This window comes from Brachionichthys hirsutus, chromosome 14 (genome assembly GCF_040956055.1).
Source record: "Brachionichthys hirsutus isolate HB-005 chromosome 14, CSIRO-AGI_Bhir_v1, whole genome shotgun sequence".
NCBI classification, from domain to species: domain Eukaryota; kingdom Metazoa; phylum Chordata; class Actinopteri; order Lophiiformes; family Brachionichthyidae; genus Brachionichthys; species Brachionichthys hirsutus.
This window is the reverse complement of record NC_090910.1, coordinates 7960231-8244085: the sequence shown is the minus strand read 5'-3', so window position 1 is coordinate 8244085 and position 283855 is coordinate 7960231. Positions and strand designations below refer to the sequence as shown.

At 43.9% G+C, this 283855-nt stretch overlaps 16 protein-coding genes, 1 long non-coding RNA gene and 1 other non-coding gene across 18 annotated transcripts; 7 read left to right on the top strand and 11 right to left on the bottom strand.

Moving 5' to 3' along the window:
* Window positions 1-31121: 31121 nt before the first annotated feature.
* armc1 (armadillo repeat containing 1) lies at window positions 31122-35388 on the bottom strand. The gene is made up of 6 exons (XM_068747803.1): window positions 35227-35388; window positions 34480-34571; window positions 32616-32808; window positions 32266-32382; window positions 31790-31864; window positions 31122-31313 (listed from the first exon to the last, which is right to left on the bottom strand). Exons 1-6 carry the CDS (start codon window positions 35386-35388, stop codon window positions 31122-31124), a joined length of 831 nt encoding a protein of 276 aa, XP_068603904.1.
* Window positions 35389-37708: 2320 nt separating this feature from the next.
* mtfr1 (mitochondrial fission regulator 1) lies at window positions 37709-40698 on the top strand. Its single transcript, XM_068748238.1, has 7 exons — window positions 37709-37744; window positions 37973-38071; window positions 38717-38850; window positions 38958-39193; window positions 39776-40025; window positions 40291-40471; window positions 40606-40698. The coding sequence occupies exons 1-7, from the start codon at window positions 37709-37711 to the stop codon at window positions 40696-40698; spliced, it is 1029 nt and encodes a 342-aa protein (XP_068604339.1).
* A 1315-nt stretch (window positions 40699-42013) lies between these two features.
* pde7a (phosphodiesterase 7A) lies at window positions 42014-58814 on the bottom strand. The gene is made up of 13 exons (XM_068747802.1): window positions 58583-58814; window positions 49600-49660; window positions 48477-48509; window positions 46884-46973; window positions 46118-46287; window positions 45948-46011; window positions 45000-45196; window positions 44718-44849; window positions 44522-44613; window positions 44284-44428; window positions 44091-44187; window positions 43894-43974; window positions 42014-43824 (listed from the first exon to the last, which is right to left on the bottom strand). Exons 1-13 carry the CDS (start codon window positions 58718-58720, stop codon window positions 43553-43555), a joined length of 1572 nt encoding a protein of 523 aa, XP_068603903.1. The 5' UTR covers window positions 58721-58814; the 3' UTR covers window positions 42014-43552.
* A 5256-nt stretch (window positions 58815-64070) lies between these two features.
* On the bottom strand, window positions 64071-64158 carry trnay-gua (transfer RNA tyrosine (anticodon GUA)). Its single transcript is given in 2 exon segments — window positions 64071-64106; window positions 64122-64158. It is a non-coding gene; the product is annotated as a tRNA-Tyr (tRNA).
* Window positions 64159-65303: 1145 nt separating this feature from the next.
* Window positions 65304-68821, top strand: trim55b (tripartite motif containing 55b). The gene is made up of 8 exons (XM_068748237.1): window positions 65304-65432; window positions 65923-66092; window positions 66851-67031; window positions 67207-67302; window positions 67797-68030; window positions 68139-68161; window positions 68435-68559; window positions 68664-68821. Exons 1-8 carry the CDS (start codon window positions 65304-65306, stop codon window positions 68819-68821), a joined length of 1116 nt encoding a protein of 371 aa, XP_068604338.1.
* Window positions 68822-70327: 1506 nt separating this feature from the next.
* Window positions 70328-70837, bottom strand: crhb (corticotropin releasing hormone b). Its single transcript, XM_068747892.1, has one exon. It carries the CDS (start codon window positions 70835-70837, stop codon window positions 70328-70330), a length of 510 nt encoding a protein of 169 aa, XP_068603993.1.
* A 12398-nt stretch (window positions 70838-83235) lies between these two features.
* rrs1 (ribosome biogenesis regulator 1 homolog) lies at window positions 83236-84660 on the top strand. Its single transcript, XM_068748047.1, has one exon. It carries the CDS (start codon window positions 83236-83238, stop codon window positions 84301-84303), a length of 1068 nt encoding a protein of 355 aa, XP_068604148.1. The 3' UTR covers window positions 84304-84660.
* An 8094-nt stretch (window positions 84661-92754) lies between these two features.
* Window positions 92755-99333, bottom strand: mybl1 (v-myb avian myeloblastosis viral oncogene homolog-like 1). Its single transcript, XM_068748172.1, has 15 exons — window positions 99311-99333; window positions 97423-97522; window positions 97169-97240; window positions 96941-97033; window positions 96366-96586; window positions 96089-96290; window positions 95944-96018; window positions 94815-95030; window positions 94321-94692; window positions 94084-94226; window positions 93895-94009; window positions 93691-93816; window positions 93480-93584; window positions 92957-93139; window positions 92755-92871 (listed from the first exon to the last, which is right to left on the bottom strand). Exons 1-15 carry the CDS (start codon window positions 99331-99333, stop codon window positions 92755-92757), a joined length of 2163 nt encoding a protein of 720 aa, XP_068604273.1.
* A 1376-nt stretch (window positions 99334-100709) lies between these two features.
* sgk3 (serum/glucocorticoid regulated kinase family member 3) lies at window positions 100710-110547 on the top strand. The gene is made up of 17 exons (XM_068748174.1): window positions 100710-100859; window positions 104310-104505; window positions 104659-104742; window positions 104913-104985; window positions 105123-105198; window positions 105838-105913; window positions 106065-106114; window positions 106199-106256; window positions 106544-106627; window positions 106714-106845; window positions 107294-107406; window positions 107953-107989; window positions 108365-108451; window positions 108791-108886; window positions 108994-109149; window positions 109348-109437; window positions 109743-110547. Exons 2-17 carry the CDS (start codon window positions 104428-104430, stop codon window positions 109911-109913), a joined length of 1461 nt encoding a protein of 486 aa, XP_068604275.1. The 5' UTR covers window positions 100710-100859; window positions 104310-104427; the 3' UTR covers window positions 109914-110547.
* Window positions 110548-110942: 395 nt separating this feature from the next.
* On the top strand, window positions 110943-115530 carry mcmdc2 (minichromosome maintenance domain containing 2). Its single transcript, XM_068748110.1, has 14 exons — window positions 110943-111039; window positions 111182-111312; window positions 111386-111445; window positions 111621-111816; window positions 111919-112041; window positions 112112-112213; window positions 113104-113232; window positions 113363-113600; window positions 113674-113879; window positions 113963-114120; window positions 114324-114500; window positions 114588-114727; window positions 115060-115169; window positions 115364-115530. The coding sequence occupies exons 1-14, from the start codon at window positions 110943-110945 to the stop codon at window positions 115528-115530; spliced, it is 2034 nt and encodes a 677-aa protein (XP_068604211.1).
* Window positions 115531-115761: 231 nt separating this feature from the next.
* On the bottom strand, window positions 115762-117462 carry LOC137904041 (uncharacterized). The gene is made up of 4 exons (XR_011105801.1): window positions 117370-117462; window positions 116378-116431; window positions 116083-116137; window positions 115762-115846 (listed from the first exon to the last, which is right to left on the bottom strand). It is a non-coding gene; the product is annotated as an uncharacterized lncRNA (long non-coding RNA).
* Window positions 117463-118859: 1397 nt separating this feature from the next.
* Window positions 118860-119879, bottom strand: LOC137904071 (transcription factor 24). The gene is made up of 3 exons (XM_068748236.1): window positions 119840-119879; window positions 119192-119622; window positions 118860-118991 (listed from the first exon to the last, which is right to left on the bottom strand). The coding sequence occupies exons 1-3, from the start codon at window positions 119877-119879 to the stop codon at window positions 118860-118862; spliced, it is 603 nt and encodes a 200-aa protein (XP_068604337.1).
* A 1943-nt stretch (window positions 119880-121822) lies between these two features.
* On the bottom strand, window positions 121823-125665 carry ppp1r42 (protein phosphatase 1, regulatory subunit 42). The gene is made up of 7 exons (XM_068748235.1): window positions 125540-125665; window positions 125294-125460; window positions 125041-125179; window positions 124316-124432; window positions 122621-122738; window positions 122328-122459; window positions 121823-121944 (listed from the first exon to the last, which is right to left on the bottom strand). Exons 1-7 carry the CDS (start codon window positions 125663-125665, stop codon window positions 121823-121825), a joined length of 921 nt encoding a protein of 306 aa, XP_068604336.1.
* A 2611-nt stretch (window positions 125666-128276) lies between these two features.
* cops5 (COP9 signalosome subunit 5) lies at window positions 128277-132052 on the bottom strand. The gene is made up of 8 exons (XM_068747945.1): window positions 131839-132052; window positions 131415-131649; window positions 130963-131091; window positions 130482-130547; window positions 130252-130337; window positions 130000-130111; window positions 129160-129308; window positions 128277-128560 (listed from the first exon to the last, which is right to left on the bottom strand). Exons 1-8 carry the CDS (start codon window positions 131973-131975, stop codon window positions 128470-128472), a joined length of 1005 nt encoding a protein of 334 aa, XP_068604046.1. The 5' UTR covers window positions 131976-132052; the 3' UTR covers window positions 128277-128469.
* A 1657-nt stretch (window positions 132053-133709) lies between these two features.
* On the bottom strand, window positions 133710-166552 carry arfgef1 (ADP-ribosylation factor guanine nucleotide-exchange factor 1 (brefeldin A-inhibited)). Its single transcript, XM_068748124.1, has 40 exons — window positions 166429-166552; window positions 155794-155824; window positions 153677-153833; window positions 153285-153431; window positions 152400-152579; window positions 151928-151981; window positions 149689-150034; window positions 149398-149523; window positions 148611-148897; window positions 148384-148517; window positions 146884-147118; window positions 146348-146447; window positions 145951-146090; window positions 145718-145826; window positions 144018-144219; window positions 143815-143926; window positions 142624-142829; window positions 142453-142537; window positions 142176-142341; window positions 141811-141962; window positions 141601-141729; window positions 141351-141509; window positions 141064-141208; window positions 140874-140961; window positions 140462-140502; window positions 140168-140337; window positions 139807-139958; window positions 138750-138922; window positions 138429-138589; window positions 138049-138179; window positions 137757-137886; window positions 137515-137650; window positions 137138-137276; window positions 136933-137002; window positions 136573-136732; window positions 136353-136492; window positions 136030-136201; window positions 135783-135921; window positions 135210-135327; window positions 133710-134961 (listed from the first exon to the last, which is right to left on the bottom strand). Exons 1-40 carry the CDS (start codon window positions 166550-166552, stop codon window positions 134755-134757), a joined length of 5853 nt encoding a protein of 1950 aa, XP_068604225.1. The 3' UTR covers window positions 133710-134754.
* Window positions 166553-168493: 1941 nt separating this feature from the next.
* cpa6 (carboxypeptidase A6) lies at window positions 168494-178667 on the bottom strand. The gene is made up of 11 exons (XM_068748125.1): window positions 178558-178667; window positions 176040-176115; window positions 172935-173059; window positions 171827-171941; window positions 171330-171431; window positions 171125-171229; window positions 170553-170663; window positions 170224-170314; window positions 169070-169272; window positions 168827-168911; window positions 168494-168708 (listed from the first exon to the last, which is right to left on the bottom strand). Exons 1-11 carry the CDS (start codon window positions 178665-178667, stop codon window positions 168494-168496), a joined length of 1338 nt encoding a protein of 445 aa, XP_068604226.1.
* A 7853-nt stretch (window positions 178668-186520) lies between these two features.
* Window positions 186521-247693, top strand: prex2 (phosphatidylinositol-3,4,5-trisphosphate-dependent Rac exchange factor 2). Its single transcript, XM_068747804.1, has 41 exons — window positions 186521-186658; window positions 197683-197754; window positions 198584-198706; window positions 200007-200111; window positions 201595-201696; window positions 202456-202617; window positions 205421-205554; window positions 206051-206154; window positions 207638-207787; window positions 207916-208057; window positions 210844-210944; window positions 211790-211893; window positions 211972-212021; window positions 214921-214996; window positions 215689-215761; window positions 216676-216818; window positions 217064-217156; window positions 217362-217510; window positions 217607-217692; window positions 219525-219661; window positions 220876-220993; window positions 221602-221786; window positions 222970-223131; window positions 224614-224836; window positions 224926-225133; window positions 227535-227714; window positions 227807-227901; window positions 228284-228366; window positions 229070-229160; window positions 230702-230830; window positions 231677-231718; window positions 232046-232143; window positions 232248-232394; window positions 233933-234035; window positions 234119-234262; window positions 234376-234490; window positions 240834-240900; window positions 241208-241398; window positions 244267-244369; window positions 246057-246124; window positions 247250-247693. Exons 1-41 carry the CDS (start codon window positions 186521-186523, stop codon window positions 247293-247295), a joined length of 4842 nt encoding a protein of 1613 aa, XP_068603905.1. The 3' UTR covers window positions 247296-247693.
* A 1473-nt stretch (window positions 247694-249166) lies between these two features.
* Window positions 249167-281327, top strand: c14h8orf34 (chromosome 14 C8orf34 homolog). Its single transcript, XM_068748019.1, has 15 exons — window positions 249167-249235; window positions 251745-251889; window positions 251967-252098; window positions 253233-253352; window positions 253497-253525; window positions 253953-254116; window positions 255426-255592; window positions 265449-265584; window positions 268572-268657; window positions 268764-268837; window positions 273850-273976; window positions 275503-275993; window positions 277082-277178; window positions 280079-280117; window positions 280928-281327. The coding sequence occupies exons 1-15, from the start codon at window positions 249167-249169 to the stop codon at window positions 280933-280935; spliced, it is 1884 nt and encodes a 627-aa protein (XP_068604120.1). The 3' UTR covers window positions 280936-281327.
* The last annotated feature ends 2528 nt before the right edge of the window (window positions 281328-283855 follow it).

Here is a 283855-nt window from a genome sequence, read left to right as displayed (position 1 = left end):
TTGGAATTAAATGAGCTTTCATGCCTAGATTTGAGCTAATGAAAACTAAACGAGGACACCTAAGAGGCCTGGCCGACTTACCAAAGCCAGAAGCGTCCCGGTGCCAAAAGTGGACGAATGAAGATTATGCTGAGATTATAATAAGGATGCCAAAAGCCATTATCCAGTCTACTTTGACAAATGTTGTGCCTTTCTGTGAGCAGATGGGGCCGAGAGTTTGGGTGGGGAAAGTATCCTTCACCCAGCTGGCTTAAAAAGAACGGGATAAATGGCAAGTAGGGACCCTGTCAAGAATCCCCAATAATATTACATCTAATTATTACCTGCCTGCAATGTCATTTTAGCAAAAATAGACCTGCTATGCACATATATCACAAAAAACTAACACCATAACATGACTCCGCTATTCTTATTTGATCATACATTTCTACGAGCTTAGATCGATTTGCAGCTGTTGTTGTTTTTGTGTACATTTTCAAAGAACGTTTTCGTACATTTTCATCAAGATCTGTCCTCCCCTGGTTTCCCCCCTCTTTCCTCCAACTCAACTCCCTTTCAAACTTCGACTTTCAGCTCAAACCAATCCGCAATTCATGAGTCGAGTAAACTGGATGTCGGCGGGTTTAACACCCAGGAGCTTTAAAGCTCTTAAAACTAGACATTAGGTCAAGCAGTAATATTCAAATGGTATTCCTGTACACATATTATGAGAAGGTCAGAGATTGTATCCACTGCTCTGCAGCTTTTCACAGGCTGAAGGCTACTTGCTTTGACAGAAGTTATGAATACAGATCGGAGCTCATAACTGACAGGCCTCACTGATGGATGCACCGGGCCTCTGGGACTCGGCAGACGATTTGACAGAGAGATATAGAAACCTGCTACTGCTGAACAGGTGGATGGGTGAGCAGCCGCTGTGGAGCGAGAGAGAGAGGGAGAGAGATGTATGCAAGAGAAAACTGTCTGAGCCCTCCAGATTGTTTTCAAAAAGGGCCTAAAAATAAAAGGCTCATACACCAAGTCTGAGTTGTACATACAAAAAACAACAACTCAAGTTTTATAAATACTATAAATAGTCAAGATTTATAGCAAAAAGATCTATTTTTCTTTTTAAGGTATTTAAGTGGATTTTAATGTCTAGGAAAATCATCAAAAGAAAGGATATTAAAAAAAAAAGAAACCTGTTCTTCCATAGGACATATCAGAACTTTGTTGTGACATTGTTCCTGCTCATCATGTGATAGTTGCACGTTGTATTTGTAGTTTTTCCAATACGGTTAGTTTTCAATGGTGGACCGAGCTGTGCCGAGAGTGACGTGCTGACTCCTGAGCTTCAGCGCGAGTCAGTCTCAACCTTCCACAGCGCATGCAGGCCTCATATCAGCCTGACTTTGATGGACACATGCCCCCCCCCCCCCCCCCCCCCCCCCACCCACCCCGAGCCTGTCAGGACAGACCTTCGAGGAAATTCACACACACAAAAAAAAAGATGGCAACAGACTCGTGAAACCTGCAGGCTCCCAAAAATCCAAAAACCTGCATGGAAGTAAAAATCTCAAGAACTTAGAAACACAGTAACCCCCCCCCCCCGCAGTGCTGAAACTCTTCATACAGTTTATGCAGCATGGCGCCACACTTGACTGAATCAAGGTCTCCTCCTTTGCCCACAGACAAAGGGAGGACCTGCAGTACGTTTGCGTCTGTCGGCTCATCCCATTATATCCACTCTGCTGCTCCCAGTCATCAGCTATGACGAGCCTTCACCTGAGCTGACAGGTGACTGTCCTGAGGCAGCACAGTACACAACAGGGGAGCCTCAACCTGCCAACTATCTGTCAGTCCCCCCCCCCAAAACCAGCTCTCGTCATGTCATCTCCTCCACGCCAGTCACGGTGACAAATCAAGTTTGTGTCAGGAAACAGTGTTAAGAGATTACAATCTAATACAAATGTGCCTTGAGCCAATTGAAAGAACCTGGCAATTATTATGAGAGCAAGATGACAATGTCGATGTTGGCAGGACACATGCAAATAATTACAAATAGGAGATTATTGTCTTCAAGCTTTAACTTCTGGTGTAATTGCTTGTACAATATGAAGGAGAGGTGAAGACTCAAGAGGGCATATTTCTGAAAAGATGACAGAGAATAGAATCAGGCCGAAAAGGATTTCATTAATAAATCATGTAATAAAGTGTGTAAGGTTGTAAGTGAATCCCCTTAGTGAATATGGAGGCAACTGCGTGAGTGTAGAAACTAAATTATCACGGGTTGTAATGATCAAGCTGGTGGACCCCAGAATGCAGAAACAGAGGCAGGAATAAAAGTTTAACAAAAACACTTTACTCATAAATTATGTACCAAATAAAAGTTAATACGGAATAACAGATATCAGAAAACGCAAACTCACTACACTAGTGAGGTGAGGTCCAGTCCAAGCTCACTCACCCACTCGTGCCTAAGCCTGTCAGGAACTCAGTCGAGCCTGCAGGTACCTGGTCCACACACATGCAGAACCACTACACCATTCTTGCAGCTGATAGGTTCATGCTTTGGCATGTCGGCTGCTCTCCGCTTAGAGTGGACACTGACACAGAAGTCAGAGAGGTATTTTTATCCTCTACTGTAAATGTAAATGCAGCTTTAAGACACATGCGTTGTTGTCCTTCCTTTCTTATTAGCCACAGCTTTATTCGTGAAATGGTAAAGGTTGCCCCGAGCTCGCCCTGTAATCCTACAGGCTTCCGTGTTAGGAGGGGAGCCGCCTGTGCCATATGGCTAACGATCACTATAATACATCAGTTTCAGGCAAGCCGTCATAATTTACCCTGGAAACTGTGAATGTTTCCATCCAGTGAGTTGTCGTGACATTCCAAGACCTCATTTGAAAAGTGGCAACGAGGCAAACCGTTTTAACAAACTGCTGGGATTTTACTTGGGACTAATCACAAAGCGCTGATTGATTGAGGCTCTGTTATCAGTGGACACCCCACCCATATGTAAATGAGTAACCTTTAAGAGGGCTGCTAGTGGCAGCAGTGGCAGATGGGCAGTAACAGTAATGGGGTGGAGGTTGGCTTGAATAAATATCCCATGGTCTGGAACTGACCTAGTCTCATCAGCATCCGACGAGGCTCCGTCCGTGGAACAACAAAGGAAAGACACAGAGTAAAGCGAGTCATCAATTAATAGATTAGTCAATCAATTAAAAATATAGTTTGTGATTAATCTTCCGACTCCTAAATTCGTTGATTAATTTATTCATTCACTCATATTCTTGACCGCTTTGTCCGTTACCGGGTCGCAAGTCGTGCTGGAGCCCATCTGAGCAGGCAATAGGAGAGAGGTGGGGGTACACCCTGGACAAGCCGCCAGTTCCTCACAGGGCCACACACAGACAGACAATCATTCACACACACACACTCACACCTACGGGCGATTTACTGTGAATTATTCACCTAATTTGCATGTTTTTGGTGGTGGGAGGAAGCCGGAGAACCCGGAGAGAACCCACGCAGACACGGGGAGAACACGCAAACTCCGCACAGAAAGACGGCAAGTCGGATATGTCAGTATCTGACAGTGATAACTGAATCTTGGATTTTTTTTATTTTTATTTACTTCTGACAGTACACAGAAAAACCAGATAAAGCAATTAATTAGCAAATTATATTGGTAATGATTAAGCCTGTTAATAACACAAGAGGCTGTTATTTACCTCAGACCAATCAAATGTACTTTTGAAATGAAAAGATCTCAACTTTGCTCTATAACATTAGAATTCGAAACACGGCCTGCTGATAATCACAACCCGAAGCTACGCGTCATTGACTGTCACAGCCAATTCCCTCTTGTTTTACATATGGAAATTGTTTGTGATTATGCATATAAGTTTCCAAAGCCATAGACAAAGAATTGTGGAAGTCTTTCAACATGCTATTTTATGCATTTCCAGGCACTTAATAGTGAAAGGATGAGGTTCTTAAGTCTCTCTGCTATTTCATTGAAATACTTCAGAGAGAAGAAAAGAGGAAAAGAGACTGAATGAGAAGCTTAACTGTACGAAACCGCTTCTCAAAGTAGCGCCATTCAGAGCAAAACGCAAAAAGGGACTGTCTGTGAAGCAGAGGTGGAAATGTCCGTTTCCCCTGCAGCCTTAAATGAACAGGACAGCCCGTAGCTTCTTGCTACCACAAAAGTGAGTGATTAGTATTATCATTTAAATTGTAATTTGGCAGTTAATTAAAGTGACCTTGGTTCTGTTGCTGCATCTGTAAACGGGCACCCAGAGTGTCGTTCTGGCTCTAGGTCATCGCCGTCGCTGGGGCCCGTTACAAGATGAAGTCACCCCGGTGACAAAAGCAAATTAAGCAGCTGTCAGCGCCTATACCTGCAGCTCAGAGCTTAAGATGATCAATTCATGACCAGTCGGGGAGCACGGCCTCTCTTTCTTTCTCCTCCTTTCATCATTTTCTAAATTTATGATTTGTTTCAATACATTTTCTCAGAGTGTCATTGAAAGCGAGATGTTAAGAGCACACTGCACGAAATCATTGGCAGCACGCGTTAATGTTTGATGAAAAGTCTGCGGCAACGTCTTTAGAACCCAGTGGAGGGTGTTTAACAATTAGTTGTGACGACTGTGGAAAATTGTTTGCTGCATTCTCCGAGCTGGATTAAAGCATGCAAAATGAATAATTTAACAGAAATGCTCATGTTTGAGATTCCCAATGTATGACATTCTCTAACAATCTTAATCCTGGAGGAAAATACAGATATGGGTGGCGGGGGCTAAACTCAGGTGACATGCATATGAACCAGAGGGGACTTTAGCCACTAAACAAACACCAAGATACTCTGATACATGTTTCATATTGCGATGCCCCATATAGAGTAAAAATACACACATACTGGATATGAATTCTACACATAGAAACCCCTTTAGCATTGTTTGATTTGCTCTAATCATGCATACGACATTATTGACCTTAAAATGGCTTCAGCATGTGAATACTTCATGCTTATTCAATCCTGACCGTGTAAGCTGTGAGCTCACGTCATCAATTTAAAATGTAATATATTCATAGATGAGATGTCTGTCTTCTTTCAACTGTATTGCAACAAGATTAAACTATTTTCCATTTTTTGGAAGGGAAATGTTTCCTTTTAAAACTTGAAACGCAGAGTACACAAGTACAAGCTATACTAACGTCTTAACAAAGAACAGCCAGACTGAGCAGAGCTTATATAGCGAGGCGGCTGATGCCGGGATGAGCAGCAGGTGCCCACGACGGCACAGCTGAACCGGGTCAGCTGATTGCCGGCCGGCTCTGGGAAGACAGGAATATTTCATGCATGGGGCTGTGACACCTAACCGTATCATTTCCAACTAAAGCTCTTACCCTAAACTAACTTCACTATGAACTCCTAACATTATATAAAAAAAATTGTAAGTAATGCAGCACATATTTACTTGCAGCTTTCCAGCATATGTTTGATGTTGAAACAGGTGGCAGAAGGTGTGAAGGGATGAGAAGCGTGTCAGGCTCCAGTGGTGGTCGGTGGAGGGCCATCGCAGCAAGCGCTAATGTTAGGAGTCGCCTCATGCCCACTGACGGGAGGTACATTGTAAATTGTCAGAGATCTGCATTGCAATTCTGGCGTATTTTGAATGGGCACCAAACGAAAATCCTGCCTCCATGTCTGCCTCCGAACAGATTCACCGCTAACTGTTTTTGATTAAAATGTCAGTAAAGCTGTTGACTCTTCTCACCTCTCTTGGGGCCCCCAAGCTGCCTGTCTATTCAGCCCCACCCGCCCCTCAAACGAGTGGGGTCCAGCTTGTGACATGGACCGCCATTCATCCACTCTGAGAGTCACGTCATGTGATAAGCCCCGTCCCCAGAGAGCATTTAGCCTGATGGGAAAAGCCGATGGGGACAAAAGACGCCTGAATCTCTTTCTGGCTCGCGCAGGGGCAGGTGACTCCAGAGGTAAACACATTTTTCTGGCGATGAAGAGGGACGTGCATGTGGAAGCAGAAAAGAACAACATCATGGCAGCAAGTGAAGGTGTCCTTCATCATCAGTATGGAATATCCTGCTCCCCGACCGCGAGAGGAAACAAATCCCCAGGAGGGCAATTTGTCCCCATCACAAGGAGGGGGGGGGGGGGGGTGGTAACGTCATGAGAGGTGGACGTGTGTGGCTGCCTACAGTTTGAGAGACATGAACCGGTCTGTGCATTATAACACTTGCCCAAAGCAGGCACACAAGGCTGCTGTCTCCCATTGGCTTTGTTTGTTTGAGGTTGCGATACAGAGAGGAGAAAGCAGGAAACTTGGAGCAGCAGCTGTGCCCACAGATGCTCGTAAAAAACATCCTTATTCACACGTTTCCCTCCACTTGTTTGTTTTCTGGTAATTTAGCCCTTCAGCACAAGAAGCAAAAAAACAACACAGCTTTGTTTTCATACTAACAAGCCAATTAACAATCATTAGGAATTCTACTCTGTGTCGCCTACAGGTGGATGTTGGTTGTTTGAACCAAGTGGGCTACCGTAGTATCTAATTTGTGTGTGCATCTGCATGTTTGTTTAATAAAGCAAGGCTCAGACAAAGGTCAAAATCCTGGGGTAGGACTGTTTTAATCTGATCCATATCCCTCTCTGTTTAAGAGTGTTTAATAGATGTGCACATCCTGAGTAGGGGCAAGTGTGGGGCAAGGGCAGGAGGTGCAGCGGCGAGGTGGAAATTGGAGCAGACAGGACGTAGTGAGACAAAAAGAGCTGTAAACGGTGCTCCTGGCTCCCCAAGGACGGTCTGTCACACTGATCATCGATGCGGCGGCTAGGAGAGCGAGACCGGAGGAAGGGGAGGTAGTTGGAGACAGTCCACAAAAAAAAGGGGGGGACATAATGTGACTACAATTAAAAGACCCCGTGCAGACATGAATCTAAAGTTAAACACCGACTGATCAGGTCATTAGAGGCGGCGATAAACTAAAGATTGAGGGGAAAGCACCATCATAAATTATTGCAACACCTGACCTTCAAAAATAAGCAAAGTGGATGGAGCTGCAGACAATCCTGTGGTCCGCTTCAGATCATCTATGCACACATTTAATTTCTGAATGCCACTTGTTTTTAGATTGACAGTTATAGACTATGCAGGATGTCAAAGTCTCGACGACTGCAGCCCATCCCAGTGACTGTTTGTCCTCTCTAACTACCACACACTCCAGTTTCCGCCATGTTCATGTCTCCGGCGATCTGTGGCCTCATTTCGCATGCAGCTTCATCTGGCACAGTTGCAGCGTGGCCCTCGCTGTGGAGCGGTCCCCGGGGCCAGGCCCTCTGTTGAAGGTCCCGAGGGGCCAACCCCCTACCCAGCATACCTGCTTCAGTTCATGGGAGTAGCTATATGCCATATGTGAAGCTGCAGGAAAGCAGATGCTGTTTTTCCATTTGTGAAATCAAGTTTTTGGACAACACTCAGCATTTTGATGGCCAGGGTCGGGTCACTGGGTGCAGGGGGGGGGGGGGGGGGGGGGGGGGGTCAAGTTGTACAGTGTTGGATGCTGATCTGCTCTTCGCTGTGAGGATATGCTGATTTGCAGAGCATAGCATAGACTGTGTGTTAGTACAGCTGTCCAAGCACCAAGAGCACAGAGACACACACGAAGCCCTGATGTGGGTCTGCCTGTAGCCGAGCAGTTCCTTTGTCAATCATCTGCTGATGCTGATCGACAATACGGGGGGGGGGGGGTTTGAATAAAATGACAGACTCTCCCTGGCCTCTCCACCACTGCCACCACCTCTTCCTGCCCCTGCTCGTCTCACCCACGGAAGCCTGACGCCTGTCAGTCAAAGACTCATCTGCAGCAGCATACACATCTCCACATGGCACTGCAGCACTGCACTTTATGACTCATGCACACACACACACACACACACACACACACAGCAGGCATAGTGGGGTTGCTGCGTGGTGACACTCCTGATGTAAAACCAAATTGCTTTTCATCTCTGGCCTGTGTCACATTTTCAACAACAAGAAGACAAATCCAACAATAATTACATTAAACCAACATCATTTAAATATATCCAATATCTTAACAACCTAAGAGCAACGGCCCATAAAGAACCCTGATGTACCGTGTTTCAAATAATAATATTATAATTAAAGTAATGCTGATATGAAGTTTAAAAGGTTAGATTTCACACATTTAGGTGTCAAGGTGCTGAACAACTGCAGCCACCGACTCCCTCCTGGCGACCAATTTCATTAACAAACTTGATGTACGCAGCACACACAGCCACAGTTCAAATGGAGGACATAAATTTCAGCCCGCGGGGCACTGCAGTCACTTTACAACTAATCAACTCTCCTTACAACATCCTGGAGAAATCCTCTGCTCTTCAGATGGGTGGGGCCCATAAACGCTTTATTTTTAATCAGCATAAATTATCAGCATCTATCAGGTGAGGCTCAAATTAAAGTTCTCGTCTGACAACACGATGGAAACGGTGCGACTCGTGAATCAGGGTGATTTAATCAAATCATGCGAGACCCCAAAGCTAAATCTTTCCAGTCAGGATCAACCCAACATCCTTTTTCTCTTTTTTTTTTTTTTTTTCTTTTTTAGGATGTATAAAAATGAAATATTTGAACCTGATGGTCAACCAGTTCAAATTCAACAAAGAAATGTCAGTTATCATTTGTTTAAACCATCGAAGCCACAAACTTACAGAGAGCAAGCAAGAAACAAGGTTCTGGCGCTTCTTTTTACCGGAGGAAATGCTTTAATAAATTAATAAACCATGTGTTCTAGAAAAACATTCTGTAACAATTTAGATTCATTGTTACAATTAAATATTTGAGTAAAAATGTAAGCGCAACATGTTTTTATATACTTGCAGCTAGAAAATGAATATATAATATGAATGATGTAATAAATGATGACTCAATATCATGAGCAGAATATAAACTAATTGTAATTAACATCTTTACAGAAACACAATCCAGTGAAAATCTACTAATCTGCCAGTGGAAAAGTTATTTTCCTGATCTCAGTGTAATGTTTGTGAAAAGGTACACCAACATGAATGTTAGCAATCTAAAATATTCGCGTTTTGTTCCAGTGCAAAACCACGGAGGTGATGCAGTGCAAGAATCATCACCAATGTGAAAATCATTTGTCAATATCATTTGTCAATATAAATTCGCTAACCAGGATAGTTTATCAGTAAATGGATATTTATAAGCATCAAAGCATCTCTTGTTTTACAGCTCATATATGTCTTGAATAATTGAAACCAATTCAATGTGAGTGAAAACTTGAATATTATTATGTTAACCTTAAAGGAATGACCAGAGCCTTAATGTCCTTGCAGGACATTTAGCCAGCCTTCGGCCACAGATTTAAGACTAGAGTCAAAGAGGCAGCGCACTGTGGACATGAAACCTAAAAGCCTCTTTACACGTTCCACTTCAACTTGTGATACCAATCAATGTAATTGATCTAATTATTAGCTAAAGTGCACATATTTAACATTTGTAAAATGTTTAAAAGAGGATGATTAAGAGCACTTCAGCACACCTCTATAAAACACGGGAAGTAAAAGAGAGACTATACAATGGAACTTGTCCAATTCATTAAACAAGCGTGGCAATTAACTAAGTGAGTTTTTAAGGGCTCCAGCAGCAAAGAGGACAATCGATTTTCACTAAAAGTACTTAAGGCTTCTCATTTCATTAGAACTAAAGAGTTAAGGCGTGAAGAGTCTGAATCCACATATACAATATATAATAAAAGTGCCTGCAGCTGAATTATTAATGAAGGAACTCGTGAACAGAGGAATGATAAATATGATCAGATAATTAACTCCGGGAAAGACTTTGATTGAAAAGTGTCTTCTTTTGCAAAAGGACAATATTGTGACAACATCCGCGCTGGCTTGATTTTAAACCTTGCAGCAGGGAGTTTAACTACAAGAAACGCACCAAATCAGGAGAGCCTTGGAAGCAACGCTCCATGCCTAGATGAGTTTTATTGAACAGATGGCGTTTCAATTTTTTGAACTTTTGCACTAATGCAAAAAAAAAAAAAAGAAAGAAAACGCTTGGAGAGTCAGGCTGTTTTTTCTCACATCACTGACAGAAGCTGCGCATCAGATGAAGGGGATGTGTGAAATAGCATTCCCAAGCCTTTCTAGCTCCACGCTCAGGACGCAGACGGTCAGACACAGACACGGTGCGGAGGATGGACCGTGCTGCTCCGTCAGATGTTACAACGAAAAAAGATTATCAAAGATGTCTGCGTGAACTCTCCTTGTCGATGTACAGCATTCAAATTGGGACGAGCTGCATTGCACGCTGTGCGACGATGGAGGTTCTGTCTGGTTGTGTGTGTGTGTGTGTGTGTGTGTGTGTGTGTGTGTGTGCATAAAAGTGTAATTAAATAAACAAAGAGAAACAAAATCACGGGGGTCCTGTCATATCAAAAATAGACCACCAGTTTATTACTTAATGTCTCGCTGCCACCATCCTATTGCCCCACATTAGCGGCATCATGTTCTCAATTCCCCCCCCCCCTAGTAGAATTGCTAGTTCTGGCAGCCAGCTCACCCACCCACCCCCCCGGCACGAGTCGAGAGGACAACTGGAGGAAGATCACAGTTCAGGCTCAGTCAGATGTAAAATATGGAAATCAGGCGGTGGACGGACGGAGCGCTGTGTGCCCCCCCCCATCTCAGCAAGCTGCCACAGTTTGACTGACAAACGGACTTTTTGAGGGGCCCGTGCCCATTCCAGTCAGAGTTTATTGAAGGTGATTTTGATCTCCTCTATGAGGCCACAGCAGCGGTGCCGCCATCTGTCACCTTGATTGCATGGCGGCCTCTCTAGAGGGGGGGCGCCATGGCTCCTGATCGTTTACAGATTGCGCTGCTTTCGCCTCCATAAGGGCCACATGCACAGGGCCAGATGGTGAGCATGCACGCTTATTATGAGTCTTTATCTCTGTGCAGGAAGGAGTGGAACCATTAGGCCTCCCTCAGGATCTCCACTCCTCTCTGCAGCCATGCTGTTCCTCCACAAATACAGTCCTCTTCCTCAGCTGTCACTGGCCTACGACGATACACTCACACACACACACACACGCACACACAAAAAAAACACAAGATCTTCTCAAGGCATGCGATGGTTGTGTTTCTCTGCATACACATAGACACACTTAACACCTGTCTGCTCCCGGATAATAAGAAAATATGGCAGGCGGCACAACGTTGGGTAGGGTAGGTGTTTGTCGTCGTCCTTGGCAACGCTCCGTCATGTTGTAAAGCGTAACGTGCCACATCAAAGGTTAGTGACATACTCTGTTCCAACCACACCTTGGTGTGTGTGTGTGTGTGTGTGTGTGTGCACAAATGTCCATTCATGCATGATTGTGACGCAAACAGCTTCAGCCCGGTACGAGACGTTGGCAGGAGGCTGTTGTCCGTGTCTCTGACATTATGCACCGCATGACCAGGAGGGCGAAGAGGATGTTCAGGCTGGAAAGCCGACATGTGTAACGTCACCACGTATTTGTCATGCTCCTTTAGAACCGCGGTTCATTCACATTAATGCCGCTCAGTACTGTTTGTGTAAACTGTGTGATTGTTTTTTTTGTTTTTTTTAAAGAGAGGCAAAATGGAATTCCTAATTATTCAGGCGTTTTACAGCGTAATGCCTTAATGAGCGTTTACCGAGCTCTTCATGAGAGGTAATATCCCACTTGATCAGAGATTAGCAAAGAGCATTTCAGCGCACGCCTTAATGCAAAAGGCTTAACTGCTTGGAGCATGGCTCCATTTCTCTCAATTACATCTAATCTAATGTTTGGATTCCCGCAGCAAAAGATGCACAACTCAAGCGCATAGCTCACCTAATGAGTGAAGAAACACGCCCTTGCATAAATAGTGCCTCTGAATTTTCACTGTAGCAAATCCATTGAATAAAAATTAACATAATTTCATTTTGCGAGTAAAACCCGTTAAGTTTCTGCCTGTTAGTCGAAAGAGTGAGTTGATATATCAGTCCAGCATGCGCTCTGTTTTCCTTTGCTGTCCCCGATTGTCTGTCCTGAGGCGATTGCGGCAATGTGCTGCACTTTTAAGACAACAGCCGGTTGGTTATCTGCAAGGGTAAGCCCCCCTTCATCAGTCTCCAGCACGGTGCACAAACTGACATACCCTTACGCCAGCCTGTGGTCACATCGCAGCTCAGGGCGAAGCCGAAATGCTCTGCAGTTGCAGTCTGTGGCGTCCCTTTGGTCAAACGCAAACAAGACAACATAAATAGACACTGTCAATATATTTGTTGTCCATAACATTTTTTTAAAAAGCAACAATCTCAGTCTTGCCTAACCTATTTGACCGAGCTGTTATGTCACTCTCCTTTTATGAGAACCTACAACATCATGGCACGCTGGAGTTTGAAACTGCAAGTTGCTCACAGAGACAAAATATCAGAGCAGCAAAATGACCCTGCGACGCCGTAATGTCACCGCAGTAAAGTAATCATTAGTGGAAGAAGGTCAACGCAGCCTTCGGGGGGGTTTGTAGAGCGCTGAGCAGCATCTGAACTGAACCCAAGTACAGATCGGTGGGGTATCATCAAAATGCAGCAGCGAGCGCACAGCCCCCGCAGGCCCGTCACTGTCTGAAGGTGTCACCCAGATAACAGCAGTTGCATTAACCTCAATGGGCTCAAACCCAAACACAGCCCTGCAGAGTGTCGGAAGAGTCCAGCCAAGCCCTTTCCTGTCCCTGCCTGGTGGAGAAGCAATGCTGGGACTGACGGGCCTCTGAAATCAATCAGGAATTCATCAAGTCCTGCTCTCCTTAAAGGGATAGCGCACTTATCCAGTGATAAGTCTCGTTTCACATCAAGTATATGAGAGATACTGGTGCAGCGCTGAAGTGGGACCGTGTTGCTCAAGAGAACTTCAGTAGCGTTTAAACAATGGTTACTGCAAAGGTCACCTTCCAGTAATGGGGCAGCAGTTCTAACTCCCCCCCCCAAGGCCCAGCTGAGATGAAGTTTCAGACATTGAACATCCAGTAATGGCCAATTCTGACCAAATGATATCTAATCAATGTGAAAAGCGTAAATTCACATTGTTCACATCAGCGACCTGTTTCTGGAGGGGATCTGGTGGCCACGCCTCCATCTAATTGAAGAGGCTATGCTAAAGCCCATCAGAGACATACCATAGGAGCACACCAGAGCTGAGCTACTTAGAAGATGCTTCCTCCTGTTTGCCTTTGAATTAGCTCTGAGTTCACGTGCACACACACACACACCAGTCTCTGCACGGGCATACAATCACTGTCAGCCTTTTTCACCCTTCTGCATCAATCTGTTCCCAAGCTGTTCCCACATTTTGGTGAATTTCCCAGGCTTATTCCTTGGCACAAGTGGATGCTGGGGCTGATTACTTTACAAGGAACCCATCAAGCCTGCCCAGTGTCTGCAAAGCATACACACTCAAATCCCAGCCGCCTTCTTCCTGCTTCATTGAGCTTCCCGAAGAAATCTAAAGAGTGTAAGTGCAAGGCTACGCGACGCAACAATAAGAGCAGTTTTGTGATTATCTCAATATTGTACACGCGTGTACGGAATAACCGTCTCCTCCCAGATGCACCAAGACACCGGGGCATCCACAGAGAAAGAACTATAGCAGCAACAAACCCAAAGCTCATTAAAGATTGTAAATTCAAAATCTATTCTGGCACTCAATCCAGTGCAGATTTTCCACCTCTTTCTGTCTCATAAATTACAGTTCTGGTGCTCTGTGCAAATATTACCAAGCTGTAAGACAGCTGTGCCCCATTAAAATGTGTTATGGTTGCTGATTTCCTACAGCACATGGTCATCTTGCCAAATCTACAGCTAGTAATTAGCGAAGATGAAATGTTTAATTGCACCTTAATTTTGATAAAATTTATCTGTCATCCCTCCCATAATCAGGCATTATGCTCACAAATCAACGTCAGCAGATTCAGGCAGGAAGATTCACTAACCCTGGCAGGCATGATTGGGTGTCACTGCCCTGCTCTCTCTCTCTCTCTCCCCCTCTCTCTCTCTCTCTCTCTCTGCTCAGAGACCAGGAGGAAACAGGATGGTGTGCTGGTCCTGATGAGAGGATGGAGAGGGTAAATCACAGCTTGATATATTACTATCACAGATATTAAAGAGCCGTATTCTATCACTCTTCAGACTGCAAAGCTGATTTTTCAGCAATCGGGTTCAAGCAAAATGGGGGCTTTAGGTACAGTTTGTCTCCCTGTGAACAGAAAGTGAGATAGAAGTGTGTGGGCGATCCTGTCAGAATCACAGGGCAACAGGAGAAAAGGGCTTTCTGCAGCAAACAGAACAGACGAGAGAGGGGCAAAGCCGGAGAGACACAAGGGATCCCACATTAACTGACAGATCAAGGTGCTAAACCATCAAGTACTTCCAAAGCTCGGTCAAAGGAGCCTGAGGGGGGGGGGGGCTCCAGGGAAATCCAAGGATGAGGCAGTGAAGACAACCTCTTATTGGCCCTGACAGCAAGAGAGCGACTGAGGCTGAGAGCGATGGGTAATGATAATGCTTACTCATCAATAATTGCATTATTGGGTAAAGTTTGATATTTATTATTCTTAATTCCGATGTGTTTCCTATTCTGCTTGAATTTGTCAGTACATGCTGGTGCAAGATCCGATTTCCAATAACGGCACATTTCAAACACTAATTTGTCATCAGACGCATCGACGTCTGTAAATGAGTTCTCCCTAAATAACATATTTTCAAATGAAAGCAACCTTGACGTAAAAAAAAAAGAAAGAAAAAAAGATAGCGTGTTGGTGAAATAGCATGCAGTAAGGACAGCAGCCGTTTTGCATATTTATGACTAATGTCGTCCCTTGGAGAGGCCGCACCGTCCCCCCCCCCAGGGGCATTATGGGTGATAATTGTCATCTCACTGCAGCCAGTTATTCCGCAACAAGCGCCGCTTGAAACGCCTCATTACAAAGGGCCACGACAGGAAATGAGATGTGGGGCAGGGCTCCAGGAGCAGCGCCTTCCTAATCACAATGGCCAACTGTCACCCCTCTTGCATCCCCTCGTCTGCCACGGCTCTGAGCACTGTGGAAGGATTTCACTCCAAACTTTTTGAGTGGATCTATAGTGGTAGGACATCCTGCATAACATGTGGCACCCATGATAATTACGGCAGAATTAACACAGGCGGGTTTATGGCCCTTCTGCCGCCAGGCGATGGCTGCCAGATAGACACAGGCCTTGTGTTTGATCAGCATACTTGGGTCCAGACGCCCACCCGTCTCTAACACTTCTCACCACAGCAACTGTTCTCGAGGAGAGGACCACTTTCAGTAGAGCTGCCTGTCAGCGGCGCTCTCAGCCTCACAGCGGAGACTGAATAAATGTTTGGAATCTGGCAAATTGAAACAAGGAGAAGCCAAATGAATATTGTTAATTCCGGACTTAGAGCCATCCCTTAAAACTCAATATTTAACCTTATTGGCAGCAAGGAGGCAATCCCGCCGAGTGTTCTGCCCCAGTGCCCAAGCTCATCAGGAAATATGTGGTCTCTAAAAAAAACAAATCTTCACTTTTTACTGATTAAATTAAGCTAATTCTGATTTAGATATTTCAAATAATTGAGTCAACAACGTGTGAGGTAATGTGGAGTCCTTTGTGCCGTGCAAAAACAGGGGGGGGGGGCTTCTCCTACAGATTAGATAGCATTGTCGCTTTGATGCGTGCATGGCGAATGAACCTGATCACCAGAACCATCAAATGGAAGCTCCATCTATGAAGCACCATGAGGCAAACGACATCGCTAGAGACAAAGCAGCTACCCTCTCGTCCTTGATTTCTTCTTCTTTTTGTTCTTAGATTAAAGACATTTTTCCCATTTGCATTCTAAAATGTAATGATCAAAAATAATTACCCTCCTCCTCCTGCTTCTCTCTCTCTCTCAACAAATGAATCCGATTACAGCGCTTGGTGAGCGCTGGCTTCTTCTGGCCTTGTTGCGCTGACAGCATTTGAAGTTTCCTGCAGCAACTTCATTAGGCGTATTTTGTCCAGAACTAGTGGAGCGTGCTGAAAATGGCTAATGACAGATGTTTCTCCACACTGTCACACTCCTTGTATCATTTGATTTGGAAAGCGACATACGGCGTTCTGCTCCATCAGTATGTCGCAGCCTGTCTGCAAACAGCTGGTCATAACTCAGTTCAGTGAAAACCATTACTTTCCAATGAAGTGCTGGACACGTTCCAAATTGGGTTTTGGCATGCCCTCGGCTGCACCCACGATGCAGTGCAGCTTAGGGTTGCAGGTACACACGTGGAGGAGGAGGAGGAGGAGGTTTGCTATGGGCTCTACAGCAGCAGAACATCAAAGGATGAGTATGAGATGCACAATATGAACAGGAGAATGGAGCTTCTATATGTCGATGCTGTGAGGGTCCTTGTTCTTCTCCTTTTCGAGAACGTCATATGCATGACTGTTAGCAGGAAAGGAGGTGGATGATAAAGATTTGAGGGCTGTTGGGTCAATAATCATTTATTTTAGATAAATCCTCCCCTGAATTGATTTATCTGGTGCTTAATCAGCAAATTCAATGAGAATATCATCACACAAAGTATTAAAACGGTAAAAAAAAAACACGGGGGGGAGCTTCTCAGCTAACGGCGCTCACCGCTACGTGAAGATTTCATATTTAATGCATCTATTCTCCAACCTCTGCTTATATCCGGGCGGTGTTGTTGTTTTGTTTTTTTTATCTCTTCACTTATTGTGTAACTGTTTGGTAGTAAAAACCGACAAAACAGAACAGAATCGGATTAATGAAGACAAATGTGTGAACTCGGTTGTGCGACCGTGGCCTTTCTAGTCCCCTCGGATGTTTTTTTTTTTTTTTGCTGCACAGGCCCGTTCTCTCAATCATTGTAATGAGGCTGATCCCAGTCAGGGCTGTGACAGCTCGGAGACGACGCTCCCCTCCTGCTGCACGGCGAGACAAGACGACAAACGCAGAGCCGCTATTACCATTGAAACGTGCAAAGCTGGCTCCTGTGGAGGGAAGTCGTGAAGAGGAGTTGTAGCTGTTAGACGTTTGATAGTGAATGCTTAACACAACTAATTACCTTTTGATGAATGAGATATTTTTTTACCTTTTTTATTGTGCACATCTTCTCTGACCCAAAGCTGGCGAATCGTGCTAATTGAATCTGATGAGGTTCGCTGACATAATTTTATGTTTAACCAGATTACAGTGAAAGGCAGAGGATGTCGCCCTCGGAGTCATCAGCTCAATCAACACTAATGAGTCTTTGAATTGAACACTTTTCACACACACACACACACACACACACAGAGAGAGAGAGAGCCGGACTGCGCCGACGGGTTCGCTGCTCCGGCTGTGGAAATGATGTCAAGCGCAAATTAAGAGACTTTTAAAGTTTTCATGTGAACAGGTTAATTATTCATCTTCCCTTGTATCTGTTGACCTTCTCGTGGTCGCTGCTGTTGCCTCTTGTGCCTTGACTGATCCGATTTCCATGTATAGCATCTCTCCTGTCACGCCGGCACGTCGCTCTGAAGCACTCCTCTCATTCCACCACGAGGATTGTCTGCAAAACAAAAGGCCACATTTGTCTCTGTAATTGGCCTCAGCGTTTAAGTGGATAATGCGGTTATTACTGCATTCTTTGTTTCATTTCTTCCCCTCCACCGGTCCTTTCTTTCCCTCTCTGGTTTTTTTTTTCTGAAGCTGTTGAGCTGGTAAGTTTAATGCAGAGGCACGTGTGCACTCTGGAAAGGTAATCTAGAAGCCAGTTGAGCCATGACAAACAGGGACAGCTGGCCTAATTGAATCATTTGAGCTAAGACAGCTCAACTTGGTTATCCCCTCTGCAGCCCACACCGATATTAGTGCGGGAATCATTAGCCATGAAATCGTGTCTCTCTCTCTGAGTGCATCCTTTATGACATGACGGTCCAGCCCAGCCTGTCTCTTTCACTCTCACACCAAAAAGGAGTCGTTCAATCATAAATAGACGCCGTTGGAGAGACGACGAGCGCTGATTGGGACATCGTTTTTGTTTGGACACTTGCTCTCGCGAATCTATTTCATCATATGCGTGTAGCGAGATTTGCAGTTACACGGAGAAATTACTGCTAAATCAAAAAAACGAGCCCAGCAGCTTCATTTCATCGTGCTCCGTCGGACTTTCTAATCCCATCCTCAAAATGCTGTTTATTAATATTTTGTGCGTGTATTTGTCTTTATGTGATTATCTCCCCCAGGCTCTCTACAGCATATGGTGGGTTTTTAAAGCTCTTCCTCCTTTTCTAAAGCCCAAACATTCTCATTCCCCTCCTGTCACACTTCATAGCCTGTAATAAGACAATTACACTCATTCCGGAGGACCATTTGTGAATAATGTAATCGGGTGGTCATGATGGGCTCCGCTGAAGAATCAGGAGGCCCAGTTGGTGGAGGAGTAAAGAGGTGCTACATAGTCTGAGACACCTCCTTCCTCGTGGCCTGTTCTCCGTGGCGCTTCCCTGCGGGACGCCCTATCATGCCAGGCGGTTGTACAATTGTTGAATGAGCTGAGAGGGATCAACTGATATTCATTGAGTATGCGAGGCTCAGGAATATTTTGCGACTGCTATTTAGGGCAGTTATTTTTTGATGTCCATCCATCCATCCATATCCTTTTTCCGCTTTGAGGGCCACGGGAGTCGCTGAAGCCTGTCCCAGCTTGCTATGGGCGAGAGGCCGGTTACACCTAGGACGTGTCGCCAGCACCAGATAAGCGGTGGAATGAATGGATGAAATTTTGCATCTGTTTGGCCATGAATGCGTTGGATGCAGATTTTTGTATTATTTCTTTATCAATATTTGAAGATATAAAATGTCATAGATTTTAGAGCATCATGGGGGGGGGGGGGATACATACATGGACAACTCATAACATTCCACCCATGTGCACAAATGGAACCAGATCCAGATCATTGTCTGGATGTGAGAGATTAAAGCATATATTTGGAGGTGGGAGGGGGCAATGCGTCTCGGGTTTTAATGACGATGGCATTTGTGGAGTTTTGCGCTCTCTGACTGCCCTTCTAGTTTGTTTTATGGTTCAAATATGCCAAGGAGCGAGAAAAACACTCCGTTTACAGCCACCGTGGGCTCATTACTCTCTCCTCTGGCTTTAGTGTAGTGATGTAGAGCATGAAGCACAGTGGCGAGGAGTTCAGTGGATGATCCTTGTGCTCCGTGTAATAATGGGACATCCATCCAAGAGTGAGGATGCCTCACTTAATGGAGCTCGGACTGGGGATACTGTGCAATGTTCAGGCCCATTTCCCTCTGACTCACATTCCACTGGGGGTGGCATGACCTCAATGAGACGCCTGCTTTCCCCAGGTGGCAGTGAGTGATTCCCCCCCCCCCCCGCCCACAGTGTCAGGGCAGGGGAGAGAGGACACCCTTCTTTGCCCAATGGGCTGAGCTGGAAAAGCAAGACGTCCACCCCCCCCCCCCCCCGGGGCTTTTTAAGCCAAGCGCTGTGGTTATCCCTGGATGTTTACGCGTCATTAAGGTTTCCCTGTCTCGTCTCTGAACGAACGGAAGTAGCGCTGCAGCGGAACTCTTCAGCTCTTTTGCCACATAAAATGATGGCAAGAAAACAAGAAATGATAGTGCTGCTGAAACCTTTGTTTGAATGTTATTGATTCACTTCGCTGATGTGCATATTAAATGATCACCCAAACAGTAATCAGCTTTTGTGTGCTAAGACATCATCAGCAAACCTTTAAAAAAGAACTTCTGAAAGAAAGAGCAGGAACAGGAAAGTCTGCCGGGTGGCAGACGCGTTGGAAAGCGCTGGTAATGAAGCATCGGCAGAAAGCGATAATTATTTTAATTAATGATAATGGTTTTAATGATTCAACATTTTGGCTAATTGATTATGATTGATTGCACATTACTAAACAAGGAAAGTGAATCAGGGAGGTAATCAGGGAGATGACAGCGCAGGTCAACACTACAGCGTGACGGAACATACACTACACATGCTAATCAGACCCAGAGAGACGGAGAGAGAGAGAGAGAGAGAGAGAGATGGGCAGATGGAGGGTTTGAGTCAAAGCAAGAGAACGGGCTCTCTGGAAAAGAAACCAAGACAGAGGAAACAAAGAGATGGACGAGAGGGAAACGATTCTGTCTGCTATTTAAGATGGACACGAATAAAATAACACAGAAGAATGAAGTCATTTTCTGGGAGATTGTATTTGTCGTTTTGGAGATTAAAAACCAACGAGACTTTGTGCTGTCCTGCTTCTAACTCGTCCTCCTCTTCCTCCTGTTTCTCTCCATTGTGCAAGACGCTCATCAGAGAGACGTGTTTTACGTTCTCGCCGCCGTCATTAGTCGCTACTGTCCAGGCCTCTGGCTATACCCCCACCTTAATGCCCGCGACATGCTAATCTGTCCCCGTGGTTTCACTTTGAGAGGGATGGTGAGCAGAATGGCGAGCCCATCATCATCCCTCCCTCCCTCCCTCCATCTCTCCCAGGCCACCTCACCTCTGGAGGGGTGTTCCTCAGGGCGGATGGACTGGGTTCAAGTTTAATTAATGAAATGTATGATAATGTGATTTCTTTAATAGCATGACATAGTCTAATGGTGTTGTTTGATGATGATTAATACGGCACTTTGGTGGGAGAGGCTGAATGAGGAAACATTTCAGCGTGGACTTCTGAACGCTGCTTCTGTGCAACTCTTGATTTTTAGGTGTATAATGTGGAATTCAATAAAGCAATGAGTAATGTAGCTTAGCATAAAGGGTAGAAATACAGGGAAGCAGACATTCGAAATGTTTTTTAAAAGCTTAGCGGCGGCAGAATTTATTTCAAAGCATTGTTATTATTTTTAAATATAAGACAAAGCCAGAAAGGGCAGGGTTGATTTTTGAAGGTTTACAACCAAAAGCAACGTCCTGATCATTTCTTCAGGCTTCACACATTTCCTTGCCCGAACTTTCTACACTAACTAGTCGCTGCTTTTTCTGGCCAACTGGAAGATATCAGTGAGCAGCTTGTTTGTTACCATTCCACAAACTCAGTCTTGTTAGTCCAAAAATATAAATAAACAGCTGAGTTAAATGTCGCCACCATATAAACACAAACAAAATAGATAAATAAAAAATACTATGAGAACAATGACAGAGTCCAGTTATAATTCTCGGGGGGGGGGGGGGGGGGGGTTGCAGCTAGAATACACTGGTCGAAAATATAAACAGTGACGCGTTAGCTTAATATAAATTTTAAAAACACCATGGTGTAATTTCACTGCGAGCCAAATGCTTGAATTCCTTGAGTCTCCGCTGTAAATATTTATTCCCTTTATGAAATTACAATAAATGACTCCGCCCCTTAAACCTGCTCCTATTTTCATAATTGCTTTGCGAACCACAGCACTGACCTCATATAAAAAATGCAGATGAATGCCTTTGGCTGATCAATGCTGGTGCTATATATCTTATATTTGTAATGATCCCATGGGTCAAAGGTTGCTTTTGCCTCTTTCAGATATAGGATGGTGAAGTGGCAGTCGAGCACGAATCATATTATCCTTGAAGAGATTAATGTGGCTGACTGAAAGAAGAGGGTAATGGTCTGAACAAAGCCCACTTATCCCCCCATTATTATGAGAGTAACTACTTTCATTTTTATGAGGTGTTTTCTTCATTTTCCAAATATTCATCCTGATTGTGGCAAATTGTCGGGAGAATATTTCATGAAATTGTGTGAGGAAGATTGGAAGGTTGAAAACATTATATTTTACCTTTTAGCCTGTGAAATAGCATCCAGATGCGTCTATGTCAGCCTTCCATCGCATCCACCTGTCTGAAGGTTGCTTGGAGGACAGACGATGAGCCATCACCTGGAGAAACAGGAGATTTGAGGCAAGTGATTTTTCACAACCGTTTGTCACTCTGATATTTGGTAAATGTGATAATTAATACTGTAATTTAACGAAACCCACTCCGCAAGGTCTGTAATTAAAACTGATGTACCTACTTAGCGCACCAAGCATCACAGGTGTGCCCAAATTAATCTGCAAATAGAGCTAAATTGCCTGCGCTTAGCATTTTTTGTCAATGTCGCTCTGTTTGGGGGGAAATATCTGTAATTAATTCTAATATAACAAAGGCATAGATTTGAGGTTAAACGCAGCCTTGACAACAGACGCGATGACAGCAAGAGACCTCGTCTCGCCGTCCCCGATGGGCTATGCTTTCTCCCGACACCTTGGCTGAGACTTCCTCTGACAACTGACTGCTGATATAAAGACACAGGAAGATATTCAGAGACGGACTCGTCTTCTCTTGCCTGCTTATATCACAGTAAATCAAAACGTACTGGAGGGAACGTTGACTTCCAGCCTACAGACTGGAAAATGCAATGATTAGTTCTGGATTGGAGCCAAATAAATGAATGCATTTTTGACTTGGACTTGGAATGAAATAAAGTCGCAGCTCTGAGGTCTTTCTCTTCCCTATATACCTTTCTCTGCTACTTTAGATTTAAAGATAATAGATTATAATACATTTAAAATATCTAATGAGCTCTCTGTCAAAATGTTCAGCGTACAGGTTTGTACATTTTGTCAGGGATCATATTCAAGAGACAATTTAAAGAATCTAAGCGCATTTAATTGATATCAGAAAAGATAGTTAAAATCGTATATTACACATATTCAATGCCCTGAAGAGATGTCAGAAGACAATATAAGTTTTAGCCACCAGGTGCCAAAGATGTCCAATCACCAACAACTGCAAAGATCATGAAATAGCGTACAGCTAATGTCAAAAAAAAGAGGTGCGCTGAAATGAAAGCTTTAAAAAGGATCTCCCTATGAATCCACAATATTCTTCATTGTTCTCTCCTGATTTTTTGGGTTGTGCTTGTCACTATTGTTGTCCAAAAATTAACAGATTCGACTGAATGACAGTCAAATCAATGAAATAATCACATATTTATGAATATTTAATGTAGTCGTGGCAAATAAGGCAAGTAATTAGGAGTTGCCACAAATTAGCAAATTGTTATTTTATGTTAATGAGACGATCTTCAGCTTTTTCCTATGAATAATTTATGATTCGACAGAAAAGTTTAGCAGGGAAGGAACGGCAAAGTCTGAATGCGGCGTTGATCATGCGCTCACATGTGTGTCAACACGCACAGCTTTGCTTTGCTTCGATTTGTCACTTGGTATTTATAAGGCTGACGGGCTTTATCGGTGGATGCACAACACAGTTGGGTGTGGAGTCACTGTGAACAGAAACCCCTGCACTCTTCCACAGAGCAGGCCAGCTTCAGTTCTAAAAGAATGAACAAATCTTGTCAAATATTAACAAAATGTAATTTTAGTACAGAGTAGTCGGAGGGAGTATGAGATTGAGCACACAGTGAAGACCCCAGTTTATGGGAGACCTGGGATGGGTCCCACTAAAGAAATTAATATGAAGGAGGAGGGACAGGAGGAGGAGGAGGGGGGGGGTAGGGAGGGCAGTGAGTCAGAAAACAAGCGCAAAACAAATCTGTGATCTGGAACTCTGAGAGCAGCCACTCAGGAGGGATTAATGAGAAGTAGGAGGCTGTGAAATGATGTGGCCTTTGAGTGGGGAGAATGGCCCTACTAGAGCATGGCTCTGAAATGAGGTGAGACAAACTTCACCTGATCCACAATTAATGGCATCGTGCGGATGGGTGACACGGGGCCACAGCAGGGGAGGGGGGCAAAGAGACAGAGAGCGCCGGGGGGGGGGGGGGGAAAGCTTGTTAGAAAGATTTATGCTTGATAAGTGCAGAGAGTAGCCGGCGATGGAGACAATTGACAGTCGGGAAATACACACCGGTAAATAAAGAGTGAAAGAGTGAACGGCAGAGGAGGAAAATGGGCTCGCGTTGATTGCACAGGGGGGTGAGGAGCAATAACAGGAGCGCCAATGATGAAGTGGTGTTTGGGACGAAGAACACTTGTTTGCAAGGACAATCTTTGTGTGCTTTTGTTGTCTGCCGGCCGCCTTTATCTTTGTGTAATTCTCCGTCTGATGAAATGTGTTTAAAGAGATGAATTGGGATCGGAGGAGCCGTCCTGTCATGATTATGAGGGATTCATCTGCAGCCATCTGCCACTGTTATGAAGTGTGTGTGTGGGGGGGGGGGGGGGGGCTAGCAGAGAGACAGAGAGAGAGGGATGGAGACAGGAAGGGAGGAAGGGGGGGGTATGGACCTTCTGTTCAACAGCCCTGCCACAAACCCAGCATTACACAGGCCTCTGGCCTGCAGTTAAACACGAAGCCCTGCTTTGCCTTAGAACGTGAAGGTGCAGCTTCGGGTCCAATTAAAGTGGGTCATGCATCTTATGCACTTTATTGTTTACACGTGTCAAAAGCCCATTAAAAACCAACAAGAGAAGCAAGAGAGAGAGAGACAGTCGCCTGGACGCAGAGCGGCGGCAGCCGTTTAACTTTACACCGTGTGCCATAAGATCAAGCTGCAGCCATTTTTGAAACGACTTCTTCAGGTGCCACTGGTGTAATGCAGCAACTTGGAAACGGCGCCGACAGACGACATCGCGTTCACACGCCAGTTGGAGGAGAGGGCACAGCAGATGGGGCCCATTGCTCATCACAACGTCCACTTGTTCTGAAGGGGAACGCGGGGGCCCCTCAGACGGCATGTCTTCAGTTGTGTAATAGTCTTTTAGTGTCTCAAACAAAAGTCACACCTTCATGTATTTTTCTCAGGTTGTTTAATTGGTCACATCTTTGATGTTGTTGTTGTTGTTGTTGTTGTTGTTTTGGACTGAAAGATTTGCTCACACAGCTCAACTTCACTGTGGATAAAAATTAAATATAAGTGAATTGTGTACCGTAAACCATCATGATCTCTCACAGGGAACCAGAATGTAGGCAAAAACATTCAAATCTATCAGGATTGGCGATATTGAAGAGCATCGATGCGGATTATCTCGCTCTCTAATCCGTCAGCTGTCGCCCCGGCAGTTGGCACAGAGTCATAAAATCACAGTCTGAGTTTGCGTTGAATTTCACACGGACAGCTGTCTGACTTTTTTATCATCCTTTTGTTCCATGTGCGACAAATCCTCCAGCTCCTCGGCGTGTTAGCAAAGCACCTTTTTTCCATTTTGATACGACGGAGCCATCACTTCTTATTACAGGTCAACGTTACGGTGCTTAATTATACGCCGGCTGCTCGAGGCTCCTAATAACCTGTCATTGAGGGGAATTTGAATGTCAGGCCATATTGTTGGGCCCTAATGGCAGCAGGCAGATCCACTGATGAGCCGTTTTAGGACAATTACAGATATTCAAATCACAGGTCTGTGTGCACACCACACACAATCTCACAGGAACTGACGTGCAGACACACACTTGTTGTATCTTGACCCTGAGAGCCCACCTCTCCTGACACATAAAAAATATGCCCCCCCCCCCCCCCCCCCCCCCCCCACCGCTAAAGCAGTTTAACTGTAGCCTGATCGCTTTTATTATCCGCCTAATCCAGATATCAACGATTTCATCAAGACAGGAAGATATGCATATCATGAATTATTTTGACACTGGGACCTTTTAATTTTCGTTGGCAATATTTCATCCCACCAATCAGTGCCTGGAGTGGTTGTCGGATGTGGCGGTGTCAGAGGACGAGGCTCGCCCCCCCTCCCCCTGCCCCCGGCTGAACCAAATCATCTTGGGGGGGGCAATAATGAGCTATGGCCACAATTATGAGCTGCCTGTGTGTGCATACATCTCATCAAGGCCACCGTGCATGCTGCTGCAGGACGGGAGGCAAGCCAACACATTGCTAGCCACGGCACACGTTTCACTTGTGATAAACACGAAAGTAATTGTGTAATTCAAATCATCTTGTAATTCGTTTTTCATTTAGGTGATAAGACATTGTAGCTAGAGAGAGACATAAGTATCCAAATATTTATTCATTTTGCTCCACTATTTTAAATATTTGTGACATTTTGCAGCATCTGTCTGTTTCAAATTACCATCTTAAAGTGAGAAAGTATGAATTTGACTTCACTTTAGGTGTGTGCTTTAAAACCTGCTATTACTGTAACATTTTAACCAAATCTGCAACAAGAAAACATCTTTTAAATGTGTCTTGTTACTGCATTATTCATAATAATCAAATAATATGAGATGAAATTCTGGTAAACCCACAGTCGTCATTCTGCTCCACAATAAATGTGTGATTATCCTCCTGTGATCATGTCGCTGTTACTTCTGTCGATTCTACTCACGTTAGAATCAATGCAGGACTTTTGTTTTGGATTGTTTTACATGGCGCATTGAACATGGCAAAATAATACATTTTAAAAATGATATATTTTAAACAGGTATAAAATTAATTGAAATGCAATTTAATATACAATAGTGCTCATTTTCATCAGTAGAAATAAATAAATTCATTATTAGCCTAAAATATATTTTATAATATGAACCATTCTGAATTAGGAGTACTAGTACATGAGTGATATAAATACAATTTAATAAAATTGTTAAGGCACAAATTTTGTTGTGATAATGAATGCGTACCGCCAAAGGAAATAGAATGTTAGAAATAGAATTTCAAATGGTTTTATGAATACATTTCATAAAATATATAGTATATATATATATATATATATTCTATCAGCTTGACCATACATGGAAAGAGCTATGGTAAGGGTGAAAATAATATATGATGCATGACTCAGAAAGATGTAGTGCATGAATGAATGCATTAAGTATAATGAACTCTTATTGCTCATCACTAGCAAATGTGCAAGTCACTTATAATTTGACTGGTTCACACGAAGGCCAATCACGTCATTAGTTAAGGAATGTTGATTTACCATTGCCTCATGCATTAAATAAACTGTAGATCAGGATTCCGGTTATGTTTAAGTTAATGTTATATAATGTATGAGAGGCACCTGTATTTGTGTTTGTTATATTCACGGCGACGAATGCTTAAACACTCGCTCCACATTCTGAGGAGGACAGAGAAGCTGAAACGACGCAAGGATCTGAAATCTGGACCCAAATTCTTTTAGTAGGACTCCAGAGGTTAGCCTCTCCTGTCATGCACCCCTGATCTTTGTTGCCTTACACACTCATTGATGATATCATAAGGGCATAATATATTCTAGTCCACCTCGTCTGTCTGTGATATGTGGACTGTGTAACTTAATATTTGTGTCTTTGCCCAGCTCCCCATGGAGCGGGTATTATATGAGCAAATTGGATGCTCAAACAGTCCGTCCGTGACCTTCCCTCATCTTGGATGTTGACCCCCATATAAAGAGAGACATTACATCTCGTTACACAACAACACGGCACCCGCGCTCCGCTCCAGATAAAGAAAAATGTCTCAATTAAATGTTCACAGGGGCCCCCACTGCCAAAGAGTTATTACTGCCCTGGAAGCGCTGATCGTTCACTCACACATACTCAAAAGTTATTTGACATGAATTGCCGGAGTCACATCATTTCCTGCCACACTCTGAACAGGATTTACGACTGAGCTGCTAAACCTTCAATAAAATTCCTCAAGGGCCCGTGGGGCCAGGAGACGACCCCCCCGTGTGCAGATTAACCATGCAAATACACACAGGTGGGAGGATGATACAGACAAAACATGTATAGGGCTGATATGGCCATGGGGGATGGGGATTGTGCGAAAGATAGGCTGAGTGTGTTTTATGTGATGGGCGGATAAAACGGCAAAAAGACGCTCATCCAAAAACCTCAAGTAGGAGTGAAAGTGAAATGATCTGAGGCTTTGATTTTAAGACGAGGGAGCCGTTATTCCCTCTGGAGGACATGCTTTAAGCAAAAAAAACAAACGCTTATTGGAGGAGTAATATCATTAAATACGACCCCGTGAGGAAAATCATTCAACACCGAGTTTAAAACCGTTTGTCACATTGGTGCAGACTAAATTAGTTACTCACGTCAACCTCGCCGCTGCATTAGTCTGGTGGTATTCCAGTCTGAGGTGAGCATGTGGGGTCGCAGAGCGTTCATGGTGAGGATGATTTGTTCTCAAGCTCGAACTGACCAGGTGGAAGATCTTAGGTCCTCTAATTACAAACAATTGTTTATATCAGAGGTTTTTTCCTTCTCGGATTACTGTCTCTCTCTAGTGGTGATATGTGAGAAGTTGAGTGAACTTAGATTTTGGTGGCATTTTAAAGTGTGATCGCAGCAGATGCAGTCTGTGTGTGTGGGGGGGGGACATTAATTCAATGGAACTGAAATAAGAAATCAGACTATCCCCACATGCTCAATTTTAAATTGACGATTCCTTTAGGTTTGTAGTCACGGTGGTTTATGCAGCATTGGATGCAAACCCGTCACATTCGCAAAGGCCTATTAAAACATGCTAAATCAACTCAAATCATTTGTGGTTCACTCTGCAGACGTTGGATTTTTTTTATTTTCGGCATTTTCATTCAGCGTGCTATCCAGCTACCTTCCATGGAGATGATCCACCGATGCAGCGAACCCCCCCCCCCCCCCCCTCGCTCAGGCTTGGCACAACATATCATTGTAGGCTGTGCAGCAGCATGAGCAGCGGTGGCGGCTCCAGGGCCTCCAGCTGGAGCCGGCTGCTGCCTCTGCTTGCCTACCAGCACCGGGGCTGGGGGAGGTGGTGGGCCGACCACTGGATTGCCATAGGCCTAGGGCAACTCAGTTTTTCACCAGCAAAGAAAAACTACATTTCTTGCTATACTGTCTGCAAAGAATTGTTGCTGCCTTCAGCAATCCGATTTGACAAAGCAACGTCTGGAGCGCCGGCGAGATCAGTGCGAACAGATAAGGCATCTCCACGGTAAATAAAAAGCAACAGACAAATTCTGGTATTAAGTTTATCTTCATTTGCAGTAACAGTTTTGAGATTTCAATTACATTATATTACATTTGAGGACAGACACATGGCCTGTGCACATCAAGGTACAAATCTGAGTTGGTGGTTTTACGGCCACCGTACAGACGTGGTTAATCTACCGGCAGAGGGGGAAAGACTTTTCAACACAAGGACATTTCTAAGAAACATGTTCAAGTATTTCTTTGCAAAGAGCTGAAACACCAACTATTAAAAATGAAATTGCACAATGAAATTAAAAATATTTAACCTGTGCAAAATGGACAAATATAGAATATTAATACTGATCAGGACTGTAAATTTTAACTAATATATTTGAATCAAACTGCTGTTTTGAAAGATGATGATGGTCCACATAAAAAAAAAATCAAACGCAAAGAATATTATTGCTTTTCGGTAGGAGAGCTGCCATCTTTTGGGATTATTCAGCTCATTCTGCACCTTTCCTCTGTTTGACCTCGACCAACACGAGAACAACGCAGGCCGCCAGGTCAGCTATTCCTAGTGACACTCACACAAGTCAGAAGAGATAATGGTGAGGACCTGCTGCGAGTCATGGGGCTGTAAGGGCTGCAGAAAAGGAGGAAACTCACTTAGAGCATCAGCTGCTCTTATTTTTCATTTTGTGCGACGTCAAAAAGAAGAGAATAAAAAGATTATAGAAAAAGACAAGAAAAAACCTTCACATGTACGCTCAGAGATTTCAGGGAATCAGGCACACTTTACAAACTGTACAGGACAACACCCTTGTTCCAAACCACTATTGTTCTTATGGCAGTAATGGTCACTCCTCTGTGTGTGTGTGTGTGTGTGTGTCCATCATCATGATCTTTCCTTTAAGGACACTGCAGGCTAAACTGAAAATGGAACTGAACAGGTGGGAGATGCATTACTGTAAAAATATTAAGTGGGAGTCCGGGTCTCACATGGGTGAGTGTTTGACAGGCAGACAGTTGTGTGTGTGTGTGTGTGTGTGTGTGTGTGTGTGTGTTTCCACCGTGCTGACGGGCTTTTACTAAATCTGCTAAAGAACATTATGATCATATGAGATAGAGCGCTGAAAGTAGAGGTAGCCTAAAGTGTGCAAATAACTCAAGGAGCTGTCCGTCCATGCGCTGCCACTGCACAACTCGTCTGATCTCTTCTGCTTCAAAGCCTCATCAGAGGAGTGACTAAAAAAACTATACATAGTAAAGAGGGGTGAACATTCCTCACTCCAGAAGCTACTAGTACACAACAGTCAAATACCTGTGAGCAAGTGGTTTAAATGGGCTGCAGCTTCATGCTGGTGTCTAAGTTTAGAATTTACAGGCTGCCACTGTAAAGGGATGCCTCAGAAGTACAAACGTTACATCTGACATTGTTGGGGCTGCCGAATAATTTCAATGGTTAATGACAAATTATAATAAAGTAAAGAGGTGAACAAGGCACACAGCAATGATCCAGGCATCAGGTACAAAGGATTAATAGCATGCAAATAAAACCAAAAGCAAAATAATCTGTCCTGCAAAGGACAGGGTGAAGTGGAGAAAGTTGATTCAGCTTGTCCCTTGAGGGGACACCACAGTGAAAGTACAGTAGTAGTAAAGGGCAAAAAAAGGAAAATATACAAGTTAAAAAAAGATGGTTGACAATGATTAAGAATAGATGCCAGGAAGTAAAAAGAAAAAAAAGAAAAAACAATCATGCGCAAGAAAAAGGAATTTCCAATTCAAAAATCAGTCAAAGAACAATTAAATGCAGCTGCTGTCAATGCTGCAGGGCACGTATTTGATGCTATTTGGTTCGGTCTGATGTTAAGTCTTCTGTCTATGCCTGTGTAGTTTGTATACAGTTGTGTACACACAACCAGTAGATGGGTTTGAAGCTCAATATATACACAGGTTTAAGTTATTGCGGACTCCGCGACGCAGTCCAGCCCTCGTTACATACACATGTAGGTGCTTCGCGGAGGGAAGGTCTACACTGGTGTCGTCCCGTTAGTCTGGGACACGGCTGAGAGCTGCTAAAGCTGTAGCTGGATGGTACTTTAGAGAAAACAGGGAGCAGCTAGGGAAACACATGTAGTGGTCACCAATAAAATGAGCGTGTCAGGAAGTTGGCGGCCGTGCTTAGCCACCCGACGCCATCCGTGATGGAGCCGACACGAGTGACGGCCTTGGCCTGGTCCTGGGATGGACTCTCCTCCTCGGGCAGGTAGTCCGGGATGTCCGTGTTCTCCTCGACCGACACCGCCGGATCCTCCTGGAATGGGACCATCAGCTGCAAAGACAAAACAAAGGTAATTGAAAATAGACAGAATATTATTTTATTATTATTATTATTATTATTATTAAGAGGTTTAAGACAGGAAGTAAAGCAGAGCCAATGAAATCATCGGCTAAATGTAGCCACCACGAGTGAGTCAGGTCTGACCCCTGCTGGCAACATCAGATATGACCATTAGTCTTCTGAGCAAAACCCTCTGAGAGTCTTCGCAGATTCGTGAAAAGTAAACACTACAATATACAATTTAGTTAATTTTACAAGTTTCAGTTATAAATGCGAGGAAATAAAATGCTGCAAGCGTTGCAGCTACGACGAGTCAAGTGGCAAAACTCAACTGGCCTCCGGGTGAGGCAGAGATGTGACTAGTTAATCACATCAGTGTGAATAAATCTCAGCTGGAGGCAGAATGAAAAGAAACAGCAATGTGAGACGGAGATCTTCCCGGTCGCTCGTGTCTTTGCTTCCTTTACCTCTCCTCCATCATTCGTCCTCAACACCTGCTGAGCCGTCATTACTTTGGTGGAGTTGATTGCTGTGCCCAAAGCCTGAGAGCAGAAAAACAGAGTTTTACTTGTGATTCCTTATATTTTATATATTTTGATCAAATGTGAGTAGAATTCTAATTGTAAATTTTACATGTTAATTGTAAACATACAACATACGTCAGTGGCAATCCTGCTGTCAGGTGAAGAAGTAATGTCCAGCAAAGCAAACCGATTGGAATAATAATAATATAATGATAATTTGGTGGCATAGTTTTTATCTATTTTATGGAAACCCAGCTAATTCTGATTAAACTTGACATATCCATCAGTTTTATATATGAATGAAAACAATACCTAAATTGTTGTTGTAAAATACATGATCAAATAAATAATTTTGAGCAAACATCATCCTTTTATCAAGGAGTGCATTCATTCTTGGAAACAGTGTTTTGTTTTCTTACCTCGGCTTTAAGCTCGGAGCGGATCCTGACAACACATCTCTTGACGGCCATCTGGAAAGTGAAACTGATGACCCCCCGAATCTTCAGCAGAGCCTCCTCGCAAAGGCTCCGTCGAGTCTGACGTCAGACAGGAAACAGTTGAGAGGTTCGGGTGGAAACAAACAACAACAAAAATAGAATCAGCTGAGAAATAACTGGATTCTGCTGTTTACATTTAAAATCTGAACCCCCCCCCCCCCCCCCCACCGAAGGTGAAATGTCTCTGATAGTGACAGAAACAAGCAGAATGAAACACGCAATGAGATTTTTGTGCATCTTAGCACGTTGCATGCAGTGCAGCGAATACTTACCGGGTCGTCGAGTCCATCTATGTGCAGCACGACCGTTTTAGCCCTCTTGTTGTTGGAGCCCAGGAAGAAGTGGGCTTTACGCTTGCAGGAGGCCGCCGCTGCCTCGGCCTGCTCCGCCTCCTCTTTATCAGCCAATTGCAAAATCTCATAGATTTCAGAGGACAGCAACTTGGTTTCCCCAGGCGATGTACTCCTTTGGTAACAGAGTAAAAAAACAAGGGGAGAAAAATTACTTTTGTAGTTTAATATGTTTCATAAATGTCATTCATGTACAAATAGGTGATCACAAGCGGAGTGGAAATGATCTCTTGTGTTAAAGTGCATGAGAAAAAGAAAGGTTTAATAATGAGGCTGCAAATGTAAATCTTTGGTCTTTTTATACCAATATTTTTTGACACAATTTATAATTTTTTTTGTACCAATACACGACGCTCTGTGATATTTCGGTGAACAGCGGCCGTCGTTGAAGGAGAAACATGAGCCCAGTTAAAGGTTCTAATCTTGTGAGGTATCCTGAAATGCCCACTTCAGGCTATACTGCCTTCCACGTGACAAAGTCATCACTCCTTCAATAGTAACCACATACGACGTTAGCTGTCTGGCACGGCCGCCCTCTGGGAGTCTGGTGCGCTCTGACACTTAAAAAAAAAAATAATAAGAAGAAATCCTGCTCTGCCTCTGTGGAAAACCATCAAGCCCTTCAGGCAAGACAAACACTTTAAACCCCAACCATAAATTGATTAATAGCTTCAACACTTGTCTTTAATAAGAGTCAACATTGTCTTGAGCTTCAGATCTGAATGTGTTAAGAGGGTGAAAATGGTATTCGCACCTGTTTGGTGCAACCACGCTGGACGCTTTCCCCTCAGCTATGTATTCCCACTCCGTCCGGCTATGAGCGACCTACACCCAAGGTCACATCGACCGTGAGCAGGGAAAGCTGCAGCCGCAGGGCTCCTTTTGATACCACCATTGACAAGCTGAAGTGACTGGCTCACCGAGAGCTTTGCTGCAGGAAGACAATGAGGCAGCAGCGACACACGCAGTAGGTCTATTTCTATCAGGTGATGAATAGCAGTCAATAAAACTAGCACAGACTCTCGGCTAGGTCCAGCATCATGCTGTGTTAGAGGTTTGGAGGACTAGTGGCTGAGACCATAAATTATTGAGGAACTTGTTTACTTTGGTAATAAATTAAGCCTGATCTTTTTCTCAGCGTCCATATCATAAGATATAGTTTTTTTGAAAGCCGCCTGCTGGTCATGATAGAGAATGCAAGTTTACGGGACTTTGTGGACTAAGTTTATTTACAGAAACCAGTATTCAGATTCCCTGTATAGAACATGACAACCTAATGCCTCAAGCCAGGCCCATCGCTGGGACAGAAATATAATCATCAAATAAAAGTGCTTAAAACACACCATGTGTGCCAACTGAGCTACCTCTGCAAAACACCCTGCTAGCTCCACATTCAACTGGAAAAATAAGCTCACATCAGTGAAAACACGCGACTAATTACATCAAATAATTGCAGAGAGGTGGCAAGATGCATTAAAATTTAGCTTGTGACATGCAGCAACAGCAGTTTAACCGTCCAGGTCCCAAATCTGGTTCATTCTGGCATAGAAAATGGAAGGACACAACCTGCCGTGCAAATTTGCAGACCAGCAAACATTGCCCGTGGAAAACAAAAGAAGTTCTAGGTTACGGTTTTACATTGGAAAAAAAAAAACACACAGTGAGCATTTGAGTGTGTCTGTCTGTCTGTGTGTGTGTGTGTGTGTGTGTGTGTGTGTGTGTGTGTGTGAGAGAGAGAGAGAGGGGCAGACAGAACAAGAGAGGTATGGTGTTGACAGGGACTTACTTCTGCATGACATTCTGCAAGCTCAGCATCATGCCGAGCTCGCCCTTCATCTTCTCTCTGTTGGCTCGACATTCTGCCAGGTAGCGCACGGCCTGCAAGGACGAGGACGGCCGTTATCTTGCGTTAAAAGCCGACAGACGCTTTGTAATATCGGGCAGCGAGAGAGAGAGAGCTTTCAAAATGGGTGAGCATGTGCGACGGTAAAAATATGACGTAACCAATATAAATAAACAGGCACCGCCCCCCATGCTTACACTTCAGGGGTTACCATGAAGGAGAAACTGTTACTGCACATAAGAAACGCAGTGGAAGCTGAAGAGGTTGTCATTTCAAGACTTTGTGTTGAGTTTACACCACAAAATAGACAGCAGATATCACCATTGTGTTACATTTTTAAACATTTAGTCTGGGACATAATGGTGGGAGAAATGGCCTTTAGAAGCTCACTGATACCTGCTGTGACAATTCTGGGGCCCGGGAGGTGCAAGGAATTAGAAAGCAGAAAGAAACTAATTCCACAGAGCGGGAAAATCAACTGATCATTAAATAAAACATATAGTTTATCTCAAAAATAGCTGCTTATACTTAACTACTAGAATATTTGGATGATTAATTTCTCTCTTACTTCGGTGGTACAGAAGAATTTAAATGCGAATTTGTGAAAGTAAATGCTTTCCTTGACACGACAGCTACCATCTGTGGTGTCTTAGATGTTAACACGAGAAAAGGTCAATAGATGCTGCTTACCAATAGCGCAGAGTAGACAACCTGAGGGTTTGGGTGGTCAAAGAAAAGGATGAGACCTGGAAGACAGCCTTGATCTTCTACTATGACTCTACGATTCAGGGGATCTGCAGCGAGATCTCGGAGCTGATTCACCACAGTCAGCGCGTCCATCTCTGCACTCATGGTGCCTCTCGCGTTGACGCCACACACATCAAACCCGCCTCTTCACTCTGTAGAGTAAAAATGAAATCATTAAAACGTCTAGCGAGTAGCTTTTCACAGTTAAAACAACTAAAACAAATATCCAAGGTGACATTGAAACTTTTTTATTGACCCCTAGTAAAAGTAAAGTAGACATTCACTTTGTATTAGTATAATAATTTAAATAAATCACTAGCAGGAGGAACAGATCTGCGTCTGTAGAATTCTGAACCCAAACAATGTTGGTTTCGTTTTCAAAATTCATGAAAAGCAATTATGATCTGAAAACTAAATAGTCATCCAAGCTTTGATAGAAATGCATATCATTTTCATCAAAATATAATTGTACTAATTTATTTACTAACTTAGTACAAAATAACTTGGAACTTGACATACCAAGTGTGTGGTTTGGAATTGTTAAATTATGCCAACTATCCCAATACTGTAGTCCACATTTTACTCAATTAAATAGAATTTCAGGACATTTATACAAGGAATACCCTAAAATGTAGTTCTGATTAGAGGCTCCGGCAAAGTTATCGAAACGCACTGTTATAAGGTAAATAAATAGCTCATCATATGCTTTAGTAGCTTGAAATAAAAACCACACCATTTAATTTCATAATTTTGTCTTAAAATATTTTTTTTCCACTTAAACCAACATTCATATTCTTTTGCTTTGCCTAAGACGCGTACGACCCCCAACCTCACCTCAAATTACGCCCTGTGGTCCACGAACGATTCCACAGCTAAACCGGGATAGCTAATGCTACTGAGCAACTCTGCTGTACCTTTACCACAGATTTGAGTAAAATAATGAGACAACTTCAGCACGCCTTAGTCACGACAAATGCGAAAATTTGACCTGAACAAGAGACTGTAAAACTTCAAAGTCAGCGTTTTAATAAAAAAAGAAATTGTAACCAAATAGTTTCAATAATGCTAACGGTAGGCCTGAACCTCTTTCTTTACTATGCTTCTCAAGCTAGCAGCAGCTGTGTAGTGTTTGGGTTTTGTGGCACATCATTGGGTACACCTGTTTTGTGACCCTGGACATCCCAATTTCAACCAAGAACCCTTACTGTTTCTCTTAAACTCAGCCCTTCTGGGATATACAGGGAGCTAAAACGAACATTCACGGGGTTTCTGGTACGTGATTGGACTACCTCCAAATGATTTACTTGTTTTAGAGCCAATAAAAATATAGCTTTGTCTTTCAAGCTATATCTGGTTGGTTTCTTCGTCTGTCAATCAAGCGCGTTAATAACCAACTGTGTTATTTCCTTTTCACAACCTACAAAAGCAATCCTTACAATCCGATTGGTCCAAATTGTATTCCATGAGTATTCCATCGTTGTTCGCTGCCTGCTGTTGATGTCCGACGATTTTAGAAGGTGGTAAAAAGTGTCAAATGTTTTCAGCTATTGTCAGTTTCGGCAATTTCCGCAAGCCTTCGAAGATATTTGCGAACACGTTTGTGCGTCTCTACGAAATACACTCTTAAACAAGTCGGCGATGAAAGTTAGACGCGGTTAGCAAGACGGCTATGCTAGTTAGCATCATGTTTGCACACTGGTCGTGAAAGTCAGAAGTTAATTAAATTCACCTTGAGGTAATCGTTAACCTTTCGCTAGCTATCTGTCAGAAAACTTTGAATTTGGTTGTTTGGATTTGGAAATGTTGAGGGAGACGGATATATATGTAATTTAGGAATTCGAATTCATTTGTCAATCCCTGTGTTTAATTTTAGCAAGACTAATCTTATAGTAATGCAAAATTTAACCTCCTGTTAATGTCTCTGGGTTTGATACATTGCTTTATTTATATTTTTTAAAGATTTGCCTTGCTTCGACCCTTCTATCTTAGCATTTTTCTAATCAAGTGTGATTTACATTTATTTCCAAATTCTGAAAGTAAAGCAATTTTATAAACTAACCTTTTTTAAAGCCGTCTTGTAAACTTTGATTCACTCGCGTCTATGAGGTGTCTTGCGTGTCCAGTTAACCGAGGACATGTGTGGAGAAGCTTCAGTTATTTATTTGTAGTAATATTGGAACGGATGCTTCTCATTGCCTGTCAGATAATTAGTTAATATCCACTGTAGATTAAGACGTTGTGTGTAATATGTCAATATGTTCTAGATAATCTGGCACAGGTATAAACGGTCTATGCTAAAAACGAGTAAGAAACAAGCTTTCACGTTGATTCAACATGAATTATCCCGTCCGTTTCTTCCAGATGACCCCCTGGTGATGGTGCGCTTGGTGTGTCCGTCTGGCCTTGCAAAGATAAATCTGCAGTGATGAGTAACGAAAATGCACAGATTGAAATGGACCTGGTACGTGAATGTCTGACCGAGAATAAAAAGTGTGCTAAATGTACGATTTCTTTCAAAGATAGATTGATAGATACTTGATTGATCCTGGAGGAAATTTGAGGAGTAACGTACCAACTAGTGATATCTTGACTGTCCTTACTTAAAAAAAAAACGGCGTGAAATCGATATCATTTGTCTTTCTTTTTTCATCGGTGTTGTAAATATTTGCTTTCATCTGCTGTTTCGCAGCCTTTTGGATCCGACAAGCCTTATGGGTCCTCCAGAAGTATTGTGAGGAGAATAGCGACGAGTCTTCCTCTTAAACCCTGCCAGAGGGTTCACTTTCAGGTGAGGGAAGACTACAATAGCATACTTGTTATTAGTGTTGTGTATATATATATATATATATATATACTATTTCTGTTTTTTATTAGGTTTTTTCCTGGCGATCCTGTTTTCCCTCTATCTTTCTCTCCGACCTGCTCACACAGAAATCACACCCCGTCTTCAACTTGTGTTTACCTTTTATGTACCATAAACAAGAGGATGAGGTCATTACAGTGGAGACGCCTTCTTAGCGTCAGGGCACTGACTACACTCGGTTTTTAAGCGTCAACAAATCACCCTTTTTAGATGCTCTGATTCTGTGGCATGTCATTTCGGTGAACTCTTCTCTGTCTCTTAAGCACTGTGCTTTGTCTCTGTTTTTTCTCACCTGTGGTTTCCAGCTCCCTTCACTAACTTTGAGGAGTGTCTACTTTAGGTCAGTTTTTTCGACATCCTTCAACAGCCTTGTGGTGATTTACTGAGCTTAACCTTTCATTAGAGCATGTATCACTTTCTCCCTCTGACCTGCTCTTGTTTTCGTGTTTCATTTCATTACTTCCCTTTGTTAGAAGTTTGTATGTAGTGTTGCGATGTTCCCGGGGGTGTGCTTTGTTTTTTTTCTAGGACATTTTCTAGATGTTGAACACGGCTTTTCCTTCCCTCTAGCTTTATCCATATTCTGAGGATGCTGGTGTTTTGATACGCACCAGAAGGCAAAATGCTTTTGTGGCCTCTCTGGCTGACGTTGGCTGGATCGACAGGGATGAGGAGGATGACATTGACTCCTCTGGCAGACCCAGGTCAGAGTAATCCAGTGATCGCTCGGATTTCTTCTACTTTCCAGTGTTAGGATTTAATTGCACACTTGACAAGTGCCTAAAAAAGTGATTCTGCCTCATTTGAACAGGCCAGGGATTCCACCAGGACTCCTGTTCCGATCACGCCAGCCTCACCTTCAGACAAAACCGCTGACCCGCCAGAGATCACTCCCGAGCTTGCGTGAGGGAACGCGCGACCCCCAGGGGCCCACAGTCGCCAACGATGAGGCCATTCAGAAAATCGGTGCCTTGGAGATGGAGCTCGCCGAACTCCGAGCTCAGATTGCTCAGATCGTCCTGGCTCAGGAAAGGAGCGCGCAGCCAGGTATTTATCGCCGAGCCTTCAGTTGGGATGCAGGTCTCTCCATTCTCATCCTCACGTCTGGGTAGTGGAAGTCGCCTGATCACTCACTCTAGTTGTGTGAATGATCTTTGTTGGCCATGTTTTCTTGACGAGGATTAATGTCAGGAATCAGTGGGAGGATGTTTGTGGAGAGAGGTGAAGACGTGCTTCCTTTTTTAACAGTGGCGTTTTTACAAACTGGGAATAAGTCCTTGAGGGCCAATCTGCCTTGATTCTTCAGATATCAGACGTAGTCTCACATTACTGATTGTACTTTTTGTTCTTTTTAAGAGGATTTTATATAGATTGATCGAGTACAAAAGGAAAGAAATGGTGGACAGCGTATGTAGTACGATATGAGCAACCAGCAGATGTAAAAAGCATCTACAAATCGCTACGATGATGTGCACAAATGACTAAATGTTGTGGAGGTTGAACTGGTAGTTCAACCTCGGAGAAAAGTACAAAAGTGACTGAGAACCTGTAAATTGACTTTCATCTATTGCCCACTAGGTGGGAGCAGAATTTCATGTTGCATTTTATTTCCTCCTTTGTCCACCTCAGCTGCTACCACAAAGCCACCCCCTCTACCCTCTGGCTCCCTGCATCCCCCTCCTCCTCCTCCTCCTCCTCCTCCACCCCCACCCCCACCCCCAAGTCTCCATCGGACATTTTCTGCCCTCGACTTGATAAAGGAGCGCAGAGGGAAGAAGGTGGGCTCCCAGACGGTTCTGGGTTCAAAGGCAGTAGAAATCCCCAGCATGCTTGATGTCCTGAAAGACTTGGGCAAAGTCAAGTTACGATCGGTCAAAAGGTACGCCTCCACTCGCATAGATGAGTCGATCAATGTATTCGGGTATGTTGGAAGCAACTGAACTTGCAGACTGAAGTGCGTTTGACGGATGAATCCCAGATAACTCAAGCTAACGCCTCTGTGTCGTGTCTTGTGTCGTATGTCCGATCAGAATGCATCTTCAGTCCAACAATTTGTCTGTTCGTCAGATAGAAATGGCCGGATGCATTTTTCCCGCAACACGTAATAATAAAATTATAGTGTGTTTTCTAACTCTGATTCGTAGTCGTCTGCTGGAAGGCGGTGCCAAAGTGAAGTCTGTCGAGCCAGGGGACGCTGGAGCGCTCATCGCCGAGGCCTTGAGACGCAAGTTTGCCCACCGCTATCGACATGACAGTGAGCAAGAAGACAAAGAGGATTTTAGCATTCCTGTTCAGGACGTCAAACCTCACACCGAAGCCCCGCTGGTGAGAGACGTGACTGGATTCCCACAAAGTCGACCTTTTAATGGTCCCTCAAAGGATCAACTGCAAAAACTAGTTAAGAGTATCTCTTAACTCTAAGTGGTTTACTTAATTCTGTGTTCTGTGTATTTCCACAGTTTGGACAGCACATGTTGAAACAAACTGGAAGGAGGCGGTTGCTCTCAGCAGCTGATCCTGAAGTCCAGGTCCAGATGTGCCATGGACACTGAAGGCTTGTTTGAAAAGCCTGTCTGCATCAAGTATGGGTGATCTGATCCGATGATCATCTGGTTTTGCACATTTCTAACTTGTATTAGCTTTTTATTTTTGTCTAACTGAATGTTTCTTAGTTTATTTTAACAGTCGTACTCTATGCTCGTCTCAGTCCTGAGCAGAAGTGTCAGAAGCACATGCTTAAGCAGCACTACAGAATGTTCTGGGTGTCGTTACGTAATTTAAGTTTCTGCTGAACCTGCTGCTCAGAGCCAAGTCGGTTCATTTTAATTTTTAAGGTTTCTGTGAGAGATCGAGTCTTAATACCACAGAGGAGCACTTTAGTACTCACAGAATATTTTTACTGTATTTATATATATGTATGACAACGTACAGGATAATATGTGACTGGGAACCCTCTATTTATTTAATGGTTATAGATGATTATGGTTTTTAGCAGGAAAATGTTTGATTTACCAGTTGTTCTTTTGGTTGGCGAGTCTTTGGTTTGTTGTCGTTGTTACATTTGCCAATCTTGTCAGTGATTGTTTCCTGCTGGTTCAAATATCAGGACGCTAGCTTTAATTGCCATTATTTATCATTTTATTGCAATTAAGAAGAACCAAAGACATTTCAGTGATGCTTGAAGAGACTGTCTCCCTCTTCAAAATGCTTCTTTTAATGTTCCAGTTCCTTTGTTTCCCAGTTGAGATGACCTTTAAGTGGTGATAAGCAGATTATGCAACTGTTCGGCGAAACCCAAGGTTATCGGCCGTGCCTGTGGATTGTTTTGTTGCTATATCAGTACCTTTTTATCACAAAACAAATGCAAAGAACTCAAGACTCACTTCGGCGTTAAAGATATGCTGCATTGTCCTCTCGGTATCAACATATTGTTCTCATGAGTTTTCAGTTCCCCAAGGGCAGGAATTAGGCTTCCTGCCAGTCTTCATTCGTGCCTCAGTCGGCTGCTTGGCCTCATGCAAGGTTTTAGTCCGGCTACTGATTGACTTCGGTTCGTTATGTACTGCAATGTAGTTCCTGCTTCGAGACAACTGCGAGTATTACTTTATAAAAGGGAAGGTGAGCAGGCGTCTTGGTACTTGATTGAACTTTCTACTGTAGACTTTCTAGGAAAGTCTCTGAAAATTGTTTGATTTGTCTGATCTCTAAATAAACTTTAATAATCTGCCCAAGCTGCTCTGGTGTATTTAACTTTGTGTACTTTTCTAGTTATTTAGGAACGTGGAAGTTGCCCTGTGGAGATTAGAATAACGTGACCGCACTGACACGAGACTACCGGCTTCAACTGAGAAAATCGAAAAGGAGAACTTGTCAACATGTTTTTTTTTATTATTCAAATCGTAACTGCAACAGGCATGTATCAAAAAGGTCAATACAGCAAAGCCTTTACAAAAATCTGGCTCAACACTTAAGCCTTCCCAAAAAATGGCTGTCGCGACAAATTGTAAACAGTTTTATCAACAGTCTTACAGCAAAACACAAATCAGCTAAAGTAAGAAAAGCACCTTATCTTTCAAAATGTTCAAACAATGTTGCCGCTATACAGAATCAAGGTAGGCAAACCAAACGGGAATGGAATGTTGAAAGTCACTCAACGACTCCGTTTCCAAACAAAGACAAAAGGAAAGCCGGACTTGTCCCTCCACAACAAAAGAGGCAAAAGGATTGGACAGTGCATTTAAAGACAAGCACACCATGCACTTGCTGGAAACAGGAGCTGGTTTGGTCACTTAGCATAGTTTGTGCATAGTTATAAGGCATCAATCGTACAGTCCTTTAGCTTGCATGTGGCTGAGAGACATTCTGGAGAGAGGGAGAGTCTCCTTCAGTCGATCCTTGCGAGAAGTTTAAAAAAAAAAAACAGTCCCCTCTCACTTCCGATAAGAAACTTGCAAAACCCTGAGCAAGTCATGTGGAGTGGAGATCCAGGTGAGTTGCATGTGCAGTGAGTGGCCTCCAGACTGGGAGGGATGCTACCCAAATCTAACCAGCGCTGGAAGAGCAGGGAATATCTGAAAGTGGCTGAGTCTACCTTCGCAGGGTCTCCCAGAGCCACACATCCAACACCATCGCCGCTCGGGAGTGCAAGAACACGTTATAGCACGGGTGGAGTTACTTATGGCATCCGGTGTATTTGAATAAGGTTCTGCACATGGCTTCACAACCAGCGGGATCGTCACGTCTGAGCTCTGAAGGCAAACCGTGGGGCCCCGACGTGATTCGCTTCAGTTCAAGGGTGAAGAAACGACAAACGAGGAGATGCGTAAACAGTCTTCGGAGAGGCAGCAAAAGGACCGGGCTTGTCACCTTTTTTATTTTTTACATAAGGAAGAATGTTCAATACAAATGCAACGTGGCTTTACCACGAAGTCTTTGAAGGGTCTCCATGTCTGAATACTCCAGTTTCGGTCGCCGTAGATCAGATCATTCTTCAAATGTTTTATTTTCCAAATGGCACTTCAAAATACCAGAAAAAAAAAAATGTCTTCAGTTCACATACTGACTTCAGCTCAAGGTTCACCAATGAAAAAAAAAGTGGCGCGTTCAGTCAGTGATGCCAGAACTACAGTAGACAATAAATAAGAAGAAGAAAGTACAGCAGTAGCCAAATGAGGTATCTATGTATTGCTCTATGGAAAAAAAATAAAAATTAAATAAATTAAATAAAAATCAGTGGTTTATCGAGGCGAAAGCAACAAAAAAAACAACAACAATGTGTTAGGATCAGGTGGGGCAGCAGCCGGCGGGGGGCTGCAGGTCGTCACGTGCCCCACCCGGCCGCCAGTGTGTGGCAAGGCCCTGAGGCCGGGCGCCAGGAGGTCAAGGTGAGAGGGCACACGAGGAGTGTCAGGATTCTCTGCTTCCCTGAGGTATTTCTTTGGAGCTGGTTCCCCCTGCAGTCGCGGAGTCGTCATCGTCTCGTCGCACGGCAGCTTCTCCGGCATCAGCGTCGGCCTCGCCGGGCTCCGCCTCCGCGGAAACGGAGGTTTGTTCCCGCTCTAAGGCGCCCCAGCTGGCCTTGTTCAGCCCCATGTGGCCCAGCATAGTCTGGGACAGACGCGTGTCGGAGAATCGGGCCCACTCGGCAAACAATGGCTCCGCCACGTACGTCATGAAGCCTGGGGCAGAAGACGTCGGCAGGTTAGACGGAAGGTTTAATCAAACGTTAACGCGGCGCAGCTACTTACCGATCTGAATGTTGCTCATAGTGTTGGCCTCTCGGTCACAAAGTGGACTGACTTCAAGCTTGTGCTTTTTCTCACCGTCTCCTGAAAGAATTGGTTTAAAAAAATAAGAATTCACAAATAAAAAAAAGAAACCGCCGGAGAATCACAAAATTTAAAAAATATGTATACATTTCACAGCAGAAAATCAAAAAGCCGACCTTGCTGGAAGAACTCCTGGGTCACTTTCTCACTCCACCGTTTGCTCAGCTCCCAGGGTCTGCACGGGTTACAGATGTCTGCGCACTTCAACGCCATCTGTACGGGGGGGGGGGGGGGGGGCAAAAATAAGAACTCGCAGCTCCCTCCGGAGGTGCAGAAGGTCGTTTGTGAGGGACAGAGGAGGTCGCTAACCTGCAGGATGAAGTGACGGTGGCTGCCGTTGCTCAAACACAGGCTTTCCTGCTGCAGGTACATGCGAAATCTGGACAGGTACTGATTCTGCCTGCTGATGTCCGTCGCCAGAATCAAGGAGCCCAACTCCCTCTCCATGTTCAAGCTACAAGGTTGGATGAAAGACAGCGATCAAGCCTGGTGAACCGAGCAGGGACGTCTCGTGAAACAGTCCCCATCAGACTTTTCAGTGTCCAACCTGTCCTCAGCAGGCAAATGGGAGAACAGTCCAGTCTCTCTGAGAAGTCCCACCGCGGACTTCCAGTGGTGGTTTTCCAGAACCGAGGTGTGCTGCAAATTGAAAAAGGAAAAAGAATAAATTTGACACTGTTGTATAGAACAGACTATTAATAACCGTGTCGTGGCAGGCGACCGGATAGCCCGAGCGGTCTTACCCCGTAGAGTGTCGCGAGATAGTGGTCGGCTTTGATGAGGAAAGCCTGGTTGACCCCTGGATGGTCCAGGTCATGTGTGGCGGCTGCCAGGAGTCCCAGCAGGATGTCCCGGGAGGTTAAAGACTTGGCAAGCTGCACTCAAAACAAGACCGTGACGCTAATCCTTACGACACGAATATATCTCATTACGTCTTTCTGGACATTCGATACCGACAATTTTGTTGAACAAAGAACCGACTTAAAGGCAGTTTTCCCCAAGAAATGTCTATACACGGCCCCCACCTTGGGTTCCTGCATGTAACAGTACATGGCCTGCGTGACATCTGCAGCGTGAACGGCATTGTGGTAGGGGTTGTCGCTGTGGTAGTCCTCCTGGATCACGACTAGGAACCTCCAGAGTTTCACCATGTCCAGCTGGAAGAGCTCCACCAGGCCATACTGGTTTAGCAGGTGGAGGGTCAGGGTGATCAGGCTATTTCCTGAACAGGAACACAAGCAAGAGCGAACCGTCAGTCTTCTTCTGCTTGTTCGCAGTCGTCGCTCGCCATCATGTGTCCATCATTTATAGAACACGTTCACACCTGTTAGTCACAAATCATCTCTGATCAATCGCTACACATGTATGACTAAGAGGTCCTCTGTATGGGTGAGAGACATTTATTGGTTGATTTATTATGGGTTAGTGTGTACCTCTGGGAGCCGACTAAACTGCACGCTTGAGCGCGTTTGGCCAAACAGCTGGGTATTTTTTTGTTCTTGAGAACTCTGAGTTTTCCTCGCTCCGTAATTCTAGAAACTATTCTATTTCAGCCGGACATTTTTTTTTTTTTTTTTTAAGACTTCAAGCCCTTTGTTGCAGATCATCATCAGTTTCTGAGAAAAGGGAAGTCACACTTGTTTCATGCTGCGCCAGGACTTCCCATAGGAGCGTCACAACACAAACAACGCAGCACATTTTATCAACAATGCAGTCGAACACTGGAGCATCAATATGCTTCCTGTACAAAAAAGACTCAATACAGCTGCAGAATTGATTGGGGGAAATGATCGTGTGAAACAAGTAAATTATAGAAATATTTAGATGTGTTTTTCCACCCTTCACAAAATAAAAACTCATCTTCATTCAGCAAATCTTCCGAGGCATCCAATAGATTCTCACGGCGCTTGCATCACTTCCATCGTCGTGACTTGACAAACAACTTCTAATCCGCTTAATCGCATTCCACTTACCGTTTGTCAACCGATCAAAGAGGAAAATGTCAAAGTTCCAGTTCCCGACTTTTTCCAGCATGCACTGCGAGAGATGGAAAGAAGAAGTAGATAAATGGAGAACCACACACACACACAGCCAACCCCTGTGCTGTTATGGGGTGGTTACATAAAAAAGGTGGGCGTCGTACTCTGGCCTGTCCGGTGTAGTCTTCATCCAGGATGTGGAGGGGGATCTGCTGGGGGATCCCCCGCAGCAGACGGGATGAATGCAAGTACCTCTGGAAGCTGAGCAGCCTGTGAACCCTCCTCGCAGGAGCCGAGCTCGCCGGCGCGGACGCGGACGCACACCCCGGCCGTGCTGCGTACACGAACACACGCACAGTAACGCAAGTTTTAACATTTTAAAACATGCGACAGCTGCTCTTGATTCATATTTACTCCACGACTTCATTGGGGTTCAGAGAACCGTTTGAGTTGCACAATCTCAGTGGGGACCCGACACCGACACAGAGACATGCAAACAGTCGCTGCTGACACAGCCGCCCCCACTCGTAAGCCTTTTCCGTCTGGGATCACGCGGCAGACATGCTTTGTCAGTGGTCTCTCTCCCGTACACACACACACACACACACACAAAAGCAATGCGTCTGAATAAACTGCGGCTGCAATCCGGAAACACGTCAGCGTGAGGTAGGATTACTCTTGGGTCAAAATGTCAACACACACACACACACTGCTTCTAAAAAAGACTTCAGTGAGTGTGAGCGTGGCTATTTTATCACACACCTATTCACCTGTTCACCATTACCTACGGACATTACGACGGGCCTTATCATCATGAGAACTTATGTATGAAAGCAGTCACACAAACGTCCGTCAGTCCGGCCGTTGATAATCTATCGTCTTATCGGAGGCCGTGCCGGTCGAGGTAATTAGCCGTGGATTCATACTCACTGTGAAGCGTTCGGAAGTCAATGCACAGGTACGGGTGGGAGCTTCGTCGTTCCGGTTCAAATCCAACCTGACTTCTCACTCTCACATCTCCTAGAAGAAATTAGCACTTATTTCCTCAAGATTCATGCTGCTTGAAAAGAAAGATGTCCGAGCGTGCGTAGCCGAGTAGTATTTACAAATGTCTGCAATTATATATATATATATCGGAATGTATCTCTAAGCGCTTAAAGGATAGACTTCACCACAGGACGGTGACGGGAACGCTCCAACAAGAGCATAGTTGAAATTCTGTGCTCTTTTTAAATAAGCCTCTAGTTTTATTAGTCACAGGAAACCTGTTCTATGAGTCGCCGCTGAAAGCTGCAGCAGATTCTGGTTTCATGCACTCATTCTAATGATATAAGGCTCTAAACTCTGAACTTTGTATTCCGGCTTGCTAATTTTAATGAGGTTAATTTGCTTCCGTGTTTGCCACCACTGCTCTCCAGCTCACGCTGAATGCTTCAAAGAGAAAAAATGTACAGCAAGAAGAAATGGTTTGCCAATTGAAAAAGTCTGAGTCAGGTTAAACACAACGGTGAATATTTTGTAATATTCCATAACAACAAAAAAATAAAAATAAATCGCTTGACTTAAAGCACAAGAAAAGTTTTAGCTGATGGAGCCGAGCATAAAGCAGGAAATCTAATGAACACGGCATTCAGAGTTTCTCACTGATTTCCTCTCGACAGTGCCAATACTAAACCCAATATATATATATGCACACAAAAAAAGACATGCAGTATCTTCATTTTACAGCAACAAATAGTTCAACTATTTATAGTCTAGTGTCGATCTAGGTCAGAAAAGTTTTAAAAATAAATATTTGCTCATTAAACCTAGTCAATGCAAAAGATTGAAAGTTGAGAATTTAGCTGAAAGCATGCTAAATTTGTATTTTTACTAAGATCATGTGGTCCCAGTATTTGCCTGGAGCGTTTCAGCTTCTCGAAACAATTTAGGGAATATTCCACGAGTCCACGTGATGCAGCGTGATTATGAAACTGTGGTGAAAGCCTGTCCACATCTAAAGCAACAAAAATATGAGACTTTTGTAAATACTATTCGACTCCGTGCCGACGTATACTGTCCTGTCACACACAGACACACGTCCCACGTCCCAGACGAGAAAAACAGCTGAGCATGCACTGCCATGTGAGGACGGTTTCCTCTGCTGGTAGTAATCGGAGCCGAGGGTCACCGCCGGTCCGTCTCGGACCGCTGTCGGGAGTCAGGCGGAGAAACGGGAACAGCCCCCCCCCCCCCCCCCCTCCCCGAATGGGACTAAACAGACGGTGGGTGTCCCGTCTGGAGGCGCAGGGCGAGCACAGCGAGGAGACAGGATCGCGCTACGACACCGAGGCAGTAAGATGCTAGTCTGTCGTTCCAGGCAACACCGTTTATGTGGCAGTGAAGTCGTCAAGGTGTTAAACAGTGCAGTGGGATGTTTCCAGCGTGGCACCTCTGACTGTGTCCTGTGTGTGTGTGTGTGCATAAGAATCAAAGCAGTCACCCCGGTGTGGCCCCCCCCCCCTCAACCAGTGCGTTACTTACTTGCAAGCTGATGTCTGAATAAAAGACATGTTCCTATCAAAATACCAAAAAACTAAGAATTACAATTCAAGGCAAGCCGACGCTCGACATCGCTTCAGAAAGCCGTTTGGAGAGTTGCTGGTGTGACGCCAGCGAAGCCGTGTCAGCGGCGTTCCATGTGCAAACATGAACGACGATCAAAAGGAGTCAAATGCATGCACTCCCACGCCGTGTGTGTGTGTGTGTGTTTTGGAAGTCGACGGGTCCATGTTTGCCCCGCGGGGTATTAGTGCTGGCGCTCTGGGGTGGATGTAGGTCATGTCATTATAACTGATTATAACTGTAGCTCAGTCCTGCCATTTGAAAGCACGTCAGCATTAACGTGGCAGACAGACACCAGCCGGCATTAGCCCGCCTCTCCTCGCATCCCATCCAGTAGGAAACCAGCAGACTCTTTATGACGTGCGTGACGCCGCCATCATACTTGGCCGAGGAACGGGATTAAAAACGCGAACGCCAACACCCCGCAGCCGTTGGCGAGGTTTAATGTCGCACACGAACCGCGCCGGATACGAGTGAGCAACGCCACTTTCTCTTTTCGCTCTTCATGCATTGTTCAAACTCTACTGGGGGGGGGGGGGGGGGCACAGCTGAGACTGCATTGAACTGATGTCAGGCGTCCCATCCAGGTTCTGCTTTCACCCATTAATGGTGAAGCTTATTGATTACCAAGCCAGGGCTGATCCGGCCGCTTCCTGGCATGAAGCCGCTCCGTCTTCTCCATTTCCTGAACTGATGATCCCGTTTAGGGTCACGGTGGTCGGCACTGGGACGCACTCTGTCGATGCATCCTTAGGGCTTAGGCCATTTAGGGACGTTAACCTGATAAAGCTCCACTCAACATTGCAGAAGGACACGGCCTAAACCTATTCCGCCGTAGAGTCTACCAGAAGGATGGCGCTCGAGTCAGTTTCCATCTCCTCGTAATCTCCATGTTCCTTTCGGATCAGTCCATTTCCCTTCTCCCTAGCTTTTTTAAAAAGCTGCTGCGTGTTAAGATCAGCGTGGGAGATAAAGCCGCTGCGCCGTTGTGCGTTTGTGCACCGAGAGTGTTTGTGCGCACTAAACGTGGGGAGACACTTACCTAGCATACGGATGTACAGCGCCGTCTGGTCGGAGCTGTCGTAGGAGATAGCGCCGCGTCTCTGCGCAGAGAAGAGACAGTCAACAGAGACTCACACCAACAGGATGCATCAAGTCAGTCATTACAACCATGTCCTACAACTGCTGCGATGCGGGTGGCGCCGCAGGCCCCCCGTTTATTCCAAGCGCCTCCAAAACAAGAAGACGCAGGCTAATGTTCAACACACAAACACGCGCAGAGCTAAATTTGTGAAAGGGTGTTGTAACGGCGCTACTGTTGGCTTTAATCTGCTGCGTTCATGTGCGAGTGTGAGCAAACTGGTAAACCGATAAAGAATGTTCCAGGTCCATATCGTCAGCCTGATAAGACACTTACACCAATTTTCAATAAACAGAAACTATTATTGGTTCATGTTCACACAAATATGCCCCCCACCCCCCACTCATGTGGTATTTTGCCTGCCTTTCGAAAAGTCTTCCTCACAACACAGTTAAAAGAGCAGAAAGTTTATTCATGTCCCTTTATTTTGAAGCACGTTTCTTTTTTTTTTTAATGCCTCATCTTCATCTGGATCTGTCTTGCTTCTACCAAAAACGATATCATTTCCATCTCTTCTGCATGAACAAATGCTGAAGGGGGGAAAAAAACTCTCACAATGTTGAAAATAACATTCCTGAATCTGCCTCTATTCAAAAATGTTTTGGTTCGCCTCTGGAAACGTCCCAAACCTCCCAAAATGTTTCTACAAACTCTGACCAATGAGAAACAACCTCTAAATTCACAGTTGCATTTTAATTGACTTTAGAGGGACAGATAAAAAAAAAAAAAAAAAAAAAAGGACAGAAGTGGTCCGTGGGACCCTGAGAAGTAAACACTGCTCAGTACAACAAATTAATAATTAATTCCAAATCAAACACGAGTGTTTGGAGACTGCAAACATCTGCCGGAGCCGAGTATTCCCTCTAAAAAGGTCCCGTCTCCACGCAAGTAACATCCCCATTTATGCAGCAACTGCATTTAGATTCTTTCACCGTGAAAACATGCAGCGAGAACTCGGATCCGTCCCGAACCTTTGGCATCACCAGCTGCTTCCTTTTAAAGCCGCTCTGCTCAACATTTAATAAACTGTTCCCATCCCCGAGGCCATCTCTGCTAAAGCAATCTGTCATTAGTGTCTGTTGCTGAATGGCTGCCCTCTGGGTGATTACAATATTTAATAAAGTGCAAAAACAAAGAATCCAGATCCTTTTATCATCACTCGTTCAGTTCAGGGATTCACCACCTTCCGTTCTCGTCTCCTGCACGTCTCCCATGTTGTGTCTCCGCTATTGACGTGATTTTGGTTGTATCTGTGAGTGTTCCTTATAAGTGATGGGTCCAGAGAAAGTGAGTGGCGTTAAAAATGTTTTTCCCCATTGTTATTAGCATTTATTTGAGCATTTTTTAGACGCCGGAACGAATTAAATTATTTTCAGTTATTTTATATGGGGAAAAATTGATTTGACATACGAGTGATTTGAGTTACTAGCTCGGTCCAGGGAGGAATTATACTCGTATGTCATGTCAGATGCTGGTCTCATCCTCTGGGTGGGGAAAGCAGGTGAGAAGCTGCCGCAGCCCAGAAACACAAGAGGAATCTACGACATCTGCAACACACCCAGATGCACGGGGACTTCTGTAGACCTCGCCGAAGGAACAAGCCGCACAAATAACGAAGCTCATCACTAGTTTCTCTCGCCTTGCGCCTGTGTCTCCATGCAGCAGTAACCCGACCCCTCGGCAGGAGGCAGCTGCTGCACGGCCGGCGACTGCGGAAACCGCATATCAGCTCTGTCGAAAGACACCTGCCGCAGGCAACGCCGAGGCGTTGGCTCACCTCCCCATGCACCCTATTCACCCATCGCCGCCGCCCCCTCCTTTCAAGGGCTACCCTGGTTTAGGGTCGCCCCCCCCCCCTTCCACAGGCAGTCTGCACGAGTGGGCTGCTGACCCACTGACAGACAACGGCCATATTCTGGGATCACTTAGTGACAACCGTCAACTGGTTGCGCCACTTCATATACGTGGGATTATTGTCAATCTCCTTCACACACACACACACACACACACACACAAAAAACCTGACACCAAAAGTCCTCTAAGCTCATGACAGCCGCCAATCTAAAGCTAATATTTTACCAACTAGCAAACAGCTCAGCTCAGGGCGTGTAATTTGCGTAGCCGTATTTTAGTGTCAACAGTCCTCCGTGTTTACACACGCCGCCGGTGGTTAGCGTGAATATTATAGATTGTGCGCATCTAGCAGCATTGGCTGTGTGTGTGTGTGTGCGCGTGAAAGGAGCCACTATCGGCTGCATCGTGTGGGAACGTTGTAATCCTAACTCTGGAGCTCGGAATGGTCCCCCCCCCCCCCCCCCACGCTGCCAGTACTTATCCAAACAAACCTCCTGGCCAGATTTGGTAACGCACGCACAAACGGGACCCGGTTGGCACTTCAGAAGACCTCCCCCCCCCCCGGCACGCGATCCAGTGTGAGCTGGTAAGGAGGAGACGGCAGTGCAAACACTGTCAAAGTCGCATTCCCACTGCGAGCGGGGGGGAAGTTCTACCCGAGAAAACTCTACAACTGAGATGACAAAATAAAAGTATGAATAAAATACCAAAATGAAAACGCTCTGTTGGTCTGATAGTTACTAAACGTGTTTGACTGAACGTTCTGCTCCGTTCTCTGGGCGGTGCTTAACGTCAGGTAAGTAAGTGAACTGCGTTTAATTAACGGGCGGTCACACGATGAATCCCAACACGCCAAGCGGAAACATGGGTGGAACCCGGGCCACATCACGCAATGTAATCAACTGGCCGTTTCCCTACATGTACACGTCTATTTAAGACTCAATTGCATCTCGATGTAAGGCTCCAGCACAAGCCGCGACCCGGTTAACGGGCAAAGCAGCTCTGAAGACGATGCTTTGAACCGCAGCCAGTAGGTGCTGAAGGCACTACCTGACTGTGCCGCGTTTGCAGCGTGCTGCTAGGACAACAGTCGGCTCATCGTGCGCCCTGTGATTCCGCATGAGCTCGTTTGCATCTGCTCCTTATCGCAGCTCTTATTCCAGTCGCCGGAGGTCACAACGCCGAGGACGAGGAGGTCATGTGATGTCAAAACATCAGTCAGAGAGTTTTAACCCCACGGCTTTAAGGTTCATCATTCTTAACCCCGCAGTTCAAAAGCTGCCATCAAAGTCACAAAAGGTTCAGACCTTTGTGGAATCTGGAGGAATTCTGCAAGTAAAGATGTGTAACCGCTTTTGTCCTCGTTAACAGTTACCTTATTGTCATTGTGATGTTTGCTGAAGGCAAGCACACACGAGTGTGTGTGTGTGTGTGTGTGTGTGGGAGAGAGCGTTTCAAGTTGTCAAACTCAAAACAGGCCACTGGCTTTGTCAGTCTCTTCTCTTGTCGTCGTGATTTAGCCGATATTCTCGCCTGACCGTACTTCCTTTCTTTCAAACGCACGCATTAAAATCTGTGTTTAATTCATTCGGCTTTAAAACCGAGACAGTAAGCCAGATGGGGCCAAGAAAATGAGGAAGCCCACATAATTCCTATGAACCGACAGAAACAAGGCGGTTGTGCACACGCAAATGCAAATTCCTGAGACAAAAGCAGCTGGACTCAGCATGTTTTCCTAAACTGAAAGCTTCCTTTTGAGTTATGACCTCTTGCAGCGCTCTGCTGTGTGGGATGGCACATTCCGGTAACTGAGTGCGAGGCCATAAACACATACAGGTTTGGATTGAGCAACTATGTGTGCGTCCGTTCATTGGCCGCGGCACACACAAAAGCCCTACACGGAGTCTACCTGTTTCCAGAGTGTTTTATGGGCACGCCGTTCGCTTTGACACACTCCAGCTACGGGAGAGCGAGGAGGCCGGTTTGACTTGGCCCGGTTCCTCAGCTGGCAAATGGCCAGGCGCTGTCGTCACCGCGGTGGTACAAAAGCAGCTTCTCAAGCAGCAAAGTATCAGCAACAAGCATTTAATGATCTTGATTTTTAGATGATCTGGCTCACGTGATTTTAAAAAGTATTCTCGGAGAGATTTTGAGATAAGTAGTAGGACAAAGGTGACTCTTCATACTAGCCCACACAGCATTTACTAATAGACAGGATAAGAGGTTATAAACCCTTGTATAATCCAAGGTAAAACACATTCAAACACAAGCCAACAGTTCGTCAAACAAGAAACTAAGTGGCCCATCCAGCAGCAGCATGTCACTGGTGTTGTCAAGTGGGCACCTTCTTTCATTGATGTTTCGTTAAGTTCGTGCTGCCTAGGCAGCGTGAAACTCTTCTCGATCTTTTCTACCTCGGAAATAGGAACCTTGTATACAGACAATGGCCACATCACACGAGGTAATAATACAAACTGTATACACCACAACTTAAGCTACCCTGGCCTATACTTAAAATTCCTTGAATGGTTTCCTGCCTCAACCCTCCAAACTGTCATCATACCATCTTCCTAGACTCTTCACTGGTGTATCCAACACTGTGGACGCCACCTCATTATTTATAACAAATATCTTGTCTACTACATCCCCTCAACTTAGCAGTTGACGTCACGGTTGACATGCCGTCCATCCAGGCCCTAGTAGGGGTGAGACGTGAAAGCTGATAGGCATTATGGCAGGGTGTACAATCTCTCTAACTCAATGTGTTGCCATGCAGTGGTGTATTCTGATGCAGTAAAACAGAGTAAAACATCTGGAAAGTATGCTTTAGTTAGGCTTTTAATACTATCCGGGACTCTGAAGTAATCAAAGACCTCCCATAGAAGACTATGTGGTACTGACCCAAAAGCATTATCTAGATTGAAAGAATACAACCTGCCCTCCTTTCCGATGAAATGTCTCTCCTTTCATGCTTAGTTAGCTGTACTTAGTGCCAGATCATGCTGGTGTGCTCTATGCACCCGGAGAAGCCAGGGATTCCGGCTTTTTGCATTGAAGTATCAATTAGTGGATGACTTTCAAGGTAACTGGCCAACCACCGTACCACAACACTAAAGAAGACCTTCCCTTCATTAAGCTCCTCTTTTGCCTGCCTTGTGTCACACTTTGGGAATAGCCTGATTTTTCCAAATATTTTCACTCATTTCCATGGGAATCTAAGGTAGGTGCTGATGTCCTACAAACTCTGGGTTGTTTCCTAAACCAACAGACTTGACACATCTTAAGAAGCAGCCGTCAATGCGGGGTCCCTGTGCTCCCTCGACCAAGCACCTATTTATCCCTTGATTAATTCTAAGACCCTTTAACATTGTAATTTTCTACCAGCCACATACACAAACCTGCAGCGTCTTCTTGGCTAAATCTGAACTATCGACTTCCACCGACATGTTTTGCCTACTCAGTCAAATTAGTTCCAGGGCCAATAAACTTATCCATCACAAGGAGAGTCATCTTCCGCCTCTACGCTCGCTGACTCTAGGGGTATATTCTTTTCTTTTTTTACATATTCAGGTTCGAAGCTAAATGGGGTGAAACCCATACCTTAATAATAAAGCTTGGGCTACTGCCACAATGCGTTGCCAACCCATTGTGGGATCTATTTCCTCCAGTCAGCTGTCTTTTCAGGCTTTCCCGTACTACCCACAGCAGCATCACCATTTACTAATACATAGGATAGGAGGTTACAATCCCTTGTGCCATAATCCAAGCTAAAACACAGGGATTTCATTCATTTTTAACATTATCCCAAGGCTCTAATTTCTTCTCCAGGATAGCCTCCCCCCATTCTGGAAGTCTTAACATTTTGAAGACAAATAGCACAAAACCTTATTTAGTGTTTAAACTAGTAACGCCCTCCCTCCCTAATCGTATGCGACAATAGGTCTTCAGTAAACATGACTAATATTCATCTGGAGCCGTTGACATTGTGACAGTGAGTGGAACCACATTCTCATAGCACAAAAAAACAACAGAATAGTCATGTGGTAAAACGGGCCCCTTACAGAAAGAAAAGAGGGACACTGTATAAAATAAAAGCAGCGTGTGAGGATTGCTTTTTTTATTTACTAAATACTACACAGCTATGCTTGGCAACAAATAGTCACTAACTTATTTCACAGAGAACGCCAAACTTTGCAGGGAGAGAGCTAAAGTTTGTTTGAAATGTTGTGAAACCCTCAGAGTCTGAACGGCTTCTTCAACATTCTTACCACATCCTGAAACTACGTCAATCCTTACGCCCCTGCGCAGAAGAAATAAAGACCAAAAAAAAAAAACTTATCGGTTCAGATAAAAACCAACAAAGTGACTCCTTCAGAAAGAAAACACGGTTGTGTATTCCCTTATGCCATGCACAGAGACGTTTATAATGAGGCTAAAACCAGCGGGGGGGCTATCTTACGCACAAGGCCTTGTCTCTGAATGGTCTAGCTGAGAAGGAGCCGCTCGAGGGTCAACAGCCAACATAATATTGATGATATCACTAGCTCAGATATGACGGCCTGAGCTGACAGCAGATCAGCGTTTCCTGTCTACGCTGTTTTCCTCCCATTATCACCAAACGCCACGTGATGGCCCCGGCTACATCAATAACGTGCATCTGTTTATTGATTCTTGGACCTCTGCGATATTTTATTTATTTATTTTCATCTTTGTGAAAAAGCTGTCGATTACACAGCCTAATCAGTACCATATGACTGTGTGTGTGTGTGTGTGTGTGTGTGTGTGTCAATGTGTTGTCAGCCAGCCCACATGGCATAGAAAATCAATCTTAGTCCAACATGCACAACATCTTTCAGACATGTGTCCAACTAATCTTTATGTGCAAATAAATGTGAGCAAATGTTTTGCTACGTCCAACTCCTTTGCTTTTACTGCTGGCCCTTTCATTCTCCAAATCCACTCCAATCTACCTCAGCCCTCTTTGCCCTTCACTCCAGGGAGGCTGAGGAAGGCAGGACGTATTGTGAAACTAAGATCGTGTCAAAGTCTACATTTTGAGACCGTGTCTTAATAAACATGCTGTCCACATCTGATAGAACTCCAAGTACAGAACTTGTTTTTTCCTAACCAGATTCTCAACCCAAGGATGCACACAAAATGTGAACACGATTACACATTGGTTGATGTGTTGTGTTACCTTCGTCCCATACTTTTTGCTGTTATATTAAAATAGGCATCAAAAGCATTGCGCTTATGCTACTGGTGAATTGAAATTTAAAATGGACATCTTGACCATCATGCTATCAAACTCAAAGCAAATTCAAATAATCCTCCCCAGTCGCTTTTAGGAACAAGCCAACATGCATTGTGGCTAAAAACAATAAGGGTATTTGTAAAATACAAACAACCCAATTATTTAACACCTCGTCAACTACATATCAAGGCCCATTGCAAGCGCTCCACAACGACAGAGTGACACACTTGATGAGGCAGACGTGCCTTCAGTGATACTCTTTCGTCCCCCGTTTTCAAGAGGAAATGTCTTCATCGTCGAGGGAAAGGGGGAGGGGGGGGTAGAGGAGAAAGAGAAAGAAAGGAGAAGGCGGGTTGCGAGTGAGCGGAACAAGATAGCCAGTGAAAGAACAGAGCCCCAGACTCCGGCCATCTGCGAGCCTGGCTGCGAGCCAAACCACTGCCCCACAGAGCCCAGGCACATGCCTGACCGAGTCCTCCTGCAACGGTAGTACAGAACTGCTTCCACGAACAACAAGGCCTGTGGAACCCACACACAAAACCACAGCGGCCACCAAGGACAAACGCACCGTTACGGCCAGAAACAGGGCCAGAAACACAATATGAAGTCGTGGAAATTGCTCCGCGACAAAGGCTTGTGTGATTGCATGCATGTTCCCCGCGCTCTGCCAGCATGCGGCGAGAAAACAAACATATTATGCATGTTGAATTACTAGGTCAGCGTACTGTGACTGCAAACCTTCAATTCTTTTTAAGGATTATTATTGTTTGACCAGAAGTTGTTTCAAAGCTGTAAAGCGGACCGCTTGCTTCAACCCTGGCTGCTGAGCTCCGGCGCACTTGAGATCAACTGATGATCCCAAGCGTGAGACAATATTTACTCTCCTCTGCTTTTTAGTGGCACGATGAGAACTCTCACGTCACGCAGATGAGTTTTCTCTTGAGGATGGCAGATTTTCATCTTATTGGCTGCCTCAAAAGTAAGGTCTAACAACCCCCCCCCCCCCCCCCCCCCTCAAGGTGCAGGACTGTAAAACCCAATGAAGGCGTAATGGGGGCGGGGGTGTCTATGGCGGTACTAACAAAGCCCAAACATGGCGTGGTGAGGGTAGAAGAAGAAAATGAACCAAAATAATGTCTTGAAATTGAAGATAACGAACGTGAACGCCATATACAACAAAGGCTGTGAAACAGGGGAGGGTTTTTTTGTGGGGGGGGGGGGGGGGGTCATGCTAAATCATTGTCAAAGCGCCACTCGACGCACACGATTGACGTCACACTCGACCCCTGCGCTGCTCTGCCATGCAACCCACCCCCCCCCCCCCCCTCCCCCTTTACTTCTAATGCCGGCACGCTATTTAAAAAGACACACCGTGCCCACCGTCGTCTAGCTCGGTGTGAACAAACACACGGCGTCCTAGAAGGGTAACAAGTAGCGCCATGTTCCCTTTGGTGCGTAGAACAAGTTGGAACACTGAAGCATCACACTGTGAGGGCTGAAGGGCCCCTTCATCTGGGGAGGGGGGGGGGGGGGGGGGGGGTCACATGCACAAACCAACATGGATTAAAGAGATGGCTGCTTGGTGTGTGTTTTAGGCATCTGAGAGATCAGGTGTGTGTTCAGTGTGTCTGTTAAGGCCTAGATATCCAACAACCACCTGCAAGATACCTGTGGATTATACATTTGTTTAAAAAGGTGTTAGTTTTAAGGCCTCAGGAAGCAGACTCATGACAAAATTATTTAAAAAAATAATAATTAGATTTTCAATTTATTTACCTGTGAGAGCTGTCTTGGATCAGGAGCCCCGAAGAGGGAAGAACTGGAGCTGAAACTAATGGCTCCCCTGCGGCTGAGGACATGCTTAGGAACCGGCCTGTCAAGAGGCAAAACCGGCAGCTGATAACATACTTCCATTGAACAGTCAGGGCTGGATCCGGATTAAAAGTGTAAAAAATGTAGAATGGAAAGAAATGCAACAAATGTTAGAAAAATAGATGACTTGGGGGGGGGGGGGGGGAATCTACCAAAGCCGGGATATCTTCAAATGTTTGGTGATCGATTCGCTATGAAAGCTGCAAAAGTGTTTCAGTTTATGACGAGCAACTCAGAACTTCATTGATGCCGCGTCTCGTCTAGCGTTCTTCATTCTGTGAAATCATTCCTGTTGCCTTTCCTTCTCATTCCACGCAGATCCGGGCCCACGGACGGCGAGACCTTCTTGCCATTTTTATGGGTTAAATTTTCTTTTCCTTTTTTTTTTTTTGAGAACGCGTCCTCATTTTTTTTTTTTCTTTTTTCAAACCGGAAAAAAATAAACGTCCGCTCGTTTGCGTTTCGTGGCGACCGCAGATCCCGCATGTATCACAATATCCACGAAATGAAAACAAAAGGCTTCCCAAAAAAAAAAAAAAAAAAAAAAAAAATGTCATCAACACATCGTTTTGTACGCAGTACCGGCGGATGAGATCCGGGGCAGCTCCATGATGTGGGGGACCTTCTCCGCCGTGGCCCGGGGCAGCTTTTTCTTTGACTTCACACGGCTGGTGAAAAACGACCAGCGTGGAGGGCTTTTCCGTCTTTCTTCAGAAGCTGCATGATGAAGGAGCAGCCGCTAACCGCAAAGCACGAAGTGCCTGGCTACGGAGAGAGAGGGAACCCCCCACCCCGACGTTCATCTCACTGGCTGCGATACCGGAGAGAGAGAGCGGGCGAGCGGGGTGTCGCCGGCACGTAGCGGAAAATAAGCTATCAAAAAACGGCAACGTAAGAAGCTAAACTGTGTCTATTTCCCTAAAGCTAGCAGCCTATCGTCCCTAACATTAGCCTACTGGACGCTTTTAAAGCACGCACCACCTGCCAGAGATGGTGCTGTTGGAGCGAGCAGAAAGAACCCGCCCATATTACATTTCGACCAATGGTGCGAAGGCTATGAATATAACGTCGTCTCTGATTGGTCTAAAACGTCTAAACAGTTTAAGACGAGCTAGACCATTGGCTTGATCCGTCAGGGCGATCCCAAGACCTGTGTGAGCAGTCGTTTTGCAGACGGCGTGTACTTTTCTCAAGGGTATTCCTCCACAACGGGGCTTGCCCTGCAGCGGTCCACATCACTGCCTGTGTGATTACCTTCCCTCTCATGACTCATGCTACTCGGGAGCTGAGGCTCACCGGGAGTTTGAAATAGAACAGGCTGCAGCCAAGGAAATACAGCAAAAAAAAAAACAAAAAAAATTGTTGCAGGACTATTGAGGCAGTTTGCTTCATATGACCAACTTTGTGGTGACTCAAAATTCATTCATGTTGCACGGAAAAGTAGTATTGAGGTTCTCGTCTTATTCTGCGCGTGTATTATTTCGTTTCGTAAGGTTTCGTAATCGACTTTGTGCTGGAGATGACTTTTTATTTTATTTTTTTTAATACCCTGAAATTCATTAGGGACCATTTAATAACCGGGTCATCAACCTTGCGGTCTTTTTTCCGTTGAAAGTCCTTCGTACATAAATCATCGACATTTAACAATAAAATAAAAATAAATTACTCCAACAGATGAAAAATAGCAATAAATTAAAAATTAAAAAGACACATAATATGTACAATGTACATTTCACTTGAGGTTTCTGTGCAGTGCCTGTGTACGAGGGTACAACGGCAATACCATAGCAACAGTCAGGCCCTGTGCCAGTGGAGGCTTTAATGCCCTCCCTCTCTATCTCCATGGGTCTGAATGAAGCCCCCCACACACATACACACACACACACACACACACACACATACAAAGAGGTCTTGCATCTTTTCCAGGCAATGCAACAACAAATTGATGGAAAGATCAGTAGAATGCCCAGATAATGTTCTTATTACTTAAAATCATCATTTAATGGACAGTTGAATTACTAGTTTTTAGAATGAACTTTTAAAGAAGTACGCAAAAGTGGAAAAAATTCAGGTTTGCGCAAATGTAAATCTTTAGATTTTAGATATGAATCCAAAAAGATATTGAGAGGAACCCCCTAATTTTAAAGCTTGTAATTTCTGCAATCGTATCAACCATTTGCTCCTTTGTCTTTTTTTGAAAAGACGTCTTTGTTTACAGCCCTCCCTGCTTCATTGACACTCGTCAGACCTTTGCTCTGAATGTCAGCTTTGTGGTTACACTGCCAGCTTTCCGGTTTGAGCCGCCTGACTTTTGATTGCAGGTCTGACACAAATCTCTGACGTGGGTGGGTTTAATTGCAGGGTGCATCCATTATCTAATGAGTTTTTGACTTCCTGCACCGAGCCCCAGACGTTCATAAGCACAGTATGCCAGTGTTGGGCATTCAGTCGACACAAAATGTCTGCTATAATCCTGAACTGTCTGAAGAGCTGAAGGGTTCTAGTGGGTCCTCAACAGAACCAAGATGAAAGCATATACAGCAGCATTGTTTTCATTTTTGAAAAGCTCTTTTTTTTAGTAAACTATAAGCACAATTCATGCTCCCTTCCAAGTTCTCGAGTGTGAATTGTGGGATATTGAGCTGAGAAATATGAATGGAAATTACACATTCTGTCTTTTACTGTATGCAGAAGCAAAAGGTCATCCTATGTTTAGATTTGATCCATCTAAGATACACGGATATTGATCGTCAGTGTGATTTGATGTTAAATAATGCCGGCGAAGGACAGCTTGAGTATCAGGCTACCGGAGTACCGGAAAGCTGTTGGGTCGCCTTCCAGCCAATAGGAACCGGATATTATCTGGGTGTCAATCAACTATTTCCCAACCAGCGAATGGACTTGATTAAGCTGTTGTGGATATTTTTCCGGGTTTTTGTTTTAGGTTAATCTGTCACCTATTTGGATGGCTAAACTCTTCGCTCCCGGCATCTGAAACTTAAAGTGAATGACTGAAGCTCAATCAATGGAATTTTTTCAGGCTACCCTGAATGTCTCAAATGGGTGATTTATAAAATAATTTCATTCTGGTTATTTTCTCTTGGGTTGGTTTTGAATGGGTATGTAAGATTAAAGATTATATGGCTTTTCTTTGACACAGGTGGGAACAGGGTTTTGTTTAAGGCCTTTCTTGAATGTACTTACATGATCAAGACAACAGCAATGCAATGGATTTCATCAAGGTCATTCTTCTTTTCCATAAATGCTATCAATTATTATAATGATTCCTTTTAAACATCCACACCAGGACAATGCTCGATCTGAAACTAGTGGAATAAACGTGTCTGACCTTTCTGGGTGACAACAGGAAAGTGGTATTTATAACCTATCATTATTTTATTGACGTCGGACATGAGGCACATTTTAGTGGGACTCCAAACTGGTTCAGTTGGTGGCGCCATTGTTCTTTAATTTTACCTACAACATAAGTGGGAGCCTTTCAACCCATGAGACAGACGTTGTTGTGCTGAGAAGGACAAATGTGTTTTTGTCTGACATGTGAGGTGGAGGCTGTCCTGGATTCTTGTAACACGTGAAGAACATGAGCATTAATTATGCCAACAAAGATGAGAGGATGTCGGCCTCTGTTATTTCCCTGGAGACGCCAGTAATCACTGCCATAGTACTGCACCTGTGTCTGCAGCCGTCCATTGGCTTAGAGTTTAGACTTAAGCTAATGTAGAACACATTTAAATAATATATCGGCATCATTTTAAATAAGAAAAATCATCTCCTCCTTTTTTAAATACTGCTTTACATTACATCTCGTATCAGTGTTGACTCTGGTATGGAGTTCTGCCTGAGATGCTAAAGCAGAATGCTATTGTAAGAGACAGAGAAGAGTTTGAGTTAAAAAAAAAGGATGTTACTTATGTTAAATGTATTTGCTGAAAACTGGGCAGATAAAGTCAACCACATGCACATTCATTTTACAAATCCATCACTGCCCTGCTACTCTGAGAAAGCATATAACTACGCCAATGTCACATATTGCCCACTGGATCCTCTAAGTGTGCACCAGGGGAATGATGTGTGAGGTGTTTCTGTTAATTAATTTCTTCGTTAAAAAGCAGATGAGCATTTCTGCTGATTCCCCCCCCCCCCCCCCTCTGTGGAGTTTCAGCTCCTGAGGCCCCCCATTCTCTGGGGGCAGAGTGTAATCTGGCCCTAATTGATTTCCCTGCAACACTGCGAGCATCACAGATGTCATTATCAAGTCTTCTTTGCCCACACAGCAGTTTTACACCTATTGTGCTCTTTGACATGTAGATTCCATATATGCGTGTGTAAACAAGAACAGAAACACACTCCAGATCAGGCTTGACTTGAACTGATTCAAGTATTTCAAAATGACATTTCACACGTCATCCTACATTTACTTACGGGCTGCTGTTATAATTGAGCGTATAGCGGGAAGCAATATACATTTTTGTGCTGTCCTATTTTTGTATGGCCGACACATGCGTAGGTTTTTCTGTGTATACAGTCCCATCTTGTGGAGAGAATATTCATTACAGGATCAAAATATGTTGTCGCCTCACAGCAAGAAGGTTCTGGGTTTAAATCCAGGCCTTTGTGTGAAGAGTTTGGAATATCCAACTACCATAAACCTATAATAATGGTAACTCCTTTTAACCGTGAATGGCTGTTTGTTGGTCTACAGAAGGAAATGATATGGATATATCATGTACTAATTTCCCAAGTATATTTTGGATCTGCTTATTATTATTATCCTCATCAAAGAGGAGATGGTAACAGGCACCATTAGTTACTGTGGACTTTCCATTAAATCTTTTTCCTGAACGCTGATCTAATAAAACTATGCCTCCATTTATAGACGAGCTTAATCCCTTTGTGTAGTTGTGTGCTACATTGTGGGAACCTTAATTTTTCAATCCTTTCTCAGGTTAAGTTTACATTTACAATGTTTATGGGTAAACCGTATGCGTGTGTTGGTATCACCCTTCCTGGGTTTCACATAGATATAGATACATATACTCATAGTAATATTTGGATGCCACAGAATCTAGAGTATCCTGAGCCAGATTTACTTTGATTTAAATTAATCACATTATAACTAAATATATTGATCTATTGAAGTTTCTGATTTGTAACATTTTGAGCTGCTTGAATGTGAGAGCAGTTCGTCTGTACAAATAAAATGAAAAAAACTGGTGAACGAAGCAATTGAGCTGTTCGTTTAACTATAGTTTAGAACAATTGTATTTATATGGTAACATACATTACGCTGTGTTTATGTGGGAGGAAAAAAAGGGATTAAAAGGGATTAAATGTTTATGTGGGAGAAATCAAAAAGGGATGAAAATGTCTCTCCTTCGAGCCGGAGTCGAACCAGCGACCTAAGGATGCCCGCTTTATCCCGCTACAGTCCTCCGCTCTACCAACTGAGCTATCGAAGGGAGATGGTGGACGACGCAGATTTCTTCCTTTTGTCTTTTCGCTATGCTGTTATCGGGGCACTGGCTCAAATGGTAGAAGCTGTGTTTATTCGTCTTTTACATTTGTGTTCGATACTGCCTGTTATGACAGGATCTCGATCATTGAAAATAATAATCAGTCCTGGTTTCCTGCAAGAAAAAGGCCCCTCCTTCGAAGTAGAGTCAGAGCTAACAAGCTGCGTTTAAAAACATTCAGGCAACGTTTGATGTTCTTAAATTACTTTTGAGCGGTGACATCTAAGAAAAGAACAAAGATTTTAAATGGGAAACCTTTTTAATCCAAATTTTAATTTCACCTGTTTTTCCCGCAGCGAGTGTTTACTGAAAGTGAACGACAGGGGGCGCTGTGTGGCTGTTGGTCGTTTGTCTGTGTGGCTGTTTTCAGGCAGGTGTCTGTAGATAGAATAAATTATTGGAATGATGTCAATAATTTGTTATTGAAGTACTAAATTGTATACATTTAACAGCCTCTGATATATATCCTGTCATTTTCTGTTTCTTTTCAATCAGGTTTCGGATATCAGTTCCGTGGCTAGGATCATATATACTAACCCCACTGGAAAAAAATGCATCCATCCTGTTAGTCTGGAATTTAATAGAACAGACATCAACAGATTACCGAGCAATCGATATACTGTTGTGAGACTCTGCGTCACCTGATCTGTGTTCGTCTACTCATCTAGCTGACCCTGAACACATAAGCAACCACAATAACATCAAATACTTTTTGACCATATAACGTTAACAGTAATAAAGACATTTGAAATAAATCTTTTAAACACTTTTACCCCGAGAATCAGAAATTCTGACAGGGAATTATTACTTTTGTTTCGGGGTCACATAATCACCGGTCACAATGGCAGTGTAGAGGGAGACAGCTGTTCTGCTTCCCTTTCAAATATGGGCAGGGTAAAAATGGCACACCTTTGGCATGGCATGCTAAAAACAGAACTGACGCAAGATTAGAGCCCAGCACTCTTCAGCATGACTCTGGCCCCACTGAGGATTGCTGTCATAAACGGAGTCCGTGTACTTCAGCGGTCCTAGTTATTTACTTCATTTTTTTTTTGTGGTGTTCGCGTGTGATTAGAAACGTTTGGGCAGCCATGAATAATGGGGGCAACTTGGAGAAACAGTTGATTTGCCCCATTTGCCTGGAGATGTTTACCAAGCCTGTGGTTATCTTACCCTGCCAGCACAACCTCTGCAGAAAATGTGCCAATGATATATTTCAGGTAAGCGAATGAAGAACATGTCCTTTGTTTTTTGGATATCGGGTGGAAAAGTATTGTAAAGTATTGGAACGCTGGCCTTTTTGACGTAAGCATCTTACAGAGAGTAAAATCAGCAGCTGTGACAGCATCAGAAAATACCCCCAGTCTGTGTATAAGGATTAATTTAGTACATTCATGCTGCTGCTTTTGTCATTTCAGACTGATAAGGCATTTTGGTTGTGGGTCTATTTCTGTTTATTTGGGTTTTTTTGTGAACTGATAATTGGTTCGATTAAAGGACTGTTTTGACAAATCGGTCTAAAAACACAAGAACATACCTCTACTACGTACATATATAGACAAAAATATATAATTATTTCTTTATAAGATATAAGAATCTGTCTTGTTTGGGGGAGTCGCCAATGTTGTTTACGTCGCAAGGCATTCTGGGTGGATGAGTATTTTTTTTACAAGTGAGAGGAGTTTATCCATTAAGACTTCATGTCTGCAGGCCTCAAATCCATACCTTCCGACTAGAGGTGGCTCGCTGTCGTCTGGCGGCCGGTTTCGATGCCCGTCTTGCAGACACGAGGTGGTGTTGGACCGGCATGGTGTTTATGGCCTGCAGAGAAACCTGCTGGTTGAGAACATCATTGATATGTTCAAACAGGAGTCCAGCAGGTGAGACAACCATCATTTGTGAGTCCAAGAATAGAAATGGTGACAAAGAATAAGTATAAACTGATGGTGTCGGAGCGGGACGCAGCTGTTGGGGCCAGTGGCTGTAAAAAAAATAATAATAATAATATCTTGTGGAATATGGATTTAATTCACTCACCAAAAATCACAGTCATAAAGGGGTCCGATATGCACTATCATGAAAAATGTATTCTGGATCAGATCCAGAATGAGGTCAGGAAAAATATAACATTTAAAAAAAGAAAAAAAAAAACGTCATTAATAATACACATCAACTCCAATTCACTTTTACTTTTCATGGTTGGTGTATAAAGATATACCTAGAACAATTTTAGAACCTTTCGATGGTGATCTGGATCACCATGTGGACGGTGTAAATCCAATTAGGAGTGGAACGAGCTGCTTGGCGGAGGTCTGTGTTCTCTGATTGCTTTTCTAGTTTTAAATAAAACTAACTTGCAATCTTAACAAATTCTTGCACAAAGTGACCTTAAACTGAAACTCTGAGTTACCCGTAAAGGACTGAAAGGAATACGAATCGAATCCAGAGCTAAGCTATACCTACAGCTGTGAGACCATATGCTGCACACTGTTATGGTAATGTATTGATTACGCTGCATTACATTGTGCATGTAAATGTGTTTCTGTGACATTATCAGTCTGACATTACGAGTCACGTCGACATTCAGTGGGATGTAAAGGTGCTCAGGAGGGATACCTCTGTTTTCATTAATTTTCAGCTGCGGCAAACCAGCGGCAGACAGAAAGGAAGAGACGCCCATGTGCGGCGTTCACGAGGATGAAAGGATCAACATTTACTGCGTCGCCCACGGCGTGCCCACGTGCTCTATGTGTAAGATATTTGGGGTGCATAAAGACTGCGAGGTGGCCCCCATCACCAGCATCTACCAGACAAAGAAGGTGAGGGTCATTATCACCGATGACAGTCTGAAAATTCAGAGGAAGAATTTTAATCATTTTTACACTGAAAATTAAAATCTCTGTACAGATTTCATTTTGTAGCCATGTCTTTTTTAGGGTCATATCTTCTTCTTCTTTTTTTTTTTTTTTTACTCACTATGTTTTTGCGGCCCAGATGGAGCTGAGTGATGGGATTGCAATGATGGTTGGTAACAACGACAGGATGCAAGGCATCATCAGTCAGCTGGAGGAGGCCTGTCGCTCCATAGAGGTCAGCGTCCTTCTGCTGCGGCGCTCGGCCGTTCGGTCACGCTTTCAAGCACTCCCTCTGCTCGAGAGTGACGCACCTGCACTCACCTGCACCGGCGTTCAATCAGATTTAACGTGTCCTTGTCTGCTTGCCGTGTCGCTGCTTCTTATCTGTGAAATTTAGAGAGATGGAGGGACAAAATTGACTTTTTAAGAAGCCTCGGCCTCGCTCAATCTCTGGTTTCAACATTTTCGCCTACATGCTTTTGACAATTAAAAAAAAGAGTACTGTAACTGCTAGCGGGAGGTCACACAGCTTTCCTGGTAAGGAGGAACCTGGAGAGACTCCAGTATGTGTCGCCTTCAGTCGTGCCAGTCAGAATGGCCCCTCGCTCCACATGATGGCACTACTGGACGATTAGAGGACACAGAAATCTTCTTTGTTTCCCATCTTTGGATGAGTATCCACTTGTCCCCTAGAGTTGACACCTCGATGAATGTCTCACACGTCCACAGGAGAACGGCCGGAGGCAGAAGACGCTGTGCTGCGAGACGTTCGATCAGCTTTACTCCATCCTGGAGGAGAAGAAGAGCGAAATGAGCCAGAAGGTGACGGCCGAACAGGAAGAAAAGGTGAACTACATCCGGAGTCTGACCAGGAGGTACGGAGACCACCTGGAGGAGAGCTGTAAGATCGTGGAGATGGGGATTCAGACTCTGGAGGAGTCAGAAATGGCTTTATTTCTACTGGTATAGTGCCAATATTAAACTCTGCAAACAATAACTATAATTACAGACATTTTATGTTTAACTTCCTCCCCCCCCCCCCCCCCGCCCCCCATCTCTTGTCTTCTTTAGAACTCAAAGCCTCTCCTCAAGACGTAAGTGCGTGTTTTAATGCTTTCGTAATTCCACAGTGAGTTTGGGATAAAAATAAATAAAAAGTTGAGTGTAAACATGTACTACCAGCAGCCTCGTGCAAAGCGAGATCACACCAGCAGTCAAAAATAATCCTGCAAACTGCAGCAAATCGCTCCCTTCATCGGTGGCAGCCTGAAATAACTTGTGGATCGGAGCGTCTCGTTAATCACCGACTGACGAGGCTTGAAAGGTGTCGCTTTGGCTATTTGTGTTTTTTCTTCCCTTGTGCCCAGGATTACGGAGGCATGCAGCACAACGCACTTGGACAAAATTGAGCACGGCTTTGAAAACATGGATCACTACAAGGTTGAGTTCACGATAGAGGGCCGGGCCCTGCGCGGCGTCGACTTCGTCCAAGGTGACCCAGAGAGGCCCGCATGGTGATGTCAGCGGTTCTCAGCTCACGACTCCAGTCTCCTTGTGAAGTTGATGTTAGTTTTCCCTTCCCGACTCTTTCTGCAGCCGACGAAGGTGAGGACGAAGAGGGTCAAGATGGCGAAACAATCGTGGAGGAAGAACAGGGGGCCCAGACCGTTTCCGAAGGCAGCTCTGTTCCAGCCCTCTCCATCCGGCAGATGAACTCCTCCCCGAGCGAAGCCCAGAGCGCCGCTGGCCTATAGAGAACAGCAGTGGGGGGAGGTTTTGCTCCGAGGTGCTGATTTCAGGTCAGTTGTTGTACTTTTTCTGCCAGATCAGGCGAACAGCAAGACAGAATGAGATCGCTGCCAAAGTCTGTGCGACAGATCTAAGGGACGAGACAGAAGTTTCTGCTCCTCCCTGCCGACTGACTGATCTTAACGTTAGTCTTTTGATTTAATTACACATTCGAGTTATTTATGTATATATATATTTGAATGACAGACTTATGACTGTCTGGCTATTTGCAGAATGACATTTTGTAACTCTGACTAAACCGTTTCATTTCGAGAGGATGCTGGTGGGGGGGGCTTCAGATTTGTCTCCATATCCTATAGTTTTTTTTTAATGACCAATATAACTTTATCAGAAGGGTGACAGAGTACAAAGCTGTACTGTGACATTTCAGTATTTCCTACCTGCCATACTTGTATTATGTTCTTTGCAATCTTTCAGGTGGTTTTTTTTTGGGACAAAGTATTTTCATGTTTTAGGGGGTAATTTTACTTTACGTGTCAGGAAGACTGAACTGAAAGAGAAACGCCTGAAGGATGCCATTTGTTAAATCTGTGTTGATATCATATTAATAAATATGACTTCTCAGTTTCAACTCGCCGTCACGTGTCGCTGTACTTTGTATTGTGGTCTGTTTCACCAATTAAATAGGTTTTGTGTAACGCCCTAATTGTTTAAGTACCTGTTCGCTTGCATAAAAGGAAAAGCTCCTTCTTTTCTTCACATTCATTTCTGTCAAAGAGAATCCATCTGCAAATATAACTTCATCATCCCATCCCATCCCATCCCACACATGCATCATCGGTGCCATGTTCCTAGTTCCACAAGCACTTCCACTGTCCTCTGCCTGATTGTGCCATTTTCAGACAGACGTTGCACAACCTGCCATATTATATGATATTAAAATTTTGGAAAAAATGTAAACTCAAGAATACATTCATAGTCTGTTTTAAACAATGCTACATTGCAACTGTGCCACCGTGATGGTGAGGAAACCCGCCAACTTTTTTTTATTGCCCAAAACTGCTACTGGATGTCAACAAAGAAGTGTGTGTTACTTTTTATTTATTTTTATTAAAATATAAGACGTTGTCTTGCACAACGGAAAATACTGGTTGCACATGAGTTTATTAGCAAACAAGAATGTCATAAATACAATGATTCATAATTTAAGACAAAATGCCAAAGCATTATTTTATTTCTTAACCATGAAGAGAATTTCATTTCAGTTACGAAGTGTAATTCCACAGACTTGACATCGACATTAAAATGGAAAGGTACAGTCGGATCTTCTAACCCGAAGCTCGTTTGAGGTTAAAGCTAATAAATAATAGTAATAAAGCAGCACTTTATCTTGTACAGAGCATGTTTTGTGCTGATGGCAAAAAAAAATTTTACAAAGAAAGAAGAGAAAATAAAAAAAATAAAAATAAAAGAAAGTGAAAGGAACTCTTTGGCGGAGTGGAACGAAATCTTCATTTCCCGAAAAGCTCCATCATTCTTCTGTTATTTTGCGCCTGCTGGGCCAGCTGCTCCGCCCTGGACATCTCCATCATCTCCCTCAGCAGGTGGAAGGTCAGATCCAGGGATATCGGCGGGTCCTCGGACCTCCTCCCGCGCTCCATCGACTCTTCCCCGCGGTCTCCGAAGCCGCTAATGCTCGCCCTGATGTTCCCAACTTTTCCTTGTAAAAGACGCCGCGTCAGCTGCAGTTGCAGAGCTCTGTTGTAGACGGCAGGGGACCCACCGGGATACATGGACGATGATGGGAAAGAGTTAGTGTCCCTGTTGCCCAGTCGGATGAAATACTCCTCTCCAAGCCGCTCCAGGATGGGACCAGACAGAGACTGTTGCTGCTCGGAGTTTTGGATTTGGGGAGCCGGGACGCGCAGCGCATCGCCAGGGCTCTCAATAGCCCGACATTCGTAGCGGGGTATAAAGGCAACTATCAGAATCACGGTGGTGCCAAGTAAATTGAGCTTCATGTCAGGATATCAGCAGGAATCTGAGAAGAAAAAAAGAATTATTTCCATCCTTTCCACCCCATTCTAGAATAAAGTGTGGCGCGCGTAACGAGGAATTTACGCACGCAAAACCGTCACCGAATGAATGAATGTTTTCTGCACAAAGACAACGTATTTGTGCAGAAAACGGACGAACTGTGTAATATTGTCACATGTACTCATCCATTTAAAAAAATTACAAAAAGTCAAGTTTAAAAATGCAACACATTTGAAACGCTTGTGACTTCAAGGCGCAGGATCTGTTTGATCACGTTTATTTGGAGTTAAGTGAAAATGAGAGGATGTGGCGAGAAGACATGCAGGCAGTTTCAAACAATGTGTTGGATAAATATTGCTTTTCATCTGTACCTTCAATCTTTAGAGGACGTCCGGTGCAGCCGCGTCGGTTGCCGGGTGCTGTATAGTTGGCGAGATGCCGCGCCCTCCTTCACCTCTCTGGAGAAACAGGTATATTGTTATACTTAAAGAGAAGATGCTGAATGGACTTATATAGCCAACCTCGCTACAAGCGTGGCGCTCTGAGGTCAGATTGAGTCTGCGCGTAATAGCATGGGTGTAATGTGCACGGACGCCTCTGACAAAGCGCTTCGGTTTGGATGAGATGAGTCATATGCGAGTGTGCGCGCGCGTGCACCTTGCGTCTACCCCTCTGTTTTCCAAATAGACCTGTGTAGGTTCCGCACCTGCTGGCATTGTCATTTGAATGCGTTACGCGCACAGTAATTATAAGGAGCTTGCTGCGTTTGCAGGAGGAAAATAATCAAAAGTTGAAACCTTGACTGTTGAGTCAAGATAACTTTGAACTTGCTTCTTAGTTGCAGCTGCTTTTCACGTGTTTTCTTCTTAAATTCTTAATTTTTTACATTAATTCAACTTTAATTCTAATAAATCTTCATTAAAAAAATTGCCATATAATAATAAGGAGTAATTAAGAGAATATTGGAAATGCATTTCATAATATAGGTTTATTTTTTTATGTGTATTCTGGATTACTATAGCTTGCATCTTGCAGCACACTAATGATTCCAAAGCCGTTTTCCTCTCCACCAGGGAATGTGCATCTGCAAACAGCACAAGTTGTGAGGAGTGGCATTGTCTCCCAGTGATTCATTGCTGTTGCACATGTATTCGTCACCACCTCTGCTGCACCGGGAGCTTGGGCCACCCCGATCCCGGGCGACCCATCACCAAGAAAGGCTTTCGAGACAGAGCCTAATCCAATATCAAGAGAAGCCATTTGAATTTTAAACAGTTTAATGATAAAATGTGAAACTCTCATCGATTTCTTTCTCTCTTCCACACTTTCACGAATGCAAGTCAGTGGATTAACTTATGTGTATTTATATATGGTAAAATAAGTGACGTGCAAAAGCCTGGCACTTTTACTCTAAGTATTAACTCCACATATCTGTTAAATCATCATCCACAGAGCTGTAAAAATCTTCCAATTTATCCTTAACCGCAAATCCATTTCACCCTAGCGCTCGCCTTATAGGAAAAACCTTCCAGACACGCAGAGGTCAAAATGTTTTAGCCCAAACTGAGCACCGAAGTAAAATCCACCAATTTAAGAGGCTGCAGAAAATCTAGCCATGAGTGCAAAATTGATGTTTCTCCAGAATATCAGCCATTTTTTTCAAAAAGAATGCATTTCTGATTTGTACATATATTTGGTGGTTTATTATCGGAGTGTAGTTTACAGCTGGTGTGAAACTGCCTCCCGTATACCATCTCCATTTTGTTGCTCCTCATGCTGCTCCGGGGGGGAAAGTGTCAGGTCCCATCATGAGAAACACATGTTGGCTGACACAAATAGAAAACACCACCAGATGAGAGTGACTGCTTGTGGTCAACTTGCATGTCACCTTAATTTCTAATCACTGTCTCTCCACAGATCACGGGGCGCGGCACCCTTATGTGGAGCCACGCAGGAAAAGACTCGGGCTTAAAACCTCATCCTTTTTGTTTCCTCATTTGGAGCAAGTCTCTCAGATGATTCCATGAAGTTGATTAAGATTAGACCAAATTTTGAATGATTCTTTCCACTGAAACTGGAACGATGCCACTTATTGTGGCACCAAGCTCTTGTGTCTGACCTCTTTCTGCAGTTAGATGCTATGAAATAAAAGTGAGCACATGACAACCTGAACGTAATAGAGATGAGCTGAATCCCGAAAGCAGAAGCTGAGAGATGAGAGAACCGCTGTCTGGCAACAGAGTCTTTCAATTGATCATTTGACTTTCTAATTGTGATCTCTACAAGGGGGGACAAGTGCTTGCGAAACTTTCTCTTCCTAAGTGACTGGAAAGCTTTCCCCGATGGAATGAGTGTTTTTTTTTTTCTTAATTCTTATTAAGGTCATCCTGGCTGTTAACAGGTGCTCTGCATGGCACTGATTGCTGGGACTGATTGCAGAGCCAAGGGCTTCTCCCTGAGTCACCAGCTGACCTCAGAAGAGTAACTCAGGTGTCCTTCTGTTTTATAGACCAGTATAACTTGTTATTCGAACACCTTCCTCATAGGAGCGAGAGCTTGGCTTGTCATCTTGAGGAAATGGAAGTGGAAATTTTTACAGAAGTGACATTTCTCTTTTTTTTTTTTATTACAATGCCACTCGAAAAAAAATCATGCAACTTGCTCACTTGATGTAAACGTCATAAATGTGCGAAGATTATGCTAAACGGTCCATTAATTATGCATAGTGAAACCTGGTTCTTTCATTCTTCCTCCCTGGATGCTCCTTTCTTCAGTGCAACTCGGCTGCTTTTAAAGACAAGCTATTTTGAATTTGTCTTGTGTCCTAAATAATACAATAATTCAAAATTCTCCTCAAATCATCACCTTTTTGGAAAATTAAATGTGAGACGGCTGCCAATCGTCGCCTGTCCTATGGTTTGCATGCAATGTCTTTCCAGGGTATATTTTGTCTCATTTTCTATTTTTGAACAAATATATTTAAAAAAAATATTTTAAAAAAAGCTTATCCTTATACTAGACCCTGCAACCTTACGTCTAACCTAATATATCTGGATATTGCACCAAATAAATGTCATTAAAGGAGTCTTTCTGGTGTTTTTATATATTTTTCTTATTAGCAGAATCCTGTGGAAACATCAAAACAAAATGCTTGACCCCCTTTTTACTGTCCTCTGTGAAGCTCAGCCACCAGACTCTTTGTTCTTATAACATTATAAACCTTTTCCAATCGGTAGCAAGTATATCATTTTATTGGCGAGAGGCTCAAAACAGGTCTGCAGCGTAACCTGTTGCACACATTTTGTTTGTGTTCAATAAAGTAAGATTGGAACATTGAAGGTTTATGCTGTCAGTTAATTAAAAGATCTGTTTTGGCTGAAATCGGTATCGGCAGGTCAGGACTTACTTACAGGACACACTTTAAAAATCGCTGATCAGCGATTGGCCAGAAAATTGCAATCGGTGCACCCCTAAAAATGAGACAAAAAAACAGTCTGCCCATTGAATTTCAACCAGAGGGTCACTGGTTCAAGTCCCGGCCCAGACAAAAACAACAATACAGAGTGTGGAATGGTGGCTGGAGAGGAGGCAGTCTACCTCCGGGGCACTGCCGAGGTACCCTTGAGCAAGGGCCCCTTGTCCTTATTTTGCTTAGGGCCCCAAAATAACCTGGACCGGCCCCGAATGCCCACATTTACATATAGCTGGTCCACATGAGGATTTAAGTGGATTTTAATGAAATCCACAGACAGTTAAAAGAAAATTGCTGCAATTCTACAAGACATTAAATATCTGCTTTTGTGCCCGGAAGCAGGACGCTTGACACGTCTGTCTGTCGACGTAATGGACCATCATTACAGGTTATCATTGCACATCGCCGTTATTATATATGAGAGCATGAATTTTCTTGCAAGAGTGAGAGTAGAAGTCAAATTTCATTATTTTATTTGCAAATTCTTTAGCTGCAGCATAAATGTAAATCTTCAGTTCTATTTGAGGATGTCCCGCTTCCATGCATGCTTTTGTCTTATTAGATGTGCTTCATTTGTCCATCATGAATACATTAGTGTCTGTCCGCTTCACAAGGTGCCAACAAAAACCTTCCTTCTCAAGAGAAATCTAGGCCAAAGCATTCTTCAAAAATTGTAACCCAGTTTCTTTTTGTTTTTTTGTAAACACATGGAGCATAATTGGCCATAATCTGGACATAACAGCGTCATCCTGGCGTATAGTCTCATGGCTGCTGAGGCTTAAACCTGGAACAGTGGCTCTGTCAAAAAATAATGTCTCTCTCAATATAACTCCAGGCTGACTGACTGAGAGACAGCTAATATATATATATGCCAACATGTCAATCGGAGAAGAGACACATTTCAAATGTCTTTCTGGATTTCAGACTGGTTTCTGGGAGTCAACCTTAAACAGCTTCCTTTTCCTTTGAACACAGATGCCTTCATTATATGAGCATTTAGAGGCACAAAGGCTGAAATGGTCGAATGCATTGCTTCATGTCACTTTGTGTGTGGCACAGCGGCGCGCTCACACACGCTTACGAATGGCGTATCAGGAACAAGTTCATCAGACCAAGAGGAGTTGCCAATATGCAGCTTGAAATGGTTATGTTTGTTATTATATAAGAGTCCCCCCCCCCTTATGTAATATTATAATGGGGGGGGGGGGGGTCAGAATCCTTCCTGGTTGTATGCTTTGCAAATTTGATAAATATGAAGTGAAGAGTGAAAGAGAATTTGGCAAATTTTCTATTATAAGCAAGAATAGCGTTTAAATCTTTTTCTAGAAATCAATTTGAGATGCTTCTTTCTCATCCTTAGTTATAATTGCTTTATTGTCTTGACTTAAAGTTGGCTCTTTATGCACAACCATGTTGGGTACAGAGGACTTCCGGACCCTTCTTGCAGCCCTGTGCACAAAACCTCTCAGATGGCCGCACTGGACATCTGCACATCGCTCACATAAGGGATGTCCTTCGCCACGTTAGACAGGAGGGACGTCAGTGAAGATGCAGTGAAATCGGCTGTGTTTATTTAAAATAAAATAAAAAGTGCATTAAAAATGGTCTAGTGAGGATGACAATCGGCCCGGCCCAAGCGGGAGAAATATCCCCAGAGCCGTTGAGCAGGAATGGGATCATCTGACTGCACCAGCATATTCCTGATTTTGGTTTCATCACATTGTAAGATAATTTTGAGAGGCTTTGCCCTACAAAAACATGCTGTCCATAATCAACTTCGTTATCTGTGCTTGTTTCAGCCCCCCGAGAAAGCAGCGTGACTCATTCTTTCTTTTTCTGTTCATCAGTGGGGATCAAACATAGGCCCTGATCACAAAGTGAAACCATCATCACAAAATGAGACAGTGCCTCAAGGAAGGAGAAGTGTAAGGAAGAAGCGGAACACGTGACGCTAAGTGAAGAGAAAAAACTGTTGATTGGAAAATGTGTTTTTAATAAACCAGCCTGCGTTGTGCCAGAGAATCGTCGCTGGCCTCAACTGTCCCTGCGATTAATTCTATTGAGTGGTTTGTAATTTAAAAGCTTCTGGAGCTCGTAATCAATCAGTCGAACAAGTCAAATAAAACTAATGTAATGAATCAATCAGCAAAGACACACGTTAATCTGCTCTTCTGGAACGCCAGGAGCTTCACATCTATTACTGCCCCCCCCCCTTCTTTATGCAAAGATGATGGGACGAATATTTGAAAATCTGTTTATCTTACGTAAATCCTTTTCATGTAAAAACATAGCAGGTTTGAATCAAAAGGGCTCTACGGGCTTCCCTTCTGAAGTCATTGTTACAGTCTGTGCGAGCAGATGTATTATAAGAATCTAACATTTAGAGACCCCCCCCCCCTTCTTTTAAAATGTTCTTCGGCTTCTCTCTACAGAAACGTTTAAGTGTTTTAATGCTCGCACCAATCTAGTTTTCATGCAAATACATTTTGCGTTTATTTGTAATACACCTTTGATAAAACATCGACTCTGATAAGTTATACACGAGTTTGCAGGAAAGAAAATAATTGAACATTTATGCTAAGCTTTAAGATCAAACATTTAGTGACTCCAGCATCGATGGCCGAACTATCTATGACTTGAGTTAATAAAGTGCAAAAATCCAACTTATTCCTTGTCCTACTATTATATAATAGCTGAACTCTGTAACTTATTTAATTTACCTGGGTTCCCTAGCTCCCTAGCTTTCCGAATAGCTGCATTAACTCTTCACTGGGAAGTAAAAAACTTTTCTTTCAGACTACCTAGGCTTTGATTTACTGGCTGCGCAGGGCTGAAATGTTGTTCTTATATACTCCCTATTGCAGCTGTTACTCTGAGTCCAGAGTATATGTTCCGATGCTACGATCACTGGCCTGGATTATTTGTGTCGAGACCTCATCACCCCCGTTGTGTCTTTCCTTTGTTCAGACGCTGCAGCTCGCTGCTTATCGACCTCCTCCAGGGCCCATTGGTGCTACGACATCTCCCTTTTCCTTACCTTCTCCTTGCATCGGGTATTTGCACCTTTTGATTTCTCTGTTAGAACGAAATACCCACTATCTGTGCATTTGGCCGTTTCTGACACTGGTTTCTGTGTTCGTCTAAGCTGCTTATCACATTCTGCTTTGGCTCCTGTATCCATTTGTTGTTAGATTGGCATGCCATCTTCTTCATCTTCGCATGCAGCTGCCACGCAGTGAATATTTTTTACCTCAACAATTTACAAATCTCTGGTCATGACAGCTCAATCAAGAAGCGCAAGTTATCCTGCCGTCCTGTTGCCTTGCATTTAAACTACAGCAAATAAAAAAATCACTAAGTGTGATTGCTTTAGGAGCTGAGGGGTATTGTAAACAGAAAATAATTATTTCTTCTCACGTTTGAGTGCTGCCATGCCTAATTATTCCCTTTTACTTTCTACTAATCTCAACAAGCTCTCCAACAACTTGCTTTCTAATTAGCTCTTGTTGCTTTTCCCTTTCAATCCCAGCTGATGTGTCCAGTTCACTGGGCTGTGCATGCAAGTCACACACACACACACACACAACAGGCGAGTATCAACTCAGGTGGGCTTCCCCGAGCTCCTTGACCCCTCTCCACATTACCAAGCATCAGCCAAATTACCTAAACATGAATTGGACGAGGGATTTCCAGTCTCACGCTCCACATCGAGCTGGAAGCCGTCGCTCTCCGGTGAGTTTTACATACGTTGGGACTGGTATTTGTCGATATTGTGTTCGTGACAATGCATACATGAACGACAATGCTGTATATTCACTGAAAATGGAGTTGAAATGGTTAAAATTAGAAAAGCACTCCGAAGAGATCCTGGAGTATGGGTCAACTTGACATTTTCTGTTCATTAGAGTCAATGGAGGGTCAAAAGGTCTCAAATAAACATGAGAATCAGCGGCGCGCTGGTGAAGTTTGTTGTCACTTTGAGGTGTGTGTTTGAATATGAGCACGCGTGTGATATTCTCCCCAGAATTATTTATTTCTTCTATTTCAATCACGCAGCTCTCCTTTAGGAGTCCCGCATTTCAGAACGTAAGCGTCCATGGACTAATACGAAGAACCTAGCTGAGCGGCAGAACCACGCTTGGCTTGAAAACCCGATTTAAGACTTCTTCAGATGCTGACACAGTCCGGATCTGTGTTTTTTGAGCAGCAAAAAAAAAAAAAAAAAATCCTCCTGAAGAATGAAAGAGGTAGAAATCTGCTTTCCATGCAGAGCTCCCAAAACGTCATATGAGGTTTCATTGATGTTCGGATCCTTTCATGTCTCAGCGGTGCAGGATTTAGGCTCCTTATGCCGGGGTCTCCATCTTTGTAAGCAGGTATTACATGAAAATGGCTTCTAAAAGGCAGAACTGCCACACATTCAAGCTTTGTATGCCAAAGGTAAAAAAAAAAAAACGACAGAACTTTCCTGATAATAAGTGACACAGGTCGTGCTTCAATTTAGTGGCTATTTTTTGAGCCTGTGTTTGAGGCACTTAACATTTGAAGGAAACCTTTTCCAGAGCTCTGAGGTGCTTCCTCAACTTGTCCTGATTACAGATTACAACAAATAATGTTTTTCCTTTAATATCAAAATCTCTTTTAGGAACATTTTTTTTTTAAGGTGCCTGAGTATTCACAACCTTGTGAAATTCTACAAAATTGTTTCATTGAGTCTAATTCTGGGGCATTTTGTGTGTGTGTGTGTGGGGGGAGGGGGGGGGGGGGTCCCCCCCACACACCGAGCACCGGGATGATCAAAGTGATCATCCCGGTGCTCGGGGGGGTCCCTGCAAAGATGTATGTCATCGATATTATTTATAGCTCGGGAGCGTCTCCTGGGATCCTGATGCTGTTTGGCACCTGTGGTGCTACAAGTGAGGACAGTTGGGTAGCATGTAGCATGCAATTAGTGGCTGCTGCATCAAGGCATTACATAAAATGTAGCATTGATCGTAGGATTGATTGGACAACTTTTTTTTGTGAGCAAATGAAGAACTGGGCAAACCGAGTCACTTTGAGCATCACATGGAGGAGGACTATCATCACGAATCCGGTCATACAGGCATGATTATTATGCCGGCAACATAATGACACTCCGTTAGTGATAAGTGACTTCTGCCCTTTTGCTAATGAGCAGCGTTCTGAATCATTCAATCACAGTGATGGATAGTCCCAGTGAATGGCGCCGTATTCCCAGACGATTACCTTAGAATTTCAGTATCATACAAAAGAGCATGTGCATCATCATCATCATCATCATCATCATCATCAGCTGCACACAAAGGGTAAAAAATCAGATAGATGAAAACATGAATGGGAGGCATTCATAATGAAAGCCAGATTTGTAAAATGACGGCAAACCTAAAAAAAAAAAAAAAAGTTCATCTCTAATCTCGGCCTGTATGCTGATGATTGTGATTATCCTTTTTCATCCCGACGCGTTCCCTCGTCGACACGTTCTAATTATAGAGCTGTTGCACGCATTAAATATCCGAGTCCCTACACAAATCCTTGAAAGATCAGCAACGCATCGCTCAAGGGAGCGATGCTCTGCCTGAGGGTCTGGATGAGGACGACACATGAGGCTGCACAGGTTTGGTTAAAGATGGTGTTTCTGTTGCTCTCTGAGTCTGTGTGTGTGTGTGAAATGAGATGAAAAATACACACACACACACCACAGGCTCGAAATGAAGATGTCAGGATATTTAAAGAGGCCCAACAAGGCATGAGGGCCTGTGGGGAGAATTAATGTGATTATGAGGTGAAAGACTGGAGACACTTTTAACATGATTGCATCATTGTGGTTCATTCAGCCAGTTGAGAAATATAAAAGAATGTCAGATAGCTGCTGTCAATAGATTAGCATAGAAAAAAAGGCTAGCAATGTGAAGAATGGCTGACGTGACCGTCCATAGGTTTAAAAAATCCTGAAGACATTAGATTTTATTTTTTAAATTGATGATGATGATGAATATATTTATTAGGTAGAATGTTAGAGTACAGGTACAGTCAAACAGTAGAATGTATTACAGTACAAATACAGTCAAACATCCTGTCTAAGAGGAGCATTTCAAAAAAGCCCTTGCGGTCTTGTTTCTGTTGAAAGTCCTTAGTACATAAATCATCGACAATTAACAATAAAAATAAACCAATACCAATAAAAATACAAATAAATTACTCCACAGATGCAAAATAACAATAAATTAAAAAGACACATTATATGTACAAAGAGGTGCATGTTTTGAGGGCAGGAGTCAAACAGTTCCACCCTTGGGGGGCAGTATTATAAAAATATGATTTACCCATGTTTGTCTTATAGGAGGGTGTAATCAGGTTGTTGTTTGAGCTCCTTCTAGTATTGTGGTTGTGGGTGTTTAGTCAGGTATGCAGGGATTGAGGGGACTGGCAGAAAATGGCTTCTAAATGGGGAATGGGCTGCAAACAGGGAAGCCCGGATGTGTAAACACAAAGAGGAGAATTCAGGCAGCCAGGGAGTGACCTTAGCGCGCAAAATGTGAACAATTAGCAGCACAGAAGAGGTGAGAATGCCGGAAGGCCAGATATAGAAGGAAGCCAAAATAATCCCATCAGCAGCATCCTGGCAAAAATCTAATTTGATGAGCGTCTGACAGTTTGCATGTGTATTTGGAGGCTTGTTGCCTGATGGCGTTGTATAAAAAACTCTGAATCTGCGAGTGGGAAAATAAAGAGAACAATGCGGCCTTGAACCCACGACCATTAGGTTGCAAGCCTAGTGCTTAACAAGTGAGCCACATGGGCTGCTCAGAGCCCGCTTCCCAAACGGTACGCCCTGCGCTCTGTTTAAACGAGGGCCGGCATCAAGTAACTTCTCTAGAGGAATAAAAACGACCCACTTTTATTTTTAGACCAATCTGAGGAACCCTTTTGTCTATATTTTAACATTTCTTTGTACATCTGTGTTTTCGTAGGACATCTTTTTGTGTCAGCCACAACTTGACCAGTACTTTTGCGACTGTTGAGACGGAGAACACAATTTTAGAGACAAATAATGATGATAATATTGTATTATCGTATTTTATGCTAATTAACATAATTAATAACGATAACAGATTCTCCTCTCTGTGCAAACTTAGGGGATAAAGATAGAAACACACTTTTAGTGTTTTATATATTTTTTTATAACTAGAAAGCATCTTGGGATAATGTATTGCTAGAGATAATTCCAGAGCACAATAAATTAAACATGTTTTTCAAACCATCAATTTAACACATAGACTCTCGTGCAGCCCAGCAATAACGATGATGATGATTTTTTTTTTCTAGCTATAGCTGGACCCTAATTTAAAACAGAATAATTTCTGTTTGGGTTTACATTCAAAATAGAAAAAAATAAATCTCATTATTGAGATTTATTCAGGTGTTGTCATTAAATATAATTTTTTATATTTGTTTATTATAATTTGATGCTGATACTTTCATCATACAGATGACGATGTCTGTCGTAGAGTTTTTCTGCACTTCCTCCATTGGTGTACATTGTCCTCTGTATTTGACGTGACTGTGGGACTCAGTCAGCTCCACAGCATCACATTAAAACTGCCATTTTTCAGGAACTTGAAAAAGAAAAAAAAGGATAAAGAGGATTGAGCTCCTTTGGCTGAAAGGAACAAATAAAAGAAACGTAAACCTGCAAGGGGGGTTTCCACATGAAAGCTGCTATGTGTTCAAAATCTTATCCTTTAATCACATTTAAGAGCTGTGGAGCTGCAGACACAGCTCATAGAGAACTTCATCCAGCCTGTGATGTGTATTCTACCATAAAACACCATGGAAAAGTGAATCCTGTTGGGTGGAATCCACCCTGGATCAAAACCTTTAGCCCTTGGGGAGACATTGGACGACACGGACAGCTAGACCGGCGGCTAAAAGAGTAGCCTGTGGGTGGTTCTCCATGATATACATTCACGTCACTGAGGGCCTCATAGCATTCTGTAAACCAGGACGGGGACTTTGGGCCACTCATTACGCATTTTCTCCTCACATCTCTAAACACAGCATCACTTGTGACCTTATCTATGCGCCTGTCAGAGCATTAGCATTCACATAGGAAGCGTGGTGGTGAATGTAATTACTGAAGCCCAAAATAATAACAACATCGTCTTTGCGGAACCTGCAGTCAGTCAATTGTAATAGCCCCCCCCCCCCCCCCCCCCCCGCCCCCGCCCCCGCCTTAACCACCCCAACGCCACCTTATCGCCAGGAATAAAAATAGTGTTATTAGAGCCCTGGGTCCATCACATACAGAATAAATTACAGCTGAGGAAGGATATTAATACTTATTTTAATTCAATTTCTCATGACGACACTTGCAGTCGCCCCTATTAAAAAGTTTATCTCAACTTTACAACTTTAAAATGGCATGTAAACATTATTAAAGTCACTGTAGAAACCATCAGGTGGAAAATGCTTGAAGTGGATCAAGCCTATAAACCATGGCCACTCCACTTCTGAAACTTGAATCATATCCATAGTAAATCACTGGTATCTGCAGAACTCCTATTGACTTGTGCAGTTATTGGAGTTATTTTTATTTTTCACAGCTACACCGAGATAAATATGACATTTATTTTGTTATCTTTACTACTGTTGTTGTTTTATAGTTCTTTATTATTACTATTAACCACAAATGAAAGACAGAGGCTAAATTCTAAAAACGTTTAAATGAATAAATTACAAATCAAAAGAAAATATAAAATGTAACAACATCGCCATCTTGTGTCTAAAAGGTGAATCTGCGCCAAATTAATTTAACCCGGAAGTAGTATATTGCTGTTTTTTCTTGTTTTTTCTCTCGCACGTGGGAAGTTGATGACGACACTGACCAACATGGCCGCGTGCAATGTGGAAGAGCTGCTAGCTAACGCGGAGCGAGAAGAAGCGGAGAAACTGAAAAGCATCTCCGTCCAGAAGGAGCTGGAACTGGAGTTCGACATCGGAAACCTGCTAGCTTGCGACAAGAACCGCATCGAGTCCCGCGACTTCCGGGGTCAGAAGAAAGACGCCTTCCTGCGGTCGTTAGCGCGCGACAACACGCAGCTGCTCATCAACGAGATCTGGAAACAGAAGTCGGAGCGAGTCGACGAGGCGATAGTCATCAAGCTGCCGGACTCGGTGACGCCGCTGCCCCGAGAAAAGCCGCCGCCGAAGCCCCGACCGCCGACAAAATGGGAAGAGTTCGCCAAGCTGAAGGGGATCCAGAACAAGAAGAAGACCAACCTGGTCTGGGACGAAAGCGCGAAGGAGTGGCGGCGGCGCTGGGGCTTCAAGAGGGCCAACGACCCCACCAAGGACTGGCTGATCGAGGTTCCGGAGAACGCCGACCCGAATGAGGACCAGTTCGCCAAGCGCGTCACGGCCAAGAAGGAGCGCGTCGCCAAAAACGAGTTCAACCGGCTGAAGAACATCGCCAGAGCGCAGAAGGTCAAAGTGCCCGGGGTGGGGCTGACCCCGACGGCCCGGCAGTCCAAGGGCGACCTGGGCAGAGCCGCGACGGTGGCCAGAACCGCCACGGCGTCCATGGGGCGGTTCCAGGACCGCCTGCCCAAAGAGAAGCCGCCGAAGAACGCGGGCAAGAAGAGGAAGTTCGGGCCCCTCATCGGGGACTTCCCCACCGAGAGGCAGAAGCAGCTGGAGCTGCTGAAGGTCATGGGCGGCAAGAAGCCCAAGCTGGACATCACCAAGGCGGTCAACAAGCAGATGAGAGCGGAGGACAGGGAGGAGGCGGCGGCCAGACACAGGAAGGGGGCCGGGGGCAAAGGGCGCAAGGGCAAGGGCAAAGGGAAGGGGGGCAAAGGAAGAGGAGGTAAACCTGGAGGGGGGAAACCCGGAGGGGGTAAACCTGGAGGGGGGAAACCCGGGGGAGGGAAGAGGGGGGGCAAACCTGGGAGGCACTGAGGACATCAAACGGCCTGTTTCAGATTCTCTGGGATTACTGATCAGGATTATATTATTATTATAAATGATAATAATGTTTCGCTGCTGCTTCCGGTTAAATGTAAAATCTGTCAAATGTCTTCAGCACAGATTTTTCCTTTGATTACATGAAAGGAAAACGTGCAGCCGAACGGTAAAACGGCAAAACGCTGAGCGTGTATTCGTTCACGTCGATATTGATTCCGTATCGGTTTGTGCCGTGCTTGTGGAGGAACCAGTTTCACGCTGTGTGGTTTGTACAGATTCAGTTAATCAGAATCCTCCTTATTGGTGAGTTTGAAATGTCTTTCCCATAATTAAATAAAAAGTCTACTTCTTCTCCAACTTCTGTGCTTTTAGTATCATTCATGTAATTGCGGCCACAAGGGGGCGCCACGCTGAATTAAGAGCAGAGAGGTGCACCTTTGGTACATCAAAGCCTCTCTAAGATGCTATTTCTACCCACTTCCTCTGTCCACCATTGATGAGCATGTTGCTCAACTCTAAATGATATTGTGTTTCCCATAGGAAGGCAAATGGCGGCTCTATAGTCTCAGAGGATGCCAACCAATCAGGTCAGAGATAATCTGCTTTATCTATTTAGTGTCTTACGACTCGGGCCGCCGCATCTCTCCTCTTGAGAATAATCCACAGCCTGAATCTGAACTGAACGTTTAGTTCCTGTTCTTGGTTTTAGGGAGCTGTAATGAATTTAGTTTGATTGTTTTTTGCTTTTATTTGCTTGTGGTGGAGATAAAGTCTAGGTTTAGTAGCAAATCTTAAATGTAAAGACATAAATTAAAACTTAGTTTAATTGAAATGAGAATATATATTTGTGTGTGTGTGGGGGGGGGGGGGGCAGGAGGGGAGTGGTTAAGGTAATTACTGCATTATTCCATTATTATTCCATGAAACGCATAAAATGAGAAAGTAGTCATTTCGTGTTTCAGTGATGCGCCTGTTGACGGTAGAGACCAGCCAGTAGCTGCGCGGGACGGGTTGTCATGGCGACGCCTTTCACCCATCTGTTGGAACAGTCCGCCGCCCCGTCCCACGCTCATTCATCTTTGTCTCTGCTCACCCACGGACCGCTGAATCAATCAGGCGTCCCTGAACCCTGATCGGCGTGACGTCATGAGCCCGTCTCTCTCGCACACGTAAAACATCTAATCCCGAAAATAAAGAAGAACTTAACTACTAGTTTTATGATCGCACCCTTTTCAGACATAACTAACATTTTATTTGTCCCTCGTCTGGTGCTGTGTGTGTGTGCGTGCGTGCGTGCGTGCGCGCGTGTGTCCCGCTCCAGTCAGTGCTGCGGTGGATCAGTCAGCGTGCAGAGAGACTGCAGGAGCTTCAGATGTCCACGATGCAGCACGTCTACGTGCACAGCGATGAACACTTCCAGGTCTTCACCACCGTCCTCGCACCACAAGGTGAGCGCACGCGAGAGCAAGAGTGCGTGTTGATCGGATGATTAATACAAAAATAAAATAGGCAGATCCTTCGTGTGTGTCTCTCTGTGTACTATTTATATGCTAAAGGTCCTGGACAAATATCTAATCAATCACTTTTTTTTTTTTTTTGCATAAATGATAAAACTATTGTTTTTGCTGAGTCATTCTCTCATTGGTCGACAGGGAGGCATCGATACAGAGCAGAAGCTGAAAAGGCAAGTTAAACTCCTAGTAATTGAATCCTTTCACAAGCTGCAGATTGTCCTTTTAAGACCAGGGAGCTCTTGATCTGCAGGAATATGAACCAAAACAAGCTTTACTTATCAAGATTAACTGATAAATGTGGCAGCGGTGCTTTTTTATGGTTCCATTCTGTGTTTAATCTGCGTCCCCCGACAAACGTGCGCTAGATTCAGGAGGAACAGATCACGAAGCGTACGTCCAGATTTAGGGTTCTTATTCCACTGCGTGGCCGTTAATCTCTTGAGACAGCGGCCAGAGCTCCTGGCAGCACGACCGAAGGGCTTAGGCCCGAAATGACCCGAGTGCGTGTTGCAGAGCGAAGCAAAAGGAGATGTTGTAGCTCTCCTCGCTGTCCTTTAGATGGTAGCGGTGCGCAGCGACAGGCCTCACTGGCCAGACGAGCTGGAGCTGTCCAAACATGAGGAGAGCTGGCTGGGGCCAGCGGGATGCTTCCCGGCCCCCTGTGCGATGGAGCTGAGCCAGGTCGGTCGGCTGCCTGGATGAGATCAGACTGTGTTTCTGACTGACTGGAGGATGTTTCTTTTCCACTCTTCACACAGCAGTGCCTGTTGAAAAAAAAAAAAAAACACAAATTGCTTCAGCCAATTTATAATTGTGAAAAATTGATCCAGATTGTATTAGAAACTGGAGTTTCTTTCTAAATCACAAAGGGTAATGAAAGACTTTCTTGAGGTGCATTATGGGAAATGCAGTATCTGGTCATGTCTTCGTGTTTTTATTTCACATCTTAGTGGAAGTTTGCTAAATGATTTTAATAGCATAAAGGGCTGAAATGTAATGTCATATTTTTTTGCCTTTCTACGGGACATTTTTACTCGGCGCTCTTTGGGTTCCTTTTCTCAGGAGAATTTGCCCTCAAAAGCCGTACGAAGGAGTTCGTCTCTGAGGAGCTCGGCCTGTGACAATCCAGGTGTGCCCAGTAGGCCTGGAAAGTAAGTGTGCAAACCAACGCAGCAGCGACCCCCCCCCCCCTCAACAAGTGAATGCATACACAACCTACGAACACCCGGCAGCTGTTCCATCACTGAACCCCGACATCCCCCAATCCCATCCGACTGTCCTCCAACCAGCACCCCTGAACAGGTGGTCGTCCCTCATTAGTTGACAAAGCATACTGATTACTAACCCCCCCCCCCCCCGCCCCCCCCTACACACACACGCACAAGTCAATTTCCATCTGCATCTCATTAAGGCCAAAGCAGAGACTGTTGCTCTTCATTTCAGCGCATGAGGACATGTTTGAGGAATATCTATGATAACCGGAAAATATGAAATTATGTATTAATACAACTGATTCAGTGTCTCAGCAACACAGTAAGAAATCCTAGCGTGGCGAGAGGCCTTTTATTTAGCGCAGCCTGCTGCTGAACTCGGGGACGAGGAGAACCACACAGTCAACATAGAGGCCTCTGTGCGGCTCCGTGCCCGTCTTGTCTCCTGCTGGTGGTATTTGGGTCGCGAGGAATAAACAGGGCCTTTGTGTTTGTTGTTTCCTCTTTGTCCCCCCAGTGGACACATTCTGCAGGCACTCGGGAAGGGGAGCAGAGGAGGAGGAGAAGTGGGGCTGGATTGGGCTGAAGGAGTCAATGAAGGCCCCTTCCTGGCGTGGAGGCCCCAGATCCCTGCTCCTCAGCCCACGGCCCCCCAGCCTCAGACACACAGATCCCCAGGCCTGCTCCACAGGATTTTGTCAAAGTGCCGGAAAAAGACTGAATGCCAGGGAGCCACCAACGAGGCGTTTGAGGGCGACTAAGAGGCCTTCGTCAGGGTCCCGTGTGGAAGAGCTGACTTCACTTTGTTGGATCTGTGTTCTGAGAAGAATCACTGGATGAACTTCTGAAGTGTAAAAAGGAGGGTGTCGAGCATCCTGATGGGAGGACGTACACACACGTCAGGGAATCAGCGCTTCCTCGTTTTCCTTCATTTCAAATCACGAGATGTCGGATGACGAGTGTGTAAAGATGAATCGGTGATGTCACAGAGGGTATTTTAGCCCGCTGCTTCTGGTGCCTGATGTGACATCACTGAGGTGTGTATGTGTGTGTGTGTGTGTGGCTACGTGTGAAACCACATGGAAGTTTGATTGTGCACAGATTTGAGCAGCTTCTGTTTTCTACTCTATTTTTGTAGCATGGCAATTACAAAATATAGCTTTAAAATGCAGCTTCTTCTTCTGTACAATTTTAGGTGTAAAATAAAAATGCAGTTAGAATGTTTTTTTTTTCTGGACTTTATTTTATCTGTGCATGTTAATCTGTATGAATGTACGTGTTTACATATTTAGCTGCTTAATATGCAATTATTGTAAGGATTGTAATCCCAGTAAACCCTTACAGGCCGGGAGACGGGAGACATGCCTCAGTATATTTCCTTATATCTCAGCTCCTGATCATTTTCCTGTTAACAAACTGGGCCTCCTTCTTATTTAGCAGTACTGGACCCGGGGGGGGCACCTCTCTCAAGTGAAAGGAAAGCCTGCCAAAGTACTAGGAATTGTACCAGTTGCCCTGGCAACACTAAACCAGCTCCTATTAGATGTCTCACATGGTCTTCTTCTGTGGTGCCTCCCCAGCATGTCCCCATAGCAGGATCTCTGTGGGGTGGGCTGTAGATTACCTCCTTCCAGAGGACACAAAAACAACAACGAATCTAGAGGTAACTTTGGCCTCCTCCTCCTCCAACATTTTATATTCAGTGCTGTATCATCCTTTGTGATAAAGGCTGTAGGAGGGAGTCACTCCGGGGCCAGTGTTTGGGTGTAAATGTTACAAGGCCCCAAGGTTATAAATGGTTATTGGTATATCTTTATACACCAACCATGAAAAGTAAAAGTGAATCGGTGTATTTTTTTAATTGATTTTTGAATTTATAAATGAAGTTTTCAATGTTAAAATGTAATATTTTTTTCTTGACCTCATTCTAGATCCAATCCAGATTAAATCCATAAACGTCGGTCAATAATCAACTGAGATATTGAGGAACCAAATTTTGAAGCTCCATTGACTGCAATATTGATAAAATATTTAAAGCGATCCAGAATCCAGGATCTCTTCTGGATCATCTGTTCCTGGTAACGTTCCCAACATTTCAAATAGGAGTCTGCCTTACCTCACACTGCACTGACACGCATAAGTAGAAATACACGGCGTGTACATACATATATTTATTTATTTTAGCACACATGGGGCTGTAGATTCTCCCGCCTAAAACTGCCCTGTTTGCTGTGTAGTGCTGGGTGTCTCTGGCAGGGGAGGAGGGGGTAGGAGGGGTAACAGGGTGCCTGCCAGATGACTGCTTGGTCGGCTCAATAATGGGCTGCCATCTGCTGTCTAGCATACACAAAGCCAAACTGTACGTGTGAGGTGGTGCGCTTGATTTTGGGCGTGTGCTCAGAGGAAGCGGGCGGGGTGGGTTCGGTCTGTGTACGAGATAATGACAAAAATGAAACACACACCTGACTTGGTCCACAAATCCAAACCAAAATAATAATTAATAAATAAAGAGAAGCATCATAGTTTTACATTATATAAAATGAAACATTAATAAAGGACAGAGTTGCATCTTTTTTGTCTGGTCTGTGTACAACAGGTATGCAATCACGTGTCAATAAGTCAATACACTTTAAATGCATGCATCTAGCTAAAGGTTTGGGGGCTGCTGCCAGAAAGCAATTAAGAGACGCGAGGATCCTCACATCTTTAACGCTCAGTGAGGGTCAAACAAGAACAAAAGAGCTCCTCGCACAGAACCAGAGCGGAGGGAGGACGGATTGATCGAGTGGGCATGGCGTGCATGTGGCGCCTGTGTGTTGATGAGTTTGTTTATATGCATGTGTACCACCCCTCCTTTAGCAGAAGGCAGGTCATCACTTCTTTTTTTTTTTGCCTCCCCTCATTTGGGGGCTGCAAAAAACCAACAGGCCCCCCAGGACAAAGGAGTCCAGGGGGGGGCATTAAGTCACGGGTGAGTGGGCCCCTTTAGGGCCAGCAGCTGACCCTGTGGAGAGGCCTCTTGTTCTGATTGAGGGGGGGGGGGGGATGTCGTGTCCCTGGACCCCAGGCCAAGTTGACAGCATCCCAGAATATATAAATTCACACATGATGATGGGGGGGGGGGGGTCAGCTAAAACCACTCCATCAGTTGCACGTCTGTCACCTCCACCTGGGTAAAAGTGTCCAAATAAGATTAAAGATGGAGGATTTGGATTTTCTCTCTCTCCACAGGAAAATCAATTTCTGGCAAGAACTCAGGGTGGGGGCGGGGGTGTTGCCATGCCTGCTGTGAAAAACTAAAGGACTGTCAGAAATCTTTATTATGTGAATAAACACCATGCAACCTAAACTAATTTGAGCAGAGGACATTTGGCAAGAGACGAAGCTCCGCAGTATAATGTGGACACGTGTGAGACGGCGCAGATGTTATGCAGCAAATGCCTTTATTTGTTTTCTCCAAACGAATGACATGGTTACATGGACAGTTGGCAGGACTTCGATGGTACGTTGATTATAGTTTCAGATGCAATAAAATATGGTGCTTTAGCTGTAATTTGCGTCATCGGTTGAAACAAAAGTCCGGATTCTTGTGTACCGCTTGTGCGTGACCAAAGCGGTGCGACACCCGTCCCGTACGTGCACGTAAGTCACTCGAAACCTGTGATGTCACATGTCCAAATGTTAACACACAAACTCATTAAACCTGAACTAAACAAGTCAAACCCACAAACGGGATGTAAAACACGATTATATACAAACTCACAAACACCGGATTCAGGTCTCGGGTGGACGCGAGTCTCCTTAGAGTTCTGATCGTTCCACTTGATCTCTTTGACAAGATTCCCTTCTTATTGTCGCTCCAATGGTTAATGCAGGATAATCCAGATTACGACTATTATTCGAACCACTATTGCCATTAATACAAAGACCATTTATAGCTGTAGTGTTTTTTCCACGATTATAGGATGGATAAAATGGTGCAAATCAAATCTGACGGACCGATTTAAGGGTAACATCTGGACTATCTCTATTAGCTGCTACACTTGGAGTCAGTTCTACTTAAGGCTTTACCTTACTGTATTAATGTTGAAATCAAGAGGTGAGATTTTAAAATCAACACTGATAAAAATGTGGAGATGACACACACACACACACACACACACTCACACACAACCCGAAAAAAATCAAAATAAGCGCTACATTTTCAAATTGAACAAACAATGAAAATAAAACAATGAGTAAAAAGTGCAATTTGTCTATGATTAGAGGTCGGAGACGGAATTCTGCTACCTAACAGTGAAGAGCTTCAAAGGGGTGACGATGGTCAGGAAAATAAATTACATCAAATTAGTGGGCAGTGTGTGTTCTTGGAATTGAACAGTAGCCCAATCCTGATTTTGAGAGAGAAACGATAATACAATTCTTCAATAAAATCGATTAAACTTTTATAAGAAATAAATAAATTAGTAGAAATTAAATAAATAAAACCTACAGCCTTCATATAATGAGTAAATCCAAATGTTTTTTTTTGGAGAACTGGTCACAGGAACGACGAGCATTCCTTCTCCACGTTGGACGCTCCTTTTCCACCAAAGATTCTGGGAAGCTTGCTGATAGGTCAATTGCTTTGATTGGTTTGATCCATACAGGAAGCATGGAGCCAACCGTTAATGATAAGAACATGGAAAAGACTGCGGGACATACATTTTCCATCGTGTAGAATTTGCAATGTCTAATGACGTCATCTGGGTTTTATTGGTTTTCAAAACTAATTTATTTTCTGTACAAAATCCTCAAAATTATTTCGACGGAATCCGCTTCCGAGTTGGTGGAAAAGGAGTCGGAGAGTAAAAAAATGTTAGACTGTTTTGTCAGCAAAGTTAAACTTCGTAAAAACTCAATGATGTCCGATTTATATTAATATCTAAGCTTTAGAGCTGTCAGATAATAAATAAAAAACAAAACAAACAGATAAACATTAAGGTACCCTTTCCATTTCTGAGGTTCTCATACGTGTAACATCGCAATGAAATACATTCAACCAACGTCTGGACAGACACTATGGCGGTGAGGGGGGTGTTGTTAAAAGCACTATCCCAGTTTGCCCTTCGTGCCGCTGCCCCTTCCTCAGCAGCAAAGTCATACTCAGTAGTGTAATACTGACATCCTCATCCTCAGAAACATCACATCAGCACGGATCAATATTCAGCAGGGCAGCATTGCCGTCACAATCAAAACACGGAAAACGCAGTTTGTCCCCTCTCGTTTCCAAATCCTGACGGAATATTCCGTACGAGTCTTGTTGAAAAGATTTGCTTTCAATAAAAACCTGTACCGAGTTTTTTTTTTGATCAACGATGATACACAGTGAGCAGTAGCATTCATTATTAAATGTCTTTCTTTGTTTAAAGAATATATTAAAAAATATACAACCCAAAGCAGCCGCTGCTATTCATTAACGCTACGCTACGCTATGTGCAGAATGTTTAAACATCGACTAGTGCAGAAACAAATACGAGCCCTTTCATATCTGTACAAAAAGCCTTCGCGTTGCCAGGTTGTGTGTTTTCTGTATATAAAGTATTCCGGAGTCAAAGGAAAAATCTAGTTTAGGGCAGTGACACAGGAAGGAAACGCAAAGCCGGAGTGATCGCTGCATTTGTGCTTCAAGAGAAAAATAAAATAGCTCGTCTCCACTGGATTGTCTCGTCCGGACGGCTCTAGAGCACGAGGGCCCTCGAAGTCGAGGAGTAAGGGTTCAGATACTGACGGGCCTGCTCCGTCATGATCCGCTGATCCTCCGTCTTCCCATAAACCACCGCTTCCCACTCGCTCACCTGCAAACAGTGATACCAGTGAGCAAAGCTGCTCAGGCCTTTACAGAACACCCCCCGTCCCCAGCTCAGACTCAGATTGTCTTACCTGCACAGAGGTGTGCTGCTGAGAGGCTTCGCGGGAGGCGAGGAGCTTCTTGTTCCGAGGGCTAGCGACTCGCTGAGGACGGAGGACGGAGGACAGCTCCTCGTCGGCAGGAGTCGAAGAGCGGCTTCGCTCCTCTTGGTTCAGGGTTAGTGAAGAGTCCGTCAGGAGGCTTTCATCTGGCATCTTCAATAAGTAGAACAGACGCGTTAACTTAACAATACAGGAAACGGTAAGGTGAGTAAAGTAAAGTCAAATCTACATGAAATACTGAATAGTCCCCCAGTTATTCAACAGTATTTATATTTCTCTGTCCCACAGTTTGTTTGTTCTCTGCGGCGATTGCTCAGAATTTTGTCCTCCTTCGAACATTTTAGGATGACTGAACAATCAAAGAGACGAATACGCCTGGCTCTCATTACAGTCCAACTACTCTACAAGGTTTCGTTGTGGACCGAGTCTGGACCGGGACCACGTCCTCTCTAAAGGGTCTCTGAACCGGATCAGGACCAGCATCGTGACTCACTTGTGCATTGTTGAGCAGCTCTTGGAATAACTGGCTGTTCAGGCAGTCTCTCCCCCAGGGCTCCAGCACAAGAGCTTTACGCACCTTCCTGGCTGGACCGTCAATCTGGAATTAAATGATACCAAGACACACAAAAAAATTTTACCAGTGAATGTTTCGGTTCCACCTCGGGTCCAGCCACGCAGGTCTAAATGTGGGAGCAGTTAGTTACGGATGAAAAACCGTGTTTCCGTACTGTGTAGTCCGGCTGAACGTCCGGCCCATTAAAGATGTCCGCTCCGGTCTCCTGCTTCAGGACCTCTCGAATGTCTTCCTCCAGAAAGGCCAACGGCTGCGGCTGGAAAAAGCGCAAAACGCACGATATGACGCCAGCCGTGCGATGTGGAAAAGAGGAAAAGGCTAACGTAGCGCTCACCTCCATCTTTAGCGGCCCATGCATTTTCTCCTGGGCGGCTAAAGCGTTTTTGAAGGGCGTCGGCGTCCTCGGCGTCGTCAACGTGACGGTTTTACGGACTTTTGGGGTTCGCAAACTAAAAAAAAGTTGACAGAAAATGACCACCAATATTCTTCCTATCAATCGAGATCTTTTGATATATTTATGTACCCATCATTCTCTTTCTGGCGCTTGGGCGTGGTTTCCTTTCGAAGTGGCGTGTTGAGGAGAAGACATCTCTGTCCACACACAGGTGTTGAGGTGAGGGCGGGGTTATCCAGATCCAGATGTTCTGCCCCTGATATGCTGCAGAACTGAAGAGAGCAAACAGATTAGCCACACAACCAAATTCAACTCGAGCAGAGGTGGAGATAAAATAAAATTAAATAAAATAAAAGCACACTTTACCCGTGACGGCGTGAAGGGCAGTGACTTTGTGGGCGTTTTCTTCTGAGAATTTGAGATGTTTTCCAAGAAGGAGGGGCACGTTCTCTCACACAGAGGGGATGGTTCTCCCCTCTCTCTTCTCCTCCTCCTCCCGATGGACGGCTGGGGGGGTTGGGCGGAGTCGATGGGAGTCAGGGAGGTGTCCCCGCCGAGTCCAAATAGTTCAGCGCTCCCATCGTGACCAGAGATGGCGGTTGGGGAGTGGACCGCGTAGCGCGTCGACTCCATCGTCCTCTCTCGCAGGTGGCCGGCGTAGCCTCCCTGGTCGGGCCTCGGCGGCGTCGCCACCCCCGACAGCTCGTAACCGGCCACGTCGCTCCACGAAGGCGGGTCCTGCAGAGCGAAACACATCTACAGAAGATCTCTAATGCATTCAGGAGCTTGTTTTTTTTTTTTTTTGGAAACGAAACATCCCCTCTGAGATACGCGTTTGTCTGTCCACTCCCGTTACTCACCGAGTCGATGAGCTCCATGGTCTCTGCGAACGCCGGTATGGCGTGCAGCGCGGAGAGCACAGAGCTGGCCTCGGCAGCCAGGAACCTGCTGGGGGAGACGTGAAGCTGCGGTGGAAGCCAGGACCGTCGATCCTCTCGCTTCCCCGGGTTGTTGCTTCTCGGGGTCGAGGCGTCGTCTGCAATGTCGCCGGTCCATTCCGAGTACAGCTCGGCGCGCTGACGGGACAGGAAGACGCACATCGCCGTTAGTTCTCTGGATCCGCCAGCTGATCCGGGTCCGTGTCGGACCAATGGTCAAACATTAAAGGCGATACGTCACATGGATGGATGGATGTAAAAACAGTGATGGGGAGAGGCAGAACAGGAAGGGAAGAGAGAGAGAGAGAGAGAGCGGCGGTTCAAACTGCTGGCTTGAGCGTGGGCGTGGCAATGAGCACTGCAGGAAGGGGACGGCGGATTCATGGTCGGAATGATGTCACGGGAGGGCGGCGGTCAGGCCTGCTACAGCCAATCAGGCTACAGGCACACCGACACGGGCGCCACTCTCGTTTTCACATGAATACACTGCAAAAAACCATTTAGCCTGAAGTCTTAAAATCTTCTTTCATCAAAAAAAAAAAAAGAAGAAATGTGCAATGAGGAGATGGAATTTAGGGATTTCAAGTGAAAATTCACATTATCCGGCCCGTTATCTCAATTTGATTTGATTTTAAGACTCGGTGTTGATTAAATATAATATTTAATCACGCAAATGACTCGATACCTTTTACAGTGTATGCATGCTTGCAGACACAACGCAGGCTACGCCGACTAAGAACGCAGACACACACTCGGAGTGTGTTCTTACACGTGAACCTCTGCACTGCTCTTGCCGTTGGACTTCGCTCTCTGCTGACATAAGCAGCAGCTCAAGCTCCTTAATTCTTTGCTCCCTGTCGGGATCATCCGGGCACGACGGCTGAAATAAACAGACGTTGGGGGGGGGGAAGAGGTGAAGAGGACAGGAGGAAAAGGAAGAGGTTAAGAAAAACAGACCCCAAAAGACACAAAAAAAAAAAAACATTTTATGGGAGCATTTGAGATTCACTCCTCTAGATCTGTCGTTGAAGCGAGAATAACGAAGGCTCACCGATATAAAGGCCGAATTATCGGGCAGAGTGTCCATCAGCTGTCCGCCGTGAGGGTCATAAGGGTACCCCCCCATCTGGAACGCAGAGGATCACGCTTGAATAGACACTCAAAGGGTCGTGGCGAGTCCGGACGGATAGTGAAACCTGGTTGGACGCCGAGCCGGCCAGAGGACTGCGGTCGCGGTGCCGGCGCTCTGCCGGAGCCGGAGGACACGGCCTGTGGTGGCGCCGCTTCACTCCGCCGTGAGAAGAGGGGAAACCCTTGCAGCCGCCTTGCAGGTACCCTTCGTGCTCCACCTTCCTCCTCATGGTGGAGTTCCAGTGGTTCTTGATGGAGTTGTCCGTCCTGTCGGGCGTCGGTTTTTAGCACTTTAGCGCTGAAAATGGACGCGCGCGAAATGTAGGCGTAAGATGGCGTTACCGTCCGGGGAGGAGCTTGGAGATCTCCGCCCAGCGGTTGCCCAGCCGCTTGTGGGCCTCGTAGATGATTCTGTCCTCCTCCTGGGTCCATGAAGACTTCTTCACCTCGGGGTTGAGGTGGTTGTGCCACCGTTCGCGGCACTGCTTTCCAATCCTCCCCTGAAGGTGCTTGGCGATCACCGACCAACGCTTGGGGCCGTATTTGCGTACCAGATCGATAACCTGCACCAAAAATCCCGTCATTTTATCCGGCGGGGTTTATTTCTTTATCTAAAGCGTTCTGATCTCATCGCAGCTACAGATCCTGGTTGCGTTTTCCCCCCATCTTTTGATTTTCTGTGCGTGGAGTCGTACAAACGGTTAAATCGTTTCGCGCCATTCATAGCTGGCAGCAGAGATGTCGGAGGAACGAGACGCCATCGCGGGATTGTTGCTCCATTTAAGGAGCGTAAAAAGATGCATAAGATAGTTTTGTTTGTTTTGCGTTCTTTAACTAAGCTTAGCGGGTCCCTGCCCCCCCCCCCCCTATCATTTACACGTTTTATCATCCCTGTAACTACTCCCATCTCCTCTTACCTTTTGATCCTCCTCTTTTGTCCAGGGTCCTTTCACCAGCTCTGGGTTGAGCACCTTCTGCCAGCGGTGCTGACACTGACCGTCTGTCCGCCCCTGTGGAAGCCACAGGAGGTTCAGCACCTGACATCTCACACTGCCCCCCCCCACCCCACCCCCCCCACCCCCTCTGACCTACCGGTACCTTAACTGAGCGATGTTAGCTTACTAAATGCTGCATGACATACTTACAGGAAAAAAGTCAGCTATTGGTTTCCAGCTGTCGGTTCCGTGTTGCTCCACAAGCGTTTTCAGTTTTTCATCCTGAGAAGGAGAGAATGAGAGATTGACGTTACTCGTCCCCCCCACCCCCCTCCCCTGAGGGATAGTCTCTTACAGCATGAGACACAAGGACAGTTCACTTTAGCATGTTGCTATCTGCAAGAAGAGACAATGCATAAATCATGCAGCACAGTACAGCCCAGACTACCTGGGATCCATCTCACCTCGTCTCGGGACCATTTTATTTTGCACAAAGTCTTTTTATCCTTGCTCCGCTCTTTACTCTCTGGGTCAGTGGAGTGCAGTTCGTCTTCCTCATCATTGCTTAAAATGCAAAAATAAAATATGAAGAGTGTGGGGGGGGGGGGGGGGCAAGCACAGGCAAAATACAGCCGGACATGTTCTTCTTAAAATCAATCCTGTAAGCATTTGGAATTTGGCTCCGCATGGAAGTTACTAATCCAGGCACCGGCATCGTTCTATCGTTCTATCATCAACATGTAATACTGTGTAAATGCAAACACACAAAGGCGTCGACTGTTAAAGGAGTTCCATCGCTCAGGCTCTCAAAGTAAAGGCACCATAGTTAATGAAGACCCGGCTTTAAGCAGATTCTTTCCAGCGAATTATATTTGTGATCCAAGTCATCAGAAAAAAATGTTCCGGTTGCAGTTGAGCTCTACTTTATTCAGTTCACGGCCAAAACAAGCAAGAGAGGAACGACATAGACATAGAACCAAAACGAGACTGCAGCTCTGGCTGGGCTGAACCAAGAGGAAGATGTGAGTAATGTGTGACGAATGAATAACTAATGGTTTAGCCGGCTGGCGGCAAACGATGTGACAACGACACAAGAACGCCAAATAATGAAGACATTTATGAAAACTGCCGGCTTTTGTCAAATACCATCATTTACAAAACAGGACAGGCAGAAAGCTCTCGTATTCCTATACCGCATGCGAGAACGCTAACATTCCTCTCTGCTGACACAAGGAGTTGGCAGGTAGCGTAGCTCCCGTAAAACTCGCTGCTAGGTAACACTTTCTGTGTGGTTGAGGGGGAAGGCTTTAACAAATGGAGGAGAGACTAAGTTTTAGCCTTTCCTAAGAGCCGCCGCTAAGCAGAACCGAGAGGGGAGGGTCTCGGGTCAGACGGCATGAAAGGCCTTCTTCAGCGTGGAAACTCGAACACGGTCACTTGGCGTGGTCCGATTCCCTCGCCAGAGCAAATGAAAGTGGGGAAATGAGGATGGGGGGGGGGATCCCACATCAACGGGCTCTTTCACCTCCAGAGGTGTGTGAGTGTGTGTGTGTGTGTAAACTGTAAAGGAATGTCAAAACCCTAACGGTCCATTTCAAAATAAAAAATAAAAACATGTAGCCTTATGCAATCTGTGTTTTGTGTCATCGTTTTTTTAACCACCCAGGAATAATCTGATGATGAAATGTTTCAAAATAATCCGAAAGCATCGGTACCAACAAAACGAGCTCAGTCCGGTGGGTCAGACATTCAGTTTGCTGCGTTTATAATAATTCATCAACGCGAACAGGATGTTGTAACACGCAGGGTCGGTTCCCGCCCGTAAACGTGAAAAGTTCTGATGCGCCTCGCTGCTGTTGGACGATGACAATAAAAACAAAGCTACCTGGGTCACTGTAAAACACATTTGTTTTCCTATAGGAGGTTTTGGTCGCCTGTGTTTTAGGGAACTTTCCTAAATTTGGACCACAAGGATGCCAAAACAATCATACATGTTGTGAAAACACAGAAAATATTAGTTTTTCGTGTATCATTTTATTTATCTTTCATATCTATTAATCAGATCAGAACCGTAATCCGATCAGTGGAAGGGTCTGTGATTGATCTGGTTGACCTTTAAGTGACATTAAGCCATTATACAGTCTATAATTACACAGCACTTGGAATACATAAAAGAAAAAAAACACACATTTCGGGATAGAAAAGTTCTACTCGCTAGAATATAACTCAGCAGGTGCAGCGTGACGTCACAAAACATCGACACCAAACAACCCCCCCCCCACGTTGCTTTACCGGTGAAGCATAGAAACAACGACGACATAACGAAGCCTGCTGGTGTTACCGCTGACCCACCTGTGCGGCCTCACGTCGTCCATAACATCTCACGTCCTCCCCGTTAAAGTCTCGTTCGTCTTTCCAATGAAGGATTTCAATGTGTCCTCTTCCTGTTTGTTTCTTTTCCGTAAGGAAATATCGCGATATAAACAGAGGAGACCATCACGGTACTTTCATTACTCGCCCGCCCGGCTGTTTCTGACTTTCTGTCCGTTTCTGCGTCTGACGATATGATTTTTTTTTTTGTCCATCCCGCCGATTCTCGGGCCCACCCCTCTGCTCAGGCGGCCTCGCATCTGATTGGTCAGTTACTACTGGGGCTGTGTCTGTACTCGAATCTGATAGGGTAAAAAAAGATAAATAAGGAGAGGGTCGTCTGCGATTGGTTTAAAGTGAGAGGGGGTTTCGTTTCATTGGTTTAATATTTGAAGAGGCGGTCACTTCGTCCTCCTGGATGTCATTTTTCCCCCAGAGCCATCACTTCAAATTGTATTTTGCTGACACCTTGTGGACAAATCTTTGGTCCATGTTAATTGATATCACGCATGGTGGGTAAAATCACGCGTTTTGCTGTTATAACTGTTCTATAGGTTACAATAATCCAGTTATTTTCCACATATCTAGTGACCTCAACAGCTCCAACTAGTAGGATATTAAGAGGGATCATTTCTTTATTTATATAAAGAAATGCAAGGAGTTTTGACAACAATGCGAAACAGATTTACCCATTACAAAAAGTTCAAGAGATAGTTGTTACTTTTCATTCATTAAAATTATTTCGTATATGCTAATTTTAAATATCGTTCTCGTGTTTTTCACAAGTACTTAATTTACTGCAAATTTAGATTGTGTATTAAAGGTAATGTAGCCTAATTGTGCTGATATTTTCAGAATTGCCTGTTATAGCTGTCATTTATTTGGACACAAGACGATTTTTATTTCTGCCTGTAGGTGTCACTGTTTATCTGTTTCTCTCGACTGTTCCGTTCCTGAGAGTTAAAATACCTTTTTAAAAAAAACAACTACAACAAGACCGGAAAATAGTCACTGGACTTTTCAAGCTAAAAGCATATGTGCTGTGCTGTAAAGTAAAAAAAAAATCATTTCATTGGTGCAATGATACCACCCTGAATTACTGCCGCCATAAAAAAAAAAAAAGTGATCCTCCCCGTCGGGGACTCGAACCCAGGTCTGTATAAAGAAATATTTTCTTAAAACATTTATAAAACACTACAGTTTCATCTTCTACAGTAGTTCCAGTTTCTTTTCTTCAGATCATACGACGCTTGCGGAATGTGCTTTTATTTTTTAAATACGGAACCGGAAGTGGAGTGCATTTTCTTTTTAGAAGTGTGTACATTTTCGCATTTTTGTCCCGTGACAAATTTCATTGGTACTTTAATCGACCAGGAAAGAATTATCTCCTGCCTCGATGACTTGACATATAAAACATTAAATAGACTTTTATTGGTGGACTTTTCGGAGCAATATTGAATATGAGATAGGAAACTACATTCTCACTCTGGACCTACGAAGGTAGACGAACACCGTGTCAGAATACAGGAAGGTACGTGACGTTCAGAATTGATGTTATTATTGGCTAGCCGAAAGGTAGCATAAACAAAAACATAGAATACACGAAGCTTGAATCTGTGTTTGTTTGTAATAATAGAATGGTAGTACCATTTTTTTTATGACTTTTTGAGCGCTAAAGCAGTTCAACCGAGTCCCAACTGTGATAAACGTTCCTTCAACGTGAAGTCCAAACGAGGAAGCTCCATTATATTCTTAGCTTTGACTTTATTGCTTGTGTTTTTTGTGACACGTGGTTTCTCGGCACCGCTCATTTTGAATTTTGAAGTTTTGTTTCTTCTTTTGTGTGAGTGTGTGTTTGTTCAATTACTAGATTTAGCTCATCCAAATTTACCTGCGAAACGTCACATTCTACTATGGTGAAGGTATGGCACACTCTAGCCTAATTTTGGTGGTTCGCGTTCGTGAAGAGACGAAACTAAACTAGAACAGGTAGCCTTTTTGAAAATCATGCTTCGGGAAGTTATACAATACATAATTAGTACTTTTGGTCATCAAAGGTTTGTTGTATCGTTGTACGAGCCAATCGGGGCTGAGTAGGGCGGGTCTTGGCGTCACCGTAGTAGGATTCATATTTTTTTTGTATTTGTCCCCCCCAGCTGACAACAAATTTTCATATTCTAGTAATACAAATGCTGAGATTTCACACTTGTACACTTATTTGTACACGCAGCCTCGGGCAAAACCCGCTGTCAGGTTTACAAATATCTTCCGGGCTTAATGTAAAGCGAGATTATGTGTTATTTTCAGGAGATGTTGTCCTATTCCTATGTTAATGTTCTTTAAAAGCAGAAACTTTTATCAGAACTCGTAGGCTGACAAAGGTAATCCCCGTATCTGTACACATTTGTGTCGAGGTAAGTTTATTTGTGAGGTAAAATTGGATTACACGCCAAAAAAGTGAATTACATATACGTACGTATAAACAATTCATGTCGGCTTATAAAAAGGTACAAAACATTTTAAAGGATAAATTCTGTCAACTGGAAACGTTCGAACAGAAAATAAGTGAAAAAAGAAAGGCAACAGTAAACATTACATTTTGATGGCTGCAGTAAATAAAAAGGTTTTCAGACTTGGCTCTGTCGCAGAGTCACAGAATCCAGGCCTGTTCCAAATGACCTGAGTAGCAAAGTGTATTTTGACTTCATTCAGTTCTTTAGAAATCAATAGCAGTTCTTGTTTGGCAGACAGGAAGCCGGTTTAGAGCTTGATTAGGACTTGAGTGGTGGTCTTCTGAGTCAGCTGTCTGATTGATTGATTGATTGACACCTGCAAACACAACAGTCTGATAACGGACACGTGGATGCCTTTTTTTTTTTCAAATCCCATTTAGACATTCGTCTTTAATCCTCGATGAGTTCCGATGATGCTAGCATGCCGACTTTGTAATTGTCTGGTGAGGGTTAGGTTTAAATCCTCCATTTCAGGATTCAAACTATAGTTTCGAGCTGTGCCATAAAATTCCACCGTGTATGGAATCCATTTAATTTCGACCTCCGAGGTTTCAGATAGCCAGGAAGTTCGTAAAGGCTTCCCCAGCGAGAACGTCTCGGCCTCTGTGGTCTTGACTTCTTTTTTTTTCTTTTTTTTTTTTGGTCGGTGTGAAAGCTGATTCAGACATGTTTCTGAAAGGAAGTGAGCACAACGCTTTGGAGACACAGAAGACGCGTGTGTGTGTGTGTGTGTGTGTGTGTGTGTGTGTGTGAGTGAGCTGTCTGGACAGTCGGGATAAGTCAGAAAGTTTGTTGACACACTTCACACTTAAGACGCTGTTTGTCAATCTGTTGCATTGTGGGATATTTCTGAACTAGACTGCTTTGCTGGTTCAGTTTGAGCCCACGTGAAACAACTTCAAGTGGATCGTAACGGATTCTACTGAGGATATATTCATGTAGAAAGGGCGTGGTCATGCTAAAGGTCATCTGAAATAGACCGCTCCTTCCTTAAATAACAGTTTAGTCATGCATCGGTCTGTGTCTCTAAGTTGACTTGATAATACATATTGAGTTTTCACATCTGATTTACCATTGCAGGGCGTCTTTCTACGTTGTTGCTTCACTGAAATGGCTTGACAGGCCTGACACAAAGCTGCACAGAATAATATGGGCGACATCCTGGAAGGATATCCACAGGCAAGGATGTCTGTTTGAGCGGAGCAGGAAGAATGCTATTTTTGATCCCCCTCTATTATTCCCTCATATTTGTTGCTGTCGGCTCCAGTTAATTCATGTTGTGAGGGTATGCTAAGCTAGGGATTGCGCTAACATGAAGCCTTTCTCATCGCTCCAATTGGCATTTTATTTTCTTTCAACAAAGTCACCTGCACCATTCCACAAAAAGGAATAGCAGCAGAGGACAGAATATAAATGTATTATAAGTCATACTAGATTGTGAGAAAATACTCAAAGGCTGTACTGCAAATATTTGTTTGGTATTTGTATTTTGAGTGCTTCAGAATAAAAGACCTTTGCGATGGAGGAAACGCTGTAAGTGAAGACGCAGGTGACGGCGAGGGCATGAAGGTCCCTCTGATCGCCCACATGCATTTTAAAGAGGGCCGTTCTTTTTGTGCATCCCCCCCCCCCCCCCCAACGTGAGCAGAATGAGAGTTCCCTTCAGGGATGCGTTCAAGATCAAAATGCAGGCAGACCAAGTTGCACGGCGGCAGGGTCTTCTGTGTGTTGGGACCAAACGGTTGGGCTAACAATGGTTACGAGCAGGAAGACGGAACCGACCGAGTGATGTCGGGTGATGTCATGAACGTAGAACAATGGGCGAGTCGGGCCAGTGGACAAAGGGCTTTGTTGTAAGATAGAAAGATAGATAGTTGTTGCATACCCCCCCCCCCCCCCCCTTCTCTGCCTTTTAAGGAACTGAGGTGTTGACCTTTTTATTATTACAATTTTCAGAGTCTGTTACACCCCAGCATTGAGCTTCAGGTCCGTCCCTCTTGTGAAGTGTCGGTTGAAGAAAATGTTTTAATCTCTAACACTATTGCGTGACGCCGTCTTAAAATAGCCCTTGTGCTTATTTAACAATAGAGTTTGACTGACTGAAACGATGAAGAATGTCGCAGAACCAGCATGTGTGGGAGCGTCGGCGTGTTCCACGGCGCGTAAGAGGCGGCGCGTGACATGTCGGAGCAGATACAAGTGAGACGAATGCGCGTCGGAAGAGGCTGCGCCGACGTGTAGTCTTCACACGAGGGCGATGACGAAGACGTGTAACAATCAGCAGGCACCTTGGGATACGGATGAGGCGTTCACGCTCGAGAGACAAGTTGCAGCTCGGTGAACCTCCTAGGATTATAACTCGGAACAGGGTCGCTGGGGTCAGATCTGAAGCCCAGGGAATGTTTCGTGCACCGGTTTCACTTCTTCAATGACGGCGAGGTTCGTTCTCTTTTTTTTTGTCTGTGCAGCGGTGGGTGACCCAGAATGGGGGTGAGCAAGTCGCACGCTTGAGGCCTTATTCCGAGGAGGACGCTTTTTTTTTTTTTCTTTTTTTTTATGACCTTGCACCTTTGAACGGCCCTAAAGATGGAGGCGCAGCCCACCCTCCCAAATGTCAGCATACCCTGCCACGATGAGCAGATGACCAGAAACAAGCGTTTCACGGTGCGTGCAAAAATAAAATCCTGTTCATTGTTTGTTTTTCAGTCGAGGTGAATTTGTCAAAGATCAATATTTGATTGTTAGGTATCGAGCATCTACGAATGCTCGTCGCTCTAACGTCCGACACTCCTTGTGCCGCGCTTTCCTTTTTTTCAGGTTTACAAAGTGATGGTCACCGTGAGACAGCACGAATGGTTTGTCTTCAGGCGTTATGCAGAGTTCGATAAACTCTACAACACGGTGAGCGGAGGAACGTTTCATTTTGTGACACACACTTGTGATTCTTTTTGCCCTTGATCTAATGACTTCTGCTGCATTGTAATAATATTGAGAATATATTCCTGTGTACCACAAACGTTTCCTTGCCCTCAAGATGATATTCTTTGCTGCTCTCATACCTATCAATGCAGCTAAGGAAGCAGTTTCCTTCTATGAATTTGAAAATCCCTGCCAAGAGGATATTTGGGGACAATTTTGAACCAGGTCAGTGTTTTCTGATGTTTGTTATCAAAGACAAGAATACCTGAAAGAATAAAGAATAATTTACTCGCTTCATGCCGTTCGCCACCAGGCGTAATAGTGAATTGTATTTTTTATTTTTAAATGCACCCTCCCACTAGAGTTCATCAAGCAAAGAAGAGCCGGGTTGCATGAATTCATCAAGCGCATCGTCTCACATCCTCAACTATGCAACCAGTAAGTGCCTCCAGTTCCACTTTATCACTTTACATTATTGACTATTGAGATAAGTCGTTTCTCTTGGCCTCATCCAAAAGTCTAATCAGATCAGGTTTGTTTCTTCAAGCTTATTGACGCTTCGCTCGCTGTTGTCTCAGCATTTTATTACCGCCGCCGAGACGGCTGGCATTTGTTTGTTAGCAAGAGAATGCAAAATGTTCTTGAGGGTTCTTGATGAAATTTACAGGAAATGTTGGGAATGTTACCAGGAACAGATTATATAATTTTAGTGAGAAGAGATCCTGGATTCTGGATCACTTTGACATTTTCTCTAACATTTCAGTCAATGGAGCTTCATAATTTGTTCCCCAATATCTCGGTTGGTTATTGACCGATGTTTATGGAATTTGACACATTCATGTGGGGGGGGGTGTCTCTATCTCACCACTGAATTTCATCTGGATTGGATCTAGAATGAGGTCAGGAAAAATGGCTGGTGTATAAAGACACCAAGAACAATGTATAACATTTTGGTGATGATCCAGATCCGCCATGTGGACGGTGTAAACCTAATTAGGAGGGGGATGAGCTGCTCGGCGGAGGTCTGCGCTCTCTGCGTGCTTTTCTAGTTTTACTTAACTCTTTAAATCTTCACAGTCCAGATGTGAGAGCATTTCTACAGATGGATAAAATGCAAAAACATTTGGATGCATCAGAGGTTGAAGATGACAAAGTAAGTCATTGATGTGTGTGTGTGTGTGTGTGTGGTCTTTAGTAGCAACTGTTACATTCGATTCAAACGTCTTTGATTGGCAGTGAATTAGTGTCGACTGTGTTAGTTTTAGTCTGCAGTCATCTAGAATGTTTCTGTTTCCGTTTAACAGAACAGCTCTACCTCCAGAGACATTAACCTGGGACCCTCTGGAAATCCACAGTATGTTTGCTGCTGAGGGACATTCAGAAAATCCATCACTTAGTAACCAGCAGAGCAATTAATGAGCCGTGAATTTTATTTCAGAGCCAAGCCCACGGATTTCGAGTTTTTAAAAGTCATCGGAAAGGGGAGTTTTGGAAAGGTAGGGAAATGTCACAAGGGTCAAGTTTCAGCTCGTTCTAGACGTCGTGCATCTAAAGTTATGGATCTCAACCTAAAAATGTTCTTATGTCGAAACTTCTTTTATCGCATGTCGTGAGTTCTTTCAGAAACACCTTGAAATGTTTCTTTATCGGGTTGGAGAACGGTTTTACTTTTACTTGCCTATATTGGCCTTTCCATGCAGGAAGTGAGAGTCAGATTTGGAATTATTTTTGTTTTGCGTTGTTAACACGTCGTTCAACATTTTCTCTCGTCCTTCTGATGCAGGTTTTCCTTGTGAAACGAAAGAATGATGCAAAGTATTACGCAGTCAAGGTCTTACAGAAAAACATCATCCTCAACAGAAGAGAGGTACGTCTGCTGTCGAATCTCACCCCGATTCGAGGCACGAACATTCAAATACATTTATTCTACTAAAAATCTCTGCTTCCTATCAGCAAAGACACATCATGGCAGAGCGCAACGTGCTGCTGAAGAATGTGAAACATCCCTTCCTGGTTGGGCTCCATTATTCCTTCCAGACCAGAGACAAGCTATACTTTGTTCTGGATTTTGTCAATGGAGGAGAGGTGCGTGGTTTCACCTTCGCTACTGCCGTTTTCACACAGAAATGAGTGACAAGGTCCCTTAGATACCCTAATACAATTCTTCGTAGAGGCCCTGGAGGAAGTTAACACCACTTCATGTGTGAAAGTCTCATTAGATATCACATCACTGAGTGTGACTTCCTCTGAATGCCCTATACGTGTGATCTGCCTTTTTTAAAGCTGCCGTGTGGGAATGACTAACAGTGTGTATCCATATTAATCTCCCTCTTAGCCTTCTGAATCAGTGGAGGACAAAGTCCAGCTTCCACTCGAACGTATTTGTGTTGTCATTTTTAGATGTAACCAGATAGAGTAGTGTCGGTATGTTGTGGAACCTTTGCCACGTTGGGGTTTGATGTTTGTTCTCGTAGTGTGACCCAATGCCTGTTGGGTCATTCTAATAACTGAAATGGAATATTTTTCATTTCAGCTTTTCTTCCATCTTCAACGAGAGCGAACCTTTCCAGAGCCCCGAGCAAAATTCTACATCGCTGAAATTGCGAGTGCGCTGGGATATCTGCACTCTCTCAACATTGTTTACAGGTGTGCTGTTGTTGTTGTTTTCCTTTTGAGTGACTCTTTCGTTTTGCCATGTAAGAGTGAAATGTGTTCTGTCAGGTTTAAAAAAAATGTGCAAATACTTTTTTATTTATACTCATATTTACAAAACCGAACTTTGATGTCATTACTATTACAGTGTACAATTTATATTACTGAAGATAAATTTAATTACCCTTGTATGCGTGACATGAAGTACTGTATGTCAACCCAAAAATATGGATACGGGGTCATACCACTTTTTTAGGGACATGGAAAGAAAAATATATTTGCCTCCGCCAAGGAGGATGGATGGATCTTGATGAAAAAAAGCTATTTCTGAAGATGGGTCTTGGTCTAACTTTAGATTCCATTAATTCAATTTTGATAGCAATCCAGATGCAAACCTGTCTGGATACAAAAAAAACCCTGTTTTTTTTCTTTTTTGCTGTGAGGCAACGGCGCTAACCATTGCGCCGTCGTGCTTCTAGTTAACTCTGTTATTCATTTAATCAGTTGTGTGTTATATTTATTTATATTTTTCTTGTCCAGAGACTTGAAGCCAGAAAACATCCTTCTTGATCATGAAGTGAGTATTTCAGTATTTTAACCAAAGCACCCGACTGACTTTAATAAACAGCCACTGTGGCTGTGATTGACAGATTACACCTTAGTGCCGCAGCAGCAGATTTTTCCCAAGTGACATATTATGTTGACCGTATATTACTCAAGGATATCTGATGCTTTATCACACAAGACCGGAACACATACAGCACAAACATCTTTATTTTCCGGTCCCATTTGTGACGCTGATGCACAACGCTGTCATTTCCAGTTCCAGATGGACAGAATGCGTGTGATTGGATTAGATCCTACTAATTTGTTTTCCTGCTCAGCCATATGGAGCTGCTTGTGTGGCACGTTTCATTTTAAAAATAATGTTCCCGTGTCATCTCTTTAAAAGGGGCACATCGTTCTGACCGACTTCGGTTTGTGCAAGGAAGGCATTTCCCAGACGGACACCACCACCACGTTTTGCGGAACACCTGAGGTATGACGGCGCCGGTTCGGATATTTACACGTCTGATTACCGACACGTTTGCACCAAAGCATTCCAAATAACTTTCTTTTATTGTCGCAAAGTAATAAACATGAGCGGATTTATTTAATAATGTAATGTATAAAACTGTAATGTTTTCCATATGCATTCCTATACTTCTGGATTTCTGTGTGTAAGTCACATTTTCCAAGAGGAAAATATACTGTTATGAGCAGTACTACAAGTAGTTGTGGTAGTTGATATACATTTGGTCAGTGTATTTAAAGCCAGAAGGGAAATATCTAGCGGCATGTTAATATCTTATGATGTTTCTTTGCTTCTTCCTACCAGTACTTGGCTCCAGAAGTCCTGAGGAAGCAGCCGTACGATAACACCGTAGACTGGTGGTGTCTTGGGTCGGTGCTGTATGAAATGCTCTTTGGTTTGGTGGGTGTCTCCACTGGTCATGTTTTACTACGGTCACGGCTTGCATGTGAACAGCCACCTTTTATATGATCGCTGTTCCGTGTCTCTACTTGTCTTTTATAACCTAGCCGCCATTCTACAGCAGGGACACGCACGAAATGTATCACAACATCCTGCACAAGAAGCTGGCGATGCGTCCCGGTACGTCCAGCACAGCCTGGTCTCTCCTCCAGGGCTTGCTGGAGAAAGAAAGAACGCAAAGGCTGGGCTCCACGGATGACTTTGTGAGTGTTTGTTCCACCGGTATCGTGTGTGCTGCAGGATTTATTTTGCTTGTGCTCCCTCTGGTGGCTGATTTGCAGACATTGCATCTGTGTGCTACGAATACGTTACAGATGCACAGTCTTTGAAGACTGACTTAATGTTTTGACGCTAACTTTCAGCAAAGACGAAGTCACGTGTTGTATTTGTTCTGTTTTCAGAATGAGATCAGAGCACATATCTTTTTCTCCTCCATCAACTGGGATGATCTTGTACAGAAGACGATTCCTACCCCATTTATACCCAAAGTGGTAAAGAGTTTCTCTTTCCTAGTTATCAGTAGAATAAAAACACTGCGGATTTAGTGTAGCATTATATAATAATTAACATGTCAGATGCAAATTGTAAATTGAATCAGTGTGTTTAGGGTTAGGGTTACAAACAGACAATCTTGGTATTTACTTTAATATTTAATTTATTACTTTTCAGGTTTATGAGGGTTTTGGGATAATAATTAACATTTGCTCATTTTACCTATTTTAAATATACACGTATGCTTTACATTAATGCTCATGTGATCGCTGTTAATTCCACTCTTTTCCCAATGTTCTTACAGAGCTCTTACTCTGACGTCACAAACTTCGATCCTGAGTTCACAGACGAGTCGGTTCCCAACTCCATCTGCTGGTCTCAAGAACATCCCATAGTCAACGCTGGCGTCATGGAGGCAGACGATGTCTTTATGGGTTTCTCTTATGCCCCACCCTCCAGTGACTCTTTCCTTTGAAACATTCCCTGTGAGGTCATTGATTACCCGTAATGGCTTCTTTTAAGGGAAGAATTTATCTGAATTTAACTGGTTCTATGAAGCCAAAGCAAGCAGCTGAAAAGAGTAACTTCGAACAAATTTCTGTTTGAACAATTCGTGCCAGTCTTAATATTTTATGTGTGCCTGTGTGTTAGTGTTGGTGTGGATGCGTGTGTCTATATATATATTTTAACGTCTGTCTATCCTTTTTCATGGTAAAACTAGCATTACGAAGCCTTAAATTTAGTCCCCTGTCTGAAAATATTAAATTATTCACAGGTTTGCAACAACAACAAAAAACATGACTTGACTTTCAGTTTAAAGCAACTTCAAAGTAATGATTGTACAAATAAAATTGTTAAATAGGGATAACTTGAGTGGCCACTGAATCTTTAAGCATTTCGATCTGTATTTCTCATTTATAATGGATATTGTTTTCTAAGTCTGTGTGTCCCATGCAGTTTGTCTTGCAAATGCTGAGTAAAATGCTTTTGATTGTTTTCTTTTATATTTTCTGTCCTTTGACTTAACCAAGTGGCAGAAATGACAAATTCTTTGTTACGTAGGCCTGTTCACACACGCACAGAAATAAAAAAAGAAAGCTACCCAGAGAGTTCCTGTTTATTTGTATGTTTATAAATGTATAGATTGTCATTATTATGATCAGAATATCAGATTTGAATTGATCACATCCGGATCCTTCATGCTACACTTCAAGTGCTGCATTCAAGACGCTCCTAAACTCGGAATCACAATAATGTGATTTTTCAGCGTCTGAAAATTGACCGCATTGTCCCGGAGAAAACCGGATACGATGACGATTGATCATATCAATAACGTTCCAGTAGACTAAAGAGCCGATAACAATTATTACCGATTTCTTTCCGAATTGATTAATGTTGTCGAGTTTGAATTCCCCGATTCCCGATATGGCGTAAATGCGACATAAATCGACGCCTCGCGCCACTCAAACATGCTAATTAAGTCCTTTCTTGCTCATAAGTGAAAATGGCTGACATTTTATCGTTGAAGGAGTCGGTTGTGGTCTATTTAGACAGAAGTGGCGGCCTTCTGAAACTGACGGGGGACTGCAAACCGTTCAATGGTAAAAAAAAAACAACGCAAAACTCAACGCTAGCGGCGGTTCTGTCCTTTTATTAGACCCCAATCCGCTAAAGCGTGACGTTGACTGACGTCTAAGCTAATAGCAACGCGGCTAACGGGAAACTTCCGCCCCTCCTGTCCAGACCGCCAGCAGGCCGAGGCAGTCTACAGGTTCTGCGTCGGCGTGAACCCGTCTGACGTCATAGAGGTGGACCCCGAGCTGGGTGACTGTGTTCTCCGTGAACCCCTGAAAGCAACAGCGTTGTTTCAGTCTGTAGGTGAAAACTGTGACGCAGCTAAAGTCCGGAATAAAACGAGCTCATCTTACTCACATTCGCTTTATTCAGGTTTGCTTCCTGGCCATCAGGACACTTTCACTTATTGACAAATTACATACAGAGAGTCAGGTATGTTATAACTAAATAAAACGACATTTCATTTCCTTGTTTTTTAAACAAACGTTTAGGTTCAGAATCATATTCTACCACGCATTCTATTTTTGTTCTAGACGTATGAATGGAAATGTGGCTTTATTCTGAACCCCGCCCTTTCCCATTGTGCCTCCTGATCTTTGCTTTTGAGGTGATTGTGATCCTGAAGCTGACGCACCTGCCTCCTTTCCCCGAGTACACGATGGACCTTTCTAGCTTCCCCCGTGGGTACGGTGCCATGAGGCCCGTCTCCATGGAGGGCCTGGTCATCGCCATGACGAGGGTCACGAAGTACACCCAAGGAGCCAGGTTCCTCTGCGTTAATGAAGACTGTCCCTGCTCTGCGGGTACTATATAGAGAAGAAACGTTTTCTGCTTCGGTACGCACAAAATGATGTATTTTACAGACTCACATTTGCTTTTTTTTTTTTTCTGGGTGACACCTTTAGGGTTTCGCCACATCCGCGTTCACGCACCTGGAGCCACAGAGTCCGCTACTGTGGGAGAGAGCTTCAGCTGCACCATGTGCTGCTTCCCACTGAAGGAGGACGTGAAGTTCAGAGCGTTGGGAGGTGAGAGTCGATATCGGCAACAAAAGGAAATCGGTAAACGGCTGTAATCTGTGTGTTTGCGTCACTGGAGACAAACAGCTCGTGGAGCTGATCCACATCAAAGCACTGGATGGTCTCAGCGGCCACCAGCGAGGCTCCATCAGGCACCAGTCGATCACCGTGTTTCTGAGAGGTGAGTCCCGCAATAGACCAGGTCCGAAAGTTTTAGTTCCATTCGCGTTCCACCCAGCGAAGGAAGCGAGAGGTCGGTGGAATTAGCCTGTTAAAATGCCGTAAATTAAGATTAAAATCCAAGAATCAAAGCTAGAAGCAGGAGGGATTTACGTGGCAGGTAATGAAAAGTCTCGCCTGAAGGGTCCTTGATCTGACCGCGCCGGATTCAGGGACCGTGTTGCGAAAGACTTTCCCGTTATTGTTTGCGTAGCAAATAAACAAATAGGAACGTTACGTTTAAAAGCTATTAGCTTTTGCAGCTTTAAAGATTGTTTGCAGTCAGAGGAGGCGCCATGCTGCAAATGAATATAATCGAAATTAAACATGGAAATACTTTGTTTGTAAAAATCACACATCAGTTATATTGAATGTGGTTAAATGCCCTTTATTTACACCCAGTCAGATGCATTGAGGCTCGCCATTCATTTTCTGTGCCTTTCTAAATGAGGCTGACTTTGTAACACAAACTTAGTGGGGGAGAGTTCAAATAAATAGAATTCTGCTCAGCCAGCCGCACACGGAGTCTGGAGGTGGGATATTAAGTGTTTCTGTCCCCTCTAATAACATCGTCCACCCAGTGCCCCTTAAGCACTTAGCAAAATCTCAGCACCAGGATTACCATATTGTGTTGACCCAGTCCGGCGGAGGAATTCGATACGCTGGGTTCTTGTTACTAAACATATATGTTAATGAGAGCAAGGAACATTCATTAGCTGGCCGTGCAATTCACGCACACAGAGAAGTCTTTGTTCCGGAGCGTTCACCCTGCGTGTTGCTGCAGTAATCAACGGGCGGCCCTTTGAGTGTTATTGCTTTGTGCCCCCCCCCCCCCCCCCCCCCTTCACCCAGACGAGCTGTGTAACTCAATGAGAATCGGGCGACTCTACAGGGTGTTGGGGATTCCTGTGCATGTGCATCAGTGGCCCGGCACGACAAGGAGTGTTGAGGCGAATAGCGTCCGACCGTGGGAGCCAGAGTGTGAGTTGTTAAATGTTCTAATCCTGCTCTGAATGTGCAGATTCAGCTCATTTATTATCATTCAATGTCACTTTTTATTCAACATTGTGCAGTTATTTATTTTTGTTCAACCTTTTTCCACCGTCTCCAGATGCCCATAAAGTCAGTCCACGCTTTGAGGAGCTGCTGAAGGCCACCGCGGGCTCCCCCTGGAGGTTCTCGGCCGTTGTGGCTCAGTGCTTTGCTCTGGACGTGGCTCCTCCGGGCTTCTACAGCACCTTAAAGTTGGGCTTGCTGCTGAGCTTGGTCCAGACCGGCGCAGACGCAAAAGGCACGTTTCACAACTTGGATCTCCTCGTCGTCACCGGTGACACTCTGATACCGGACAGGTCTGTATGAACCGGCGCTGCACATGGACAAGAGCCTGAAACGTAACCCTCCTCATTACCAAACCTTTGCTAGGCTAATGTCACACAGCCTAAACTTGGCGAGCCGTAGGGTCAGGCATCAGGCTCCGGGGGAGATGTTTGCGTCCCTGTCCAGGGATGAACACGGGGCAGGCACCGCTAACATCCATGCTGGCTCCGCCCTGCTAGCCACCGGTGGCGTATGCATGCTAGGAGATCTGAGCTGTTACAAGAAGGAAAGGTTGGACGCTATCCAGTCAGGTAGAACACCAAAATGGTTAAATAAATAAAAGATTATAAGTAGTGTGGCTAATTTAAATGCTGATCTTCTGTTTTTTTGACAGCCCTGGAGAGCTGCACAGCGTCAGTGTTCATCCCAGGGAAGAAGTACGGCGAGGATTCCGACCAGCAGCTTTCCTTTCCTCTCCAGTGCAGCTTCTGGGCCCTTGCAGACGCATCTCGACGGACGGGGAGGGCAGAGTGCGCTGTACTTGGCACGGCAGTGGGTTCACTCACACACTGTTGCTTTACCTGCATGTAGCTTAGCTAAAATATGCTCTGGAACTACAGGAGAAGCATTTTTATACAACTTACCGGTATATTAGCTGAATTACAGCGCATAGAAAGCACAGACAAACTCAGAAAATGACTTTTGGCCACAAGCGATATCACCAGTCATCAAAGTGATCTCTTCTTTGTGAGCAGGAAATGGGTCTCGTTCCGGTTCAGCTAGGAGACGCCTTCGGCCTGGTCGTGCAGTGTAAAGACGTAGGAGAGCACGGCCGACGTGCCCAGACGGTCCACACCCTGCAGCAGGCAGTACGACCTGGGAAACCCCTCTACCCATCCTGCTGGGAGTTTTCCGCTCAAGATTACCAGGAGGTTGATAAACAAGATCAGTCTCCAAATGCTGCCTTATTGTTAGCGTTTAAACGCCGGCAGTGAACCTCGATTCTCTGTGATCCCCAGCTGGTAGCCCACGCACGGAGTCTGCAAGTGGAAATTAGCCCCAGTGCAGAGAAATTAATCCACGGTTACTACATGGCGAGCCGCAGGGTCCGGACACAGAGTCAGGGGGTCGAGATGTCTGTGGCTTCCATCAAACTACTGTGAGAATGATCCAGCACCACTGTAATACCAGCATCCTCCACTGGATGGAGAACTGCCATCCACACTGCCGCCCTTTTTCATTTTATTACGACAAACGTTTACAGGTCGCGTCCCCTAACTGAGGCAATCAATAACCCCGCACATATCCAGCTGCCCAAGAGCCACATCTTAAATATCAGTTTTATCGTATAAGCTCTGTGTGTTCTGTGGGAGTTTGTTACTATGAACCGTTTGCCCACTTCATTGATTTCCGTACTGTTCATTGATCTATTCCAAGTAAACATACAGTATACACTTGTATATATATATATATACACTTGATCTGTTGAAGGATCTCCTTGGCCGAGGCCCATTGCAAGCTATGCCTCAGAACACAAGTGCTGGAAGAAGACGCTGTGATTGCCGTGATCCTCTGTGAGAACTCAGTCACTCTGAGACACGGTATTTATCACCTCATTCTTACTCAACACGATTACAGTACCTGAGAAATCATGCCCTCCTGCGTGTCTAAATGCACAGCTCTATATTCATTTATACATGAAACGCTTGTCTTTCACACGACCACCGATGTTCCAGTCGTGAATACAGGATATGTGATCAAATATGCACCAAGGGCCTTCCTCATCCTCCCACAGGGGCCTCCGCACTCGTTATTCCACCAGACGCTCTGTTTCTTTGCGACGTGGGAGAGCTGGATGGTTTTCACAGGAGAGACGCGACCCTGGATGAGCTCCACCAGGACATCCTACGGTTCATCTACGCCTACGCACCAGGAGCAGCGTCATACATCACCGAGGAATAAGACCATAAAGGTCACAAAATACAGGTAGGCCAGACAAAAAGTCACTAATATATATATATGTATACACACACACACACAGTACAACCATTGAGCCGTCGGTATTGCTTTGTTCCTTCAGAGTTGTAAATCCATACATTCAAAGCAGGCCAACAAATCAACCTTGAAATTTACATTTAAAATACACAAGGAGAAAAAAAACAGGAAACTCTTTGTTGCAAACAGATTTTTATTAAGTTTCAAAGAAATCAAGTTGCATAAAATGACATTTCTGGTTCTATACTTACTTTGAAAAGAATAATCCCCCAACGGTCAGGCTCTGCAGTGGTGACAAATAAAATTGATTAAGTATATCAGCAAGGGGGAAAACAGTGATTTGTAGCACAACTTTGTCTTTTAGTTCAGTTAGTCACATTCTCAGCAGCCCATGTTGGTCTGATGGGTAAACGGCGAAAAGGTAAACTCATCATGACATCATTAATCAGGACATAAAGCAAAAGGCCAGTCCTGATCAATCAAGGGAGGAATTAAGTGTTTAGCGTGAGACTCACTTACCAGACACAATACGGCAAACTCCAAATATCCGTCAGCTGCGGCTCCGACTGCTGCTCTGTAAGGGAATAGGGTTCAGTATGTGGCACTCCACAAGCCGGATGCCGTTGCTATGGTACCCCCTCCCAAGATAAAGGCATATCTGATGTAATTATGCTGGCGGTTCAGTTCGTCACAGTCTCACCATCTTATCGTCTGATGGGTAAACGGCAAAATGTGATGTCATCACAACGCCAGCAGGAATGGCCTCCAGCCTTAAATAAATAAAGAGCCACAACGGCCCGTATTTAGGACTCACCTTCTGCTTGATGTGTGGGAAGGACCGTTTTTGGCATTCTGTTGTGTCTGACACCTGAAAGAAAGAAACGTACGTAACTTACAGTACTGATCCAAATCCGATCGATGCCTGTAACTTTGAATTGAAACATTTTCCCACGAGACCCATAAAGTCCGTCAGAGACTTCACCGATCACAAATAATTACTCTCTGGAGCAATCCATTGATCTTCAGCCTGCATGAATAAGATGTACTGAAGACGTAGCCAATAAAGTGAGGACGGATGACTGATCACCTGACGGTCAAAGGGTGCCGTGTAACGCAGCTCGGGAGCACAGCGTTTGAGGACGGGTCCAACAGTAGGTCACGACCTCCGCCGTGACCTTCCCTCCTCAAGGGAGCAACGGTGGCTTTCCCCAGTGACGTTGTGGGAGAGGGCGATTCCCTGAGCAGCAGCTCTTCTGCTGACCCTCGGGCAACTCGGGGGCCGGAGGAACGTGACTAGCGACTAACCGAGGGCGGTTTAATTCCCTCTGAGCTGTCCAGGATGATTTATAGCATCTCCTCTATTCGGAATGTGATCCGTGAATGACGGATTACACGTAATCCATATCAGCGCAGTAATCTCAGGCGTTACTTTCATGGTTAACGTTTCACCTGTCGACGGGCTGCAGGAACCATCTTGCATACGAAAAGTTAGGAATGGACTAACAGGCCTCGCGCACGTCCAAAACCACGTGCGTGTGCCGACGGCCTTCGTTCCTACCCGGACACGCATTTACGGGCTAAACTTGAGCTATCGCGTTATATCGCACGTTATCCGTTAACGGTAGATCGTTTGTTTGGTTTGCGTTTTTATTATAACTCAATACAAGCGCAGCAGTCGCTCTCTCGTCCCACGTGGCAGCCAGCAGGGACGCTAGCGATGAATGCTAACCTCGGATTCGCTCGGAAACGCGTTTAGACTGCGGGAGGACACAAATAGTCTCCAATGGAGGCTCTACATTTACCTACCGTCAAAAAGGAGATCATATATTTAGTATTCTTCGCAGTTTTTAAAGATGTAGCGGAGGAGCAGCGCTGGACCCTCCCGACGGCGGCGTCTCCGATCGCAGAGGAGGGACTTCCGGGCTCAGAGCGGCGCAGTTCCGGTCCGAGCGTGACTTCCGCTGTCAGCCTTAATGCGTTCTGTTTCGGTTCCGCCCATTTTCCGGCGAGATAATCGATAATTAACGTGGGTTTCATTATAGAAGCTACTTGTTGTGGTGATTCTCACATTAACTTTATTCTTCTAAAATCACACGTAAAAGTGTTTTATCTTTATAAAAGGCTTTTTTCATTTGGTCCAACCACTGCAGCACTCTTAATGTTCCTTGATACCTTTGTAAGAAGCTGTGATATTTCCATATTTAACAATATAAATGTTTAACATTTTAATTTCAAACATAATTTCCTTCGGGTTGAATAAAATATCTATCTATCTATCTATCTATCTATCTATCTCTTCATCGTCATAATCTCGTTCATGACGTTATGTAAATAAAATATTAATATTTTGTTTAAATCTAAGACATATGCAACATCATACAGTTTCTGTTTCCTCTCCAGCAATAAATTGCTAATATATCTAAAAGTCTAATTTTCTTAATACCCCAAAGTATTATTTTTACCTCTGCACCATGTAAACAGACATGTTTCTGTTGATATACCTGTTTATATTTATTCAGTAACGTAAAGTGATTTTTACTTTAAAAAAATAACTAGCCTACTTTTTAAGCATTATGTGCAATATATTTTTTATTTTATATATTTTTATTTTATTATAAATATGTAGCTTTTAAATATGTTGTATATAATGCTTATTTTCTATCTTAATTATTTTATCTTCTGACTTGCTTTCTTAACCATGTTGGCGATATAAACACACTTTAAATATGTATTTATTACCGGTATTTACCATTATTTAGTCCATTGGAAAGAAATCAGGGGAAGTGTTTTGGCTGTATTGTGTGCGTGTATATATTTCTCAAAGATCCGATACTACTCTTGCTACAGATAGTAATAATAATAATAATGAAATATCTCTTTTCGTCTTTCACTGAAGTAATTTATTCACAAACACATTCACAACCATGCGTGTAAAAACCGGAAGGAACACGAGATGAAGAGGAGCCTCCATTGTGGAGCCTGACAGACCACTTCACATGACAGATGTTTAGTTATTCACACATAAATGTCTCAACTGAAAGTGCACGTGAAGCGTGACGGGCTCGTTACCGCGTGGGGCGTGCGTGGAGCTGCACGGTGCAGGGCAAACAGGATGAGCCAAAATAACAACAAAGAAGCACGAGGAATGCTTTTAGAACATTTTTACAATATCATTCACGCGAATATATTAATTTACAAAGTCTTCCTGGTCGTGTGGGGATTAAAATAAAGGTATACTTGCAGTGATTAGGCAGACGCCACACGGAATCATGCAACTATTAAACCGTTTAAATGGGTCAAGCCCGGGACGTGGACGCGGACGCGGACGCGGACGACGAGGGGCCTTGATTCTCCGACTCCGAAGCATTCGAGGTGTTGAGGAACTGTCCGGTCGCTCCGACGTACAGCCTGGAGCGCATCGGCCATTTCTGCAGACACATTTAATGAGTTAGTATAAACGTAATTTAAAAATAAAAGGCATGTTTTTAAACTGCGTTACAATTAAATTATGTACAAAATGATCTGAGATTGTTACATCCACGCAGGAAAGATGTTTCGTTTCAGTGGAAATTATTTCTAAACGAAAACAAATAAATAGTTCGTTATTATTGTTGTTGTTGGGACTGACCTTCACCGGGTGCAGGTAGCCGTCCCCTTTCAGCGACTGTAACGCCTCGGCTTGCTTCGCGCTCTCTCCCTCCTCCATGCCTTCTTCTTGCAGAGTTCGGGTCAGATGCGCGATATAAGTGGTGGCGAGTATCAGCACGTCGAGTTTGGACAGTTTGGTGTCCGGCGGCACGGAGGGCAAAGTCTTCTGCAGCTCCAGGAACGCGGTCCTCAAGGTCTGAACGCGGCTCCTCTCCCGCGCTGCGTTCGCCGCTGCCGGCCGTCCCCGCCCGCCGAGCCCGCCGAGCCCGGCGCCCTGCAGCAGCCCGGCCCGCTGGAGCTCCCGGTGACGGTCCGGACTGGGACTCGAGCTCGGGCTGGACGCGGGGCTGTCATCCACCGCCGCCCCGGAGCAAGCAGCGCCGTCCATCCGGAGAGTCTGTCTTCCAACCACTTACAGGCCTGATGAGACACATCGGTCACTTTTAGCGCTGAACTGGGGCCAAATAGCGCACGTTTGTTATTCAATGCGTAATATGTAAAATAAACTGCTTTTGCATGTATTTATTTGTTATTTATTAAACTATAACTTGAAACAGTCGCGTCTGTGGTCAATTATTAAATGTGTCTTCTGTCATGCTGCAGATGTTTCACCAGCTGCTCCACAAACAAACAACAGACATGGAGACCTCCAGACACCTCAGCGACATGTCAGACCTGCAGGGGACAGACCTACAGGGGACAGACCTGCAGGAGACAGACCTGCAGGGGACAGACCTGCAGGAGACAGACCTGCAGGAGACAGACCTGCAGGAGACAAACCAGCAGGAGACAGACCTGCAGGAGACAGACCTGCAGGAGACAGACCTGCAGGAGACAGACCTGCAGCAGACAGACCTGCAGGAGACAAACCAGCAGGAGACAGACCTGCAGGAGACAAACCAGCAGGAGACAGACCTGGAGGGGACAGACCTGCAGGAGACAGACCTGCAGGGGACAGACCTGCAGGGGACGTTCGTGGGGACTTTACCTTTGGTTTCTTTCATTCAAGGCGCCGTTTTGAAACACGACATGAAGCTAATCCGAAGATGGCTCCGATGGGACTGAGAATCTGCAGCAGAATGAATCCCACTTCCACGTCCACTTTGTCCCCGTGAAGCGGCGCGACGCACCATCCAACGCTTCACCTGCGTGCGTAAAATCCTCCGTGCGCCTTACGTATCGGACGGAGCCACACTAAGCTGCGGGACAAGCGTCCCACGGAATCCACGCAGACGTAATTAATCACTCTCAGTCCACGCACTCCCTCTCCCAACTCAGGTCTGTCTGGGGGGGGGGGGGGGGGGACGACTTCTACTCTGAGCCACGTCCCTCCTCTGATTGGCTGCTGTATTTTCTTTATCATAAAGAGGAAAGTTAGTCGGAATTATATACCTAAAAAAAAAAAATGCGCTCGAAATAAAGGCTCATCTTTCAAAATGCTATTCTGCGACAGACCGTGAAGGTAACGCTGACCGGCGTAAGGCGATACGCAGAAACATTTGAGCTGAGCGGAACCGCTAATAAATAAAGTCCCGCTCTTGTAATCAACAGGCAGCCCGTGGAGGAAGTTCTAGTGAGAGTCTTAAATTAATCATCCGGAATTCCGGGGCTCCAAACGAAGAAGTCGGTCAATTAATGAAAGGAATTATTCATAATATGTATATCCTCGGAATGTTCTGAATAAACATTGTTTTTGTAAGGATGGAGTAACAGGATTGCTCGGGGCAATAATAACCGGGTTAAGTAATCCTGCTTCCCTAATTACCCTCGTCTTTCATGGGCCACACACCCACGTGGCTCCTAAAAACCTATTTAAAATGTTTTTTTTTGACAGTGTTTGCAATAAAAAAAAAAAACAGTTGTGGGAACAGGAGGATTCATTGTTTGCTTCGGTCATTCATTCATTCATTTATTTATTTGATAGGGACAGTGCACAAAAATGCTAATTTACATCCGCATTCCCTCGGTAATTCCTCTCAACGACAGAGGAGATTGTGACACTTTAAACCTCACAGTTCATTTGTTTGAAAATCCGTGGAAAATAGAAAAACAAATGAGACTTGATATCAGCAATGGATTGGTTGGATAGATTATTTATATCTCCAGACCCCAAAAATGTAATTACAATTAAACCATCTGTGAAAGTGAGGCAAAGGAAACATGTCACAAAGCATTCATGTTGTTTCACTGCCAGCAGATGAACTGAAGTCGTGTGTGCGTTTTTAACTTTCGACTATGATGAGACACAAATGAACATCAGGGCAAATGAAACTTTCATTCTAGAACACTCTCTGATCTAAAGAAAAGCAGTTCAATATTTAGAATGTTTTTCCTCCAAGGGTATAACTTAGTAATATTTAACAGAGATCAATAGAAACAACACAAAATATATAGAAAACGTTTTGTCAATAAGGAAGAAATGAATGAAATTTAAATAAGCAGACTGACACAAACTAACAACTTTATATTTAAAGCATTTCTTTTTTTATTTGGAGGATGCGTTATTAGCAGTTGTCATCGCTTGTATTTTGACTTCATCATGTAATACACACATTTCTCATGAAGCCATGCTGTAACACTGAGAATGTAAAACCGTGTTTAACCTCCTGCATTAACTGAGATCCATGTGACTGACGGTGCCGGACCGGAGAACCTGCAGCGGGTTCCACCTCTGCACGCTGGTGGGGCCGCGGATCTGACCAGAACATGAATCCTGACACGGATTCAAGTCGTCTGGAAACACATGATTATACACAAACAGATATAAAAACCCATCCGTCAAAATGTGATAACAAAAATATACTGTAATTGTGTATAAAACTGCAATAAATATTTTAAGTATAATATCTTAGTCAGGTGCAGATGCTGCTGTAATAATAATATGGATATCCACATTTCCGATACGCTTAAAACAAATCTATATATATATATATATATCTAAATGAAATGTAAAGACAGTACAAGATGTCTCATCCCATCGGTGATGATGATGAAGAATATATTTATTAGATAGAATGTTAGAGTACAAGTACAGTCACACAGTAGCATGTATTACAGTACAAATAAAGTCAGGTTACAGGAATAACGGCAGGAATGATGAAAACAAAAAGACTGACCTGTTAAAGGAGGGATCGACGGTCTGCTCGCCATTTGGTTGATCTTTCTCTGCTTCTTGGCTTCTTTGGATGCTTTCCAGTTAACAAGGAACTGTCTGGTTAACTCTTTTATTTCTCTTCTATCGAGAACCACTATTAAGAAAAACAGAAATACAGCAATTAAACAAACAAACAAAAAAAAAAAACTTTAAACCGAGTTATGAATAATAACAATAGGTTACTTGAACTTGATTCTGAACTTGAAGGCACAGAAATTAGGTTCATTTTAAACAAGATAATGACGATGATGTCACCGAGGCTTCTGCACGCGGTGATCAGTCGGTCTCTGTACTTTGTTTTTTTACACACGGGATTCCCACTCAGATCCATCTGAAGCAGCCGAGGCCAGTGTCGGAACACGTCCTCTAACTCCTGCGGAGGCGTAAAAGAGAAAGCGCAGCTGTGTGATATTGTGTTTTCATTCAAACCACTGATGGCTAAAATGTTAATACTTTAAACATTAACGATGATATTCATTTTTTTTTATACGATTACTGATAAAAGACAAATATCAGGAAAACATAAAGGGCATGAGTGAACAGCTATACGTGAGGCTCAAGGGCTGATGCTAAATGCATAAACAACACATCAGTCTCGTTTAATAAACAGTGTCGTGTAACCACAAGTTCCCTCCAGGGGCGGTGCGAGGCCGGCTCCTCCGGCGACTTGCCCGAAGTTGTATGTTTATCTAAAGGCACATTAATCCGAGCCTGGAAATATGAATACTCTCCGGACACGCTCTGATTGGTCGTTGCCTTCCTGTCTTGGCCAAAGCGCTTCCACTTTTCCAGCTCGTGCTGCAATCAGTTTCAGAGGGGACCCCTGAGCCGCTGCACGCTCCCAGGCTTTGATAAATGATCGTGTCAGGGCCGTCAGTCAGAAGGCCCTCGCTGAAGAGCAGCCCAGCGCCAAATTGCCCCCCACGAGGGGGGGGGGGGGGGGGGGGAGGAGGACAGCAGAGCGTGGACTAATGATGGGGCCGGTTATGAACCTGCATTTTGACCAGGTCTTCGATTCCCCTGTCCCCCCCCCCTGCCCTGCACACACTCTAACAGACTCCAAAGATGCTCCCCCATTTGTCACCCAAGCTGACTTGCCTGTCATAATCTCTTTTGAAAATCCATAATGTTTCCTCGGGATTCGAAGCGCGTATGGCGCAGAGGTAGGGATTGATCCTTTGGAGAGCTTGTCTTTGTGGGATCAATAGTGGCAGGCGGGTTGTATAAATTATAGGAGATATCTGCTAAAGGTGACACGTGAACAGCAATTACCCGCCTCAGGAGGAAGCGGCTTTTGGTAAGAAAAAGTAGTGAATTCATTTCTAAAGTGCTTTTAGTAAAAAAAAAAAAAAAAAAAACGCCTTTAAACAAAGTCTCGTAAAGTTATCGTATCGGCTGTAAATAAATAATTGTCTCAAAAACAAGCCGGTGGTTTTCTTAGGGAAGTCAGAGAGCTTAGATCACATCTCTGCCTCATAGACGAATCTCCCATAAAGTTCAGAAACTGCTGGTTTAGGGTATCAGATAGAGGATTCTGAGTCAGGAAGGAAAAGAAAATCAGCCTTCCGAGGAGAAAGACAGAAACTTGTGCTTGTTTAAAGCTGTCAGCGAGAGTCCTCTTGGGGGAACAGCTCACTGATTTGTTGAATAATTCTGACCCTGTGTGAGTCGCCCAGGCTGGGAACCGATGGCGGGATTTGCAGGATTTGGTTCTTTCGAATCCCCGCTCTCCATATCATTTCACACTTCACTGCAAAAAAACTACAGAACAATGTAAATGCTGACCCGATGGGCCGATAGCTTGTGTGTTGACTTTAATGCAGCATGTCACGCACACCTTGCTGCGACGTGGAGCTATTTACTTTGATTGCAGAGACCAAAGAATGCAGCCGGCTCGAGTTCATTTTTTCTTTTTTTTAGTTAAGTTTGGGGAAAAAATGCTAAACTTACTTCCAAATTGTGTAATTTATTGTCAACGGCAGAAAACTGCTCGAGTTCCTTCAGCGGCGTCAGATCCGCGATGCCGTCAATGTTGTTGTTGTTGATATTCAGGACAGAGAGAGAATCCTGTGAAAAGATTTTCATGAAGACAAAAGAGTTCGTTCTACAGTTAATAGAGTGAAGAATGCAACATTATAAATTACAAATAGTCCCAAGCCTACAGAGAAAAGATTATGTGTTGATTAATCAGAAAAAATGTACACCTTATGGTGACGTATTTATCAAGGGAACGTTTAAAGATTTCAACCTCCTTATATGGGGCAGCCACTGGGATCGCCTCCACAACAGAGTCTAAATTGCTAAATATTCATCGTGGTTTTAAGTTCTCTAACGCCACATTTATCAAAAATAAATTGGAACTCTTTAAATTTGCACTTTTGATGTGTTTATCCACGTCTCAGGCAGTAAACGAAGTAAACAGACAACCGGAGAGAGGAACAAAGCTCTCTTTGACAGCATCAAAGCTAGCTTAATACCGCTTTTACATGAACCACTTCCCAACAAGACACCTGAGACGCTTTGCCCCGGATGTGGTATCCGACCCGGTCGATGCGCCGCACAGAGAGGGACAAATATGGGCTTGTTATTGTTATAGCACAAATAGTCCAGGGAGTGTGCATCATCCTTCTTGTTGCTACTATTTCTGTAGTGAACAACGCAGAAATAGGTCATACCCCCAGCGAGAGGAGAGTCCTGGGGTCAAGGAGCAACTTTTCCCCCGGTGCCAGCTTCTGGTTCTCCAGATGAAGCTCCTTGAGCTCACGGAGTTTCTCTAAGCCCTCCACCACCGCGATCCGGTTCCCACCCAGATACCTACGGAGCAGGAGCAGGAAAACCACACGCACACACACACACACACACATTTATTAAAAATTATTATCCCAACAACAACAACAACAACAAAAATCATCATCAGTGTTTACTCACAGTTTGGAGAGCTTGTGCAGAGTGGAGAGATTATTTGTGTGCGTGATTTCATTGTTCTGCATGCACAGATGGGTTAGCTTGGAGGCAAAGCCCAGGTTGTAAATGCGTGTGATGTGATTATCATACAGGTAGAGCACAGTGAGGCTCCTACACGCCGAGAGATCGCCCTGAACAATGGAGTTTTCACATGAGGCACTGACGGCGAGAGAAAGGGACGGGGTTAAAACGGTAGTAACGACTACTCACAATGTCGTCGATATTCCTGCTGGAGAAGTGGAGGTGGGTGAGCGTCCTGAGGTAATCTGGGACGGAGAGGCGCCGTTTACTCTTGTGTCTGGATTTGGCGATCAGATCTAGGGTCAGTCGCACCATGTCTCCTCACAGACAGCGCTTTAGAGGTGATCCTTTTCAGACAAGCTTCCAGCAGAGGCTCGACCCTGGTCTGTTTGGGAGAAAAGAACAGAGCTGCTGAAGAAATGTTCCTCTGAATGACTATTTAATAACTTAAATTACTGTAGATTCACCTCGTACAGAACTGCATTTTGCCCGAAACCTTACTGTCGATTCACTGTTAGGGATAATTGATGTAGAAACTTGGCTACGGGGCCAAAGGTTGGGCAACCACTCAATTCAGGTTGTAATTAGAGCAATCAATTCCCCAAAGCGAGTGGAACCAGTTACTTCCTTTCATTGACCCCCCCACGGGGCGTCTCCGTTAGTCCGAGGTTCAAACATTTGCACTTTGATTTGACTTTGTAAACAGATCCTGCAAATTCTGTGCAGCTCGGTTATGAATGAATGAATGAATGAATGAATGAATGCATGAATGAATGAATGGATCTTTAATCCCCTTAAGGAGTTTGGAGACAGTAGTTTATCACCTTCACAGAGAGGTGCAACACTCACAGAAGTCCGGGTGCCATATTTTACGGACACGAAATATTACTAACGTTACAATGGAAGGCTTTAAAAAACCCATTAGGGTTACACAATGTTAAATAAATATGAACGATAGAGATGCTACATCCGAAGCTAACGTAACGTATCGTATTCAGGTTAGCAATAAATTCTGTCTCATTAAAATGAATTTGGGTATGTTTGAAATAATATCCAAAATGTCCTACCTCTTGAGGTCTTCAAAAAAACTTTATTAAAATTCCGACAGAACTAGCTAAACTCGCAAAGCTAACCTCGACTCCGGTTGTTTTCCTCTCTCGACGACACCGTCGCTATGGAAACTACGGAAACAGAAAGTATCTGGTGTCAGAATTCGACGCAGCATTGCGGAAGTCAAAATGCACGCGCCAGTTGCGTAAATGTTTACGGAAATACCAATGGTCACGAAATTAAATAGCCCAATTTAGTATTTTATCTAAACTTCAATTACAATTAAATAATTTAAAATATATATTTTATTTTGTTGTTAGCTCTTTTTGCAACTTAAAAAAGACATCTTTCCAAGACAACATACCAAACCAGGACCGCCCCCCCCCCCCCCTTCTTCCTTCTGCAAGTGACCCCTGTAATATTAATCTATTGCATGTCAAGACTTGCGTTTCCTGAGTGACTTTCCTCCACTTATCAGAGAGGAGGCGTCCAGCGCCCCCATCCCTCTGTGCTGAGATGCTCACGCACTGGCTGCAGCGTGCACGTGGGAGTAAACACAATCATGCGTAACACGCGCAAATAGAAATAAGATATTTAAGGCTGACATTCTGTTCCTACCTGCAGCTATTATTCACAAGTTTTATCAACATGCTCATCAGTGAATGTCAAACCACTCCTGCAGCGAAGGAGAAGAGATTCCTTTGCAATTTGTAAGATTTGTATTATTTATTTTACATTAATGAGGCACATACACATATAAATGTCGTAAAAGGTGAAATGGATTCTATTCTTGGCTGCCCACAATTTGACTTGATTTTCATAACTTTTCCTATTCCATCTTTAGTCATGCATATGAATGTCCAGCTGGTGACGATCAAAATATTTTTTATGTTAAACAAGTTCAACACGTTTCACTGATCCCTAATTTGCAATAAAAGACCAAACATTAAGTGAAACCATTTTAGAAAAGCATACTCTAAATACTTTCTCAGCACAATGGCAATCATCCATGAAATGCATTTAAATATCTGGCAAAGCATGAGCCATTTGGTTGATGGTGTGCGCAGCAAATGTGTTCCACAGCTTGAAATTGATGAATTGCATTAACTATAACCTGACAAGTTTCATCTTCCTAAACTGGTGTCTTAAATATACTCCAATTTAAGACCATTCTAAAAATAATGGTAAAAGAAAATCATTATAAGAAGCGGTGCCAAAGCTCATACACATGAGAACTAACAGACACCTTAACTGTCCCACTGGTACCGTCTCCTCTGCAAAACATGACAACAAAAATATACATTTATCCATTACAATACCATAAAGAGGCCTTAAGTCAAAGCCAGGCCAAAGATTCTGCCTGTAAAAATATTGAGTGTCTGCTTGGATAGAGAGCAGACGCGTTGGGTGAATGGACGCCAGTGTGCACGGCTTCTGTTTCTGTGCTGCATCACTGCCACGACGCAGCGCGACGGGCCAGCCTCTCTGCCACCACGAGCCAAACCGCGCTGGGAGCGACCCCGCAGAGACACCCCACACTGTTAAGCCGATTCCCCCTTTGAGCCTATGCAGAAGCTTGAGTTTGTTGTTCCATTATGTAATGCTGTGACGGTCTTCAGTCCAAAGACTGACCCATGTTCTGTGTTCATGTGTTGCCCTGCAGAAGGAAACAGGTCTGACAAGCAAACTGGTTTTTTTTTTTTTTGCAGCCAGTGCATAAAACGGACACGAGGCCACGGTGCCTCACATTATAGCATAGCAGTGTGAATATATAAAGACTAAGAGCTTTGATATTGTTTTGGAAATTTATGGCACTACAATATATTATGTAAGAAATATTGAAATAAATTTGGTCAAACATTTATGACACACAGCACATTTTTCAGGTTTTATTTTTAATTCTATAATCTTTAGCTACTTCACATACAAAAAAAAAAGAAAAAAGAATTTGCATTAAAAAAAAAAATAGCACTCCCCAGAGAAACCACAGGTAATACGAAAAGAAATCAGGAAGCGCGAGACATGCAGAAAATATCCCGATGAAATCCAAATTGGATCACAGTTTCGGTTTAATTAGCAGACGTGTTGATTTGATTGAAGAGCTTGTCTTTAATGACTTGAGACATCAGGCCATGAATCGCCTCGATGGTCGTCTTGCAGCTGAAACAAACGGTGAGAAACAGAGAGCAGTTCAGGGACACCGTGACCGTATCAACATCAAAATATAAACATTTATGGATAGTGAACTAAGAACTGAAATTCTAATTATTTTATTTTACACTGATGGCAATTTTAATTTCTGACTTTTTTTTTTAAATCAAGACAAATAATATAAATTCAGTTAACAGGATAATCAGTGATAACAAAATAAGGTTACAACTCGATTTAACATGAACGATTTATGATTCACATCAACACCAAAAAAATGATTCTAAATAATAAAGAACTGTGGTTATAAATTGTTCTTCATACCAGTGACTAATTCCTTACATTTAATTTGTGGAATTGTGATTGAAAGCAACAGATTTTACACCTCATTAAGTTGTTTAAATAAAATAAGAATGAGAATATCAGACAAATTGGAAAATACTATATGAAACAGAAATATTTAAGTAAATAAACACAATACCATCAACCACTTTCTCAGGAGATATTATATACAATATAACCATAAGAAAACAAGGCAAAAAAACCCAACAGTGCCCAAAATAAAATGAAGGTCAAATTTAAGTCTGTTATTTTCTTAGAAAACAAATGACCTATCTCGTGTTGCTTTGGCCAGCTTGTCCTCGGACTTCCTGTCATGCGTGTCCAATCCGAGCATGAAGCTGCCTCGGCCGAGCTGAGCCTCGGACTGCTCCAGCTTCTCCGACAGATCAAACACCTGGCCCGTGGTGTAGTCCGAGTTCTGACCATTCAACACACACACACACACACACACACACACACGCATTCACGCACAATTTGCCGTCAAAAGCCAGATAACAGATTTTCCATAAAGAAGACACATTTTTGCTGCGTAGCAACGATTCAGTCTAAGTGGCTGTCGGCTTACTTTGTGTCGACGTGAATGAAAAGAAGTCGGTGAGACGTTTGCTTAAGGTGAGGCCATGCGTTTAGTGGGAAAGGTAATTAAAAGACAATGACGCGGGGGGGGCCGAATAGGGCCGACAGTGTAACGACTGACAAAGCCTGTCACACAGGGAACAGAAAGTTCTTGACATCTAGTCAATGCGTCTTCATCCAGAATGCCAGAGAGCCAAATGTTTGGACAAGCCTGTCGCCTATTTGGACTGTTCAGTCAGGCTCAGGAGAGACGGTCTGCATCCACAATGGGAGGGGGAGGGGGGGGGGGGGGGTCCACGGTGAACCACGGTAGTATCTGCGTCGCTGCAGTTGAGCTCAACTCGTATACATACCCCCCCCTTTACATTAAGCGTATTACCAAAATGAATAAACAGTGACTGTTGGCAACTAAGCAGCAATAAATCACAACATCACAGGCAGGTGATCGCGTGTCCCCGTGAGTTATAGAGCAATAATTAACCATAAATCAAAATGTCACACAAATACAACAGAGTTTTGCGTCGACTACGTACCGTGAGGAGACTTGAGGAACTTAAGGTATTGACCCAATATTTATTCCATAGGAGCTCCAGGAGTTTTCTATCGAGGGAGGACTTGAAATAAGTTACTTCCAACGCATAATACCTAAAAAGAAATACAAATAAAATCAACACCACGAGCCGTGCACAGCGCGCAATTACATTAAAAAACCTCCTTTACGCAATACACACGTAAGTAACTATTTTCACTGTGTTGACAACGGCGTGATGTTTGTCACTACTTACTGTTTACAGTGAACACCGAAGTCTTCGATCTTGTTCAGGGGGATCGTCTGATATTCTGACGGTCCTTCATCAGGAGGTTTGTAACCCTGAAAATTCAAGATGGAAACGCTGAGAAATAAGTAAAATAGCTTCACAATTCTGGACCATAACGAGACAATGAGAAATTACACACAAACACACACACACACACCCCAAAATGTTTAATGATATATGTATATTCTTTGCTCTACCTTTGGGTAGGTCCTGAAAGCACCGAGGTTGACCTTCCCTGCAGAAATAGTCCGAGTGGGGTCGATCTGCAGGAAGTTAGATACAGTAGAACAGGAAAACAAAGTCAGGGTCAAAGAGGCCACTGGGGGGGGGGGGGGGGGGGCTGGAGTCTTTTACTCTGGCTGTCAGTGAGATGAAAACACACACTTCATTATGTGACGCCCAAAGCACTCTAGCAGCAAATGAAGCGTAAAAAACATATATGGTTGCAATAGCAAAAATATTAATCAGTACAACACAGAAGCCTGCAGCTCATATGTCAACAATGTGTCAACAACCCCCCCCCCCCCGCCTCCCCGGCATACGTTTCACTTACATTAACTCATATTAACATAGTTTGGATGAATGGAGCGTACTTTCTTGACGGCGTGCAGTCAGCGATCACCGTAAATGAAGCGTTTAACCGAACTAAAGAAGCATCAGTATTTCCCTCTGTCCTACCACAACAGCCACGAAAGGCTCCTGGAACTGCTGGTTGAGCATCTGAGTGCTGACATCGATGCCCGAGAGCCAGCACCCATAGCCGGGGTGGCTGTGGTACCAGCCGATGGCGTTCTCCAGTCGACCCACCTGAAGGATCAGAGACACGTTCGGATACGTTTAAGACGTTAAATACAACATTAAAAGAGTGTATTAGCAACTATTATTATTTTTTTTTTTTAGTATCAAACAACTTTGAATTTGGCAAAACATAATTAAAGTGTGATACTGTTTTGAATTTTATACAAGGGGTGGAGCAACATAATAATTGTTTTAGTTTAAAGCCACCTTTCTTGACACTCAAGGAAATTTAAATGATGGTGAATTAAAAATAGAGCAGCAGTGCGGATGAGGTAAACAGGCTCTCTCTCTCTCCCGGAACTACTTTCACCTCGTGGATCATCGCTCCTGACCTGCTTCGCGTTCTCTATGTAGGCAGCCATGTACTCGTAGGCCGCAGCCTGAGCGTTGACTCGAGTTTCTGTTCCCTCCACGGGCAAAGCGAAGCTGTCCATAATGATCATGGTTTCTCCATCCACCTTCCCCAGCATGAGGCCCATCACCTCCAGGTTCCCCCCAGACCGGGCGTGCATCACCATCTTCAACAGGGCCAGGGCTGAGATCTTGCAGTACTTAAAGTAATGATGACTGTGGGGTCCAATCAGATTAAAAGATCAAAAGACAATGAGTTAGACATTTACAGTTTATTGATAAACAACCCGAAGCTAGCTTGTAGGCAAGAGCTAGCGTGTCAATTTTAAAGCATATTAATTTACGACAACAAATATATAGTTTGACGATCACCTATCGATTAGCTAGTGACAGATCCGCACTTACTCCTTCGTCCATGGTTTCGCTGCGAGGATTTCTTGCTGTTGCTTTTTGTCGTATTTGTAGATTTCATCTATGCTCTGGACTTCTTGCATACTGTTGGTTAGCTCCCATGTTTTCTGAGCGGTGCTGCTCCCCGCCATAGTGAATCAGCCAAAACAATGTAAACGAGCGTTTATAAACCCCTATTTTTTTCTAAAGAACACCGTCAAATGCGTAAATTTATCTGAAAACGCGGATAACCACGATAGAGACAATTATCCTGCTCGTCAGGTCGCCATGACAGTGAATGATACCAATATAACAGTCGCAGGGGGCCTTTACCTCTGCGTTCAGAAAATACGTAAAAAGATGTTCGGATTCCTGATAGTATTTTACTACTGTAAAACACAAACCAGAGATAACAAAAACAAATTCACCTGAAGCGACTAATGACGCATTTAAAATTCGTTTTACACTGCAACCACCCCTCTGACCTATTGAATGGTTCCGTCTTACTTGTATCATCCCCTATCAGCCAGGGATGCACTGACCTCTAGCGGTGCAGTCTGCATTTACAGCTAATATTCCTGCATCAAACTTAGTTTAGTAGAACCTAGAACTAAGTTCTACTGCTGTGAGTGTGACCTATATAATTACTTTATATGCATGATTTTATATCACTGGGCTTTTAGAATCCACAGCAGTATGAAATAGTTCCCCTTACTTTCAGAATTCAGGCTCCATCTTTCAAATTACTTGAAAATATGACATCCACCTCTGCATATGCAAAAGTTTTATAATCAGCAACTAATGAGGATGGAGGAATCATTTTCAACCGTGTGTGGAAAATGATATTAGATAAAAGGCATTGAAAAATGCACCAAAAAGAAATGTTAACCATATGATGATATAGATTAGATTAGGCATGGGCAAACCAACGGGCCATATGCGGCCCGTTGGTCTCTTTAATCCGGCCCGCGAAACTTGTCCAAATTATATTATTAAATAAAATTGTATTATAATTAAACCTCAGTCATTTGACCTTTTCCCTGTAATGCTACCTGTAAAAGGCCAAATCCTTTAATGCAATAGCTTTCATGTGTCATTTATATTAGCTCACACAAATACTCCATCCATCTGTTCTTGGTCCGGCCCCTCTGTCAAATTTTAGAACCTATTGTGGCCCGCGAGTCAAAAAGTTTGCCCAGCCCTGGATTAGATCCACATGCTCATTTAAGGGCCCGCAAATGTATTCACTCAGTCACCTTCGTAGTAGAAGTGATTTTTAGTATTTTAAAAGTTTGAACAGGTCTTACAGAGTTATTGACATACACACAGCTGCACATCTAAATGCACCAGATCAGACCTGCACACACACAAAGTGTAACTGATGACATATTCCAATATCTCCCACAACCACGGTACTTTTCCCTGCCACACCCGCCTAATGGTTGATGCTTTCTCCTCACTGAGGACAGAGGATTTAAGCAGCTCTGTCTTTGTTCTCCTCCTCTCCTCTTGATGTCACTGTGCCACTAAAGTTTGAAATACCACCTACGTTGGACATTTGATCGCCCTCCAGCCAGCTTCCTTGCATTCAGCTGCAAAGTTTAAATACAAGTATGGAAGACTGGAGGTGACAGCTTTTTTAGGTTCTGTGCTTTTTGTACTTCAGAGCCATCTCACATGAGGCAAGGCCACTTGCCTTGCCTCACCTTCACCGCAGGATGGTGACTGGAACACACAAACTGCCAGCAGTTTGTGTGTTCCAGTCACTTACCAACAATGAGGTCGTCCCCGTCAGCCGTTGTCTGAACTATTTTTATTGATACGGTAAAATAAATAAGAGTTTTTACTTCAAAGTCAGTAATGCAGAATTTCAAATCAACCAAGTTCAAAAACTTTATTGACCTAGAACCTGATTAGAATGCCAGATGATGTATCGTACAGAAAGTTGTACATAATCTTTTTGCAACATAGAAAACTTTACATTTCTGTATCATACATGTTTGCCTTCTACGTCCATGAGCAGAAATGCCTGCCATTCATACATGAAGCAGAGCCAACAGTTTTCATTTTCTCTATACATATAACTTTGCCCAAAACCAAAGGAAAACAAAAACAAACATTAAATATATTATCAACTTGAATTTGTACACAAGAGTGAAAACTAAATGTGAAAATTAAAACAGACTAGTGATTCTAAAGCAGCTTTTCCAAAGCATCAGGTTCGCTCTCATTTTCCACATTCAAAAGCCCAGTTATCATCTGACTCCAATAAAAACCTAAGAACATATAAAATGGAATAAGAATAATTTAACCCTTCACTTTCCATGGGCTTATTCAATTGCAAGTCATACAGAATCTGCAGGAGATAGTGCAGTTAAATAAATTATCACAAAAGTAAAATCTCCAGTGCAAAAAAAGAAGAACCCCCCCTCCAAAAAAAAAGCTACAGATCAGGTGCAGCAAAAAAAACAAACAAAAACAAATGATACCTAGTGTTATAAGATTATATTACACATCGGCAGATCTGTACAACTATTTTCATCCAAGAGGCTATCAATGCTAACGTTAGCCACCTGTGGTGCAGACGGAAAGAAAAAAATGTATTCATTTTTTGACAAATGCCACGTTTCATATTTACTAAATGTGTTTTTGCATCTTGTGGAAACCATTACCTTTAAATATTCAGTAAGAAGCACACATTTTTTTTTGGAAATATACTCTTTCTGAAAGAATCAGAGTCATCGGTAACTGTCAGTAGTTTTTAATCCAGTGGACGCATCGCTACACCTTTAACAAGACATTACAGTTTTCTTTGTGTTATCAAGTACTCCATCTGTGTGTATAGGCGTGTGGGTGTGGTGAGGGGGTTAAGGGTGGGTGTAGCAAACAGCTGCTGCTTAATAAGAGGACAAAATGAACCAGTTGGAAACCTCACTGGGCCTCCTCCCCCACCTCTCTCAAAGCTTCCTGCTCGACGCGTGCCGGCTGTGATTCCGATTGCTCCGGCGGTTGTGCGATTTGAAATACAAGACCGATACGCTGGAAGAACCTTCTCAGAACAGCCCGGAGCTCAGGGATGAGGTCAAACTGCATGATTTCACACAGGAGAGGGTAGTACCTGGATGCATGAGCCCTGAACTGGAGGAGGAGGGCAGAAGAGAGAGAGTGTGAGGCAAACTTAGTACACAAAGTAAAGAAGCATGTGAGGATTTCCACATTGGAATGGTAGTCTAGCACAAAATGGTTGGAAGTTATAAAAAAAAGCTGGCAATTTGAAGCAAAGCCTCTCTTGTGTTAATAATTAAAACACGGGAAATAACCACCTCAGGAATCAGACTTGGCAAAGTAAATTATCACCGCATTGCCACAAGTGGTCGTCTTCTTACCCTTTCGTCGCTGATCTTTTGCACCTTCGTGAGGAAGAGGAGCAGCAGGTTGGTCCAGGCCTCTCTGTGGCTTTCTGAAGTCAGACCCAAGAAGTACGCAACGGCCTCACTGCACGCACTGAACAAGACACAGAGACGTTTTTCTCTCACTTAGCACAGGAACAACCGAGGTCGTTATGAAAACATTAGGGACACAGACACGACCTTTGACCCCCCCCCTCCAACGCCATCTGTTAACCATTCATCCCATCTCGCTTCCCTCTCTTTACACTCACAACTCCCAGGCACTCTAATCTCTATGACCTAAATGCTACCAGAATCTGTCCCAATCAAACTATGCAAGAGTACAAACAACTATCTGTGTGTTTGCAATGACAAAAAGATATCATATATATACTCCATCTTTTTTTTTCAGGACTGATGGTAAATAGGTCCTTAATGAGTAGCATCATTGTCAACAGCAAGAATTTATCCGCATGATTTTTGAAGTTAATAACAATCAGTTTCTTCCAAAGCAAGTAAGAAAATAACAATAACCCTGACTGTTGAAATACTGAGAATAACAGGCCTGACCTGAGGAGTCGTCTCTGAACCTCCTCCCATGCATCCTGGCGACGCTCATCTGTGTACATGCGGAACAAGATGCGTAGGCCACACGACAGGCTGCTGGTCTCCTGCTTCAACAGGTTGGGTTTGGACTTTCCTTTGAAACCTTAAACACAGGCAAACAGACGGAGTCAAGTCAGAGCCACAGACCGTCCGGATGAATTCTCAACAGCACAACCCGAGGTAAAATAGAAGCCCAACTTTCTCGGCCCACCTGCTTTCCACAATAAGGTCCTCTGCTCGTTGTTGGAGTTGAAGGCCTTGGCAAAGCGGTGCGATTCCAGCAGGCAGTCCAGCAGCTTGAAGAGCTGCTCTGAGGTCAGGTAGTGATACATTCCCTGGTTCTGGATCTCCACCGGGATGTCCGCTGCGTGAACGGCATCCCGCTTCAAAATGACAAAGGCGCGACGCCGTTATTGATTTCAGTCGCAGCAGAGAAATAGAGTAAAACACATCACGGAAAGGAGGAATGTAAACTTTCACGGAAGTGTCTTTCCTCTGCAGTTCCAGTCTGACGGGATTAAATAGCGTTTGTACCTGCGCAGCGGCAAAGTTCTCGGCGTCCTCCTTCTTACTGGTGGCAGGAAAAAACACGATGTTATCTATAGTCTGAATCAGCTCGAGTTGCACGACACACTTTATCAGCAAAGCTGAGAACAAGCGCTGCTCCTGGACTTCTGTGGGACACAGAGGCAAACGTCTGTCAGCAAACACAAAAACATTCGCCGACGGTTTCAGAGTCAAGAGGCAGGCCTACTGGTTGGGGTCCTGCTTCGGGAGCCGTCCTCATACATGCCGGACGCTGCGCTGTACTGACTGTGGCGACGGTTCTCCATGGCAAACCTGTCAGCACTGCTGATTGAGCGCTGGTCATCAGAGCGGGATTGAGTATCCTCTGACTTCTGGGAGATGGAGTCCTGAGAGCAAAGTGAGCAGAGTTAATAAAGCCTAATGAAATCATACAAATACAGATCAGTCATGTCTAGGAAGTACTAAACATGAAAGAAGCAAGACAAATACGGAATTTCCTAGAAAAATCTCAGCTATGCAAATTAGCAAAATGATTTTGCACACTTGCTTTCATGAGTAAAACAGAGCGATCCAGTTTTTCCCTCACCTGTTTGTCCAACAGGCTCGGAGTTGAAAGGTGTTCTCCTTCTGCTCCCGCTGGTCTCCATGTCAACAGCCTGGAAAACAGTTTGCTCCAGAATCATTCATTCTTGGACAGAAACCAGTGACGACATCCAGATATTTCTAGTTAAATATATACATTACTTTAATAAATATCAGGTTTTTTTTTATTGTCCATTGCAGAAACATACACATGAGGGAGGGTGGTCTTGAAGATGTCCAGCATGCAGTTGCAGGTCTTGTCCCACGTCTCCGGGGAGAATTTCTCTCCGTTTAGGATGACCACGTTCTCCAAACAGTTGGTGCCTGAACGGGCGAGCTGCTCGTTATCTACAAAGAGGAAGGGGGGAGAAGAAAAGGAGGGGGCAGTCAAAGGAAGGGTAACTTAAAGAAGGTAAGCAGTATCGATATATTTAAAGGGACAGTTCTGCCTTTTTAATCAGTTTTCCACAAACATTCCAAAGAATTATTGATTAATGGATTAACTGTGGAGCTTGGTCTCAAGTGCTGGTCTATTATTGATGCAGCAAATAAAATTTAAGAGCTTATCTGTAAGTTCTGTGCTCACCTTGCTGCACACACCAGTAGAGCTGAGCCAGAATATCGTCCAGCAGGACGTCACTGAGGGACTCAAAGTACTGGGTGAAGACATCACAGATGGCATAAAGTGCATGGTTGCAGGTGGTGGTCATCCACTCTGCTTTCTGAGGGGGCGACACAACCTTTGTGAGGAAAAAACTTGCACGCAATCCTGCAGCTTGGAGAGTTTATGAAAGTCATCAATAGGAATGACGAAGGTTCTCCGCGTACCTCAGTCTGCTGCTCAGGCAGCTTCATGTTGTCAAAGATCCTGAAAACTATTCTGAAAAGGTCTTGCCACCAGTGTTTCTCAAAGGTGTGTCCATAGGTCTTCATCACTTCAAACATGACCGTCAGCCCCCTGGAAAACGCCAACACAGACACATAAAGGTCGTACCGTCTACGATGTTTTTCTGTAAAGATGCGTCTCAATTTAAATCTAAAACAGGTGTTAAAATATCCAGTTTTACACCGCTGCCCACTCTAAGCCATGAAAGAGCAGGGCAGAGGTGAAGCTGCCTACCTGGTCCTGACATCCAGCTTACACCTGTTGATGATGCAGGAGAGCTCAAAGAGAATGGGGAACCACCCCCGCACCCACACGCGGTCCTCCGGGGCTACATTCATGTCATCGCTGGTGTAATCTTTGAAGGCCTGCCGGACATACGGGAGCCATGTTACTCCTCTTGATACACACTTTCCCCACACATGGTGCATGGGTGTGACATACACTCTCCACACTCACTCCTTCTTAGGCATCAAATATAATTCTTGATTCCGTCATAGCAATAGCTTTATTTTTTTTCCGGACAAACCAGAAAGAATAATATTTACGATCTGTGTAATATAATGAACAATTTCATCTTTACAATTTGAAATAATTATTCCGCATCAAGTGCCGACCTGAGGCCTCTCTGAGACGTATTTGGCGCAGTGTCGGATGAGGCGGATGGCTTCCATGCTGGTGTCTGGGAAGGAGGCGTTACAGGCGAACTCCGATAGACACTTAACAGCATCCTGGAAGGAGTCGATGGTGGCCGCAAAGTGCTTCTCAAATACATTCGCTGGGAGCAGATAGAGGTAGAACAGAGCGATGGATGGTCACGATAGGGGGACTCTGGAGTTGGAATCTAATGTGCCTGAGGTAAATGTAACTGGCAACCACATTAAAGTTAAATTATGACATCCTTCTTAGGTGTGTGTGTGTGTGCGCGCTAGACTTACTGACGATATGGCCGCTGGTCTGGAAGGCCAGCTCTACAATGCTCTCGTCCTGGTCAGAAGCAGCCAAGTGGAAGACGGAGAAGATGTTCTTCCAGCCTGAGCGGATGTTAGCCGCTTGGGAGTTAACCATTTGGGCTATGCAACGCACCACCATGTCTCTGATGGTGGGAGACCTGGATGGGACGTGGGAAATAAGGAGGAGAATTCATTTAAATACGGATTGCAGTGAAACTCATAGGCTGAGGGTTGAAAAAGTCAAAGGCGGAACTCGAAATGAAGAATTAGAAGGTATGTGTGGAGAGTAGAAAGCAGAAAGCTTTCCTCTCCCTTAAAAAAAAAAGAAGAATTGCATCCATTTATTGACATAAATTATTGGTAAAAGCTCTTAAAAACACTAAAGCCACTTATCAGGCAGAACCATTATTGCAACACTGTCTAGTCTTTGTATAACATGTTTATACAGCAACTGCTGCACAGAGAAGAGCATCCCTAATTGCTCTGTAGTTACAAACGAGAGACTCCCTCCACGAACCATTACACACACACACACACACACACACACACACACACACGACTGAGTCTAATGGACACATTGCGCTGCAGGGTTTATACGGGCGCCTGCCATCTCCCCTGTCAATCTGTGGGTGGATCTGTATTTGCACTGCTACACCTCTTTCAAATGAATAAAAAGAAGGCTGCGGTAAAACAGCTTGCCTTACGACACTCTGAACAGAGGGAGTAACAAAAACATTAAAATAATCATATTCATTTATAACTGGTGGCTGTTCTAATTCCATGCAGAAATAAAAAAAGGCTTTGCATGAATTCACTGAGGGGTTAAAGCAAACGTAATGAAATGGTTCACTGAAATGTTCATGCTGACAATGTTGCTTAAGTCACTGCTGTGTGAGCTGGAGACGGAAAGACAAGGATAACAAGAGAGAGGCTCTGGAGCTGGAAGGGAGGAGGTTAAAACGAGTCCGTCCGTTCGCACCACCTGCCACTAGCAGATCTATGTTGGAAGACTCACAGGTAAATGGGCGACTCGTTTCTTTACCTGTTCTTTTTCATGATGTGCTCGAAAGGTCTGAGGAAGTCCTTCTGGAATCTGAAGTTGGCGAGCTCCCCCTTCTCCAGAAACTTCATGGACAGTTGCCTGAGAGAATCCACAGCGAAAATCGCCACATCCTCATTTGAATTACAGCCAACCTGAGACAAAGCATACAACAGCGACATCACACTGTTAACATTTCAGGTTTCGGGAACTGAAGTCAACAAAAGATTTCCAAAATGAACAACAGGTTCACCATGAACCCACAAAGAAGTATATCTTAAAACATGCTTTCCAGCATAATAGAAGACAAACTTTAATGACTAGATTTTTCCACGTGCCTCTTTTTCATGACTACCTCACCCACCTTGTTGAAGTGATCTCCAATCACCTCCCAGATCCTCGACCACTGCAGCCTGATGCGGCCCATGTTGTAGTAGGAGATCTCCACTATTTTCTGCAGGCTGAACATACGTGGGTGCGTGGGCGAGGCCAGCTCATCCATGGACACAGCGCACAGCCAGCGCACAAAATCCACTGACGAATAGAACGAAGATGTTGGCAATGAGAAAAGAAAGGCCACTTTGTACGGACAAAGCAAATAGCCGCAATGCAGCCGTCCTTGGAGGAATCGCAACAACAAAGAATTGCGTGGGCTCACCTATTGCGTTACCGTCCAATCGGGTCGATCCGGTGAATATCCTGAAGCAGGAAAATGTGTCACAATTATCATTCAAAAGCCCAGATTTGCATTGCCCGACAAAAATATAAATCAACTTCCTGCAGGACCAGTTAACGCGTTCCAGAACAGGCTTTTACTTTAAATCAAATGTTTTTTTTTTACTCTGATGAGAAATGGTTCCGATTTGAAACCTTTACAAATATAGCAGTGATGAGGAACCTTCAGTCATTCTTTATGGCCAGTGAGACTTCTGAGAATGTGGAAGAGTGTGACGCACCAAGATGGAATTATAGAAACAGTAATATAAGAAAAACAAATGGATAAAAGGAGAAACTAAAGCAACTGAATGTCAGATTAAAGGTTGGTTTTTTTTTTTAGCCGACTACGGTACCTGTCCACGGCCACCACCACGCTCTGAGAGCTGGTTTCTCCGATGGACTCCTGAATGCTGGCGATCTGCTTTCGGTCTGTCCCTCCAACTGCAGAGCGAAGCACAGAAGAAAACAAACCAGAGAACGGATTGAGTTTTAGACCTATAAGAACATCACAAGGCTGAGACACTGGACTGGACTGCTACTGACCGAGACCCAGGTACTCGTCGTTGCTCTGTTCCTTCGTGCTCGTAACAAAGCCCTCTTTGCTCCGCACAGTTCCTGAGATGTAGCGTGCTTTTACCCCGGTACCGATCAGCTGAGCCAGCTCCAGCTGACTGATGCACTTCATGATCTGAGATGAGAGAGAGCCAAATTTAGACACACAAACATGGACAGAAAGCAGCAGATACGGGGCATGGGAAAAGGTGAGGAAGGATTATAGAAGGAAATCCATTTTATAGGAAAGCGTTTTAGTGAGATTCGGGAGAACCCACCTCGTGCCAGGAGTTGCCCAAGTAGTTGCCGTCGGTGTGGGCCACAGTGATGAGGGTCTTAATGGTGTCAATGTTCTTCTGCTTCATTTCAGCAATGCCAGAGCTGGCTGTTAGCAGGGTGAACCTCGCAAGAGCCTGAACATATGCATCCCTCTCCAGCTGACGACAAGAAGAGACAAAACGAGTGTCAGAATCCAGCACAGGAGGACAAAGTTACACAACTAACTAACCCCCCGATCAGGTGAAGCACCTGTATGGAGAAGATACACGCTATCCTGATGGCACAGCGGATCCCCTCCAGACACAGTGAGGCCACCTCGGTGTCGTCGCAATCCTGCAGACCCACACTGAAAGCAGCCAGGAAGGGTGTCCATGCCAGCTGAGGGACAGCAGAGGGGTAAAAGGTTACAATTTGTGTCACATGCTTCACAGTGCATGCGTGCCTGTTCACTTGTGTTACCTTGAACATTGGTCTGACGTGCTCCAGGTGTGTGGCGCTGGTGAAGGGCGCCTGGACGTGGCTGACGGCCTCCATCAGAGCTTTGGCCGTCTTGGCCATTTGCTCCATCTCTACGTTGTACAGCAGACGTCTTTGCTTCTCACTGGCCACACCTGAGTGGGAACCACGCGAAACACAAGCACGGCTAAACAGGTCGGCAAGGTGACAAAAACGGGACAACGGCCTTCTTCGCACCAATCGTTTCCATGACAGTCATTGATCAGTTTTAATCTGTTTCAATCAGATGAGATTCATTTACAATCCTCACAACATTTCAGATGAATGGCTCTGAATAATGGAATATTTTATCTCCGTCTTTGACTCACTCTGCTTGCTGGATTTCAAGGTGAGCTCTTTAGTTTCCTTCATGGCGATCTTCTTCCCCGCTATCTCGTCGTAGATGGCCGAGAGGTATTCCTCCGGCAGGTCTTTGCTGTCATTGATGCCGCGGTTCATCTTGATATATTGTTCTTTTGTCATTTTGTTTTTCACCTTCGCAGACAACAACAACAAGCAGATGCTAATGCCATCCCTGCGATCCATTTTTGCGCTAATATCTGGGGAAAAGACTGCTCGGTCACCCCCGAGGGGAGGGGCGCTTACCTGTGGACTGTGAAGGTCTGTCGTCAACATAATGATGGAGTAGGCGAGGACGTACGCGGTATCAGCGCTAGCAAAGAGCGTTTGCCTGGACAAACGAGGGGGCAGAGGGAAGCAGAGAATGCATGTTAATACAGAAAGCTTTACATGTGGAGTCGGATGTCGTCAACTCACCCTTGATTGCATTCAAGGTATCTTGCCGCAAATTTCTCCATGAGCCTGTCGATCTTCTGGGCTTCTCCGGGCAGCCGGAAACCTTCCAAGAACGTCCGCAGCGCAGAAACAAAGTCCTTGCCCTGGAAATCCATCTGATCCACGTAGGCGTACATCACCTCTTTATTGAAGCGCTCATTGTCTCCAAGGAACTCGCCCACTTGCGTCTAAGACGGGCAAATACAGAGTATTATGGTCTCAGTTTCTCTAAAAGGCAACACAAACTAGATATTAGAGGGGGAAAAAGTCCTGCCTGAGGCTGCTGCCGTTTCTTTCACGCCATGTAATTATTAAAATCTCGTTATCCTGCAGGGGGCGCTGTAAGAGACCAGTTTACGTTTGACTAATTTTATGGTCACCCACTCTGTTGGCTGCTGCTGAATCAAAGACGCCTTTATTCCTGACCAGGGGGCTGTGAGTTCTCTTTAATGCTGCTGCGCCCCGTCACCCTCGAGGCCGACCAATCAAGGCAGAGTGTGCTGCTTATTAGAGCCAACATTTATAATGCTTACAGGACGTCCGGCAGGGTCACTCTTTAATGCTGGAGAACAAGCATTAGATTATTATGTGCTTTCTGTGTGGTTGGCTACTTGATGGATGAGGCAGTAAGAGCAGGTCAATTATTTATCTTATTTTTTTTTCCTTTGACCAAGCATCAGGTTTCTTCTGCAGCTACCGGATCCGGATTTTCCACAAACACAAAACGGCTGCTTTGTGTCGAGTGTTTTCCCCATTATATATGAAGCGGACCACAAGAATTAAGCAACACACAAGTCTTATGTCTAAAGAAAAACCCTCAACTCAAAGGCAGACAATTTCAAGAGTGTTGTTAATGTAATGAGAACAAATATGCAAATGTTAAATTCAGATTCATTACAACTCAAATCACAATTTCTCCATCTTTGATTTCAAACACACTCATGAAAAGTTTCATTTATTTTTCTGAGTCCGTTTTTTAAAAATATTTCATTTATGAATTCTTCATATCCAAAGCTAACAGAGTTTCTTTAAAAGGTTCTTCCGTTTGATGCACACTAGTAGTGGAATTATCTCACTGTGCACCCGTCCACTTGTTGTGAAGGCAGCACAGCAACTCTGTCTCTCTACTTGGCTTTGTCTAAGAAGCGTAGTGAAAACCGGGCGACTTGTTACCGAATCAATCCTTTCTTCCTGGTGCAAGAACTGCGCTAGATCCTCTGGCGTTGTTCCCAGCATGCCTTGCTCTTGAAGGTACTGGATTCCTCTCTTTGGTTTCTTGTTAAACCTGTTAAACCCACAAAAGACATTGCCGCTGATGACACGCGTCACAGCGTCAAGAACTAAAGACTGTCAATTTCAAACGTGTGCACCCGTACAGGTCAATGCCTTGCTCGATGATCTCCTTTTGCTGTTTGAGGACCTCGAACTGCTCTGGGTTGTCGGTGCCCGACATCTGGGTGCTGTAGCTGCCGATGCCCGACGAGGCGGTGGAGTCCAGAGAGTTAATGCTCCCGTAGCGGTTTATGGTCTCCGGAGCCTTTGTCTCTGTGCTCTCTTGTTCTGATGGTTTCTCCAGGCCTGAAGAACAACAACAAAAAAAAAACACGACATAGGATGACCCAGAAATTGTGATAGGCAAGCATAGAGATAAACTTAGAAAAGAGTTTTAAGAAGCAGGCTGACTTGAAGCTAATGCTACAGAGGGGGGGGGGAACTGCTACACAGGGAGGCATTCATAGTGCTTGTTGTGGCAGCAAGCGTACGCTTCTCATATTCACATAAGATCACAGTCTACAGAAAAATACCACAGAGCAGGAGTAAGGTGGAGCGGCTATTATAAAAGGTGGGTTATCCAAAACGCGCTCGGAAGTCAAAGAGGAAGCAGCCAGAACTTAAGAGGTGGATTTTTAAGCCTGCCGAGACAAACTGAGGGATCTACTTCACCCTGTAAGCCTATGCTCAGGCCAGATTAACCCATTGGAAGCTCTCAGAACATTCAGAAGGGTACGTTACAATGTTGTGAGCTGGCAGCATGCTTCCCATTTGTAGGCTAACAGCTTAGAGAGGAAAAAGGTGGACACTGAGGGAGGAAGGTAAAAAAAAAAAAAAAAAAGAACTGAAGGGTTAAACTGTGTACAAGGAATGCATTTATTACCCATTCACAAAATCAACAAGCAGCGTTTGCATCTGCGGAGTTCTTGGAGAGCTTTTGGCTGCAATGCTTGGGGCGGAAGCGACTAACGGGGGAAACCACTCAACAAAACCAGTACAAAATGATCTCGAGCTACAGACAACAAAATGCTGAAAGCAAACCATTTCCATGACAGCCAACACTTTCTGTTCTACTATTACCTGCTCTTGCTTTGAAGTCACAACAAAAAGGAGAGAAAATGACACAACGAGAGAGAATTGAGAGAGTGAAAGGTGACGGCATCCTTAAATTCAAATAGTCTTTGTGTGAAATCCCCAACAGACATAGACGACCTCGGGCTCCTTCCACTCAGGGTCTGCGCTTTGTGCATCAGAAAGGCTGCTATTCTGGTATTACTCCATTTGAGACTAAACCGCCTGGACGTCTGCACTGGCCCTGTGGGCATCGTCTCTCTGGTCTCTCTGGCCGGAGGTGAGCCGACAAAACGGTCACGTCTTTGATAAATGCCAACTGTCGGTACTACAGCCAACTGCAACCGAGATGATGGATGCGAGTTTCACCACTGACCTACTGTAGACTATTCACGATCACGCCGGTATTGTCTCTGAAACAACACAAGTTAATGTCCCAAAAGACACGAGAGGAAAAACGTCGAATTTGAAGGAAAGAATTAAACTGAGCGTAAATTAAAAACTCTTGTGATCACATCTGATCGTTACAATATGGAATAAAGCGATCTCCTGCATCCCTCAGCATTAGAGGCGGATTCAGCTGTAACCAATGACTCTGCAAGGGTCTAATCCTGAATGATCAGTCGGTGCGAAAAACGAGAACCAACAGAAAGGTCGTTTTCTCGTTGGGGTCTGATAGCGGTTGGACCGCTTTGATAAATGACACTCATGTTTCACTGCATCACTGTCTTACCGAGGCTGGTCTGAGAGTTGGGGTTGACATATTGGTCTTTGCTCCATTCTACCATACATTTCAGGATGGACACCAGACATTCAAGGCCTTTTTTCCTCAGGGTTAGATCCTAGGAGGTGCAAAGAAATATCCGCATGCTTTTCAACACTTTGTACAATATAATAAATAAATGCAACGCTGAATGTAATAAAAAGAAAAAATGCTCGGATTAGAGGAAAAGAAAAAAGGATCACCTGTAGGGGTGTTGTCCCGAGCTCATGGCCTCCGCGACCCTGCGCGATTTTTGACAGGTCATTGACTAATCGCTCAAATATGTTGGCAGCATTCAAGTCACAATCATAGTTCACGTAGATGTCCACCACACTCTGGGCATCTGAGCGGCAAATGAGACACAAGTCAGTGAGAATGCATATATATTACTATATTAGATGAAGTGTAACCTTTAAGATGTGATGCCATTAAAACACAATTAGCTAACAGATGTTATGCAAAACATCAGAAACAGAAAGCTTCAATCTCGGGCATCAATTATTGCATTATAAAAAATAAAAAAAAACTATGCATATTACCACATGTAAAGGATCAATATTAAAATGGGCAGTTTATCTCTGGAGATAAAGAGACACAAACCTGCGCATATTCTGGTCAGGGTTTGTATGACCATCCATTTGTGCTCGTAGGAGCTCGTCGACGTCTCGAGAATGTACAGGAAAATCTCCTTGAAGAAGACCTGAAGAGTCCGAGAGATAGAAAGAGACGCCCATTAGCTCCCCAGCTTTCAACACGAGACACAATGTCCTCCAATGTCCTCCTTTGACCACAACTGCCTTTATCAGTTTGTCAAGAATTGCATGGATGGACGGACGACGTGAAAACACAATGCCTCCAGCTGTGACTGTCGGCGGCACAGAGACATGAAATCTGAACCTCACAGCACAGAACGCTGGAGAGAAGAAGACCAGAAAGACGTGAGCCATTATGAGCAGTTGTGTTTAAAAATTCAGACGTCCTATTGTTTCATTCCATTAAGTCCGTTCTGGCTGCCAGCGGAAACGCTCTTATTCTCAGCGAGAGTGCTCAGTCTTTACTTTTACATCTCAGAATCAGACAACGGAACGCAAAATCTTTTTAATAAGCGCAAGATGCAGCAGGGAGAAGGGCTTTACCTCAATTTGCATCTTGAGATGCGTCTTAAAGTGGGAGAGCAGAGTGAGGAAAATGGAGAGCGAGAGTTCGAAGACCTCGGGCACGGAGGAGACTCCATTCTTGGACAGAGCCACACACAAGTACTGCTTAATGGCATTGATGAACATCTCATTCGTCTTGAAGATGGGCCCGGCATTTTGCAGAATGGACAGGAGCAACTGGAGGGACAAGACCTTCGATCGGAGCTCGTGGGACCTGAGGGACAGGAGAGAGGAGTTTAAAAAAGCGGCAGTGAGAAGAAACATTGCTGTATTTGTACGTTAGCAGACAAGGACAGCACATACGGTCCTCGTCTGCTAACCCTTTGAGAATGAAGCTGGCTCGCTCCTAAAGACTATTTCAGGGATAATTTTTTCCAGCCATCTGCTCAAGACCGGGAACACAATGTCCAGTCTGATGAGGATTAACATTTCAGCCATGAAACAGCTTTGAGCGAAACAAAGCAGTCTCGCTCACAGTATTTACAGGCAAAATGAAAGTCCTTCAACCAAAGTTGTACCCCAGAGAAACAGCAACGCTATTGCACACTGAGACCACATCATACTACGCGTCTCTGCATCTGAGAGTTCAAACATCAAGACATCAAGTAAATGCTAAGGCAACGAAATCAAAGCTCCTCTGTGTGTCGAGTTCCAGCTTGGTCTGATCTGCTTTGCTGCAGCAGCAGGACGCTGGGGCTTAAAAAAAACAACAACCTACTTTCAGCTTCCTTAAATGCTGCGATGGACTTCTTCTCTGCTCTGTATTCCATCTCTGGCAAACTGGCAGAGCAGGATTTATGCGGCATAAAAAAAAGTGTCTCTGCGTCTACTGCAAGTGGCCAAAAATATGAGGTATAGGCAGTGAATGGACAGATCCAAGCGATTTATAATAATGCAGAGATCAGACATTTGGCCTTCAGATCCTCCATGAGGACAGAAAGTACTTTCTACTAGTAAAGGGAGTAATAACACAACTTTACAGCCGTTGTGTTGCGTGTGATGGAGAGTCAATATTTCTTAGTGCTTTGGATTCAAGAAGAAATAATTTGGTGTCCCAAATTGAAATATATTTTGCCGTTTGTTTTTGAACATTCTAGAACGGAAAATGGCTTCTAAGTTGCAGTTTATTATTATTCAATGAGTCAGTTATAAACTGTGCTCCGTTTTGCCCACACACATCCGTTTTGTTCATGGTAACCGGCAGCAGCTTCTTTGGATTTCCATCTGGAACTCCATCCACACATCGTCTGTGGTCTGACTTTGATATTTGCCTGTTTACTTTCTTATTCGTCTGTTCAGTTCACGCTCTCTCTGTAGCCAAGCTGTTAATACTTTAGAGCATTTGGAGAAATGATGGTTAAATCGCTCACTTAAATATGGTGATAATCAAAATATGTCCAACAGCAAACATTCAAATTGCAGGAAATGAGGTGAACAGTGCAATAACTATCTTACACACTACATGGACTAAACCCTTACTTCGGATCAGGCGGTCCGTCTGACAGCGGCTTCATTGACAGCTTGCAGAGCGAGCGAAAGACAAGGAAGGCATCTTTCTGGAGGATGTGGGAAAACTTTGCACCCGGTGGCTGGCCAGGTGCTGCTCCCGATTCCTGCAGAGAAGCAAAGTCAAACTATTTTTAGTGGAATATGTTGGAGGGGGGTTTCACTTTAGCGAACACCTATATGAAGCAATTTTGAATTACCTGAGTGTCATTGGACGAGATAGAAAGTCTGTCGTCAAGCAGCGAGGGGGTGAAGCTGGCGGAAATAGGCGTGCCGGGGATGCCATTGGCGTGGACGTGCTCGCCGTCACTACCCAGGGTGGCCTCGTCCTCCAGGGAGTTCTGGGTGCCCTCCGTCACCCCTTCAGGCGGCTCCGGCTCTGCTGGCTCGCCCTCGCCACCCCGCCCTTTGGTGTCAGAGCAAAGGTTTGAGGGGTCCAAACAATTCCCTGTGGTGACGATGGAGCAGGGAGGTGTTGGATTGATCTCTGGACACAATATGAAAATGTGTTTCAACATCCTCGCCAAGGATTACATGTTCTATGAACAAAAAACAACAACTTGATATTTCAAAGTATGAAGAGGGGAAAAATGGCAGCGGCACAGAGAAATTTCAGGTTCAAATCCTCCCGACTATTAAAGCTCGTCTGTAATTTACCGCTCAAGGGTAAAACGGCTTTTTGTAGAAGCACTCACCAGGTCAGGCTTACGTTTCATTTTGTACTGGTATTCTTTGGAGAAGCGCACACTCGTGTAACCTTTACGCTACAATAATGCCAAAGAGAGCAAACTGGAAAGGACTCGAGGGCAACGACACTGAACAAAGAGCAGAGGGCGAACTTCCTGTCCAACAAGCTGCTAATGCACCTCGACACTCCATGAGTTGGACAAATATTCCTTTATTTGATGCTTGAGCTATTCTTTCTTAATACAACATTAGCACCATAAATATACACAAAAAAATACATATATTTTAGGAAAATCTCACCTCCTGCTACAGTGTTAACCACCTCCTGCAGAATACTCAGGACAATTTCTTGGGCTTTCTCGTCATAGTTTGGGGTCCCGCCATCCCCCTCCCTAATTACATCTTGATGCTGCTGGTCTGCTGCATCTTAGGACACACAAACACGCAGCTTCAGAAAAAGCACGCACCCCTCTTTACTGAATAAAAGGCAGTCGGGACCATTCTTGATGATGCTTTCTCTGCCAGCAAACAGACAGCCACTGCATGAATGAAATTACAGACATTAAAATAGATCTTCACAGGAAGCCTTACTCTGCGCTGCTGCAGTAGCTTGATCCGCCTCCGTCTGCTCATTTTCAGCCTCGCAGAACTCAGAACCGTTCTCTGGATCCGGGTTCTCGTAGACACGCCCCTGTCCTCCCTGCTCCTCCTGCCCCCCAGGCCTGCTATCGCCCTCCAAGGCAGGTGTCGAGGGGCTGGAAGGGGTGGATGGGGTGGTGGTGGAGGGTGTGGGAGTGGGAGGAGTAGCTGACCCGTTGGCCTCCAGGCCTAGACCCTTCGCGGGCTTGTGGAGCTGGGGGGAGTCTGGGTCTGTGTGCTGGGTGGCGGGGGACTGCTGTCTGTGACGCTCTCTCTCCAGCTGCTTTGCTTCTTGCAGCTGTGATGAAGGTGGAACGCACACACACGCGCACACACACACACACACACACACACACACACACACACACACACACACACACACACAGAGATAAAGACAGGTTAAGGCTTTGTAAGTGAACCCAAAACAGCAAGTTACAATTTTGATCTCTGAAAGCTCATGAACTGAGAGCAGCAACTGTCAGGCGTCAAGGCAAAGCGCAAGACAATTCTAACGTGAATATCTTTTGGAGATTTATTTTCGACTCTATTGCATCAGCAAACATTGGTTGCATGTTCGTATGGATATGCGCATGAAGATGCATTCACTGAGAATAGGACATGCGACTAAAAACAGCCACGAGACAACGAGCTCTGGGAAGTCGTTTCATGCCGTCGCGTGATCAGGGTGGACTTTCAGCCCGCTGATAGCAGAAGCTGCTCGTCATGGAAAATGCATCCCGGTCATTCATTTCCTGGCTGATGAGTTACAGCTGATAGCCACAGCATCTAATGCGGACTATTGGAAAGTGCTGCTGCGCTTTGGGTGGGTGGGTCACATGACAGATGTGGTTTGAGGCCTAAAGAATAGGCGATGCGTTACTTCAGATAATAAACAGCGGTAAAGTTTGATTTTGAGCAGAGTAAAAGGTTTATATGCTAATCTCTGCTGACTTTGCCGGAAAACATTTCTATGCACAGCGACACACGTCACTGTTCATTAGCAGACTCAAATACAAGTTCTGGAAGAGAGAGCAATTATAAACAGCCAAGTTGGATTAACAAATTCATTAGAGGAAGTAATATTTCTACATTTATTGCAGTAAAAAAATAAATCATAGACTTGAATGACTCAAAGAAAATCAGCAGGAGTAAAGAGAGGCATCTGTTACAGATGAAAATAGGACTCAAGTGACCCGTTTAAAGAACAGTGGTGATAAATGGTGATCCTTCTGTCAACAGCAGATGATGTTCCAGTAAATAACGGTAGTTAACAGCTTCCGAGTACAGTGAGACTGGTGGCAAATGTGAATTTGATAACGTGAAGCGGCTTGTGTCACCTTTCCCGTCTACTTACACGTCACAGCTACACAAACTGTTTTGAGCTTTTTCTTCACAGAAAGTCAAAGAGAAACTGCTTCACACACACAAACTCCTCTGGTTATTGTCTCGTTATCAAACACGATCGCAGGAGCTGTCTGGTCTAATTTAACCAGCATGCTGATCTGATATTTAAACGAACGTAGACGAATTCCACTGGTGCCGTATTTTGAATGAGACAATTAGTTTTGAATACAATGAACAAGCAACAAGGCCAGAGGACGCGCCTCAGCTGGACGGGACACACGAGCCACTACTGACAAACTAAAGCTCATTATTTAAATCCCACCTCAGTCGGATGGTGAAGGCCGAGTGTGCGAGGGTGAGCAAGACAAACGCTGCATGGCTGCGTGTGTGTGATCACACCACGCTGAGCCACAGAAAGGGCGGATATCCCTGCACAGACGCACAACACTACACAGACGGACGACAAAAACAATAGGTCTCTGCCTCGTCTCTCTGCCGCTACTCCCGATCGCTTCTATTCGGACTGTGGAATGACAAAACATAATATAAAAATCTGTCGGGAAGAAGACACAGCTGGCCTGAGAGAAAACGCTTCCCACGCCCAGGCGGGAAACTCAAATGTAAATTGGTGCATGAAAGCAAGATGATTTTTAGGCAAGTCAACAAAAGCCACGGCAAGCATATAGTGGAGAAAGTATAAAGCATTCCTGCTCCTGTAGGGGTGAAGGAAGAGAGCGAATGAGTGCACGGATGGATGAGGCTAAAGCTCGATGCACAACCACAGACACACAGAGAAGAGTTTAGGAGTTCTGATCAGGCAAAGTCACAGCGGTCCTGCACGCTTTACCTGGCGGTCACGCTTTCTGGAGGCCAGAGACCAAGATAGCTTGTGATTTGTAAGCTATGTGTCCAAAAGGAAGGGAAGGGGGCAGGTGAGGAGGGGGGGGGGGGGGGGGGGTATCATTCAAAAAGAAAAAAGATGACATTAGAGCAAGCTTTTTGTTTTGAAAGGCAACAGCTAAAACGTCCCTCTGGACACAAAGAAAGCAGTAGCGTTATAAGTTAAGTCAAGAGTATGTCTCATTATATTACAAACCAATCAGACGGTAAGCCAAACAGTTTTACGTACCGATAGTTTGCTGCAGCATTTGTAACGGGCCAACCGTGCAGATTTTTGCTTTAAAAAAAATCGCAGTTTGTTTGCTCCTTAAAACACCAGCTCAAGGGAGGGGTTGGCATGGCTCTCACCTTTCTGCATTCATTCGACATAAAAAGCTTTTGTGTGTCACAAGTGAACTGTTCAGGAGGGTTGGACATACTGCTTGATTCTCCATGCGTGCAAAGATGACGTTGAGCATCTGTGTGAGCGTGGCTTTGGCCGTGGTCTGGTTGATGAGGTTCTTGCTGGCCAAGTAGATGTTGTAACATGTCCGGACAGCCTGCAGCACGGTGCCTTCGTGGATTTCTATGTGCTGGGAGGTCACAGCGGTCAACAGAGCCTACGGAAGCGTAAAGAAGGAAGGAAAGGAAAAAGAAGGACTTTTCAGGAATGCTTTTTAGCATAGAAAAAAATAAAACTATTTGCAACGTCATAATTCTTTACGCGCACATGATTTATTGCTGGAACCCAACTTGGTAAACATTTAAGCTGTAGAACACGTAGAAACGATAGAAATGCTCAATGAACAATCTTACATCAGTCACGCACAAGTGTTTAAAAGAAAATCCAGCCAAAATAGAATTTATCTCTAAATTAAGATGTTGTGAGGAAACAAACTTTTAGCTGAGACATTTTAAGTTGTATACAAAGAGGCACTGACAGCTTGGAGTGTGTTTAAATCTTCCAGCCAACAATGAGTAATGTATGATCAGCGGTCAAGCCATCGTCATAAACCTACTGTAATCAGAGGTCTGTCATCGGTGTGGCAATTTTTTAAATTCCAGTAATTAGCAGCAGCAACAAAACAAACCAATCAATCAATCTAAAAGGATATTTTTATGCAATATTCCCTTCAACCCACTTCATTTTTCAAATTATTCAGCGTGTGATGTTTGTAAAAGTTCATGAATACTAGAAATATAAATAAAAACAAATGCTCTTTATTTAATTTGTTATCAATAAACCTGTCTTCACATCTAGAAACAAAAAAAACCTGCTTTTGAGAAACAGAACGTTTTAGCGGACGAAGACAGAAGCAGCACACCTTAATAATCTGCAGCTGCACACCCTCATCAGTCTGCGGCCCCTGGAAACAAGCGCAGATGGTCTCGATGATCCTGTCTATGAGCCTCTTGCCTGGGGCCGTGTTGTCAGGGGCACTGCCCGTCAGGTGGCCGTACGCTATCAGCTTCTACAGGACACATGAGAAAAGGAAAAAAAACAAACCACGTGAGGCCTGAGAGCAGCTTCAGCAATGACTAAGGAAAATACTTCTGCTTAAAGGCATATTTTCAGTCGTCTCAGCGTTATTTATGCCTGAAGAAGTACCGGCAATAAGATCTTTGAAGAACATGACAACTAAAGCGCCCCCCCCCCCATCCCATCGTGCAGTGGACTCAAACCATGGAGGGTTTACATTCAAACTCGTCCACTGACCTGTAAACAGTCGAGCGAGGTGATGACGATGCGGGGACATTTGGACTGACATGCCAGTTCAAACGGCAAGAAGTACTTGTCGGCTTCGATGAAGTTGGTCTTTGATTTGACTGGCGGTAAAGTGCTGGAACCCGATTTGCTGTCTCCACTGGGTGGACTAGTGAGGAAGAACATGGGGAGAGAAAAAAAAAAAAAAGATGAACGCAGTGGCCCAGTTTGCCATCCAGACTCAATAGAAAAGAAGATGGGTCCCGGAATCAAGCCGACACTCGAACTCCTCTTGATACGCTGGCGTTGCTGACGGCGCTTTAAAAACAGAAAAACCTCTCCTCTTCTCAGCCTAGAAACATTCTGTCAAGCTTCCTCCCCCCCGTCAGTAAAAAATGCAGAACATCAAAATCTTTATTTCAGTGCATTTAATGTCGCTCCTTACTGGATGTTCCATTCTCTCGCCGGGAGGGGCACACATCCCAGAGGTTCGTACATTCAGTCTCAAAACTCGGCATGCGTTCCCGCTGACACAGCAGCTCCTGGCCCTCGACCACATTTTAATTGACAGCTATTATTTGTTTCTGAATTTTTAAAGACTCTTGCACTCAACAGACACGCGTCGCCAGCTCCTCGGAACACAAACACCACACCCAGACTGCACATGTCTGGAGAAGAAAGCAACACGGGGAGCGATGGAGGGAGACGGATGATAGAGGGAAGGGCGGTAATGTTTATATCTTCAGCTCTTTCTAGCAAAACGTCGCCGAGTACACCAGGGCGGAAGAAAATGGGGAGGAGCAGGAGAACGGAGTGAGGATGAGGAGCCTTGTAAAAGAAGAGAAGGCGGATAGGATGATATAAAGCCAGCTGTTTGGAAACAAGGCAGGGACTGAATACCTAGAATTAAAAGAGGAATTAGAAACAGAACAAAAGAACATAGAGAGAGAAAAAATAAGAAGGGAGAAAGAGTTAGGAGGCTTAGCAATGGAAAGCAAAAAAAATAAAAATCGTAGAAGGACAAAGTGAGGAGGAAGCGGCGAACGTAGGCAATGAGCAGCAATAATTAAAGATATTCAAAAAGAAATAAACTACACGACAAATATTAAAACACTGGTATCTGAATCTATACTCTAATATCATAAGCATCAGAGTGGAGCTGTGAGTCACCAAAGAGCATCCACTCCACGGTGGGTGGGGGCTCGTCTGCATGGTTTGACCCAGCCTCTCCCTCAGCTATTGTGCTGCACGTCTCCGGGGAGCTCATGTTCCCTGGCTTAATACTGGACTCCCTGCTTAATGTCAGCTGGCCTGCGCTCTCTCTTAATCAGCCCAATGTCAGCCTGCTCATTGAACATAATGTGGCCATTTATTTATTAGTCATTCAGCGCACAAGGAAGCCACACACATTTTGGTGATGGAAGGGAAAACAGACTACACGCAAGATCTGTCCCAAAAAACATGACGTATATTTATTAAAACAATGCTGCATTACAGACAGCAGCACCGTGTTGTTTACAGCAGATCAATGAAGGTAATGTTGAAAACATTCGTCCAACGGCTAAGCGATTATAACGCCATCACATGGATAACAGGTGATAGTTTAAGTACCTGAGATTCATCCAGATGCACAAGTTTTTGAATGAGCTTTGAGCCGCTCTGATCTAAAAGTTCTAACCTTTAATGCAAAGTCTGAATCATGTTGCTCACTCTGAATGCTAATTTGGAATGAAAAACCGGAAGGAAATAATGGGCAATGAATATGGAGGACAGGAGGAGACGAGACACTGAAGGATAAAAGTGAAAGCAGGAAATAAAAATGAAAAGGCAGGAGGGGGAAGTGTGATGCGTTTCATTCCAATGAACACACACACACACACACACACACAGGCTCTAAAAAATAAGTTCAGCATTAGGCAGGGGTTTGTGAAGAAAATTATTAATAAGAAGGCAAGAGAACAGGCCAGGCATCAAGACACAAACAACAACACTCCAGGCTCTGCACACAAACACACACTCATGCATCCACTCTGCACGTTTACTGGTCTGATCACAGCAGAAAGGAGAAACAGGGAGAAATAAAAGCAAAGCCCATGCAGTGACCTTCGATACCTTATTAACTTGCTTACCTTAATTTCTCTGATTCCTCTTTAATTTCCTCTGAAACAGAAAAAAAAAGAGGAAGGGAATAGATGTTAAATTAGTCGAGTATGAGCCTTGGGGAATGTAAATTCTGCCATGTTTCACCGAGCTAATGATACCGTCGGGAGTCGAGCGCAGACCATGCCTGGCAGGACAGAGGATGCGATTCCTGAAGGGGTGTTTTTATTTTGAAGAGACTTCTATATAAAACTCTAAATACCAAACTTGGGTGTTTGTACCTCATATGAGAAACTGCAAGAAGCAAGGCGTGTGTTTGCGCACCCACAATTTGTGCTGTGCCGACACCGATCGTGCATCCAGTTACAGACATCCGACGTGGTCTTTGCTGCAGTCTAGCCCCAGAAACGTAAGCGTTCACTCTCAGTCGTGTTTGTGAGCCGGCCAGGCCAGCGTTTGGCCAAATCTGTGTTTACATCACAGATCTCCAGGCATGAAAGCAGTTGTATGAAGTTGCTGAGCGCTGGCATAGAGGAGCAGGGGAAGACGACAGACAAACAGAGGGATGAGAGAGAGACAGAAATAGAGCTGGAGATCGAAAGAGAGGCCGATTGGTACTAACACATTAAAGAGGACATGAATGAGGAAGCTTCGTGAAACGAAGCTGCCGTCGACAAAGTCCTCAGAGAATTGCGCCATCCTGCGACAGTTGGGGGAGGATAAACTGTTTTAATGCAATGACAGCCCAAATATTTGACTGCCGTAAGGCTCCTCTCAAATCAATCTACTGAGAATGTGTGAATAGCTAGCATTAGCACTACAAGGAATTAAATTAAGGCTGGTTTTGACCATGTCTCACTGTTTACCCAGAAGGGGGGTGGAGTCATGAGGCAAGGAAGCAAAGTAATCACAAAGCCTTCAATGCTTTGTGATGCTATCAATAATCAAGGGACTGGTCTGAACATTAAGGACCTGATTGGGTTTATTTAGCAATACTGAAAATAATCATTTTGATATAATTAAACCAAACTACTGCAGTAATGTGGAGGGTAAACTTTCACCCTTAAATTAATCTATCAGGGCCTTTATTTCCCCTGCTATAATCTGAATTGTCTCACAAATAATACTAGAGTCATTATGTATATATTTGAGATGAGGCATTGTTCATTGTGGCTCTGTACACCAAAGTGAATAATCAGGACAATCTCTTCTCTCTTCCAGCCACCCGTTCTCTTCAGCCAGAGTGTGACACGAAGACCAAGATCATAAAGCGGGACCCAAGATAAAACTGCAACATCACGCTGCAGTGCAGCGAACGAATCGGCTGCATCTGCCCAGCTCTGCTTAATGTCTGTACGCCCGATGATCTATAACCCACAACAGAAAACTCTCTCCAGAATACATAAAATCACAAACTCACGCTGACCCAGGCCGTCCTGCTTTTAGTATTACCTTCACGTAATATCGTCTCCGAAGCTCTGGGAAATCAGATTTATGCAAAAGCACCCACAAATCAAACATAAATCCAGCATGCAGCCACATATAGGCCGACAGTTTGATGGGAGGGAAGGGGGTTACCATACTGACTGTGTAAGTAACATCAAGTCAAGCAATTAGCTCGGTATGTCAGGGGACTGTTGATGAGGAATTGTCACCCCAGGATTCAAACACTGAAACCATGGCAATGGTGGATGGTGTTTGTGATGAGAAAAAGCAGATATTTAACAGATGGATATTCCTGAGATGGGGCAGATGCAGGATGCAATTTGAAGCAGTGGTATCAAAACTCATGTGCCAAGCTACTGGTTCCAAAACGCACACAGAAGAGCAGCCGTATGCTAGGACAGGAAGCTGAGATTAAACCCAACACCCATGCAAAATGAAACTAACATTTATACGTCACAAACAGGCCATGATATACTGTAATGATAAGAAATTATGCAACATATGAACACTGCATATAGAACACACGAAATATAAATTCATTCTAAAGAAATTAGAAAATATTTTTGGGAAATGCATGGTTAACAGCATCAAAGTGCTTGTATAAAAAGAAAACTGTGTTGCGCTTCAGACCATAACTTCCTATAATACATCAACAAACATGAAATTACTGGAGTTCAAATATATATAAAAATGAAGAATAGACAAACTGAAGAACCTAGGGTTGCAAAAGTCCGGGAAATTCCAAAGGTTGAAACTTTCCATTGGAATTAATGGGAATTGAAGGGAATATATCAGGAATTTTCCCAAATTGAAAATTCTTTCATCATAGGGAACTTAAATATAGTTGGGGAAAGTATATTTTAACATAATCTTGACTAAAACAAACAGATGCCATTCAAGTACACTTGAATATCCAATCCATTCCTTGGTAAGAAGCAAACTCCAGTCGGGTATTTCCCCACTGTCAGAAGATAAGTAGCATCTGCAATGCTAACAGCCTTTATCCTTCCAATAAGGAAGTAAGACACTTCCTGAATTTCAGAAAACGTTCAACCGTGCAGCCTCGGCTATCGTCTTCTTTCCATGACGCACTTTGCGGTTGCTGAGTCAATGCTGCCAAAGTTACAAAGACATATATCCCCCTTAGAATCGTATTTATTGATCAATAACTCCATGTTGAGTGAGTGCAACATCGCACAAATATTCCTGTTTGTCTTTGTGTCAGACTTATTAAAGCAAACATAATAGCCTTGGCCTCTCTGCACAATAATGACTGCTACACGACACCCCAACAACAAGACGGGCTGTGAAAAATACATGAGACGATGACGCCATTGAGACAAAAGCCTCAGCACCTCCAGTCCGAGACCAGCTCATGTAAAAGAACCTAATCGCGCCTCTGCCATCACAATGGAACCCAACTACGAACACAGAGTTAGACAGAAAGGCATGCTAGTCATGCTTCGCACTGTATTGCATTGAATGTGGGTCATAAGTTTAAGTAGAGCTACTGAAGACCTTTGAGAATATAGCTGCTGAGGAAAGATAGAAGCACAACAACCCCAGTGAAGTCGGGACAAACATCTCATGTTCTGGACTGAAAGATGATGACATCATCACGCTCAGTCGGCGAACCTGACGCAGAGCTTTGTGGAGCGCATGTTTCAAAGGAGCTTATCTGAGATCCCTTCAATCGCAGTTACACTGAGAGACAGCAAGAGCTGATCACGGCCTAGATATCAAGTGCACAATGGTGTAGTCAGCCTGTTGGGACGCAAATGTGCAGCTGAAACAGATAAAGCTGACGAATGAGCGAGGGGAACTCTGGGTAAAAGGTTAGAAGGAGGATTGTGGCAGGGCTGCCGGGTCGAATCCATAGAATATCTGGAGGAAAGTCCGAGTCAAGTGAATGAGAAGTGTGCTGCTAATGCAATAATTAGTGTGGAGATCCCAGGAGAGCTGCAGTTTTGCTCTGAGCATGAGTTCAAGCACGGTATCTGGATTCAAACTGCTGGTGAAGCATGCAGATGCATATTCATTTATCCTTCAATGGATAAATAAACACGACAGAAAAGCTAACAGCAGCAACAGCAACCTCTTCCCCCGTCTCTCCCCGCTGAAAAGCTGCTTGCAGGAGAGCTCGAGTCTTATTCCTGGGCACCACCCTGCCTTACCGGCATCACAAAGCATTCCTCAACTAGCAGCAGCCTAACACCGTGCTGGGAGTGTCAGCCATTGGGAAGACGGCTGACTAGAGCCACGGGCACTGGAATCCCAGGTCCTATTCTTAACCCTGGGTGTGGCTGAATTTATGCATCACACAATTGTGTTATTAAGTATGTAATAATGTGAAACCATTTTACAGCAAAGATGAACACGAAGTCTGAGAATAATAAGATGCATGCGATAGAAGTATCACGGATGTTGGGGATTCCAGTTGTTCAAGTTCGTAAATCTAAATAAGTCTAGAAGGTCCAAGATGAATTCCACCATTGGTGGAGGCAAGTAACAGTAACAGATTGTGAAGTACTTGTTTTGATTGGGATGCACAGTATTGTGACTAATAAATAATCAGCCCCCCATGATTTTAGCAAGTTCACCGTCTTTTACATTCCTTGTTTCCCCCCCACCAAAAAAATAAAAATAAAAATTGTCTTATAAACTCTGGGAAGACTGGGAATGAAATTCTGGTCGCAGCTTGAAATGAAAATACATTTACAGTCAGTTTCTCTCACCACTTCCTGAACAGGCTAACCCTGATTTTGCCGAGTCAGTATCTTTCAGCACTGGGCTGCGTCGTACATCAAGGTCTGTTTAATACAAGTATGCATGACAGTTAGCCAACAATGCATGTCCTACAAGATCAATAACAACATCATGTACAGGTGTACAGGTGACACACACATACGCCCGTTAAATGCACATACACTAACACCAAAAATCTGATGGGAGCTGCCGCCAACATTTCATCAATTAAGAGAGAGCAGTCCACGGCTGCTCCACAGGCAGGAGGGACGTAGATAAACAGACGCTCTCTGGAGATGCTCTCCAGCACATCACAGGACCGGCAGCAGGAAAACAGCTCGCGCTGGGGGGGGGGGGCTTCATGCATAGAGGGAGGAGAAGAGGGACCGATAGAAAGAAGGTACCAGGATGAGGCTGGATTCTAAAACAAGCGCGCTACATAAACCCGTCTCTTGCCAGCTGGTTGCATCTCTGCGTTGAATGAGTGTGTCAATGTGAGCGCTTCTATTACAAGGCTACCGGAGATAAACGGTATTCTCAGATTACGTTAACACTGTAGCGTCGTTTTGGTTGTATGTGTGTGTGTGTGTGTGTGTGCGCAGCCTTTCACATTCGAGTAACACAAGGATAGAGAAACACATGGATTGTCATGGAGCAGATTTCAATCCCCAGCCCTTTGAGTGGGTAGAAATCTGTGACATGATGACTCAATGGGGTTCAAGCAATCTCTAGACACACACACACACACACACACACACACACACGAGAGGCTAGAGATCATTCGCTGACTCAGTTTCCATCACCTGAGAAAGGGCACGCTTCTTCGAGGAGCAGCTTTTCCATTTCGAAAAGCTTTGAGGCAACAGCATCTGGCATGACTCCCATTCTTCACTCCAGATGCGGTGATCAGTTTAATTCAATCCAGTGCCTGACTACAAAAAAAAAGGTCACGCAAATCCAGATGTGGACCTTTGGTCATGGAGGTGTTAAAGCATATTAAAAACGCATGTGTGTGTGAGAAGTCAAGAGAGACGTAGACTGCAGATGCATAATGATGCATTACGGTATGTAGAAAGCGCACCATTGACCCCGCCATCCGGGCCGTGGACATTCCAACATCTCCGGAGCGCTCATTAATCAGGCAGCATCGCTATGAGAACAGCTTTTGGACAAGCCAATGTTCATGGAGATGATAATAAAAACAACGCTGCAGCTAATTGCTAAGACAATTGAGGATGAATCTTTGTGTAGGTGTCCACCTCCACCTCCCACTAAACGCGGACAAACAGAGCCACCTCGGAGGGCCTGAGAAAAATCAGACCCACGACATTTCTATTGTACGATGTGAAAGGAAAGGTTGCAGAGCAGTAATTACATTTGGGGGGGGGGGGGGGGTGCACTGCGAGAGGTTGTCCGGACTACCTAATCGCGTGCACGCAGACATTAATGTGCGTGTGTGTGTGGATCAAACCAACCCCCTCACTTACACTTGCATAAGTCTACGTCTATCCTGCAGTCTCGATCCAACGGCTGAGTCAAGGCGCTCGGTTTCTAGCCAGAGAGTCACAAAGCTCTAAGCGCCTACCTTAATTATTGAGCTGCTGCCTTTGTTCCTACGAAGAATTCAGCTCGAACAAATCTGCTGCAATAATATAATGATTTGTCACTCTGGCAACAGCAGGAATTACACTTTTAATGTTCTAGTTTCAAGCTTCCCTTCAGTTTTTTGACTGATGTTTTTTGAGCCAGAGTTGTTTACAACCCTGCTTAGGCAACAAACATTGATTAAAATAATGCTTTTCTGCCTCGTTCCACAAGGAGACGTAGCAATTTAAACCCACCCATGCCCCTTTACAAAATCAACACTTCATTCAAGATGCCGTAAATTGTATTCCACTCTGGTTTCCATTTGATCTCACGTCTGCCATTCCTGCAAATATTTTTTGTCGCATCTCTGTTGTGTTACTCCACAGAACAATGCGATTCAGATCAGAGCCGTCCGACACGCCCAGACAGCGATAGGTCCTCAGACTCGATCCGAGGTACGACAGGAATGCACGACAGGAATGGCAGCAAATGAGTATGAACCACACATTTTTAGCGCTGGATTCATCATTATGATTTGATTTGATCCAACATCAACTCGCTCTAGGGTCGTTCACAAAGCTTCAACGTTAACGGCACAGCCGTTTTATCAAATTATCTGAATTTGTCGTCTAGCTGTTGGGAAACAACAGACGAGCGTTTTCTTGCTCTTGAGGGGATGTTGATTAACCGAGACACCGATGTCTGTACTGAAAGTCTCCTGCCTCACTGGTAACCTTTTCCTCCGTTTGGCGTTCGCTCTCAGTCAGTCGCCCACTCAGCGAGACATTAGCGGAAAACAATCAGTCAGTCACTCACTGTGCCAGGTGGTTCTGTAATCCCAGCACAATGCGCAGTATCCAGTGATTTGAATTACAAGCCTTAAGAGTTGTACAGAAATCCAAAGTACCGCCTTTCCACACAGATCCACACTGCATTTAGAATAAATCAGATGTTACACCCAAGTTCAGCTTTAAAGTCCTCATGTGTTCAGAATAATGCCGCCTTTTGAACTCTATTTCCTTTACTCGCTTCCTCGGGTAACGGTGTTATATTTTGTACCAACTTTCCTAACATGAATACAAATGATAGATGGATAATACACATAAATACAAGCGGTGCAGGGATGGAACAGAGAGAGAGACAGGATGATTTTTCTTAATTCACTTCATTTGTTTGCAGCGTAATTCATTTATCAGCTATTTTAGGAGTGAAGGAGGCATCAACAGAGAGAGAGACATAATGCATTATGTATGGAGGTATCAGTCTAACTAAAATAAATAAAGTGGAAAGGTGGAAAAACAGACTCCGGCGTCTCAATTTTACGGCGTCTCCTGCACACAGATAAAAGAATTACCTGTGCTTTCAGAGCGAACTCCGACCCTGGCGTGTCGACTACTCCGCGGAACACCCGTCAAGATTTGGGGATGCAAGCAGCTTAGAAGTCAGCGCTTCCTGAGATGGAGCCTAGACATTCGTCTTTCTCCCTTTTCTCATCCGTAAACTTGACTGTAGATCCAATTATCTCACATTCATTACGCTTCTTAAAAACATACATTGCTTGTGCTGCGATGTCACTTGAGCCAACGGCAGTTTGTGTTAAATGTTACAGCGAGGAAAATGTGCATTTACGAATAAATAAAATAAAATAATTTAGTAAGCATGCAAACATTTGCTGACATTTTTTTTTGAAGATGAGACGATCAGTAATTACTAATATAGCAAAGAAACATCTCCATTTCAGAGCTTCTCTTCTGAAAACAAACGATTCACAGGTAACTGAAAATAATACGTCAATATTGGGAACAATATTCTTTGGATCTGACAATAATTGAACATACTGAGCATATTTTAGGATAAGAAACACTTTTTAAAATTGATTTTAAAAAGTCCATCTCTTAACAAAAGGCTAGGAAAACCCAATGTTTAAAAGCATGTAACACCAGCAAATAACAGAATCAATTAAAGGAAACAAATACTGCTCTTATAGCACACCAGGACTCAGTGGACTACATCAATACAACAGCGTGCTTCTAGTTTATGGTAATTTGTTTTCTCATAACCACCCTGTGCTGCAAAACATTCACGTTTAATGAATGTCAAAGCCCTCAGACCATCAGGAACACACCACAGGCACTCAAACTGTCAATATCACAGGGAAAGCACGCTGACAAGCCAACCGACAACAACAGTAACACCTTCTGAACAACACAACTTTATGGCATCAAATTCACATGGTGCTTTCAAAGCCGTGTATATTTTTCTTTCCTACAGTTTGGAATTGATTAAAAACATTTAGAAAACCACGAGAACCTTTTTATTCCTCAGGAGGTGGAAGAAGAGCAAACAACTGAATAATGGATTTCATGAGATAGAATCAAACGGTGTGTCAAACGTAGTTGTAGATAATGTTAAATAACAGTTATCAACATATTAGTTTTGCCAATAACCAATAAAAATGTGTTTGTGAAGCGTAAAGACCAACAACAATCTTCTCTTTGTAGCTGCTACCTTCAGACCATACATTAAAAACATACCTGCAATATAAGAAAATTACAGGGCGGCGTTATACAGCCGCAACGTCTTTCCACGTTACAGCGCCCCCTGTGGCAGAGCCTTGGTTCAAACACCAAGGTAGCTTGTAGAGACTCCTGATGTTTTTCCACCAGCATCATGAGCATAATTAAAAGCAAGCAATGCACGACAATTAACCAAAATAGATTTGCCAGTCCTAAACTCTTTCCATGTAATCAGGAAACTTCTTGCAGGACTCGGTGCAGTGAGAAATTGAGATGCTCTCCTCTTGACAGTTGGAACGAGGGTGGTTGTCTAGCAAATGCACGCTAGCCAGAGGTATTTAGCTCAATGCTACAGCAAATCCCTGTAAAGATTTATACCTTGCAGCAGAAAGAAAAACTAAGCGGGCTTCAACGATACATTCGAGACTAAATCTATACGACTAACACAAACAAATATAACCTAATCAATTCCCATGTAGTAACAACAATAGGAGAACTTCGAGTTAGAGCAAAGAAGAGACTCTGGTACAGGCACCTCTTTGAGGTGTCTCAGAGCAACACAAGAACGAGGGGATTATGTAAGTCACTCAGAATACTAGGCCACACAGTCTTTTTGGCGACGCACTACAACAGCAACGCTCCAACGCAGCGATCCTCCTTTTGTAAAGCCGAAATGTGAGGTCCAGTGTGTACATTGGGTCAAATCAACCCGGGGCAAGTAGACCAAATGCAGTCCTTCATTAACCTCAACCTGGTTCTGTGATTCATATATAAAGGAATATTCCTATACATGGGTTGTTTAGCACAGACGTATGACTATTCTGCACAGATAGCAATCAAACCCCGGAACCATCTTGCTGTGAGACGACAGCGCTACCCACTACGTAACCGTGCACCCCCCCCCCAAAAAAAAAACCCAGGAAAAAATTAGAATGCATTACTGTATTGCATTTCTAAAAACATTAACATACTTTCTAAGAAGAAAAAGATTCCATGACCTTACCTGTGATCAAGTCTGAAAACTATTATATAATCATACATCAATGAAATCTGGTTTTGGATTTAGGTAAATATAGGGGTGAAAGTGAATGTGATCATTTTTTTCATTGTGTTTTTATTGCTGAATAATAATCATTTATAACACATTTAAGTAAGCCTTGACAAACAATCTGTATATTGAGACTTCAATGCCACTGGAAAATCCTTGAATTAGTTAAAATGGCAGCACCTGCAGGGCCAGGCAGCAAGCCTGGCTGCTGTACAAAAGGGACTCATTGTTTCTCCGGTAGTGTCATATTACTTTCTACCTTGGCAGGGCAGAAACTAGCTTGTTCCAAAACACAAAACAGATTTTGAAAGCGCAGGTAGGCAGAAAATGACATTATATAGGCTCTGACCCCGTATGGATTTTTCTAAAATGCGTTAAATTAATTAGAAATACACCTGCTTAAACACTTTAATCAAGTTAAGGTTTAGGCTTAATTGACAACAGGATGTTTAGCAACGTTGCCTTAAAAATAAAAGCACACTATATTAGTGGCACATATTTTTCCCCATTTCGTCTAAAAAAGAAAAGAAAAATCATACCGAATCAATATGAAGTTTGAAATAATATAATTATTTATTCTAGACATTAATATTCAGAAACGTTTGTAATGTCTTTATGTAACGATGTGGTCTGTATCACGTGACTTCATTGTAATTTGTTGTGGTAGTCCACCGGAAACAGAACCTTCTTATTTACTATACCTTGACGCTAGCCGAGTATAAACTGACAGCTGTCACCTTTTGTCGCGGCCTCTTATTTACTTTTACCACGTAACAATGACAAATAAAATAGCGTGGGCCGTTCAATTATTAAATCAGGTATATAAATGTAAAAAGTAAAAAAAAAAAATATCACAATGCATGTCCTCGAATACTCTTCACGGTGAAAAGGGCACGGCTACGTTTGTGTACCAGGAAGAGACAAAAACACGTAAAATCAAGCACATTTAAGAAAACCGCTTTACACTTGACACACGTTTAGCGATGCGATCGTCGATCAACTTTATTTTGAAGGAAACTGAAGCCGTAAACAACTTTGTTTCCAGCCCCGCGTCCGGCCTGCTCTCGTATCGATGAACGCTGCGAACACCCACCACCACCACCACCCCTGCACCATTTCCGCCTTTTACACGCGATCAGTTCCACGGAGCTCGTGACACATCAATTAAACAATCGATCAATCACACTGCGAGACGCTACGACGATATTGGCGTTCGGCGTTTACCGGATGGAAAACAAACCACGCAAAGGGTGCGTGACGTGTCTTGGATCAATGAGAGTCCGAGGCGGCTAATGTGTGATGCTAACACGGCGTGAACTCACCCAGCGCCACCTCGCAGGCCTTACGCAGCTGCGAGTGGTGAGCCTTTTTCACCTCCTTGTCGGCTAGGATCTTTTCCAAAGCTCGTGTGAGGAACATGTTTTTCGTCTTTTTGCCCTCAAACATGTCTCACTGGAATTCGGGGTGAGGGGGGGTGAGGGGGGGGGGCTGCAGCCGCCTCGAATGGAGATGTCTACCTTCACGGATGTCAGCCGCAGAGCCCCGAACAGACAAACATAAACAAACACAGAAGGTGGGGTAGATCCCTCAGATTGCCATTAGCGACCTGCCTCCTGCGCCATGTTGGAGAGAGGAAACGACGTCACGCACGTTTGATACCGGCCGCAATGAGAGAGAGAGAGAGAGAGAGAGGGGGGGGAGAGAGGGAGAGCGAGAGAGAGGGGGAGAGAGAGAGCGAGAGAGAGAGAATGAGAGAGAGGGAGCGAGGGGGAGAGCGAGAGAGAGGGAGAGAGAGAGAGAGAGGGAGAGGGGGAGAGAGAGAGCGAGGGGGAGAGAGCAAGAGAGAGAGAGAAAGAGAGAGAGGGAGAGGGGGTGAGAGCGAGCGAGAGAGAGGAAAAGAGAGAGAGCGAGAGAGAGAGAATGAGAGAGAGAGAAAGAGAGAGAGGGGGAGAGCGAGAGAGGGAGAGAGAGAGAAAAAGAGAGAGCGAGAGAGAGAGAGCGAGGTTTTGTTTGATCGCTGCACAGAACAAGACCTCCAGATTTCTGTGGCTTGTTTCACTAGTTTTGAGTTATCGGATCTAACTTTGACTTTCTAATTAAATCTATTGTCATTATTCACAATTCGATATGTTCTAGTCATAATTAATAATTAATCTATTCTTCACCTCAATGATGAATGCTTATATCTTCACGTTTATTCTTGGCAGCGTGACAAGAGAGATCTGGTAGATGTGTGGGTGGCAGAGTTTACTTTTGTTTTGAGATGTCTTTAAAAAGACAGTTCTTTCATTACAGAATCCATTAAAAGATGACTTACAGAATCAGTGATCGTATATGAAGGGTGGTAAAGAAAGAGCTTGATTTTAAATATTTGAAGTCGCATGTAATAGTTAGTTCTGATCAAATCCATCCATGTATTTTCCATAACCTGTTTTCCTTAGCAGGGTTTGTATGGGGTACTTTTATGCATGGACAGATCGGTAGTTCAGATGTACAGATTAAATTAACCTGACAAAAAAAAATTATCTGATGAAGAAAAACAATTTTATTCAAGTCAAACATTAGTTAGAATCTCAGATTGAGCATATCAACTGTCAAAAGTAAACATTTCTGACTCTGTTATTGATCCATACCTGAGTAATGACATAGAAAGTTACTGGAGCGACAGGTCAAATCTTCAAATCGCAGCTAAATAAAAGAAAAAAAAAACTTTAAAAAAAACCCTCATTTCAAACCAAATTAAGGATTGTCAAGCGATAACTAATTATGTACCCTAACAATGTTGCAGTAATTAAGGCATTAATACATTAACATTATAGTCGAGTATCTGAACTTGCACTTAATAGGACTAATGCCAAAATAACAAAAAGCAACCAGGACAAAAATAGAGTTGGGGGTTATATTTATTAAAAATAGCTTTGTATTTTTTTTTAAGTGCTGGTATAGTGCTCATCTGACCACCACTCACTGGAAAAAAGCTTATATTATGGAAAACAATCTGCATGATTCTGTTTGTGGGTAGTGAGCAATAGTTTCAGAGGACGACTCAGGACACTATCTAAACACAAAATGACTCACAGGTCTACGGATGGTACCTTACAGCACGTGTGGGATATTAGATTACATAGACAGACTGTACTCTTTAAATATTTGTGGTAACTGGCAACCCCCCCCCCCCCAAAAAAAAGAAAAAAACACCATTAGCTCATATTTGATCAGAAAAGGAGAATAAGGCAAACAACCTAAAAATGAAGAGAGACTAATTAACATTCCTCGCTGGTCCTCCTGATCTCATCACCACCAGACAAAGTCGAGAAGACATATTAAATCTGAAAGGAACATGAGGTTTTTCAGATAAGTAACTACGTGGGTGTTGCTGCGGCGAGGTCATATATATGGAAATTTGTCTCTGTCTGTCTTGCACTTCTTCAGCAGACCTGATGCAATGGCCTTCACTGCCCTCGTAGTCTCAGTGCAGGTCGGGCTGATCAGTGATTCAGGCAGGAGGAAGCCAAAGTATCCCGTATCCCTCAACTCGAATGCAAACGCGTACGGGATCCCATTTCTGTAGGCCCAGTCTATGGAGCTGCCTGAAGTGACGTCTATGAAAAAAGAGTCAAAGGCATCGATTATACAAGTGGAAATATAATTTAGCGCCCACACCGGCAGTTATTTGCGCTGAACTATTTCCCTCAAATCACATGAGATGGCAGTACTCACACAGAGTCGTGGAGGCGGGGCCATATCTGTACCTCACGCCGTAGGCGGAGTACAGGGCCGTTACTGCATTGTGAGCCGCTGACTCCTGGACAGACAAAAGCACAAGGCCCACCAAGTAGTGATGATTTATGCCTTCACAGTAGGATTTAATGTCAAATAAAGCTTTTATTAACTCAAACATAATGTGATGCATGAAGGCTTATCTACCTGCTGGTTTAATGCCAAATAATAATAATGTCTTACCACACAGCTGAAGTTGGGGATAGCGGCATACTTGTAGGAATATGGGTAGAGCAGCATTTGGGCATAGGCATGGATAGATATGTATGCTTTGACATGTTTCTTGTTCTTGCGCAAGAACTTGACAACCGCCTTGACTTCTGGTTCCGACTCAGGGAAGGGGCCGCAGTAGGTGTCATCGCATGGATGCGAGGAGGCGCCCTCATCTGCAGGACAAGCAGAGAGCAATAATTACAATAGTCACGATGCACGATAGAAGCTAAAGACAGTGGTCCCAAAACGCGTTGCAGAAATGGTGAACTGCACAAGACCGTCCAATAGAGAAACAAATAAAACCTGGCTCGTTGCGATGTGACTGGTTATTGCGGTGACAAGCACACTGTCCACTTCTACCCACCAATCACAGGCGGATTAGCATTAGTCGGTGGCTTAGGGCAAATTAATGTTAAAGTGTGTACGTTTGAATGAAGGTGGAAAGTCCAGACGCTGAGAAAGGTCAACACAATCTGTGCCTTTCAGTTTTATCAGCCCAACTGTTGCAAAAAAGATTGCATGTGACTATTTCAGGAAGTTCTGGAGGTTTATTTCCTGACAATCTCTTTGCAAAACCGGTCAAACATTGCAGATTTATAATTGCTGTGTTTGTTTGCATATAAAAGTCAGCCATATCTACAAAGAGCAGAAACCATTTCAAGCAGTCTGGCGGTCATAAACATAACTGCCAAATATATTACTGTGCTTCTCCCAACCTTTTATCACTAAATACACAGCATGCACTAAAAATAGCCAAGATGTGAGCAAATGTTTTTGCCTAACAAATCTCCGTTCCCCAACACATATTCTGCAATGCAAATGCCTCTGCAATATTTCCTTCCTGTAGTCATGAGGATTCAGCAAAGCCCTGCACCCAGCCACTGTATGGCATCAAACACCCTGCACAGCATTCAATTATAGAATGAATGAACGGTTTATTTGGTTGATTGATGCATTTAAATCAGTACAATTCAATTTAAAACATTTCCAGAATAGAAACAAATAAATCTAACCAATAAGGAATAGGCTGAAGCCTAGATCAGAAACAGCAAGCTTACAGTGTGCATGTCTCTGTGTGCTCTTTTCCACAAGTCTCACTTGAGGTATAGTGTTATCAAACTCACCACACCATTTCACTTTCCAGTTTCTATTAGCATCCACTCCCCTGCAGTGGAACTTGTGATTTCTGGATCGTGTTTTCCGCCAGAACCGATCCTACGTGGGGGAAAATAAAGACACTATCATTGCATGTCCAATGAGTGCAGGTCTCACTGAGTGAAAGAAGCTGCCTACATTATAATCCATCTATGTAGTACTTGCACCTGAATTAAACCCATTTACCAAATCAAGTAACCAAATCCTACAAAAAATTGCAAAAAAAAAAAGAACAAAAAGAAACAATCTTTGTGCTCTTTATCATTAACATGCTCACATCTACAAAGACCTACAGTACCGTAGTCCAGCTGAACCGATATCCATCCACGTTAAAGACAGGCATGATGTAAAAGTTGAGTTGGTTCAGCAGTCGTCTCATCACTGGGTCGTACTGGTACGAGTTGATGGCCTTAAATGATGAAACAGCACCGATGAGGACCCAGGTCATCCCTTGTCACATTGCTATCACGCCAACACTGATCAGGATTTCAGTGAGATCTCGACACTGAGTTCATGCCGCTCACGCTCGACTTAGCCTGGCTTAGAGTAAAGGTTATGGCGCCCTGACCTCCAGTGGCCAACCTCAGTTATTACTTGCCAACGGGCTCTCATTTGAGCCAAAACAAGGCGTTTGAACTGTTTTTCAAAGTAATTTTTTTCCCTCATTATTTTTATTTTTACGTCATAATTTTTCTACTTGCTGCTGTATTACTTATTCTCACACTTCTGGGCTGTTTCTGTGTTTGTAAGTGAGAAAAGTCCAAAACATAGGATATATAAAGTCCATTTACTAAAGATGAAGGAACATGTTGAATATACTGTAGTGCTTTAATATTTAAAATCATGACCAAAACAAAAACCCCATTTGACCTCTTTTACAAACCACTGGCAGAAAGCAGGTCCAATCCACTCTCTGGCATGGACGCCACAATCCATCCACACTGCTTTCTTCTGATGGCGACTTCTCTTTCCTATCTGACAAGATACAAACGCTGTCAGGTTTGGAGAACAATTATCATCCATTTGCAAACTGTGTGCTTTCCAGTGCCATTTTCAAATGGATGTTAGCATGTACCCGAAGCACGTAAAGCGGCCTTCCCTCGTATGACTTCCCAACAGAGAACATGTCAACCAGGTTGGAATGGGTCCTGTTCATGTCAGACATCCACATCTGGATCTTAAGGGCGAAAAATCATGCAGAACAGTGAGTGACATTTGACAAACCAATAATGGCTGCTTTTCAAGCGATCAAACTTTTGTCCAAAATACATGCACATCGACGTGCGCCAACACACGGTGTTGTGGTTATGGAGTTTGCATTTTTATGTGTGTGTCTTCACCTACGCAGACAGACTGTTCATCTGAGTGTGTCGCTTGCCGTTTTCAAGTGTGTGTGCTTCATAAGGCCAAATGGCAAGTGTGTGAAGGAGAGTGCGGGGGATCACTGAGTGAGAGTGGGAGGCAGACACGTGGAGCGAGGTGTGTTCGAGTGTGTGTGCTGCGTGTGCCCTGAGCTTAGAGAGCAGAGGAGCGTGAGCCATTGGCAGGTAGATGGTGGGTTTTCACGTCTACCTCTTCCAGAGAGTGGTAAACCTCGTAGTCATGCTGAGACTCTGACCTCCGCTTGCGGTGGGAGCGATATCCTGTCTGCTTTTCAATTTCCTTCTGAAGATTGGCGATAAAGACCCTGCAGATGGAAGACAAGACACATGGTAGATACGAGAGCCGGCCTCCGTATCACCCTTACCACTAACAAAAACATGTCATTCATCATCCAATATTTATTATTGGCTCTGTTACTGGGAAAGATACCTAATAATGAAGAGCCCGAGGTAAAAAAAAACGCATCAGTCTAACGTTCATTCATTCCTTCATCTTAACTACTTATCCTGTTTTAGGGTCACCAGGGTGCTGGAGCGTAGCCTAGCTGACAGTGGACAGTAGACGGGGTACGCCCTGGACAATTCGCCAGTTTATTGCAGGGCGACAGTCAGGCCAAACAACCAATCACAATTCTGCCTAGTGACAGTTTATATTCAACAATTCACCTATAAACTGTATGTTTTTCTTGGTGGGAGCCGGAGAACCCGGAGAGAACCCACACAGACACGGGGAGAACATGCAAACTCCACACAGAAAAGTGCCAGAACTTTAAACAGTAAACAGTTTAAACAGTCCAAAAGCTATAATATACAAAGTAAGATCAAGTTATTAATCATCTATCTAGAACATATCGAATGACGAATAGTGACTTCATAAATACCACACTAACACTAAATGATAATAGATCAAGATGTGGATGGCTGGTGTGAAAAAACATTTTCTTGGTCAATAAATGCGGAGAAGAAAAAAAACCTCACTCTCAGATGTGCGATCTCTCCCTCAGGACAGGGATGACAATGGCATTCTTTCTAGCTGCGGCTGCTTTAATAAACTGCCATCATTTCAACATTAAGGTCGGTGAGGGATGAGGCAGAGCGATGAAAGGTTTTGATTTTGGAAAAAAAAATCTCTGAAGAACCATCTGCAGGCTTTAGAGGAAGTTTGGACGCAAACTATGGGTATGCAGAGAGAATATTTGAGTATCAGACGTGTCTCCTCTAACAAGAGTGCCAAATATAGAGAGTATGCATGCGATCAAACGCGTGTGATTTGTGGCCGGAGGCTGCAAATGTCTTACCTATAATCAATATGTCCCTCCTTCAAGCGTGCACGTAAACCCTGCGTGTCGTTGTGCTTGACGTGGACGTCCACCGTGGCGTTTTGACAGATCAGGCTGGCACTGTTTGGCTGCCAGAAGTCCACCTAAAGGAGCAGGACAAATATATTTGAAGAGGGCTTACAAAGACCCCAAGCAGAATTTTAAAATTCAACATCAACATATGTATAAATCTGTATATAATACATTAGATCAGCAGAATTAACTGCTTACGGCCAAAAATTATTTGAAATATTGTTTTTTTTTGTGAGCCAACTTGAGAAAAATGAAGCATCAGTTGGGATCTGTGTGCAAATGGTGGATCCCAGGACTCCATCTTTACTCTTTACAATAAAAAAAACAACTGGAAATAATTACTGAACTCAATTGTCACCACCGGCAGTTGTGCTGCAAATGTGTGTAAAGTTATGTCATCCTGGTCCAGTCCTTTAATCTCCTCTTGTGGTGGATAAATCAGGGAAATGTTGATGACGACACCATGTTTAATGGATAAAAACGCTCTGATGTGTCCTCTTAACAACCTGCTGGATTGACCTCACATTAGCAACAAAAAATATTGTCTTTCATCGCCTTTTATCAGGCTGCGATAGCCTGGTCTGTCTGAAACAGACGGCCCATGGAGTACACTATAAAAACACAGACGCCATGTGGCGATTGATGAAAGAACGCCAAGAGGGAGGGAAATTAAAGTCAAGGACTATTTTGAGAGACGTGTAAAACACTGTGCTCCGTGGTCGTTGCATCAATCCAAACGCATTCACTGTTTGCGTTTGCAGGTGTGTGACCATCCTCAGCTGGCTTTCATTTGAACTAAAGCATAGGGACATGCAGCCTGGCACATGCAGCCTGGCACACATGCCTGTTAATATGTCAATTTGTATAATGGATTACAGAATTCAGACCAGTTTAATTGAACTTTGTTTAGAGCCGGAGGGGCCAACAATCCTCAGCTGATTGGTGCACTTTTATAGCATTTCCAAATTGTTAGACGTCACAAATGTTTCCGTACAGAGCGCTCTACGATTAGTCAAACAAATCCAAAACATGCACGTTTCAAAGGCTCTTAAAGGAGACATATTATGATCAAATCCCTTTTCCCATGTTTCGATAACACTACTATTTTGGTGGGTTTGGGTCATTACCAACCCAAAAACAGTTAAATAAACCACCCAGTTAATTCTGCGTAGTTCTATAATCAACTACTGAAACGCGTCCGGCAGAAATCTCTCCCCATGTGACGTCACATGGGGAGAACGTGCACAAGATGTGCGTGCACTCTCCCCCCTGTCTGCGCTTTGCATGTGTGTCCGATGTCAGATGCAGTGATAAAAACGTCCTAGAGGAGCTGAGGTGGTGAAAGTCAGACTGAAGTAATTATTAACTTCTTTTTTGTTTCAATGTGTAAATATCTTATCTTGACCACGCATAGCTTTGGTGATGTTTGTCCTTCTGGGCGTATTCGGAAGCTGTTGTGTTTCTTTTCTAGGTTGACACACTTTTATTTTTAACCTAAATTGTTGGGGGGTTTTAAACCTTCTTTCCCCACATGCTCGGAATGGTGTAAATTAATGTCACGTCAGTCACGGAATCCAGTCAAATGTAGAAATCCTCTACCAGAATCTTCTTGAAATGTAGTATTAGTGTTAATTTGCTGAAGATGGATCTGATTCTCAACTCATTTGCTTTCTGAGTGGACGGAGGTCATTTTCTTTTTTTTTTACCTCCTGCCCAGCCTGATGCTGAATTATTTGACTCTGGCACTGAGGGCATGGCAGTGTGGCTAAGCTACTGAAAAAACAACCCCCACAGCTGTTCAAACAGTAGCTACCACTGCATCGGTTGGTCTTGGATCGCCGTCGCCGCCGTCCTTACACTGTATACTTCAAAAATCAAACCAGGTCCTGCTCTGCAGCTCGCCTGCTTTTCCTCGTCATTTTATATTCACCGAATCCTCTTCGGCCGTCGTCTTTCCATTCTCTGCTCAGAAATGCATTTGTTCTGGATCTCTAAATAAAAGCCTGACCTTAAAACAGATACCTAGCATACATAAAAAAAATATATATATTTATATATATATATATATATATATATATAACCTTTTGGAGTCATACATGCATGAACAAGACAACTGGATGCACAAAAATAACTGAAGCCGACCAAACCAAAGGTCGCGGGATCTGCTGGAGCCTATCCCAGTAGTCGACGGCAGGGTACACCCTGGACAAGCCGCCAGTTCATTGCAGGGCCACACGCAGACTGTGCCACTGTACTGCCCGAGAGTGTAATTAAAAGGAGGAATAGATTGTGAAATGCACAGTAGTTAATTTCTACTTTTGAAATATTTTTGGTTAAATATTTCCCAATAAATTCTCGGACTCCCTTCCAAACACTGACAGAATGACGGACACTTCAAAGTAAGAAACAATCAGCGCTTTCGTTGTCTTTCATCTCTTCGTTAGTGGTTATTACTGGAACACTATTATTGGTGTCACAAATATGCTGTAGTCTCAATTAATTGCTCGAAAAAATTATAATTCAGTTAAATTGATTGTCCTACCTTATTATAGTAGCAGTTATAATTTACAAGCAATATTTGTGTGTGTTTGCTAACTAAAACAATGTGCTGAGAGAGGCTATCCACGCTCCCGAGGGGGAGAGTAATTACTTCCGAATGAAGTCGGGAGAGGGAGGAGAGGCCGCCGTGCTCTCCGGGCTTTCCTCGCTCATTCCGCCATGTCTGCAACAGATGTACAGCTTCCAAACTTTCCTATTTCCCCCTCCCATTGTTCTCTTGGGAATACGCTCCGGCTGTGACAGATATGACCACACTCCCTCCCACGCTCCTTGTCTGTTTTGACCTGTTGCTGCTCTCAGCTCTCTGTCACATCAGAGTCGAGCCTCGCTCCGTCTGAGAGAGACCAATGTGGGACTCTGGGCTGGACTGAGTGCAATAATAACAGATATTACATGTTAATGAGGCATTAGAGAAAGAAACACAAAAACAAGTTAATGACTGTTTATAAAAAAAAAAGTCACGGTCAAAACAGAAAAACAACAACAACCGACCTTCATATGGCCCAGAATTGTCTTTAGCATTTGCACCTCCTCGCCATTCCCTGGCGTTATCCTGAAGACTTGATCCCTGCAAGAACAAAGAGCTCCTCTAAGTATTGCCGCACAACAAGAACTGGGATCAGTTTTCATTTTAACTATGTTTGAGGCCATGATGACACCAGTAACACAACCTCCTTTTGTGCCGACTGGTGACATTTATGATAGCAAATGCCTAAAAGGGAAAAGGGTGGTTCCCTTTTAACGGAGTGGTTCATCTATCCCGTAAACTAAACAGAGTCAGATACCAATCAAACAATCTGTTCGGCATTATTGTTGCGTTATATTTCATTATAATACTATATTTCAACACCAGCAGTTTCACATTTTTATACAGAAAATGAATCAAGCCTGTAAGTTGGACATTAAACACTGTTTTTTTCTAAAAGATAAAAAAATCATTCTGATTTTAATAAAGAATCAGGAAGAAAATAATTTCAGTCAGCTGCAGGAAAACTTCCTGAAATTGTTATACAATCCACAGAAGTCTGTATGAAAAGTCCTCTTGTTCTTGACATGTTGCTCTTAGCTGAGAGGAGAACCTCGACTTTGTCTGACTCACCCTGCGAACCACATCTTGTCTATTGCATTGCTGCAAACCAAAGGCATCTTTACCCTCATTGTTAATCGCACATGGAGAGATTTTCATTCATTTCCTGAGGCAAAGGCAACATACAACCAATAACAAAAGTCTCTCCTCTGCAGACGCTTTGCGCCTGCTGAGTTACCTGCCTGTGTAACGTTTCAAAGGGCTTTTTTCAACGTGTCAAACAGGAAGTTGCCCCCCCCCACCCCTCCCCTGAACAAAGGTGGTAGTATAGGCCACTCTGAAATTTGATGAACAAAAGCGTCCAGGGTGTCCCGTGCAAGTGGCCATCCCATTACATCTGGGAATACAACTCACTGCCAATAAACAGCCTTTTTTCCTTAAGGGGGTAGACTTCAAATGGGACAGTCAGAAAGGAGGCGGAAATATTGTTGGGATGAGATATAACTTCAGTCCTAAAAACCAAACCTAATTTATTATTAATAAAGTTCATTATTTTGTCTGAAGCATCAATAAGTTCACCCCCCCCCCCCCATAAATGTGTGATAACACCATCACTGAGAGACTAAGCAGCCCCTCTAGAGCTCTACTGTCACACGGACCGAACCGTCTCCTCATCTTTCAGTGATTCCGTTTTGTTAGCCTGGGAAAGGCCTTTTTTGCTTTCTATCAAACAGCTGCAGGGCAAACGCACTCCTCCAGGTTTCAGCCTCTTGGTTCCCACAACAGTGGGGTGGAAGTAATTTACTTTTTACGACAACTTTTAATACTGTGGCGTCGTATAATCATCGGTCCTCTCTGCGGCGCTTAATGATGCCGAGGTGAGAATGAATTAGATCACACGTTTTTGCCCTCTTTTTAAACTAAAGGCCGAGCTGAACATCCATTCACATGCCTGATATCTGAGTCATCCAAGCCCCCCACCCCACCCCCCACCCCCCAACTGCACTACACATTAGGATTTTAAGGTGTCAAACCAGAGGTTCTTCGGCTTATTGCGGGGGGGGGGGGGGGGGGGGGGGGGGGGGGGGGGGGGGTTAGGTGGTCTCCCTCTGCCTCAACTAAATTACATGAAAAACAGACGGTTAACCCAAACATGCCTTATATTTACCCCAAATGACTGCGTTTCGCTCCAGATGGTCCCACTGGACGCCATTATTTGTTCAAAAGCTCCCCAAATTTCACATGCAAGGTCAAACCCCGGGCTACTTGTCGCGTCTGGAACAGGCATGGGCAAACGACGCCCAGGGGGCCATATGCGGCCCCTTGTGCATTTTAATCCGGCCCTCCGAACCTTTCCAAATTATATCATTAAATAAAATTGTATTATAATTAAACCTCATTCATTTTACCTTTTACCTGTAAAAGGCCAAATCCTTTCATGTCATGGCTTTTACATGTCATTTATATTAGTTCACACATTACACTCCATCCATCTGTTCCTGGCCGGGCCCCTCTTGTCAAATTTTAGAACCCATTGTTGCCCGCGAGTCAAGAAGTTTGCCCACCCAGGCGTCCACCCCACAGCCGCCTAAACCCTGACACAGATGGAGATTCTTGGACCTTTTGATGACAGAAGCAAGTGGCTCCATGAACAGTTAAGAGAGTTTGCTGCAATCTGACATCTTTTTTTTAATGAGTCCTTTGACAGGAATTTGACAGACCACTATTGCTGCAAACGCCTTCGGTGTCTTTTGTGCGTTTGATCGCCTCTTCGCTACAAGCAAATAGAGAATCATTCCGAATGCAGTCAGAAAACAGTTTCAGTCAAATACAAATATTTGGTCTCAAAAGGGGGAAATATTGTGAGCGCAAAGGGCTTCCTGCGTTAATCCATACCTATAAAAGCGCGACTCTGTGTGGAGAGTTTATGCGCGTTTATCTTGAGACTGAGCGCAAAAAACCAGGCTGGATCTCTTTACTCACCCTGCGTAGCGGTTGTTATAGCGATAGGCACCGACGGGACATGGCACGATGGTGCAGATTACGCCGCACGCCAGCCAGACCGTTGCGCAAAATGCGCTCCTGCGTTCCATAACTTGGCTGCGCGTCGGCGTCTTTATACGTGATGCAAATCGATTTTTACCAGAACAGAAATGCGGTTTCAGCTGAAATGGGGGCTTGGTCCATCAGCAGAAATCACTTTTCTGCGGCGCTGCAAGTCTCTCCAGGAAAGTCGTTCCTCTGACGGACAAGACGCAAAAGTCGAGGGAAGCATTTAGCGCCTCTTTGAAGCTCTGGGGTGGGACGTTGCAGGGTGTCTGCTCATTTCAACGTGAGGAGGACCTGAGTCACGTGGCCCGGTGCCGGAGAAGTTGGTAACTGGATCCCTGCTCAGGCTCTGGTGGTGGTGGTGCGCGCTCCGTGCGCTCTCAGAGCGGTGATCAAGAGCCAAGCGGGGAAACGCACGCGTGCGCGCAAATATGAAGTGATCGTGAGTTTTATCATCACTATGTGACGACATGAGTTGGAACTCAACAGTCTTCCTCTGAGGAAGACCCTTTTGTAGTCCTTCACGGCACTGACTAGTGTGCTGTGCTCGCCACATGGCCTCGATCACGCAAAGCCAGCACTGAATGGGGATCCAATCTTATATAATGTTGGTCCCTGGTTTCGTTTGGGTTTGTTTTAGGGGGGGTCCTCGATATGAAACTGATAAGAAATTAGATGTTATCCCTTTCCTTTTTCTCTCTGCACTCATCTGGATTTATTTGCACTGAATGTTTTTATTTTATTTTTATATGATGATGATCCTGTTCTGGTAGATCTTTATCCCAAATACAGCGTGATAACCAGCTACAGATCTGCCAGTGACCCTTCTGCAGGGCTAATAGTGGCTCTTCCTGCTGTCCTTGGCTTTTAAAGCCGTTTGATCCTCCAACCCTGATGAGACGCCAGCCTCTCCCTTCAGCGGCACATTTTTCTCAGGCTTCTCACCAGTATCAACAGTGTGCCACCTGTTTCACACTCAATTACTAAGAGACTCAACTATACTCCCAGTAACCCTCTCTCAAGGGTGCTGCCTCCAACGTCATCCATCTCAACACGAGCAAGCTTTAGGTATGACACTAATAGCTTAGTACTCTGTAAAATACTCTGTATCCTGCTGTACTCGTTCCTTATCACGCATCAGGGGTTGAACAGCCCAGAGCTCTCCAGTGTGTTAATTTATGAAATTTTGAACAGACAAAATGAAATTAATCACAAACTCTGCAGAGGGTTCAATCACTGGCGTCAGAGCTTAACAAGAGGAAGGAATCTTCAAAAGAACCAAGCGTTCTAAACTGTGCTAAGGACTTATAGCGCTTGTATACCCTGGCATGCTTCAGGCATCTGTTGGATGGTTTCTTCTATCTGGTCTGAACAGTCTGACATTCGACATTTGCATTCCATCACCCAGATCTTGAGTTTCTGAGGAACAGGACGTTCAGTGTGAAACTCAGACGAGAATAAGCAGAAGCATAGGTTTAAGAGATCTGACGCCGTTAACAGTGAATGAACCTTTAAAGCTGAGTTATAATGCGCATAAAACAATTACGTGATTGAGCAAGCATGTATCACAATTATTCGACTAGGTTGATTATATGATTGATTATGTCTTTACAATGTATATAGATTCATTAGATGAATGAGTAAATATCTTAACACAAGGAAGAGGAAGGTGTAGGGTTTGGAGAATGGATTAAAGATGTTTGTGGGTTCGAATCCTTTCTGAGGAGTACTTTTTTTAAATCCAATTTCACCATCCTGTTCTGTTTAAAACCCTGCTGACCCTGGAATCTTCAGGTTGAGACTTGATGTTTTATTACTCAGAAGACCTCGACAGTAAATTACACGTTGGTTCTGCCTCAACTCAGCTTCGAACACGGTTAAAAAGAACGGATTTGCACGCAGCATCTGTTCTTTATCTGTGACAGTCCTGCATGTGCAGCACTACTTAGCCAAAATCCCAAATAAGCTTGCTTGGATTTTTGTTGTTGGAATTATGGGAGTCAAATCTCTATATGGGCTCTACAACCTGCCCTCAAACATAACATAATACTACATGTAGAATAAATATACTGCTCTCTGTCCCTGCATGAATTCATATGTTTATGCATGAAGGTCATATAACAAATAAAACATGAACGATTTATGCTTTTCCCCTAATAACAAATCTTAGAGGCCATTTTTTTGGTATTTTGCCACTTTTGCAGCCACATATTTCTTCACTGCATTTGCGATTTTAATAAGGTCAGAATGGAACTTTATCAATGTTATTTGTGGGAACTCAAACAATCAGGACACATCAGGATTTATTGCATGTTTCCGAGATGAGCACATCTGAACTAATTCAGGTTTGAACGGCATTAAAAATCCTCTTTTTCTGTGGAAAACATTGTGAATTGAAGGCAATGATGTTTACAGAGAGGTTTTCCTGACAGATTTATTTTTCAAAAGCAACATTAATCATAGAAACCAAAGTTTTTTTGAGCTGGCATCTCTGCACAGAAGCATATTCAGAAAACGCTTGCTCTGCATTTATGTTGGGCCGTCATTTAAGCATGAAAAGTTGCTCTCGGACCCTCAAACTGTGCCGAGGAGCGTGAATGAGCTCTTTGATAAGTGTGCAGTTTGAGAATAAGGCTAGCCGTGGTGGTGATGTGTGGGTGGGTGGCGGGGGAGTGATCCGGTCAAACTGCAGCTCTTTGTGATGCCTTCAGGGCTTCTGCATCTGACCCCGAGCAGGACTGCGAGTGCACATCTGGAACATTTTGACCTCTTGGGTAGAAGCAAAGAGAAGGAGAAGAGGAGCCTAAGGATGGGAGGCAGCAAAAATCCACTTTAATTATTTAATTAGCCACCGTCGTGAGATCATGGTTTCACTGCGCTTCGGTCAGACATCTGCTGCCCGCAGGCCGCCATCTGCAAGATTAGAAAGTACAGAGAGGTGCTTACAGAACTGAAATCAGTGATGTTGGATCTCAGAGCTAAAAGGAATAACATGGGGGGGGGGTAAAGAACACAAGTAAAAGTCCGTAAAAGTCTCACAGCGTTTCCGCTTCAGTTCATTGTTGCTCCAAGCGCGACGTGATTAGATGATTCAGCATGAAAACAGTAGAGGAATAACCCTGACGCCTGTTAGGCGCTCGGGCCTAATGATCACCAGACTGATATCACTGGCCCTTTTCCTGTTTTATTATGTCCAACTGTTCAACAGAAAAGATACACAAATTGTAGTGTTTGTGACTTTTTTCTTTTTGTATTCAGTTGTGCAGCTTTTCTACTTAACACGATCTTATTCACACACACATGTTGGCAAGAAAAGGAGTTTGAACATTTAAAATCTGCTAGAAAATGCTATTAATTTTTTTGCTGAAAAGTATTTTAATTACAGGATAAGACCAAAACCTAAGTACAAAAGCAGCGGTGGGTTACTAAGGTTGGAAGGAAATGAATTGAAAGAAAAGTCCTGAAATAAATTTAAAGCACATCTGTATGAATACGGAGTAAAAAGGCTCTAGAAAGAGTCACATTTAAGGGGCGTATCCTCTCAGACCTGATTTTATATACTGTATATATAATGCATAATCTATCTGTATAATATAGATGATAATATTGCTACTCAAAGAAAAACACGAGTCACTCAGGAAACAGAAAGTTGGCAGAAAGATGGGAAAAACAGGCCAGTTAAATACCTTAGAAATAATATGTACAATAAGGCCTGATTCATGAACATGCCAGAACTTTATTAAAGCACTTAACTGCCTGTTCCGCACCACTGCCATACAAACTAGAGCATGATAGCCACAAGCTGAGATGGTTTATTTACTGCATGTTAAAGTTCAGTATGAATGCTGTTTTTGTATTATAAATGTACACACACACACAGGGCTGTGGTTCTGTCATTAAATTACATGGGATTGCTTTTACTTCTGAGCAATGAGATAAATTAATTCATTTTAATAAAATTATAAAATAAAATAAAGTGTTTCTACAGATTCATTCAAATACATGCTGCAGTGCAGCTGACATCTCTTATGTGACGGGATCCAAAATCCTCCTCAGCCTCAACCTGCAAACAGCAATTTCTCTGTCTTGTTCTGTCCCTCTCTGATTGGACAGGAACGCAATAAACATGTCTGACAAGACAAAATTACATGTTTGACAGACAACACTGCAGACATGTGGGGCAGGAATGCTTTCGGTTGCCTGAAACAGGCAACGGGAACGGGAGCTCACGCTAAACGAACTCTGATTTCACCAATCCCGTTTGTACAAAGCATAAATCTGTTACAGGGATCAGTGGCAGCGTCTATAATGTAAATCCTTCATTATTAAATCATTAAAAGAGATGGATTTAGAATACCAACTTAAGTGTGTGTGTTTGTCTGGAAAAAGGGTTAAGAATTAAATATATATAATTTCCACTCTTATTATAGGATGTTTTTACCTCTTTTTATCTGTAGAGGTCTCTCATTTTCAGCCACGCAGATTTATGTGTTTTCAGAGTGATTACTGTTATTTGGATGCTTCATCTGTGACTCTGACATCTGAAGCTGTTTCCTCTCGAAAGATTGGATATTAAAATAATAAATAAAACCTTACAACTGATTACATATATATATGAAGGAAAACGAATTTCTTTTTACATATATTCAGAAATTCTCGCGTAATAGAGAAGATAATAGTATACAAATACATAATGTGGGGTAGATGTATATCTGCTGACCTCTCCTAGCAAGGGTTAAATCTGCATAGCTTCAAAAATAAATAAATAAAGTAGAACTTGCTGTCTTCAACACCACAGACACGGAAATGTTTAACGAATGCTGATGCTTCGAAACCTTTGATTGATTACGGTAACTTAATAATTTTTTCTTTAGAAATAACGTTTTGCGGTTTTAAAGCAGCAACTAGACTGAAAATAATTTTTAAAAAATCATCTAAATTTATAATATAGAGTTTCAGATATCAAACATTTATTAACATGTTTGTCTGAGAGCTGCAATCTTTTTGTTTGTGTTCATTTCCCCTTTTGTTACCATTGACCAAATGGACCACATGCTGCTTTTCTATAATATGCTATCTGTTCTTTTCACTAACAATGACACATTTGTGTTGTCCCTAAACGTTGTAAGAGAAAACAATTAATTTAACAATTAATACTCAGCCATTAAACCACATTAATAGTCCTGGACTTGAACATCATATATTGATGACACTTGCTTTCCAACAGGGAATAAGAAAACAATTGTTGGCTAACCTCAGCAAGGAACAGGTGGCACAAAACCACAAATGATAGAAGTTAATTTCAAGTCATTAGAAATAAAATGGGACGGTCTGAAATCTGTCTGGATTGTAATGGCTACTATAAAAAAGAATTACCGGTAAGTTGATCGCTCACAGATGCTTTAGACGTTTCTCTACTATTTATTTATTTATTTTCAACCAGGACTTAATTAGTTTTGGACCGGGATCCCTGCCTAATCAGATGTTGAAAGACTTTGCCCCATTTATGGAGCCACAGAAGGATCTGGATTATAGTCAAAGCAACAGCGCCGTCTGGCGGCCGTAGGGAAACAATACAGCATACAAATTGAACGTCAGGAAAACAAGGCAGCGAGTGCTTGATGTCACCACCAGAGTATACTGCGCGCTAAGATTTACTCAGGGTGAAGCGCCTTGTCCTCGTCTCACCTCACACAATCAGGGCTGCAATTGAGACACAAAACAGATCCATAAGATAAGAGCTCCCCTTGGTGCTGATGATTGTGGCTGGTAGTCATCAGAATCAGAATCAGAACCAGAATCAGAATCAGAATCAGAATCAGAATCAGAATCAGTTTATTGCCATTGTCAATGAGGGTTCACAGACTAGGAATTTTCCTTGGTGAAGTCGTGCAACATGTAACAGTAATTGGTTAAATTATTTAAGCTGAGACACATGAAAAAGAATAAAAGAACAAAGTCACTGACTCAGCCAAGCCTAAGTGCTGTGAAGTTTAACTCAGGTATTTGGTGTCATTGGTACCTGATGTTATTATAGGATTACTGTGTTTACTGTGTAAACTTTGTAAATGTTGTAAATGTTATGTGTGCTTTTTAATTGGACCATTGTGTCTGCAATAAAGATTTGATTGATTGATTGATTGATTGATTGATCTATATACGGCTAAATGAAACCTCGCTTGTTTGTGGTCTTAATCCTTAAATCATTACCGTGTTCAGCAATTGGCTAAGCCTAAAATCCCCCCAAAAGCTTTTCAAGATGGTGAAATTGAAGATGGCTTCATTGTTGATTGTGCTTTTGTTGGGTGCAAAAATAGCTGTCTCTAATTCAATATATAATTACTTAAGCAGCATGTCAAGTAGGTTTCCCTGCACTGAGAGTGTTAACAAGTACAGGGCTTATGCTTATCATTTTCCTCTATATTTTTTAATATAAGAAACTTTATCCAAATTCCCCAAGAAACGTTGTCTGATTGCAGTAAGAAGATGATCCTACAACATTTCATGAAATCAATCAAGAAAACTGCTGCAAGATTTAAAAAAATAAATAAATTTGGTCATTTAGTTTAGTCTAATTTCAGCATTTATTTTTTAGGAAGTCACAAGTATCTGTTAAACTGCACAATCATATGTTGTCATTATTTGTGTCTGTCAAATAGAAATAAGACATTTGGAAGGCGTTTTTATGCTTATGAAGAATATAGACTTCGCTGTGTGACATGACTTGTGGATCTTGCAGGCACTCAGACTTTAGCTCCCATTCACTGGATTCCACTCACGCTGCTTTTATTTACACATTCATAAAGATTAATATACAATCACTCATTTGTACTTTTTAAAAATCAAAATGTAATATGCATAGTTGTACTTTTTTTAAAATTTCATTTATTTGTTTGCTTCAACATCTAAAACCTGATGTTGTAGTATTCTCGTATCCATAAAAACAACTATTAATGATAAAACAATTTGCAACTTTATGAGATAAACTGAGGTTTTATTGCTGGATTTTATTGTTAATTAGGCAACTACTGTGCTTTAAAAGGAGAAAGAAAGGAATTAACGTACGCAATAGGTTTTATTTTCACACTTTCAAGTGTCTGGTTCCCGTTTGCTCTTGGCAACACAAAGATTTTCAGGGGTTCTCAAACAAGCGGGGAACCCTTGAGTTCTCCCATTATTTCACTCCATGCATTTGATTAAGAGTCGAAACAAGTGAAAAGGAGCAATTATGACGTCATTTGTTTTTGTATGATGCCATTATAGAAATAAACCGACGCCTTCTGGAGTTTTAGTTTCGTGTCTCTAATGTTGCGCTTCTATTGCATTTCGTTTGTGAACGTTTTGCTGTCCCGTCAAGATGAAAGTTTATAAACAAAGCACAGAAAAATACCCTTCAAAGTAAAAGCATAAAGTGTCTGCAACATAAGTGTTTAGCACATAAAGTGAGCCATTTCGCGCTGCTTGCAACTAGTTTCACCACAAATTGGCATAATTTATAAATCCCCTTCACAATCGATGAAGCAAACCGATTTAAACACGAGTTCTTTCTTTTAACCTGTTGATGAGGTTTTATTTTGAAACGCCGGTCTCTCCGCGTTAAAGGCTGATGGAGGCTGGGTTAGGATGAAGATTGAAATAAATCACATGGACCCAACTTCCCAAGTGGAGTTCGGCTGTTGTCCGTCCATTTGTGGGAGTCAGATTACAATGTTTTAACCTTTTTTTTCCTGAGTTTTATTTTTTGCATTCTTTTTGAACTTTGCCGGCTTCCCGTGCGCTTTCATCCACCTTTGTGCTTTGCAGACCTGCTCAGGTTTGACCATGCTGCAGACGTTTCGCCTCTGAGAGCCTTGTTGTTTGTTTTCTTGTTTGAATCGGCTCATTCGGCTCATTCATAATGACCGAGGAGAGCAGAGGCGAGCACAGAACCGAAAGCGCGAAGGACTTGGAGAAGCAGCTCCGGCTGCGCGTCTGCGTCCTAAACGAACTCCTGAAGACGGAACGGGATTACGTTGGGACGCTTGAGTTTCTCTCGGTGAGTCACGGAGGAGCGTTTTCTGCCAAAACCATGTAAAACAAAACAAAACAAGTGTGACATCAGAATCAACTTCACTGAGCTCACCTCTTTTGATGGAGACATTAACTTTTCAGATTCACAAAGTGTGAAATTGGGAAATCTGGCACAAAGGCATGGGTCAGCTTTCATCAGTGTGATGTCTAATCCATGTTCTCAGGCTGCTCAGAGAGTTAGAAGCTCCCTTTCATGTTTTAATGTTTTTAAATTAAGCATCTTCCCACATATTGTTTCACTATTTAGATGAAGAGACCAGATTGGGAGTCACCAGGAAACATCTGCTGACCCCTGCGTTTCATCTTGTTGTTTTTAAACTCGCACCGTTCCGGATTATCACCCCAGATTCCACATGTAGTATTTAAAATACAAGAGGAGTGTGTTTTTCCTGGGGGGGGGGGGAGTCTTTGACAACGACGGCACAGGTGTACTGAAATAAAAAAAAACGCTACCCCTGGCGACGCGTCTCCGGCCCGCCGCAGCACAGGAACGATGTGCTGTCAGGCCTGGTTCCATTGCATAAAATAACAGCTTAACCTCAAAGGCGGGAGGGAAAGAAAACTTTGGCTGCGCCGCCTTTGAAACCAGAGCGCTGTGAAAAAGTCATCATTCTGCATGGATTGTGTTCAAGTCTCATTTGACAAAATGGTGTTGATGTGAACCCGACTGTGGCGGCTTCGGAGGACTTCCGTTGCGTTTCCTCAGCAGTTCTCAGTCCGATGGGAACTTTGCAGTGAAGTTGGCTTGAGGGGGTTGTGTGTCGCTAACTGTGCGATTTCCCAGAACGCATGTATTACTGCGGTACACCCCTCCCCCCCCTGACCTGCCTCCCACTGCACAGATGTTTCCACTGGAGGGGCGGAAGGACCAGGGAGGGGATGATGCCCTATCTGACCTTTCCTAGAAGTGGCATCACTGGAGAAATGTAGGAGGCAGTTCCATTAGGGATCGAGTCTACCCCTCCTTCGTCTCCCCGTGTCTCTCGCTGGAACTGGGATATCATTTCAAAAGCAACTGATCCTTGCAAGCCCCCCCCCCCCAACCACAGCCTTATGACTGATGTGGGAGGTCCTGGGGAGAATCCCGGAAGACACTCGCCGTGATCAAAGACCGCCTTCATGGGGAGAGGGGTCATTTTGAGACCCCTCTCCCCATGAAGCCTGCCTCCACTACCACCGCAGAGCGACGCAAGTCTTGGTGTGTCTAGAGGTCATAATCGGGAACAGCGCCCCCCCCCCCCCCCCACCTCTGTGAGACTCCCCGGTGGGATAATCAAGGGAACTCCCGAGTATCAGTAAGGAGAGGTGTAGTCAGGATCACACGGTGGATATTGCGGGGGTCGGGTGAAGGGTAGTCGTGGAGGTCTCCCCCAGGGACTGGGCCTTGTGCCGTCTCTCGCAAATCACGTTTCCTGGAGAAGGAATTCCTCTGAGGTTAGGAAATGCTGGGGAACAATGAGACTCCGGTCAGTAGCCGAAGTCAAACAGTGGAGCAGAGATTGTTGGTGCTGATCCGTGGGAGAAAAACACAATGCATCTCATGCATACCTTACCGCGAAGGTTTGGGAAGATAACAAGACCTGTTGGAGAAGTTTGACCCGAATTTGTGGCCTACCTAACCTTGTGGGGGGAAATACGGAGGTGTCAGGAGTGTAAAAATCTAAATTCTTTGCGTTTTAAGCATCAGTTTTTGCAGCAGACTCTTGACGGCAAAGAATATCTCAGGCTTATCTTGCATAATGAACAATAAGGGTCATCAGATAATGGCCTGAGCGGTGGACACTGGTGTTTATGTTGGACGGCTGCGAGCCAATCAAACGACAGCCATTCCTCGAAATGTCTCAATGAGGGGAACGGCCACTTTAATTAGGTGTTTGCTTTTTGTGCACTTTGATGCAACCCGATGTCAAATGCGTTCTAAAGTCTCTGCTTTTTTCCCCCATGAAAGATGTTGAAATTCATTCGCCTGCACGATAAACAAGGGGGGGGGGGGGGGGGGGGACGACAACGGCAGAAAGCTTTCATGTCCTGATCCTGGCGGGACATCTGAGCAGCCACAAGTTAAACTTTAAAATACGCCAAAGCGCTTTGCAGAGCTCTAAGTGGTTCCTCAGCTGTAGCCCAACTAAAGCCTGCTGAACTATGAAGCAGCCACAGAGTGAAGTGTTGGGAAGACATTTCAATCCCTTTCATGCATTTGAGATGTTGGTTGAAGAATTGTAGTACTCTGGAATATTCTTTGGCTTGGGCTTCAACTTTGCAGCAGCTGCATATGATTAGAATTTTCTGTTTCCTTAATTTGTAAATGGAAAAGTCATTAATCAGTCGTCACCTTAAGGCGGGAGGTTCGGTAAAATCAGCTGCAGGAAGGTTGTGAATCTCTTTTGATGGAGGGAAGCGGCTGTTTTGGAGGGAATATTTCCCGTCCCTCATTCACAGATTGGATTTGTTTCCATCTGGACGACCGGATTGTCCTTAGATGCTGCGGTAAGACATTTAATATTTTGCTCGTGTCGTATGACCAGAGGGCGGTCCGGAAGGAGGTCAGGTCAGAGGGGCGCGTGGAGCCCTCCTATATACTCCACGACAGACTGCCGATGACCTCCAGAGGTCACGATCTCTTGTTCTCATCTCTTTCCTGTCTGCCAGTGACTTCCAAGCTCGCCTCTTGGTCCGGATGGAATCAAGAACAGATGATTCGGATGCTCGGTTTATCTGGATTTGACAAAAATGCACAAACCAAACTATGTAAAGAGAGCAAATATGAGTGTCTATGGCGGGGGAAACGGAACCACAACAAGCTATTGTGTTTGCTAATAAATACCAAAATACCAAGTTAAGTGAGATTAATTTTACGTTTTATTACAGTGAGCCCCCCTCCCCCCCCCAACAGTAAAACAAAGTTAAATATTATGAGCAGTTGCCTCTGTTGCTGCTGATGGAACCTTTTTGCCACATTGAAACCCAAGGGAACATTTTTGATTCGCTCATCCTGTTTTTTTTTTTTGTCTGTTCCCTTCTCCAGGTGAACATGATACGGTTCCTTCCTGTCCGTCCAATCAGGGAAGCTCTTGATGATCAGGCACCTTCCTTTACCGGTTATGTGCTTCCTGCTTTACGGTTGCGGTTTCTGATTTGCTCTCTGGGCCGTTTTGTAATGTCTTGCCTCCGTCTGCCGTAATGACCGGAGAAGAATAGCACAGAATAAATTGATGCTTGGCCTTTTCAAATGTGTCCTCTTGTTACACCGAGCCATTCCCGTTTCCCCCCCGCAATTCAATTTAGCAACAACTATTTGAAAATGGCAAGTATGCCAGAATGAATTAAAGTTGCGTCAATTCTGAGAGCATCAGCTTTTGTTTGACAGCGTCTGAGTTGCAGATCCGTCTCTCCCTCTCTTACCACGACAGAGGCTGAGGGTATTTCTGATTTGGTATGTTTTTCTCCTTGACTCTTTGTAATTGAACCGGGGCAGTCTCTCCTGTCTGAGAGAGACTGCCCCCCCCCACCCCCCACCACTGCTGCTGCCTCACTGGAGGTTATCCTGATTGCTTCCAAGACTGAATGTCTTCTCCGTCCCTTCATTCTGTATATTTGGTGCAGGAATCAGTTTGTAAGCTAGATCTGTCTGAAGAGTAATAACAATGAGGATTAGCTCAGGAACAACGGGATCTTTCCCTGCAGAGCGTTTTGCACTAACCTGAAGTACCATAACAATAAAAACACCAGTGGGATGATTCTTTCTCTTCATCAGGGAGCAGTTTGCTTTGGAAGCCACCGTTTTATCCATATATCCCATTTTAGCAATCTCAAAACGAAGACATGCTGTTCAATAAATATCTAATATTATAATGTTCATTGAGGGGTGTGAAAACAAATGCAGGTTATTTGTTTGTAGTCTTTAACACCTTCTTTCTGTTACTGTTAAAACATTTAAGCCCCTCTAGCAGGTTCCTGCACAGTGTAGGGTTCTTTTTGCTTCTGTCTCAGAGGCCAGTTTTCAAGCAGGGTTTCCTTCCTTCCTGGCCCTCCCCATCTTTACATTGTGCTCCATATTTCCTGTTTCAACACACACGCACACACACACACACAAAGAACACACACACACACACACACTTCCCCCACTGTCTCCACCGGTCAGGGAAAGGAGAGTTGCCCACTTGGCAAGGTGAAGCTTCACTGCATAGGGATGCTGCTGCACGGAGCCCTGCCTGTATTGGATTCATCTAAGGCGGCGGTGGCGATGCAGCGGAGAAGAAGGCGGCCATTGATTTTGCCTGTGGCAGCTGCCCGGTCACATGGCGCAACAGAGAGCGGTGGCACTTTGGATGATATTCACGACATCTGATGGAGTCACCATCACAAGGATGCCTGTGTTTTAACCCCCCCCCCACCACACACACACACACACACAGATCGGATCATTATGCTTGTAGTGCTGGTTTGGCAATCGTAAAAATTACAATCTGTTTACAAGTCAATTAAAAGCAGATCTGCTTCGCCGCTCTCTTCGTTCTAATGTCCGACAGGAAGATCTTTTTTCTCCTCAGAAGTTGTTTAGACAAGTTTGTGTGTTTCTTGTCTCGCCAATTCCATTTTTTGCCTGCATGTTTCTGTCCATCCTGCATTTCTGGGCTCGTGATCCATAAACAATCCAAAGCGACCCGGCAGCCAGACGAGATTCCACTTCATTCATTATTTAATTAAGCCTTTGAAAAGGAGTTGCTGCAGCAGCTCTGATAGTGAGACAAGGCTCCCTCTGTCTCGAAGCATGCCTCGTGGGCAGACGTCCTCTTCATGTCAGCCTGTCTGGCTTTTCCGTCTTCTTTTTCATTCCTCTCTTTCTTTCATCCTTTAAAGATTTCAACAATAACGCATCAACAAAAAGTTTAATTACAACTGTAAATTTTAACTGTATGGATATATGGCAACTTTTGCTTTCCAAGTTATTGGTTATCTATTTGAAGGAAACTCTTAATTGTGATTCCTGATGAAGTTATAATCAAATGGAGGAGTTGGGTGTGTGACAGTTATGAGACAGATGATTCTGCTCAGTCATCTTGCAGATCAATACAGAGTCCTGGAGTGTGGGAATTGGCCTGTAGCAGTGGGTAACGGATGGGTAATGGAGGGGGGGGGGGGGGGGGGGGTCTCTAAAAGCTAACTCTGATCAACTGGAGGCTGGTCTTACTGCTTAATATCCAATTTCACAAGTTAAAAGATCTTTCTAACGCACTTCGGATGCCTTCCCTTTATGCTCACTTTGACTGACACGACCGCCCAGAATGGTTTGATGCTTCTTTTGCCCCTGCTGAGCAATGAGCTCAGTTGGGAGTCAGGGGCAGGCATCGGACACAGACATATTCATCAGATAAATGGCTTCATCCTGGTTATTATCTGATGACTTGGGCACCGGGACCACTGGAAGGACAAAGAATATCATCAGAGATTAGATATTTGTTTGCCCTTCATAGCAAATGCATTAAAGGGACGTTGGTTGGTTGGGTCTGAAATCTGCCCTTCATATATAACTCGGTTTTCTTTTTTCCCCGTACAACTGCTTCTCCAGAAATGTTAATCCTTCAATTGGAACTTTATTAGCTGCCGTTTTAATTGCCTTGAAAGCAGCCTACTTTTCTCTAATTTATTAGTGGGAGTCGTACGGAAATGAAAGGGGAGGTCCAAAGTCGGAAGTACCTGTATCCTCCTGAAGAATCTGTAATTGTGATCACACAATATGTTCTCTGTTAATTATATTAACCAGAGGCCCTGCATTGAGCCTTAATAGTCACTGCCCAGATTGATGTATTAACATTCCTTGCTGTATTTAGAGTGTCTCTTTCCTGTATACATTCCCAGCGGGGGAGAAACTGGACAGTTCCGGGAAGGCTTTCCAGATGAGGAGCTCGAGATGAATCCCGGAGGTGTCGGCGGGACCTGCTGAAGACGGGAGTCTTATGGGAAAAGGGTCTTTTCTATTTTCGGATGTTCCCCTGTGTTGTCGAGACTGACTCAGGCCCTTTAGGGGGGGTGGGGGTGGCCAGTTTTTGCTTGCTAGAAGTGTGTGTTTAGGCGTTTTCTTTTTTTTTTAAGCGTCGATGCAGGAGATCTTTAACCTGTAATGTTGAATTCCGGTTTAAAAGGAGTTCCTCTGAGCAGGAAGAATGCTCGGTACCCCCCCTACGGGGTTACCATGTAAAGAAGGCCAAACAAGGGTCTCTTTGTCCCTCTTTATCCCCATCTCTACATCCTCTCTATCGGTCTATTCTCCATTCCTTTTTGTGTCTCCCTCTTTCCACGTCTGTCCCAGATGATGGGCTTCACTTCCCTGCAACACATAAACATTTAAATTTAATCTGATATATAACGGATACCTTATTGTGTGTAAGCAGGTTATTCATGTGTGCTTGTTGCTCCACTCGCCAGCTGTGCCTGAAGGTCAACGGTTCCATGTCTGCCTGCGCTTTCAACAGTTCTAACCCAAGCCACATCCAAAGGCTAGCTCTGCACTTATAATACAAGCAGAAAGGAAAGTAAAAGAGTAATCCTCTACATCGTTTCGCTCTTTTCAGTGTGCTTCAAGCTCTTTTCCTCTCCGGGTGGGATTTGCATGCCCATCACAGCCCACTCTGCTGTGTATCTGTGTAATGTGATGGATGGACATTGTGTGCGTTTTTTTTTTCTTCCCTTAGATTTGCATCTTCAGCATCATATTTTTATTGGACACGCAAAGGGGCTCAGTTAATATGCAGTTTGCGTGCTTTATTTTAAAGCAAAAGAATATTCATCACTGTTGTGTTGTTTTCTTTTCGTGAATGTGCAGAAGCGAATAGCTTTTGTTTTTTGCCAAGCTCTGTGTGATTCCTCTGTTTCATTGACAGAGATCAACAGAGGACAGAGCCGTGCAGGAAGCCAATTGTATCTTTCCAATCTGGAGACATGGGGGGGGGGGGGGGGGGGTCAGGCATTGCATAATGTCCATTCACAAAATGTCTTGAACTGAGTTGGCCTGGCGGACACCGTCTGCATGGAAACGGCCGTCCCGCTGGTCTCCTAACCCTTTTCTTTTCCTCGCAGTGAAGGCCAGAGGAGGCGGTCTATAATTTCAACGACCATGCTCCTGAGCAAAAAGGCATTATTTGTGTATATAGCGCACGCTGTCCGTCATGTTAGTTTGAGGTCATTTCCTGCTGTTAAAGCAGCTTCCTGATTTCAGGTTTGTCACGACGGCGAAGGCTGCATGTAGTTTGCACTCGCTGTAATCTGAGTGTTGCTGAGGCAGACATGAGTCTCTCCATCACGCCTCTGTTGTCCACGGCGTCGTGAGCCGGCCTCACTCAGAGAGTGCATAAATCTATTCATCACACCCATCTGCTGTGTGGAATAATGAAAACGTTGATGCTCTTTTCAGAACAAGAAGAGATTCCTCTGAATTTAATGTCACTGACCCACAGAAAATCCTGCTGTTTCAAACACTCAGAACTTCTGTCCTTTTTAAGTCACTTTTCTTACAAATAAGCTGATGATGATGCATTTTAGTGGGAGGGTGCGGTAGATCGAAGAGGAATAAGTCGCCAAAATCCTGGTTACATGTTCGGTGGGTCACCGGCGGTGAGCTTTAAAATGCATTTAAAGTCTGCTTGTGATTCAGAAGGAGCCTGAGCCTGTGGTGGATTCCTGCTAGAAAGCACATCCAGTCCTCGGGAACAAAATGTGTCTCTGTGGAATTCATTCGTTGTTTGCCGAGTGGGCACAAAGACAACAACGATGGCGGGAATATGTTTTCAGATCTTCAGCTATTTTATTTTATTTTTTTCCTTTTTTTAAAACTTGGTTTGAATCCTTTGAATATGATACGTTTCTAGGTGATAATATCATCAGAGGGAAACTGAGAAAACGGAAGCTTTTCCTCTGTGATGCTACAGAAAGACAAATGGCGACTCGCTCCACTGACATTGGATTCGGAAGTTTACGCTACGCTAGATTTAAATACAACATATTATTCTGCAAATGAGCTTTGCAAGTCTGTGTTGCTGCGCCGTTGGAACACTGTACAATCCTCATGGCAATGGGCTTACATTCGCGATCGCCCTCGCTACTGTTACTACTCCCATAAATCCAGCCGGTCAGGCAGCTTCCCAGTCACTCTCCGTGGAGACGCTTCAGGATTAGTCTGGGCAGTGTCTTCAGAAGAGACGTGTCCGTTTACACGCATCAAGTTTTGAGCAGTGAGTGTATTTTCTGTGGTGCATAAATAGTCTGAACTCTGCAACAAAACACCCTCTTAATCATTGGATCGTTTGTTATTGCCATACATTTGATCAGATTTGGAGTTCATGCATTTCATTTAAATAAGGTAAGCATCTGCTGTGTGGATCACACTTCACAGCAGACCCCCCCCATAGCAATAGAGATAAAGTATAATCAGCGCTTTATTATTTCATCTTGAGTAGACTCATCATTATCAGAACTGAAGTGAAAGATTCCCTAATGAGCTCATGTCTGATGTCGCACATCGCTGACTGGAAGCAGAGTTTTCGATTCAAATTGGTGCTGCTTTTTCTCCGCTGACGTCCCGTACTGTAAGCCCCTCCAGGCCCGTCGAAGTCTGATGCACGTTTTTGACTTGGTAATCAGATGCTAATACATGTGAGTGGCAGAGTTGCGTGGCGAGAGCGCTGCAGAATGGTAATCGGCGGCGAGGCTGCCCCACAACAAGGAGTTTATTATTTAAGCCTCTCCTTTGCAACCGCAAAGCCGGATTCAAGCGCTCCTTTGTAGAGCTCCTTTTGAAGTGTCGCCCCACATCAGTGCAATGGGATTGAGATGATTTCAGTTATTTCTCTTTTTCATGTCAGTGTGTTTCACAACAAAAGCGTTGCCTATTTGATTGGCTAGAAATGGAGATTTTTTTTTATAACCGAGTGAGCCAAACCACCTTTCCTTGTGTTCACAATCAATCAAGGGAAACTTGAGCTTGGTTTAAGGCGATCGGTTTATTGCCTACATACTTTGTGTTTGCATTGTGCGAGCTCGCTGGGGCAACACTGCCCGCTGTGTGGCTGCAGTGGGTGACGGGTGGTATAGTGGTCCTCAGTGGGGTGGTGCAGGGATGCCCCGTGGATTAGGGTCAAATGCAAAGACAGATGTGGGTTTCTCGCTGACTGCATGAAACACGTTGCCTGCCCGTCTGGAGCTGGATCAGGTTCTTCCTGGATCTGCTGCTGTTGGCTTGTCATCTCGTACCGTAAGGTGAAAACCTTACACCGCTGACATGTCGGGTCGATTGCTTTGGAGTTTGAAAGCACCGTTTGTGTTTTCCCCGTGCGCTCCCAGAGTCGCGTGACTGTGACTTTCTAGTTTGTGCTTTGGTTCGCTCTGCTGCGGGAACAAATTCTGCTGATTCAAGGTGAACGTGTGAACCTGCACGATTGGGGATCCAAGATCAGACGAATGTTGAGCTCTGTCAATTACCAATTCAATTTCATTTATAGAGGTGTATTATCCCTAGAGGATTGAAGGGATCCACATCAAGCTCCTCCTTCATCCACCAGAGCGGTGGGCCGCCATGCCAGCAGCCAATCCAGAGCTCGAAGACGTCAATTGCAAGAAGTCTGCCTTCGTCATGATTATCCTTGTGGACCCTTTTTCTGCAGCTGGATGGAAACTACAAACTACGTAAATGCCGGAAAGCTTTTCCTCATGCGGATTTCAGAGTCCTTCATTCCCTCGCTGTCTTTCCTGACATCAGCGCATTCTCGAGGTCTCTGTCCTCTCGTCTGTGGTGCCGCGCTCTGATTTTGTGAGATGGATTGGTGCAATCAGCGGGGTCACAATGTGGGTTTTGACAGCTTTGCTGCATTGTGGGCGCTTGTAGTTTCAACATAATTAATTGATGAAGAGACTCAGCTGGAATACAACTGTTGGTTAACTTTTATCTGCAACATCATCAATCTTTTCCTTTTCTGCTAACAGGTTTGCCATAATTAATTCCAAGCACGTTCTTTTTTTTCTCTACTTAGAAAACCCATCTCTCACTTGAAGGATGACTGGAGTTACTTGTGTGGCACTGGAAATGGAAATAAATGTTGTTGACGCTAAACTGACATCTCATGAGTTTGTTTTGTGGCGCTATGCTTGCCGCATAACTTTCCCTGATTCAGATTTGACAGCGATTTGGCTGTTATCGGCACAATTGAAGACCATTCCGCTTCTGCTTAATATTTATGCACGCTTCACATTTTGAGCCTTACGTCATTGCTTTTCCTCAAGTGGAGTCATCAATCAAAAATCAAAGCACGATGCGAACAATTTGTTTCTTACACAGCGTTCCTATGACGATTGATTCAATCTGCGCTCCGCACGCTGCTCATGCAAACTTAAATATTCTTGTCTGCTGCCTGTTGATGGATGTTGTCTTCTTTTAAAAGCTCTCCCACAAGCAGAGCTCGGCAAAACAGCAAATTCTTCCCGAGTCACATTTTTAAGGATGCATTCGAAGCACACCTCCTTAATTTGCCTTTCTAACAAAATGCCCTGAAGCGTTAAAACGGGTTGTCGAGGGCTTGCGTCTCATAGCAAAGCCTGGGAACCATCGTCTTGAAGGCACTGGAGAAAATAAGAGCGCTCCCTATCCATCTCAATTCACACACACACACACACACACACACACACACCATTGGCCTCTCCACCTCGCATTCCCATCCACTTGGCGTCGGCTTTGAAATACTATGCGCTTCAATTATTGTGGAGCTTTCTTTTGTTTCTTCCAGCCAGTTCAGGCAGAGTTTCACGTGTATCAGGTATCTATTGTCATAGTTTACCGAATTAGCTCTGGCAGCTAAGTGTTACAGCTGCGCAGACTCAAAATCTCATCTTCTGTTTGTCCCATTAAGAGTTTGACGATCAGACGCCAGGATGTAATTTAATCCCGGGTTCCTTTTCGGAGACTTTTTAAATGTTGCTTTCTTTCTCTCTCTTCTGCGTCAGGTTTTTCTCCATCGTCTCAACCAATACGCAGCCGCCAAAATCGACAAGAACATCACGGAGGAAACCGTCAAGGTGAGAAATACTGGGAGCAGTTGAACTTATGTTCATCAGAATTTACCACACATTACACAGAAAACTAAATAAAGTGGGTTCATTGTTTAGGGTCCTCCTTTAGTTCTGAATGAAGGTGCGGGCGATGCAGGAAGCAGCTGTAAATCTCATCTATTTATAAATGATTCCGGCTGGAGGATAATAAAGGTTGCTCTCTCACAGTGGGAATGTGTTTTGTGTGACTGTTTTCAGGGAGCTTGCTTACTTTTGAAGGTAAATACACAGTGTATATTTACTGCATGTCCCATGTTCGGGAATGTCTGTCCCCTCTATGCTTTATTTGGAAACTCTGTGTACAGCGAGGGCTTGATTGCGTGGGTCATTATGAGGTTAGGAAGCAGCAACCTGTGATGTCACCAGGCAGCTGAGCGGCATCCAGTCTGGAACAGAGGTGAACTGATGGCATTTTACTAGATGCTTGACTGCTCTCAGGATTGCTTGAGATTACATTGTCTCTTAAAAGACCTTTTTAAAGATCAGTTTTACTCTAACTTCTTTTTAGTTGTCTAAAAAGAAGCCACAAAAATTGTGTTTTGTAGAAGCGGGCAGAAGTCAGCAGTTCTTGAAGCCAAACTTTCTGTCCAAAACCTCTTGATAATGTGCTCCTTTTTTTTATCTTCCTCGATGAAATATGTTTTATCATGTTTGTAATTGACATTTTATGTCTCCAGCAGAGATTCCCATTAAAAAGAAATGGGGAATCTCTGTCTGCTGCAGCTGGCCACAGAATACGGAAATCACAAAAGGAAATGCACAAGATGAATGTCTCCATCCTCTTCTTCTTTCCCAGGTTTTATTCTCCAACATTGAGGAGATCCTGGCTGTTCACAAAGGCTTTCTGTCCATGGCAGAGGAGCTGCTCCAACCAGACCCTTACGCTCACCATGAAATCGGCCGCTGCTTCTTGCGCTTTGTGAGTCGTCGCTACGCCCGTGCACATCCACGCATAACACGACGCCTCTCGCCTTAACACGTGATCGTCACAGTGCGATCCGTAATTGTGTAGCTCAGTCTCATCTCCATCTGCAGTAATCACCAAAGAGTTTATCTCCTATTTTACGATCAGAAGGCAAATGTTATTTACAATATTTCTGCTGAAAATGACGAGATAAAAAAACCACATGGCGTCAGTTTATCTCTCTGGATTAGCCATGATGAGGTGATATGCTTGTTGGGGCTCAGATATGCTGCTCTGTCCAGCTAGATATATATAGTTTTTTTTTGTGGTACAGAGCCCTGGGGCACACTGACATATAATAGGTTTCAAAGTGTAATAAATCTTCCCATCCTTCTGTGGGCCTCAAGCTGCTGCTCTGCTGCAGCGCCCTGGTTGTAGCACTGGGCCACAGTTTATACAGGTGAGACACAGATGATTGAACAATAAATTATGTAGCGTTAATGATGAGCTGACTTCATTGAGAAACTGGAATAGTAAAACTCTTTTCTCAGTCCATTTTTTTTTTTTTTTTAATCTTCCTTCTCTGTAGAGGCTTTTTATTGCAACATTTTACAGCAAAGACTTTCACATTTTAGACACACTTACAGAAACACAGATGGGTGAATAAGCTTGTTGTACAGCAGACTGTTGAAAGTGAACTCTCAAGATCCCCCCCTGCTTTGGATTGCAATAAAATCCTTTTGTTTTGAGCATTCATACGCTCCTTTTCACAAACATGAATAAATAAGATGCGCTTTACTCTATAGTTAATCTTAAAGTTGTGATTTTCAAACGCATTCCCTCTTGATTTATTACCCCCCTGTCACATTGACTTCTGAGCCAGATTAACACGGCCAACGTTCTCGTTTTCACGGCGGTGGTGAGACTGTGTGGTCTGATTCTCCCTGCTGCCTTCAAAGACAATGGGACATCTTGAGAACTGCTGTGATTGGAAAGTTGTCAGTCATGTGGCTGCAAGGCAGATGACAGGATATGGATGGAAGCCCCCCCCCCACCCCACCCACTGTATATAAATTACTGTATGTATTTCATGAAAGAGAAGAGAGTGAGAATAGGAACACTTTCCCAACATGATTGCTGTCATTTATACTGGTCCATAATCTCTTTTGTCCTTCTGTGCTCTCAATGATCATAATTTCCAAGTCAATATTTCTGTTTTTAATATTTCCCTGTCTCAATCACCTTTCTCTGTGACTTTGTCCCCTTCCCCCCCCCCCCCCCCCCCCCACACTTTTCCTTTGTGTGGCTTTTGCAGAGGGAGCGCTTCCAGATTTATGATGAGTACTGCGGGAACCATGAGAAGGCCCAGAGGTTGCTGCTGGAGCTCAATAAGATCAGGAGCGTTCGGACATGTTTACTGGTGAGAGGCGGCTGCAAACACGCACATACACGGTGTCCTGGATGGCGGTCGCGTAGAGTGTGCGTAGATTTAAAAAAATAAAAAGTAAAAATAATTTAAGCAATCCTTGTTCAGTATTGCATTGCATTTACATGGGAAATGTTGTTGCAATAAAGATCTAGGGTAAAAATATAAGGACAATATTTACATCATTTACATTACTTGGACATACGAGCAGACGGTCACACGCAAGGGAGCTGGGTGGTGTAGAACCCTGTACTCAATGTTCCAGCTGATGGGACTCCCTCTTCCTGTCTCGACACTTTCGCTTCCACAAGGGGAGCATCGTGTTGCTTGAACAAAAGATGAAGACATCCCCTCTGTGGGATCGCTAAACTCTCTCTCTGCTTGTGAACTGTACTCTCGTATAAGATGTCGAATCTGCTCACTTTCTCTTCCTTTGCGTTTCGGCAAATTACCTGATGCTGTGTGCGGTCGAGTTTTTTATTTTGTCAGGATTTGAGAATTTTAGGTTCCACAGTGCAACCATTACCAGACTATTGTCTGTAAATGCGAGCGCTTCACCCTCCTGGCTGCTTTGCCGCACAGCGACACACGCCTGTTTCATTACACGATGCTACCCCCACTTGTGCTTCAAATATTCGTAGAACGAGAAGTCTTTGAAATGGAGATCTACAGCAGAGGTTCTCCAGTGTGACCACAGACTCATTGATTGGCCGACACAAAGCGCATTACTTTTTCTCAAGGCTGTAATTGATGGCGTGAGAGATGAAATGAAAAAGAACTTCTCTGATTTACTGGCCATATGTTTAATGTCAGAATCCAGCGGAGGCAAATGTATTCATTGATTTTGATTGCCTCTGCCGAGGTGGGCGTATGAAATCACTGCTTATGCAAGTTTTCAAAATGGCAATTCAGGCATGGGAGGTTTTGTATTGTTTGAAACCTTATAGATGGAGGGTTCTTAAAAGTTTATACAAGAGAATCTCTGATCAACCAGCCGGAGATCATTAAAAGTGATGAACATCTGCTCACATCATGCAAACGAAAAGCAGCTGATGAACCCGCCGGATAATTGGTGTCGATATTCCGTTTTAATTTTGCTGTCATTCCATATTAAAACAGTGTTTTAGTGTTCTCATTATTTAATATACACTTCACATTTTACATTTTTATCGGACTGAAATTAAAGACTTTCTTATAAATTGACATTCCCTCTGCTTATATCATGCAATTTATTTTTCTTCTTACTGTTCTGGTGGATGCAGCTGTCACTCCGCCACCTATCTGTAAATGTTTTTTCTTTGTGCCACAACTCAAGCACCGTTCAATATTATTTGATGAAACTTGGCATACACATCAACCATAGGGAGGAGTTGTGTGTATATATATGTGTTTTACATGCTTAACATAAATGTTGCAAACCACATCTCTTGCTAATAATCATGTCTTTATTTGGATTTTATTTTATTCTCCTCTCCAGAACTGCATGTTGCTGGGGGGCAGAAAAAACACAGAGGTCCCATTGGAGGGTTACCTGGTAGCTCCTATTCAGAGGATCTGCAAGTACCCATTGCTGCTCAGAGTGAGTATGGTCTCCTGCGTGCTAACCATACATTACGGAGATGCCACACCCTTGTGCCACCTCTGTGGGGGCACCTTCTACTCCGGTTTTCATCCACCACCACCTAGTCATTAGTCAGAGCTGTACAGTATTCCCATCAGCCTACTCCCTTACTAATGAAACACTGGGCTCGTATTCTGACAAGTGTCTGCTTTGGTTCGCGAGCAGGACCACATCGCAGCAATAACAGCAGACCTATCATCACCTCCCCTGCCCAGCCACTCATTCAGACTCGGTGCCCGGGCTCATAGCTGGTCAGTGAGTTGTAAGTCTTAAAATTCACCGACGGGAGACATGACTGAAATGAAATATAGGTTCCCCGGTGTCTTTGAGTCGGTGATCTGAGCTGTCCTATTGCAATGATCTATTCATTTTCTCAGGCATTTTCTAAACAGCCACAAGTACAGCCACAGTGATCTAATAATAATAAGGGTGTAATCTGATTCTGTGCCATTTGAAGTGTTCCAGCTGCCAGGGCCTCCTCCTCCTCTTCTGGAAAGATTCAGATAGCCATCGCTGGCTGCAGATGTATCCAGAACACCCTGTAGAGTCCACAGAAACACAGAGCCGTTTTTAATCACTGGAGCATGAACGAACGTGGAGTGGATGGGAAATGCATCGTGTATTTCTGAGATTATAATTCAGATTTAACGCCTTTTAAAAAGTAATTTAGGAGCATGAATGTCTCCACTCGTACACTAACTGTGTTTGCATTTGCAGGAGCTGCTAAAAAGGACCCCCAAGAAGCACAATGACTACGCCCTGGTGCAAGACTCTCTGCAGGTGATGAAGGCCGTGTGCTCCAGCATCAACGAAGCCAAGAGACAGATGGAGAAGTTGGAGATTTTGGAGGAATGGCAGTCCCACATCGAGGGCTGGGAGGTAGAGCCAAACCAATCACCAAGCTCAAAGTCATGACTTATTGAAGGCCACTTAGCCTTATGCCAGCCCCAACAAAAATTCTTAGTGGCTTGACTGTTATGCTCTCTTGTTCTCTGTGGAAACAATGGCTCACATTCCCTTTCTTAAATTTGTTCTGCCTGGATGAGCCTGATGCCGTTCGTTAAAGCTTCAGGGTCCAATTAGCATCAAATAGACGACACGTCTCGGTCTGCAGGATCGCCTTGGGATCAGGCATTTTCATGGCTTCTCAGATGCTTTAATAAGAAGGCAGAGGTGAAAGAGAAAGCAGAGGTAACTTTTAGGAAAGAGGCTGAGACTGTTGTAAAAGTGACCTGGAATTACCGGTATGCGAAAAAGGGCTTAAAAGCATCCTGGAAACGGCAAGGTGTCGGCGAGTGAGCCTCAGACCTTTTAAGTCAGATCCAGATGATTCCATGAATTTAGAATTTTGCCGCAGCGCTGTTGCCTCAAAAGGTTGCAGGTTCAAATCCAACTTTTATGTGAGGAGTTTGCATGTTCTTCTCGTGTCTGCGTGGGTTCTCACCGGGTTCTCCGGCTTCCTCCCACCGCCGAAAACATGCAGCTTCGGTGAATTGGTTACGTTAAATTGTCCGTGTGTGTGTGGGTGTGTGTGTGTGAATGTTGTCTGTGTGGCCCCGTGATGAACTGGGGGCTTGTCCAGGAGGTAGACCGCCTCGACCGTAGACTGCTGGGATAGGCTCCAGCACGACCTGCGACCCGGTTACGGAAAAAGCGGTTGGAAAATGAATAAATGAATGATTTTAGCCACATTTACTAGCCAGGAATTTTGAAAGAATTTTAGAATAGTTTGTTTTTATTGTAAAAATATGCATTACAAGTGTAATCAAGTCAATAAAATAAAACATTAATCCACTCATGTTGAATCTAGTAACATGGAAAAAAAGTCGTCTCACGGATTTCAACAGATAATTAGGAATATGAAAAGTTATGTTGCACCCTCATTAATCTTTAAGTTGGATCCCAAAATGAACACTGCACATTTGAAATGTACTTTAAACATGAACACACACACATCGTGTTGAATGGAATGACATCCATCTTGTACTTAATGCAGACTTGGCTGTAGTTAGTCTGTGGCTTCCCCTCAGCACTTTTATTAATTGTAAACATTAGCTCATGAGCATGAAGTGGGATCGTCTGACCGCTGCATGACAGACTCTGCAGCTCCAAATGAAATGGAACCGAGGAGAAGAGGGGAGGGAAGCAGAAAAACACAGGGAGTGACTGATGTTTGCATCTTGCAGCTTTGTGTGGGTGTTTGAGGAATGATGGAGGGATGAGGAGTGACTGGGAGAGCTGCTCCTTTTTTCCGTCGCCGCTCCTCCACCCTGGCTGATTGCTTGTTAATGCCGACCGGCTCCACAGCTGGTCGCCCTTGCGACATCCTGGCAGGTTCGCCTCGCGTGGGAGAGACGAGGCTGGCGATGGCCAGCATTTTTCATGGTGGTGATTGCCAATTGGTTAGTTTTCCAAGTGGTCTGTGTTTTGTCACTGCTGTGCACCGTAGAGATGCAGTATGTTAATTTTAGAGCAACGGGCAGTTGCTTCCAGTTGTGTTCCACTTCACATTCTGTTCTCTTGTGCATGTTTAATTAGTGTTCCTTCAATGTACTTGGCTCTGCTTCAGCTGGAATCTGTTTAATTTCAGTAAAATTATCTCATGTCTATGGCTCATTCTCAAGCACCACTACAGTTTCCACCACATCTCCCTAATTAATGGCATATCCTCCATTGTCATTTCTAGTTGTAATCATTTTTCTGCAGTTGTTGCATCTGGCACTTCTGGGACTATCAAGAGGGAAAGGTTGAACATTAGTTGAAACAGATGACTTGCGGGTACAAAGAGTTTTCAGTGGAACATTGACTTGGAGCAAGATTGGGGTGAAGAGTGTTGTGGAAATGCTGCTCAGAAGGCTGGACTTGGTGAAGTGCTGTTAAAATTGCATGAAACAGAAAAAGGAAATTGTCTGTCCTTCTGTGAAAAGACCCTAAAAACAGGTCAGGACCGATTGGCCTTTCCACGTCTGGTTGTGCACACATGCACGAGCTGAAAATGAGTTTAACATCTGGTCATGAGCTCTGGAAGAGTGGGGGAACAAAAAAAAAAAAGTGTGGCGGAAGGAATGAAATAGATAAAGAAATAGTCCAGGGAATCAAGAGGCGGGGAAGAGAGTAAGAGATGATCAGCAGAAGTGAAGGGAGGAGGAGCGAGAAACTGGCGAGGAGGGAAAGAAGGAAAAGCTTGGATGGGTTTTGGCCCCCGCTGATGTCCCCAGCAGAAGGAAATACTTAGCACATTTTCCGGCTCTGTGCGCGTAGTAGTTATTTTTAGCGCCGATCAAACATGGTACATAAATCCCCAGAACAGACGAGGTAAAGGAGAAGGCCGCACTTTCATCACTTGCAGGAGAAACCTCAACCCCGTTTGGTGACCAGACTCGACCATGCACGCGTAGTTTGACTGAACGGGATGTTATTCTATAGGAGCTATTAGCCACGCAGCGATCTGCTCTGAGGAAACGGGGGGGAGTGTTTTCACAAACCGCTGAGAGAGGGAACAGGAAAGGCTGGGCTTTCTAAAGCCCCCCTCCCCCCCCGTTCAAACACTCTGTGGGAACACTGAATGGTATAGAAATAATTTGTAAAACTTTATTTTCTTGACAGACTGCAGATTTCTTGAAGCCGTCTCAATCTGGTTCCACTCCCATGTTTGACCTTTTGTCCACATGTCCATCTGCAGGGCTCCAATATCACCGACACGTGCACAGAGATGCTCATGCACGGCGTCCTCCTGAAGATTTCCGCTGGAAACATACAGGAAAGGATTTTCTTCCTGTTTGACAAGCTTCTGGTTTACTGCAAGAAGAAAAACAGGTGTTTGACCATCTTTTATTCATTACCCTACAGAGAAAAATCCACAAACCAGGAGATGGTTTTGAATTCTCATTACAGAATATATATTTTTTGAGAGACTGAATAAAAATATTATTTATGCTAATTGAAATAAAGTCCTCCATGTTTACAAAACATTTAGATCACTGATCTTAGGAATACTTTACCACAAAATGCTTTAAAAAATCAAAATAAAAGTTTAAATTAAGAAATTATACACTCTAAGAGGAATTAAAAAAAGTATTTAGCAATTTTTAACTTGGGGTTACTCCAACCATCTACACACCGATGCCGTTATTCTTAGAAACAATAGTTATGGTGATCTAAGATGTGACTCTTGACTCTTTGTGCCACACGCAGTTTGTCCTCAGGTGGTAACTAAATGCAAATACATTCACTGAGTGAAGAAGGAAAATTGCTCTGACCTTAAAATTCCGTGACCTGGCTAACTATTGCGGTCGTTTTCTCTCCATCCAAGGCGTTTGAAAAACAGCAAGACGGCCACAGAGGGTCCCCGCTACCTGTTCAGAGGGAGAATCAACACAGAGGTGATGGAGGTGGAAAATGTAGACGATGGCACAGGTTAGACGGCCAACATTTATTTTGGACAAATGCATGTTGACATCAGCGAGATTTTCTTTCTGTTTCTGTGTTTGCTCACTCTGAGATTGTCATTTCTTTTATTTTTCTTCAGCGCTCCTGGCAGCAGAGGCTTTAAGATGTGCCATTATAACCCACACTGAATGTTGAGAACATAGGCCTTGGCTCAAGCCGGTGCACAACTGTGTGATTTTTATACTTGGGTTGCTGATGGAAAAATACGATTTACCTTTTTTTTTTACATTTTTCAGACCTCTATAGTTACATATCGCTGGGAGTGCAGCTGGCGCTCGGTGAAGTTCGCTGCTTGTGTCTCTTGGCCTCACACAGCCCCTGATTATCATTTTATATTTGTAGGGGCCATCATTTCCTCTCCGGCAGACCTAGATGGCCGGTAATATTGGGTGTTTGCAGTGAGAGATGGATGGGTTCGGAGCTGGAGACGGAGGATAAACGTGCGAGACATGGCAGCAGAGCAGGAACTCTTGGGTGTTCCGCACCACAGGCTGGAGAGTTCAATCTGAAATCCGGGGCAAAGAGAGTTTTTTTTTTTTTAGCATGGATTTCAACGTAGCGAATGCGACGTGACTTTTTTCCCCAGACGTGCAATTGCTGGCTGAGGTTGAAAAATGCCCTTGAGGCATTCCACAACGGACCCCGCGCCGTAGATGCTTTTAGACATGATTATAATTGATGATTGGAATGGTTTAGCGTTTGGTTTCGCCCTCAGAGGTCAGACTGTGAAGCATTTGAAATGTTCCCATATACATGATGGAAATAATGGTGGCCGTTCATCTAACGGTCAGGAGTTCATCCCCATTTGCTGTGGGTGTTTCCATGTTTTATATGTTTGACTTTAGGTGGCTAAATCACACATGTCCATCAGCTCTGTAGGAGTAGTCTGGAGACTTAAGTAGGAAATGATGCTGATGGATGGCTCTTCTGCTGCTTTCCTGCCCTCATTGTTTATTTCATTACAGGAGAAGAGGGGCAATCAATGAAGAACTCAATAGAATCAGAGAAATGGGTCTGGAGATTGAGTACATTAATAGCTGCAGTGTTATAATGGATGCTGTGTTTTGTGAATTAGACGCCGCTGCAAGAAAAAGCAATAATTAATCGGGCAATGTGCCTGTTCTTATCTGCTTCCTGTAGGACTAGTGTTGCCATCACAACATTTGTTTGCTTCGCTTTCTCCAAAGCGAGTCATTGGCCTCGTGTTATTGCTGTGTTTATGTGGTAACCCCGGCTTGCTGCAAAGCCAACTTCCCAACAACTCTGTTTACAGTGTCGTGATCAGCGCGACCGCAAATTGACAGCCCTCTCTGTCAAATTGGAAAATCTACTCAGAGCCTAAATCAGTCGGGGAAAAAAAGTGGAATCGTGTCGTTCCCGCCCCTCGCAAGGAGAGGCTTTTAAAGAACTATACTGAAGCAAAGCTCTCCTTACTTCTTCTGCCTTACAGCTGACTACCACAGCAGCGGAAACATAGTCAACAACGGCTGGAAGATCCACAACACGGCCAAGAACAAGTGGTTTGTCTGCATGGCCAAGACCCCTGAGGAGAAGCAGGAGTGGCTGGAGGCCATCATGAAGGAGAGGGAGCGGCGGAAAAGTAAGGAGCCGCTTTAACTGCGATGCCTTCATTTCGGGCCATTGCTAATCAAACTGTAGGCGCTGACTGTCAGGATTATTGACGGGCGCGGTCGTAACGGGTCCGTCGGACCCTCCTCTGCTGCTCAGGTCTGCGGCTCGGCATGGAGCAGGATACGTGGGTGATGGTGTCAGAGAAGGGAGAGAAGCTCTACCACCTCATGACGAAGAGTAACCTCATCAAGGACCGGAAACGCAAGCTCACCACCTTCCCCAAGGTCTTCCTGGGAAGGTAGGAGCATCGCCACTGATCGACACGCTTCGGCTTGTCTAGAGAGGAAGCGGTGTCGCGAGTCTCTTCTGATGTATCAAGACATTTGAAGTAAAATAGGTAGAGTGGGTCGTGTACTGCGGTGAGTAATACTGCCCAACGCTGCCTAAATTCTACAGTTAAATCTTCAGATGTTACTTTCATCATATAGATTTCTGTCCCTGCTTTCATTTCAAGATGGCAAACGTTTCTAAAGACGGCAGCTGGGGGGGAGAATAAAGCGTTGGCACTTCCTCTCAAGGAGACCGTTATGTTATATCGGCGGTCTCGGTCATGGGAAAATCAAATCCGCCCAGATTTAGCTCGTGAATCTTATTTAAGGATTATTGGTCTGGTCTCTGGGGACGGATCGGCCACCGCATGCCAGTCTGTAAATCACAGGGAGATATCCCTGCGTGGCTCAGCCTCGTCTCTCACTCGCTCATGTTAGATTACAATAAGGTCTCTGTAGAGGAGTCCATGATGTAACTGGAGTAGAGCCCGTTATGCCAGAGGGGAATCTGAATTTGTGTGTCTGTGTGCCGTATCAGTTTGCCAAGTTTTCAACCAAGTAAATAAATCAATAAATAAAAAGTCATCCTGAACAGAATCTCATCAGGGTCCAGCGGAACGCGGCGTAATCACATTTTAAATTTAAAGTCTTATATTCTGAATATTCTGCTTACTTCAAAATCCAATATTTAGCAGATTCGGACTGACAACCAAGAATGATTTCGTCAAAACGCCCACTGGAATAATCTAATTTTCATGTGCTTTGCAAACGAAATCTTGATATGTTAAACTAAACTTTATTCTTATTTACATTCGGAGCAAATATAATAGTTTTGCTTTTGCAATAATGTGCTTCCCACATTGTGTGGAGTAGATATTTTGAGATTGAGAGCGTGTTAAATCTGGATCAGGATGATAACATCTCCACATCTGGAGGAAGAGTTTTCAGCTTTTGAAAAAACAAAAAATGCTTTTCATACACTGGCGGCTCTTAAAATGGAATTTAAGCAGGGTTGGAAGTTAAATAAATCATTTTTAGAAGACTGTCTTATTTTGGATATCATTTTAATCCATGTTCCTCTCTTGATTCTTCCACTACATTTCAGAATGACTCACGCTTTACATTTGTTTGAATGGTTTCAGAGATGTTTGACTCGTCGTAATCGCACTGAAAATCACTGGAGCTTAATCCATCACTCCAAAATCCCTGTTTTTAAAAGCATGCAGAGAAGAAAACTGACATTCAAGTCCAACAGAACATGGCTGAGGCCGTGTTTTTTCGCACGGTGGTTTGAAATTAGCAGCTGTGTCCTTTGGGCCAGGCGGACGCCGGATCTTTCGCTGGATCTGTCGCACAAAAAGATCAAAAGGATGAAATATATATATGTGTGGTGCCTCGTTAAGCCTGAGGACAAGTCACAGTTGAATAATTGGAACCTGCGTGGCTTTTCCGTGATGGAAAGCCACAGCCTACAGCTTCGAGTTAGCTGCTCCCTCCATTGTGAAATTCTTTCCAGCTCACCTCTCTTCTCTAATTAATTATAATTATAATTATAGACAGACAGATTTTTTTGGGGGGGGTCCTCTCCTTTAAATGGTTAAGCCCCTTTTCTTTACTTTATCAGACAAAATGTGACAGCCACCTATTTGTTTTCTTTTTTTTTTTTAAATCTTGGAATTAATACAAAAACAAGTTTAAAATGGTGTCTTGATCCTTTTCATAATCCTACATAAAAGGGATTATTGGGGAATATTGGGACATTTGATCTGTTTGATAACTCCCTTCTTCATACACAAATCCTTTTCTCACATACATGACTCGGATCCATCCAAAGCCGTGAGAACTATGTTGACACAACTTTCAGGGTGTTTTCCTTCCATGGTTAAGGTGGAGAGGTTGACAAATTGACGCTTTTGTAGACTTGAGTTTTCCCCTTGTGGTCTGTCATGGTGAAAGGAAAAGATGCCGAGGGTGAGCGGTTAAAGCGTGTTAAACTCTGGACGGACGGATGAAGGAGGAGGCGCTGGTGTTTGTTCAGTTGTTTCTAAAAGCTGCTTGACGCCGACACCCGGCCACCTCCGTCATGGCCTGGAAGTGAATTTTACAGAATTCCAGTGGTGCTGCTGGCATTTGCTTGGCTTTTATGGGGAGATCAACAACAAGGATTCAATCAGGCTACTGCCGCTCGGCCTGTTATCTCTCGTTCCTTTCTTATTTTCCCCCTCTAGCTCACATAATCTGTCTGGGTCACTAAATGATTGAAAGTTGTGTAATTTACCTCATTTGGGCCATCAGAAGATCAGATGCACTTTGCTATTTTGGAGTCAGATCGGCTGCGTTTCCTCTTGCCAGATGTAAATGACGCACATCAGAACATATCTTGTGTATTCCATCAGTCTTCCTTCATGTTACAGTGTATGTTTAAAGGAAATCAAGTTTAAAGAGACAAAACGCACAAACTGAAGCCTGCTGATTGTTTAACCAGTCAGATGTGGTCATCAGTAAATAAAACATTAATTTTTCAGGATATTGTTTGTTGCCATCACATCAATTTAGAATAACTGTTGTTCATAGCATAGTAGAGACTGTAATGGCCACCATTGCTTTTCCTATTTACAGACTTTCAAACGTAAAATCTCCACTGATCACACAAATCCTCCTCTATGGAGTGATGCTTTCTGCGTTGTCCTTGAGTCTCTCTCTGTGTGTGTCTCTCTGTTTTATAATGCAAATCCTTCCTTTTGCTTGTCCCCAGTGAGTTTGTGTCTTGGCTGATGGAAATGGGTGAGACAGACAACCCGGAGGAAGGGGTTCACCTGGGCCAAGCTCTGCTGGAGAATGGCATCATCCACCATGGTTGGTTTGCATAAGCGTGTCCTTTATTTTCCCGTCACTCAGACGTGCTGTATCACCTTTTACTGCTCCGAAACTACGGCAATCCGAGTAGTGTTGTGCTGATGTGGGTAGAGACGCTGCTTGAACTACCTTCTTCATGTCCGATGAATGCCCCACCCCCGGGTTTGAGCCTGTAATTGTCTATTTTATGTTCTAGCTGGCATTTAATTTAAACATTTCCTTGACGCATTATTCATTTTTTGTTGCAGCACTATTTCCTATTTGTACAGTGGCTGTGCTGTGGATTTGTGTAACAAGTATGTTGCATTGCATTCATGCTAGATGGCACTCACTGATCTGTGTGCAGTTTTTTCTTTCTTTCTTTCGTTCTAAAAAGAGTAGGGCCCCAAGCCAAGTTGTAACTTAAAATCACCCAGGGGCGCTTTATTGCTTCCTTGCAGAGAAATAGGAATGGGCTCTAGAGCTGTTCCTGACAGAGAGGAATAACTTCAAGCCCCTTTATGCTTGTGTAATTCCCTATGTGTGAAATGATGAAATATCATTTCATAAAAGCCTTTAAAGGAACCCACAAGGCCTCAGTCCATCCAGTCCATCCTGTTATTACTGTTAGTAGGGGCCGCTACAATATCCGCTGAAGCAGGGGGGGTGCTGGGGGGGGGGGCTCTGAGCCGCTGTGACCCTTCTATCCGTGCGATGTTTGAGTCTTCCTCTTGTTATAGGAAAGCTTGTTTCACTGTGACTATGTGTAAACCCTCGTATGACCCTCCCGTAGCATTTGAGGTCTTCTTCTATTCTGACACCTCGTCCTTCAGAAACCTCCTTTTATTTTGCTTTTTTTTTTTTAGTCACAGACAAATACCAGTTCAAACCGGAGCCTGTATTGTACCGCTTTCGCTATGACGATGGCACCTACCACCCCAGGAGCGACATGCATGATGTCATATCTAAGGTAAAGACGCAATGGTGGAGCTTTAATAGGAACTGCATATGTTGCCCATTGCTGATGAAATCCTCTGTTTCTGCTCAGGGCGTTCGGCTCTTCTGTCGCCTCCACAGCCTCTTCACTCCTGTAGTCAGGTAGGTGACCAATATCCTTTCCGCTCCATTACGGCACACGCCAGGCGGCGGGCTCCAGTAGCATGGCGTCGCGCTCCTAACGATAGATTGACCGCAAAGCAAAGTGGGAGGAGGAGAAATATCACGGTGAACTATGAGCGCAGGCCTTTCAAAGCAAACCCGGGAGGATTCGGCGCCGATGGCGATGGAGCGCGGCTGGGTTCAGACAGATGCGGTGAAGAGGATTGAATCTTTCAAATGTTACAGTTGGATTGGGTTCATGTGACGGAAACCGTATGTAAACAATGTAAGTTGCAAGGAAAGGGTCTCGATCTTGGGTTTTTAAATAGTCGGAGTTGCTGCAACTAAACTTAAGTGGTGTAGAAGTCGTGGTGGTAACGAGCTCCACTCGTTTGCTTTTTATGGAGCTTTAAACCACATCACATGGCCCTCACTGGGAGCAGACATTCATTCACTCAGAACGATGAGCTTGGAAACACTAGCTGGACAGAACTTGTTGTTCTCCGACTTGGCTTTTCTGTCTTTCACTGGTCTTCACCAGAATGAAAATTCATTTTTTGACCTTCAAAGTAATACTTTTTTTCTCAAGAGTTTCTATTCAGTGTTTTAAATGTGAGAAATGTAAACTGCTGAGCATTTTGTCCTCACGGCCGAGTCCCCGGCGAAGACAAAATGCTCTCGGTGAAAGCTTGGAAGAAAGATTTGCCTAAGTAGACTTTGAGTTATTTTCTTAAAGGATATTGCCACTTTTTGTTCTTTCCTCTGTTTCTTTTTTCTCCTCTTTTGTCATGTCTGCACTACTTTGGGCCAGAGTCTCATAGTTCAATCCATTCATCACACCTACAAATTGCCTCAATTGCCAGCATTTTAGCAGGGGCCATTCAGTTACAATACGCAGGCCTTAAACATTTCAGAGTGTGACCGACAACGTATTGCTTTGATGCTGCGAAAGGCTCGGCACAATTTTCAATACGCTGCAAAATTTCAACACGACGTTTAACACTGTTTGCAAAGTTTCTACACTGAAGTAATGACATCTGTTTCATTATGTATTCTTATATAAACGCAGTAATTACTGTAAACAATTCAGCAAGCCAATGAAATACAGTAGTAATAATGTAGACATCCAAAACTTGAAAAGGTGTCAGCAATTTTTTTTCTTACTCGTGCTGAATAATTCCTTTATGTGCCAGAGTTCTGATGCAGAACAATCTCATTAAATAGAATAATTTGCCTTCATTTTTTAAATTTCTCATTTTTTTTTATGTATCATTTTCTTTAATTCCATTGAACCCCAGGCGCAGCCTGCTAATGCGTTTTACCACGAAATAGCACGCTAAGATTAGCTTGTTTATGCTGGATTTGACATACGGCATGCATTAAAACGTTTCTGTCCGACTTGGACTGTCAGCATTCAGTTGATATGCAATTGTATCAAGGCCAAAACTCATTTGCATAAACGCTCTTGTCTGCGTGTCTTTCAACAGTACATCTGTGCAGCGTGTTCTCGCTGAGAGTCTAACACAATGCATCACAGGGCCTGGGAATGCCAGAGTTTAATGGGGGCAACCAGCCCCTGCCTAATTAGGTATAATTTCCTGGCAAATTGAGAGTGAGGACTCAAAGCAAGGGAATGTACAATATGCAACCGCTGACCCCCCCCCCCCCCCCCCCCTCTGTGCTCCCCTCATTCCACACAAGAGAACATTGAATCTATCCACTCCAGGGATTTGATTGCACAGTTTGAAATGTCCAATATAACCTAACACTGTGTAGACAGAGATTAATAATACAATGACAATAATATTTCACTGTGCACACAGAGAAGCTCCAAACCCACAGACCGCTGAAGGTATTCGCATAAATGACCTTTATACGCTGCAGTGCAGTTAATAATAGGGTATTGTGTGTATATATGGTCTGTGGGGACTGTAGATTTATACACATGCATATGTATGTATATGCCCTTTTTATTCCTGTTTGGTCTTTATAAATGTCTTCAAGGATTTATGCTGCTTTAAAAATTGACGGCTTTGCTTGCTGTTGGTCTTAAAGAAATGGAACTTTATTTTTGAATGCACCTAATGTGAAATAAAATGAATGAATCGCTGATCACCAGCCGCTGTCCCAGTCTCACAGGAAAACAGGCTTTCCTCTTGCCTCTTCTGGTCCAAGTGGGGATTATGCATGGCAAGGGCAGGGCAACCGGACTCATGAGCCAATACCCAACAGCGGGGTCCTCCTCAGAGGCCAACACGGGCTGTCAGACGCAGTTATGCAACAGAATGTTCCATTGTGGAGGGAACGGTGCAGCGTTTTGCATCGGAGGCTTCATATTCTGAAGAGCTCCGGACAGCTGAGATCGGCCTTTAACTTGGCCCACATGCCACGTTTGACTTGTCTGAACTGTGTGTGTGTGTGTGTGTGTGTGTGTGTGAGTGAGTGTGTGTGTGTGGTGCAACCCAGCCTCTGAGCACCTTCCAGGGAGGCCCCTCGTCTTCATGGGAAAGTCACAGCTTTATTTCAGATGTCATTCTCGTGGTCCTTCACGCTAAAAGCAGCAACACCAGGCTGACCTGTGACCTGCCAAACACCGCGGGGGGGGGGGGGTTCCAGTCCTGCTCTGAGAAATGTTACCTTGCTGTCAGCGGCTGTCAGAAACTCACTTAGATTAACGACGCAACCTGAACACTGACCAGGCCATGCTGACGGGAGGGGGGGGGGGGGGGGGGGGTCGTTTTTCTTCTTGTGTTTAAAATAGACTAACATATTACGGGTCTGTGTGCTCACCAGATGCGTTTAATGTAGTTTTAAGTAGATCATAGTAACATGGCTAAAGTTCAAAGGCAGAATTGTGTTCCTTTGCTGATATTTTCTGCTTTCATACCCCCCCCCACAGGGATAAAGACTACCACCTACGCACCTATAAATCTGTGGTTATGGCCAACAAGCTGATAGACTGGCTGGTTGCACAGGTAAGCCTGCATTAAGCTGCTTCACTCACCGTAATGGATCATCTATATTACCGTGTGTCGATTTACAGTGGGATTGTATTCTGGTAATATGATCACATGAAGCCTTTTTTTTAACAGATGTGAAAACCATTGTTAGATTGAGGCTGGTTTTACACGTATAATAATAGTTTTTACAGCTTCAGATGTGCAGCAGAGGAAATAAAGAGCCTTGAGGCTCTCAGTGGAGCCAAGAGGAAATGAAGAAAGAGCAGCTGAGCTTTATTGACTTTGACATGAAGCTTTGAGCTTGATAGACTGATAGCCCTGTTCAGGATGACAACAGAATAAGGAAATATATATGGCGGCTGACATAGAATTAACACCAGATTATCCCATCTTCCTGCGTGTGGTAGTCCATAAGAGTGTTTGACCCGGGCCAGCAGAATAGCTCTTACTCCTTCAATAGCAGTCGCACTCTACTGTCTAGACACAATATGTTATGATGATGAATCGAGTGGCTTTGCTGGTCTGTAGGGTTTTGGATGCAGGAACAAAAGTGAGTGGCATTTCTCTAAACAAGCACAATAGCCTTTGTTCTATTTCTTTCTACGAGTGTCATCTGCTTTTTATTTTCCCCTTTCCTCGTTTTTGTTTAACTCTCTCATCTTTCTTCACTCTGTCTTGTCCTGCTTTTCCTGTGCCCCCTGCTGCAGGGGGACTGCAGAACCAGAGAGGAAGCGTTGATCCTGGGGGTGGAGCTGTGCGACAATGGCTTCATGCATCACGGTACTGCACTTTTCAATGCTGAGGATTTCAACCAAAAAACAAAAACCCCCCAGAACATTCTGATCTTGCTTTTCACAATCCATGGAATCTTTTTCATCACTGACTAATTGAGAGTTAAATGCTTTGGAGAAACCGCACAGAGGGCGGCTGGCATTTAACATCCTGTTTTAGAACATAACCGCACTTGTTCTCTTTCCATGCTACAAGGATAGAAAATCTTTCCAATCCAATGAATTCATTTGTATGTGTGCAAAGTGTGTGTGGTTAGGGGTACGACTGTATACATGCAAACTGCTGTTGACTCCGTGCACGCTCCTGTGCAAACTGCTGCAGCAGCCAAGTTCAGGAGACGAAGCACAGTCTGCATTAACTATGACAACTTGGCAGGTGACGCATGAATGTTTGTTAGCTTGTGTGCAAAATGGACAGTATCCATGGTGACGGTTTGTTTATGGGAGTTGGGCTTGTTTGTAACACTGCGCTTCCCTTGTGCCAAAGTCCACATCATACGCGTTATTGCATGACTCACAGCGTGTCTCCTCGCCTACCTCCATGATGTAACCGTACCCAAAGTACCCACAACCGAATCCTCGCGCTAAAAATGACCAGCATGTCTGTGGAACGGAGCCGTCCCGGCCGTCAAACGTCCCCTCATTGCCACGAGCTTAATTTTACCATTCGTGCCGGAGAGTTATTTGGCATGAAGATTGTACTGTAACCGATCTGGAGGAAATGTAATTTTTTAAAAGAAAAGTTTTAATTTTTTTCCCTCACCTTCTGTGCCAGTTCATCCGTTTTCTATTTTAGCAGTATAAAAACAACATATTTGCATTAAATAAGCTTAAAAAGCTAGTTTAAGTGTCGCTCTTTGACAGTATTCTTTATCATTTATTCATCTGTGTCCCATCTGCCAGTCTTGGAAAAGAGTGAATTCAAGGATGAGCCCTTGTTGTTTCGATTCTTTGCCGACGAGGAGATGGAGGGTTCCAACACGAAACACAAACCCGTGAAACATGACCTGAAAATAGTAGAAAACGTCATCTCCAAGTCGCTCCTGGTGAGTTCAGTGCACCTTATTGATTCAGCAGATCTTCATCTGTCTAATGATCAGACTTTGTGGTAACATACACACAAACCAAGGCAGCAGTGAATCAATGTGAGATTTAAAAGTTAAAACGCTATAGTGGAGCTTGCAGAGCAGCTGGATGTCTGTAGCGGTATTGGCTTGTGGTGTTTGCGCTCTGCAAAATGTGTTGATCTGGTGGGTTCTGCTGATTGGAAATGTGTTGTTGTATGTCAAAGATAAGGCCGTGTGATGGAGGCTACGGCTTTACGCTGGAAGAGAGGAACAAGGTCCCGATCATCAAATCTGTGGAGAAGGGCTCCCCAGCTGAGGTGAGAATGAAGGCACATACAGGAACTTGAAAGCCTCAGCACAATGAAGGCTCTAAGTCACGTAGAATTTGACAGATGCAATGGCTTCTTCTAAACATTTCTTTATTATTATTAAGTTAGATAATTATTCTACAGTACCCAGAGAAAGAAAAAATAACTCTGGACTAAAAATGACATTAATACCTGCTTTTACATCTTTGCTAAGATGGCTGGCCTAGAAGTGGGGAAGAAGTTGTTTGCCATAAATGGAGACCTAGTGTTCCTCCGGCCGTTCTCTGAAGTGGAGGTTCTCCTCAGGCAGTGTTTCAACAACAAGGGACCCCTCAGGGTGCTCGTTAGCACCAAACCGAGAGAGTAAGTTCGATTTGTAGCTGAAAATAGTCTAAGAATGAGAAACCCGCGGGATTCATATTTTATTAGCGGCCATATTTTCCATCCTCTTCTCCCCAGAACGATAAAGATCCCAGACTCGGCTGACGGCTTGGGCTTCCAGATTCGAGGCTTTGGCCCCTCTGTGGTCCACGCTGTTGGGAGAGGTAAGATATCGCCTTCGCCACCACTTGAGTTGTCTGGCTTCGTCAGAAAGAGGGGCCTCCTGTCACCTTTCTGTTATTGCAGCACAGCTGGCAGGCAGCTGTCACACCAGCCTTTGGAGGGGGGGTTGTGTGTGACTCGACCGCAAGAGGCCAATTTACCCCGCTCATGCTTTCCATGTGTCTCAGCTGGGTGTTTAGTGGTGCTGCCAAAACCCAGAATTATCTAGTTATCTGTCACTTTAATCACTGCAATTATTCCCATGTATCCTTTCGCACTGGAGTAGTTCTCTCTCTGATGGAAAAGCACTTTGCGTTTTCCCCCCCGTCCCTCTTTTTCTGTGGCAGTGCATTTAGTAGCGCAGCTATCAAGGCTGGTACGAGATAGGGTCCAATACAAAAACAATTTGTCTCCTCGCCTGGCTGTTCTCAGGGGAATTTAATCCTGTTTTTCCTTTCTTAAGCAATCTAAGTAGGATAGCAGGTGAGAAATGTGCTCTGTGTGTGTGTATGTATTAGCCCGATGAGGCGGTTGCCTGGGAACCTCCATTGGGACAAGACTGATGATGTAGGGAGGTGTCTAATCCACTGGATTGTCATAACAGCTGCTGTCCCCTGGTGTCCGAGGTCAGCAGGAGCAGAAACCGAGAGACAAGAAGAGGCACTGAAACAGATTCATTGTGAAGTTAATTTTACGGGACAGTTCCCTGCGTCTTTCTGTGATGCTTCGATGATATTTTGTCAAGGTTACTTGTATTTTGTATATATCGGCCATTTAAAAGAAACATTCTCATCCTGAGATGGAGACTATGTTGGGCATCCACCAGATTGAAACATCACCCGCCAGCTTTGCTTTGTTGCTTTTGCTGTGATGATGATGATGAATATATTTATTAGATAGAATGTTAGAGTACAAGTACAGTCACACAGTAGCATGTATTACAGTACAAATAAAGTCAAACATCCTGTCTAAGAGGAGCATTTCAAAAAAGCCCTTGCGGTCTTGTTTCCGTTGAAAGTCCTTCGTACATAAATCATCCACAATCGTACATAAATCATCCACATGATCAAACGTCAGCAATGTTAACATGTTTACTTCACACAATTTATTTATTGTACATATTTCAAAGTGGGGCTGTCTCTCTTATGAAGGTAAAATTGTTGAGTGGAGGATTTCACCAAAAGAGAAACAGACCAGAGGGCGTAATGAGAGCTATTGGCTGCTGGGTTTCATCATCGTCGGAAAGTAAAAATCTATTCACTTAACACAAATTAAAAGTGGCAACTCCAGTAATATGGATGATGGATCTTGCTTTTCTCTTTTCTCATCAACCTGTCTGTCGATGCACTTTCTTTACTAGCGTAACAATTTAATTTGTACAATATTTGGCCCCAGGCATGCAGATTCTGTGCATTGCAAACTAAGGTAAGCGTTGTGTATGTTCAAAGACAGAATGCGGGGGGGGGGGATAGTCTGCCATGCACTTCCTCTGACGGCAGTAAACCTTAACGTTCTCTCCCGTTTCTAATCGGGTCCCTTTGAGAGGCCCTCGTCTATCCCAGATAAACAACTTCCGTCCTCTCTCTGCTCCCTCTCTCGCACACTGATCTTCAGCTGCCAAAACAGGAAGCTAAAGTTACAAATACAAAGACGGGAAAGGAATGTGGTTCGGTGCGGTTTCATGTACAGGATGTGGGAAATATGACGGTTACATTCTGGCACGTGCCGTTGTCTATGTAATCCGGATTCCGCTCTCACCTGCGTGATGACATGCTGAAGTTGCTGCGCTTCACATCGCTCTTCTTTCTCTATGCTTGCCTCCGTCTGATTCCAGGTACCGTGGCAGCCATGGCCGGGCTCCACCCGGGCCAGTGCATCATCAAGGTGAATGGCATCAATGTGAGCAAGGAGAGCCATGCCAGTGTCATCGCTCACGTCACCGCATGCAGGAAGTACAGACGGCCCACACAGGTGAGGGGGGGAACTCTCCACAAAGCTTCACAAAGTTTTATTTTGGCTGGAAATATACTTCACTGGAGTTTTATTCACTTGATTAACATTTAAATCTTTACCCCATAAGAAAATCAGGAAATACATTCTGAAACTAGGATTTGGAGGTCACACTTTAATTTTTCATGACCGACACTGGAATAAAGACAAATAATTTGACTGCATTGATTAATCTTGTAGAAATGTGTGAGAGATTATAAATGATCAAGAAGTATAGGACAAGTTGATCATCAGGGAAACAACAGCAGCCAGCGAGGCTTCTTCTCTCTCTCGCTCTCTTTCTCCCCCTCTTTCGTTCTTTTGGGTCATTACACAGAAATAATAGTAGTTTTGGCTCCTCCAGTGCTGACCCCTGGCTCACAGTAGAGGGCCTGCTGTGGGAGAGTGGCAGGCTCCAGAGAGAGAGGTGGGAAAGGATTTGGGGGTGGCTGGGGGCTCAGAGAGGGTGAGATCCCAGCAGGGAAGGAGGGAAAATGTGGAGGATTTTTCTTTTTCCCCCTGGGAGAATGTTGACAGCAGACAAATGTAGGAGGGAGGGAGCAAACTTGGTCCACCTGTTGAAGGTATGAAACCCAAGAGTGTGTGTGAATTAGCGTGTCACTGTAAATGAGGCCCGTTGGGGCTTCAGGCTAATGAAGTACTTCATGGTTGTTACACAACTGGGAGGGGGGGATCTGGTTTACACACACACAGAGGAGCTGCCCTCTCTTTCCCAGATTCTGTCTGGATGCGGTTGTAGACTGGAAGGCCACAGCCCAAGAGGAAGGGCAGCACGAAGCCTCGGCACTGAGGGCCGAGGGTGTCTCGAGAACAGGAAGAGACAGATGCGCACGCACACACACACACAAACACACACACACACGTGCGCGCGCGTACAGAGCTGTCTGGCATGCTGGTATGAATTGATTTTGGGGTCTCACCAAGCATCCTGTTCCTGTATGTTTGTGAGGAGGTTTCACTGTATGCTTCGCCAATCCAACTGTGAAACTACGCCTATCTAGGTAGAATCAGCAAGCATGCTGCATCAAATCCAAACCACGCACACACACACACACACACACACACACACATTCTGTGATGGTTTATTAGAAGTTGCATTTTTGCTCGAATTTTATTTTGTGAAACCATTTTATTCCGCTTTTAATTGAATCCATTTTTTTTGTAATCTCTTGCAGCAAGATACTATTAAGTGGGTGTACAACAACAGTGACAGCGCCCAGGAGGACAACCTGAAAACGCACCAGAAACCAGCTGCTGACGAGAACGGCGAAGGCTTTGAGTGTAAAGTAGAAGGTGACCACACACACACACACACGTACTTTTATACGTTTCTCATTGGGAAAAGAAGATTGGCTTTAAGGTGTCTGTGGATTTAATGCGAGCTTGTTCCTCTGGAACACGACCGCAGCTGTCTTCTCCAATTTTACAAGTCCGAAGCAGCTCTCGACAGGCTCCATCTGGAGTGTGTTAGCCTGAGAACAGTCGCCACGACTGGCTCATCATGGGTTAACCCCCCCCCCCCCCCGATTTATGGATCCCATTGAGAAAGTAAAACAGGAAAGCCGTTCCCTTTATAGCAAACAGCCCCAGAGCAGGATTTATTGCAGCATTAAGTAATCATGTTAGAATAGGCTGGTTAACATAATACTCCTTAAATGGCTCATCACTTGGGGGGGGGGGGGTGGAAGCCATGCGGTCTGAGGCGTCCTGCAGCACTGTGTGTGATGATGAAAGCCCTTTCTGCAGCAAAGACGGGGGGGGGGGGGGGGGGGGGGGGGTGCACGGTGTTTATTGCCGAACATTGTCAGGACATGATTTGTGTGTCGCAATGTTTCTGTGCAAGTTGCAGGAATTCTTTCTACAGCGCTCACTTTTTGTTCTTCATATTTGTGCCACATCAGAGGTGATGGACAAATTCAACACGATAGCCATCATCGATGGAAAGAAGGACCACGTGAGCCTGACGGTGGATAACGTCCACCTGGAGTACGGAGTGATGTACGAGTACGACAGCACGGCTGGCATCAAGTGTCATGTCCTGGAAAAGATGGTGGAACCCAAGGGATTCTTCAGTCTCACAGCGAAGGTATCCTGACTGCTCATTTCACCCGCTTTTTTATTGGGTTCAATCCTGTGTTATTATCCTGATATATCAGCAATGTCACAATTTAGAAGCCACATTTTTCAAAGGCTGTAAGGCGAAAAAGGCAATTCCATTTCAAAGGCTCCTTTAAATGTGGTGGTCGTCTCTTTATTTACCCCCTGAAACGGCATGCATGAACACTGCTCAGCCCCCCCCACCCCCCCAAAAAGCCAATGTGCTTTCTGGGGGGGGGGGGGCTGCAGAGTAAAACAGCTTTTTGTATTGTTGACGATGCATCGGAAGAGCAACAACACTCACAGAATGAAGAGAAGACATGACAAAATAAATCAGCACTTTGCCTTTGGAGCTCTAATTAACTTCTGGGCTAAATTCTTTTCTCTTTTTTTTTTAAAGACAGATGTTGTTTTAGTTTGTCTGGTCTAGTTAGCATTTCAATATCATTGCTATTTCAGTTATTATTTGGCTTTAAATGAAGCATCCTCCTTACTATATTTGTACGTGATCACACGAATCATATGCATTTAGCAGAACAGCAGGTTGTGCCGGTTGCTGCTGTGCAGTGTTTTGATGCTAGTTAAAACTGGCATATTCAGTCACGTAAGTCTCCAGCTGTGTTAAGTGCATGCTTTTTACATCCCAGCGGTGCTGTTCATAGAATCGTCATTAATGTTTCAAGATGCACAGAGGAATGAAAATTCAGTGAGAGACAGATACACACTTACTGGTGGGAAGACTAAAATGCTCTTCACAGCATCTTTGTGACAAATTTATGATCATAAAAATGATACATAGTCTTTTAACGCACCATCATAAAGCAAAACCAACATGCATAAAGTGTGACTTGGCATATCTCCTTTTACTATACGTAGTTTCCCAAACAAAGTATTTTTAGTAATCATAAATCATAAAAACTAGATAGCCACTGCATCTGTGCTTCAGTCTATCCCGTTTCCACCGCTGCTTTTCATTCTCCTCCGTTGACACGTTATTATTAAGATTTGTGTCTACCCACCTCCATACATGTAATCACTGAGCGGGTATCCACACATACAATACGTAAAGCATATGCATTACAATCTGGAATCATGCATGGAAACTCTAGCCATCTGAGCTAAATGCATCTGAAAGGGATGTTGAGCCATCCTTTCCCTCTTTCCACCGCCAGATCCTGGAGGCGTTGGCACGCAACGATGACGCGCTGGTGCAGATGTGTGGCAGGTTGAGTTTCAGCTGTGATGTGATCCCCGAGGAGCTGCAAGTTCGCTTCAGCGCCATGTGTGGTGACAGGCTGGAGCACATCAACCGGCGCATCACCAACTACAGGAAGGTAACCGTTATGAGCCGCTCTGGATTTCTTTCCGCCATCGACGGCAAATGTTTATCTTTTAACGCAACGTGGACCATAAAATTAACTTTCTGAACAGATGCACGGTGTGGCCAGTGTTAGAATATCACCGTTACGTGTTTATGCTGCGTATCGATACATAGATTTGCGGTGAAAGATCCAGTCTTGCAGTATTTATTATAAGCTGCCACTTAGTTTAGTTTTCTTTTTTTTACTAGGTTACATCTGGTTATTGACAAGAAAATATTTTCATATCCTCCCATTCACATCTGCCAGCATGTGTCGAAAGGACAAATGTGCGTGAGAGGTAAAAAGGAAAAGATCTGACTCAACATAAGAGCGGGCCTTGGATTAATTACCAGTCATTTATAAATAGCCCTACTCAGCCACAGCCAGGCCATTTGTTGCGTAAGATGCCCTCCTGCACCGGAGCATTCCTTCTCAGACCCCGAGAGAGAGAGGGAGAAAAAAATCTAAAAACACAAAAAGGAGCAAAGATAAGGATGAAAGTGAGAAGAAACGTGAGCCAAAAGTAGGGTTTCAAAGGGGCGGAACATTTCCGGTCAATTTCCATGGGAAGTTAAGATGGGGAATTTTGGAAATATTCAATTCCATATACCACATACACATCGGATAGCGCACGTGGAATTTTTCTGTAAAATAAGACAACAGCTTGTTAGAATACTAATGAAATGGCATGAACAGATATGCAAATAGTTAGGCTGGCTAAACAGCTGGAATGATTTTCAAAACATCTGGCAGGAGGCAGAAAACGGCAGCACATTTGAGGTAGAGAGCGTCTTTATAAGAGTGCCTCACAGACGGTAAATGAAGTGATGCTAGCTATGGCTTATTTAGCATCTAACTAGTCAAAAGTAGTAAGAATCCTGGCTTCTGGTCGGTCTGGAGAGGATCATGGAGAGGATCAGAGCAGCAGCTTCATTCTGCAGCTATCTGAGATCCCTGAGAAGATGTTTAGCTTGGGTTCGGTAGTTAACACGTACATTGTGATGTGCTTATTTCCGCTTGAGGGCTCAAGTTATTAAAAACTGGTCTGACTGATATCGCAGGGAGGATGCAGGCCCTGCAATGGAGAGTTCAAGGAACATGCTATGGAATGTTTGTTTGTTCTGTATCAGCTTTATCGCACCTGAGCAGCCGTTTGTTGAGTCGGTGTGCGTTTTGTTTTATACGATGATATCGCAGCACAACAGATTAAGGTACCAAATAGCTTTGGTACCTCGCTTTAACCCGCTGAGGAGGATTTAGGCACTTGTTTATCAGTATAAACAGGAAATAATCTTTATTTCGTTATGTTGCTAGAAAATTAACATTTTGTGCATTTGAAATGTCAAACCACAAAACACTATTTCATCATTCAGTCTTACAACCTGTCCTTTATTTTAAACTTTCTACTTTACCTCAGTAGAGCTCTACATCAGCGGCGTCCTTCATTTCTTACAGTTTGCTCGGGTACTGAAGAACAGAGCGTGGCCCACCTTTAAGCAGGCTAAAGCCAAGGTGTCCCCGCTTCACAGCAGCGACTTCTGCCCCACCAACTGTCACATTAATGTGATGGAGGTTTCCTACCCGAAGACCACCACCTCTCTCGGTAGTGCCTTCGGTGTGCAGCTGGACAACAGGAAGAACACGCTGGAGAAGAGGGAACGCAACAGCGCTGAGCAGGGTGAGGAAAGACGTAAAGAAAAAGGCCTGGACGGAATGCTTCTGCTGTGATATGTCAGATCGATTACTCCAATGTTTGCCTTGCCTCAGGTAAGCTGCACCCCATGGTTAATGTGCAGCACACTATCACCACGATGGCTGCACCATCGGGTCACAGCCTGGGCGGGACGGAGGGCCATGGCCTTCGCTTTCTGCTGAGAGAGGAAGACCTGGTCACTCTGGATGCTTACCAGAAACTCCTCTGCAAACTCTCCATGGCCGTCAAGGAGATGGAGACACACAGCGCCCATATTCACGAGTAAGCGGCGATATTTACTTGTGTGTTTACAGAGTATGCGGCTGGACTGCCTCCGCGGTATGCAAACATAAACACACATACGCAACGTGCGCTTATTTGTTTCTCTCACAAATCCCGTCCACTTTTTCCATTCAGCCCGCTCAAAGGACGAGGTGATTCTATTAACATGCCATCCTCAAATGTCAAAATATAGAGTGATGCCAGCATTTATTCAACACATCAGATCACCTTTGCCTATGAAAGAGGGGGGGGGGGGGGGGGAGGAATAGAGGGAGATGATCAGGTTAAATTTCTCCATACTGTATGGCTGCACTTCCTTTTGTCTGCTTTTGTGTGTTCTATCGGTGTTTCCCCGGCTGGCTGCTGCGTGTTCAGCAGCGTTACCCTATTCATTGTTCAGTCATGCACGAGGCAGGGGAAAGGAAATTGGAAACACTGTTCCAGTTTGACCTTCCCCACCCCCTCCAAACAGGAAATGCACTGTGATGGAAGTGGAGGGTGCGTTTAAGGCCAGGTGCCATCTGGAAATGCCATTCAGCAACAATGGATCACTGGTGCAGCATTTAAGACCCCCAAAGTTGCATGACAGTTTGGGCCAACTAAAATCCCTGCAATGAGTTGGGTAACCACTGGTGGGGAGCGAAGTGATTCTTGTAGTTGTATGTGATATGAATGATCATCTGATTGATTTGGTCATTAGCAGTCTCTGAACTTTAACATCTGCATTCTTTTTAAACGTGCAGATGTTTCAGAGTGAGCAGTGTGGGCGGGGATGAGTATTTCATAGCAACTGAGCTAATATGGGTTTCGTTAGTCGTTTCAGTCTGTGGGTGTGTTTAACCCCCGTGATTGGATCAGTTTGCTCATTAACCTGTTTCCTGACTGGCTACAGGGGTCAGCAGGGTCAGCGCTTTGTGTTTTGTTCAAACACGCGTTATCATCCGAGCTCTCCTTTTCACTTTCTCTGCACATATATAGATGTATGTGTTTATATTGGATTTTATTCTGCAACTGGGTGTGAATAACTGTGAAAGCACCACTTGATAATGATTTAATGATGAAGTGAAGTGGCTGTCAAGCCAATGTCGAGAGTGGAAGTCATTTATCTCAGGTTGGAAAATGGGCTTCAGGAAATAAAAATAACTAGAGGAATTTTTACCAAAATGTCGGAATAGTTATTTTTCTAGAGGAATCTATTTCAGGGCAGGGTTCTCTGATCCATTGCCTCCGGGGCCACAGGCGAGGGGTCACAGCTGCATGTGAATGTGCCCCATGATGTGCTTTCAATCAGGACCGGCTCCCTTCCTGAATCAAATGATTGCCTTCCCCCCCATGTCCTCCTCTAGTGTTCAACATTTTCCATCTTCTGTGCATGTCATTAATGTAGGCGGTGATTACACAGCTGCAGGCTTTAGAATTATTTACCTCAACATGGATTAAAGTATTCAAATGCAGTTTTGTGATGCAGACGCTCTCATGGCTCTAATGAGGGCAGTCAATTTCCAATGTGTCAAAGTGGGATTAAGGGATCTTCCTAATTGCTTGCGATTGGCGGCAGTGTACTCCGGCCCACTCTCAGCAAAAGTGGGGTTAAAGCGCCTTCTCTCATCCAGTCATTGCTATTATCCCTCGCTTCCTCCAATACTGCGCTCGATTCTTTATTAGCCGAAGCCAATCACAGAGCAGGGGAAAGCTTCTCCATGGCGATGGAATGCCACTGTGCTTCAGAGGGGCATTGTGGTGGCTCCTGGAGCGGGCCATAATGCGGGCATTTCTGTGGCCTCGTCAGTCTGTGAATGAGAAGAAAGAGGGGAGGAATGGGAGGGAAGCATAAAGAGGCATAAAAATGTGAGATGCCTTTGGGTACCACGAGGGAGACAGGTTGTTTACTTCACATAGATCTAACAACCTTGCCCGCTACCCCTCCCCGCTGTGTCCACTTTAAAACGGTCTGAAGGCTGATGGCATGACACAATGGAAAATGTAAGTGGACACGAATTGCAAATAAGGCAGAAATGTAAACAAACATTGCGTGTCTCAGCGTGCGAAGGCAGAGCAAGAGATCAAAAAAGTCCAAGCCTACAATTTCTGTTGGAATATGACTTTAAATGGCACCATGTGTTGCAGCAACTGTGAAAATACCCCGGCCTGTGATACAACACAGTCCGGCTGTGGCAGGGAGAGCTGAGCTGTGTGCCGGGCTTGCATTGTGTTGATACAGCTGCGGCCTTGTGTCTATTAATATGTGGATGGCGTGACCAACCGAAGCCAACAGGTTGCGTTTTCCGGCCTTCGAACTCACCTGTTGAAGCCCAAAATCCATCACAGTGAGCTGCTTCCGTCCCGCTGTTAGTTCCCGGTGAGTGTTGTTGAATGTTGTTATTCCTGATCTCTCCATCAGCCTTTTATCCTCCATCACCCATCCTCCGGCGACAGAGGCGAGGACCCAAGAGAGCTGCATATCGCCGGAGAGCGAGGGGGAGAAGGGGGAGCGCAACGGGAAGAAGGTGTGTTTTAACGTGGCGGGGGACGAACAGGAGGACTCCGGACACGACACGATCAGTAACCGAGACTCGTACAGGTGAAGACCCAAATGCATAAATGTGTGCACATATGTGCACGCTAGGCTGAGGAGGCTTTCTTCCTGATCTTCATTTTCCCGTTTGTTCTCAGTGACTGTAACAGCAACAGGAACTCCATTGCCTCCTTCACCAGCATCTGCAGCAGCCACTGCAGCTCCTACGTCCACAGCGACGAGATGGACTCAGGTATGCATATATACGTGCACACGCTGCATGTGGAGGACGTAAGTAATGCAGTTCAGCCATTGATCAGTTCACTCACTTTGCGTTTTCTAGAGAGCGAGGACAAAAAAAGTCTTGCGTTAAATCTAAATGGATCTGACAGCCGTGCGGTCACACATCTCAGCTGGATTTCATATTAACATCCTGCGTCAAATATCCGTTCTCTGCATCTCTAAGGATGTCTGTTAAATGCACACACACACACACATTACGATGGCAAATAGTACAGTACATCTGGCACGTTCAGAGTCTGGATTTGCAGCCGTAGATGTGTTTCTGCAGTAGGACACACGGCTAACATGCAGGAGTTCAGTGCTTTGCCGGGCTAATGCTGAAACCCCTGCAGGAGACGAGATGCCCTCCAGTGTGTGGCTTTCCCACGACAAGCAGAAGAAACTCCACAGCTTTCTGGAGCATCTGTTCAGCCAGGTGTGTGCAGAAGTGATTGATGTGACTAATTATAGGAGATATTAAGAACCCCCCCCCCTTTTTTTTTTTTAAAGCTAGTCTTGTCCCTAAACATTCTTTAAATCCAGTTTAAGTTGAGTTTAAATCTTGTTAACAACAAATGAGTCTGATTAGGTTGCTCGTTTGCTTGTGATCCATATATAAGGGCTGTATCATTTTGAAACGCAAAATAACTGTAATATTTCAGGCACATCGAACATTCATGTAGACTTCTGGGCACATACGTTTTTAGGAAGGGAAAGTCATAACAACCCAAACCTGGCCTGAGACAGAGGCTGACCATATCTGATTATACATATGCAATCTGGAACACACACACACACACTCATACGTTATCCATGAGGAGCTTTTGTGAGGATGTCTATCGGCAGTGGAAAGGCAGAAAAAACAACGACCCTTGCTTTGCTGTCTCTGCAATTTCGGCCCGCTTCCTGTCATTTGTGTCATTATGGGGCAGCTTCCCCAGCTTTGTTTACTGCATAGGAAACTGTGTTCGTTGGGACTCTGTGGGATTGTGTCTAAGTGTCGCAGGTCGAGTGAGAGGAGCAGGTGTTGGTTAAGTTTTGGCAGCAGTTTTTTGCTTCCCTCTGCGTACTTTCGATGTTGGCTCAGTGGGAAAACGTATCAAGCAAGCGCACCGACTTGAGCCGTCTGCTTCCTTTAGGTGGACTCAATCACCAGCGTGCTGAGGGGGCCTGTGGTGGCGAAGGCATTCGAACAGACCAAGTGCTTCACACCTGGAAGAGGATTACAAGGTAAAACACCGGGAGCACGCTGCTCTCCCTGGCTGTGAAAGTGACCTCCTTTTACACGATGCAATAACAGCGAATCAATACCATATTCTGCTGATGTATTTCCTGTGAGCGATGTTTTTTTATTTGATGGAGCTTCCTGGGCCACGCCAGGCTGCACAGCGGGCCTGAGACGAGTAAGGCAATGTTGGAGAAAGCTCTCAATCCCAGCCAGCATCAATATTCAGAAAAAACAGAGCGCATGCTCCCGAACGTTAGGGCTGCAGTCTCCTGTTGTGTGTGTGTGTGTGTCCACAGATTGCACAGATGTGATTATGGAGACATGGGTTACCGCTATTGTTACCTTTTATCACACACAGGAAAATGTAGGAAATGTTCCCACTTTAAATATAAGCGAGCTGCTGGTGCCCTTTCATGATCTGTGGAACTGGATTGACTCAACCCATTTTTTTTTTTAAAGATTAGATGGAAGACGACCCCCCCCCCTCCCCCCAAAAGCAAAACCCCCCAATAGTTTTCTTGCTATTCTTGTGGTGTGGTGTAAGCATATTTCTCAACGTTACAATATAACCCATAGAGAAGGCTTTAAGCTCTGATATGAACCAAGTGTGCTCATGTTGTGCCCTTGAACGTGTCTTTAATCGAGGGCGTTGAGCACTGTGAGGAAAATAAGAGATGATCCACCTATTTGAAGGCTTTAATAATTGAAGCTTTCAAATGTCCCATTTGGCTCTCCTCTCCTCTTAGGCAGTCTTCAAGCGAGCACAAATATGCTTGAACTGAAAATAGGTCTCTCTCTCTCTGTATGTGTGTGTGTGTGTGCATGTGTGTGCATGTGTGTGCATAAATGCCCTCAGGAGGGACTTGGAGGCCTTGATCAGAGATGAGCCGTCTCCACTTCAGAGTAAATAGGGTTATATTGAACACGTGGAGCTTTCTTGCATCCAGTATCTCTCTCTCTGTCGCCCCCAGACATAATAACACGGTTCAACCCCCCCACCTCCGCCTCCACCCTTGAAACAGTCACCCCTCTTTCACCAAAGTAAACTCTACCCCCCCCCCCCAAGACAAAGCGGATTATTTTATGGCTGGTGTGTTATGCTAGTAAAATAAGAGGAATATTGCTCTTTGCTCTGGGTCTCTCTGACATATACAGAATGAGATCAATGTGGAGAGAAGAGTGTCTGAACGCATGATGAAAAGTGAAATTTAAATGGAGATGATTCAAGTGTAATTATTTATTATTTTGTCATCTTTTTTTCAAGCAAATTTTTGCTGAATGTTTTTGTTGGCTGAATAACCTAAATAATAAAGTTACAGTTTGATGTAGTCCAACTGCTTTAGCAAGTTGTAGCTGATGCTTTGTGCTGCTGATAAAAGATTTGGTTCAGCGATAAGAAGCTAGAGAGGATAAAGAATGAAAAAAATCACGACGATGCATCAGAGGACTCTAGAATTGCTTTCTACCTGTGCAATATTACCCGAAGGTTGATTGACATGCCTCTGCCTTTCTCATTCTGCATGTCTCTGTGTGTTCCTGTCAGATTTCCAGCAGGAGATGGAGCCCAAAGTGAACTGCACTAAGAAGTTACGTCTCCACGTCAAGCAGGATCCCTGGAACCTCCCGAGCAGCATCCAAACCCTCACGCAGACCATCGCTAAATATGTCGAGGGTCAGTCTGAGCTGCTCCCGTTGTAACGCATGCATGCCCTTCTCATTGTGTTAAGACTTGTGTGTGTGCATACAACAACAACACGGCAGTCTTGGAAGGTAATGTGAATTAAATTGACCGATTCTCCAGTGTGCTTCATCATATTTATTAGACGCTATAATAGCCCCGGTTAGAGTTCTGCGGTTTATAGACGGTCCCAAACCACTAACTGCGCCGCTCTCTTTAAAATTTAAGCCTAAAACTATCCTGGGATGCATAAATTTGAGCTGTAGAGTCAAAGCTGAAAACGATAGTAGGTATAGAAGAATAGGAGAGCAGCAGAGTGTGAGAATCATTTTTATTTTCTATGGTGGGAGTTCAGCCTCATTTATTTGCATCAGGAATGTGTGGTTTTGTGTTTGTTGGCTGAACACAGATGTAGAATATGTACATATAGATACACCCCCAGGCAGCCAAAATGAGTAGCAAACAGCCCAGATGTACGACCTGCTACATGACACTCCTGGGAAAGGTGAGCCTGCGGTCGAGAGAGAGCAAAAATAAGCTGGGTTAATATTAATGTGCAACTGGGTCTTTGTTTTTCTTTCTACCTCTCCTCTTGATGGCTTTTTCCATTCAGTGCAGCATCCTGCCAAGCCCCCCCCCAGCTCTGATATGACTATAAACAAATAGGGATTGATGTTGTGATCTTTGCCTGTAGCTGGTTTGTACAAGTTTTCTCCTAACGATAAACAGCGGTGTGACGCCTCGGGGGTTGACTTTATAGCGCCGGTCGTACTACTGCAGTCTGTGAGAAAAGGTCCTTGGCCGCTCACTGCATTACTTTTTGTCTTTGTCTCTTTTCAGAGGTGAAGACACGGCTGCTGTTGGTCTTCCTGCAGTATACAGGTTTGTTGTACTCCCCGCCCCCCCCCCAGGCAATAACACAAATCCTTGCACTGACAGCAAACAGCAGCAGATGCCACCACCTTATGATGAAACTAGGTGTCATATTCCTTTACGCACACCCAGGAACTAACTTTTTGTGGCGGGAATGGTTCATAGTATCAAAGCGTGTTTTCCTCATTGCCTCTGCATGAAAACCTTTTTAACTCAGGAAATCTGGGCAGCTGATCATTTTTCTTTCTCCCTTCCTGTTTTCATTGTTTGTACTTCACCTCCTTTTAACGTAGCTTTTTTTTTCTCAGCCTAGTCTCCTCTTTGATCCACCTTTAGATTCTGAGATCCAGTTGCGGCGAGACATGGTGTTCTGCCAGTCCTTAGTGGCAGCTGTGTGCGCCTTCTCAGAGCACTTACTGGCGGTCCTCAACCAGGCGAGTCACACTTTCATGTGGTTTGGAATTGGATTTGAAAGCTGGTTATACATTTCTTAAAATTAATTCCTTGCCTTATCTCACCACTTTCTGTCCTCTATCAGTTCCATAATGTTGGCAGAGAGCCTGACCAGGACAGCTCAGACCCTCAGGACCTTCAGGATGCCCAGGAAACCAGCCGCCGCTGGCTGGAGCAGATCGCCAGCGCCGGGTTGCTCTTCCACTTCCAGTCTCTCCTCTCCCCGAATCTGGTGAGCAGCTCTCGGTTTAATCCACTTTACCAGATGTGATGCAAACAGAAGTTGCTGCTTATAAACACGTGACCATGTGGATTTGATGTAATCTTACCAAATGTGTCAATTAATTTGAGCGTTTGATATGAACTTCCATCATTGGAATTTTAAGGCTTTTATTAGCAGAATCTACTTAAGTCATGTCTTAAATGAGTTTTACTTGGGTTTACTTGGTAGAATATATTCATATGAGTAATTAATTTACTTTATGTGCCAAAATAAACTTCTCAAATTATTTGTTCATTTTCTTTTATTTAAATTTAGGTAATTAATGTTCATGAAAAGACCATTTGTACAGGAGTTAATTCAAACTGATCTAAAAACACACCATGGCCTCAGTAAGCTCCATTTGAACATTCAGTCCCAGCATTTATTAAATGTTATAATTATGATATTCCAATGTAGTCTACAACCATGCAAGAGAAACTCAACGTGCATTACTAATGCATTATGATAGATTCTTTTCACGTACTTCCTCAGTGTTTTTGTGGTATTTTGCACCTTCAACCGCAAATAAAACTAGTTTGATTGGGTTGAGGTATTTTGTTTCTCTCTTTCTATTTCGGGCCTTCTTTCATTAGGAAACAGGAAGTACTTTAAAAGCTTACATCAGGTCCCCAGAAAACGGTGGGGATGCGCTTCTTTCTCCCTTCTGCAGTGTTATCTCTCTGTTCCTCTTTATTTCCCAAGACATTTAACTGTGGAACAAAACAGGGTCTCGGTACCTGCAGATGATAACAGTGAAATCTCTGTGTGCTCCTTTTTAGGGCACCACATGAAAGGCAGCTTGAGACAAGCGGGGGATGCTGAGCATGTGTGCCTCCATGTTTTGGGTTCTTGTGCACACTGCAACTTTGTGTGTCGTGTTTGTGATGCTCTGTGAGACAAACTTGGCCACACACACACAGCAGGCATCACTTGGCAGGGTGGCGGGTGCTCCTCTGGCACGTGTCGGGCCATCTAAAATGTGTCTTTTTAGAAAAAAGGCCTTAATCCTCTTTCACTGCTGCTCTGGTTATCCCTCTGTATGTGGTGGAGGAAGAGAAAGGAAGAGCGGGGGAGGAGAAAAGGAAGCATAGACACAGTCGAGCTAAAGCAATGAAAAACCAGACGAAGATGTAAACCTACTGTATGTGTGCAAACAGACTTCCTCCTCTGGTCAGAAGGTTCTGTGCATATTTATACACCAAACCATCATAAAAAACACAAATTAATGATCATATCTGTCACATCAAAATGTAAAAAATGACCTTTGTGTCCTTGTTTACTAAAATGAAAGGAAAGGACCCGCAGGACAGCGACACACTGAGCTGCAATTAAACTGTAATAAGAGCTCATTTATGCATCGTGCACGCTTTCACTTTCAAGAGTCCTCCTGAAGATCTGTAAGCAGATGTTGATGTGCGAGAAGTTCCTTTTAATTTGCCATCGATGCGTCGCTACTTCTACTTTTTAAGTATGTAATCCAAATGCGTTCTCCTCTGCTGTTGTGTCAGACCGATGAGCAGGCCATGCTGGAGGACACTCAGGTGGCCCTGATAGACCTGGAGAAGGTCTCGTTCTGCTTCCAGCAGTTTGAAGGGGAGCCGCTGGTGGCCAGTACGTACAGTAACGCTCTCAGCCCCCACTTCCATTGGTAGCATCGCTACAGTCCCGCCTTAAACGTGTCTCTTGTCTCGCAGACGTGCCCATGTCGTTCCAGGTGGAGGGCACCCGTCAGACCTTGAAGGTTTGCTTCTACCTCGAGAGTCTCTGCTTCTCCCAGCTGCCCCAAAGACTGAGAAATGGAGGAGCCATCAAGATCTACCCGGTGCTCTTCACACAAGGTAGAGCGAGCCTGGTTAGAGATCTTTTAAGTCTCTGTGGGAATAAAAGCCAATTATGCAGACTGATGCGTGTGAGTGCAGCATTTAACGCTTGGCGGTTGATTCCTCTGCAGCGCTGGAGGGTATGGAGGGTTACCACTACAGAGACAATGTGTCAGTGGAGGAATACCAGGCCCAGATCAATGCTGCCTCACTGGATAAGGTCAAACAGTACAACAAGAGGCTCAGGTATCTATCTCAGCTATCTCTGTATATTGCTACACTTTGTTGGACATAATGTCAGATTCGAACATTTTCTTTTGCATCTAAATCATATCAAGCTGACCAGCGCCCCATCGTTCCTCCTGGCGATTGACTGAAACACAGCATGAATGTTTTATGATCGAGCGCAGACAAACGCAGCAGGGGCAGCACCGATTGGACGAGAGCGCCGGACACCCTCTGTGATTGGTCAGGTGTGGGTAATTAACTGAGATGGAACCCGATAGGAAGAAAACAACTTTCGGGAGTTGGGGAAATAAAGCCTCCATTTGAATTAATCTCCTGAATGTATGAGTCGAGTGCAGCCGATGCAGCATTGCTGCGTGAATATCAATCCAGCGTCTTATCGCTACCTTGCGAGACCGAAAGTCACATTTTAATCAGCTGTTTATGAAGATGTGAGGGCTTGAGAAAGCAGGCAGAGAATCCATGTTGTAGAAGTAATTAGGAAACAAGATCATGACTCTCCATGCTACTGCGAAACAAAAATATATTTAAAAGGAATGCTCTTGGTGCTGATCCCTCCTGAGGTTTACTAATTGGACACTGCATCGTGGATCTAAAAATAATCTGTCCAACTGTTTTAAAGCCGTTTGAATACCTCGGGTGACAATACGTCTCTTTCGACTGAACATCTGCTTCTGATTTCTATGGATAATGAGACAAAGAGCAAAGATTGCCGCAAATCTATTCTGTTTTTAAGGGATCGTCTTCTTAGTTGGGTCGAGCAGTCTGGTGTTACATCAGTGCCGATCCTTTGTGACAAAAAACACACGCCTTCCACTGAGGGCTCTTAATTTGTTCCGAGTGTTTATGGCTTGATCACTGAAAAGAATTCCAAGCAGTCATTTCTGTGGCTGTCAGATTTACCAAAGCGCAGTTGTGGAAATCACATTGTCTTGTGTGGCGTAATCTTGTGTATCAAAGCCGCTCTAACTGCCCCTCTGTCTCTCTTGGTCCTGATAAATTCTGTCTGCCAGATCTTCTGGGACTCTACAACCTTTTGAGAGAGGAATATTGGTATTTTGTGGTATCTCGTTCACTTAATTTAATTGAGGGCTTGTTTGTCAGACTGCAGTTAGGACTTCATGATCAGTGTCTAAAATGTCACTATTCTAATTAAGGAGAGATTATTATGGCCAGAAATGTCCAATGGTGTCATTTTTTTTGTACGTGTGCTTTACATTCACATTTCTGTGTGGTTTAACCCGTGCAGAAAGAGTCTAATTGAATTGACGGCAAAGGCTCCTGCAGTAACGCGGAGCAGATGTGTGCTGACAGGCAATCGAGTGTGACTGGTGATGTGGGGAACATTAAAGGTGCTGGGTAGAGATCTGTGTGTTTTAAAACCCTCGGTGGAGTGGAACGATTAAAAACACTGCACTCCTTACATACTAGTTTTTCTTTTCAGCCTCCGTAACCAATGCAGGCCTGAACTGCAGATCATTTCAGTCCAATCAGCTTCTTCCATATATGTACTGATAGTGTATCTAATAATTTCTTTATTTAAATGTAGGTAATGAACTCCATCCTTCAGGATGATTGTCGTGTTCATTTTAGCCTGACTTCATGCTCTTTTTACTTCTGCCACACTGAATGTTTGATGATCAATAATTTACAGCTGCAGCTGACATTTTCGTTATCAATCAGTCTGATACTTACTTTCTCAATTATTTTTTCCGAGTAAATTGCCAGACAAAAGGAAAGCAGATTAAAATATCTTATTTTGCCCAGACAGTGGTCCAAAACTCAGACATTTCAATAAAATAAACATGATAAATATTTTTCGCATTTACTTTTAAGAATCTGAAACGGTAAATTGATCTAAATGGCTGCAGATAAAATGTTCATCTGTAGGATTATCTACACTCCTCTCCATATGCAATATTGTTGCCTGCTGATGCCGGTGACTCGTAGAAGGTTTCCTTCTATCAATCATAGTGCAGCAAATATTCCATGCTGTTTTTGCACACACTTGTGCATGTGCCGTTTCTTTATATGTAGTGTTTTTCTTTCGCCATGTGTCTTTTGGACGACCGCAGACCCAGTCTGTGATGTCACTACGCTCTCCGACCTCAGGCACATCGTTATCCTTGGAGCCCAGCCACGGAAGCATTGGGTTTAATTCACACTGTGGGCCAGGGCCAGGAATAACTAACAGAAACAGCACGCACAATGTTGAACTGAATGAACTGCAGGCCCACAGATTGTTGAAAGTTTTCATGTCGACAACCCCATAAACACAATCCGATTACACCTCAGACCCTCGTGTTCATTTAGGATACCGGATACGGTTGTTTAGGGGTTCAAAGTGAATTTTCTGTTCTAGTAAGGCTTCATGTGGAGAAATAACAGCAATGAAAGGAGTAAAACGGGCCTTTAGGTTCACAACTGCCAGCATTGGGGTCATTTATTCTCAATTAAATTAATGAAGAAGAAAGCTGCTCATTACATTGTGGAACTCCTCGAAACCCTGTCAAGAGATAATGTGCTTGTTCTAAACGTTTTTTATTTTGCAGTGGCCTTTGCCTGCCAGCATTGTGGTATTATCACGTTTCAGAGTAGTAAAATGATACCACTGTGTTGGTTGCTGTAAAAAATGTCCTGCAGCCTTTCTGTCTCTTGCTTCTACACCAAAATACCGTATGATCTGAGCCTGATGGAGTCATTCAATGTCTCCTGTCTAACACAAACTCCACAGGCCCAATCACAAGCATATGGCTGCTGCCTGCTGGAGTCACCATGAAAAGCACCAGAAACATGTTCTCACTTTTTCAAGCTACAGAAGCTGATCCAGTGGACATGCATTTAGGTATAGAAGAGGCTTAAACTTTCACCAGTCGCTGTTTAGATGTTTGTACATCAGGGGAAATTGAACGGGCGATTTGGATCTCCAGAGCAGGTTGGGGAAAAATGGAAGGGATTTCAGCGGCGGGATGAGCATGATAAGTGGAGGAGGAGGAGAAGGTGCAAAGGAGGTTCAGTTCGAGAGGGCAGAGTGGAAAGAGGAGAAACTGAACAGATTCTGAACATGTTTTATTCAAGGATAGAGATTTTTTTTTTCTCCTCAAGCTTGTGGTTTCATCACTCACTTTGCTCTTATTGGCAGGACGTTCCAGGAGGGAATAGAGTTTTACTTTTGCACCCTCCCTTTCTATCGATTGAGGGAGCGTTGTGCATACGGCACTGCGTAGAATGAAGAAGGAAGCCCTCTATATCGTTGCTGCAGGTGCAACCATAACCCGTTCAAATCGATATTCTGTCACTCAGCCGAGACGAAGCTTGTGCAGTGTGCATTCAAACTTTTCTCCTTAATTGAAATGCACTTGGCAGTTGCAAGGACTCGTTTGGCGCTGAATCATAAGGCAGTTGTGAAATTTCTAATCCCAGCCATCATTCTAAAACGTCTGAAAAATGATGTATAATGACAGCATGGCGGCTGAAAGATAAGCTATAAACGTGCCACCTTGGTATATTATTGCTGTTAGAGGTTGTTTGTGCTCACAGTGTTTGCTCTCCCTCACATAGTGAGTTCCCTGATTCCATCCTTAATTTCTTGACATCTGAGTTTCATCATCTCAAATTGCTCAGATCAAACATAGGATTCCCGCCCCCTGTCCGCGACGTCAACGCGACACCACAGATCTGTGGCACAAACACAAACGTTGCTTCATGTAGCTCTCCTGGGACAAGGCCGTGTAGCAATGGTATTAATATAACAATCGCGAATGCTGTTCCCACATTTTCCATTTGAGATGCATTATTGTTAAAATATAATATAAAATGCAGATATTAACTCTGTTAAAAAAAAAAAGAACAAAATTCACCTTTACAAGGAGCCACGAATCCTTTGTATCATGCGGGTTGTAAATCTTCGACTATTTTAAGCTGGTAATATTTCCCATTCTAATATATTAACTTCAGTGACAATGATTTAGTGATGATATGTCTTCTGCAGGCTCTGATATTAAGACCCCATAAAGAATAATTTGCTTTTTGGTGTCAAGGACTCGGTCACTGTTTTCTGCTCTGGACTGACACTGGTGACTTTGCAATGAGCCATGATTTAAATGAACTCATCTCATGTGTGAAATAATATATATTTTTATTGCTTTTACCTGCAGTTTTTTATTTATTTATTAATAAACAGAAAGATAAACCTGTATTTATTATCTACAAGGACCAAATGTAGTTCCATTCTGCCACGTGCTTCCATAATTAAGCCGTGGTTGGCGTATAGCCGGTCATACAGGAAGGGTAAACAGGATGTAGGTGTGGTATGAGTATATGACCTCGAACACACTTTGTGTCACTGGTGCCGGTGTCGATGCGGCACCTTGTGTCATGTGAAGGCTAATGAAAGCCCCCATCAGTCCCTGCGGCTCTGACACACACACTGCAGGGGCGTGTGAGGATCATTCATCATGGAGGCTTGAGTGATTTGCATGGACCAGCATGCACATCTGCAGGATCAAATAAGTGTCATAAAACATACACACTTTACTCGTGGCCTTTATTAAACGAGGGTGAAACCGAATCCACGGAAGACCTCAGTTGAACTTTTTTTCTTTCTTTCTTCCACAAAGTGACTGAAGGATGATTTTTTTAAATTTCTTTTGTACTTCGTAAACAGATGATTTCATGGTTGTGTACCGATGCGTCACTTTGTTGTGAAGTGTGTGTGTGTGGGCTTCCAATGACATTTTACACCCGTGACGAAATATTCCTGAGGAGCTCATTTTCCCATCCTCTAAATCAGCTCCAGTGTGATGCGGATCCATAAACCACACGTCGCGTCACGTCTGGTCTGACTGAAGAAGAAGAAGAAGAGACTTTGTCATTATACAAATTGTACAACAGAATTAGAGTGGAATGCTGTCCCTTTTGTTGTAAGAGACCTCCAGGAGAGCCGGCCTCGCTCCTCAGGCTGTGGCCGGCTGTATTTTTCAGAACGACATATTACAGCAAGAAGAGATAATCAGTGGGCGTTGTGACCTTGCAAGAAGTTGGGAGTACGGCTGGGATAAGGTGCGTTTTATTCCGTCTGAAACAGATAAACAAATGTGTGCGGATCAAGTTGGGCGGTTGTACAGAGGCGGAGTCATCTGAGAGACGGGTTTCATTAAAGACCTTTGAGATAAAGCTCTGAGCAGCCAGTAGATAAGCAGGAGGGACGGGAGGTGGAGGTAATGGCCCAGACTTGCGCTAAAAGTCACTATTGGAATCATTTCAGGACAAGGATTTGATTCCCACACGTCTTTTAATGTGTTTTATTGCTTTATTGAATCTCGGATCGGTCTTTGTTTGACCTAGTGTTTTGTTTCAAAGTGCAGGACGAGTTAGGTTTTGTCACCAATAGCACTAGCGCCAAGGTGAAGGCGTAAACGTTTTCTTAGTAAGGTGTCCATAGATCATTTTACAGGCATTGCCAGTCAATATTTTATAGGTTTCCCTCAGTACGACTTCAGTGTGTGTGTGTGTGTTCCTCATGACTTTTCTTTACACCTCAGCTGTTTTCCAAACTGTAAAATCTGGAATTGAGATTCCAGATCCTCGGCTCTGATTAATTAACTTTGATATTATTATGTCAGGCAGAAATGCCACAGTCGTAATAAAAAGCTCTTTGGCCTGGTTTTAATCACTTTGTAGCGAGTGAATGCAGATGAAGGCGCCGCTTCACGGATTCTTGTAAACAGTCTCCATCCCTCAAAGTCGGCCATCGCCACGCCACTTAAAACAGACCCCCCCCCCCCCCCCCACAGTTTTCCACTTCAAATACGTGAACCTACATGCGATTGTGTTCTGTGCGTTGTTGTCGTTGCGTCTCATCAGAAGCAGTGTAGTAAATGGTTTCATTACGAGGAGTTTCTTCATGTGGCGTAGTAGATCTATTTTTAGCCCTCTGATGGAGTTGCAGACTGCTGAGTTTGCACCAGTAGTACTCCGCCTCAGATGGACTCGTTGCGGCATACGTCCCCTCTGCCTGTATGAGGAAGGAGACCGGCTCAGTGCTGCTTCTTGTGTGCGATAAGAGAAATTGCACCAAAACATCCACTCCGTGAATGAACGAGGCGGGATTTGGCGTGACGCCCAGGACGAGAGACGCTTGGTCTTTGTTTTTTATACCAAAGTTCCTTTCATGATTGATCGTCAGATGGCGGTGCTCCGTGTAAGAGCAGGTGGGCTAGTTTTCCCAGAAAAGCAGACAATGATCCTGATGACCTTTTCCTCTAGGGAGAATGTCACCGTATTTCTTCGACTCTTATACATATCATTGAATGTCGTCTGCCCCCCCCCCCCCCCCCCACAGGGCTTTCTACCTGGATCAGTCCAACATGCCACCTAGCTCTGCCCCCAAAGCTGCCCTAGTAGATAAGGTAAGACTAATCCTTCATAAAGCCACAGCTGCATTCAAACGCATCAAGGGAAAGCTGAAGATAAATATAAACAGGAGGTTTAGCATGCTTGAGCTTTCAGAGTCAACTTGAAGCACAGAGCAGCTGCAGGGAAAACCATCTTGTCTCTTTGCTGGTAGTGGATTTGTTACCTGGAGACATGAACATGCTTTCCCAGTGGGCATTTCCTTTGTGTTGTGTGGGAACATCGCACTGCTGAATCTGAGGACTACACGCACCTCACTCCTTGGACTCTGCGCTAACCCCGCTCCTTTTTTTTTTTGGCCAGTTGATGCGTCCTCTCAATGCTCTGGAGGAGCTGTACCGCCTGATGGAGAGCTTTATCGGCTGTCGCCGCACTGCTGCCTGTCAGTACACGGCCTGCGGGGCTTCTGGAGTCGGGCTGCTCAGCGTGGCCTCTGAGCTCTGCGCCCGTCTGGGATCCACACACATTGTGATGTGCAACAGCGGCGTTCACCGGTGAGTGTGTTGGTTTGCGTTTCCGGCATGACCTGCTTTCAGTTCGTACGTTGCTGACTATTGTTTTGTCCCTTTTGATAGGGCTCTTGTGGTTTTCCTTTTTCTTTCAGCTCTATCTCCCCACACTGTTCCTGTGCATCTTGTTTTATCCTACGCTGCCTCTTAAAAACTGTGCACAACTAAATGGGCGAAGTTTTCATTTCTACATTTGACTCTTCAATCATGAGTAGCAGACTATTCAAAATAATAGGGCCCACTATATTCCAGACCAGATTAGCAGACACGCTTTGCAGTGGAAGGAGATAGGGCAATTACTCCACTCTCATTGGATTCTATATATGGCTTCCTAACTGACCTGCAGATAATGACGCCATTCATCAATGTATAAGAGCAGAAATAGCCAGATCATTTGTCACCACTGGACCCTAGTTCCACTTCCTATTGATCATCTCGTCCCCTGCCCACTTATCTATCCGATGCCCTGTTTCTTTACCCCATGGCACTTTCCACATCTTTGTGCCTCAGTCACTCGCTCAGATCCACTCGTGCACACTCAAGCATTTCTACGCTATGACTGATGTCTTGATTAATTGCTGTGGATGGAGCCGCCTGGTTGCTTGAGCTTTAATAGAAGGTTTCTGTCAGTACAGCGACTGCAGCATCTTTATATTTATCCACAGGGGGTGTGTGTGTGTGTCTGTGTGTGTGTGTGAGTGAGAGTGTGTGTGTGTGTGTGTGTCTGTGTGTGTGTGAGTGATTATATACACAACTCACCCAGACAAGCAAGGTAACTGTACTGTTACACAGCAGGATGTGAGCCTGCCTTATTTAGGATTATTAGCTGGCTTTTTTTCCCTAAAACACTCTTTTGCTCTCCAAAGCTGCCGACTGATGGATCCACAGTGGGGTGAGTTACGTCATCCTTGATGATGGCAGTCAAGGTCTTTATGTGTCGCCCTCATAGTCCACGACATGTAGATTATATGTGAATGGAAAAAATGATTTCTCTGCTTAATTTAAGACACTAAAGTGTGCAAAAAAAATGAGCATCAAAATTAAATGTGAGCAAATGTTAAACCAAGTGAAACTAAGACAGTATATTAGTTATGTGGGAATTCCATTATCAGTCTGGCAGCCTTTGCAGATTGGATTAGTTGTCTTTAGTATTGATGGATGACTTTTAATAACGGTGAAAGCGAGATATTCTTGAGACATCCATAGTCCTCCAGATTTATTTTTGCTTGTCTGCGCCACACAAATATTAGAAAAGCAAAAAGAGATTTTCACTGTCTGAAAAAAAAGTGATCAGCCGAGTATCCAAAGCATAAAGCTGAAGCCAGGAGGCAATAACTTTGTCATAGTTTGGCCAGGAGCGTTTTCCTCTGCTGTAAACTCCGCTTTATAAAAAAGGAAAAATGGGTTATGGGCTGAAACAGCATTAAGCAGATGGGCATAAATCGCCTCGTACTATCTCACCAGCCCGAGTGAAAAAGGGAAACCGTGCAGCCGCTCTGAAACTGTCACTTTTCTTTGTGCATTTCCTTCATTGTGCTCCATCGGTGGATGACTTTCCTTCCCTCCTTCGCTGGTGTGGGATGATCAAAGTAGGCCCGTAAAAATGGCCGTCTTTTGCAACTCTCCGCCGGAATATCTTTTAGTGCACAGTGGAGATGATTGCGTTCATTACTTTATTTCGCCTCGTGCTACGCTGTCATAAAGTTACAACAGTAACTCAAGGGAACTTTCAAATCTGGATGTGATTTCCTGAACGAAATGGCTTCTGGCAGCAATAAATCCCTAAATTCACACCTTTTCAAAGTTGAGTTCCAATTAAGTGTTAAATTCTATAGAAAAAAATGAGCATACTAAACCAAATAGCTGAGGTTTCTTAGAAGCCCCACGGCAATACTACTCAATGGAAGCGGGCGTGACAGCGTTGGAACTTCGGACGGTTCAATTTGCAGTAGAGAAGCGCAGGATCGATCTGCTGGCAGCTTGTCATAGAAAGGTCGCCAGCAGCTGCGATAGCTGCAACAGGCTCTCTAAGGATCTATCCACATGCTGCCCTCTGCCTTTGTGTGTATGTCTATGTAGGTGCCTGGCACCAGAGTTTCATGTAACTAATGAATCACAGAAATCAACACTCATTTCACACACGTCACACCCTGATGGCGGTAAAAGGATATTTCGCCTCCGCCACAGCAGATCTCCCCCGACTTGTCCTTGCAGCCTCATCTCCAGGCTTGCGATGAAACGTTTCAATCCCGGTTGATGAAAGTCCACAGCGATGTTTAATCTCTTCTCTACTCATCCTGAAAGCAAAGAGCAGGAGGTTTGCAATTCTACTGATGTCGCGCATTTTCTTGGTGTGAGTGACATTCCAGTGTCGAGTGAATCCATTCATTGCCTGGGAGATTAGAGAAGGTGTAGGGGTGGGGGTGGGGGGGGTGCCAACGATGACATGGTGTCAAGAGCAGCAGAATGTGAACGGAGAGGTTAGATGTAGTCTGATTTCTGAAATTCATAATACGTGGATGAGGCGCGGATGAGTTTCTGTGTGCTTCGGTTTTCTGCTCAAGTTTGTTGCAGTCTCAGATATCAAAGGTTTCTTTATTCACATGAAAACAAGCGTTAGTTTCAGAGAGAGTGCTTCTCACCGCTGGAGATGGATGCGTTGCACGTTCTGTGGGCTTTGATCGTCCACCATCTGTGAGAAAGGAAGATCAAATAAGTGTCTGTATCCCAAAACGGCATCAACGGCAGCAGAATTCTGCAGTATGATTTGCTCCTAAGATAATTAATCATCCATGATTGCAATGAATATGTAGATCGAGGGCTTGACCTCGTGTTTTTGTACTCTCCTAACAGCTGCACCTTGAGTGTGACCCTGGAGCAAGCCATCCTGCTGGCCCGAAACCACGGCCTGCCCCCTCGCTGCATCATGCAGGCCACCGATGTCATGAGGAAACAGGTGCGTACCAGGCCTTGCCCCGTTGCTCCTTTCAGTGCACCTTTTCACCCGACGTGACCGGCGACCGGCTCTCGGCCCGCAGTGAGGAGAGGTTAGTGGGGAGGCTGAGATCCTGCTGGAGTAACGGCATTTACCTTCTACACTAAGAGAGCTGGACCATCAGCCAGGAGGATGCAACTCTTTGAATCGGGTGACCTTGAGTGCGACTGCATGTAGCGGGGGGGGGGGGGTCCATCTTGTGGAGGGTTGTCCATCTTGTGGAGGGTTTTGACATGATTTCATGGAATATGAAAAGATGCAGGAATAGTTTCTGCTATTTCCATTCATTGACCTTGGTTGCTGGACCCTGTTTTCTGATGTCGCCATTGACGCAAATTTAACTGATCTGACTGGTTCAGTCTCAGGAGAGACAAGAGGGGGAGTCTTCTCTGCTCCATCTGTTGTTGGGGTGTCCTTCCGCTCAGACATCAGCTGATGAATCTGATGAATCTGAATAACACACACAGGTTGGATGACGTCTCCTTTTCCTCGCTGAATTGCCAAACGGCGTCAGTCAGAATGATGATGCACGAGTGTTTCGGAAAAAACGCTCCAAATGCTGCTTGATTTGTAGACGCCTGCAGTGGAGTGTCCGATATTTGGACCTAATAGGAATAGTAGATGCCACAAACTCAAGTATTTTAAAAGCTTAGTGATGGAATTATCCTTTTTTTCTTGATTTTGCTGCCTGAGCACAGGGAAATGACGAATCCTAATGTGAGGCATCATCAGACATTTTGCATTTTCAATTGCATAAATTGTTTTTGTCCTGTCCTCTCAAATGCGCCTGATCTAGTTTTCCTTGAGAGACATTAATAGCTATCTCTGTCTAGAGAAGGTAGAATTGAATGACTGTGCTCGGCATTGAAGAATTGCTGATGCTTTCCTGCGATCTGGACGTAACGCGAGGCTCACAGCAAGATGACAAATGGCCGAGTTGTAGCCGAGGGGTCAGCTAATGCACTTTTGGCCAGACACTGCAGATCGGAACGAGGTCATCAGGGTCTCGTCTTCGAGCAGTGATTTGATTGTGCACGTTTGCTTGCGGAGGAGGAAGCCGTGTATTTGTGAGTGCAGGTGTTTGTGTCTGTAGACCGAGAGGATGAGTTGTTTCCAGCCCTCCCTGCAGTTCTCTATCTGCCAACTTTATGCACAGCCAGCGAACTATAGCAGCATTAGCAAAGAGCACGCATGCGCCTGACTGGGCGTAATCAAGCTCTCAGCACACGCACGCAGACGCCATTCATCTTCCAAATGTCCTAATGCTTTTATTTTTTCTCTCAAAGACCATTCTGCATGTAATTTAGTAATTATACTTTAAAGAAGACTCGTACAGCAGCTGCTGTTTGAATTTTAGCGTCTTCATTTTCGTCGTGTAACATCGACTTTTACAGCCAACATTAATGGGAGCTTTTCCAACGATAATTTATTCATTTTCTTGGGTGATATCTGTCGTTCATTATCTGATCTGGAGTGATCTCACTTGTGTGGGGAACTCATGGCATTAAACAAAATAAACATTGTGGTGCTGTTTGATCGCAGCTCCGTTCTGGCTCCGGTGGACTTCTTATTGTCTGCTCCTGTTTTCCGCGTCTACATTTCAGCCTGATCCACGATGTCACGAACTGTTAATGTGTTGGTCTTTTAGGGAGCAAGAGTCCAGAACTCTGCCAAGAATCTGGGAGTGAGGGATCGCACGCCATCATCAGTCCCAAGGTAAACCTGCTGCTACATCCTGTGCATGTCAGTGCTCTTCAACTACAGGCATGCGTCGAGGTAGGAAAGTCAAGTCATGGAACATTTTCAATCTCCACATGTTTCCACATTAAATTCAGTTCAAATGCGCATAGTAGCTTCTGCTGACTCGTGAATCCAGAGTGTTGGAGCTTACCTGAATGCACCACGAAGGACAAACGTTCTCAACCTGTCACGTAGATAAACTTGACCCAAGATTTAAACATTCCCTGAAATGTATGAACGCATTCCAGCGTGAAAATACATACTTGTATGATATCTAGCCCCAAGTGCATATATATATATAGTAGTGTAGGTCTGTTTTTGTGTGTTTAGTGCAGGACTGGGGCCAAATCGTTCCATTAGAGGGGAGCTCCCTGCCCTCGGTGGCCCTAAGATGAGGACCAGGACTGTCTCAGTTATTTGGCTGTGACATACAGCCTTTTGTGTGACAGGCAGCCCTTTAGAACCTTTTAGTGAAATTGACAAATACAATTAAGTAGCAGGATGATTAGTGTCGAGAGAGCGAGAGCAAAGTTACTGCACTCTCACTCGGTTCAGGTCACGGTTGTTCCAGTTTGAGCGACTGCCGCAGAATATTCAAGTGTGCCTTTCGTGTCATGCGACATGCCGGTTGCTCACTGATGTGAGACGGAATGGACGGCAGTCAATTATCTAAACTGGAAAAGACAGCGGGATGTTTTCGGGATGCGAGAAATGGCGCCGCTATTGGAGAAATCTGTTGAGACCAGAAAAACACTGATAGATGGATAAATATACTATTCAAGTCGTGTTTTCTGCAGTCAACAGACTAGATAATGTTTCACAGTCGCTGGGATGAATTTTACGGCCAAACAGCTGGAGAATATTAAAGCATCCCTCTTTGCACACAACGATAGAAGCGTGCAGAAATTCAGAGGGATGTATGAAAATGTTAACAGGTTTTCTTCCTGTTCTTTTGTGGGTTGATTTACTTGATCTTGATTGAAGGATAATTATCTATCCATTTAATTACATTTCCTCTGCACCAAACAAGAGTGCTGTGTGTTTAAGGTTCTACTACGGTGTCATTAAAAGGCGTTTTGTGTCTGTGTTTCTCTTGATCAGGTTGTATAAGCTGTGCCAGCCTCCACCTCCGGATGGTGACCCATAATGCAATGAGGGAAAGTTCTTGCAGGGCTTTGAGTCCCAAGTATAATTTTTCCTTGTCTCACCATGAAGGATCAACTTGACTGAAGACAGTAACTGGGTCCAGAATTAGCTGCCTGAATTGTAAATAGAATTTAAATATCGTATACATAGTATTTTTAATATGTTGTATTTTGATATCATTTTTTTTTTTTACATTTGTATTTTTTTGGTCATATGATGAACCTAAAAAGGCAATGATTCAGAGAAAAGAGAGGATGCAGTTAAATGTTCCCAATGTAATGAATCTCATCATTTCAGTCTGAAGGCTCAAAATCCCGTTTGTTTTCATGAGGGACGTTTGTATTTTATGTTTTTGCTAAGAGATAAGTGAGATTATATCGATTAAAAGTTTACTTCATATTATGTTACAATTAGTCAATCATTGGTTTGCTTCTCCTCAGCTCTGATTTCTAAGCTTTATTGATTTTCTCAGTATTGGATAACCATGTTTTTGTAGAACATTCCTCATGGTGTTTATTCATTTGTAAATATACATTTTATGTGAGAATCTGGTAAAACATTCTCCATTTTTTTAACCATCCTTTCTTACATGCAGGCATATGAATATTTGTATCAGTATTAACATGCAGTACATTGTTTATTTTTTTTAGTACTATGCGATATATTATTTTTATTGACAGTACTCAGGATTAAAGTTTCTCCATGTTAGTTATTATTGGATGCATCACTGTAGATGGATGTCTAGCGTACCGCTATGCAATCAAACCTTAGTAATAAACTACACCAATAAGCTCCATGTAGTTTCCTGTATACTGGATACTTTAAATCTGTTTCATGTGAAACGGGTTGATTTTTGCACCATGTTTTTCCATTTGAATCACTAAATTGTTGTCACTTCTACACTATGTAAAAATATATATTTTTATAATGACATTATTTTGCACCACCAAGTCACCCTCTGTTAAACTTGTACTGCAATGCTCACGAATCCAGACCAGAAAGCATTCAGAGCACAAACGCTATTGTCACCTAATCCTGATTTGAAAACAAAATCCTCTCAACAATTCTTCACGCAGGGTGATGCATGTTGGATGAGGAGAGCATCAGTTACATGAATGCACGCTCTGGTCCAAACTCGCATCTGCTTCATAATAAAGCAATGCCATATATGGACTTCCTTGATCCTGGAAATAAACTACAGTAACTATAGCTTTTATATCCACGTGTTTGTCATCAGAAGTAAATGTATTAGCAAAATCATGTTTGTCCAGAATTGCCAATCTGGATCTATTTTTCACACCAGATCCATGAAAACCATTAGAATGACAGAGTCCACATTATTTCAATCCACATATTGATGACTCCATACGTGTTCCACGGACTATGATCCAGATCTGGATCGAACTGCAATATTGTACAATTTACTTTGTTAAATAACAATAAATATAATAAATCCAAAATGACTTGTTGAACTTTAAACTTAATAACCTCGCATCAATGAGCAGGACGCGCTGTGGCATTTGCGTCCTGCTCCATGTGGATAAATGGGAGTGGCGGCGGCGCCGTTACGCATCTGGCAGCCAGCGAGCGCAACGCTTCCTCTCTGTGCCACCGGGTTCTACCGAGGACACGAACTGGGGATGGTCCCGGGCTGAGACCCCCCCCCCCCACAATGAGCTGGGCTCAGAGTCGCCTGCTCCACACCTGACTCGCCCCGGCTCGGCGCCATCGAGGGGATATTTTGAACACTGAATCGCCGAGACGCCTCTTGAAGGACGATGCACACCCTCATGATTTCATCCAGATAAAAAGCGCCCCCCCACCCCATCCCACCCCACCCCACCCCACGCGAGGCGCAGTAGCTTCTTCTTCATGGCGTCCCCGCAGCAGTCGAGAATTCAGTCGTACCTGGAGAAGAATCGAATCGGACCCTTGTTTGAGGTGAGTGCGCAAAGTTCTCGGCAGCCAATTTGAAACCTTTGCTTTGCGTCACAATCCGCTTCTCTGGTTACGCGGCCGATTGTGAGCGCACATCTGCAGCGTGGAGTAAATGATCGATTTGGTGATCACTTCCTCAGGCGCAGAGGATGCGAGTGAAATAACGCGTGTATTTACAATGACTTCAGTGTGTTTGTGTTTGATTTGTCTGCGATGCAGCAGATTTCGCACGGACGTGGGGCTGCGGCGGGACGAGCGTGCACGCAGTTCACGGCAACGAGAGAGTCACGTGATTTGTTTCACAAAGTGCTGACGTGTCATTTTTCCGTCCGTCCCCCCCCCCCCCCCCCCCCCCCCCCCTGCACGCAGACATGGGCTGAGTGGGGCTGCTTTCAGCACCGTGGACAGAGGCGGGTGTGTGATCGCAGCGTCTGTTGATGGCTGATTGATTGATTTTTCTTTCAGCTTTTCTCCCCCCCCCCTTTCTGCTCTCTCCCTGTAGATGTTTCATCTTATTCTGTTGGCCCAATTCAAGTTTGATTTTGCTGACCTGAAAAATCTTTGCGCCGCAGACGAAAGTGCTTCTATAAAGATTTGATATACGACATCGAGTTTTCATTCTGACCCAGAACTTGGGGGCATTTCCAAGTTGTTCGGTTTAGACTTTAAAGTGTGAATGGGAACTGCATTGTTCTGTGCACATTTTCAGGGTAAAAAAAAAAAAAAGGGGGGGGGGGGGGGGAGTGCACTAAGAGCAAAATGTATGAAAACTGTCAGAAAGGCTCCTTCAATATTTCTTTCAGATGCGAGGAGCACAAACAATCATGATGTGACAGTCGGGCTGTTGCATGATGGGTGGATTCTAAAATCCATTGAGGGGGAAATTCAACATTTGAGGCTGAAACGGTTTATTTTTATTATCTGATGATTTCAGATTGTGCAGATCTTCACAATCTCAACCTACCGCTACTTTTCCAAGTGAATCGTAGGAAGGATCGTGAGATTGTTTTACATTTTCTTCTATTTAGCGCCTCCGATAGCAGATCCTTGCTGATAATGGAAGACTTGTGCAGCCAAACAGCTGTTCTGTGTGAAGCATCGGGTCCATATTACTGAACGTAGCTCCTCCTGGCTTGCTGGGTTTCGTGTGGTCAGAACAAGTGATAATCTGCCACTGGTTTTCATTGTGTGTATTTCAAAAAACTATAGTTATTAGAAGCAAACTATTTCAGCACCTACTGCACATTAGCTATATTAGCAAAATGTCATGTATCAGCTCTTTGCTAAAAACCAAAGTGTGCAAGAGTTTATGAAGTCCAAGACAACAGAGGAATTCTAAACCTTCCTGGGGGGCATTGGGCTGTAATTCGGTAAGATTCATGGGTTTATGTGCCCACCAGGGATTTTCATAGAGATTCTATTCAGGAGACTGTGACAGGCACTATATGATTGCATTATTTATAACCACATTGTATTTGATTAATTGACCAATAGGGAGCCTTTACCAATGCTCTCGAACAGGCCATATTGCTATTTTGTGATTAAAATGGAGTGCAGGCGACGGTGCAGGTGAGGAGTGAGGGTATCTAATGCTCATGTATCAGCCGGCCGTTAAAAGCGTCTCTTCTGGTGGGTATTATCTGGTGGGTCCATCCTCTTTGGGTGACATTGCCTCTCCCACATGATCTCTTTTGCTGTTGCCTGCCAGCTTATTCAAGGTCTGGATCTCTTCCAGTGGCATCTCTTGTGCTCTCATCACATCATTCTGTTTTGTTTTTTGTGTGTGTCTGCAATAATGACCTTTTTCTGAACATGAAGCTCATTGGACAAATGCCACCTTAAATGACCCTTTGCTTTTCTGTATTTCATTGACAAACAGCGTGCAAATCAATGAGTCGATGGCCTTTAGTTCTGCGACAGCGAGCCCTCGTGGGAGTCTTGAAAGAGATGTAAAGTAAAGAAGTAAAAATGTATCCAAGGACAAGTTAGACAAAAAGATGCATGTTTTCATAGCTGATCAGGGTTACGGATTTAGTTGTACATTGATTTTCCTTCTGAATATACTGCCGGTATAAAACGATGTAACTGCATACAGTATATTGCCATAATTCTGTCTGTCCTCATGGATTCCATTTATTCCGGATGATGCCATTTTCCCCCTAATCTCCCCACATTTTCAAGATTCTTCAGTTTAACAGGAAAGCTGTCATTTGGGATTAGATGCATAAAAATATTGTAGCTACTTAAACAAAATAATTCCCAACATTTGGATGTACAAACAATTTTATTTTGTTTTATTTTGACATTGATCTTTTCAGGGTATTGACAAATTTTGAACAACGAAGATAACTGTGGTCAAATCTTTCTTGTGAAGTCCACAAAACAAAGACTTGCAGGGATTTATTGCCCTTCTCCGCTTCATGATTGCGAATTCTCCACTGGTTGCATGTCTCACTCCGACTCTGCAATGCGACTTCTAAATAACCCTCTTTGCTTTACTCTGCTCCTGTAGGAGTTGATGACCAAACTGATAACTGAGACTCCAGACCATCCGATCCCTTTTCTCATTGATCACCTGCAGACCAAGCAAGGCAGCCCAGGCAAGCTGCACAGAGCTCTGTCTGGCTCTGCAGCGCTGTGGGCTCAGAGCTCACCAGGTCTGTACACAATGCAGAATGAGGCATCACACTCCCCTCCCTTCAATGCTCACAGCATATGGTAAATCTATTAACAGAAAGCAAAAACCCTCAAAGGGAGTGCAGCAACTATGAGAAGCCATGGCAAATTCACCCAAAGAAGCCGAAAAAATCCAAGAGCGACTTGGCTGTTTCCAGCATCTCCCCTCCCTCGCCAGAATCCAAGTCTTGTAAGTTTTTGTTCCAACCTACTGTTTCTGATTTTTATTTGTATTATTATTATTTTTTTATGCTTGTTTTTAAATTATTTTGATATATTGATTGCACATGTACTCACATTCAGAATGAGGTACCTGTCATATCACTTGTATCGTAACGGCACACTGCTTTGGCTTTAATCTCCATTTTTTAAATTTGATATAATTATATCTACCGGTAATTAAAGTTAGCTGAGGTGTGTAGTTCAACCTCCCGGAGCCCTGCAGATGAGTTCTTTACAAAGTGTCACTTTTTACACACTTGCTGCTACACACCGAAGATGAATTGTTCACAAGTTGCTTGCATTAATGCAAAATAGATGTAAATGAGATTTTCTTGGCAGTAGCTTTTTTTAATTTTTTTATTCTGTAATAAATAACTTTAGCTATGATGTTGAAACGAAGGATGATACTTGAGACAATGAAGCCGGGTGAAAGAGCCACAGACTGCTTCAATAATTTATCATTTGGATCTGTCATTGTCAAGTCTATTTTAGCCAATGAAGGAAAAAAGTATTCTCATGGGTCCCTGAAGTGAAGCGTGTAAATTGTTTTTCATAAAAAATAAGACAGCGGAGAGGGACGAGTCAAAAATAAAGTAAGCAATGCGCAACACATGGAGGTGCATTTAAATTCAGAACAAGAAGCCTTCAAAGCTGCATTTCAAGTCGCATCACATTAAAGAAACATGCAAAGGTGTTGCGGAGTTCATGGAAAATTTAAAACGAAAGAATTGCTGCTTATCATTATTCTACAGTTTTACAACATCAACACAAAAGTTGTAATAAATGCACCGTTACTGGGCTTTGGGCCTCAATTATACTTGAGACCGATGCGTTAATCGGCAGCCCCACTGACAATGTAACCCAAGGCCGTTCATCTCAATTGTTAAAATAGTAAATATGGGATAAATCTTTGCCAGATTTTCATCAGAAGTGTTGAGGATGACGGAGGATGTCAAATTTGCATTCGAGTATATGTTTTTGAGTTTATGTTTTCTGTCCTTATCTTAGTAAGTTTAGGGTCAGGCCTGTTGCTTCAAATAGTTGTATTGTATTTTTTTCCTGTGCTGCTTTCTGACACAGATTGCATGTTTGTGATATCCAGTGCCTCGCTCGATCGAGTACCCGTCCTGGGACTGGAGGGAGAGCCGGGACTTTGATGAGCTCAACCACATTCTGCGGGAGAGCAAGAAGCTGGGCAAGGCCTTGGAGAGCCTTTCCCGCAGTGAGCAGTTACAGTCCAGCAGTCGTGTTGAATAAATGTTGATGCAGTGTTAAAATGTAGACCTTTGGGTAAATGTCATGCAGTGGAAGCTGAATAGAGATTCTGTGTTTCTCTGTGCTTTTCAACATTTTCTCCTCTCTGCAGGCATCGCCGTCTCTGATGAGCTCGACCAGGTAGTTAATAACTTCACTAGCCTTTGACTAGTTCTGTCACGCATTGCTCAGTCAGTCGAAAGAACACATGCTTTTTTTTTTTGCGCTTCTCGTTTCTGTGATTTGCCTGAACCCCTTCACTCAGCCTGAATTCTCTCCCAACACTGTAGCTCAGCTGCTGTTCACGTTAGATAGGATATAACCTACCGGTATGTTGCTTCGGGCTCTTCAGTGTGCGACAGACAAAATCCTTGGCTCTCAGCCCAGAGACTTTTCTTCTTTTCTGTGGGATGGAGCAGGGAATGAATACTAAGATGATCCTGTACACAGGACTCGGCTTGTAGCCGTTTGGATGCCTTATGTTTCTTCCGATGGACATTCTCGATTCAATTATCCATTTTTCTTGTGCTTGTCTCCCCACCTTTATGTTCTTCCGCTTTTTTGATAGAATTTGGGAGGCTATAACTCCGTTCTACGCCCTCGGGTGGTGGGGGAATGGGTCGGTCGGGAGGAAGAGGACTCAGACCCGCTGGCCGCTGAGATGCTGCATCCCCCCGTCCCTCGATCTCGAACTGGAAAGTGCTGGAGTGGAGGCAGCAGCCCTGCCGGGAGGTCGGTGCTTGCCATTATATACTGTGTGTGTGTGTGTGTGTGTGTGTGTTTGAGTGAGTCAGTGAGTGAGTGAACGTATTTGCATGCGTGAATCATTTCAACGAAGAGTTTAAAACTTCCAGAAAGTTCATAAAGCTTTTGTAGGCTCTTTAAAAATGAGGGCGTACGCTTCTAACTGCGCGGCCTGAGGAGTGCCCGTCGGAATGGGTTTGATAATCCCATTTCAAAGGCGCGATCAAACATGCTTGCCATGAGATTGCTTCAACCCAATTTCGAATTAAAGCTAGCCTCATTTATGTGTGCTCAGGGCCGGATGAATTTGTGCTTATTATGGTAAAAAAAAAAAAAGGCCTGTCTTTGACAATATAACTTTGTGAAAGTGATAAAAGTTTGTTTCCCTCACAGAAAGCTTTTTCCACTTAATGTGTTAAAACTACAACAGCGCAGTACTCCTGGATGTCTGTCTGTGTGTGTGTGTGTGTGTGTAGGTGTGTGTGCGCGTGTGTGTGCAGCTGCTGATGTGACTCATCAGAGAGGATTGGATATAAAACCATAAATCATATGTGGGCCTGAGCTGACGCACACAGTGTTAATCTCATTAGGCTACCGTATGGACGGGTTGTAGGGAGAAATCACAGCAAACTCTGAATTTAGGAGATCAGAGAAATCAAAGTGACAACATGGAAGGCTGAACAATGGTTTGGTGTTCAAATATTGTCAGGAAGTATCCGACTGTATATCTCAAGTGAAGCCCCGGTTAGTAGAACTGGAGAAACCCAGGGAAAAGTCGGATTTGGTTGAGTTAGAAATGGCCAATCTGAGCCAATGGAACTCTGGCAGCGACCAACACTGCCCTCGCTTAAAAGCCCATCTGAGCCTTAATAGGCCATCCGCTCCGGTGCTCATGCAGTTTCAGTCGAAGTTGTCACATTTTCTCATGTGTTTGACCTCATTTGTTAAACTAGTCCATCTTCCTCTTCCTCTTGTTGTTCATTATTGATGCTCTGTGGCTCATTCCAGCCCACCTGTCACGGAGACAGGAGGTCACATAAGTGAGCTGGACGGGTGACGTCGCCAGCAAAGTCAGGAAGGCTAAGTGCAAAGGACACATGGGGAATCGGATGCAACTGCGTTAGAAGAAAGAAACTGATTTTGACAGTCTGTCCAGTGCAGTAGGACGTCTTTATCCCAGTAAATACAACAAATGAAAATCAGCACACGTGTGTGTGTGTGTGTCAATAAACAAAGTCTGTAACGTACTAGATGCTTAAGCTCTTACGGTACTAATCTTTGGTTTACCCTCTGCCAGCCTGACAATCGAAACCAAAAGCAAAGGGTTACGGGAGCAGCAGCAGCATCACAAGAAGCTCCTGGCAGCCATGCTGTCCCAGGACTCCTTCAATTCGGCCGACAGCCCCGCCCACTCCATCACGGAGGAAGAGATGGAGGACGAGGACGATGCCATGGAGCTTCTGGGTAATCTAACCTAGTTACAGTATGTAACACACAGACCCAAGCATACCAGTGTAAACGTCCTGTACTATTAATCACTTCCTGTACAGCAACATGACAACAGTTTGTGTTCGAGTGTTGATGTGAAAACGACTTTGATCACGTTGCTGAGCTGCTTCCGAGACGGGCTGGCAGGAAGATGTGATGTTGGTGTGCGAGGCTGTTGCCTTGTTTGTGTGTAACTGTGTGCAACAGTGAGCTGCCGAACGATTCGCTGACACGATCACTAGAAAACCAGTTGTAATGTTTCATGTTTTACAAAGCTCATTCATGCTCCTTTCGTGAAATTGATCTCCTTTATTTTATTTTATGCCCTTATGTTACATTTCATATTTTTTAATTTACTGATTGTTTTCACTGTTTTAAAGTGTGTGTGTCGTGATAAAGGCGCTCTTTCTTTCACAGGTTGCATCAATTGGATTTGCGACAAATATATTTTTATCCTCAATTTTATTTAATTGTATTTAGAATATCCAAATCCTTTGAAATGTAGTCAGACATGTAAACACCAGGGCTTCTTTATTTAACCCCACACTGTTGTGGCCCAGGGCGCCTTAATGCAGCGTCTACACTGTATGCAATGGTGAAGATAAGCCGTGAAGCACGATGCTGTTTGTCTGTGATGGCCCTCCTTAATTACTGCTCTCAATCCCCGGGACGGGCCTCCAGTGGCTTTTAAGCTACGATCCAGGGCAGTAATTCAATGGAAATGATGCAGCATGATCAGAACCGATCCTCCTGGGGTCTTGGATCGCTGCTGCTGTGTTGACTGTTGATCCGATTCGCTTGCCTCTCCTCTGTCGAGCTGATTAAAGTGATGCTCACATGCAGCATATGGTAGCCTACTTGATTTGGAGATAGGATATTTCCCCGATTCTTTTAGAAAGAGTTTTCAGACAGAACTAGTGACTGTGACCAAATTCATTTCAAAGATAACTGATGATACCTTGCAGAACTTATGCTCTTGTGATAGTGTATTGATCCCCTCCGCTGCTGGAAACTATCGACTTAGTCACGTACTCCTCACCAGGTAGTGAGCTTGCTGCTTCAAGAGGGGCTTGAAATGGTCATTAGAAATTTATGCCGTAGCCAGCACTACATGTGTTTCAAGTAGTTCAAATGTCTTATATCAGCAAGCAACAGTATCTTTAATTTGTCAATAGGACTGTAACTTTTGTTACAGTCCTATTTCTTAAATATAGATTAATTAACAAAGCCGTAATTGTTTTACGGGATATATAATGCATTTTTTCATAGGGAGTACATGCCTGCTATGTCCTCTCACATGCAGCAATGCAGTCACGACAATACTAGAGGTTGTTGAAGAAATGTTCTATATTGAAGCATTTTCTTTGGATGCCCTCTTGTGGTAGAAATATGGTATTACAACAGCTTGTTTTGAAGCGCTCAGGTCAGTGGCAGAATCACTTCTTAAACTCAGAGATGGGAACAAATTCTGCTGAGAGCTCTTTGTAAGTATTTTTTGTCAAGGTCGGAAAGTAAACTTAGAGGACGCCAATAATGGCCCATGCCCTGTAAGCAAGAGATAATACCTGTGATTTGACATGAAAATAAAAGTCTTGGATAAAAATCTCAATGATGTGAAACATTCAACAGAATTGCAAACTTTTAATGTTGCAACTTTTAACTAAATCTTTAACATTCACTAGCAGATACTCATAAATATTCCAACTCCTAAGAACCACTTTATTGCGCATCATGTATGATATCGTTTATGCATTTAGTTGTGATCATAGACCCTCATCCCAAAGGAACATTCTGTGTGTTATTTCCATGCACTCACTTATTTGTTTCTCCGTGTAGCTGTGTGTTCTTAGCTTTGTTCATCACACCTGCTATTAAGCGATGAGCTTCCCTTTTGTGTTCTGTGTCGGTGTTTGAAGATACACACTTCCTGAGTGAAAGCACGGGCCACGGCGAGGCTGTGATCCGTATCCAACACACTGAGCACAGCATATTTAAAAAGCATCCACTGGGAGGCAGGAAAGGTGCATTAGCCTTGCCTTGCTGTGTGAGAACTTCAGCTTCTGTCAGAGGATAAGTGCAATAAAACCATTTAGAAGGGTCCTGGTTTAGCATCAGCTCCTCTTGCCGTGTTTTTTTAGTACTGCCGATAAAAGAAGATGATTTAATTTACTTCTAAAAACCAAAGATGTGACTTTAGGTTGATTTTTTTTAAATCTTTTCATATCGGTCAAAAAAAGAGGTAATAAAATCAGCCCATGCAGAGTCTTATTGATTGAGGAGCTGTCCTCAGGGGTGACACCGTTTTCCCAGTTGTTTTCATTAGCTCCGCGCCGAATGTTAACCGCAGCCCAAACATATTGAAGATGAACGTGACTCATGGAAATGGAGATTCTAGCTTCAGAGACCACAGATTTATGCTGATCTGACCAGAGAAAGGAGCCGAGTTGTGTTTGTGAGGGTGGAAGACTCATTTCGTGGTAGTTCAAGGAGACGAGTCAGCCGGTTAGTCACTGTAAAGTCCCTGTCGTCGTCGTCACTGTAGCAAAGCGTACACTTGCAGTGTGACGGAGAGTTGAAGCTTCAACCCCTTGAGTATAAGGTCAAAGAGTTTAAACGTGTGTGTGTGTGTGTGTTTGGATGAGAGAACCCTCGCATACATTTCTGTGGAGGTCCTGTTGGAGTCACGTGGACTCGCGCTTTCATCCCGGTAGAGCAGGACAAAGCTTCTTTAAGCGTGACACATCCACGCCTCAGAAATCAGAGCCCACCGCCGGAGTCCACAAACCCTCTTCAGTATGTTGACCCAGTCTGGCGGCGTTCCTGAAACGGGAGAGGGAGGCATGAGAGTAGCGCTGGCAGCGCTCACTCATTTACAGTGTTTGTGGGGATGCGTGAGGACAGGATGACGGCATGACGAAGCTGCGTCTAATCTTTGATGAACAGTATAAAGACGTATCTGGTGTCTGTGTGCTTCTTTGGGTAGAAGGTCTTCCTTGATCAAGCAAAGCGTATTGTTTGATACCATAGCACGTTTAAAAAAAATAGCAAATAGATGAGGTGATGCTTTTTTTCTTTAACTTTTACTCTTCTGAAATTGAAATCAAAGCTTATTATTTAGCTCACTTGCCTCTCTTCATGATCCTTCTACTGTGAAAATGAAGGGATTCCCGTGAGAAATGTCTAGGAGTGACGCGTTGACAACTGGTGGTGGACCTTGAATTCTTTCTTGAGGAAACGCAGCAATACTTCATTGTGAAATGTTCCCTTACAAATCAAAGAACAAAAGAAAAAGAGCCCTTTCAGCATCTTGCATCAACATCCAGCCCTCTGAATGAAGAAATGTACTTCCTCGTGATCATGGACAATGCATGCATTATATCATCATTATGATGTCATGATGATGCCGTGATGATGTCATGCCAAGTTAGGTAATGCCAACTGACTAAACTGGACTAAAGGGACAAACTGCAGTAGAGATCTAGCAGAGAGCTCTGTCCTACTGTTTTGCCTAAAGCCCACATTCAGATTGCCAGAGTTAACAGACAGGGCCCTCACTGACGCCAGCAGCAATAACACACACACACACACACACCCTCAAAGCCCCCTTCATCCTTGCCCAACAGCCCAAGACACAACAGTTGCCCTGGAAACTATGTAAACCACCGCCGACAACACAGAAACATCATCATGTGGCATTGATTGGGAGAAGAGGAGAAGGTGAAGGAGGACATGTGTGACATCGCGTGAGTCTCTTCAGCACCAAAGCGTTCCCTTCAAACACCGGCTTTAGCGTTGGGCTCGCCTCCCAAGGCTTTGTCGAGCTGCTGGTGAAAAGAGCGTCCCCATTAAAAGTATATCTGCGGCCAATTTGACGCCTGTAAAAGTCACCGTGGTGCAGATGCATACGCTAATCGTGGGGCAAATTGCTGCGGTATTACGCTGGCATTACTGGAAGCAATTATCAATAGGTGAGTAAAGTAGTGCTGTGATCATAGCATAAATCTAGCAGTAGTAAAGCCAGGGTATGGAGTGCATAGGCGCCTCAGATGAACGAGCAGATTATCGAGCTGGAGGAACAACGTGATGCTGTGTATTGTGGCTACTGTAGCCAGACGGGGGCAAAAGATGGCAGATAGATGCCCAAGGGCGATAAGCAACGTGTGTGAAGAGGACCATTGTGTCATTTACTCCCCCCCCCCCCCCCCCCCGCCTCTCCAGCAGCTCCTGGGCTCCTGTCTAAACCAAGACTAAAGATTAAACAGACGAGCAGGGTATAGATGGAATGCTGTTACATGGTAATTAATGTGTAATTAGTTTGTGTGTGTGTGAATACAACGTTTGATCTGCGTCTCTGCCTGTGTGAGGCCGTGCTCTTGCAGCTGTGTCTCAGTGTTCATTGTCAAACTAGACGGGGAAGCGACAATCTCCTGAATGACCTGCAGACAATGACGGGAGAGAATCTGACTAATTACAACAACACTCACCCCCTCATGATCACGCAATCACAGGTCTGCTTTATTAAATGTGTCTCTTTGCTCTCGTGCACTGGCACGATATCGTGTGATGGATCACTTAAATATAAGGATTAAAAGCATCATTTCCACCTCGACCCTGGCAGATTGCTGTTCTGATATATTCCCAGTGGAATAAGTTCAGAAGGCTCAAATTCATCTCTCGTAAAAAAATTCCAAGATTCATTCTTAATTTTCCAACACGCAAAAGCCGCCCAAGTCGCTCCTCCAGCGACACGACTGGCATCGTAAGGCCTCGGCGCACCAGACTCTGCCGCATCTGCAGTAACGTCCTAATCGCTCCGTGTTTGCGGTTAGAAAGCGAGTGGAAGGGAGAGGTCTGCACCAAAGTCTGTGATAAGACTTTCCACACGCCTCAGAGCTGTCACGTTACCCGGCTCATGTGTGTCCCCATCTGATTCTGATCAAGGTTTTTTTTTTTTACTGCCACACTCAGACTTGTGTGGCGCTTGGAGCCCAACAGGCATATTCTTAGGCCAGGAGGCGAAGGGGAGAGGGGGGGGGGGGGGGGGGGGGCATTGAAAACCAAGACATAATTATGAAATGTAAGTGGAAATATTGTTTTTATTACAAAGCCAAACAAATGCGTCTCTGCTGCGACTCACATCAAAGATGACTAACCGCAGAGTGGAGGCTTAATGGGAAGCAAATGCCGCTTGTGTGCATGTGTGTGTGTGTGTGTGTGTGATTGTGTGTGAGGGCACCGAAAGTGTGAGGTCTGCAAGTGTCCCTGTAAGTGTTGGCTTGAGTCTGCATGCCCCCTTTTTTTTTTTTATCTGTCTCGTATGCTTCTCACACATGTGGCTTTCTGTGTGTGACTGAGTGCAGCCTTTGACGGCACACACAGCAAGGAGCAAGGCACCGATCATTTACAGGCTGTGGTGAGGCGTTGTCGCCGCTGATGAAAAGAATGGAACATTCACTCACTTCAGGCACGAGGCCTAATAACTCACAGGACTCGATGAAATACCTTTTGGATTTTGAGTGGAAAATGAATTGTGTGCGTGCATGACTCCAATCTTCATCTGTGGCGGGGGGGGGGGGGGGGGGGGGGGTAGTAGTAGTATGTTGAGGGATTCCACCCCATACATCTGTCAACGCCACATCTGAGAAGGTGTATATTAAGTTATTGTGACGCCAATGCGCTTATTATGACGTGTTTTTTTAGCTGCCAGTCAGGGCGTCGCTGCCTAAACAACATTAAGTTGCATGGAAACTTGCAGAAAGACGGCGACCAGCGCCGGATCTCTCTGACTTCACTCTGAGCGGGATTCCTCATCGCTCGGGCCTTTTGTTCAGATTGCATCGCCCGAAAAGTTTCCATTTCTTCCCTGCCCGCTCCCCCATCTCCCCTCGGTTTAGGACCATCTTATTCATCTGCCATGTCTTGTCGTTAGACAGGCATGCCTGCCCCCCCCCCCCCCCAGTGCCTAGGGAGTGCAAATATGATGGGCTAAACTTAACAGGCAAGTGTGGACAGACACTTTGTTGTGTCTAGACAGAGGCCTGGGACGCTGTCACAGTGTCAGTGTAAACTGGTCTCCCGGGAGACGCGCTGTAAACGTAGCGTGGCGGTATTGTGTGGGAGGCATGCTGAGTTTGTAACTAGCATCACTAAATAGACGAGGACGAGACAACAGCTCATGACTCATATGAACACGGATTTACGAATAACGTGTCTACTGTAAGTCTACTCACTATAATTTACTGTAGTTGATTCAGCTTCCTGTCAATGGCCATATTTGGAGTGGAGTGGAGATTGTGCACTTGTTTGACATTTCTGTCGCTGTTTGATCACATTTTCTTGAGAAATAATTATTTTCAATGATAGCTCCTAACTATAAAATGCTAGGGCTCAAAACCCGACCCATGAGATGCATATTTATCACGTATTTATCACCTTTGCAAGTCCTTCTTGTATCACAGTCGATGATGTCGACACAGAAATCCGTCACCTCTCCCTTGTTGAGTGTCATGGCAGAGGTCGCGCAGAGGTCGCACAGATGCGCTTTCTCTAACATTTCCTCTCGTCTCTCCAACAGCGTATGAATTTCAGAACTATAACGTTGTTATTCTTGCAGCCAGGTTTTTAAGCAAAGTTGGAATGTTCTTCCTTTTTGCTTCCGAGTGAGCAGGAACTACGGCCCAGGGTAGCAATCTGCTAAATCATCATCATGCATTCACAAACAATGATACATAATCATAAAATGTTTAATCTGTAATATTCTCATCTATCCTAATCTGGCCAGTAGGATGTTTTTTGTTTTTTTTTGCGAGTGTGGAAAAAACATATTGTGCTGCCTTTTGGGAATCTGTTCTAGATTCCCTTTGTTTACCTCAGAGACCATCTGGATTATCTTTCTCTATCGTCAGACACGGGTCTCTCTCTCCCTCTATTGTGTCATTTTAACTTGACAGACAGAAACAAGTCCTGAAGACAAAGCAGGAGGTGAGGTGACGAGCAGCTGTGCACACTAAGGTTGTGTTTTCTTTCAGGGTCAGAGCTGATTTCTGTTATTCCTTCTCTGTTCCGTGAAAGCTGCGGCCTTGAAACTGAATGTTTCCAAGTGTCGAGTAATGATTTGTATCGTAGGCCGTGACCCAAAGAAAATCTGGCATGCCACATTAGTCGGTCGTTAAAAGGGGGGGATGGTTAGAAGGGGAAGAACAAGTGGGAATGAGCGGAGAGAAAGCAGAGAAAGGTGAAGGCCCAAACTTGAACAGTTCCCACGACCAGCGATGGCTGGTGGCTCTATTTGTCCCCACCCCCTCCAATGCGCATTGTGATGAATGGGACATTTAATATTGCCCCGCTTAAGGGTATTACTGGAATGTATCTGTTCCCCTCCAAACACTAAACCAATACTTGTTCCCAGACAGCCTGGACACCATGTGAGTCAGCATGACTGCCATCAGTGGATCCCAATGTAGTTTTAGAATACATTTAAAACTTGACTTAGTTCATTAATTTCTTTCTTAAGGATTGTAATATAGTCAAACACATGTCCATGGACACATAATCTTTAGTTTCCAGCGTCTTCACTCCTGCTAGCAGCTCTGGGGGAGCAGTGAGCTCAAAGCTCACACTAGCATGCGAGCATGGAGGAACAATTATGATTACCATGTTTGGTATTATAGCCGACTGTAATTTAACATGTTAGCATTCTAAAATTGCATCTTAATGCGCCATGCAAAGTAAAAAAGTATTCCAGGTGTTAAATGAAGGTGTTAAATGATTTCTTTTTTACTATTTGGCGGTCAGCTTTTAAAACCTTATCCTCTGAGATCCATGAATTGGGCAAAATTGACATTGCGGGGGTTTTTCTTTTCTTTACCATGACCTATGTTTCAATATGACAAGCTTTTTTAGTAGCCGGTTTTACATAAAGAAGGCCAGTCAGTCCCATCTGACAAAAAAAAAAAAATAGCTCTATCAAACCCAGTTATTTAAATTGAACTAAATTGTTCTATCAGACAGACCTTTCTAGTTGTCATGGAAAATGAGAACCAGGGGAGCTTTCGTTTCATGTCAGACGGCAAAAGAAATGTTTTGGCATGACGTGTTATGATGTGTGCTTGAGTTAATTTGCCCAGGGCTTGCTTGACTTCGCTGCATGCTGCCAAGTGACTGTCATGCAAACGCGCTTTTGCAGCGTCGACGCTGAAAGTACATATTGTGCAGCCCGATAATGAATGTCTCCACGAAGCATTGCAATCGCTCCAATTATTGTCAAGTCAGCAGTGTCGGACTGTATGGAGAGACGGACATTCACCTATTATTAATAATAATTATGCACTGTGGTCCGTGAAAGAGAAAACCTTTGAACCGGTTGGCTCATTCAACAGTTGGTGACTGTTTGGCTAATCAGGTCAAGGTAAAGTGGTGAATTTCTAGATGACGGGGAAGCGGTGGCCGTCTCCGTCCCTGAATGCTCTCTTTATACCCAGAGGTGAGACTTTCTTGATCTGCACCAAACTGACTGATGTAAAGAGATAATTTCCATGAACGAGTCATTGAATATAATCCTGCTGATTCGTCATGCATTCTCTCCTTTCAAGGTGTGAGGCCGATTCTTTCCTCTACCACACCAGGGGACATGTAATGAGATCTCAAAGTGAAAATATCAGCGTCTGCCTCAACGGACCCGACACACACACACACACACACACACACACACACACACACACACACACACACACACACACACACACACACAGAAAGTCAGGTCCTAACTTTGTTGCACATGAAGTTTTGGCAAAACTCCAAAATTCTTATGCTTCAATTGGAAGAAAAGAACGAGTACTGTAATGTTTTCAAGGCTTGACCAGCACACTTTATCACGTAAGATCCCCGACACCCACTCATTTTTCTTTTTCCCAACACGGAAAGTCCTGCAGTGTTGTTTTATCTCCTGAGGATGCTTTCAAAGCCAAAATGGCTGATTCAGACTCTCCCGTTTGATCCTCTGTCACATTTAACGGACTGTTACAATTCTCCACCATGCTACAGAAAACATTGACTTCAAATTATTCCGCCTCACTGCCTTTGCGTCATAAATCTTTTCACTGGCATGGCGTATATACTTCCCCAGTCCTGCTACAGTGTAACGTCCATGAAAGAAACGTGTTGCATTGTGTGCCTTGATGCAGTGCATAGTATGTGGGGAATTATTTCATCACTGAGGAATCAGCTTTTCATATAGATAAACCAGATATATTTCAAAAGTCAAAGAAAGATTGACGAGAGAAAAGGAATAGGAAAGGCCTTCGCCTGCCACCTTTGGGTTTGCGTGTGAGCGTATTCTCGGATCGTGGCTGCAGAGCAGAACAAAGCGATGAACGACGCTGGCGCGTGCTACATGTTGATGCCTTCGGAGCCAACTGTCCAGCTCTCCATTCCCTTCTCGTGCTTTTCTCTCCTCAGCTTGTTAATATGCCGTGGCTGCTTGTGTGCAGACATTATGGTGTGGTCCTGTCATCGACTCTTACATCCCTCCCTATAAAACTGAGTTGATGGTACGAGCCGCTCTTCTTTCCTCTTTTGAATGTGTGTTTTTGTGTTTTGGGTGTGCAGTGCGTGCGAGTCAGCATGGCTGTGCTGGAAGTGTTTTATTTACTGTGACGTGCTCTCTTTATCCGGCGACTCTAAGGAGACCGTCATCACCGGGCATCACACTGACAAAGACAGAGAACAAGGGATGATTAATGTCCAGCCCTGTCTCTCTTGTTGTTTTACACGTCTCCTGTGTTTCCCTCTCCTTCCTCGTGTCTCTTCTTGTCTCTACCTCCCACCTCCTCAGAGGACCTGGATGACCTGAGGATGGAGGGCGTGATGGGCTTGGCTCCATCCGGCTGCAAGTTCAGCCAGGGACGCAGCGCCTACCATCCTGAACCGCAGGCTAAAGTTACGCTTAACATTTGCTCGAGGTGTGCCAGGTAAATGTTTCCACCTTCCTTTATCTGGTGCCTTGTGTTGTATAATGTTTAGTCACTGCTTTTTGTCTTGGGTCAGACATATAAAAAATAAATAAATAGCCCAAATAACCCAACCCGTGAGAAAAGACTCTCCCTTGTTTAACACAATTCACCTCTAAAAGGAGACGTGAAATCTGTGCAGTAATATTAATAGTTGAAAGTGTTGGTCGGACTCCATTTGTCTTGTTACTGATCAAAGTGGAAACTAAAAGGCATTTTTAAATACCCCGAGTGTTCACGACTTCAATCGAACGGCTGAAAACAAGAAGTTGCAGTTCAACCTGGAGGTTTCGTGTGCAAAAGGTCTCTAAGCTGTCCTGCTGACTTGAGGTCAGTGAGCAGACTCATCAAGCGGTTACTGCACCAGCCGAGGGAATGGTCAGCACAGACTCTGTACAACTCCAATTGTTCTTTTTCTTCCTTTCTTTCTTTCTATAAAAACCAACAGGTGGTTCATTAATCATCTTTGCATGTGTTGGCAGACAGATTTTATTCTTTTTGGACAGAGCAGAGCTAACTCGTTTCCCACTCTGATGACAAGCTTCTGGTTTTAACTAGACTCTTTTCTCCCAGAATGTTTTAACTATTGTTTTAAGATTTCCTCATCCTTCTGCACCAGAGTTGGCGCGCCTCAACTTTTTCGAGCAGAGGATAATACGTCCCGATGTCTTACAATTCAGCCTGGGCACTGATAACTGTCTCCATTATCAACCTTGTTCTTCTTACACATTTCCTGTTCCCCTGAACCGTAGCATTAGTGTGCAGCTCAGATTTCCTAGCGTTGGGTGTGATACCACAGACAGGCGTGGGCAGGACTCTTCCTTGATGCCAGTCGAAGATAACCTGCTATCTGTTGGATGTGACGCCAGGCACACATCTGCCTGCACGACCTCCTTGTTGTAGAGTTTGGAATGTATTTTTTTCCCTTCTCTTCTTTCATTCAAGCGGCTAATCAGTTTCCTCTGCTTGCATGCTGAGTTTCTGTTGAGGGGAATAGTATCATAGGAAGTTTAAACACTCTTTTCTGGAAATAGTTTATACCTCTGGCTCATCATCGAGGCCAGATTAACAAAACATAATTTTGTCTAATGTTACTTTTGCTTTTTTCAGGACTAAAATTACTTCTGTTTAAATCCTAATTCTTGCTTTTGTCCCTTAACCAGACCGCCAAAACTCTCCCAAATCCTATAGGGAGAGAAATCTGGGCCGTTCAGTCACATTCAATTTGGTGTTAAGGTAGAGGATGTCAAAGTCCATAAACATCGGTCAATAATCGATATTGAACAAATGTTGAAGCTTCACGACTGCAACGTTGGATTGTCACCAGATTTAATCATGTGTTCTTGGTAACCGTCTCAAATTTCATCAAGATCCATCCAGAACATTTTGAGTTATCTTGCTAATGGACGGAAGGACGGACAAACACCGGCCATCACATAACCTTCCGCCTCGGCAGAGCTAATTATGAGTCATGTATGCACATACAGAGCAGCAGGTAATCCTGCCTGGGATGCTATGCTGTGTGCTTCAGCAGCCAGTAATGATGGGATTACCAGACATGTAACTCAAAATAGGTCCAATGTTTAAACAGACTCCTCGGAACATGACTGTGCAACAATCCCCCCCCCCCCCCCCCTTTGTCCATCCCACCTAACGGCCCAGGCGGCCTGCGTGACTCCTAAGGACGTGGTTGGCAGTGTCGCCAACCACGATGCTTCCTTTGGCACTCTACTGGTTGGTTGAAGTGTAAAGTTCCATGTGGCCTTTCTGTTGTGGCCATGTCTCTGTCTCTCGAGCTTTAGCTGTGGTCGCACCAGCATTTCATCCACCTCCTCCATCCACCGATCAGCTCTTTTAATGACTGTGCCACAAAACTTCCATTGTGCAAAAGCATCCCAGATTTTGGGCACAATCCAGAGGAGTTGAAAATGCATAGATCTCCAAACCTCACTTGGGCTTGTAGTTCTCATTAAATTAATTGTTTTCATATCAGGAATGCTCTGAGGGGAATCACAGCCGGGGACTTGTGGCTTTGAGAAGCGTTTGTTCAGAAGGCCTTGTGATACTCATTTTGGGTCTATTTAAGGGTCTTGTAGAGCCCATTGATGAAAGGGAAGAACAAGAAGAAGGATGCATAAAGAAGGAAAGACACTTTATAATTCTGTGTGCCGCTTTTACCCTCATCCCAGAGGTAGAAACACTGAAGCCCTGCAGCTGTAATGCAGCAGTGTGTGTGTATGTGTGTGGATTGCTTGTCTTTTGTCTTCAGCTAATGGCTGCCCAGATAACTTTGCCATAGTATAAAGTAAAGGCCTTTGAAGCTGATGTAATGTGCAATTATAGTCCACATATTTTTATGACTTTACAGTCTTTAAAAATATATTGTAGAAAAATAAGCACAGTTTAATTCTGCCCTGATGTTGGAGTGATGGAATTAGCTTCCACGCTGCGAAAATCCACGTGTAACGTGTTTATGCTCCCACTGAAAAGGAATTTCAATCGCTGTTGGCCTCAATCGCTGTTCTATTGCAAGAACATTTTAAGTACCTTAAGAAGCCAAAACTCTGATCTGTGTCTATTTCTGTCCAAATAGACAATTTACAAAAAAATAAAAGGTGAAGGAAGTTCAGAACAAATGAAGAATAAATGAATGATTTATGGGGAAACAAGTTTATGTATATGAAGGCATTGCTTTGGCTTCATGTCAACACACTGACTATTTCGGATTTAATTTTCATCTAGCAGCAAATTTCTTATAAAATGGTTTGAACTATAAACACACCCCACATGCTACCATCCCAGATTATTCACCTCAGACTTCATTTTTATTTATTTTCAGTGTCCGTGCACTGTCGTCTGGAAAAAAAGAAGCACATTTCAGGGATGATTTGAATGCACTCGGCTGCCAGACTGTACAGATGTGTGTATGTGTCTCCTGTTGTCTCCAGGTTGCAGGGGGACAGTCTGCCAGATACCAGATCAGAAGAGGAGCACAGGCCTCGCATAACTGAACAAGCTGTACCAGACATCTCCTGTAAATTGCACAACCTGGCTCAGATTGAATTATGTAAAGTATCTGTTCAGCTTTCGTGATCTCATGTCTTTTTTTTTATTATTCGTGTTTGTGTTGTCTGGAGCAGCTCCTTTGCCCGGGGTGGACGCAGTGTCAGGACCATTGCAGGAATGCGACTCCTTGTCTCAGGTATCGGCCTCCGTGAGTGTCTTACCTACATCCATCACCAAACAATTAATATCATTTTACAGTCATCAGTTACCACGCCGCTCTTTCATTGTCTCCAGAGCCAGTGAAAAACCACCTCAAGCATCTCGTTAATGGGACGCGACCCAAAAATCCCCCCCGATCCATCTGCATGTGACCATTTCAGCGTACACAGCAGCTGATAGTGCTGTATATGTGATATCCCAATCGCAAATCTCCTTATATCATTTGCCTCTTTCCCTAGGCACTCGCGTCTTTTTCCAGAGATAAATGAAAAGAATATCCGGTGACGCGCAGCAAACAAAGCTGATTCTGAGGTTTTGTACAATAGACTGGAATTTTTAAGGGGTTATAGGAGCACACACAGTTTTGTTCAATAGGATGCTTGCGTGATAACCTCACATGCTTCGGGGGGGAAGAAACACATAGCGATACCTAATGTGGTACGCACAGGATTCAGACTCACATGCTGTTAATAAAGCAGCAAGCGAAGTCGCCGGTAGCTTTGTATAATTACCTCCCAATGAGCCAATAACTTTTTTTTTTTTTAATATATAATTGCCTGCTCTAAGTGTTAGACGAGGCTTTTTACAGCATTTTCTGAGGAAAGAAAGGGGTTTGGAGCCAAGATGTTGCTCCGTGTGTGGAGCAGATGCAGAAAGGCTCCAGACTAACTGGGAGCAGACTTTGAGAGACTGAAGTCGAATCAAAGCCTGCAGTCAGAAGTCTGATGGATTAGGCTCGCTCCTTTTAAAGGAATTACAGAAACTGTGTACCACAGCAAATCAAACAGCCTTTCTTGTGATAATTTTTTCAGATGTTTCCAGCGAAAAGCTCGACCAGATGGTCAGAGTGAATTTTATTGTTGCATTTACGTATCTAACTCAGAGATTTAAGATGAGTGATCCCCCGGTCAGGTAAATCACATGTCATATTTACCTTCATCTCCATCTGGAACTTTGATTCTACAGCTGCTTACAGCAGGGGAATAGATGCAGATGCTTCTCCTCCATCACACTACAGTGCCGTAGGTTAACCTCTGTCACTTAAGAATGATTTCCTAATGTTTCCCATGTGGAAACTGTGCACGTCTCCTGTGATCTGTAAAAGTAATGAGGCCATGTTGTGTTTAATTGCTTTTGTTCGGGTGGCTTTGAATGAAAAATTGAAATTAGCTTGTCGGTGTAACTGGTCCTCTGGTGTCTTGTCGGCCACATTTTCTAAACATTACAAAAATATATTTTTCTTTATTTTTTACTTGGAAATCTTTAACAAAATGGGAAATGGTAATAGTCTATGCTACAGGATTTAAGCTACCTATATATGTATAATTAACATAGTCGTATTTTATTTAGCACGGTTCTCATTGGCGCCAGTGTATTCCAACACCCCTTGTACATTCTGCACTTGTGCAGTGTCCTTGGTGTTAAAAGAAAGGGTGCATGCTGCGTTTTCTGGGTGTGAAATGTTTAAGTCGTATTTAATTAGTAGCACATTTCATCATGCGTGGCTGTTGCTAAACGAAGTGTGTCTTGAATCGTGCATTGCCCTGGTTCACGCTGTAGAAGACTGGTGATATTGGAAAGTAAACACTGTTAATAGTTATCATTATTAGTCCAAAAGGCCCCCTGCCTTTGCCAGCTCCTTTAGGTGATAATTGCCCCATAAAGAGGAATATTTTCCTAAAGCAATCTGCAGAGCAAGTTCCCCAGGCAATACTTGGATAGTTTCCTTTGTAAGTGTTAAATTAGCTGTTTTAATCAAATGTAGCCCTCCTTTACTACATGGGCGTTGGCATCTGGTCAATCGTATAGTAGAAAAAAGATAATTAGCGTGATGCAACACCCTGTGTATGACACAATGCGGCATCACTGTGATGCCTTAGTGTTGTTTCCATGGTGATTTTGTTTGTTTATTCATGTTTTTCCTTTATTTAATTATGCTTTGTGTCTGGGAGAACCACGGCGACGTTGTACACTGTATGGATAAATGTTTGTGTCTGAAAGGTTCACTTCAGATAAGTTCATCGGTCCATGTCAACATTATATCCAATTTCCAACAACAAGGAGGAAGACCTTAGTAAAAACCAACCTTTCTAGATCTATTCAGAAGGTCGACTGACTGTTGAAGACTCGCGAGATACACAATATTGCTTGTCTTCGGGATTATAATTCCACTATCTTCATTCAACGCTAAATGCAACATTATGATTTTGTGCAAAGTATTCTCTCATTGAATATTCTCTTACTGTTTATGTTGTGTTTAGCTTTTGACTGAGCTCAGAGTTATTGGGCGTGTGAGTGCTGTATAAAGTCTATAAAACCCATTAGGGCAGCAAAAACAACAGGAACTCATTAAAAGCAAAGTGTTGCTCCTTATATTCCATTGCAGCCTCACATGGCTACTGTATGTTTGCTCCTGCAGAAGGGGCTCCAACTGCATCATCTCGTTTCTCTCTTGCTGAAGAACAGGGGACCGTTTCACGTGTGTTTGCTGCTCAACGTACAAATATGTTTTAAACAGAGAGAAGCTTCAGAGACGCGAGCTGTCTTGCATGTTTGAAGCACTGGTAATCAGAGAAATCGTGAACTTTGGCCGGTTAAAATGAGGCGTTTGATTATGAAACTCGTCTTTATCTCACGCGTGACCAGATCGGCTGTTTGTGCTGACAGGCCATGAACTCCTCCTCTGCCCTCAGACATTGACTCATCCTTCACCCGATTGGTTTGTGATTCCACGTTTTGGACGTTCTTGAGATTTTCATCATGGACTATAAACTTGAGCTCATGAGATTGTCTGGCTTTGTAAAGAGTTGCAGTCCATCCAGTTGTTGTCTTTATAACTGAAGAGTCACTTTGCTCAAGTGTTGCTTGAGTCCTATTACCAAAAGAAAAAAAAGACCCTATTTCAACAAGCTACCAAACGCTTTACTGCCAAATGAAGACTTTGCCCCACTTTAGTGTCTATTGCATACTTAGGCCTGTGTGTGTATGTGTGTATTACTCCTTAAATGACTCTGTCTAACCACAACAAGTGGATCTATTCATTGCGTTTTGGAAAGCTAGCAGTAGACTCCAATCAAACCTCCAACCTAGCTCGACCATGCTAGAGGACTGACTGTTTGCACACCAGCAGTTCTCGTTGGACTACGTTGGGCCAAACCCCAGAGTGTGGTGATAATTACCACTGACCACACACACGTATAGCTGCACACATGCAGGCTATAAAATATGTAACTCTAAACTTCCATCCTCTTTCTCTGTCTTGTTTGTTCCCAATATGGAAACAATTAGTCAACTTTGTTTGTTAGTTGGGCAGGAGAGTACTGGGAGGCAGTTGATACCGCTTGGGCTCTGCTCCACCGACACTAATATAATCACTCATAAGTCATAGCCACTCTCTGTTTCGTATATGAAAAGACGGTCCATCTCTTTGGAAGTCAAACAAAGGAAGAGAGCTTGACTAATTTGTGCTCATATCGTGTTACTGATCTTTATTTTTAAACCAGCGCCTTTAAACTCTGGTAAAGCACTTTGTACCTCTTTTGCAATCAAGTGCGTTTATTTCTTGCAGAATTGGCACATCCTGTTAATTGCTCATCCATGGGACTGTTCTAAGCCTCTGGTCTCAATGGATGGATGGCCCTGATTAGTATAAATAATACAGTGGATCCATATCTCCGTAGTCTAATCTGGTTTTATGTTGCAGGAGGGATTGCCTTCAGAAACCTAGGTTAATCGCATATTTTTTTACAATTTATTATTATTACAGTTTAACACTGCATATTGCACACCATGCAGTATTCTAAGAATGGGGGATGTGGGAAACTGTTGGTGGCCTTGTGTGCCAGAACTGGGAAGACCCAGAGAGAGAGCGAGAGAAAGGGCAAGATGATGTCATGCTGTTGGATTTGGGGAATACCACCAAAGAGAAATACAGTTGGGGAGCGGATTTATTTGTAATGTTCAACCAGCCTTGCTGCTTTATGAGGGCTGTAATTAAAGATTAGCTTTGGTGGTGTGGTCCTGCTGCCACGGAGACCCTCGTGTATCTAAGAGGCATGGAGATTAATGCCTGGGAGTCCTCTTCTGTCATTTGTGAGTGTGTAGAAACCTTGCATGTTTCTCACCCTTCCTCTTCTTTAGGAACAGACTTTTAACTCTTCTTTGAATCAAGCAAACCATTAAATGTGTTGTCTTCATGTGTCGTCGGAAGACTGTGCTATACGCGCACTGCATTTCAAGATCTTCCGCTGCCTTGCTGCGTCAAGTCAACTGTCTGTCATTAAGCGCTTAGCGCATCACATGTCACTTCCAAGCATCAGATGTATCATGCCTTATCTAGCATAGACCAATTTTCCAGGAGGATGGCTGACAGATCTTATTTCTCACCTATTTGTGAAGCTTGTGTGTACGTGGTCTAACACATATTCTGGCCACTTGTGTCCCAACCAAGGGACTAAATCAGGGGATTAGGCACACTCCCATTGCAAGACTTGGCAGTTTGAGACTGCCAACAGGTCACTTTCCAAATCCTACATTTGGCCAGTGAATCGTAGGAGCTAAGCGGGCCAAGGCAGACCATATAAGTGATCCAATCTGTTGTTTTACTGTGCTTTGGAATATAATTTTTGTATAATACAAAATAATGTGTCATTGAACTATCCAACGTGGCTGATTTATTGTCCCCTAACTGCTGGTGTGAGTTTGCTGCTGTCAGGCTATTTGCCAACAGAGTATCGTGCGGACAGTGAGTTCTGAACCAAAGCTGAATGTCCGTCATCCCGCGTTCCCCAAGAAGTGAACTGCATGCTTATAGCTTTCATCTACACTTGCTTTGGTTCCTGGTGTTTTTCTTAAGCCTATAAAAATAATAATTGGGCCCTTTTTTTCCATTAGATACGGCTCAGATATTTCCAGCAATAGATGAAAATTATATAAAGAGTTAATTGAAGGGTCTTTCATCTAATGTGACTTTCTCTCTCGTCTGTTCTCTTTGGGAACTAGCGTCAGGCTGTCTGGGAGGCTGATCTGAAGGCTGTCAGAGGTGGGAGCTCTGTCAGGCAGACAGGCCTGCAATTGAGTGACTCCCTCTTTTCTAAGGAGCTGGAGAACATGGGCAAACAGCTGGCAGGTAAGCACTTCTGTATGGGCTTCATGTATGTGTGTCCTTACGCTCTTTGGCATGCAACCCATAGTCAACACTGTGGAAACGTTTAAAGGCACACACGTTTTGAACCCCCAGAAGCCTGTGATAGAGGAAAGGATTGCGAGTCGAGCATATGAAGAATGCTTATGCCAAAAGATTTGTTTTTGCTTCATTAGAAACAGATCTTTCAAAACCATTTAAGCACTAAATGGAAAAACTAATTGAAACAATTTCTACATGCCAGGAATTCCTCCAATGCCGGCTTTGATAGCTTCAGTCAATAACTATAGTTCTATGGCGTCGCGGCAACTTGGAAGTTGTTTGCTTGTAGCTCGGCTCCGAGCTCGGTTTTGATTTACGGAATGTTTGATATTTGCGTGACTCAGAGATGGCTTTTGTTTTCATCCCAGCTGTCAACAGCCAGTTTACAACTTACATTTTTTAATTTCCTTAATATGTAGAATATACTCTGGGAAAAGTAACTCCATGTCATGCAGTGCACGTGTAGTTAGCTGAGCACATGGGGATGCCACTAAAGCAGTATGTGGCCTGCAGAAGTTCATCTCCATACAATCAAAGCTTATTAACCAACGAAATCTAATTATCCATGTCAGAGGGTAAAATGTTTTTGATCCCTGGAGGACTGTGTACAAAAGAGTCTGGAATAGATTTCAAAGCTGAATTTAGGATAGGATTGCATTTTTCAGTTTGGCTTAATGGATATTTTCCAGTGGACAGAGGCAAATGCGTCACAGTCTTGCATGCAAAGAAGTATTGTTTATATAGGAGAAATGTCACATTTGCTCAAAAAACAAGAAAGTCAAGGTTTGTAAAATAGTTGTCATGCTTCCTTTTCTTATTTATTTTGGCATGACCGTTTTCCAGAAGTACTCCCTTTTGATAAGTCATTCATGAAATGATCCCTCTCAAATGATAAATCCCAGACCGGTTTGTTGAATCTTTATTGCCAGGGCCTTGAACAAAAGAATAAAACATGGAAAAAATGAGCTAGATGTTGATCACAGAAGTTGGCCGTGTCACTTCTTCCACAAACAGAAATGTTTTGGAGACGTTTAGTCAGTAAACAAAAGTGTTTTTGTCAGGAAAAGGAGCATTTCATACTGGGGATATGCTTACTGTGTAAGACCTTGGAATCCTTTCTGACAGAGGAAGCTGGATTAACCGCATATTTACAGGGTCTATAAATAATGTCATCATTGCCCAGAAGAGGGATTAAATTAAGAGCTCTTAGCCATTTTAATGCTCAGTAGTTTGTGAATGAAAAGTCTTGTGGGATATACTAGCATCATCGAACAGCTTCTGAATATGTATTAAAAATAAACCACATAATGTTGTCTAACTTCTCAGTGTATCTCAGTCATTTGCATTACATATTTTGCGGTTCTATGTTAAACAAATTGGATTTAATGAGAAAACGGTAATAAATCCCTCCCTTAGTTTCTGAATGAACTGCTGGATCTTTGTCCCCCCCCCCCCTCTTTTCTCGCCAGAAGTCGAAAAGGATTTAGCCAAGCTGGCAGAAGTTGGAAAGATGAACCCTCGGAGCACCAATAATCCTCACGGTAGCCTGCTCCACGCCCCTCTGCGCCACAGAAGACTGCCGGACACGCTTCCTCTCGCCAACCTCGTCTCCAGACCCCAGTCTCCCGCTGGCAGCCTCTCAGGCAAGCCCTGCAGCGTGGGCTTCCCTTTACTCAGCCCCAAGCCCACCTCCCTGGTCATGGGTCGAACTCAATCTCCTAGCAATCCCGGGAGCAGGACTCAAACCCCCAGAACTCCCAGCAGGCCCCTCACTCCAAATAGTTTACTATCACGCTCCACCTTTAACCCCGGACACCACAAAGAGGTGACCTTCAGGAGGTCACGCAGCCGTCCTGTGACGCCCACAAGCCAGCCCATTCACCCTCGGCCGCTGCTCACCCCTCCTGGACTGAGCACTACAGACAGCCTCGGTGCTAGCCTACGGGCCTATTTATCGGAGGTGAGACCCACAACTAACAACCACACAGTTTTACCCATTATTCCAAAATAATGCATTAAAGCATCCCAAGATTTGCCTTCAGAAAGTCAAACTACAAAAAAACAAAACAAAGCAAATTAAAGTTGTGTTTTTAGAACTGTCAAATATATATAATTCTATCTGTCCATTAAATACGAAGCTATGGTCCAGAGTCAGTTAGCTTATCTTAGCATAATGACTGAATAGAAGCCGAAACCACAATGGTGGCAAAGTGAAGGTAGCTGTTGATCATGAGTGCTACAATGCAGAAGCGTTATGATTGAGCGCACACACACACATACACACACGCACACACACACGCACACACACACGCACAGACACGCTTCGTGTGTGGCTTAGTGGAGTCTTGGAGGTCCATTCAGTAGTATGCCAATTCATTGTGGAAAATGTAGTCTGGCATAAAAGCAGGACTTTCAATGGGATTACTTTCATGATTTACTTAACAGCGGTGCTTTTAAATGCGAGACCTTTTTGAAGGCATTATTAACAGTGGGCAGCCCCTCCTTTGACAGTTGTGCTAGCTGACACCAAGTGAGATTATCCAAAACACCAGTGCACCATGTTTGCATTTATTGAGGCCACCTGGGCCCATGTAGAGGAACTAAAGGCCCTGAACGAGGCCTGCTCTGAGTTAATGAGTCTTGAATCACATCCAAAGGATTTTCTAGCCAAGGCTTGAATGCATTCATGTTTGCACTGAAAAATAATAAAATGTTTTTTATTATTATTATTTATTATTTGTTGTTGGATTTTTAATTGTATCTTTCCGTTTCGATACTCCTTCCCATGTGGAAAACATTTTACAATTAGAACATTTTAAATGTGATGTTTTAAATTTCAAAACTATTTAAATTGGGATCTTCCAGCTGGAGTGGATACATTTCTGTAATCATGTTTTCATTTCATCACGTCCAGGACATCCACAGAAAGATGAGCACATGGGTGAATCAACACATTTTCCATCTTTGTCTTCCTCCACTCATTCTCATCATAGCGGATAAATTCACACAATTTCCCATCATTTGTTCTATTCAATTTTTCCACATTAGGATGAGTTTTACCAGCAGCTACAGGCCATCAGACAGCCTTGGCATATTCCCAGTGACACCGACAGTGACATCCTGGAGCCTCCGGAACAGGATAACAGTGAGTGACCTACGTTGCTTTTTTCCTTCCTTCTACATTTTGTTTTGGTTTATCTTATTTATATAAGACTACATTTGAGTATATTAAATTTTAAACATTCATGTTTCAGTTTGAGCCTTTTAGAATGGAATCCACACATAACAAATCTGTATTTTAACCTTTACAACTGATTTTGCGAAATACATATATCAATACCCTGTTGATAGACATGAAGAGCTCTTGCTTGAAAGTCGTAAATTTAGCCGTAGTAGTGGTCTGGCTGGTTTGCAGGCCAGGCCATTACTCTGGCTTTAAACGTGACAGAATCAGATAACTTTCTTGAATATTCTGGTGCATTAATCACTTGAATGGATGTGGCAATGCGGTCTGTTTGTCAGTTCTCAATTCACTGAGAAACCATCCAAGTTGTGCTCTTCTAAAAATGGGTAACATATGAGGAAACTTCTCCAATACTCTGAAATAAAGAGTATCGTTTATCCCGATGGCAGCAATAAAAAAAAACATAATTTTTCCTTTCACCGAAAAGTAAAAAAAAGAAAAAAATAAGGGAAAATGAAACATAAAAAACACAAACACATCTGTTAAGACTGGTTTATTTCCCACCTTCAAGTCCATTGTGCAGGAAGCGGGAATCAGCGTTAGCATGTTTAGCAGTTCCATCAGTAAAAGCTTTGAGAGTCTTTCCTCCCAAACCAGCAGGTCTTCTCAACTGAGATTTTGTGCACACCTTTATCTTAAAGAGTCTTAAAGACACTTCTTCAAACAGTTGCTGGATATTAGGCTTCTGGAACCAGTAGGCTAACTGACATCGCCACGTTTAAGTCCCAGCTGTGCAGGGTCAAAAATGCCCTCGAAGCAATTTATCATCCAGCCCAGAAATGCTCTTAAATGTCTTAGCCCTGTTTTCTTAGTAAAAGAAAAAAATCTACTCAAAATGAAAATCAAGTGCTTGTCAGACTCTAATCAACTCAGCTTTCTCTTCCACCACGATGCAAGATTTCCAGTCAGACAATAGATCAAGCAGGCTAATAGTTATCACATGGAAATATGACCTTCTGGACAACTTCCTCTAGATGAGTAGATGTTTATCTTGCAAAATATTTGGATACATTTTCCTAATTGTTCCTCGGGGGGTGTGGGGCTGCTGCTTTTGCAATGGTAATGGAATGTTGATAAAGGATGTGAGTCGAGATGGCTCGGATGGAGGGAGAGACACTGCCAGCGGCTCAGCAGCCGCTGGCGTGATAAAGAACCTTCTGGCGTGAGAGAGGGCCCGCAGGACCGCTCTGCGAAATTTGGCTTGTGTCTGATTTAAACATGTGAGTGATTATATTAGTCACAGTAAGACGGTAAGATTGTTTTCAGAGAGAAGTTTTCTTGCTTAATCGGTTTTTTTTTTTCCCTTTTAAGGGGTCAGTCTTGACCTATGATGGAATTAATTTGCATGCTAGGAACTGGACTTTTAACATGTTTCAGTGAGAACCTTTTCATCCAGAGGAAAACACACCGACAAACAGGGAACCCTTCTGTTTCCCACTGTCTCATAAAGTGGTTTGATTTGCGTGTTTGATTCCAGTATGTGATTGCGTGACAATTAATATTGGGCTCACATAGTGGGACTCTTTTCCCGTTATAACAGCTGGTGCCAAATGACTGATGAGAACTACATAATGGGGAAAAGTCCGTAGCTATTTCCTGTTATTCTATAAACTGGGACAATCACATGTACCGCAGTGGAGATGAAAGAGGCCTGTTATTTTTCTCACTCGAGACTTTGCTTTGTTCCCAGTAGATGTGGCGATCCCGCTCAGCTCATTAACGATTTCAACATTAGACGTCAACAGTGGATTAAATCCAATGTTTAACCCAATGCGCCGCATCGTGCAACAGTCAAGACTGATTCAAGTGCTAAACAGTTCTGATGTTCAATGGAAGTTTGTGTTTTTAATTTACAGATAATCACACATAAAATGATATTAACACAAATTGTGTTACACCCAGTCTATTTACCAGACACTCTGACGCTCACTACATGTTGTGTCTCATTTATTTTATGTCTTTGCAATAACTGAAGTCTAAGAAATATCAGTAAACTTGTTGATTCGTCCATTTTCAAAAGTGTCCAAATGAGCTTCCCTGTATTCATGGCTCTAAGGAAAGCAGTCCACCATTCTGTGATATAAAAATCTACAAGCATAACAATATATGAGTGGATAGAAGGCGCTAATGTAGCTCTCTATATTGAGTCAGCACTTATACTTATAATATACTATGAAGGCATGCAGGGAAGACTTCTGCAGTCCAAAAAGGTCAAGTATTCAAGTATGTTGTATTTTGTTAATTTCTACAGGAGAATATTTCTTTTATTATTTTCAATGTTTGGTTTGTGTGGTTGCGTAAAGCTAAATTTATGTTAATCGACCTGTTTGTTCACCCTTTTTCCAAATGACAATCGATAAGAGAATCGATAAAGAACCGAATCGTGACGCGGAATCGAAAATGGAATTGGAATCTTATGAATAATAATAAATACATCTTATCAATAGTCATCCCTATTCATAAGGTACTATAGAATTATGTCATAATGTGTCCATAATCATATCAATCATATGGAATGACTGCGTGACAATGTTTGCAGGGGATTTGTTCTATTTTCATCTTCAACTTCAGGAGGGAGGTCACGTTTTAGGAGTCAAACATTGAGCCTCCTGGCTGTGAGCTCCGATTATGTCTCTGTATAGAGCACACGCCATCACCCCAAATACAATTCTGTGTTGGGGATAATGACGGGATACGAATATGGAAAGCTGCATTATGAACACTCGGCATTTAACTCGTCACAGGCTTGTAAATACGTTTTCTGCACTATGTAATAGATTTTCTGTCTTCAATTTTCATAGGATCTCCACGAGATGCCAATAAAAGATCTCTGTTTTCAGGTGAGAATTTGAACACACCCTAAAAACCCAGGGCGAGACCAATTCAAAGCCTGCAGTTTGTTTTACCATTTGAATCGGAGACCAATTTTGCCGATTTCAGCACTTGCCTCAAGTTTAGAGAGCCTCAGTGTCTGTCAATGACCTCATTTGTAGAGCCACAACATGTAACCCAAATAACCACCAATGGGCGACTCGGTGTGTGAGCCTCCACCTTCATTTATTGTCCATTCAAATGTAGTTACAGGCTAAACGGAGGGCACAGTAGCTCTGAAATCCGATTGGTGGAGCAGGGCATGTGTGGAGACGGGAAAACTGAGTTGCCCAGTTCCATGAAGTCACTCGGGCTCTCGGTTGGCACGCAGCAGACGGCGTCAACGCTCAGCGTCAACATTTGGGAAAAGGAGAAAGTATGTCTGGTTTGAGGTTGTCTGCAGTTCTCCTTCTTGTGGCTCTTGACGTGCCCACAGTTCCCAGTGTCAGTGTGCCAGTCTGGAGGGAGATCTGAGAGCCGGCTGCTGCTGCTGCTGCTGCTTGGCTATCAGCGAAGCCAGAGCATTGCCACAGCAACCAAAACCCACTGCTTAAGTCACCCAAAGCCCTTCTCTCCCAGAAAGCATTGTGAAATACGGCCATTGGAACATACGCTGGGCAGCAGCGAGCCGGATTTTCCACCTCATGTTTGTCAGCGACATGTTCAAATATTAAATGGCCACTGCAAAGTAATTGGCCCAGTTATTTTTCTTATTAGCGGTTGAATGTTTCTGATTTTGGTTGCTAGGATACTGATGTTTTTGTCTATCATTTTCACAGGCCTATAGTGACGAAGACCAGAGAGATTGATCCAATCAAACTATTATGCAAACTACTGGACATTTTGAATACGTGTACAGAAACGATTATTTTTCTAGTTCATATGAAAGGAATGAATTGTATACATTTTTTTCCACAGATATTTCATAGACATTGTGAACTGGATGACTAGACATGAGAAAATCTTACTTTAGAGAGGATGGAGAAGGAATAGGGCATATATTTTGTTTGCTCTACAGCATGCTGATGAATTTTGATGTGGAGTTCAGAACTGATGCCTTTTGTTGTTGATGGACTCTTTTCTAAACTTAGCGCATAATCACAATGTGAGAGCAGCACGCCAGGGTTCAGAATGCATTTAGCGATATCAATGTTTAAAAAAAAGTAACGTTTTAGCAAACATGCAAATTGTGAAAGAAATACAAGGAATGCTGTTATGTTCATTAAAATGATTTGCTGCACACGTCATCGTTTTGTCTCTTTGTATTTTTTCGATCCTGCTCATTCAGAATTAAAATTTCCTTCAAATGTCTTATTAAAACTTCACTTCAGTTATTTGTAGGACTAAATCTGCCGTAACACGGCCTCTGTTTAATCCATTCTTTCCTAGACTCAACCCTGTTCTGACCATGACTACACTGCTCTTGCGTGTTTGCCTGGGCACGTGCCGGTTAAACTGTGGTTGTCTGAGTCTTACACAGGCGACGTCAGTCCTTGAGATTCACACACCGTGGACACACCCTCCCGCCTCACAGTCGGATCCCTCCATTTCAGCCCTTTTGATTTTTGCGGTACGGTACACGCCGCAAGGCCTGCCTTTCAGTCTGTCTCTCAGGATGTGGCCAACGGGGCTACTAGACTCACCAGTCTAACAATGATTCCTGTAAAGGGATGTGTGAGGAAGCTAATCGCTGAAAACACCATCCTGTAAAACATGGGATGTGGATTCATTGGAAAGGATGTGGTTTTCAAAGATCAGTGGAAAATCTTTTAAGACATGGTAATCAAGGGACGGTGGTGTTTTATATAACCTTTATCTCTTCAGACAACATTTTCCCTACTAAAAAATAAATCCGTTCTGTTCTTGTTCCGCAAATCGCAGCAGAGCAACTCCATTTTTTTTTACTATGAACATTTTCTTTTCCCATCTAGTCTTTCATTTGTTGTCTGCAAAATGTCATGGTGTGTAAGGGATACTGGAATATGACATGACAGTCTTGGAGATTAAGAATTAATTACTGCCACAGATGCCACACCAAGACGGCATCTGGTGCATTTCCACCCTCCGCGTATCTGTGACTGTCTCTAAATGTCACAACTTGTAAAAATGAAGGCAGGGCGGCCATTTGTATCCTATCATATTTCAAATTAGAGCCATATGATTAGCAAGAAGATCCTGCTGCTGCTTGTAGTTTATGAATTTTGCTCAAAATCCACACATCTTTACCGGCAATGCCGTTTTATTAAGAAGCAGATAGATCACATTTCAGGACATTAATGCCATGTCTCTGGAGCATGAAACTTCAAATGTCCTCTTGGAGTATGTTTACTGTGAATGCTATACACACCAGGCCCTTTCAACGTGACTGCAGGGGCCACCCAGGAATAGCAGCAGACATCGCTGTACTTACTGGGAGATCTAGACCACCGTCAGTGGTCAGAAGACTGACCCAGGTCTTAATTTACAGCTGAACAGACTGGGATTTATCCTGACGTACAGCACAGATAAATCTATACTGGAAGCGAGGTATGCTTTGAAGGCGTATAACGTCGGTACCATTCGATGCTTGAGATGAGAAAGCCAATGTGTGCACGCGCTTTTGTCTGTAATAAGAGACTGCAGTCTGAATAAATGTCAGGTTCTTCCAGCTACACGACCACTGCATTATGTATGATTATGGAGAAGCTCTATATTAAACGCTTTGTGAGAACGAAGCTCTGAGAGGAGCTTTTCGTGGTAATTTAAAACAATCCAAAATCTGGATTGTAGTTTCTTCATTCATTGAAGCGATCTGCCATTTCATTTAAGAGCTAATTAAGTTGGTCTCAAATGTTTTTTTTGTATCCATTATCTTCTCTATTAAAGTTCAAATTAAATGTTAGTTTCCTACTATTTGAAGTTTTGTCACATTAAAGCAGATCGTGTTGTTTTTTATAGTAATAAACATTCATGACTTGCAGTAAAGGAAACAACTAACATGATCATGAATACTGAAAATCAACAAAGCTAATTCTCAACACGTCTCAACATCGTGTTGTGTCGTGTAAATTTATTTATATTTAAAAAATATAAATGTATATATAAATATCTTCATGGCACCGGTAACATGCCATTTGAAGGACACATTTTCAGAACATGTCGTCTGACAGTGTTGTAATGTCGTGCAACTTATGGTATCCAGATATGGGCACAGTATGCTTGTCCTCCAAGTCTGGACATGTGGCATCTGGGACACAATAGACTTCAGTGTTACACACATTTCTTTGTTTCCATATTCAAGCTCCCTCATTATTATGTATTATTTATTGTGTATATTTACACACATGCAGAGTTGCACATAACTTGGTTTTGCATCTTTATGACATTCAAATGGTGGTGGTCATATTGCCTGGTGTAAATTAGCATATCATTTAAATTACTTTTATAAATTCAACTCTGATCTCTTTATTGCGAGCATTAGCTACTGTAGTTTTATATAGCAGCTCTTTAGTCAGTGGTTTGCTCAGCAGCTTATATGATGTAAATCACTGGATGTAGTATAAACACATGTTTTAGTCTGCTCCTGTTCTATCTCTCCCTATCTTTGTTTTTGACTCCCCTCCTCCCTGTCCTTGTCTCTACCGTTCTGTCTTTCTACCTCTGTCTCTCACTTTGTCTTAGGTTCTGTTCAAGATTTCTGCCTGTTAAAGGGAAGTTTTTCCTTGCCT

Excerpts from the sequence above, each read along its gene's own strand:
- crhb (XM_068747892.1), bottom strand. The coding sequence starts at position 70,837 with ATGAAGCTCAATTTACTTGGCACCACCGTGATTCTGATAGTTGCCTTT.
- c14h8orf34 (XM_068748019.1), top strand. The coding sequence starts at position 249,167 with ATGGCGTCCCCGCAGCAGTCGAGAATTCAGTCGTACCTGGAGAAGAAT. Across the intron at positions 252,099-253,232 it reads CTCGCCAGAATCCAAGTCTT|TGCCTCGCTCGATCGAGTAC; the intron begins GTAAGTTTTTGT and ends TGTGATATCCAG. Across the intron at positions 268,838-273,849 it reads TGTCTCAGGTATCGGCCTCC|CGTCAGGCTGTCTGGGAGGC; the intron begins GTGAGTGTCTTA and ends TTTGGGAACTAG.
- cpa6 (XM_068748125.1), bottom strand. The coding sequence starts at position 178,667 with ATGGAACGCAGGAGCGCATTTTGCGCAACGGTCTGGCTGGCGTGCGGC. Across the intron at positions 171,230-171,329 it reads GGCCGCTTTACGTGCTTCGG|ATAGGAAAGAGAAGTCGCCA; the intron begins GTACATGCTAAC and ends GTATCTTGTCAG. Across the intron at positions 170,664-171,124 it reads GCCAGTGGTTTGTAAAAGAG|GCCATCAACTCGTACCAGTA; the intron begins GTCAAATGGGGT and ends TCATCATTTAAG.
- prex2 (XM_068747804.1), top strand. The coding sequence starts at position 186,521 with ATGACCGAGGAGAGCAGAGGCGAGCACAGAACCGAAAGCGCGAAGGAC. Across the intron at positions 202,618-205,420 it reads CCCACATCGAGGGCTGGGAG|GGCTCCAATATCACCGACAC; the intron begins GTAGAGCCAAAC and ends GTCCATCTGCAG. Across the intron at positions 212,022-214,920 it reads CTCTTCACTCCTGTAGTCAG|GGATAAAGACTACCACCTAC; the intron begins GTAGGTGACCAA and ends CCCCCCCCACAG.
- LOC137904071 (XM_068748236.1), bottom strand. The coding sequence starts at position 119,879 with ATGTCGCTGAGGTGTCTGGAGGTCTCCATGTCTGTTGTTT. Across the intron at positions 119,623-119,839 it reads GGTCTCCATGTCTGTTGTTT|TGGTTGGAAGACAGACTCTC; the intron begins GTTTGTGGAGCA and ends CAGGCCTGTAAG. Across the intron at positions 118,992-119,191 it reads GCTACCTGCACCCGGTGAAG|AAATGGCCGATGCGCTCCAG; the intron begins GTCAGTCCCAAC and ends ATGTGTCTGCAG.
- ppp1r42 (XM_068748235.1), bottom strand. The coding sequence starts at position 125,665 with ATGGTGCGACTGACCCTAGATCTGATCGCCAAATCCAGACACAAGAGT. Across the intron at positions 124,433-125,040 it reads GGACTCTCCTCTCGCTGGGG|GATTCTCTCTCTGTCCTGAA; the intron begins GTATGACCTATT and ends ATCTTTTCACAG. Across the intron at positions 122,460-122,620 it reads CACCGCGTGCAGAAGCCTCG|TGGTTCTCGATAGAAGAGAA; the intron begins GTGACATCATCG and ends TTTTCTTAATAG.
- mtfr1 (XM_068748238.1), top strand. The coding sequence starts at position 37,709 with ATGAGTAACGAAAATGCACAGATTGAAATGGACCTG. Across the intron at positions 38,072-38,716 it reads GCCAGAGGGTTCACTTTCAG|CTTTATCCATATTCTGAGGA; the intron begins GTGAGGGAAGAC and ends CCTTCCCTCTAG. Across the intron at positions 39,194-39,775 it reads GGAAAGGAGCGCGCAGCCAG|CTGCTACCACAAAGCCACCC; the intron begins GTATTTATCGCC and ends TGTCCACCTCAG.
- mcmdc2 (XM_068748110.1), top strand. The coding sequence starts at position 110,943 with ATGGCTGACATTTTATCGTTGAAGGAGTCGGTTGTGGTCTATTTAGAC. Across the intron at positions 112,214-113,103 it reads GATCACCGTGTTTCTGAGAG|ACGAGCTGTGTAACTCAATG; the intron begins GTGAGTCCCGCA and ends CCCTTCACCCAG. Across the intron at positions 113,233-113,362 it reads CCGACCGTGGGAGCCAGAGT|ATGCCCATAAAGTCAGTCCA; the intron begins GTGAGTTGTTAA and ends CACCGTCTCCAG.
- arfgef1 (XM_068748124.1), bottom strand. The coding sequence starts at position 166,552 with ATGTTTGAGGGCAAAAAGACGAAAAACATGTTCCTCACACGAGCTTTG. Across the intron at positions 152,580-153,284 it reads TGCAGCTGCAGATTATTAAG|GCTCTGTTGACCGCTGTGAC; the intron begins GTGTGCTGCTTC and ends ACGCTTCCGTAG. Across the intron at positions 149,524-149,688 it reads AGCTACTGCAGCAGCGCAGA|ATGCAGCAGACCAGCAGCAT; the intron begins GTAAGGCTTCCT and ends GTGTGTCCTAAG.
- pde7a (XM_068747802.1), bottom strand. The coding sequence starts at position 58,720 with ATGGAAGTATGTTATCAGCTGCCGGTTTTGCCTCTTGACAGGCCGGTT. Across the intron at positions 49,661-58,582 it reads ATCCAAGACAGCTCTCACAG|AGACGCGGCGCTATCTCCTA; the intron begins GTAAATAAATTG and ends TTCTCTGCGCAG. Across the intron at positions 46,288-46,883 it reads TGACTTCCGAACGCTTCACA|CACGGCCGGGGTGTGCGTCC; the intron begins GTGAGTATGAAT and ends TCGTGTACGCAG.
- trim55b (XM_068748237.1), top strand. The coding sequence starts at position 65,304 with ATGAATAATGGGGGCAACTTGGAGAAACAGTTGATTTGCCCCATTTGC. Across the intron at positions 66,093-66,850 it reads TTCAAACAGGAGTCCAGCAG|CTGCGGCAAACCAGCGGCAG; the intron begins GTGAGACAACCA and ends ATTAATTTTCAG. Across the intron at positions 68,031-68,138 it reads AAATGGCTTTATTTCTACTG|AACTCAAAGCCTCTCCTCAA; the intron begins GTATAGTGCCAA and ends TGTCTTCTTTAG.
- sgk3 (XM_068748174.1), top strand. The coding sequence starts at position 104,428 with ATGGAGGCGCAGCCCACCCTCCCAAATGTCAGCATACCCTGCCACGAT. Across the intron at positions 105,914-106,064 it reads CAGAGGTTGAAGATGACAAA|AACAGCTCTACCTCCAGAGA; the intron begins GTAAGTCATTGA and ends TCCGTTTAACAG. Across the intron at positions 109,150-109,347 it reads TGGGCTCCACGGATGACTTT|AATGAGATCAGAGCACATAT; the intron begins GTGAGTGTTTGT and ends TTCTGTTTTCAG.
- rrs1 (XM_068748047.1), top strand. The coding sequence starts at position 83,236 with ATGGCCGCGTGCAATGTGGAAGAGCTGCTAGCTAACGCGGAGCGAGAA.
- cops5 (XM_068747945.1), bottom strand. The coding sequence starts at position 131,975 with ATGGCGGGGAGCAGCACCGCTCAGAAAACATGGGAGCTAACCAACAGT. Across the intron at positions 130,112-130,251 it reads TTCGGTGTTCACTGTAAACA|GTATTATGCGTTGGAAGTAA; the intron begins GTAAGTAGTGAC and ends ATTTCTTTTTAG. Across the intron at positions 129,309-129,999 it reads GTTCCTCAAGTCTCCTCACG|AACTCGGACTACACCACGGG; the intron begins GTACGTAGTCGA and ends TTGAATGGTCAG.
- armc1 (XM_068747803.1), bottom strand. The coding sequence starts at position 35,388 with ATGAGTGCAGAGATGGACGCGCTGACTGTGGTGAATCAGCTCCGAGAT. Across the intron at positions 34,572-35,226 it reads TTGTCTACTCTGCGCTATTG|GCCGTGCGCTACCTGGCAGA; the intron begins GTAAGCAGCATC and ends TCGTCCTTGCAG. Across the intron at positions 32,383-32,615 it reads TAGATGGACTCGACGACCCG|ACTCGACGGAGCCTTTGCGA; the intron begins GTAAGTATTCGC and ends GTCTGACGTCAG.
- mybl1 (XM_068748172.1), bottom strand. The coding sequence starts at position 99,333 with ATGGACGACGTGAGGCCGCACAG. Across the intron at positions 97,241-97,422 it reads TAAAATGGTCCCGAGACGAG|GATGAAAAACTGAAAACGCT; the intron begins GTGAGATGGATC and ends TCTCCTTCTCAG. Across the intron at positions 96,291-96,365 it reads TCCAAGCTCCTCCCCGGACG|GACGGACAACTCCATCAAGA; the intron begins GTAACGCCATCT and ends GACGCCCGACAG.